General features: G+C 45.0%; 1 protein-coding gene and 2 non-coding genes across 5 annotated transcripts; 1 reads left to right on the plus strand and 2 right to left on the minus strand.

The window, feature by feature from the left end:
- Positions 1-8,340: 8,340 nt before the first annotated feature.
- On the minus strand, positions 8,341-122,857 carry PLPP4 (phospholipid phosphatase 4). Of its 3 annotated transcripts, XM_074374462.1 has the most exons (7): positions 122,437-122,852; positions 77,113-77,221; positions 68,254-68,344; positions 63,477-63,540; positions 61,392-61,516; positions 20,506-20,676; positions 8,341-8,815 (listed from the first exon to the last, which is right to left on the minus strand). In XM_074374462.1, exons 1-7 carry the CDS (start codon positions 122,490-122,492, stop codon positions 8,616-8,618), a joined length of 816 nt encoding a protein of 271 aa, XP_074230563.1. In that variant the 5' UTR covers positions 122,493-122,852; the 3' UTR covers positions 8,341-8,615. The 3 variants fall into 3 exon arrangements, with proteins under 3 accessions (XP_074230563.1, XP_045362511.1, XP_074230564.1); XM_045506555.2 differs by lacking the exons at positions 77,113-77,221; positions 122,437-122,852 and having other exon boundaries at positions 8,343-8,815; positions 61,392-61,481; positions 68,254-68,321; XM_074374463.1 differs by lacking the exons at positions 61,392-61,516; positions 63,477-63,540; positions 68,254-68,344 and having other exon boundaries at positions 8,678-8,815; positions 122,437-122,857.
- On the minus strand, positions 27,369-27,441 carry TRNAA-AGC (transfer RNA alanine (anticodon AGC)). Its single transcript has one exon. It is a non-coding gene; the product is annotated as a tRNA-Ala (tRNA).
- Positions 122,858-208,798: 85,941 nt separating the features above from the next.
- On the plus strand, positions 208,799-208,871 carry TRNAT-AGU (transfer RNA threonine (anticodon AGU)). The gene has a single exon. It is a non-coding gene; the product is annotated as a tRNA-Thr (tRNA).
- Positions 208,872-234,580: the final 25,709 nt, after the last annotated feature.

The following is a 234,580-nucleotide window of genomic DNA, read 5'->3' on the forward strand; positions in this document are numbered from 1 at the left end:
ACCCTGTGTCTGGTCTCCGCTTGCACACCTCCAGGTAGGAAACTCACTACCTCACTTGGAAGCCCATTTCTCTGCTTAACACTGAACTGAAGTCTCTCGCCTACTCAATGCTTCTAATTCTTCCTTTCGTCATATAAACGACGAGTCTACTCAAGTTTTCAAGTGATGGCTCTTCCGTCCTACCCTGCTCCAAGCCCTTCCACCCCTCCCCAAACCCCATCACCTCCCGTGTCCTCCCCGCTAGACAGTGACACTGCAATAAAATTCTGACCCTCTCAGTTTCTTTTTCTTTTCCCTTCTTTTGCTGCTTTTTTCCCCCTCTGTTCTTCCATCCTTCCTCTCCTCCTTTTTCCTTCCTTCCTTTTTTCCTTCTTTCTCTCCCTCTTTCCTTCCTTTCTTATTAAAAAGCATCAGAGAAAGACAGATATTGTATGATATCACTTATACGTGGCATCTAAAAAATACAGCAAGCTAATGAATATAACAAAAAAGGAACAGACTCACAGATAGAACAAACTAGTGGTTACCAGTGGGGAGAGGAAAGAGGGAGAAGGATATAGGAGTAAGGGATTAAGAGGTACAAACTATTAGGTATAAAATAAACTACAAGGATATATTGCACAATATAGGGAATATAGCCAATATTTTATAATAAATATGAATAGAGTATAACCTTTAAAAATTATGAATCAGTATATTGTACACCTGTAACTTCTATAGTATTGTCCATCAACATACTTAAATAAAAATCCACATATATATACAATTTGAAACATTGTTCAGAAACCCCATGATATGCCAAGTAAATCTGAAGATCTAATTGGCTGTGTTCAAGAATTCATGAGTCAGGCAACATCCTATCTAGTAAACAGAAAGGAGCTCAGAGGTGTTTTTATAGGCAGGAAGGTGGGGCAAGAAGCTATTAGCAAAAGAAAAGAAAGGATTGTTTCAGGCCAAGTAACCTTCTCTGGGGGGAAGGGAACAGCAGGGATCTTTCAGATGCAATTATCTCACTAGTGTCGATCCTTGATCAGAAAATTTCAGATATACAATTTTTAAAGGTCATTTCTGGGAGGAGTTGAAACAGCAATCAAGTCTTGGGGAGCAAATGACATCATGTTTGGCTTGTTATTTCTTTTTAACATTTCCCCGTAATTTTCTATTTTGTTAGAAGTGCAGGGATCATCATTTCTGTTTGTTAATTATGTTGATGTCTCTCCCAAGTGTTCTATTCCCCTAATGTTAGACAACTGGGAGAGATTGTTCTGAAAGTCAGAGAGAGCAGACAAGAGTGTTCTGACTGGAGAATTCATTGTGAGGCCAAGACATGTCGATGTCTTCTCTCCAGAATCTCTGTTAGTCATTCCTACTGACTCATAGTAGTTCCCTCTCTGAGCAGAAGTTTCCTTGAGGCCAGCCCCCACCATATGGCTGTTTTGACTGAGGGAAGAATTCAAAGTGATGTTTACAAAGCAAAGCGGTCTTGTGACTCCCAGGCAGCAGATCGGTGTCAAGTGGAAGAGGCCAGGCTTGACCGCCCAGCGTAGCCCTGGATGGCACCGCCAGAAGTGTCATTTTAACCTCCACCCTCTGCATCGCAACTACGCAACAAATGCTTGACTACAGATGTCAGGGCGTAAGTGGGTAACTCTCCAGGCAGACCACACAGCCAAACCTCCACTTCTCTCCCACCTTGCCTGGGAAGCTCTCTTCCCTTTATTGAGACCATCGTTCTCCGTCCTCACCCAGTGTTGAGGTCCACAAGTGCAGGAATGTTTGTCTGTTTTGTGCACTGATGTCTCCTCAATGCCTGAGTCACAGCTCGCCATGCAGACTCATGCTGCTTCTGCCCCTCCCATCCCTGGAAGACCGTTCCTGTCTCCCTGCCCGCTCTGGAACACCCAGCACCGTCCCCACAATAACCTCAGGCCATCAAGAAAAGCAGGTTTTCAGAGCCTGGGGGAGAGAGAAACCCAGAGAACAGGACAGCAAAGGCTCCCATCCTTTCTGATTTCCCCTTCAGCAAAGACAGAACCCAAACCAATATCTCAGTAAATCATCTTACCTTTCATAGACCAGCCAATGAGCACTCAGCATTATTTATCCATCTTTTAGCTGTCAGGGAAAAAGAAGACATGAGTGTGAAGATAATTACAAAGATTTCAAAGGTCTTTCTCACTGAAATGATGAAGTTTGAGAAGTTCCTCTCTCCAGTCCCTGAATAATGAGATAGCATTCGCAGCCATAAAGGGATTTTTCTTTCTCTTTTGTGGAACAAAAGAGCTCAACTTTCCATGTCGGGGAGGCAGATGAAGTTCTACACAGACTGCCAGACTCAGCGCCCATCAGCACAGGTGGCCAGAGAGAGGGGAGGAGGGAGGGAGGGAGGGGCAGAGAAACACTGGGAGAGGAGGAGAGAGCTTAGAAGTCACAGACAGACATCAATGCACAGAAACCCAGAAAAGACGCTCTGAAGGACAGGATGGAGACAGAAAAGGAATCACCAAAAAGAAAACAGCAAGAGTTAGAGCACACCAGTGCTGAACTGCAGATTAAATGCTCTATCATTCCCCAAACTTAACTAATTTCTCATTAAAGCAGTAGCTATACCATGTAGGTACCTTGGGGGAAAAATGATTTCATTTAATGAGCTGTCTTATTGCAAACCTGTTTCAAGGATCAGCCTCTTAAAGAAATAATATGTTTGCTATCCTTTGCCTGCCCTCGCTTTCCAGGCACTTCTCCACGTGTGCAGGCAGACCTCGGAGATATTGCGGGCTTGGTTCCAGATCCCCGCAATAAAGCAAATATTGAAATACAGTGAGTCGCTCGAGTTTTTTGGTCTCTGCGTGCTTAAAAGGTGTGTTTACACTAGTCTGTAGTCTACTAAGTGTGTAACAGCATTATGTCTAAACAAGTGTACATATCTTAATTTTAAAATGCTTTGTTGCTAAAAAATGCTAACCGTCATCTGAGTCTCCAGTGAGTCACAGTAGTAACGTCCAAGATCATTGATCACTGATCACCATAATGAATATAGTAGTGATGAAAAAGTTGGAAACGTTGGGAGAATTACCAAAATGTGACACAGAGTCATGAAATGAGCAAATGCTGTTGGGAAAATGGCACCAATAGACTTGCTTGATGCACGGTTGCCACAAACCTTCCATTGGTAGAAAATGCAGTGTCTGTGAAGTACAATAAAGCAAAGCTCAATAAATCGAGGGGTGCCTGTACTTGGGGTTTTGAATTTGTTCTCTCCTAGCCCTCTGGGTATCGAATTAAAAGCTCCCTTGGCCTCTTCTGTTCTGGTCTTTCTAGCAAATACCTTTTGGTTTTGTAAAAAATTAATAAACAAGAGCCCTCAATTAAAGAGTTGGGGGACCAGAAGGCGGAGCTCTCACACTCTACAGCAGCAGAGCCCAACAGGGAGAGGAAAGACTCCTCCTCCATCCTGGCAAGAACTCAGCCCACACAAAGCCGCGGCGTCTTTGTTTATTATGTCTTCCCGACTTTCTTTTCCCCTCTATAAAAGCATTCTCCTTCCCTTGCCATGTGGGGACTCGTACACGGCTTGCCAGGGTTGTAGACCCTGAACTGCAATTCTCTGCTGCTCCAGAATAAACCCATTTTTGCTGAAGAAACAGCTGGCAGGCTATTTGTTTCAGGTCAGCAGTTTGCAGACACGTTGATATGTTTTAATGAACCAGCCTGGGGCTCTAAGTGTGTGATAGACGGCTTCTTAAAAGATCTTTGTAAAGCTGTGATAAATTGTATCATTTGAGAAGGGGTTGAAACTAGTGTGATGGTTAATACTTAGGTTATAAAAGGAAGGCTTCTGTTAAGTTGGTTGGTTTGCTTTGTTCACGGTCTCTGGGCTTGGCTGATATGTTGCTGGTGTTATTTTGGCTTCTCCCTCCACAGAGATAAATGTGATAGCGCTTTGAACCTTCTGAAACACTTTCAGGAGAAGAAGCATTCCATACTCTATAAGAAGGGAAGGCCAGGAGATTCTATTTTACTCAAGATGGCCCTCAGGGAACTGTGGAGTAATCGGAGTGACATGAGACCAGGAATGAAGAATTCTCTCACTTTTCCATGTGTCACCTTGAGTAGGTGACCTGAACTTGATGAGCTGCCGTTAGAGGGATAATGGTGAGAAATACTAAGATGATGTGCCCATTCATTAATTCCGCAGCCTACCAAGGGCCTCCTCTGTGTCAGACCCTGGGGGCAGAACTGTGAATGAGACAGAGGGGATCCCGGCTCTCACGAGACCTACACTCTGGTGAGGGCAGAAAGGGGAAAAAAATGTATCTGTTTGCTAAAGTTGCAGTAACAAAGTACCACAGACGGGCACCTTAAACCACAGACGTGTATGTATCATCTCAGTTCTGGAGCCAGAAGTCCGAGACCAAGGCGTCAGCAGAGTGGGCTCCTTCCGAGAGCTGTGAGTGAGGGTCTGTTCCAGGCCTCTCTCCCCGGCTTGTCGATGGTCTTCCCTCTGTGGGTCTGTCTCCAAATATACCCCCCTTCTGAGAACACTGGTCATATTGGATTAGGGCTCACCCTAATGACCTCCTTTTACCTTGATTACCTCTGTAAAGACCCTCTCTCTCTATAAGGTCACAGCCTAAGGTACTGGGGGTTAGGATTTCAATACATGAATTTTGAGGGATGCAATTCAACCTGTAAGAATCTATGAATAATGTAATTGTGACATGAAGGAACTTAATAGGAAAATCTGAGAGAAAAGTAATTGCGCATGTGTGTAGGGGGGTGTTGTGAGAAGAGAAACAGAGGGCCGACATGGTGAGGGATGCTCTGAGGAGGGGGCTTCTGAGCTGAGACCAGAAGAGAAAGAGAAAGAGCCAGGCTCAGAGGAGCTGGGGTGGAGCTGCTGGGTGCAGAGGGCACAGGGATGCAGTGACAATAGACAGAAAGGAGGGAGCCCCCAGAATAGACAGAAGTCCAAACAAAAGGCCACGTATTGGGTGATGGTATATATATGCCATTCTACAAGAGGCACAACTTTAACAACAGAAAGCAGATCCAGGGCACCTGGGGCCAGAGATGGAGGAAGGCTCGGAGAGCGTAGGAGCAAAAGGAAACTTCCAGGATGGGGGAGCAGTTCTGCATCTCATGATGCTGGTGGTTCTGTAACCTATACAATAATCAAAGTTTAAAAAGCTAGGTGCTGAAAACAGGTGACATTTATTCTATGTAAACAATACCTTAATAAAGAAGGAACACAGTTATGTTGTGATCTCTTTTGTGTGAAACTTACAGGATTCAAGCCATGTTAAGTAGTTCAAAATGGAGTCACAACGGCTAATGTGAACATCCGTGTTAGTTGTTTCAAAATGTCTGCTGGAGGACTGTGAGCATCTTAGACTGGCAAACTAAGGGTGCCACCTGCGATGAGAAGTCTGATGGGCCACGTACATCACTGGAACTAAAGCCACTGTTAGAGCAAGACTCCCTCCCCAGAGGGAACTGCTGCTCCTTAAAAAGAGACCCCAGAGCCGAGCGGCTGAAAGGCTCTACTGCCGGAGGACCAACTCCACGCCGCTGGGACGGCTGTGTGCTAACTGTGTGCAATACACTCTGCGAGTCGTGAACTGAATATCCACGACGTGTCCTAGGTCTCCAGTCCCGTGACTCTTACCTGGCCTCACCGCTGGGCCCTGGGACACACACGCATGTGCACACGCACAAAGGCTTTGGCTCGAGTGGATCACGGGCTAGGAGGCAGAGGCAGATGTGGTGATGCAGGTAGGAGGCGTCACAGTAGCTTAGGTGAGAGAAGGTGACAGAGGGTGGCAACAGTGAAGCTGGGGAGAGTGGGTAAGTGAGGAGTGGTTCCGTCACAGGAAACGCCTAGGATCTGGGTTTCAGTGGATGAGTCCACAGTGGCCCCACAGTACACAGAACACGGCACTGGCTGAAAGATCAACCAAAATGAAACATTATCATTTCCGAGACCCCTCCTCCCGGAGTAGAGGACACGCTAAGAACAGCCCCGCAGAGCGGTCTCCTCTCTAAGCTGTCCCTCGGGGAGAAAGGGAGGCGGCCGCAGGGCTCATGAGGATCACTTGTGAGTGTTCACTGGATTCCGGGTCCTCCTTCCCCAGGGTCTAATTCAGGAGCTCGGGGGCAGCACCCGGGAATCAGTCATCAGATGAACAAGGAAACCACCCTGGCCCCGTGTGCATGTGACCTGAGGACCTGGGGAAAGGGAACAAGGAAAAACGCTGGGACTCTCCCTTCCAAGCCCCCTTACCTCTGCGGCTGGCCACAGGACAGGTCCAGCCGGCGTAGATGGATTCCAAGCAGGTTCACTCCGTGAGGGCAGAAGAGTCTTGCATATCACAGCTCTCAGGCTGGGCTCTGTTTGCGCTGTCTGCCACCTGCTTTGCCAAAGAGAATGAGTCAGTAACCTCTCACATCCAAAAAAGACCAGGGGCTGGGGAACAAATCCCTCTATTCTTGGCCATTTTATTAGTGCATTGCAACGTTACATTTCCTTCACCTTAATAGAGCATGAAATTAAAATATACGGATCCACAAAAACACCTGCCTTTTGTGAACCAGCTCAAACTGTTAATTATGTCTCCTAAGGATCCTGCCATGCACTTCGTGTTATTAAGTCCTTTGTAATTTAATTACAATTTAATGAGAGCTTTACATAGCCTCTCCTAGGCCTTTCAATTTAATCATCAGCATTAACAATGTTCTATTCTTTGTTATTTTTCAGAGTCCTTCCATTTATCTTTAAATGTAAGTATTTATATTAAATTTACATTCCATGGTCCAGAATTTTAAAGCCATCATTAACTGAAGGGTAACTCATTTTCAGCCTGTTTGCTATGCGGTGTATGGGTAAAACTAGAATCAAAGTATATGGGCTACATGGGGTGAGGTTTTTTTGTTTGTGATTTTTTTACCAGTAGGTAGCAAAGGATCCTCTTCCTGCCGTTTCACTACTGACTTTATTTTGAAAATTACGGAATTTTTAGTTAAATCAGAATATTGTTTAGATTTCTAAATTGTCTATGTATTTTGGCTCTGGATTTAAAATTATACCTTATGAATGTCTATGATTTAGCTTTTAAAGTATCTCACACGTGTTTTTAAATTTGCTTGCGAGGGTAACTGCTGCAATTTAAAAATATCTTGACTTTGGACTGATGTCAATTCAAGACTTCCCCTCCCCCGACCCCACAGCAGGATGGTCGCTCCGTAGCTCGGTGCCCACGCAGGTTTGGAAGGACCACAGCTGGAGAGGGCTGCACTGGGGCCCATCTGACAAGGTCTTTACAAAGGGGGACATGCACTCCCTGGGCTGAGCCCACAGAGGAGACGGCTGATCAAAGACACCCTGATGGTTCTAAGTGGCACGCCCAGCGCAGAGCTTCTCAGGGGACCACTTACACAGCCACTCGAGTCTTTCCAAACGCAGTCTGTTACCTGATCTGCTGGCAAGTGACAGTCCTCTGACATCAAAGATGCGCCCCTTCACAGCAGGCTGAGGAATCTGGAGAACCTCTTGGTGCATCTGATCAGAACTGAACGAAGGGACGCTCACGGCTTTGAAAAGAACAAGCTGGAAAAGGAGCGGCGTGCTCTGCACCCAGGCTAAAACCTGTCCTGGACTGGCAGCCTTCAAACAATGTGAAGAGCTGAGCCAGACACAGCGTATTCCTGATTCTGCTCTGGCACCTTCTGCCGGAGCCCTATCACGCTGAAATGCCGCCTGCCAGACAGGAATGGGAACATGCTGCTGCTTGAAGAAGCCTCTGAGCACTGGGATCCTAAGGGGGAAGACCTCCCACCCGGAGGGAGGCTGCTGCTCACCTGCAGCATCACCCAGCCGTTCCCGTGAGAGGATATGGTACCCATGAGCCCTCAGAAAACCACAGTGACCTACCCCCCAAGCTTGGCAGTCAGGCACCTTTATTTTCACCGTGTTTGGCGGAAGCCTACTTGTGAGGTTATTCATCTCATTTCCTTCTGGATTCAGTGACCTCAACAGCCCTAGACATACTAAGGCTGCGGCTCTAAGCTGCAACTCCATTTCAGACTCACATGCTCTGAGGGGCTGACTGTTCATTCTGGAAGGTTCTCCACCTTTGGCCCCAAGCTCAGCACCTAGAATGGCTACACTCAGAGCTGGCTTTGGGCCGGCTCCCCACCCTGGCTGCAGACCGGTATAAAACTCCTTCATCCCTGTATGACCTTTGTGTGCTGAATGGCCAACATCACGTCTCCAGGTGGGAGTTTTTATTATGTTTTACAACCATGAAAACACAGGACGGAGGCTGTGACAGCAAACCTTTCAGACAGAGGAATCGACCAAGATGCACCCGCCCACCCTTACAGCCCCCTTCCACACGTCTCTCAGAGAATGTTCCTGGGTCCTTCCTTCGCAAATTCAGGAGGGTTGAAAGTAGACATTTAAAGTAGCAGGAACACCGTCGGCAAAATGGAAGCAGAAGATAACTTTGAGAAAGAACTGATGAGAAACACAATACAGAAAACCTCTTCTCTGGTGTTACGAGGTCGGGGTGGAAGAGTGTGCCCTGGGCTCAGCGTCCATCCTCCCGAGGTCCGGGTCATACGGGGCCCTCGGTGACCCCCTCCAGGGGCAGGCTGGGGGCGCTGTCGGCTGGGGGCCTCTCGTCTTTCTTCAGCGAGGTCGGGACTCGGAGACTGACATAGGGTTTGTGACAAGCTGTGTTGGCCAGAGGAGGGTAGTGCTGTCTGTAGCAAATGTAGGCAAAAATGAGGCCAATGACTCCGCCAACAAAAGAATCTGGGAGGAAAGAGCAAAACCAGGAGAAATGCCTTACGATTCGTTCAAATGTGGCCAGTTATGTTTTCCAGAAAGCATTTTTCCTACCGGTTCCAATGACTGGCTTGCTTGTTGGACCCCCTGAAAGACCAAAGGGAAGAGAGACCACACTGGAGGTATAAATCTTGGTGCCCTCTGCAAACTCATCATTTCTAGAACTTAAACACTCCTTTTAAGTGTGTACTTGATTCTCCCTTCTCTATAAAATATGCATCTGAGCATGGCACAAACTCAGATTTGCATTCTTGATTTTGAAAATCAATTCTGAATTCTGGAAGAAGAACTCCAGCCATCTCTAGGGGATCTAAATGCCCTCAGGGGCTGTGATTTCTTTTTCTTTCGCGAGTTCCTACTAGAGTCCTGCAGTCTTGCCGGTGCACCACAGAAACCCTGCAGGCGCACCGGTCTCTCCCCCGCAGTAAGTGACTTCCCAGGGATGAATGACGCTTCTGAGTCACAAAGTGAATAAAACATTTTATAACACAGTAGGATTGGCTGACTCAGCAGACCTAGTGGGAGGGGCCAATCCCTCCAACAAACCAGAGGTTTCATCGCGTGAGGAGGGTAGACAAGGCAAGGGAGGGTGTCTGCAGGCCAAACAGGCCCCTCTCCACGGCACGGCCCCTTGCATTCAAAGAGGGCATTCAGCTGGTGCCCAACAGAGACCCCATGAAAGCAGCCCACCCCAAAACCCCTCATTCTGTGTGAGTGCGTGTGTGCACATGTGCCCTTTAAACAGTGTCTATGGGTTATTCTTGCCAAAACGATGACAAAGCAATGGGAACCCTCCCTGACAAAAGCAACTTGGAACCCTTGCAGAGGCCCCTGCCAGCCTGAGCGGTCATTCTTAATTTGAGGGTTTCCACGGTCATCTTCATAATCTTGTTGAATTGCCCACATCTGCTATGGGCCGTAGCCTCAGCCCATTTTACAGAGGAAATTCAGGCTCAGAGAGGCCCACAGAGCTCTCCACAGCCACACCCCTTGTCAATGACAGAGCTGGACTTGAACCCTGGGGTCCTGACTCTGCACCCGCGCTGCTCCTTGGGCTGTTCTCACACCCTGGCACGTTCATTCCAGGCTTTCTGATATCCCAGCTTTCAGAACACGGCATGCACTTGGGGTTCAGGTGAGGAGCAATGGCTTTGCTTAACTGATCAGCGCCCAGGATGGTACATTTCCAGATACTTCCCAGTACGCAACACACTGCGTACAGACCTCGTTTAAGTCACAAGCTGACCCTTCTGGGTCTCCTGCAAGGGAGTCTGGGGTGGTCATCAAGGAAATTTATCTTCCAAGAAAACAAACTGTTCAACACTGAGATTTCTTCATTCCAGGTATCAGTCCTTTCGTTATATAGGTATCCTGGCTCCCTCTAGAATAACCGGGATCATTTCTGAGGGAGGGGGACAATATTTTGGTATTTTATTACCTTTTGAAGAATTGCTTCTACCTTCAGCATTTTTCCTAGACTAACAGCAAAATGTTTAATAGTTCTGTAATAAATAGCTTTAAGCTATTTTAAATAAATTTGGCAATTTAGTACATGTAATTTTATTTGTAAATAGCTGCCAAGCAGGTAAGGAACATAGGCATTTCTGTGATGGCAGCATGAAACCCACTGTGTGCAGACCAAGTGCCCAGCCACCACTCTGGAGCCTGGAGTGGGGACAAGCAGCTAGTGATGGTTCTTCAAGGGTAAATAGATGAGGTTATCCTCCCAATCAACATCCTTCCCGTTGCTCTTAGGGACTTGACTTCAAGGCTACACACCTAGTCCTGTCAAGCCCCACAGCCATCTCCAGCCCCCAACTCTACAGCAGCCACTGTCTTCCCTTCTATTCCTCCACAAAGCTTGCTTCTACAGCCTTCTTCCCCTTCCTACAAATGCTGCTCTAATCCTGGGCATCCCTTCCCTTCATCCCCTCGCCTATTCAATTTCTACTCATCCTGTGGAACTCAACTTGACATCCTTGTGCAACGATGCCTCACCCGACTTCCAGACTAGGCCAGGTCTCCCAGGTACACACTTTCATTATCCCCCGTGGGATCAGAACGGCAAATAATGCCGAACTGTTTGATTATTAATGTTTAACGTGGGACTTAACTCCACGCGGGTATGGGCTGTGTCTATCTCATTGGCTGTTGACTCTTCAACACCTGGAAGAGCACTCTGCTCACCTCGCGCAGAATTAAGCTGGTGGAGGGAAGCGGATGAATAAATATAAGCACAGTAATCGGGGGCTAGATTCCTGCCCCTGTCCTGTGGTGTCCTGTGTGGGCCCCGTTCCCCTCTCTGGGCTTCGGTTACCCCATCAGAAACATTTAAGAGCACCGAACAAGTCCATGGCAGCTACAGGCCTTCCCACATAAGTGTTCTAGGAATTTGATTTCCAGGGTCAGCCTACGGAGACCAGCTTTCAGATCACCTGGAAACTGCACCAAGGCATATTCAGAAAGTGGGTCATATCTTTGGGATAAAAACATCACTTAGAAACAAAAGTCATTCTAACTGGTCAAAGAGAAAGACTGAGTCATTGTGGCTACTTCTCTCCATAGGAGCTCAACACGGTGAGACCGTGTGGCCGCCACCAGCAGAAAGGCAGACAAAACACATTAGTGGCCGCTCAGCCCTGGTGAGTAGCCACCAAGGTAGGAGGGGCGGGGAGGACCATCTGAGAGACAGCAGAGAAACCCAGGGGCCCATCCTGCTCCCAGTACAGGCACCTGGGGCCAAGGTAAGGTACCCAGCACCTACTCTCAACCCTGAGCCAAGAATCCTCCAAGCTGAGGGGTCCTCAAAAAAGACCCTGCAGCCCCCAGCAGGGCAAGTGTCTGCACTTCTGAGCCTCAGTTCCCCAGCTCCCAAACAGAGATCTCAAAATCCACGCCACTGAGTTGCGACAAGGATTCAATGAGACCTGCTTCTAAAGATTATGTCCCAGGGCGTGCCACAAAATAAGACCTTCAAGTACAGTGTTTAAAAAATAGTCCCAACTGTTCTTCTGTTCCTCTCCGGAACTACTGGGGACTTTCTAATCCTTCCGCATCCTTCTCTTCACATAGCAACTCAGCAGTCTAGACTTCTCAGCTCTTTTGTGTGGCCAAACCTTCACAGCATTTTAAATAAACATCTCATGAACTTAAAAAAAATGAGTCACCCAAGACATTAAAAAAGTAACATGCACTGTGACTTCCTGAGCGGGGCCATGAGGCATTATTACTGCGATTAGAGCGAGTCCCTCAAACTGAGCGGCTCTTCACATGGCCGGTGGCCAGCAGCCTGTGACGTAAGCCAGGGCTTTTCTTGTTCAAGGTCTTAGACTCGCACTGTAGTTTTGTTTTCCCAATAACCCCAGAGAAGAGCCCCATGGGGCATTATTTTTATTGAAATCTGAAATGATCCAGGACATCTGCATTTGAGCCACTGACGACTGAACAGACCAAACCGCAAAACCTACAAATAATGCCATTTGACTTTCTATTTTCTGTGACAAAGCATTTTATTAGGTGCCTCATTGACCAAAAGACATCAAATCATTCCAAGTACATGTTCCCCAGGCTTCCTGATGCAGCTGCAAGGGAGAGACTGGTGACTGCTGCCAACACTGTTTTCCCATTTAATGGAATGAGTAAAAAGTGGTACCGTAGGTGCCGCCAGAGTTATCAGAAGCAGCCAGGGCAATGAGAGGTCTAGCGAAGGCGCCTTTTCGGCAGAGTCATTCGGGGCTTTGTTTATTACAAAGGTGCTGAACAAGATTTAAAAAATGACTTACTTTATGACCGAGAATGTCATCAAGTGCCTCATGTGGACGACTGTCACTTGGATGAAATCACATTCACATCCTGCAGAGTGTGTGCTGGCAAGGAAGGCTGGCAGGGGACAAGGAGGCCTTTATTAGGGAAAAAACTACTTGGGACTGACTTCATCCCAAATAAAGCAGCGTGGGACTGAAGGGTTCCCACAGGGGAATATGTGGATCTCAGTGTCCCCAAGTACATAATGCCACAGTCTCCTCACTCAGCACTGATGTCATTCACTCATCACGTATATTGTACGGGGATCAGGCATCAGGAGTGAGGCCCGATCTTAGGGCACGAGGCTGAACAAAACAGACATGCTCCCAGTCCTAGGGGGCAAGACAGACACTGAAGAGTGACAGCCTTATCAGGGAGCTACAGCTGTCACACGCGCCATGAAGGAGAAGGCGGGTCTGTGAGGTCGGCCAGTCAAGTGGCCAGGCTTGTCTGGACCAGGGGGTTTTCGCTGGGACAAGCCCCACAGGCCAGCCCTGCAGGACTGGCAGGTGTGAACCAAGGGGACTGGGACGTGGAGGCAGGGAGGGCAGCACAATTGTCCAGGCAGAGGAGGGAAGGGGCGTGGCAAATTCAAGAACTGGGAAGCCCATCTTCTACCAGTGAAGTGGTGTCTTTGTAATTTTACAGGACATTAGTTGACCGAGTTTCTGGCGTGGGCGGGAGAAGAAGGTTTTCCATATTCCCTGAGGCTCTGTTGCACCCTCAGCCTGGACCAGGGGCCCCATTGGCTCTCTGGGCTGCCATAGATGCACCCTTCTCAGCCCCTACTTACCAAGGGGGGCGCTGACTCCCTCTTAGCTGCCTCACTCACCTGCGTTTCCCCAGAGCCCCACAGCTATTATTTAGTAAATGTTCGGTGAACTGAGATGCACTGAAGAACAGACACCACCAGCCACAAAATTTCCACGAGAGGGGAAATTCAGAGGGAAAGAGAGGAGATTCATGGCTGCCCGAGCCTGGGTGAATGGGGCATGACAATTTTCTGCAATTAGATAGTGGTGATGGTTGCACAACTCTGATTATACTAAAAACCATTGAATTGTTCACTTCAAAGGAAAGAATTTATGAATTATGAGTTATAAATTATACCTCAATGAAGCTATTCAAAAAGGAGGGTTAAAATCAACACCAGATGGGCTCCAGTGATAGTGGAAAGAGCGCTAGACTTTAAATCAGGCAGCCTAGATTTGAATCCTTACCTGTAAAGGGTGCATAGCCCCACCCCCTTCTCATGAGGTCAAAGGACAGGAAAGGATCCCACAGAGTCTGGTCGACTGAAGTGCCAGTACCTACCAGCCCTGCTCTCCTGCTCTGGCACAAATAAGCAGAAAGGCTTCTGAAGATGTGCTGTCAAGTCCCTGAGAGGAACACATCCCTCCCTGTCACCATGGCAACATCCAGCATCACTGAGCTGGTCTGACATGGGACCTTGGATGCCTTGGGCTCTTATGGGGCCAAGATCCTAGGGTAGGTAAATACCAGCTCCAGAAAACTCAACCACCCCGCATGACTGTTTCTGTTCTTTTTATCCTACTACTAATGAAGCTTCCTGTTTTTGTGACTTTGAGTTTCCATAAGAGAACTTATTTAGCACAAAGGATGCACGATCTACCCGGGACACTGTAAGCTGGAAGGGCAGCGCCACATCTGTCCACCTCACTACGGTGCCTCCATCAGAGAATGTGTCTGGCACACAAGTACAAGAGACATATGAATGAATGAATGAAAGAATGAACATTTAAAGTTTAATTTGTTTTGTTCATTTATAAAGAAAAAGAACTTTCAAAGAATAAGAGTAATTTTAGTAAAACCCATATATAGAAAAAATAATAGTAAGAAAGAAATATAATTTTGTCAAAATCATTCATTCATTCCACACTTATTTGTTGAACACTGTTACGCATAATGAATGTCGCCCCTTTCCCCAAAGATATGCTGAAGCCCTAACCCCCAGAACCTCAGAATGTGACCTTATTTGGAGTCAGAGTCTATACAGAGATAATCAAGTTAAAATGAGATCATTAGTATGGGCTCTGAAACAATATGACTGGCGTCCGTATGGAAAGGGGAAATTGGGACACAGAGACGGACACATACAGAGAGAAGACGATGTGAAGAAACAGAAGGAGAGTACCACGAGACGATGGAGGCAGAGCTTGGCATTACACTTCCATAAACCAAGGTACATCTGAGGCCAATGAAGCCAGAAGAGGCAAGGAAGAATCCTTTCCTTCCAGGTGTCAGAGGGAGTGTGGTCTGGCTGAGCCCTTGATTTTGGACTTCTGGCCTCCAGAAATATGAGGTGATTTCTATTCCTCTAAGCCACTCAGTTTGTGGATGTTTGTTTCAGCCACCCTAGGAAACTGACACAAGTACCTATTACGTGCCATGCCAACAAAAGAGACACAAATCCCTGCCCACGAGGAGATTTTATTCTAGTGCCAAGTACAGCAAACTACGTGAACTGTTCACTTACATATTGTCTACACATATAGCTGCTTTCACACCACGAGAGTGTGGGAATGGGCTGCAATTTCAACAGGGGGGTCACCACAAGGTGTCCTCACCTGAGCTAAGTAAGATAAGGAGTGGGGAAGGAAACAAGTCACATCCACATCTGAGAGAAGAGCATTCCAGACACAGGAAGAGCCAGTGTAAAGGCCCTGAGGTGGGAAGGCGCTGGCATGAACAAGGAGGGGCAGTGGAGATACTATCCGAGAGGCAGGACCTGAGGGACCAGGTCTCATAGCCAGTTCAGGACCTGGGCTTTGATGCTGGCTGCTACAGGGAGTCACTGGGGGTTTTAGCAGAGGAGTGGCACCACAAGGGATACAGACTTAAAGGCTCATCCTGGCTGCAGTGTGAGAGGAAAAGGGGGAAGGAGGGAGACTGGCAGTGAGGCTTCAGCAATAATCCAGGGAACAGGTGACGGTGGTTTGGACTAGAGCAGGAAGAGGAAGTTGGATTCTGGAAATATTTGAAGGTAGAGCCAATAGGAGAAACCATAGAAAACCACAGAAAGCAGAGAGAAGAAGTCCCTCGAGTGAAATGAAGCAAGGTTGTCAGTGAGACTGGGGAGCAGCCAACACCCATCTTCCCTGGGGACTAAGCCACGGGGAAAGGCCAGGGCAGAGGGCCGAGGGCAGAGGGTGGCGAGCCTGGCTGAGAAAGCTTCTCTTGAGGCCCCAAAGCTCCCTGTCCAGAGAGTTCTGATGGAGGGGGTGACCTGGGGCTGCAGACGGCTCCAGCCCTCCCACAGGGATGCCCTGGGGATGAAGGCAGAGATGGGCGGCCTCATAGGCAGTCAAGGCTCAGAGGTTCCCAGACCCTGAGCAGCACTTGGCAGCAGACGATACACGTGAATGCAGAGCCCAGCACATGGGGCAGCCGACGGTGGAGGGAAGGCGAGGGGAGGCCAGTTCACTCAAGACGGAGGCTATCATTGGGAAAACCTTAGTACTTTTGTTCTGTGTAAGGCTGGTGGGCTTCTGGTGGGAGCAATAATATAGTTCTAAGGGCTCCTTTTCAGGTCACTTCATTTAGAAAATCTAGAGATTGCTTCTGATGGCCTCAGGGAGGCCTGGTGAACAGCGTGTGCCGCTGAACTGGGTGTGTGCCTGGGGGGAGAGGGGTGAGTCAGGAAGAGGCGGGGAGGGAGCAGCCTCTGCCTGGCTTTTCAGTGTGGCTCATGGAAAGTCAGGTGCAGTGCCCCCGTCCCCAGCCACCCCACCTGCAGGGTTGACAATCTCCTGGAGCCTGAAAACTAAATTCCTTTCCCATCACAGCCCCTTCGCAGCCCAGTCAGGGGAACCAGGATGGCAGTGGCACCATCTTGACATTTCAGCCCAGTCAAACACGGCGTCTGTGACTGGGACGGGTGCTTCCCAACCTCCCGCTGGGTGGAAACAACCAACCTGCTTCCTCCCTAGAGACCCATTTTTCTGGATTACAGTCAGAGGGAGATGCTCTTTCTTATGATGAAACACTACATAAGGCACCCGGGGCTGCTTAAAATGACCTATCATTAGAGAAACCAGTGTTGGTTAGAAGTTTACCCAAAAGCCGGAGTCATATAAGGAAAGCCTGGGTCCAGATACAGGGATCTGAGGGCAAGGGAGCTCGTTATCTCACCCCTTCATGGAGACAACAACACGCTCCTGCTACTTCCATCTCTAACTTGCCACTGACGGAAACCATAAACACACGAGACTATGAATCAAGGCAGAAGAGGGTTCATGAGATGCTCTGCTCTTTCTGTGCATTATCCTCTAGAGGTATTCTCCCCAGCGGGGAATTCCACAAGTTTTAATACTGAAAACATATAGTTCATCACAAAGGTTAAGCATCTTTGTGAAGCGCTGGCTTTGCAGTTGGCATCACCCATGGAACTCTCCAGTTCCCTTCTGACCCGAAAGCCAGCATGTCACAAAGATGTGGAGAACCTCAGCCACACACAGGTTTATTATCCACCCAGCGGTGTTTATTTCTGAAGAAGTCCTGCCAAATGTTTCACTGCCCCTCCAGATCGTAGCCTGTGCCCTTCATTTTCCTCACTTAATCAAACGACATACTTGTGAATTTGGAGAGGAATTCAGAAAGCAGAAAAGACCAGAAGGGTGTCGACTACAGGAAACCACCATGACACTGAACAGAGCAAGGCATCTGAGATTATGGGCTATTTACTGGATATGAATATGTAATCGAGTAATTGGATATACTTCCACACTGGGCACAGTTGCTTAAATCAAAATTGAAATGGAGTCATAAAAATCTCATAATACCAATGTTGTTAGCTAAAGTCTATAATGAGAGGGACTTGGGTTTCGCTGCTGCCTCTGGGGCTCCACATGAATTCTCATTATGATGGATAGTCCCCGCCCACGGTCACCGGGCAGCTCAGTCCACCAAAGAAAACCAACAAGTCATTCATCTCCGTCAGACATCCTGCCTCGCCACCTATACAGCAGTCCAAGGCCTCGCCATCCGTCCCCTTCTCCAAGCTGGAAACCTTGGCGGCCTCCTTGATGACTCCCTTGATAACTGAGCATTGAATGAGCAAAATTTTACACTCATTGAACATTGCTGCTTAATGTGTAACGAGCGGAAGAAAGATGGGGCTGAGTGTGGCGTAGGTCAGGGTTCCTCAACCTCAACATTTGAGGCTGCGTAAGCCTTCATTGTGGGGGAGGTGCTACCTGGTACTTTGTAGGATGTTAATAGCATCCCTCGCCTCTAACTCACTAGATGCCAGTGGCAACCCAACTGATGAAAACCAAAAAGATGTCTCCAGACATTGCCGAATTCCCCTGGGAGGTTCGGTTGCCCCCATTGGGACCACTGGTATACACAGTGACAGACGGCCCCATCAAGAGGGATTTAGGTTAAAGTGCCGCCTGCCTCAGAGCCCATTAGAGGATCCAAGGAAAGGCACCTTCCTCTCCTGGCTGACCCCGGGGCACAAACTGAGCCGACGTTGGCACAGCTGAATGGGTGCTTGGGCCACATCCGTGACCTGTTCCAGCTGATGCGCATTCAGTCTGGGCCGCAGGAGTCTACCATGATGTGATTTTGGTTTGCCCTCCAAGTACGGCCCTACACGTCACTGAACATGCACTCTCCTTCTCTGCTTTGCCCACCGGCCCACAGAGCATTCATATCCTCCCTGCACGGCTCCAGCTCCTTTCTGTGCCACTTGCACAGGGTGGGGCTGAGGTCCCGTTGCCAGCGGGCCTTGAGTGCACGCGCTGCAACGTAAGCCCTCCATTTCCCCAAAGCCAACAGCTGTGAGTCTTCATTCTTCCATGATGCACCAGCCACAGCTCAGTAATGAGCTACAAAACTGGTTGGGACCAAGAGTATTTAAGCGAGGCCAAACCCATGTCTTAGTTTTCAGGACAAGATCACCACACAAAGGCTCTTACTCTCTTCCAAGATAGGGCCAAAATCTCTTCAACTCTGAAACCCTTAATGCTTTCTCAGATCCAAAGTGGCCGAATCAAAGTGGAAACCAGGGATCCATTACTTACAGATAGACCATGTTCCAAAGCATGTCCGCCTCTCAGTCAGTGGTTTGGGAAACTCAACACATCATTCTTCACAAATGATGCATGAAGCAACGATACCGGTTTGCATTTGCGCGATACGTTTTCATTTACAAAGTCCACTCAGATCCGTTATTTCATTCAGTCTGTGAAAGAGCTCTGGGAAATACTGGGGGATTATTGTTCCCACGTTCAGAAGAAGAAAGTACAGTCTGCAAGGGATACGTGAGAAGCAGCCCATAAAATGCCATCCAGCACATAACAGCCCTCATGGGGAAGTGCTCTAAGCACACGGGCAGCTGAGTCTTCTCGAAAATATTCCTAGCTCCAAGGGTGCGGTGGGTATCCACGCCCTTGTGGTCCTGGCTCAGCAATTCCCTCCCTGCTCCCCTCTCATGAAATAGCTTCAGATTATCCAGAATTTCATCCAAATCACTGGATGGAGCAGAGAACAAGGGAGGGCTCAGGGTCCGGCCTGATGGGCCTCTACTACCACCCCCATCAGGCGGGCCTCAAGACCCCATCAGTGCTTGCTGCCGCCACCTGTCCAGACCATGCATCAGCCCTCTTTCCCCTGTACCCTTCACCCCCCAGGCTGAGGCTGCTGCTAAAGGCTCATGACACCCAGAGTGTGGGTTCCAGGATGGCAGAGGGTGGAGCTGAAGCCAGGGAAGGAACAGGAGATGCTGAGAAAATGCTGGGGGGAGCAGGAGGCTCCAGAAGAAGATGGGGAGAATGCGCCCCCAGCTAGGAGCCCCTCTTGCCTCTGGCCTCAACTGTTGCCTCACTACCACTGGACCAAACATCAGGAAAGAGGTGAGAAGAGGGTGGTCCCACAGGCAGCTGGCTGCAGAGACAGAGAACGGGGAGGAGGGGAGTGGTGCCTGGTGACAGCAGAAGGGCAGGAAAGGAAGAGGAGATGCAGCCACAGACCAGCTGAGGAAGGCCTTTCGTCCTGGGAAGCAGGATTTAGGCACATTTAACTCAGTGTGTTTGCTGAGAGCTCTCCACGGTGCTTCCCGGACTTCATCAGAATGAGCGGATTGACTTGTTAACAATTCAGAGTCCTGCCCACTGCTCTAGACCTGCCCCCAAGGGTCCAGCTCCTAGCTTCGATTGGCCTGACCAAGGTGGTCTGAGGATCTACTTTTGAGAAACACAACCCTAGGCCCTGCGCTCCCAGAGGCCACACGCCCTGTGGACATTGCCTCTGTCTCTGCTCCCTTTTTGCTGTGGCAGGTTCAGGCAGGCTGTGAGCTGCAGAGGAACATGGCATGGTTTAGTTTTATTCCAGGAACAAGCCCCTCACTTGTTTGCGTCATCCTGACTTTGCACAGATACATACAGGTGAGCTTCACTCCAGCCCTGCCGTGGCTGCTGGCATCCAACCCTGGGCCAGACATCTCCTTTGGAAGAGCATCCGTGGGGAGAAACATGTCGTTGTGGGATGGATGTGAGATGTGAAAGGAGCCAACAACCATTTGGCACCAAGTCTGAGGATGGAGGCAAGGGACCCAGCAGGGAAGTCATATCAGAGTCTACGACGGAGGGCCCGCCATCCTGGCAGGACGGAGCGGTCCCCTTGGGCATGTCCAGCGAGGGCAGTGTGAAGGTCAGCGCTCACCTGAACAGGCGTATTTTCTTTCACATTGTGTCTGCTCTGTCATTTCAGCCTACTCTGGTTTCTCACAGTGGGCACTCCATTCTCCCCAGATAGGTGCACGTCTCCCCTTCCCTGCAGGAGAGTGGCAGACGGTGTGAGGACCAGGTGGCCCCCGGGCAGGAACTCACCTTGCCAGTGATGCTTGTAGTCGCACATGCGGGACAGGGCGATCATCATGGCGCAGTACAGGGGCAGGATGGCAGCACAGAGCCGCCAGCTCTTCCCCCGCCCGCTCTCAGTGAAGCAGTGCAGCTTGCCAGCCAAGTAGAACGTCGTGAAGCCAAGGCCTGAAAAGGCAACTGCAGAAGAGAAACCGCAGGTGTTACCCTAGCAGGTGGTAAGCGACAGGGACAACGGGCATCCTGAGCATCCTGTCTGCCATCCTGCACACCCCCAGGGGCCAAGGCCACGTTGGCACCAGGCACCATCCAATCTGTCCTCTCACTAGAACCACGCTGGGATGAATCTTTCCACAATGAGAACGACCTTCCAGGCTTACATGAGATCAAAATCTATACTATTTCTTTCATTCATTCATTCATTCATACAAACAGTGATTTAACGGGTATGTACTCTGTGCTAGACAGGCACAATTCTAGGTTGAAGGCAATAAAAAGATACATCAGAGGCTGTCTCTGGTCTCAAGGGACTCACGGTCGGTTTGAAGGACATGGCCAAGCTAATAGTTTTACTACAATGTGTTGCATTCTATGTGTTGAGTTCTTTTCTAAGAAAAAAAGGGCACAAAAAAAGGAACAAATGACTGTGATGGTGCCTTCGATTTCAAGGGTTGGGGAAAGTACGTGATTTTTGGCGTGGAGACACTCACTAAGGTGGGACCAGCAAATGCTGTGGAGGAATGAGTTTAACAGAAAAGCCAGTGATGACAAATTCCTTATTCTCTCTTAGAAATGACGGTTATTAATTTTTAGAATTGCAAAGACAATTCATGGCTGTGCTTAAATCCATTGTCAAAAGTATGGAGTCCCGTGTAGTGTGTAAGCTGCAAGCTTTTCATTGTCAGGTTTAAAACATACTTGAACTCTGTGAGATTTAAGGTGGGTCTTCTGCGGGCTTAGAACAACGGTCCTAAACCCTGGCCACACACGGAGTCACCTTTAAAACCTAGGAAGTTTTCAGAAATACTGGTAGTCAGGTCTCATTGTCAGACTTTCTGCTGGACCCTGGTGGTGTGTGTGTGTGCGCGCGTGTGTGTGTGTGTGTGTGTACTCCCCAGGTGATTCTAACACAGCCAGGAGCAAGTTTAAATGCTTTTGTTGAAGGCAGGGGCTACAGTTCCCACCTTCTCTGGCTTCCAGCCTATTCGAAACTTTCCTCTTGATGAGAACACACTCCTGACGGGCAGAGCTCCTGGGTAACCAGCCCACACAGTGATTTGGTGGAATGGGTCTAATGCCAGGAATCCAAGGACTTTAAGAGACTGACTGAGCCTCATCCTGAGCAGCAGCCTGGGAATCAGCGAGCTTGTCACACACACAGAACCTCAAGTCCGCCCTGGACCCACTGAGTTAGAACCCGCATTTCACAAGATCCACAATGAGCTGTGTGCATCCTGAAGTCCGAGGAGGCCTGGCCTAAACACATTCATCCTCTTTATATGACACCCCTGCCAGTTCATCTTCAGGAAATAATACAAAACTATGGGGAAATCTAGAACATACCCTGCTCAGAGCTTTTTACAATTATGGGAAAATGTAAATACAGGGGCACAGAGAAGCACACTGGGATATTTCCATTCAGTGGATTATGATGCAGCCATGGAAATTATCCTGATTCTGTAGCACTACAGACAACACTTAGGACACACAATGTTAAGTGAAAAAGCAGGATGCTAAACTGCAGGTTCAACATAATCATGGTTGTAGCGCATGGATGTGAGTAACTGCAACTTTCGTAAGTTATCACTGATAATGATGTGTCTTCTTAAATGCGATTCCTCCCAGAATGAACACAGGCTTATGCCAAAGTAGAACTTTCTCAGCAATCAAATTAAACAAGGCAGAAGAGTACTTTTTGTTTTTGTTTTTAAACAGAATATTAAGCTAGGGTTATCTCAGGAATAAGAATGAAGCACTTAAACATTTCTGAATAATGATTAGCACTCAAATAAACAGCAAAACAGTGCCAGCATATACTGAACATTCTGTTTAGAGTACAGCTATGAGCAGAACTGCATTGCCCAGGCCTGTTCCAGATGGCTTGCTGTGATGAAGGATACTGAATGATTTACAGGGTGTACGGGCCGCCATCCTAGCAAGCACAACGGGTCTTAAGTTCCCATCCTCGTCCTCTTTGCTCTGTTCCTTCTCTTCCTTTACACTCTGCCCCGAGGTAGCGGGGTGGGAGGGGGAGGCTGGACACTTGGCTCTGGTGGGAACTGGCCTCATTCTGAGCTCTTACCGGAGAAGTAATGGACTTCGTTCAAATCTGACAGCTTAGCAAGTCTACCCACCTAATTACTGCTACTTCGTTTTATAAAAGGGGTTTGAGCATCCATGGATTTTGGTATCTGTGGGGGTCCTGGAACCAAACCCCAAGGATACTGAGGGACAATTCTACACTGAATGTGGGGAGCATAAAAGATCAGCCCTGGGGCTTTGGAGGGTTGTGGATTTCCAAGATTTGAATCAGAAGAGAGGCAGCTCTGGGTATCACCAAGTTGTCACCTCTTGGGAAAACATGAAAGAAAAAAAAAAACGGTCAATGAGCACAGAGTAGATGTTGAGCAGGAATTTGTATGTGTTCTCATAAAAAATGATTTGGAGACTTTAAAATAGATCATTCCCCACTCAACAGCCCTGAGCCTCCAGGCACACTCACAGGATGGACAAGGGAAGGGGAAACCTTCCAAGGTCAAGAGCTGCGGCAGGTGGTTCGAAGCCAGACACTCGGCCTCCACCCAGTCACCTCTTTGCCCCCAGGAGCTCAGATCTGGCCAGCCTTGGCACTGGGGGCTGTGGCTCATTCTGTGGAGAGCAGGTAAAACTGTCTCTCCCCCAGAGAAGGACCCATGCTGCAGGCCCCCCCAAAACGGTGAGGTGTCTACTTCTTTGAAAGGGAGGAGGGTTCAAAGGTATTTTTAAAGGCTGAGCTCAACAGCTGAGATCCTGTGGACATCCAGATGCAGCCCATGTCCTTTGAAACCTTCTACCGGGCCTTCAGGCAGTATTTTTAAAGCAGCTCTGTGCACCTTACCTCTCTAACTGACGTGACAGACTCCAGCTCTACACTAAACCTTACGCGTGTCACTTCCTCACTGATATAGTTATTGAACCAGCATCATGTCCTTTGGCAAAGGGCTTCTGAGAGGCACTTCCTTCTGGCCCAGGAACCACATCCCAGGCATGGGCAGCTCAGGTGCTTTGCCAAAATTCCTGCTTTTCCAAATACTATCCAGATAAGAAATAAGCTCTAGCAAACCATCCTGACGTCACAGGCTCCCATGGTTTTCCTGCCACCTCCTCCTGTGAGGCCGGGGGTTTGGGTCCCAGGTGTAATCTCCCGTGAGCCTTCCAGCTCTGAGATCCTGTGACTTAGCAAGGCTGAGATTCAAGTTCAACTGGGAGAAGAAGAAAACAGAAAGGTTTTTAAAGGAATGCTTTCCAACTCTGGCCAAACAACACCCTCTTCTCTTCTCAAAAAGGGGCTGTAAAACCTCCTAGGCTAGTGAGGGACAAGCGAGACGATGTTCATTCCAAGTGACTGTCTTTCCCCTTAAAGGTGCTCTTGCTTCCAGCACGGTCAGAAAATAAAACCGAGAAGTGAGCTTCCAAAGGTGAAGGCAGAGCACTGGACGTTTGAAAGATGAGGATTATAGAACAGGATAAATGCATCCATATTTGACTAACACTCTGAACAACAGAACTATGGTTAGAACAGTCCCGAGCCAGTGGGGTGAGAGGAAGCTGATGGTCTATCTCTCCTGGGGGCTCCAAATGTGCTTATTTGCTCTCCAGGGTTTAGAAGACACATACCACACACACACACACACACACACACGAGCGCTCATAGTGATCGTGGGAAAGAGCACTTCGCTTTTAGAGCCTGTAGCAGGTTTTCTTGGCTGGCAGCAGCTGATTGTAAATATTTATATGTTGATCTGGCTGTGAAGAGTAAAGATGCTTCTGGAGCTTCTAAACTCGGAAGCAGATGAAAGAGGGTGGCTTCCCGACCCTGTTTCGGGCACTTTCAGGGCTCACTTGGCTGTCATCAATGACACTCGAGAAGCAAAGCATCACGATACAAATTGCTGGTCCAGGTGGGGATGCCAGGCACGCCACATCAACAGGGCTACCTGGCTGCCCGGTGATTCTGAAAGGGAATCACTGATTCTTCTCTTCAGCTACGCAAATGAATTGCCACACGTTTACAACCTCCCCTTTGCAAAGAAAGGTCTATTTACTGAGCCAGCTTACGTGAAAGAATGTGGATTTGCCTTTTCCTCCCCAGTTGACTTTTAAAACAAGTGGAAGAGGTCTGGACCCCAACAATGGCAAGAAATAAGAAAATTAGCACCAAAAAAAAAAAAAAAAAAAAAAAGCTTTAAAAACAGATGAGAGAAAATCAGGGCAATAAACCTGACTTTTCGTGTTGCGTTTCTTCGCTCTTGCTAATAGATTTCTCCAAACCGATTTTTCCTGGCACCACAAATGGAATTGTGTTCTAATGAGGTCATCGGTAACAAATTTTCATTCTATGATGCTCAGAGAGTTAGTATTTTCTTCTCCTCTCTTGGAGGTAGTTGAATTAACTACCAGGTAGTTGAATAAACCCTGATGCTGAAGGGTGTTTTGAGGAGGATGCCAGTGCATCTGCACCAGACCATCCCAAACCAAGGACGTGGAAGGAGCACACCTGGTTGGTGCCTGCAGACCCCTTGCAAGCAGGAGAGTGCTGTCAGGAGTCAGAGATCTGAGTTCCCATCTTGGCTTTGCCATTACCTGAATACATGATCTTTCTGGGCCTCAGTTTTCTCTGTAAAATAAGAGGCTGAACCACAAGGGGCCACCACATCATGCACGAGGGGGGAGCCAGGCAGATGGGGATATATGAGTAAAGTAGTTGGATGCTACAGTCAACTATTTTTTTTTTTTTTGCAACAGGAAACCTTCCTGGCCTATCCTCTATTACTCCACTATCGCTAGACACTCAGATCCAAGAAATATTTTATTTTCAGAAAAAAAAAATCAATGGTTCATTTGCGATGATAAATGGCAACAAATACCTGGCCTCGCCAGTGGGAGACATCTGATCTGGGAGTGGTAAGGACTGGGGCACACTGGGGAACATTTGCCTATTTAAAGATTCAGCCCTGCCTCTGCTTAGCTGGTGTTTGCCACGTGGAAATGTGGGCTCTGTGTCTGTTCCCAGAAGTTTTGATCTTCTGACAAAAGAGGGAAACCCTGATATTTATGAGAAAGGTCTCCATTTTTAAAATATTAACAACTGATCAAAAATTAATACAGTACCGACAAATGGAACTCATCCATGTGCCAATGAGGCTGGGTCTGCAGGCTGCCAGTTTGAGAGCTCACTGAAGTCCTGCCTTCTGGTGCTAACGGTCCACTGTTTAAATGACCCCCTAAGCCTGAACCAAAAATTACGTACGTCAATCCATCCCTCCTCTCCACAACAGAGCGAAGAAGCACTTCATAAGTTTGGGGTGATTTTGTTTAAACCAACAGCAACAAGAAGTTAAGTTATACAGGGGACTTGGGGATCACATAATCCATTCAACAGCAGGGGATACTGGGTGCTGTTGAAGAAAGCAGACTTTTGAGGCAACCAGAACCCATGTGGATTCAGCTCTGCCAGTTTCTCCCATGCGTGCTCACCTCTGGGGGCCTCAGTTTGCACATCGGAACAATACCGTTACTAGGACTCAACTCACAAAGTCATCTTTAGGATGAGTTCATGAGGAATCGTAACATGCTTAGCGTACTCGCTTGGCATGCAGTCACCCTCCTAACACTGTGCCCAGCCCCAGCTCTGTGAAGTTCCATTCTCGAAAAAAAGCCTTCACAAGGTCCACTCTTGCAGGCTACAGCTCTTCAGCTGTATAACCGCATGCTTGCTTAGAGAGAATTCCAGAGCCGATTCTCAGCCTCTTACAATTCTGCAGCCCCTGAGGCTCTCAGCAGATGAAAAAGGATCTTAGCTGGTGAACTGAGCAAGAGCCTAAGTGAGAGGAGCCAGCGGAGCTACTGCTCCCATCCCACGGTGCAGACGCCTGACGCCCTCAGACGAGAGGGTCAGCCAGCCAGGGGGCCGCGCTCAGCTCAGGCTGTGTGACCCCATCATAGAGCTTTTCTCCCGGGGTTCATTCCTCAGAAATGAGTTTCACTGTGTTGAAACCTATTTTCATGTCCCTGGGGCCTGAAATCCCTTAAGAGGACCAGTTTCTCATTCAGAGTTTCAGTTTCATAATTTCTCAATTCATACCTCATTCTAGCTGAGATGCTTGCTCTCTTTTCTTCTTTATGACAAGCTATACTCATTAATATTCCAAGTCCCTGATTAAGAGATTTCACTTACAAAAAAGGCGAAAGAAGACTGCCACAGATCTTGAGAGCATGTGGGTCCACAGTGCATCTATAGCAGAAACCATTCAACCTAACAGGAAAGCCACTTACTTATTCCTCATGAAATGACCGGCAGAAGATCATTGGCATCTGATTTAGTTTGGTAACTAAACCAGAGTTACAATTTCAAGGGGAAATTCTAATAAAAGTTACAGAATAGATTGATTTTTTTTTTTTTTAATCTCTCCTTCTCTCTAATCCAGCAGCGATGAGATGGTTTGGCTCTGATGTAAGAGACAAAAAGTCTATCTTTGCTGGAACAAAGAGAATTCTCAGAATCCCTAAAAATCTCCTGAATCTCACACCAGTGACTCCTTTGGGACTCCTTTCTTCCCATTTTTTTTTTTGGATGGAGGAAGGGAGGATAATAGGTGCATTTATTTATTTAATGGAGGTACTGGGGATCGAACCCAGGACCTCATGCATGCTAGGCATGCACTCTACCACTGAGCTATACCCTCCCCTCCTGGAATTTCTTTTAAAAACAAGAGTTCATCACAATCAATGTAATTCAACAACCTCAAAAATTATCGATTAATTCAACTAGATAATTTAAGGGAAAGGATTTGGATCCTCATTTATCTTAATTAGTATCTACACACAATTCCTTCTCTTTGCAAGTGTGTAGCTAGGTAGACAGAGGTCCCACTGCTCTGTAAACTCTACAGGGTAAGACGTACACTGCCTTCTTCACTCCTGTATTTGCAGCATCCTACACACTGATGGCACATAGTAGGTCCTCATAAACACATGTTGAATGAAACAAGGCCCAGTGGCATGTCACTGCCATCCATTCCTTCATCCGTTTTCTCAACTCCTGCTTACTAACAGCCTCTTGGAGCCAGGGACCTTGCTGGGCCCCAGGGATAAGAAGACAAGGAAAGTTCCATGGAGGAAATAAGAGTGGAGTCTGAGGACAGACAAAGGAAAGAGGGGTATAAGACAAAACCTCAGTTATTCGGAATCCAGGAGCTTAAGTTCATTCATCCCTGCAGTTGAGCTGCCTGTGAGTCTAGGCATGGTCAGAGTGGCCACCAGCCAAGGTAGAATTACTCGAGTACCACCAGCCTTCAGATTTAACAAGAACCGTTGTGCTGGTGAGAAGCTGAAAGCCAGAGGCTGGGACAAAAGAGACTGGGTGGGTCCTCAGCACCTTGGGGAAGGCAGGTGAAGCCAACACCCCTTGACAGCCTGATTCAGAGGATGGAGAGAATCATTTTGGCCCATGGAAGGAGGCCAGGTAGCAAGCAGACTTCGTGGATACAACCCTAGAGATGTAAAATGAACTGAGACCCAACCGCTCATCAGAGGTGGAGCGAGGCATGAGCACAGGTGAGAAGTACTCTCGCTGCACAGCTGGATGGACCTAGGTAGGCGTCCTGACCCCCCACCTCCTACCTGTGTGACGTAGGACAAGGTGCTTAACTTCTGAACCTCAGGCTTTCATTAGCTGGTTCCACTTCATCCCCAGAACAACACAGTGACATAGATATTAGGCCCATTTTATGGACAAGAAATGGAGGCTCAGATAGGTCAAATTATCTACCAAAAGTCAATGCAGCCCACAAGAAACTGTGAACTATTTCTAAATAGAGCAAAAAAAAAAAAAATCATAGATTTTCTTAGCATAATTGCAGTTATAGCACTGCTAATTGCCTATTTGTTTTCATACCCCCATAAGCATGCGATTATCAGGGACACCACTGAAGCCCTAGGACCCAGCACACTGCCTAGCAAGAGAAGTCACCGACACACAGTGACTGAATGAACATGTAATCAGTAGAGACAATTTCCACCTTTCACAAACATAACTTGACTCTGTTGAGTACTCCGGCAACAGCAAGATCCTTGGAGACAGAAAGACATATGTGGCCATGAAAGGTCATGTCCTTCATCCCCTGTTTCTGGGCAGGGTGATTCTTAAGCTACCAGAGCCAGCTGAGATTTCCATCTCATGACAGAAATGATCGTGCAGCCTTGTTTGGGAAGGAGCAGTGGGGAAAAGGAAAAGGAACCAAAAAGCTCATAATTAGTCCAAAAGCAAATGTCAGAGGCAGGAAATGCAAACAGAGAAAAGCAGACAGCAAACTCCTTGCATAACCCCAATTTGCATCTCCAAAGAGGATTTTGTTCTGAAAAAAAAAAAAAAGAACCAACTCAGGCACAACGCACAAAAAGTGCAGAGGAAGCATGAGTGGTAGGGAAGAAACTGACTTTGGGGGAAGAAGGTGAGGGTCCTTTTGTCAACCCCTGGGAAGGAGTGAAGCACCAGCAGAGGAGGATTAAGGATTTTTAAATGACAGAAGACACTTTGGCTCCCCCCATCCACCCTACACTGCTTGATGAAAAATTCTTATTAGGAATCATAAATGTTCTCCCTCGCCCTAGAGCGAGCTAAGAACAGTCACCAGGATGGGATGTGGTTTTGCATATCAGAACATCCCAATCTAACAGAAGCTCTTAATCCCCAGGACAACTTTTGCTTTTTTTCAGTCTTGATTATACACCAAAATGACCTGAAACATAAGTATTAGACTAAGACTTCAAAAGGGAGAAATCACCTTTTTCCATAACACTGCTAGGGGAGCTGATAAAAGCATGGGCAGGATTCAATAAAGATAACATTTTAATGGAAAATAATTTTATTTTACCGTCGACAGCCTTAGCAGAACGTACATTTGATGGCAAGATTTGAATCGTAATGTACACATTTGAGAAACAACTGAAAAAGCAGTAGCCATTAATTTGCCCAGGGTGTTCCTCCGCTTAGCCCCTCCATGGGGTGCACGGCTTCCCTGGGACCTGGGACTGCCACAGCCCAGCTGTCTGCTGAGGAAGTGGCCTCAACTGAATCTGCCTTTTGTGAAATATTGTATGATTTCTCAGGGGAAAAACCACCCTGCTAACTTGCGCCTAGCAGCCTTGATGGGGATGTGCAGCCCCCACAGGAAGGGAATGTGTGAAATAATAGAAACTACATATATTGGTCTCTGCCCGTGATTCCCAGCATAAAGCTCCTTAAATCCTTGTAAATTCCTAAGTGATAAGAGCACAAGAAACATCTTTTGTTCTATTGAGGAGACTCTGGGTGGGCTCGCGGAGTAGGGCTGGTCACCAGAAAGACCAAGCCTGATTAGAAGCTTGGAATTTTCATCCGTCATTTGCCAGAGAGAGGGGAGACGGGCTGGAAACACAGTTAACGATGGATTAGACCTATGTGATGAAGCCTCCACAAAAATCCCGAAAGTACAGGATTCAGAGAGTTTCCAGATTGGTGAACATATCCACATACTGGGAGGGTGACCCAGACTCCATGAGGGATGAATCTCCTGTGCTCAGGACCCTCCCAGACCTCATCTTATGTATCTTTTTACCTGGATGTTCATCCGTATCCTTATCATATCCCTTAACAAACTGGGAAATGTTAGTAGGAAGAGAGGAGAAACACAGGAGGAAGACTGGGCTTTTCTACCTAGAAAGTAAACAGGCTGGGTGTTAGGAAGATCCACCACCCCTGGGGTATTTGGCTCAAATGCTGACCATCAGGGCAGTCTGTGATGGGTGCTGACCACACGGCCCAATCAAATCTTCCCAATATTGTGTGGATGGAAAAGGGGAAGACAAACCAACTTCACAATTCTGTCCTAAGCCAGGCTAGGCCAGTGTTCTGGTTACTGAGGAAAACTGTACACCTGCCAAGTCGCAGGACTGAAGCCTCAGCGACTGGGTGGCTGACGTGGCAGCTTCCAAAGCTTCCCCGACATCCTGGTTTCTCTGGCAACAGACTCCCATCACCAAAGACCATCCAGGTTCATCCGTCACTTACACCCCTAAGGGAAATGACCATGATCAGGACAAGAGCCTCACTTACTTGATGGACCCAACAGTCTCCCCTGTTACTTCAAAAAAGGTTTGCTTTATGTTTCTATGGGAATTGTAGATTTTTTTTTTTTAAGTTAGGAAGGCCATTTAAATTTTGGAAAGCAAATATGTGGCATTTAATCTCCTGAGATCTTGGCAGCACTGCTAATTGATCAAGGGATTCTTCATCGAGAAGCCAGCTTTGGACTCAGAGTCTTCCTCAAGACAGTGTCCAAGTAGCGACTTGCCCCACACAACAAGGTGAAATCTACCTTGGCTTATTTTAAATCATATCATCCAGGGCAGCACAAAATAGAGCAAAAAAAAAGAACTCTCCTAGGTTGTTAGAAGATCTGGGTTCCTGGTCAGAGTGGTGTCCCTCCCAATGCTCCACCGTGATGTCCACCAAATGGGGAACATAGTCCTCACCCAGCTCTCAAAAGACAGGGTATTTGTGAAAGCACTTTGTAAACAGAAATTCGATATACACATGAAAGGTGTTGTTAGTAAAGCTGAGGAAACAGGTAACTAGAAATACTGAAGCTGGTCTTGCGCCTAGATCTGACTGTTTCTAAGCCCAAGTTTAATCCTCTTTCCCAATACAGAAATACTTAGTAATTCCCAAACCCAAAATTTTATTTCCAGCAATGTGGCAGACTATATATCCTAACAGAAGTAATTAAATGTTGGATGAAATATGAAACAAGCAAACAAGCTTTTAAACATATAAACACTGAGTTGACACTAAGAGAAGAATTAATGAAAGCAAGGTTTCCCAAAATGAAAAGAAAGCAAGAGGCTAAGATGCAAGGAAACAGCAAAGCAAGATTGTGCCCTGAGTATATCTGCAGAAACCTGTAGACCTTGAACCTCACTTTGATGTCTTGATGGGATGCAGGGGTGAAAAGACAAAGTCTCAGGCCTATCCAAGGTGGAGAACACAACAGAAGACCCTGAATAAACCTTAGATCCTAAAGGCTTCAGAGTAAGTAAAAAAGGAAGCCTCCTTTTCAGAAGGAAATAAGAGGGAAGCTTGGCTGTCCCCATCTTTCTGCTGTGTGGAGAGATTTCACAAATACAGGACGACTCTTGTGGGTTTTTGCTGCCCAGTTCATACTTCTTTTATGGTCCCGCAAAAACCTTAAGTGGAAAATTAATTTTGGAAGGTCCTGGAGTAGGGAATGCTCTGTGGAGGAATTCATCATCAATCGAGACATAAAAAAACTTCCCCAAATAAAGTCCTAGGAAAAGTTAAAAACCCACAGGAAGAAAACTCAAAACACAAAAGATTTCAGGGCATATATAGGAAAAACAGATTCACAACAATGTTAGATATCATAAGGCACAGAATAGAAAATAATTACTTGCACTATGTTTAAGGAAATTATAGGGAAGCATGAAAATTAGGACAAAGAAGAAGCATTACAAAAAAAAATGAAGCAGATTTTTAAGGATCAAATAGAATTTCTATAAATAAAAAATGAGGATTAAACTTAAAATGGATAGATTAAATAATAAATAGATTAAATAAATAGATTAAATAGCAGGTGAGACAAAGCTGAACAGAGAATTAGTAAGTTGGAAGATAGTTTCAAATTTTTTCCAGAATGCAGTTAGAAGAAAGATAAAAAATATGAAGAGAGGTTAAGTGACAAAGACAATACGGTGAGAAAGTCCAACAAACATCTAATTGGTCCTAAATTAGAGGAAAAGATAATTGAGAGAATGGGGAAGAAGCAATATTCAGATAGATAACAGCTGAGGATATCTCAGCATGTTTTTTTTTGTTGTTGTTTTTTCATTTTTTTTTTTCAGCATGTTGAAAACCATAAACCTGAGATTTAGAAAGCCCAATGAATCTCATGTATCCAGAGGGAACTTTAATTCAAAAAGACACAGGAACCCCAATGTACAGAGCAGCACTATTTATAATAGGTAAGACATAGAAACAATCTAAATGTCCATTGATATATGACTGGATAAAAAAGTTGTGGTATATTTATAGAATGGAATACTACTCAGCCATAAAAAATAAAATAATGCCATTTGCAACAACATGGATGGACCTGGGGATTGTAATTCTAGGTGAAGTAAGCCAGAAAGAGAAATAAAAATACCATATAATATCACTTATATGTGGAATCTTTTAAAAAGGGTAAATGAACTTATTTACAAAACAGAAACAGACTCACAGACATAGAAAACAAACTTATGGTTACCAGGGGGGAAGGGGGTGGGAAAGGATAAATTGGGAGGTCGACATTTGCAGATACTAACTACATAAAATAGATAAACAACAAGTTTCTACTGTATAGCACAGGGAACTATATTCAATATCTTACAGTAACCTATGATGAAAAAGAATATGAAAATGAATATATGTAGGTATATGTATGACTGAACTATTATGCTGTGCACCAGAAACTGACACAACATTGTAAACTGACTATACTTCAATTAAAATTGAATTAAAAAATAAAGGTTACATGGAATTAAAAAAAGAAGCCCAGTGAATCCCATAAAAGTTACATAAAAGGAAACCCACACCAAGACACACAGTAATAAAACTTTATGACACACACACACAAAAGCAAGTGCTAAAAGCATTCAGAAAAGAACAGAACATCAACAAAGGAGCAGCAGTAAGACAACTGGCTTCAAATACGCCAAAAACTCGAAGCCAGAAAGCAGCTAGATGATACCTTCAAAGTTCAGAGAGATAGTAACTGTCAAATCAGAACTCCATATTTAGTAAAGCTATCTTCCAAGAATGAGGTCGAGTAAGAAAATTTAGAAAAATCAAAAACAGAGCATTTACCACAAAAACGGTATCAAAGGAGGAAATTTAAAGGATATATTTTTGGCAGAAACTGGAAAGGCTGAGATGGAAAAGGAAATGGTATGTATATAATTAAACTATGCAAGGTTGGTGGTTTTGTTGGGAAAGAGAGGGGAAGAAAAAGGCTAGAACAAAACACCAAAGAAAACCACAAGATATATTAGAATGCATTTATCAGAGCTAAAGCATTTAAAATCTTTATGTTGCTCAGGGGAAAAAAAAAAAGAAAAGAAAAACATTAATTAACATGAGACTTTGTTAACTATGTTTGTTAATCAAGAGTCCTGGTAGAACTTCTAAACAGAAGGAGTAAAAATAATGGAATCAGAAGATGAAAATATCACAAGAAGGAAGAAGAAGACAGCACACAATGAATAATGTAAGTAAATTCTAATATATGAGTTGTAACAATAACTATAATTGAAATTAGCTCCCCCAGATAAAAGTGAAAAAACGCACAGATAAAACATAGAGCAAAAACAATCACAGGACAGAAAAAGATATGAGACGCAAATATTAACCAGTAGAAAGTCAGTCTCACTATTAAAGCAGATGTTCTTTATAGTAAAAAACAGTATTAGAAATAAAGATGGTCATGGACTTAATAATAAAGGAAGTAGAATATATAATAGGAAGTATGATAATTCTAAACAATGTTCACATATCACTTCAAACTATATGTATCAAAAATGGACAAAATTACAAAGACCACAGAACTATGATCCCTACTATAAGTGTGGAATTTTTAATGTACATTTTAATAAATTAAGTATAAATTAATATTAACATGTTGGTTAATTTTATAAATTAAGCATTAATTAATAATAAACAGAACATTTAGACAGGAGATTTAAGATTTGAACAGCACAATTAACAAGCTTAGTTCAATGGACATGTATATAACTTTATGGTCAGCAATTTAAAATTTTACGTTCTTTTTAAGCCATATGGAACATTTATGAAAACTGACCATATGTTAAGCTAGCCTTGAGATCAAAGGATTGCTAATTTTTACAGATCACATTATCTGAACACAATGTAATTAAACCATGAATAATTTTTAAAATACAACAAGAAAAATATCATGTTTAGGATTTCTTAAAAAAAAAATCTTTTATAAACAACTTACAAGTCACAGAAGAAAAATCAAAATTAGAAAATTTTGAGAAGTATAATTAATAAAAACAATCTACACTAAAACTTACAGAATGTATCTAAAGCAACATTTATAGGGAAATTTATAGCCTAAACTGTTTAAGTTAGAAAAAGAAAAAAGGCTAGCATTATTAGACAATGCACTTAAGTTATTAAGCTCAGAAAAGAACAGAACAAATTTAAAGTTGACAGAGGGAAATAATAAAGGTAACAGCAGAAATAATGAAAAGAAAAGCAAATACATAGCACAGAGGCTCATAGCAAAAGCTGCCTCATTGACAAGACAACAGATTAACCTCTGTCAAAATCAGCAAGAAAAAACATAGGCGAGAGAGAGAAGGTACATTTAAGCAACACAGAATGAATAATTCAGAGACCGATTGAAAACAAATGATATTATGAAATACTTTGTCAATACATTTGAAAACTTATGTGAAAGAACTAAGTTCTAAAAATAAATAGAAATTACCAAAAATTTCTCAAGAAAAAAATTTAAAACACAAGAGTTTTTTATTTTTAAGTAAATTGACTCAGTATTTTACATTCTAGGACCAAATATTTTATGGGCATATCTACCAGACATCCCAAAAGGAAATAAATCATCTTACCCAGACTCTATAGAGAATTAAAAATTCATGTTATGAAGCTTGTTTGCTATGCTCTTCAAATCTTATACATTTTCCCATTTTTGTCTAATTTGTTAGTCACTGAAATGAATATTTAAAGTTTTAACCATTTTGGTGGATTTTGTAAGTCTTGTACTTCTTTTTTGTACTTCTCTGGTTTGATTGGTAAAAGATATATACAAAATCACATAAAACATATCCATAGGGTTTACATAATAATATTATTATTACTGTTAAATAACATTCATAAATGTTAAATAATAATAGAAGGCGGACCCTCATGTACCCACCACTTGGATTAAAATATAGTCTTTAACTGTAACCTTAGAAATTCTTTATAACCCTCCCACCACCCCCTGGTGCCTAATTGTTCTTACTCCCGCTGTAGCCCTTACCTTGAAATTTTTGTATGTATATTTTCCTGTTAACTAATTACCCCTGTAGAACAACAGCAGGATACTAAGAACTTTATATGGTCCAGGAGCAAATGAAGAATTAGAACCAGTCACCAAACTATTTGCCTTGTAACAGTGACTATTCAGCCATTCCTTTAGTCATCAAGCAAGTCAGGCCATTAAAAAAGGAACAACTTCAAATCCCCCAGCCCTGGTCTCCTCTCATTGTAAAGCTTAACTTAAAAGCTCCATGACCCCAGGCAGCAGCTGCACATGCCAAGGCCACGCGCAGTGTTTTGTCTGGAGCAGCTCACCGGTGCACACAAAGTACTAGATTTGGCTTCAGGAGATGCTAAGTGTCAGAATTATGCAGCCTTTAAATTGCATTTCTGTGATGACAGTGATTTTTTAAGCAGAAAACAGAAGCGATGCTCCTCAAGAAAACACAACAAAGGAAGCCTACCCAAACATCATCTCATTATTCAAGAGCAATGAACTCCAACTAACACTTAATTACAAAAGGCGCGTGGAGGCTCTGAGCAGAATGAGACATGGCATTCTCCCGAGGCCCTTGATTGATTTCTCAGATTACAAAATTCAAGCCACTGAGAATTCTGAAAACATTGATTCAGCAAGACTGAGCCCGGGGAGCACTCAGGGCTTGTAATGGGAAGAAATACAGAAGAAATGAAACTGGCCAGGCTGCCTGTTACAGATCTTACATCAGGATGTATTTCAAGCTTCGCTGATATTTTATTTTTCTAATGCAGTTATTTCTTTAGGGTGAAAAGACATCTCACCCCTTTTTCTCTTGTTCATTGCAACACAGGCCCACGACTCTGTGTCATGTGTCATGATGTTCTGCATGATTTGCATAGGCTCCAAAATATGCTAAGCCAGGATTTGGGTTACTTATTTTCTTTAAAAATTATTAACAAGGAAGCATGCCCCACAGACATGAGCACAAAATAAAATACTTCTGTCACAAAGTTATCAAGGAAGAAAGCGGCTCCTATGAGCATAAATCATCAACTGGAGAGTTCTTCATAACGATATAACTTTATAAGATAGTTAGGCACAGTAGCACCTAAGTGCCTGGGTTTGAGTCCTAGCTTCACTGCTTACTAGCTGTTCGACCTGGGGCAAGACACAACGCTCTGGGTCTCACCTGCAACATGGGATTAATGAGGATGTCTACTTCATGGATTTTTCCTGAGGATTAAATAAGACTACGCATGTAGAACATTTGATGTATGCCCAGAATATAGTAAATGCCCAATAAATAGCTGTATACAGTCAGCAGAAAGACTCTATACTTAGTTGAATATGCTCAACAGGAGACTGAACTTTCTCGGTGTCCCCTCTATTGCAAACGCAAGCTTAAGTGATATACGCATATCCACGCCATTTGACGTTCTGCCCATGAAATCTGAACACACCCTGCATCCACAAATAGATGATTGGGCCGGAAATAGTTTACCTGTCCCTCCCATCACCACCATGACTTTCAACATGAGAAAGAGAACAATTGCTCCCCAGGTCAGAAGAGCTCTTAACCATGTGATCAAAAATTACTTCAAGAATCTCTATAAAAGCACGGAAAACAGGAAAAAAGTGCCAGAAGTCTGATGACAGGGAAATATCCTGATTTGTCTGGAAAGTCGCTGAAAATATTCATAGAATGGAGTGTCATTTCCTAACAGTGCTCACCACTCTCCTAAGGCAAGGATGGGGGAAGGAGTTAGTCACGCAAGCCACATGTCTGTAGAAACAACAGATCGGGGGACAGCCTCACCTGTGACTTGGTCTCCTGGTACACAGCCAGTTACCCTCCTGGAAGAAGCCCTCCTTCGTTGTCTTTACCCCCTTATGAGACCTTGAGGGCTGATGCTCATTCACTTTCACACTTAACTCAGTGCCTGGAACCCAGGAGTTAATATGTCTGTTGTGTGAATATAAGAGAAGTCAAATAACCTGCTCAGGGTCACCACTGGAAGTGACAGATATAAGACTCAAAATTACATCCATCCATTCATTCATTCACTCATTCATGCAAACAGGCACTAAGATAGTCAGTCCTCCCAAGCCCCATGCTCCTTCTGCCTTGCACGATGACATTCAGTAGGTCTTGATTTTAGTGAGGCATTTGCCAAAGCCACACCCGAGAACTTGAACAGGCTGAGCAACAGGGGGCTATTTTGGAATTTTGGGATTTTAAGCTGACTAAAAACTTAAATAAAAACACAAAAAAACCAATGCCACCCTGACCAGGAGCCCTTGGTCTTATCACTCTCCAAAGTCTTCCTGGATGACTTGGATGAAAGAGATTAAAAAGTGAGGTGCCAAGTAAAGTCCTCATAATGCTGCCGAGAAGTCAGAGTTCTTTTGACTTAAGCAGTTTCACAAGCCCGGTGCACAATACAAGGAAAATATAAAACGTGATTCAAATACTACGGAGAAAAGCCAGTGGGGGGCAGCTCACCATTTGGAAGCTTCTACATTACTCAGGTCAACCACAGTACAGAGTCAATTTCTTTCAATCTAACTATTGGAGTAAAAGTTATTCCATGAAGCCAGGTTTTCTCTTTTCTTCTCTAGAGGCAAAAGTAAGTGCTTTGCTATTTGGGTTCTGCTTGTGTTGGTGTTTGGGGTTTATTTCTCCCTTTCTGGTACTCTTCTCCATTCCCTTCCACCCTCACCTCCCAAATTTGGCACTCAGTTTAACTAACAGCTTCTGGGAAGTTATCAGCATTCCCCAAACTTCCTATTGGAGGGTTTGAAGGCAGGCAAGGCAGTCATATTCTGCCCAGAGTGAGCAGGCAGAGCTGTCTGCTGTGGATCTAGGAGTGGGTAGGTGTGGGGACACCCAAGGGAATGCCAAGTCTGGGTCACAGCTGAGGCCACTGCACCGGTCCTCTCAGACCTCCCTCTCCACCTCCCTGAGACTCTCCAGGAGTCTCAGACACCCATGGGCATCAGGAGGCCCCAGGCATGTGGAATCCAGGTGACTGTCCAGGACAGGTAATCTCTTTGATGGCAAAAAGTTACATAAAGTCAATCTACTCACAACAAAGAGCAACATTTCATATTAAACAGTGTAAAAAAAAAAAAAGCTTTTCTTGAGATTCCAACTCAAAAAAATTAAACTAAAATTTATAAAAATAAATTTTTTACCTTCTTTCTAATAAAATATGGGTTATAATTACAACTAACCTAATTTTTACAATGAAGAATAAATCAAGTTTGGATGATTTTGGACATAATTTAAAAAATGAAAGTGTACAGCCACAAAATACAACACTTTTCCCTCACAGTCACTAGGAGGATCTTTTCTCTTAACAGAAATATTGGTAGTATTCATCACTTTTTCCTCAATTACGTCTCATAATCCTTTGACATCCAAATCAGTCTCTTCTGAAGCAACTCTACGGGCCTCATTCTACTGGATTTGCCCCCTTCCAATTGTCAACTGGTCTCACTGCCTGATCCAGCAGTTCTGAAACATCACTGTCACTGACTTCATGAAAGCCTGCATTCTCAAGATGTGCAGTTTGATTTATCATCAATTTGCAATGTGTTTGCATTGAACTGTCATATTAAAACACCCCATAATCAGTGAGAGCTGAGCGAGGAGGAGGCAGGAGGAGCAACAGCTGTTTGAGAGCAGGTTAATCTGAGAGGTGGTCAGCTCCTTGCTGTACACTTCCTTTCACAGCATGCTGACATTAGCTTCTCCGTGCAACCTCGTAACTGCAAAGAATCAGGTAATAATTTGAATGCTGAGAACCCTCATGTCCCCACCCCTGTCCAACGTGGTGGAGCTCTGTCTGTATCAATCATCTGGAGAAGAGAATTTCAGAGGTGGGGTCCCAGCTCCCTCACTGCAGCACTCAAAGGCTTTTTCCTGTATCAATTCTATCAGCTCCAGTCTTTGTCACCCAGTTCCTTGAAGAGATCTGGAAATCAATGGAGCCGATACGCCTTCCCAATCACTGATGCAAGCCTGTGGCTTTGGGGAAATGAGTCTCAGAGATGAAAGCTGGTTGGTGTTCTATAGCCCTGAAGTAGGTCATGGATTCAGTCAGTTCGGCTAGAAAAGAAAAGAAAAGAAAAGAGAAAGGAAGGGAGAAAGGAAAGAAGGAAGGAAGGGAGGGAGGGAGGAAGGAAGGAAGGAAAGCAAGCAAGCAAGCAAGCAAGCAAGCAGGCAAGCAAGAAAGCTGCAGCAGACACTTGTCAAGTCAGTCAAAATGGTCCAACTGGTCCACCAACCAGACTGCTTTCCTGGGAATGAGCACAGAAGTAGGTGCACTTGGAATGCAGGAAATGACAAAGTTCCTGAGACTCCCCGAGATACTCCTTGATGGCCAATGGTGGTAGAATGAGGATAGAAAATGTCAAAAACCTCCAATCAGATTCCAACTTTCTACTCAGAGGAGGGATGATGACGTATTGCCCCAATTTCAGCTTCAGGGTTTCATCCATTAGACAAAGAAACTGCAATTCAGTGAAAGGTCATCTAACTGTACTCAGCCAGGAGTTTAAAGGAAGAGGACTTTATTGCCAATAATACAAGTTTTTGTCAATGAATGAGAATTTGGCCTGCCGAGATTTTGAAAAAATGTGTGGATTTCACAAGACACACACCCCCCCCCCAACATTTACTCAAAACAACTTCCAACATCACCACCTGGGGCTACAAGGTTGAGAGTTTTATTATGAAACAATTCTATCAACAAATATTTATTCAGTTCTGTCTGTGTGCTTGGCCAGGTATTAGGCTCAGATCTGGAGGGATAATGAGATAAATTTGATTCTTGGTCCTACGGAATCTAGAAATAGAAATAATTATAAACTATGAAAAGTGTTAGGAAAAGAACAAACGGGCTTTTGGAAGAGAAAATGGCTGGTGGGGCCTGGGAGGCATGACTTGACATAAATCTGAAAGATGAGAAGGAGCTAGATATGCAAAGAGCATCAGAGAGTTCCAAGGTACGCAGGACTTGAACAGGGAGAGCTTGATACACTCAAGGAATCGTCAGGTCAGTAGGAGTAGACCATGACATGAGATGAGGCTAGATGATTAGGCAGGGGCTAGATTTTTACGGGGCTTTGTGGAGCATGAAAACTCACTTGATTTTTTCATTCCAAGAGCTGGATTTTAATGCTAAGACTGTTAAAGAGAAGAGTAATAGAAAATCAACTGGTTGCTGTGTGAATGGCAGGGGAGTGAAATGGAAGAAGGAAGACGTAATAAGAGCCCATTGGTCTGGACAAGTGTATCATCAGATGACAACTGACCTCCGGTTACCCTGCGATTTCACAGTGTCATTTCAAATGCCACTTCAATGCAGTCACAATTTACAACCTGCTTGTTTTTCAAGTTAAAAATCAAATGCTATGTGAAAGCCTTCATCAATTATCAAGCTGTTCTTAAATATCTTTCAGGTATACTAATATGTAGACAGTATGTTCTCAGTGTCTGAACATTTTTTCTTTTGGTCTAGTTTTCAAAATTAGATTAAATTTATACACAGTGAAATGCACAGATCTTAAGTCCTGAAAAATACAGACATTCTAGCAAACAAGCCCCACCCCCTAAAAAAAAGATAATGTTACAGCCTTTCCCAGTCAGTCCTCCCCCAGGCTACAACTGCCACGCCTCCACACACACTCAGAACAGTCTCTCTGATCTCCATGGACTAGTTTCACCTGTTCTTGAAACTCATATAAACAGAATGTTACAGTATGTACTCTTGTGTTTGGCTTCTTCTTCTCAACATGTTTTTGAGCTTCGTCTATGTTGCTACATGTATGAGTAGTTTGTTCCTTTTAATTTTTAACTACTCTCCTATTGATAAACATTTGAACTGATTCTGGTTTAGGACTATTAGTAATAAAACTGCTATTAACATTTTGTACAAGTCTTTTTGTGAACCTGTGTTTTTCTCTTGGGTAAACACCTAGGAATGGACTGCTGAGTCACAGGGTTAAGTATATGATTGCGTTTATAAAAAATGACCACCAGTTGACAAAGTGTTATATAATTTCTACTTCTATCAGCAATTTACGAGAGTCCCACTCAAATCTACATCCATCATTATTTAGTGTTGTCAGTCTTTTTCAATTTAGCCATTAGATAATGGCTGTGAAGCGGTATCTTGCTATGGTTTTACTTTGCATTTCCCTAATGAGCAATAATTAAGCACCTTTTCATGTGCTTACTGACCATTCATATATCTTCCTTCATGTAGTCTCTGTTTAAGTCTTTTGCCTACATTTTTATTGGGTTGTCTTTTTATTACTGATCTGTTGGAGCTTTTTAAATACTCTGGATATGCGTGGAAAAGTCCTTTGTGAGATATATGAATTGCAGGTATTTTCTTTCAGTCTGTGATTTGCCTTTTTATTTTCAAAATGATGTCTTCTGAAGAGTAAAACTTTTATACTTTGGTAAAGTTTAATTTATCATTTTTTTTAATTGTTGGGGCTTTTATATTGCTTCTAAGAACTCTCTGACTATCCGAAAGAAGTACCAAAGACATTCTTCTACATCATCTTCTATGTAACTTACAGATTTAACTTTTAGTATATAATTAATTCTGAATTTTTATATATAGTGTGAGGTAGGGGTCAAGGTTAATTTTTTTCACACTTCTTTTCAGGTTTTCTGGCTTATTGATTTTAGTCTTCCCTTTTGCCACTGAACTACCTTGGCCATATGTGTGTGGGTTTATTTCTTGACTCTATTCTGTTCCATTATCTATTTATCTATCCTTAAGCCCCACTGGTTTGATTACTGTAGCTTTAGAAGAAAGCTTGAAATCAAGTACTATCAATGCTTCAAATTTCTCTCTCTTTTAAAAAATTGTTTGGCTATTTTAGACCCTTTGGATTTTCTTATACATTTTATAATCAGCTTTTCAGTTCCTATAAAAATTTATAATAAGATTGTGTTGAATCTATAGTGCAATTTAGGGAGAATCAATATCTTAACAATATTAGATCATATGATTCATGAACATGGTATATAGCTTTATTTAAGTCTTCCTTAATTTTTTCTCAGAAATGTTTTATAGTTTTTAATATATAGGTTTTTGTAAATTTTGTTAACTTTATTTCTGTGTATTCATAAGTTGATGCTACTGTAAATGGTACTTTTAAAATATGCATTTTCTAATTGTTTTTTTGTTATATAGAAATAAAATTGATTTTTAGATTAACCTTGTATCCTATGATCTTTCAAAATTCAATTATTGATTCTAATATACTTTGTATATTTCTTAGGCTTTTCTAAGTAAATAATCATTTCATCTCCAAATAAAAATAAGTTTTCTTCTTCCTTGCCTTTTATTTCTTTTTTTGCCTAACTGTACCAACTAGGACTACCATCACAACTTTTAATATAAGTTTTATATTTTTATATAGATAAAATAATTAAAGAAAAAATTTTATTTAGATATAGGAAATGGACATCCCTTTATGATGTTACCAATTAAAAGGGGAAAGCGTTCAGCCTTTTGACCGTTAAGTATGAAGTTAGCAGTAGGTTCTTCACAGATGCCTTTTATCACACTGAGGAAGTTTCATTTTATTCCTAGTTTAATGAAAGCTTTTATCATAAATGGGTGTTGTTTTTTTCTAAATCTATTGACATGATAATACAGTTTTTCCCTACATTTTTGTTAATTTCATCAGTTGCAATGAATGAGATTCAATTTCTAAATTAACTTTGAATTCCTAGGATAAATGCCAGTTCTTTTTTTGTATTACTGGACTTAATTTGATAATTTATTAAAGGATTCTGTATCTATGTTCAAGAGAGATAATAGCCTATAATTTTTCTTCTCTGCAGTATCTTTGTCAGATGTTGTCATCAGAATTATACCATAACCTCATCTGTTTAGTCTTATAGAACCAGTTGGGAAGTGTTCTCTTCTCTTCTATTTTTTTTTGTTTAAGATTGATATTACTTCTCCCTTAAATGTTTAATGATAGAAACCAGTGAAATCATCTGAACCTGGAGATTTCTTTCTACAAAGGCTTTTAATTACAAATTAGATTCCTATTTCATCCTTATCAGTTTTGGTGATTAGTGGTTTGCCAGGAATTTGACCATTCTATGTGCACTGTTGAATTTATTCACATAAAATTGTTCACAATATCCCCATATTGTCCTTTTAATATATTTAGAATCTATAGGAGGAGCTCATTTTTCTTTCCTGATATGGCAATTTGTGTTTTCTATTTTTCCCTTGATCAGTCTTGGTAGGAGTTTATCAGTTTTATTAACCTTAAAAATAACAATATGGCTAAGTCCAATACCAATTTCTCCCCTAGAGCTGGAACTGGAAATCCTTTACCTAAAAGTTCTGGCATTGCAAACATCTGAATTGTTGGAGTCTAAATCAATCCCCCAAATCTAGCACCAATTATCTTGGACCATATGTAATCATTATCCTTAAATTCAATGTAATGTGACTTAAACAACATTTTAAATTAGTGTATTTTGAAAGTTCAATGATACAATCCTCACAACAATATTATGAAATAATATTATATCCATTTCAAAGATGAGAAAACCAAAGCTTAGAGAAATTAAGCAATTACCAAAGTCACAAAGCTATTTTGGATTCACAGTCACATCCTTCTGATTCTAACCCCCATGAACTTTCCACTCAACCATGAAGTTTCCACAAACAAATGATTCAGGATCCTATTACCAGTGCTTGAGCAACCTGCCTTTAGAAAGTATCATACTTCATGAAACAGGACTAAATGCAGCTTGAAAAAGGAACACAGAAAGAAAAGATACCCCTCAGTTTTTTCACATGACCAAGAAGGGTCACATTGTACTGAATAAAATGCTATTGTTGATGGAAATTACAGAAAGCAACATTTTGGCCAAGCCTAAATGAATGTGGCTGTTTTTTGACTTATTGAAGATCAATCATTCTCATTGAGTTTCTCCTCCAAACTGCCAATTGTTTAATTTTTTTAAAAGATACAATTTTCAACTTTCACTTCAGAAGTTATGATTGCTGAGGATGGGAAATGTCACTTGCAAGCTTACGTCATGCTATATTTGAGCAAAATCATGCCATTTCTATTTATCTAATAACACTTCCTCACAGTTGTTTTCCCCCTCTAACTTCTAGACATCTTTGTAAGGCTTTATTTCCTTTTAGTCAAGAAATACTAGAGTTTAAACACTAATTTTAAACACTAATTCTTACTGAATGCTTTATTTTAGAAAATAGAAAACAATAACTTTCCTTTCCATTATCTTTGCTTATCACTCTTAAAAAAGATTAAAAACAAGGTAACTATTTCAAGGACAGTCATTGTAGGAAAAAGAACATGCTATCCAGTCTCCCTAAACTCTAATAAAATACCGGACATAGATTTTGAATCTATTAATTCCTTGTGAACTTCTGTTATTCATTTCACCTGTCATTCAATGCATATGATAAATTATTTAACGCTAAAAACAATCACAGACTGTGAATTTACCATGGGCAACAGTTCTCTCCTGTATTCTCCAGCATTATCTATACAATCACTCTGCAAGAGAAACGAGGTGGATGATACGGAGAAGTGAAGGCGGATCTTTACAATCAGAGACGGCTACCAGGAAGAGCGGGGGAAATGCCCAACCTTGAAAGATGAGTAGATAGGATGTACATTCATTGTCTCAACACTATTTTGTGCCAGGCAGGGGGCACTGTTAGAGAAGGGACAAGAGGGCATTTCCTGAAAGGGAAGGGAACGAGCCATTTGCTAGGGCCGTGACAATGGGGTCTTGAGGCTGACTGGTTTGAAGGGCACGTGCTGGAGAGGATAGGAACATACTCCCCTCAAAGGGAGTAGGAGAGTATGATGGTTAATTGTATGTGTCGACCTGGCTGGACCACAGGATGCCCGGATATTTTGCTGAACGTTGTTTCTGGATATGTCCGTGAGGGTGTTTCTGGATTAGCATTTGACTGGTACACACTGAGCAAAGCAGACTTCCCTCCCCGATGTGAGTGAGCATTGTCCAATCTTATTGAGGGCCTGAATAGAACAGAAAGGTGGAGGAAGGGAGAATTTGCCCTCTCTCTCTGCCCCACTACTTGGCTGAGACCTCAGTCTTCTGTTTTTGGAATGGGACTCACATCTTCAGCACTCAGACCTTTGGACTTGGACTGGAATTTACAACACCAGCTTTCCTGAGTCCAGCTTGTAGACGGCAGACTGTGGGACTTCTCAGCCGCCATAACCATGCGAGCCAATGCCTCATAATAAATCTCACTGTAAACCCACAATTGGTCCTGTTTCTCTGAAGAGCAAACTCACATTGGTTTAAGCATGGTATGGGAAAATCCCCAGATTAGAATTCCCTAATGAATTATCAAAGAAATTGGTGAGTGACTGTGAGTGATACAGATGCCAGTATTTTCAAGGTTGGTGTCACAGAGGAGCATTTAGGGTTTCTGGTGACACGGTGGGTGAAAAAACTGAGGAGGAGACTGTATAATGGGTCTAGGGACCAGAGGAGGTACAGAAGCCAGGTCAACTTTCCATTCTCAAGAAAGATTTAAACGAAAAATTGGAAGAGAGCCAAACCTTCATCCTGTCCACCTTTAAGCTACACTGTTATTTCCAGGGCAGAGTCAGGGAATGAGACAACACCCTGTGATGGCTGTACGCAATCGAGAGGCACCACATTCCTCATATTCTCCTACCGTCCATCTGTTCCCTGTGACAGATACTTATAGCAGTATCTCTTAAGAAGAAACCATATAGACAGCCTCTGGGAGAAGAAAAACTCCATCCAAGTGAGTGCTGCAGATGTATGGCAGACTTTTTCAAGACTGTGGGAAATGAAGACATCGTTTACCAACAATCAGGATCTAACTCCTCCAAAGGGCAGGGACGAGAGTGAAGCATCATAAACAGTCACTTCGCAGAGGGCATGGTGGTGGTTGTTACCGCAGAAAAAATTTCGGCCAGTTAATTTCTCAGCAGCAAGGGAGGAATGAGAGTACGGGCTGGACGCATGAAGGGAACTGAATATACTTTTACAAAGTCACGAGGTTTACACCATTCCTGTGTTGGGCCAAATGCCTCCAAAAGCACCTCTTCTTTCCTGGGGGAGGTGGCCAGCTCCTCTGCAATGAACTTGCACTTCCATGCCTGTGCTATTCCAAATCCTATCTCTCATAAACAGACCACTAAACAGTGGTCCCCAAGTTGCCTCCAACTTTTTGGGAAAAACATCCCAGCTGTACCCAGAGACTTCCTTTGCATCTCTAGCGAATGCCCCCCTACATTGTTATTTGCCTAGAGAACTGACTGGTACTTCTGCCTTTCAGCTTTAACCACCAGCCAATGAGGAATACAATGGAGAAAACAGCAGGTGATGACTTTCTGTCCCATGGTCTAAGGTCAGGCTACATCTCTGGCAGTCTGTTTCCGGGCCCATGCTGTCTGACACATGGGCTGACCCTCGCTCTGGGTATCCCCTGCCTCTGTGACCTTTCTGGTGTGGATGCAACTGTTAACCAACCTTCCTGGAAATGAACCTCCAGCAGACCTCCCACTTCTAAGCCTGAGGCTGGTAGGCAAGAGTGCTAAGCTGCGTTCATTGATTTGGCTTTGTTCGTAAGCCCAGCTCAAGGGAGGCTCTTTGAAACACACACTGGTTTTCAAGAATGATCTAAGTGGCACGCCGTAATTCTCAGATGCACAGCAGGCCATGATCGGAGAAATATTTTTTCAACTTTTTACTTTTGTTTTGAAAAATGACAAGACAGCAAGTTTCTGAAGTGTATAGATCTGTACTTAGAATCAAATTAATAGCATCAGTGTAGACATGAGAACCCCTGCAAGAGGAATGTGTTGACTGAATATACTGCACGATTCTCACAGCAAAACGCATACACAAAGGACAGTATTAAGGATGGAATAATCCAACACACACCTGTCAGTAGGGGACTCAACCGGAAGCACCTGTAGCCTGCTGTCATGCTGTGTTAGAAACAAACGCAATTGAAGGGATACCTACTGGGGACAGATCTTGTTTCACTCTTGCTCTCCCGTCTCTGCCAAAGGGGACAGAGACTAGAATTTTCCAATCTTTCCCAGAGTCAGAGTTCAAGGAAGAACAACACAAAATCATCTCATTTAATTTCCCCCCAAACCTTGAAAGGTAGGGAGTAGAACTCCCATTTTACAGATGAGTAAATGGAGGCAGAAAGTCATGAAGCGAGTTGCCAAGATCACATCGTTACTAAGTATTTGTAGCCAGGCCAAACTCAGGTCTGTCTGAGTCGGAACGTAATTCTTCTCTCTATCAAAATCAACGTAGCAATGTTCTTGAATACAAAATAATTTATTTGTGTAGAGCAATCTAATGATTATAAACACAAATTTATCATTTGTAGCCCCAGGCTAAGTCTTAAAATGGCATTCTTTTGACATTCAGCAATATGTAGTTATGAGCATACTGAGAAAGAAAAAAATAGATGAATGCTCATGGTAATTAGACTAGAACTTGAAAAGCCTTAAAATGATCTAAGTGCCCCAGCCCTCTTCTCCACAGGCACCATGACGAGGGGCAGGGATGCTCGGGGTTCCTCCGGTCCGAAATGTTCTCAGCCCCTCTTCCTGGTCTTTCCCTACCCTTCCTTCAGTATTAATTGTCCCAAGTGCCTCTTATTATGTAAGAGACACCACTTAATTATTATGTATTATGTACTTTTCCTACTTTTATATGTCAGGCTTGTAATTAAATGGCTATTTGAGTAATTATTTGTTTAATGTCCATGCCGTCCATCAGGGCTGCCAAGACTGGTTGCTCAGAATGCTCACTGCCCAAGGGCACCCAGCTGATAAGGGACGCCTGCTTTCTGCTCACTATGCCCTGTACCTCGGATTGCGTCTGCTAGGAGCAAGAGACACCATTTCCTAATTGGTATGAGGCACCAGATGGCTTATGGTGGCCCTGCCCTGTAAACACTGCTAGGACAGGGATGATGTCTGTCCCCTTTCGCACTGTGCACAGACCTGGCACAAAGTAGGTACGCAATAAACATGCGTTGCATTAATGACTGAATCACTATAGAAATGCATTAATGAGTACCTTCTCAAGCACTTACAGAGTATTGGGGCGGGGGGGTTACCTAGTGACAAAGGTCAGATCGTGAAATATGTGGCAGCATCTCACTTGTGTTAGCAGCGAAAGCCTAATAATAGGCAGAAACAAGCCCTCAGTTCACAAGACCAAGAAATGGGGAGACACGGGCAATTCTTCACTGGGCTTCCTTATTTGTAAGGTGCAGTAAATAACACCCAGGTCAAAATACTCGAACATTTGACCAAAGGTCCATATTAGCGAAGGACAAAAATATGAGCCATGTATTTGACAAGGTTACTGATAATTGTGGGATCTGGATAAGCTCGGCCGGAGGCTCGCAAGGGTATCGAGTTCCACCTAGTGTCTAGGCAGTAAATAAACCATAAGGAAAACAAGAGGTTTTCCTCCCTACCTCCCCTTCCTTCCTTCCTTCCCTCTTCCCTCCCTTCCTCCCTCCTTCCTTCCCAGCCTTCTTCCCTTCCTTTCTTCCTTCCCTCCTTCCTTTTTGATGAAAGATTGTAGAGTTCTTCATGGCCCACAAAACTAAGAGGGAGGATCCTATGAGAGACAATCACCTGCAACTGAATCCATCTGCTGGTGGAAATAAGCACAAAGAGGCTCCCAAAGAAGTTCTGAATTCTGAATATGTCTGCTAACAACAGCAACAAAAAAGACTTAGGAATGTCAAAGCTCTGCAGTAAAGAAGCTCATTGGTTTCTCCTCCCACCAGTCCCGGGTTCCCAGGTCCCACCCCAGACTTCCAGGCAGAAAGGACCCTAATCAATGGTGTCATCTTGGTCTTTATGGGCATTGGCGGGCTTCCCTAGCTCTGCTGGAGGATTAAATGGGTAAGTCCCTTAAAGCTGTCAGCACAGTCCCTGATACACTTTATGTGACATCCGTTCACATTATCATCAAAGGGACAGGGTTGCTGGAATACAGGAAGAGGAGGCAGGGGGGAGGAGAGCAGGTCATGAGGGGAAGAGGTAGCAGGGGCCAGATCACACGAGGTCCAAAGACCAGTTAAAGAGACTGGATTATCCTTTAGGCACAATGGAAGCCACTGATGAGTTCTAAGCTGTGGAGTGACCTGACATCATCACTCTAGAATGCCCTGCTCCTCAAAGGCTTGAAATGCTTTTTCTACTTCTCTATCTCCAGTGCTAACTCCACTGCTGGCATAGAAGGAAGGTGCTATTTAGCACTAATTAGCAGACACCAGAGGCTGATGAGAGGAAAGAAGTGTTGGTTTGCATCATCCAACAACTGCATACACTTGGCTGTAGAATGATCTGTTTCATTTTCCTTCAGCAGACTTAACTTCCTAATTAAGTTGGCTCCAGCTAGCATTCAAATGACTTTGCATTTTCCAAGTAGATGCCAACAGAGGCAAGAGAGATGGCCCCCAGACCCAGTGGGAGGCATAAGGAAGCAAGTCTCGAATGAAATGTTTTTTGTGGAGACCCTCATGAGAATAACTTATGTGAGTTCTATCCAAAAGGGAAAAGAAAACACAATGGCTCTAAGGATATGCATACTAGATATGAATACAAAGAGAAAATACAAAGAAAGGGCCTGGTGGTCCTGAACCCAAAAGATTATGTTCCTATGGCAGAGCCCCAGCTGAGGCTGGGCACACACCTCAGGACTGGGACAGTTTCCAGGGAAGGGGATTGTGGAACTGTGTTGGCTCATAATATCTATCTACCTATCTCCCTTCCTTCCTTCCTTCCAACTATCCATATCCCAAAAGATGTCCTAATCAGAGGACATGTGGTCATCCGAGTGTCTATTTTTAGAACACGTCTCACATCTTGAATGATCTCTAGGCCCAAACTTGGAAGACTCAGTTAAAAGCCAATGGTGTGAAACAGAGATAAAAGGAATCCACACAAAATAGCTGCCTATCCAATAATTCCTTTGCAATTAAAGTCCATTCTATCACCACGAGCCAAAAACAAGATCTCTGATGGGCCCAGGGGCCTCACATCCATAAGAAGTCACGACATGTAATAGGAGAAGAAAGAATGAAGAACTGAGGACATTTCATAATGATAAAAGGGTCAAAATAACAATATCATACAACAATCATAAATATGTATGTGCCTATAAAAAGATCTCCAAAACACATAAAGCAAAACCCAGCTACACTAAACGGAGAAACAGACAAATCTATAATCATAGTTGAACACTATCAAACCCTACTCTCATTAACTGACAGGACATGAGACAGAAAGAAGAATCAAAAATCTCTGAATGATACCATCTTAATTGACACATAGGCCACACCCAACAAATTCAGAATATGTTTTCAGGTACACATGAAATATCCATCAAGATAAAGTATATACTAGGTAATAAAAAGGCTCTATAAATTTCAAAAGACTGAAATTTTGTATATTTCCTACTCACAACAAAATCAAATAAAAAATTCAAAATGTTAAGGTAGCTAGAAAAGCCTTCAATATTTGGAAAGTGAAAAATCCACTTATAAATAATACATAGATCAAAAAGCAAGTCACAAGGGTAGTTAGAAAATATTCTGAACATAATAATAATAAAAACACAATATATCAATTTTGTGGGGTACAGCTAAAGCAAGGTTTAAGGGAAATTTATAGCTTTAAATACTTACATTAGAAAGACAAAAAGACTTTAAAAACTATGATTTAAATTTACAACTTAAAGAGCTAAAATATGTGCAAATTAAACACAAATTTTAGAAAATAAAGATAAGAGCCAATATTAATGAAGCAGAAAAGACACAGAAAATTAAGAAAATAAACAGACTAAAGTTGGTGTTTTGAAAAATGTAATAAAATTGAAAAGATTAATAAAATTGATCAACCTAAAATAAAGTTAATCAAGAAAAAAAGGAGAGAAAATGCAAATTATTATATCAGAAATGGAAGGGAGCCTATCACTACTGATCTTACAGAAAAAGTCAATATGGGACCATTATGGATAGCTTTATACTAATAAATTCTACAATCTAGATGAAATGTATAAGTTACTTTAAAAACACAATTTATCAAAACTGACATAAGGGAGTTCCATTTCCAGAAAGGTACATGAGAAGTTCTGTGGACCTCACTCCCAAGCTAAACTGGAGAAAATTATTTTAAAAAATAATTTTATCTCTGGAAGTGGTCCTAAGAGCATACAGCAAATGAAGAGACATTTATTGAAGAAGATATACTAAAACTCAGTAAGAAAAGTGATAATCTGTGACATCTGGACCTTGATCCATTCTTCCTCCTTCCCTCCCAGCCTAGTATGATGGAAGGTCCATTCTAGATGGGTAAAGCCCAGAGCACAGGGTTCCCTCTCCCTCCTTCCCCAGCTCCTAGTCAAGGGCAATGGTATCTTGCTGGGAGAGACAGGCTCCTAGTCCTTCTCATCCCCTAAGAAGCCAGAGGCTACTGCGCTCCCCTCCTTCCAGTACCCAAGTCCTGGGCACGGGTGTCACTCAGATGGAACCTGCCACTGTCTCTCTGTCCAGCCCCAGAGATATGGTTTGGGGAGAGGCAGACCTTAAAATAGCGAGCTCTGGAGCTCTTCTCAAAGAAACTGACTTGATCTGAGACTGTGTGGTAAATTCAAGCCTAAGGGTGCTCTCAAAAATGGTAGAGGTTGTGATGAAAAGCAATTAAGAGGAGAATAGTAGCTTCACTAGAGATAGAAACTAGATGGCAGGCCAGCTAGTTTACCAGCAAGAACCAGGGAAAGAGGAGAGGGACGTTCATTTGGGAGATGGATAAATCTTAAACATGACCTCAAAAACTATCCCTGAAAAGCAGCTTGCTTTTAATTGGATGAACCTGTGGAGCAATTTATGTCCCAGGGCATCGTTGAAAACAACAGACCAGTAAGTCATCAGTTAGTGGAACCTAACACAGTTTCTTCTAATGTTAAACATATACCTAACTTTTTACCCAGCAATGTCACTCACAGATATTTAGCCAAGATAAACGGCAACACAGTTGGCTAAAAGAATTGTACACAAATGTTTCATAGTAGCTTTATTAACAATTGAAAAAACCACAATCTAAATGTTTACCAAAGAGAGAATGGACAATCTGTGGAATATTCATTATGAATGAAATACATTTCAGCAATAAAAAAGAACAAATTACTGATACTCATAACAACATGGATGAACGTCAAGATATACTGAGCAAAAGCTGCCAGATGCAAAGAGAACAAACACACTATATGATTCCATTTATACAAAGTTCTAAAGTAGGCAAAAATAATCTAAAAGTTAAAAAAAAACAACAGCACAGTGGCTATCTCAAGATGGCTGGAAATGAACATGAAGGAACTTTCTGGGGTGATGCAAATATTTCACATTGTGATATGAATATGGGTTACATAATGTGTCCATTTGTCAGAACCAAATAGCAACGACTTATGCATTTCAATGTAAATTTTTAAAATGCTGAAATAATTTTTAAAAACCATCAGCATTATTGAATGGGGGTAGGAAGTGGGCAGAGAAAAAAAAGGAAGCAAGAAGGGCAGATTAATGTATCTGGGACATGGGGATTCATTAGATTGCTGTTTTGTTTTATACATCTAAATTTTTCATAATAAATTTTAAAAGACAGAAATAAAAAGGCATTAAACTTTAATTATAACCTTTAATCTGACCCTGGTCCTTTTTCATAGATATCAAATGGTGAGCCAAGTCTTTGAGGGAGAGTATTTTTAATTAATTGAACAGTAACTGTTTCTAAAAATATTCTATTTATTCAGACCAAGAATTTGGAAAGTGGGCGAATTTAACACATGAGTGATCAATTTCTCCCATGTCTGCCTAATTATCAGAGCACAGCATTTCTCAGCCTGGACACCGCTGACACTGGGGGCTGGACACTTTTTTGCTGTGGGAACCGTCCTGTGCACTGTAGGATGGTTAGCAGCATCCTTGGCCTCAATCACTAGATGCCAGTAACAACCGCCCCCCCCCCCAACTTGTGACAGCCAAAAATGTCTCCGGACCTTGTTAATGTCCCCTAGGGGACAAAACTCTCCAGCTGAGAACTCCAGGACCTAGAGTCCCACTCCAGGACAATATCACCCACAATAGGACCAAAACTGGTTCTTGGGGAGATGAGAAAATCTTAGATATTAAAATTATTTGTGATCCTCCAAAGGGGCAAACATACAAACAGTTATACAGTATATCCGTGGTATTAAAGTTTAATGGTAGGGAAGAGCAATTGGGGTAGGGGGAAGCCTATAAAAAGGAGGAAGGGTGATAATGAAAAAACGATTGAAAAGCATTATCCCACAAAGAGATCTGATTCTGCTTAAAGCAACCATTCCCTCCAGGGGTTTGGCATCCTCAAAGCAAGTCTTTCCAGCATTCAGAAGAGTCTTCACTTGCGTGAAGATGTGGCAAAAATAAGTGCAGTTGCTTCCCAGAACCTCTGAAACTGTCTTGGAAGCTTGAGATGTAGGATACCACAAATTCTGGAGAGGCTCTTGCCAAGTTTGATGATGTCCCCTGACATGACAGTGAACCTGGAAGTTTTCATGTCTCGTTTGGAAGACAAACCACACAGACTGTGCTGACCTCAGACAAACCACCACGCATTTGTTCTGGTTGAACCACTGACCCAAGCAGCCTATGCCATTTCATTCCATTTTTAAAAGAAGAAGAAGGTAGCATTTTTCAAGCTTCCTGTCTACCAGCAGAGTCTGTGGGGAACAATTTCTTTTCATTAAATGATGCAAAACAAACGAATCTTGCAGTTTCTTCTGGTCTCCTGTTTCCTGTTTCTTTATGCAAAAGCCTGCCCAGCCACTCCAAGAAGCAGCTGGTTGATAATATTAAATATGCATGCTTGATTGAGTCAAACCTGGCTGCTTAGCATAGATGATCTCTTGCGATAATTTCTCAATCCACAGTTGAAACCCATTTTGATTCGTTCCGCAAAAGCAAACTCCCAGACACTCAGCCTACAGAGACCCTTTGGTGTATGTATTCCACTCTCAAGGATTCTGTCATCAAAATGACAGTGAGGTTGAATGAGAATCTGCTAACACATGGTGCTCCTGCAACTAAGGTGTTAGAGCATGATGATGGTATTTCTGATTTTTAAATGATACAGGAAGGAACAAGAGCGTGATGGCTAATTTTACGTCACCTTAGCCAGGCCATAGCGCCCAGATGTTTGGTCAAACACCAGTCTGGATGTTGCTTTAAAGATATTTTTAAGATGTGATGAGCATTTACAATCAGTTGACTTTAATAAAAGGAACTCCCCTCCATGATGTAGGTGGGTCTCGTTCAACCAGCTGGAGGCCTTGGGAGCCAAGACTGAGGTTTCCCAAATAAGAAATTCAGCCTAAAGATTGCAACACAGAAATCCTTCCCAAGTTTCCAGCCTGCTGGAAATTTCAGACTTGCCAGCCCCCACAATCTTGTGAGCCAGCTTCGTAAAGTAACTATTCCTCTCCCTTTATATATACACACACCCTGTTGGTTCTGTTTCTCTGGAGAACCCTGACTAATAAAAACAGAGACAACAATTCTATCTTAAATGGAACGAGAGTCACTTCAACTCCACCCCACAGTCAATGAGGATGGGAAGCAGCTGACAGAGCAGATACTGACCCTCAGGGCCAGGGAAGGCGCATCTCCATGCCTGCAGAGGGTGGTGCTGATGAGAAGGGCTCATTCCCCAGGCAGGGCCCTGCAAAGCTTTGAACCAGAGACACAGGTACCACAGGAGGCGGGGCTGAGACACAGACTGGACAGGAAAGTAAGTGGAAAGTCCCTATAGCAGTTAAATTCTTCAAGTCCCCACCCCATCCGCAAACCAGAAAACGGCCACCTCCCGTTTGGTGGAAGAAGGTGGAAAGTTTACCCAACCAAGGCTCTGGGCTTGGAAAAAGTAGGCGGGTAGAGAACAGGGCCGAATAATCAGACTGAAAACAGGGGGATGGAGTGGAGATCTGCAAGGTGACCCATGAGAAAACCAGCCCCTGGGCGGTGGCTCACATACACCTGGCAAGAGCCTGGGGGTTCTCCTCCAGGGAATGGAATAGCCTTCAAGTAAAGACCAGAATCTAACACTCAGGGTCACCCAGTAAAACCCCAGCTCAATCCCATCCACCCTTGAGCAAAGTCCAATTGGTGAGATCCGTCCAGTTAGCTCTAGTCTTTTCACCTTAAATAAGAACACCCAGCCGAAGATCGCGAGATATTTAACGAAAGCTAGATACTCAAAACATGCCAATAAAGAGAAGGCGTGGAACACATGAAACCTGCAGACAAAAAGAGGAAAGAGATAGTGTACCCACGAAAAAAAGAATCAGATGGTTTTTTTTAATCAGAGTTTAAAGAAGAGCTCTTAGAAATTAAAAATATAAAGATCATAATAAAATTCAGGGTTGGTAAATAAAAAATTTTAAATCTCTGGGCGAGATGAACAAAAAAGACAAGAGACAGACAATAGGCAATACAATTAAAATATAAGATAAATCCAGGAGATTCAGCACCTGCCTAATACAGGATCCAGAGAAAAGAAACAGGGACTATAGAGGGAAGGTCACAAAGTTCCAGAATAAAAGAACCCACTGAGGGACCAGAACAATAAATACAAAGAATCCCAGGAAGGCACATCATTGTGAAACTTCAGATGACCAGAGATAAAGGCTCCCAAAAGGTTCTAGAGGGAGAAAGAGAAAAGCAAAACAAAAGAAAGGAACATCACTGGGTGTCTCTGAAGCACACCGTAAACTAGAATCCTGCACAGAAATTATTTTCAACCTAGAATTCTATACCCAGCTAGGGAACAGAATAAAGACACTGCAAACATAAATAACCCAAAACACAGAGCTCATACGCACTCTCCTGGGAAATGACAGGAGAAAGGGCTTTTCCCGCAGAGGCTTTCCCCGTCCCCTGACTCGAATTCTCAGCTCTCCAATCCCAGAACACTCCGTTAAAGCACCCAGTGTTTGTCCTGGCCCGAGACAGGTCATGGCCATGTCTGCGCATCCTGTACCCACTACCTACAAAACACGAAGTGCTCAAAAACAGTCTGCTTAAATCACCATCAATCAGCCAGACACACCTTTGGAATTTTGTCTGTCATTTAAAGAATGCATCCCACAAGCGTTGATTAGCCTCTAAAGGCCCCCTTTTTATACTGTAATGGAGTTGTTTAAAAATGAAACATCTATGTGCACCATTCAAGGGCACTGGTCTTGCTTTAGTAATGTTTTTTCCTAAACTTGTTTATTAGCAAATTCAAGAAGATAGAGACTTCCTATAAACTGCCCCCCTCTGCAGCCCCACACATGCATAGCCTCCCTCAGTATCAGCATCCTCCAACAGTTATTACAAATGATGAATCTACACTGACACAGCGTAATCACCCAAAGTCCATGGTTTACATTAAAGTTCACTCTTGGGGATGTACGTTCTATGGGTCTGGACAAACAGATGATGACACACATCGACCATTATAGTGTCAATCAGAGTAGTTTCACTGCCCTAAAAACCCTCTGTGCTCTTCTGTTCATCCGTCCCCCACACAGACCCCTGTAGTAACGCTTCTTAATACTATGTGTCTGGAACGTGGGCAACATGTTTGCAGTTTTGTGGGCCAGGTCTTTCTTTCACTACTCAACTCTGCCATTATAAAGTGAAAGACTCCGTAGACAATATGCAAAAGAACGAGCATCTCTGCGTTCCAATAAGACGTTATTTATAAAAACAGGCAGCCCACACACTGTCATTTGCCGATCCCTGAGCAATGGTATCGCTTTATTCATTCCCACCATTTTTACAGAAAGGAAGTTTCTTGATAGCTTGATTTGGCAATAATAAGATTTCTTTCCCTCAATTTTTCTCTGGGAGTTGGAACAACACCCAATCTGAGATGGGTGAGATAAGACCCAAGCTGAGATGATGTGATAAGAGACAAATTTCCTTTTCAGAATTTCCCTGTACTGAAGCCACATTGCTTTCTTTCCATTTTAAATCCCAAGCTTCTCAAAACTCTGAAGGAAATCACTCACTCTTTGAAATTGTGATCTCTGCTTTTCCAACAAGCATGGCTCAGGTGGCCTCACAGAGCAAGTCCCACAAAGTCGCTGCCCTGGGGACATGCTGTTTGTTGAAACTCTGTCACGTGGACACTTCAGGGCAGTGCTGTTTGACTGCTTATGGTAAATTAAGAACAAGAGCCAAGAGCTTTCGCTTCTAGAAGAAATCAATGTTTGTTCTTATGTTCAATGAGAACCAACTATTCTGCGAGGCAAGGGTCACCAACTATCTGTGAATAGAACAGAAGCAAACCCACGCCTGCCTAGAATGGGGAATTCATCTCAGGAGAAGCCCTGGCCCAGACCAACTGTATCCACGCAGTCAAGTGCAACTTACAAAACTGATTTTAGTAAAGGAAGAAAGAGCGTGTGTATCAAAGTGGGAGTCCACCGAGGTCACCCCAACTGAGGTCCACCACATCCTCTGTGGAGCCAAGAGTCACACCAACCACTAGGCTTCCTATTAGCAACAACAACAAAAAAAATCCAGAAAACAGCAATGATGATTTTTCTAAGTGGATACGGCAGCTCCCTATGAGGCAATCACTGACCTGTCATTACAGAAAAAGAAAAGAAAGCAGAAGAAAATACTCACCAAAGCCTAGAGGCTGGAGGATTCTGTGCCCAAGCAGTAAAAAATCTGCAGCATTTTAAGTACATCTTCAGTGAAAAATAGTAACAACCTCTGTCAAGAAGCTTGTCCAGCACAGACGGGACATCAGCCCCACACCTGACAAGGCAGCTGGTGGGCAGACCTGTCAGAAAACGCTTTTGACAGGGAGCGTGTGCCTCTCAAGTAAAAACTCTGTGGGCCCTGGCCTCGGCTCTCTGCGCTCCAGCAGTGTTCTAGCTTGAGTTACTCACATGAGAGCTACTTCTATCCCAAGTTCAAATGCAACAGCAGATACAAGTTGGTGCTGCCGCCCTCCGTCAATCATCTGAAAGTCAGGATTAAGGCTTTCCTGGAGGGTTTCACTTCTGACCGCTTACTAACACTTCTGAAGCCACTTAAGAGCTCAGCACCAAGTCTCTGGGAGAACAGAACGTGTCCTAAAACAGCAGAGAACTTGAGTGACCCCACAAGGACACAGATGGAGAGCAGACAGCCGCGGGCCCCAGGTGAACACCATTCCAGGTACCTCTACACGACGCCAGCACGGGAACCCCTGACCGTATGGAGACAGGAAACCAGTACAGCAGGCGTTCCTCCAGCTGGCACCGAGACGGCCTCCTAAACAGATACTGACTTAAAACCTGAAGTCAGAGAGGAAGAACAAAGTCGGAGAGCAAGTGGTTCCAAATGCATGTGCGGCCTCACGTGACAGGGATGCTGAAAACTGGAAGCCCCGCGAACCCCACACCTTCACATGTGCTGGGCCCTCTGCCACGATACCCTCAGAGGGCATTTCAGAGACACACACACCTGCGAATGTGCTTCCTCTCAATCCCTCCCGTAACTCTGGAGACAAATCCTTCCCATGAACTGCTAAGTGTTCAGTCTTAAGTCTCCTGACTCCTTTCTCGGGACTGTTGTAACGAATTACCATAGACCTGGCGGCTGAAAATGAAAGATTTATTCTCTCCCAGTTCTGGAGGCCAGACGTCCAAACTCAAGGTGTCAGCAGGGCCGTGGTGCCTCCGGAGGCTCTATGGGAGGCATCCTTCTCTGCCTCTTCCAGCTTCCAGGCGTTCCTTGGCTTGTGGCTGCATCACTTCAATCCCTGCCTCCGTCTTCACGTGGCCTTTGCCCCTGTGTCTCTGACTCTCAAATCTCCCTCTGCTTTTCTCTTATAAGGACACCTGGCATTGGATTTAGGGCCCACCCTAAATCCAGGATGATCTTGAGATCCTTAATTACATCTACAAAGACTTTTCCAAATAAGGTCCCATTCACAGGCTCCGTGGGCTAGGACTCGGACGTGTCTTTTGGGGGCCATTACTCAATGCACTACAGTCTCCAAGAAACTAGAGGAGAAAGCAAGTTATTTATTTAAGCAAATGTGGACTGTGAACACCTCGTTGTATTTAATCACCGAAAGCTCAAGACACGATTGTGCTAGAGGCTGGCACAACGGTCAGTGAAGTGTCCTTGAATAAGTCTCTGAGTCTGTCTAAGCCTCACTATGCCTGTGCACAAAACGGGGACAACTGGACCCAGCAGGGTTGCTGCACAGCTGGATGGAGATTCACTTGGAGCGCCTGGCAGCCCAGTATTGTGACAGGCCCTAATCTCCAAAGACTGAGCAAATGCCCAACAACCACCCTGCAGGAAAGGCCATCCAGTTGTTCCCTGATGCAGCCACTATAGGGATGTGTATTAGGGACTTAGAAAAAGCAGCAAAGATTATTGGTACTTAGAAAAAACAGAGAAGATTAAGGTAACAGGCTTGCCAAAGGGGAACCAAGGATTTTAAGTCATGAGAGCAGCCTGTCCTCTCCCAAGCGGTCACCTATGAGCCAGGACACTCTGGAGCCTCAGCTTTGGTGATAAACAATAACATGGATAACTGGGGTTTATTTAAAGCACGATCCCGAGTACTTTACATATGCTGAGTAGATTAAATAGGACAGTGCACCTAGACATGTCGGCGTGGCAGATGCTCCAGAAATGTCAGCGGTCAGCATCCCTTATGTTAACTGTCACTCCAACCAACAGTGGAGCCTGATCATCCCCACTGTACGTAGCAGCAACTGAGGCACAGAGAGGTTAAGTCACAGAGTTAGAACTTGGCAGAGCCTGGACTTGTCGCACTTCAAAGACCTGTGTGATTTCCAACACACCACCCTGCACCGGGTTCACAGAATTGAGTCTTTGCTGTAAGGCTGGTCCCAGCCCATAAAACTATAATCAGACTATATACTGGGGGGGGAGTGTACATGTATGTATGTATGTACGTGTGCATGTGTGTATGTGTGTGTATGTATGTATACAAATATGTGCCATATGTTAGTACATAGACACACTCACTCACTCACACACATATAATACGTTCACTGAAGGAGTAAACTAGAGAGAACACTGAGCTGAAATGCGTAAGGTCCCAGGGAACATGGTTAATTCCCTTGCACTGTCATGTTCCCAAATGGTATTGCCAAAGGGTAAACTGTCACACGTTCCACTCTGCCGAGTTCACAAAAGCAACACATACAATGTTTTGTAAACTCCAGAGCCTCATCCACAGGCTTATTCCTTCCCATTGAATATCTCGGTTCTAAGTCAACCACCATACAGAGAAGAGAAGTGAACTGGGCTTAACATTCACCTATCAACACTCTTCTCTCCACCTAAACTCCAAAGAAAGTGATCAGGAGACATGACCCGGGAATTAGAGTGTCCCAGCCACTGAACTTACAGGAAGAATGGATGCTGGGGAAGCTTTTGCGGCCCTCGGACACCAGGTCGGGGTCACCTGTGCAGTGCATTTCCGAGTTCATCACTCCATCTGGAAAGCAGCGGTAAAAGAAATCGGGGCGAGGTCTACAAAAGACACCATGGACATTTTCAATATAAAATGTTGCCATCACAAACAAACCCCAAGCTGACCCCCGCCAGGCCCCACTACCCCAACCAGCTTCTTCTTCTGCCATCAACTTTGGAGCCCCCAGTGGAAGACACTGTCGGCCTGGGAAAAGCTCAGGCTTCGGGGTCAGAAAGATCTGGGTTAGAACTCGCACTCTGCCACTTACTAGTTTTACGACCTTGGGAAGGTCACGTAGCCTCCCCCAGCCTCAGTTTCCACATTTGTAAAAGAGGGAGATCCGTACCTTCCTCACCTCACCTCAGGTGAGGTCCTGAGGGCTAAGTGAGATGACTTACAGGAGCCCCCTAAGCGCAGCGCTGGTGGAGTGAAAGGTAGTTCCTGCCACCATCTATGGCTCCGCCACTCGGAGGCTGCTTCCAAGATCCAAGACTGAATTTGAATGGCCAACTCCCTGCCCTTCCTTAAATAGCAGGTCTCCCCTAACCTCACTGGGAGGACCTGGAAGCTCAGCTCCAAGATGGAGAGCACACAGTCACCAGGTGGGCTGCTGGTCCAGGCTGTGGGGGAGACTCTCCAGGGAAGTGGAGTAGAAGCTGGCCCTGGGGTCCAGCCTCCTGCCACAATCACAGCTCACATTTCGGGAGTACTTCCTGGGTACCAGACCCGGCGCTAAGCCCTGGACGTAGGTCATGTCATATGGTTCATATGACAATCCCAAGGCAGGCCCTGGGACTTCCCTCATCTTACAGATGAAAATAAAGGCTTAGAAAGATTACGTGCCCGCCCACGGTCACACACAGCCAGTAAGTGGCAAAGGCAAGCTGTGAACCCCAGGAATTGGATTCTTGCCCCTACACATTTCACCCCATGCGTGTCTGCTTCCCTCAAGTGAGAATTCTCACACAGACACGTGATGGTCGATCACATTAATTCAACTAATCTTTGCTGAATGCCTGCCATGGACAAGGTTTCGCTAACGCTGTGAATAGAGTCCCCATTTTGTGTACACACTGGCTTACAGTTCACACACTGGTCCTCCAGCTCTGGGACCTAAGCCCAGCAACAATCCACCAAAATCTTAACCTATCAATTAGCAATAATCCGTCAGAGCTGCTGGTGTACGGTCTCTCCTGCACGTGGCTAGTGCTCCTCCGACTGTGGCTACTCACCTACTGAACCTCAAGCTCAGAGCGGACAAAGGCCTGAGAATCAGCGTTTTATCAGAGTCCCACAACAACTCTAAGCACGGAAAGTTGGAAGGACACCACAGCACCAGGTCACGCACTTCCTAATTTGTACCCACCTTCTGCCCCCTCTGTGCCTGGCCAGCACTGCACGCCAAGTAGATGATCATTAAATACTGAGATTCTGAGAGGGGAATCCAACCTGTCCAAGGCCAACAGCTAGTCAGGGCCAAAGTCATGTCTTGAGTTTGGGTCTTTTGGCTGATTGTCTCTACAGAGACCGGCTCACTTCCGGAGCAGTTGGGGGAGAAGCCAAAGATAAATGGAGGACAGAAATCATTTCCCAGGCAGGTAAGAGAAGTGTGCCCTGAGCCAAACAAAGCTCAAAAGCCAATCCATACTTCTCTTCCCGAAGAGAACAGTAAGTAAGCAATCTTATTTATTTCTGGAGGCCAAAACTGACAAGCGAGTGGGTGTCTGGTGAGGACCTGGGACAGCAGTACATAAACTGGAGATGCCAGCAGTAGGCTTTAGCCCACAAGATAGTACAGTCAGTGGATACTTCTTTACTGCTGATGTTCAGCTTACTGAAATACTGAGTTCGTAATTCAAAGGAGAGGAAAGATCTGTGTTGAGGACAGAAATCCCAGGAGGACAACAATTTAAGGGAAAACCAGAACAGCTCAAATCTGTCCTATCCAGTGTTCTGTGGCCAAGGTTCCTACACAGATGACCTTGAGAGTCTAAGTCACTGTTTCTTTTTGGAACTTACCTTCCCACTATTAATTTAATAGTGTTTGTGCAGACTCCATTCAAAGCAAGAGCCAAGGACACCGCTACAAAACAAAACCAATAGACAGAAAAATAACCAGCTGGCTCTCAAATCAAAACCATCATCATCATCATCACTGTTTCATCATCATCATAATTGATTTATGACCATAGAAATATGAACAAATACCCTTAAACGAGAGGGAATTTGGAGTGGCTAGAGTAAAACATAATTAGAACAGGACTTTGGAGAGTGCCTCATAAAATTCCAAGCCCCTATGACATGAAATTTATCTCTCTTTCTTGACTGAAATTTTCAGTATCACAGAGCAGTCCATGTATCATGTTCTGGCCTGATAGTAACAGATTTAATACTACAGTATGTAGAATTTCTTTCACTGGTAGCAAGAAACATAACTTTTTTGTTTTCTCCTGGCAACCTTCTCAGACATAATTCTAATCAGAGCAGCTGCCGAATCCTACAAATAGGAGGTGCCCACTCCACCATTACCTCCTCATTGACCTACCCGTCTCCTGCCAACAGCTGTCCACTTGTTATCAAACAAATCACTGTTTCTGAGAAGGTGAAGCGTCCCACCTTCTCACTGGGTTTTGGAAAGGTTTACCCAGGTGGGGCTTTCCGCCACCTAAAACAGTAGGCACTTCTGGATGCCATGCTTTAAAAATAGACAGCCTGGGGACTTTCTCCAAGCAGCTGGGAAGGACTTTGCTGGATGAAGCACAGACTGTCCAAAGGGTGCAAGTGAAATGAGTCACAGAGCCTTCTCTGCAAGAACGCTGCACCTCTCTCCTGTGTTTATCAAGACTGCACAAAAGGCAAGTCAATGTGATGGAAGGTCAAATGCTTTGCATAAGCAATAAAAACCTACGGATGCCCCGTTCCATTGCTCTGTTGAATAATAAAGCGTAGTTACCATTTCCCTTTGGCAAATATTCACTGTTCAATACCAGCTGAGATTTATGTAAGAAAGTAACTGTAGGGATATTTTTAGGAAGGAGCTGCCTACAGCAATTCATGGTCCTCCAGGGAGACAAATGTGTTATTCTACAAATGGAAAGTACCGTGAATGACCAACCCAGTCACCAAGGGCACAGGCCACTGAGATGGAGGCAAAATTCACCTGCTTTTAAGAAGCCATGGGAATGGGAAGCAGAGAGAATGAGAGGGACCAGTTCAAATGAACACTTTTGTCAAAGGGAAACTAATGCCCCAAGTATGGGATGGGAAACACTGCCGTATCTGGTGTGGCAGAAAGGAGGGACGGGCCACCGGGGTGGGGAGCAGAGCATGAGTCAGCAGCATGGTGCCACCATTGAAACACCAAGCACGTAACACCACATGCGTAAACTAGAAGCAAGCGTGGGGGAACTTGGAGAGATCTTCTGATTACATTCTGTACACACAGGCCCTTCCTTCCTAAAACATCGGCTTCCCTTCTGTCTCACAAGCTCAGAGCACTGCCGAGAGGTCTCCTTTGCAGAGAGGAGGGCATATTCCCCGGGCTATCTTCCCTGCAGCATTCTCCCAGAGCCACAGTAATTAACAGGCTGTGAGGCGGCCCTGAAATGACAGGGGTCTTTGCTTGTTAGGGCTGGTCCAGTAGGCTCACTGCTGTGTTTTCCCAGCAGGGCTGGACTCCTTATCCTGGTCCCAATGTGGCTTTATCACAGAGATCTCCAGGAACAAGCATCACTAGCTGATCTCATAGTGCCCATGGGGAACCTGACAGACCACTACATCAATTCAGAACACCATGCGCGTCCCCAGCCTCGGCAGCGGCTGGGCTTCCTGTAGCCCAGAGCAGTTCTCTGAAAAGCTTCAAGTAGCTGAGCTAGAAACTGTGTGGATGTACTGTAGCTACCAACCTCTGGCAGCTTCACTCTCTGATTCAAAAGCCTGAAGGAGACCAAAAAGAGTGGGGATCTGGAGTGACGACATTTAGGGTGGAAGTCATTGCAGCGTTCCAAGAGTAAACGGAACTGATTATTATGTTCATCTGAACAGCACAACCCCCAAGGGACCAAAACAGGGGACCTTTCCCTGATACCAGAGAGAAGGCTGGGCTGAGATTAGATGCATGAGAGGCTGGCCGAGCAGGAAATGAATGGCCCCAATCAGGGGGGCTTGCTGATTAACAATAGCCCCGGGTAGCTGGTTCATAAGGGCTGTGTTCACAGCGACCTACAGCACTGCAGGCTTGGGAGAAGCGTCAGAAAGACAAGCCAGACTGTGCCTGATAAAGAAATTCAAAGCAGCGTGTCCTGAGAGTTGGCCCGCAAGTGGCCTATGTTGAGGGCACGCCTGCTTACAAGCACCCCCGAGGATTTAGATGTCTTTTGTTGTCACTTTTGCTGTTGCTAGGAATTCAGCACTGTGGTCCTTCCAAAACAGGGTTCTCTGTTATGCAGACCTGGCTGTCTGCAGCCCAAATCCCTTACAGCCCGACGCTGGGTGGGGCAAGCCCCCCTCCCCTCATCCAGGAGCAGATGCGCAAAGGGGGCCGCTGGGGTCCGCTTGGGGTCCAGGTCTGCTGAGGATGCAGGGGTAAAGAAAAGACCTCAGCACTAAACCACCCTCGCCGAGGAAGTCCTGGATCCCAGATAGCAGTGGAAAAGTACTCCCAGTCTTGGTTTTTAAAGATCCACTCCCCAACCCCCTACTTCCAAGGCTCCCTAAAAGCAGTGATTTTTTTTTTAACTGTGTACGATGGGAGGTTCTTCATCATTTTTACAAGCAGGCTCCCATTTATTTAGGCAGACAGAACATCCAGTAACTCCGCCTTCTCTGTTAATATATAGGAGGTGGGTGTGGTGTGCAATTTAGAACTGCCATCCTAAGGGAGATTTAGCTGAGACTAAAAAGACCTACAGGAAGCTCCTCACTGCCTTAACAACAGCCCAGCTCCAAGAGCGGGCAGCAAATTATAACCATAACCATGAAAGACAGTTCTCATCCACAGTCACGTATCTTGGGACTCTGTGCCAGGGGAGCAGCTAGAATAACAAGGGAGGCACAGGGATTTCCAGGTTAACTGAGAGGGCTCCCCGTGGGACATTTGGGGGACCACAGTGGTATCTGTCCAAACACCGCCCCAGCTGCTCAAGCCACGTCCATGAGTGCACTGACACCGTCCCTGGAAAAACTGACCCTCTCATCACCTCAGCTGAGGAGACTGAGACCACCAAACTCTCAAATCACAAATGAGAAACCTGGGGTACACACCTGACTTCGGGGAGGGCACCTACAGGCTGGCCAGAGATTCATGACTTTGGTGTCCACACTTCAGAAATGAGTCGAGCTGGATTCTCCACCTGGAAAGTCTCGACCATGAGATGTGCTAAAACTTGGGGGGTGGGCACTGGAGCTGAATGGACATATAGGTGTGGGCCAGGGGCACCCACCATGACCAGCTCCAGCTTTGTATAGACCAAAGGTGTGGGCAGCAGAAATGACATCCAGACAGGAGACTGAAGCCAGGGGTGAGAGGAGAGGGAAGGCGTATCACAGAGCAGAGGGTCAGGAGGCGAAGGGGCGTCTCCACCCCAGGTGGCTTGGATCCCTGCTCCATCCCCACCAGGCTCCTCTGTCCTCTTCCTTATTCTTGGATGTCTTTGAGACTGCTTGGTATAGCCCTGTAACTAAATCTCTCATTTATCTGAGCTAATTTGAGAGGAATTCTGTTCTTTTCAACTAGACAGAGCCTAAGCAAAGCCTGGTTATGTAACAAACATTCTCCACCCCTTTACTGTTCTCTATAACCTAGATTTCACCCTCACCCGCTTTCCCTTACCAAGAAAAGGGAAGACCATATTTTGCTACATTTTCATTTCCTCAAAGCCCAGTAATTAACAAACATAATCTTTAGTGAAGAATCTCGTATTTCCAGATTTACTACCTAACTGGATGGTGAGCCTATGCAATACACCAGCAACACAATTTGTGTGAGGGTTTGGGTAACTTTAATGTGCAGTGTCAAAAAATAAACCTAATTCAGTTTTCCTAACGACCAAACAGCTGAAAATCTGGCTACTGGGTAGTTTATTTTGGTTGTTAAACAAGCCAAATAGTTTTGCTTTCTCTTAATACTATCATTTACTCAGTTTTTTGATTAATATAAAGATAAGGTAAAAAAAATTTAATCCTAAAAATGTCAAACTCGTAGCACATGAAGATACGGCTTAGCTTGGGGAGAATTTATAACAATGGTATTATAATCAATGGCAAAGACTGTAGCATTCTTTACACAATCACACTTCCTTAACTGCCAGAATGTTCCCAAACTGACAATGAGTTATGGAACTTTTTTCCAATTTATGTTTGACATCTGCTTTTGCCCATTTTTGCCTCTAGTTAATAGTGGTTGGTCAAGGAGTCTGTGGTTGATTTTTGAATTGCCCATACTGTGGGCATATTAGCCCCAAATGTGGGACTGGGCAATCAGTGGTGACAATGTTTCAGATTTACTTTGCCTTACAGCCAAAGCTGCCCTTCCCGTGTGCCTGGGAAGCACAAGAGCTCTGATGTGCGAGACTGATACTCATTTTCAGCACAAGGGACAGCGGCAATGGGCTGGCCCCGGAGGTAAGGTACTTACCATCCGTGCACTGGCTCTTCTTAGGGCTAAAAGTTTATTCTGTCTAGTGTCTTCCAGGCTTAATTTGGTCAAGAGAAAAATCAGTTGGGTGCAACTGAGATTTTCAAAATCTAGTCATCTAAGTTCTGCCCCATCCCCTAAAGCAGAAACTGAATACTCTACCTAGGAAGGCTTCCTTAATTTCAGTCTTGTCTGTCCGCCGGATAATTTTCACCACACAAATAACAGCCAGAGGTGTGAGGAAAGAAATTGCCTGGAAGAAATAACAAATAATCCCTTATGAGGACAGCAGTTTGCTATCAGAGGACTGACTGATAATTAGTTCCAGTTAGCTTCGTTTAGACTCACTAGTTGAATGATCTCACTGAACTCCTGACCTCCAACTAAGAAGGATTTATATCTATACTTAGAGGTTCCATAGACTTGAAAACTCGGAGGTCTGATTATGGGTTATAATTGATTTGTAATTGCTGGGAGCCACGTTGAAAGTGGTGGCTTTTTAAACAGAAAAGGATAGTGTATAATTATAATGACTCATCTTTGCCAGGAACCCTCGTCACGTCCTCCCCCACAGAGGGGTGGAAGAACCCTTGGCCTCCCACCCCCAGCGCTCTGGCAGCGTGGGAGCACGTGGGACTTGCTTAGAGTCAATTGATTCGTTCCCTTTTGGTGTTCTTTTGTTGAATAGTCATTTCCTCTGCAAAGCTGAGGATAGTCCTATTGTATAAAGTCTCCTTCCACCATCCCCTTCTCTCCTCTGGACCAAAACACACAGAAGTGCAATAAGTGTTTAATGGATCAAGCTGGTGGGATTCAGATGCAAACAACAGTCATTAGCAAATCTTCTATGAGGCGGAACTATGTCTAGGTACCATCAGGAAGTGGAGTCTCTTAAATCTTCATGCTGGCTCTGTGACTATCTTTGTCAGGCTTGGGGACTCCATCATGTGCCTGAGGACACACAGCTGGTGAGAAGCCAGGCCAGGCTTTGGAGGCCAGGCTTTCTGCGTCCTGTACCTAGTCCTTAATCAATATTCCATAATTAGCACATTGTTTTCAGCATTCCAACAACCAAGAAAAAAGGTATTTATGTTACTTTCTTATAACAACTCAGGATAACAATCAAAAGGGATTAAATAGCTCACAAATCCACAACTGAGCTCACAGATGGTGGTGGGACGGGTGGGGTGTGGCAACTATTGACCAATGGTGCTCACACTTTGGGAAATCGCTACCCATGCTCTCTAGTCGATGTCATTTTCTGGAAAGGGGCTTTTCAGTAGGGCCAAGGCATGAGTAGAAGATACTTTTCTTTTTACAAAAACAGAATTCAACCAAATGAACACCGTCTTTCAAAATAAATAGGTATGCCCTACACACTTGCTACAATAGACTGCCAGAGCTCAAAGCATCTTGGGGACTCCTCTTTGGGAGCTGTCTTCAGAGACAGCCCATGAGAAACCCTTCTCCTTACTGGCCAGTTTCTTTCTGACCACAGGTGGTAGTAACCAGCTCAAAGAGTTTGTCAGCAGTGGCCCTGAATGACTTGGCTATTAAAACACCACATCACTAAGTCCTACCACCAAGGAGGGGATTCAGAAGGCTACAGCATGGGTCTTAAGGCAGCCGTACAAGAGGAGGCTCAGAACTGAAACAGAGAAGCAGAGGATTTCCCCAGGGGTGGCTCACAAAGGCAATACTCCCTTGTGAATGAATAGTTCCGGCAAGTCTGTGAGTTTCCACAGGTGCCTGGGTGGCACTCACACCTGAATACCTGCTGACTCGGTACGAGGCTGCATCCTTCAAACATACACAGGGCAGCTCAAGGAATCGACACTGTGTAACAGGCATCTCAAAGGATACTGATACTGGTGACTGAGAAACACTGTGTCAGTTTTCATTCACACATTCACTGTTTACAGAGCGATGACTGAAGACCCTGCTTACAGAAGCCCAAAGCTACAGTCAAGGTTGAAGAAATTCTTAGCTTTTTTGTTTCCTCTCGCTTTGGGCACTGAAGACCACTTATTTCTGCCAAATAGGAGAAAGTAGCTCACTGAACAGTAAACAGGGCTGCAATGACCCCACCGACAGTCAAACCTTAAATATGAAGATGGAAGAAAACCCTATTAGACAATCCCAGATGTCAATACTCTGAAGTTAGACAGAAACGGAACCCTATGGGAAGACATTCCCTCTGAGGCTCTGGTGGCTGCCTGCGGGGAGGACCCTGAGTGGACTGTGCCGACCACACAGGAGACGGGGGGCACTACGTGGGAGACCCGCAGCTCCCAGCCCACGAGTGGGAGACCCGCAGCTCCCAGCCCACGAGTGGGAGCTGAAGAAGGCATCAGAGCTGCCCAGCGGCTCCAAGCTCATGGTCTGATGACCAAGGGGGTCTCTTTAGCACTGCTCGCTGCCTCAGCTCTCCTGCTCCTCATTACAGCCCCACCAGACTGCACTTAATGCAACCTGTTCTGTGACTTTCCTAGGTAGATGCACATTGGGCTGTTTTCTAGAACCACTAACAAACCAATGTTAAGCCAATGTTAAGCACCCAGGAGGGCTCAGGGCTCTCCTCATGAGCTCCTCAGGTGAGGGATTGCAGCCATCAGATGAGACACAGCCCCCACCCAGGCAGCCACAGCAGAAATGTCTGCACATGACTGTGACAGGTGGCCGGGGTGGGGGACAGGTGGGGGTCCTTCTCCCCGCCAGTCATCCTAATGGCATGTGGGCTCCAGTCCCCTTCCATCTTCCTAGAAACATATCTGCCATATCCTTGAGCAGCACAGTCCTCAAATCAGGACAGAGACATATTTATGTTTATCATCTGCTCCCCTTTCTACAAATATTTTTCAACCAAAAGTCGGAATCAAGAGATGAGCCCCAGAAGTCAACACATTAGGGAAAGAACTTCCTCCTGTGCAAAAAGCACCTCTGAAGTGAGTGAAAGAGGGATAAAGAGAGAAAAGGCACCCCTTTCACTCAGCAAGCCAGACTGAGTTAACCCAGTGCACGCCCCTTCCACGTTCTGTCAAAAGCCTTCAGAAGCCTTTGTTCCGCTGCCTGAGCCCGAGGAGAAAGTGAAGATGGACACAGAGACACAGGGGCGGGGAGTGGTTACTTCTACCTCCAAACAGGTGTGGAGATGGAGGACAGACAGCATTTCCCCCAGCACTGTTTTCCCTTAGGTTAATATTTCCATGGCTTTAAAAAAAAAAAAGTTTGAAAATCCTGAGAACAACCCAGGGGAAAGGCAGTGAATGGTCTGTGCTTATTAAATGGGACCTGAGAGAGACCGAAAAAATGAACTCCAGCCACTCACTGCTGCAGGATGCAGGGCCCATACTGGCCCCTCTCTATTCTCCACATGTTGTCCACACGAGGTATGAAAGGACAGGGCCACTGAATGTACATTCGTAGGTTAGAGGACAAAGGCTGACATGTTCTGAAAACTTACTAACGACATGATCTGTTCCATGCACTTCATGTAAATTAATTCATCCAATCCTCAAGCAACCCCTATGAATGACGCTCCTTACTTAACGGACAGAAAACTAAGGCACAGAGAGGTTAAGCAACCTGCTAAAAGCCACACAGCTAATAAGCAGTAAAGTGGGCATTTGCACACAGACTGTTTAAATCAAGCTCTGTGCTTTTAACCACAGTAATATAGCAACTCTCACCTCAGAAGGAAGCAGCATTAATAAAACATGGTATATGCCTTTACTCTGGAGTCAGAGAAGGAAGGAAGGGCGTTCATTCCAGGAACATGGGTAAATCACAGAAGTGTCATTGGCAGCTGTCATAGATTAAGCACGTACTATGTGTTAGGGGCTTTCCTCACATTGTCTAAGCCTCTAGCTACTCTGTTGGGGGAAACATCCTCCTTGTACAGAAAACAAAACTGGAACTCAGGGAGATACATGAACACACAAATGCACGCCGCTGATGGGACCAGGACACCCCAACCTGGCTGCCATGCTACCTGCAGTGGAGTCCTGAATCACAGTGATCACCTTAGGCCAACAGACGCATCTTACAGATGGGAAAACTGAGGCTGGGGTCATTCTTGCACTAAAGGACACTTAGTAAACTACCGATTGAATGCACTATGCAGCACCTACACATCAAGATAATATATAGAAATCATTAAGCAGGGTCTAGAACGTGGCTGGTTTTGCGTGATGCTCTTCCACAGGTGGGGAGGCCAGAACCCTGTGAAGGAAAATCTAGGGAACAGGCTCAGATTAAGGGGAGCCAGGTTCAAGCCCCAGCTCTGACATTTATCAGCTCTGTGACCTTCAGTATGTTACTTAACCTATTTACCTTTGAATCTCAGTGTCCTCATCTGTAAAATGGGTACAATGATGATATACATAGCAAAGCATTGTTGCAAGAATTTAAATTCACTATGGCTTCTTATGTACCACACACTAAGTGAAGCATTGTAAGTCTATTATCCCATTTGATGCTCTCAACGCCCCAGGGAGGGAGGGAAGTGCTGTTAAATCCTCCCTTTTACAGATAAGGAAACTGAGGCACTGAGAGGGGAGGGGATTTTCTCAACTCATGTAGCTAGCTAGTAATTAGCAAAGCTGGGAGCTGACCGAGGCAGTTCACTCTGCAGCCCCAACGATTGCTCACCTACGGAGCCCAGCAGAGAGCGAGCTTCCACGAAATGCTGGTTGCTGTTCCCGGGGAAACCTGTTAACAGATGACCCAAAGCAGGCTCCTGTGACCAGACATAAGCTCCTGCCCATCTGTGCCCTTAGGTCTGGGCGGTGCAGGGAGGTCCGGGGCACAGAAAAGCCTAATTTGTCCAGGCATCTTACCCGGGCCCTACAGGACCAACGTCTCCAACAAGAGCCACCAATGAAACCAACACAGGAAGTGCCATCCACCCCCAGCCGTGCTACACCGGGTGAGCCCTGGGCACTGATACAGGGCACTGTGCTGCCAGGATGCTTCTGAGAATCAGCCAAGCAGGGAGCAGCATGTCTGAAGGTAAAGGCATGAGTGTGCCAAGAACATCTATCCACTGGAGGGGTCAGAACCAGAGCACCTGATGTTAGGATGTTAGCCAGAGGAGAGCTTGTCACCGGGGTCCCTGCACATCAGACAAAACAATGGGCCCAGAGTGCCTTAACTTCCGGCATCGGACAGAACGGTGTGCTGTACGGTGCTCCTGGTGATGGCTCCCGACGCACAGACACCTGGGAAAGCCTTGTTGTGGGCGAACCATTACAGCGCATCGCAAAGTAGAGAGCTGAGTTTTCAAAAGCACCTAAAAATTAAACCGTCTATCAAAAGCCATCTCTGTCTCTTTTCCTTCCCTCCTCCCCACTAAATTGACTTTATTTCTGTCTCCCTTAGAAGACTTGAGAAGAGAAAACCCTGTTATCAGATCAACACAATATCAGTAATATTCTACAGAAGTACATCTTCTGGACATATCATGGCTGGAGCAAAAAGAGACCAGGGCCAAGGACAGGGCTTGGGTAGATTTTTTTTTTTAAGCCAAGGAAGGAAATGGGGAAATGGCTACCATTTCTTCAGCTTCCTACCTGAGTCGTGCCAGTCCTTCGTGGGCTTTCCTGAGACGCTGCACTGTCTGACTTGTGTTCGTGTCTGTGTCCCCACAAGACGAGAAACTGCACCTTATTCAGCTTTGCACCTCCACTATCTGCCACCGTGCTCAGCCCAAGGAAGATGCTTTGTAACTGTCTGTTGAATTAAGCAATAATTAACTAACCTGGAGTCTGTCCACCATTTGCCTCTACCCCTGCCTCCCTCCACCCCCTTCACCACCCAGCACTCGAAGCAAATTCCTTTACACCTGCTCTTCTGTGTGTGACACGCTGCACTCACCACCTCACCTGAGCCCCCAAGGAGGCAGCACTCAATGGCTCCAAGAGGGTCTGCACTCTGGCCACTGGTGTTCAGATCCTGGTCCAGCCACTGGCGGTCATAAACCTTGGATACGTTGTTCGATTTCATGACAGTTTCACTTTCTCCACTAAAATTACGGGATAACAAAAGTGCCAACCTCAAAGGACCCTGAGGGGATTCACCGAGATGCTGTTCGTAACACGATGAGCACAGCTGCTGTTCTCCAGAGACGAGGGCTGCTGTTGTGACCACCGTGACGGTGATGATGATAATGGGGCTCCCTGAAAGTTCTCCTGAGCCTCTCCTCTGGCCCCTTCCAGATTCTATTCGACTTCAGAGTACTGTCTCTCCCAGGAGCCTGCAGGGGTCAAGTCCGATTTGACTTCTCACCACCTGCAGCTCGTACAGCCTTCTTCACCCACAATCAGCTCCTGGAAGTGTTCTCTGCATGCACAGAGACATGAACACTAAAGACAACAACAGAGGGTTTACTAAAAAAAGCAACACCCAAGACCAGCTGAATCTCCCTACACCAAAAAGTAGGCTTTCAAAGATGCTCAGATAAACTCCACACGTTCAGAAAGAAAGCATGATCTCTTCTGAATAAGGGAGCAAGCAGCTGATGGCTTGGGAACATCCAGGAAATGTTAAGTCAGGACTCAGTGTGCGAGAAAAGAGTTTTCAGCCTGTCTCTCTGGTCAACAGAAACCCAGAGTCATCAAGGGAAACAAGTTATCGGAATCACACGGTCCACCCACACCAAGGTTCATGTTGACAGATAATGTCACCTGACGGTGCCAAATACGGAGAAAATGCCAGTCGGGGCTTCCTAATGAGGTCATTACCATTTCTTCCTCATTTAATTCCCTAATATTCTGATATTATTTTTGTGACATTTGACCAAGTAGTTCCTTTAAGACACACACACACATACACAAACACAACTCCAAAAATACTAATTTCCCAAACAAAGAAACACCTGGGTTAATAGCAGCTGCCTTTAAAAAACACTTTGGTTAGAAAATTAGCAAGTTTGCCTTCGGATTAAAATATTCCAACCAAAAGTAGAGGAAATCCCAAGATCGTGTTTATGCATTAAATGATGAAATTTGAGCTTTCTAAGGAAACCAGGCTCTTTTTTAAAAACAGTGAAAACATGCTCCGTTACAAATCCTCCTATAAACACCAGAAGGTCTGAAAGGATCAAAAGCAGACAAATGGTATCTTGTATTAAACTCTTAATAAAAGCCAGGAGAACAAATCTAATTTATGGGATGACAAAGCATTTTCCATCTTGTGTTACAGGTACTCTAAATGTATCTACGGCTTTCCTTGGGTTATTGTGGAATCGCACTAAATCTTGTGAGCAAATGAATGAAATTCATCAACTTCTATTAACAAAACAAAAGGTTGAGGTTATTTCATTAGGAGATTAGCGGGTATGAATCAGTGTTTGTGGCTGAATACCCTTCTATTCTCTGAGCATCACAGCTCTGAATAACTCCTTTACTGCCCCCTTCCCACCACTGCCAACATGCAAATGTGCCCCCTCCTATTCGTGTCTGCAGCCAGAATATTTGTGGCATTTGGATCTAGACTTCAAAACAATCCATTGTTCATAAATCTAGGACACAGCCACAAATTTCTCACAACATCTCATATGAACATTCAGCTCCAAATTGTGTTTTACAGCCCAGGAAATGTGAAATCTTTGAAGAATGGGGATAAGTGACAAACAGAAGCTCCCCCCTATTAAAACTATGGGATGAACTAGTTAGACACACACTAGTTACTTTATTGCTAGGATTTAAGGAAGGTTTGAGTTAGAGCAGAAATGATAACAAAAAAAAATTGATTTTAATACTCAAGTGTAACATAATGCCCTACTCACAAGCACCCTGAATTTTTCAATTGCCTTGGTATTCCCAAAAACCCAGTTTACTTTCCAGCAGAAAAGTCATTATGAAAAAGCAATTAAAATAACACTCAAACACTCATGTAGTGTTCTGGGCACTTCGAGCTGTTTGCAGACCCAAAGATCTTTCCAATCATCACTGACGAATAAGATTGCCTCCACAAAATCAGAGGGATTTCTTTCAAAATACAAAAATATTCCTCATATGCTCTGTGAAAGCTCTGAAACAGTCACTTAAGTTCCCAGAGGCAGAAGACACAGCGGCATGGCAATAAGACTAAACTTTGAGCTACAAGGTTGCCCATCCAAAAGCTACATTATTGTTCTGTAACAAGAGGCAGCTTCAATATTTTCTCTGCTACAGAGAAGCCTGATGGCAATTCTCCAGGAGCCAGGAAGCATCAGCAAGGAGTCCTGGACACTCAGCTCCCGACTGCAGGGCAGAGTCTCCTGGCTAAGAGCGGGGCTCAGAGCTGGCTGTGAATCCTGGCTCTGCAGCTCTCTGGCTGTGTGGCTTTAGGCAAGTTCCTTCATCTCTCTGGGATGCAGTTCTGCACCTGCAAAATTTGGGCAATAATGACATCTTCCTCCCTGGGATACTGAGTGGGACTACATGAAATAATCCTTTCTTAAGCTCTCAGCAAAGGGCCTGCACATAGTAAGGGAAGCGTAACAGGCTGTAATTGACATGGAGCAGGGTGAGGAGGTACAAATATTCCCAGTATATCCACCAGCTATCTGGATGCTTGCCCGTTTATCCTAGGAGCAGAGACATGAGATGCTATCCTGGGGTTGAGTCACACACAGCGGTCTCATCACTGGTCAACTGATCAGCAAAAACCAGGAAAGTGGTTAACAGAGCTATCTGTGGTACCTGAGTTAGGCTAAATTGAGGTTTACTTTAAAAGGAGATGGAGCAGGAAACTCTGTTCACTAGTTTCAAGTCTTGTTTTACTGTTTTGGGAAACAACTCAGCATAGCTCGGGTAAGCAGGTCCCTTCTCTTTCCAAAGTGTCAGGCAGTTACTTCTCACATGACCAAGTGGCATCTCTCCTGAGCTGGAACTGAATTTTAATTTGAGGGGCTGCTCACTTTTTTTTTTTTTTAAGCTGCTCACCATCATCAGCAGGGGTTGGAAAAGCAGAAATGAAAACCCGTTTTGTTCATACTCAGGAGAGTGTTCAAATCATCCATGAAATCAGGGTACTTACAAACATGAGGCGGGTAGGTATGTTGTCTGACTGCACCAGAGGATTTTTATAGAGCCAGATCTCTTCAGGCTGGATAACTCTCTGGAATGGATCCAAAAACTCTGTAAAACTGAAACAAAACAAAGAAAGAGGCATGAAGGCAGAGCATTGGAGAAGGCAGCTCTTGCACGTGCCCAGGTGGACAGTCCAGCCTCAGGGGGAGGGGAGGGGAGGACAGGCTCCCGGGCTGATGGTTCTCGGCCAGTTCCAACCGAAAGATGGAAAGAATGACTGAGACTGTAGCATCTTCTGTCCCCACCTGCCAGCAAGGACCAACTCTGGGCATAAGAGAGCAGCTGTGAGGCTGACATACAAGGACCCTAAGAACTTGGGGTTCCAAAGTGAGCCGGAAGTTGGAAGTCCAGAATAGTGGCTCGGACAGGGGCCAGGCAAGGCCAGCAGCACAGACCCTGGGAATTAAACGGACTTGAGCTGAAGCAAAGGCGAAGGAGGAGAAAGAGCTGGCGGCGTTCTTTTCTTCATGTTACCCGGACAGCGCCCCGCCTCCCTCGCCACCACCAGGGGGCAGAGTGAGAAAGAAAAGCTTCCAAGAGAAGACAGAAGATTGGGACAGGAGAGACTCAGAGAAGAAGGATGGAAGGGAAAGGAGGAGCGAGGTGCATTCTGGGGCTGCTGCCAGGAAACCAGACAGCTTTAAGCATCCACCGCCTCAGCTTGTCCTGGGAACCCACAACACCCAGGTGGAGGAAAGACTCACCACCAAGAGGAAAACTGGGGGAAGGACAGACAGAGACTGCAGGGATGGGGTTTGCTTTGTCACCTCTCGGCCATCGGGCCACCTCCCGGCTCTCCAGCCCAATTCTCCACCTGGTGAATTCAGTTCAGAATGGCTTGAGATGCGGCCGGAGAGAGCACAGGGGCCGGGTGACTCTGGGTTTGAGTGCCAGCCTAAGGAATCTGGCTTTTGAACCAGTGAGGAATTTGCCAGAGAAGCATGGAATGAAATTTACAATGCAAGATAGTGGTGAGAATGGGGAATTGGAGCAGAACAGAGAAGGGAAGGCAGAGGCAGTTAGGAGGCTATGACAGCTGTCCCGGCAAGAGACGCCTGCAGAGAGGAGAAAAGGGCAGGACAGAATGGAAGAACACGCAAGCGGGAGGTAGGGGTGGCCAAAGCTGATTCCAAGGCCTCTGTCTTGGGCTTCCAGGAAAAGGCGCACCGTTACCCAGATGAGGAGTAGGAGGTCGGGGGTGAGGAGGAGGAGGTCAGCTGTCTCTGCATCTGGGAAACCACCCTGGTGACCAACAGTTTCCCGATTCGCCCAGGAGGACTCTCTCCTGAAAGTTCTGTGTCCCAGGAAACCCTGCAGCCTTAGGAACAACCTTGACAGTGGATCATCCTAAAGCCATCCCAGCCCCTGGGCAGAATCAGGGGTCTCACAGCCTTGGTTTCTATCCCAGACTTGGGCTTTTGTATAATCATGATCTGCTGGTATGGCTAGCTACACCGGGAGGGCATGGAGGGTGGGGGCCACTCCAGGGCTGTGTGCTCAGAGCCCAGCAGGACGGGACTCTCGGTGCCTGCACATCTGATTTCTGTCCGGGACTCTGAACAGGTGCCACAGAAAATATCCTCAGTCTGATCAGCCTCACGCTGAATTCTCTTATGTATCAGAAAGAGACCTAAAATTCAACCTGTCTTTTGTGTCTCTCTCTATCTGTCTCTCCCTCTTTCTCTGTCTCTCTTCCTTCTTCTCTTCCCCTCCCTGTGCCCTGAGCTGAGGTTTTAAGTCCTAAAACTCTGTCCCTCTGTGTACTTATGTAATTTCAAGAAGAAAGAAAGTGGTGCCGGCCCATGACTGTTTCGCTCAGCACTGTGCCTGGAACATGCCTCTCGAAGGATCTTATTCCAAGTGCACTGAGATCCCTTTATCTGTGTACAAGTTAACTTATGCTAAGGGCCCTCCAAGCCTCCTCCAAAACGAAGCACGGGAAGCATGCTGTCTGGGCGCTGGGTAACTGCTCTCTGCCCCAGCCCTGCCATCACGCTGCTCTGGGCCTCAGAATAAGCCACTTCTCCTCACTGGGCCTCAGTGTCCTCACCTGCAACATGGGAAGTTGGACTAAGTCAGAGGTGTCAAATGGAGATGGGTCAGAACCATCTAGAGACACCCCACCCCAGACCGGCAGTCTTGGTATGAACGGGGCCTAGTATGTGGATTATAAAACACTCCCCAGGTGATCTGAAGGGCCCAGCACTGAGCAGATGATCCCAAATGGTCCTGAACCCTTATCCCCAAGGAGAGGAGACTGAGAGACTTAACTCTCCACCTTAACAATTCTTCCATCAGCTGCAGGACAGGTTCATCCATGTTCAAATTTCAGCTCTGGCTGTGTGGCTCTTAGTGAGTTCCTTAACATCACTGAGCCTCAGTCACCTTACCTGTAAAATGGGCACACCTTATAGAGTGGGAATAAAAACTAAATGAAACAACATAGAGAAAGTACCTAACAGGGCATGAACAGAAACCAGCATTTTATCATCATTATCATTTTACTCTAGACTCCACCTGCAAGCTTTCAGTCCAGGAAAAGTTTTCAGGCTTTTTGGGGTTTTTTGTTTGTTTGTTTGTTTGTTTCATTTTGTGACAACCTCTTCACTGTTCCCGGGTGTTTTCAAAACATTTTAAATATAACTAAATAAAAATTTTGTTTGACAGATGTTCTGAAGAATATATAACCTACTTGCGAAACCCAAAGCTTCCAAAATATTCCAGTTACTATGGCTGCATCACAACTTACCCCAAAACTTAATGTCTTAAAATAATCATTTTGTTTTTGCTCATGATTTTGTGGATTAGGAAACAGAGAAGGGTCCAGCTAGGCAGAGCTCTTAGAATCTCTCATGTGGTCACAGCAGGCAGACATCAGCCGGGCAGCATCACCTGAAGGCTCGACTCGGCCTTCAGGTCAAGGATGGTCCCTCACGTGGCCACGGTCGGCACTGGCTGCCAGCCGGGAGCTCTGGGGCTGCCTCCTGGAGCACCTTCGAGCCCCTCTCCAGCACCGTCATCTCAGCAGAGTCAGAATTCTTCATGGCTACTGGCTTCACCCAGAATGGGGGTCCCAAGAGAATCAGGCAAAAGCTGAATGGCTTTTCTGACCTAGATGCAGAAGTCCTGTAGCATCACTAGGTGACAAGTCCTCAGCACAGCCCAGATTCCAGAGAGGGGAACCGACTCCACCTCCTGGTGGGGGCGTGGCAAAGTCTCATCAGAGAAAAGCAGGTAAGATGAGAGATATGGCTGCAGCCACTAACGATCCTGCAGTCCCCACTCTAAGAGACTCCAGAACCTGGATTCCTGTTTCCTCCTCTTACAGCCGGCCGCGGGGCCGGAGAGCTGGCTCACCGCCAAGCACTGTCCTTCCTCAAACTCCCAGAGGTTACTATCCTCCTGGCAATTTTTTAAAGCCTCATGCACCCAGCCTTTTGCACGATTCCTCACCCCATCCAGTGTGGCTGTGACCAGAACACATCTATCAAGCAAACTAGACCCTCTGGGAGCATCGGCACCAAGAAAGAAAGATGTCCCTTCTCCAGCCACGTGCCAGCCACCAGTGTCTGCAACTGAGAATCCAGTCAGCTCGGCAGCTGCACAGAGACCATGGGTCTCAGAATGCAAATGGGAGATGAGGTGGGCACGTGGTGGGATGGAAAGCCCTGGAAACATGAAAGGGTGTTCCCAAGAGAGGCCACACCAGGTCTGGAAACATCCTTCCTCGAGCTCTTTGCAAGCAGTGTGGAAACCAGGAAAGGGAAACCCTGCTTCCAGGTGAGTTCAGGCACAGCCCCAGCTGCCTGCTCACCAGGGCTCATTACACACTGAGGACTGAGGACTCCCAGCAGCGGGTGTGGTCACGGCTTCCCAAATGCTAACGTGCTCAGGCACCACCTGGGGGTTTTTGTGACTGCAGATACAACAGGTCCAGGGAGGGGACTGAGGGCTGGCATCTCCAGCAAGGTTCTCGGTGAACTCTTGACTGCTGGGGAGTGTGTGAAACCATTTAGCTTCCTTTAATTTCCAATAAATACGATGCAGAGGAAAACATCTCAGTGCTGCTGATCTGTGGACCAAACCTGGAGTTGTCAGAGGCCAGGGCATCAGCATTACCTAGAAGGGAGCTTGTTAAAAATGAAGAATCCTGGGCCCCAGCCCGGAGCTACTGAATCAGAATCTTCATTTTTAACAAGATCGGTGTGAGCACTACAGTTGGAGGCAGAGCCCTCAGGGAAAACCAGCGCTTCCCAACTTCAGCCATTTAAGAACCACGTGGACTGGTTTTGCCTGACCCTCCATCCACCTGCACTGTAACTTTTCTTCGACTTTGCAAACTAAAATGAGTTTATTCTAGAAGAAACGTCATGTCATTGAATTATGAAACTGGCATTCCCTCCATAAACAGCTGGTAAATGTCATAACAAATACAATGAAAAGAAAAGTATGCTCTTCAATTCCACCTGAATGCTGTAGCCTCTGGGCGGAGGCCTGCCTTCTCCATGAGGGTCAACGAGACCTTCCCAGGCAAGACGGGAGGATGGAAGGAGAGGAGGCGGGGGGAGTGCGCCCTCTCCGTGGTGCACAGTCAGGAGGGTCACGTCTAGGTATAAGCTGAACTCTCCTTGGAAAGCCCCTACAATCACCTCCAGCAGCACTGGTGTCACAGGAGAGACAGAAAGGAAGATGAACAACAAAAATGACAACTCAGAAGCACAGCCATCAGGGGCCATTTGGTGCAGAAGAGAACAGCCCCACCGGTCTTAGCACCTCCTGCCAGCATTAGTGTATTTCAGGCTAGTGGGAGGACCAACGCCCTTGAGTTTTCAAGAGAAGGCTGAAGAAAGGGTAGCCACTCTTTGACCACTGGGGAGTGTGTAAAACCCTTTAGCGTCCTTTTATTTCCAATAAGTGCAATGCAAAGAAAAACACCTCAATGTCCAGAAAGGGTCTGACAGATCCACGGATGCAAAGGCGTCTCATATTCTGAGGCTGAGAATCAAAACTGTCCTCACTCTGAATGGCACTGTCCCATCGCTGCAGAGACTCGTGAAGAAGAGAGTTGCTATGACAATCAGTACCCCGATTACGTGGCTAACTGCCCAGGTTATCCACTTCATCTCCTGAAATGCTCGAAAGCAGTGGAGACGCTTAAGATTTCATCAGGCTTGACGATCAAAAGTAAGCAGAAAGGAAGGGCTCTGTGTCAGAAGGAGGGGTGGGAATCTAACAGGTCGGAAAGTATCATTTGTTAATCATTTCAAAGCAAAAACGCTATTTAATGAGACGACACAGGTGTGAAAGCAGTGCTTTCTCCATTACTACCGATAAACTCCGGTGCAGCAGCCAGGGCCAGTCCAGCCTCAAAATAACGTCTTCCCCCATCAGATGCATTCACTGAATCTTAACTATCGTCAACATCACTGCACTTGACGGGGATTCAAAACTAAAACATGTCTAAACTGCACAGGGCAACATGTTTTGATGTGAAAAGCATGGGGTTTCTACTAAAGTAAACAGATCATTTCCTTCCATGAAAATAACTGCTCAAAGTCAGGTCACTTGCTGTGGAATTTTGATACAAGACACGCTTCTTTAGTTTCTTCACTGATTGAATTGGACGATTAATCTTAATTGAACATCTTAATTTCTCCCTGGCAAAGTTGGGACAGTGTTACTCGTTTTCTCCTTAGTTTTCTGACGATATAGTTTGAAGAAATCGGAAAACAGAAAAATGAAAACTCAAAGATATTCCACTTTATGCTGAGCAATTCTCTCCTTAATGCATGTGCAGTACCAATGCTTTAATCCTCCTCAGACCAGGTTCTTATCTCCACACCTCACACACAAACATGCATGTGCATACACACATCAAACCAGAACCTAAATGAGTGGAAGGCAAGCAAACAAAGCAACTTTCTAAGATACAAGGACGATCTACCGAATTAACTGAAATAGAAAAGAGGCAGGAGGAGAGCTGATGCGGACACAGAGTGAAAAGCAGGCAGAAAGCTAAAGTCAAGTAAAGCCAAAGTCAAACAGGCACAGACACCTTAGTGTCCCCCCTCCTCCCTTCCATGGACCTGAACTGCCAGGTACTTCTTCCTGCAAAATCACAAACATGTGGCCTGTGGCCCTTCTTTCGTCACCTGAACCTTCCCCCAGGAGCACTGGATGCAATTCCAGGGCACACCCTGCACCACGGGGGGCTCTCCAGGCTCAGCCTGGCATCAGCTAAGGACATTACCTCGCCCCTCAGAGGATCCCCAGGCGAGGCCCAGCTAGTGTAGCATCTGGGGTGGTGACAGATACACACTACGCTCACACACACACGCACATGCACACACTCCCTCCTGGTGGCTACTCCTATTTCCACAGCTCAACCCGACCTTAAGCAGCATCGGACACATATCTGCTTCTACAGGAAGGAGCATAGTGGGGGACAGATAATGGGCGTCCATCTCTACTGTTTTTTTCATTCCACAAGCATTTCCTGAGTGCCTGTGATGTGCCAGGCACTGTCCTAGGGACCCTGATGTATAAAACAGGCACGGTCCGCACTCTTGTGGAGTTTACAGTCAAGGGATGCTAAGTGCCACCTGACCGGGGGATGACACATCAAGGCCTTTAGTTACAGGTATCAGAACTCTGACTACACAGAAGCTCGCCCCCCCACTCTTTGGTGGGTGTGTCAGTAGTTGGACCTGTGATACGGCCCCAGACCTGGAGCCGCCTGTGAGAACTCCTGTCCCCTAGGGATGTTCCAGGGCGGGTATCTATCACTATCCACATGCTGCATGTGGCAACAGATTCAGCCCAAAGTTGGAAACCCAAAGGACAGCTAATCTTGATACCACACTAGCAGGAACGGCAAGTCCCTGAACAAGCGACCGTGATGCCACTGTCCCCTGTGCCTCTTCTGACTCAAAGTCAAGTTCTCAAGGCCCCAGAATCTCCCCAGCATCGTCTAAAAGTTTCTATAGATTTGTCAGTGACCTTTAACTCATGTACCTGGATAATATACTTTTTTCAAGATAGCTTTACATTTCAGTCCCACACTAGACACAGATTTCCACATCCTCTTCCCTGACCATAAATAACACCAGATTATATGGAAATATGAACTTGATCAGACAATTAAACTTGCTTCAAGTCCCTGATTTGGCATTTGCCCCAGCTGGGTGACTTGAACAGAAGTCACTCACCCTCTCTGAGACTTCAGATCTCGCCTCCCAGGATGGCCACACCTCCCTGGGCAGTGACAATACTGCCATTATCAGCAGTAATGAACGTTAGGAGCTGGCACAGGGCCTGGAGCACAGAGGGCCGCAATCAAAGGTGGCTGCTGTTCTTGTCAACGTGAACACAAATGATGCTGCCGTCACGATGACTGGCTCTGAGAAGAACCCCCACCCATTATGCCGCACCTGGGGGCAGTGAGGTTGCCTGCTGCGGGAAGGAGATCGGACAGGACAGACGAACGTCAACAACTACCACATCTTTGGCCCTTCTGTGAGCAAACAATGGCCCAGAAAGCCACTTTTGAACCTTGCAAGGATCCGAAGGAGGAAAAAACCGATAAAGAAGGTTTCCAGACAAGAGCAAACAGCAAAGCATGTTTCTTAATTGCACTATTGGCTTTTTCTCTCTAGTGGGCCTCTCTCATGCAAGAGGGAAAACACTTACAAATGGGCACCAGATGTGGTCGGCACAATAGGCAGGCAGCTCCACTCCTGGCAGGGAGCGGGGAGTACTGGGTTTTCCATTTAGTCCTGGGAACAGGCCATTGAGAGAACATACTGATGGATTGTCTCTGTGAGCCAGTAAAACCAGTGACCTGCCTTTGGACAGGCCTCACCCTGAGTCGGAGTGGTTGGCCACCCCCAGAGGCAAGTGTAACAGTTATAATAATTATAAATGGTTATCACACTTGGAGCCAAGACCTGTACTTGGTGCTTTCCAACATTGCTTCATGTGATGTTTGTAAGAACCATGAGGTAGAAATTACTATTATTCCCATTTTAGAGATGAGGGCACTGAGGCTACATGACATGGTGTCTTGCCTAAGTTCGCACAGCCCTGTGGGCCGTAGAATGACCACTATTCCATGTCCTCCTCAGCACACACTCTGGAATTCCAAGGAGGGCAAGGAACATGCAAACACACATACACACCCACACCCACACCCCCACACACACACACTCCTCCCACTGCTGTAATGGCATCTGCAATTATTTCAATAAGACATAAATTTTTTCCACAATTAGAAGTACAGTCTTGCTCTTGGGAAACACAACAAGTCACTCTCACATCTCACGCACTGTGAACAACTGAGATCAGACTCTTGCAGAGAGAAGTTTGCTCTTTGTTGTGAAGGAGGGAAGGAAAGAACACACCGGGAAGGAGGTGGAAAAGAAATGAAGAACCCAAGAAGCAGTTCCCACCACCTCCTGTCATTCTGAGAAGCAGGTCCCTCGCAGGGGTTGACTTAATCAAAGAAACCGGCCTCTTCCCTGGAGGGAGGAGACTTGCCTCCAGGAGACCAGCCGTGGACCAGACAAGGAGCAGCTCCTGGAGTCCCCACCACCCTCCTGGGACAGTCCCTCTTGATCTGCAATAATCCTCACAGTAAACGAAAAGACAGGGGCTTAGCAGCTGTAACTGCCCCCCTGAGGCAGAGCCCGGATTCACATCCTCCTCTCCGCACTTCAGATCTCCGCCCTCTTCAGCTGCGTGGGCGCAGACCCTGGGGGGCAGCCCGGGTCAGGTTCCACTCAGCCCTTCCAGCCATGTGACCTGCGTCAAGGCACTTCACCTCCTGGGCCTCGGTTTCCTCATCTGTAAAGCGGTGCTGACAACAGCGCCTGCCCCAGAAGGTTGCAGACCCCGTGAAATGAGTCAGTAAGATGAAGTGCTTGGGGGGGGGGGTGACGGCATGTAGACAGTGTGTCGCTGTAACTGCAGCATAAAGCCCACAATTAAGGCCCAATATTATTTCCTCCCGTGACATCTGAACCACAAAGGCTTCAACTGGCCTAACCACCAGTGCCCCTCCCCAGTCCACTCTCTCAGCCAAACCACCCTCCTTATCCAGAGGACCAGGTACAGTGGCTGCCAACCCCTGCACAGCAGGTTTCAGTCCCCTGGCAGCCCGTGGACTTACTCTAACAAGCCAATCATACCCTCCTGCCAGAACCAGGGGGCACCCACCCCCTTGATACTACAAGGCCTGCCTCCCACTGCCCCTGGTTGCTTACTCCTGTGTGGCCTGGTGTGATACGCAGTGTCCGTCTCCCCTGGGCTGCGAGTTTATTACTAATAAACTGCTCTCAGTCTCATCCACTCGGTGACGGCTGGCATGTATGGTCCGAGCCTGTCACTTCAGGGCAGGAATCCCTCCCTCTCCCAGGAGGCGAACAGGAGGTGATGAAAAGATGTACTCCACAGCTACGCCCTCCTAAACATGATGGGGCGGGATGGGGTGGGCAGTGGGACAGCAGAAAAGTCAGCCCAAGCCTGGAGATGCCTTGACCCACCCGGCAGCCAGGAAGGAAGACAGAGGACCAGGAACAGGCTGCATGGATAAAGCGAAACTACTGACTCAAAGATGCTACTGCTCATACCAGTTCTTCTCCAGCTTTTAGAAAAATGGCACTAACCTGCACACCCTACCTGCAATCACCAATGCTGGGACCGCACATGCTTGTGGACCCCTGGCACAGGCTACGTGGAGTGCACGGCATCCCCATGAAGCCTTCTTCGCAAACGTGTATACTCCGAGCCTAATTAGGATTTCAGACCCAACTTCCAGCTTGTTGCAAATATGGAGGCAGAGGAACACACACGCCCAGGAAAAAAGCGGTCAGGAATGTTCCAGATTACAAGAATCTGAAGAGGCAAAACCACCAAATGTAACCATTGTGCTTTGATTGGATCTTGGGTTCAAAAGATTTTTTTTAATTATTAAAAAAAAAACTTTGAAAATGACTGGAGAAATTTGCGGACTGAAGAATAAACTGGATATTAGGTAATCTTAAGGAGGTATAATTTCCTTCGAGGTAGTAGTGACACAGAAATGTAGAAGAATGTTTTTAGGAGAAGCCACTGAAACATCAGGGTGTTTAGGATCATGATCTGTCAGCAACCTACTTTCAAATAGTTCAGAACAGCGTGTACATAAATATACAAATACAGAGATAAAGCAAGCAAGATGAAACATTAATTGCTTAATCTGGATGGTGCATATGGGAATCGTTTCGCTCGTTCAGCTTTTCTGTAGATTTGAAAATTTCCGGGATAAAACGTTAGCATAGGGAGGTCCAGGAGCAGGACCCTCAGTGGGGGAAATAGCGTGGAAGGGAGTGCGGCCGTGAAAGCACAACGTTAGCCGCCAGAGCTGTGGAGTGAAAAGCCTACGTTCTGCGGTTGCCACTTGCTGGCTGTGACCTTCGGCAATTTAAGTCTCCACTCTGGGCTCTAGGCACCTCCTCTGTGGATGAAGATAACCGTACCACCTACCTCGAAGGCGGTAGTGAGGACTGAAAGTGAGGAGTTAGCAGGGACTCAGGGACCCAGCGTGGGGCCAGGTTGCTCTCTGCTCAGGAGCTGTCCCCTCCCCTAGGAGTCATTCCCCAGCAGCAAGGGCATATCCCAAACCACTTCTGCTTCACTGAAAAAGCCGAACATATTCAGACATGCCTGTGATGGAGCCTGGGCAGAAATGGAAGCTTATTCTGCAGAAGCACGATGATCAGAAGCCACGTGCATCACCCCGAAGTCCAAACGTTTAGAGCAACTCTTTCCAAACAATTCTGCAGAGGGCGGCTTCCCTTTGGAAGGAAGCAACGGAAGACTGAAAATGTTTTAATTGCCTGCACTCAAACAGAAAATCCCGGTCTGCACAAACTCAAGCTACAAAAGCTAACACATAGGGTCTAGTGGGGGCTTCGTGACCAGGGGCAAACTGCTGAATCCCCTTCCACATCTGTGAAATGGGCAGAACACCCTGAGGGGACATAGTGAGAATCTGGGATCATCGTCAGGGCCCACAAGAAGCTCTCAATGCCCAACACTGACACACTAATCACTGAAAAGTTCCAAAATAAAAAAAAAATCATTCCTGAAATTTCTGCACACCAGGGAACCATGTGTGAACCTTGTTTGGATCTTGATTCAAATAAATTAGTGTTAATTTTATCTGGTGTTACTGCGGTTTGGAAACAGGGATGGGCAACTGAGGTCTTCTTTTTTTTTTTTTTTTTTTTTTTTTTCAGTTCTCACTGGTTAAAGTTACTTTTTGAAGTATTTAGACATGAAACGATGCCATATTTGGGACCTGCTTTAAAATACTCCATGAAGGGACTAAAAGAGGGGGACTGCGGAGGGACATAGATGAAATGAAAGTGCCAATAACTGGTGGATGGCGTCTGAAAATTTCACAACAAAAAGGTGGGATTTTTTTCCTTAATGATTTCACTCATTGGCTATAAAATACTACAAAATTAAGTGTCTTATCAGCCGAAGCAACTGATATTCTTGGAAAGTATTATCAGCTTTGAGTGGATCTCAGTAAAGTGAGAACAGGAAGAGTAATGAAAACATCAGAAAGGAAAGAAAGGAGAGAAACAGAAAGAGGTCAAGTCACTCACAAAATGAGTGGCCTTCAAAAATCCACACACCTGGACATACCTAGAAACCCTCAGGTTGAAGGTGCTCCAGAGCCTGGGGTGATGCGGGGCTAGCTCCCTGGCTCTGATCCTGCCCAGCTTGGATGCCTGGGAAAGCAGATGCCTGATAACGAGGGTCAAGAAGGGCCTGTGGATGGGAGCCCCGTGGTGGCAGGTGACTCTGGGCAGAGCCAGGCCACTGAGCTTAGGACTCAGGGACACCTGGCACATCTGCCTCCCACTGGCTGCCAGGACTTCCTAGAATCCTGACCCCCGACCCCAGCACAAGCTCCTCCTCTCCCAGCAGAGCCAGCACCACAGAACCTGCCAGGACTGAACACCCTCTGGGCCAGACACACTTCCCAACAGAAAAGGATGTTTGGTGCAGGGACCACTGCACTGTGTCTGAGCCACAGGCAGACAAGAGCCACTCCAAAGAAAAAACCAGTAAAAGACAGAAGACAGAGAAAAGAGTACGTATTTCTTTGCTAAGAGAGCTCAGTCTCTCATTAATCTTTGACTCTACAATGTCCAGTGAACCACTCACTTCTGGATTAATTAGGAGTCTTTAGGAATTTAGACAGAGCTTAAAGCACTCTGGAACATTCTGGCCCAGACCAGGCTGTAGCAAGATCCCAGGACACACCACTGAGCAGAGAACTAGGGCAGGAGAAATGCCCCTCAGCACTCAGGGCAAATCACAGTGAAGACAGAACTTAATTTGAAGAGGCTTCTGAGCTGTAATTTTAATTAAAATACACCAGCCAGAAAGCACTTGTTCCTACAAAGGAGCCTGAGATGTGTCTTTGAGATTTTCCTCCCTTCTACCTTCATCTGATTTCCTGCCGTGTCAGTTAGCAGCAGCGAAGGGCAACGTTGGGTCTTCTTTACCTGAGTCAGAAACTAGCAGAGGCTTGACCTGAACGAAGCCCCCAACCATTCTCCCTTTGATGGATTTCCCCCAGTGGAGGGGTAGGCCATGTTCTCCTACGATGGTCTTCAGTTGGGTAGACAGGCCAGAGGAGGCGGACGTGTGAGCTGGAACCACCACAAATCAAAAGGCTGAGGGCTGGGGACAGCCGTGACCAGATGAGAGGCTGATGCCCGGGCCCAAGTCAGGGCTGAGAACAGGAATGGCCAGGTCTGTGGTTTTTGAGCATATAAATCCTCATTTTTGCCCCTAAAGTTTGTCACTGATGGTGAGCATCACTGGGTGTTTTCATGGCCACCCTCACTGCGAACCCTGAACTCCTCAGAAAAAGTCACTTTGAGATACACACCTGACCTTGGACAGTGGAGACACACCCCCATGCTGGTGTCTGTGGCCCCAACAGCACAGAGAATATAGTTATTATTTTGCAATAACTTTAAATGGAGTACAATGAATAAAAATATTGAATCACTACGTTGTACACCTGAAACTAATATAATACTGTAAATCAGCTATACCATAATAATAAATAAATAAATATTAGTTGAATCAAGACTAAACAAATAAATCCAGTTGTTTCAATAAAGATCCAACCCTCTGCCACATGGACTCTTAAGTCAGAGGCCGGTAGCTGGTCACCCTTGGACTGAAGGCAGCCTGCTGCTGTGTTTGGTTTGAGCTGCTCAATGTACTTTTTTTTAATGTGCAATTTGAGGCCAATATTTAAAAACCTGGCACTCTTACAGCAAAATCTGAATGTCTGGCTTCTGCTGAAGAATTTGGTCTGGCAACCTTGAGCCTGCATTCCTGCATGTTAGCAGAGAGTTGAAGGAGCTGAGAGGCAGCCCCCCACTTTGGGCAAGGCAGAGTCCTGTCCCAGGTCCCAACCACCTGTTTGTGTTGTGACCTCCCCATCCCGACCGTGCAGTGTGACATTTATGCTCGCTTCTCATGGCTGCATCAGGCTGGCTGCTGGTCCACTTGGGAGTGGGGGTCATTTAACCCTTTGGGCGCCCTCTGTGAAGCCTGCTCCCCTCATGGACGGTGCACCTCTCCCTTCTCAGGGAGCTGGGCTTTGGGGGGCGCTCGTCTGCTGAGTGTATGTTAGGACTAATGAGTCCACAGCACTTGTGTGTTTAACGGCCCCCCTCCAACACCAACACCACCACCGCTTCCCGGCTGAAAGTCAACATGCAGACCTTGCTCACATCCTCATCTGTCCCAAGCGATGGAACAACCCCAGCCCACAGCACTACTGAGGACTGGCTTTGATAAGTCAGACTGCCTGAAAGGCTCCTTATTCCCACGGTAAATGAGCTGTCATCCTCAGAAGCATCCAGAGGTAGGAAGGCAGGATGAGAAGAGGAGGAACTAGGGGAGGGGGCAAATCACCTGATCACTTCCTCAGTGCTCCCTACCTGCCAGCAGACTGCCAGGCACCTCTTACACCTCATCTCAAGATCTCCTCACAGCTAAAAAGTAGGCACCATTATCCCCATTTTCCAGAGAGAGAAACTGAGACCCAGAGAGGTTTCTTGGCCTGCCCAAGGCCATTCAGCCAAACTGGAACCCAAACTCAGGTCTTCTAACCATAATCTTGGGCTCTTTTCACTGCCCTCAATTTTGGAAACATGGGCAAGAGTACTCTGAGGGGGGCGGGGAGGCCATGGGTGGGCTGCAGACAACAACTCGGCTCAGTGGAGGGGATGGTGGGGGGGTCCAGGGTCTGTCCAGGTGTACGGAGATGCAGACTGGTGCTAGTTAGCAGCACGTTAGACTAGGAATCAAAAGAGCTAACTAGCTCTGACTCCACCACTGATAACTGTAAGTGTAGGAAAGTCACTCGCCCTTCAGTGCTGCTACTTCCTTGCAGGTAAAATGGAAAGTCACTCACTTATTCATCCATTCATTCTCAGCACAGCAAGGTAGTTAAATGAAAAGCACAGATTCTGAAATAACTTCCTTGGGTCTGACCTTGGCCAAATCACTTTACTTCTGGGTGCCTCATCTGGAGAAGGATTATTATAAATGAAATGGCTCATAGTAAGCCGGCCCCATAAATGGTATGTTTTACTCATCATTGACTCATTCACTCATTCATTCAGCAAGCACTGGCATCCCACCCACCAGGTGAGTAGGTCTTGGGACCCTGGGCACCTGTCCTTCGACCCCTTGCCCTGCTCACTTTCTCCTTCCCAAGCTCCTCACCCTCCCACTGGGCCCTTCAAATCGGCCCCACAAGGCCAAGGTCACCAGGCACTGGAGCCCACACCAGCTCCCAGGCCAAGCCTGCCCCTGACTTCTGGTCTTCCCAAACTGACACCTCCATTCCAGAGTTCTCCCTCCTTCTCCTGAACTGTATCTCCAGTTCCTTTTGAGCTGACAGCTGTGGGTTTCCTTTTGGCATTGGAGACAAGTCCCAAGTGGGCAGTAGCCACCAACACCGGGAGCCAGAGCACCTGTTTTTAGCTTAGCTACTAAATCCACTGAGGAAGGATTTTCCTCATTTTTTTCATTAAGGAACTGGACTGAATAGCTTCAGGGTTTTCTGTCAAAGTGCGGCAAATCTCCCCTCCCAAACAATGGAGAATTTAAATTAGGGAACACCTACATTCCAGGAGTGGAATTATGCACTTGACATATATTATTTCATTCAGGCTTTACCACACTCTACAAGGTAATTTTTGCCTATTAAGAACTGAGTTTGGGAAATGCAAATTAAACCCACAATGAACAGGGGAAAGGGGAAGGGATAAATTAGGAGTTTGGGATTTGCAGATACTAACAACCATATATAAAATAGATAAACAACAAGGTCTTACTGTATAGCACAGGGAACAATATTCAATAGCTTATAATAACCTATAGAAAAAAAAAGAATGTGAAAAAGAACATATATATGTATAACTGAATCATTATACTGTATACCAGAAATTAACACAATATTGTAGATCAACTTACTTCAATTAGAAAAAAAAAAAACCCACAATGAAATATCACTTCACACCTTTTAGAATGGTTATCATCAAAAAGACGAGCGGTAACAAGAATTGGTGAGGATATGGAAAAAAGAGAACCCCTGTGGACTGCTGGTGGAAATGTAAATTGTTGCAGCTACTGTGGATAACAATATGGAACTTCCTCAAAAAATTAAAAATAGAACCACCATACGAACCTGCAGTCTCACTGCTGGGTATATATCCAAAGGAAATGAAAACAGGAGATCAAAAAGATATCTGTACTCCCATGTTTAGTGCCAGATTATTTTCAAAAGCCAAGATAACGGAAACAACCCCGTCTATCAATGAACAGATAAAGATGATGTGAGATATACATACAACGGGCTATCATTCTGCCATGAGAAAGAAGGACATCCTGCCATTTGCAACAACACGGATGGGTCTTAAGGACATTGAGATAAGTAAGAAGAGAAGGGGCAGAGAAAGGCAAATGCTATATGATCTCACTTATAGGTGGAATCTAAAAAAGCCAAACACAGAAACAGAGACTAGAATGGTGGCTGTGGGGGCCAGTGGGGTGGGTGAAATGGGGAGATGTTGGTCCAAGGGTACAAAGTTCCAACTATTAAGATGACTAAGTTGTGGGAATCTAACATACAGCATAGTGATTATAATGAACAATATTGTATTTTATACTTGAAATCTGCTAAGAGAATAGATCTTAAATGTTCTCACCACAAAAAAAGAAGTATTAATTATGTGATGTGGTGTAGTGTTAGCTAACGCTAATTGTTTCACAATATATAATCAACACGTTGTGGACCTTAAACTTACACAATGTTGTATGTCAATTTTATCTCAATAAAGCTGAAAAAAGAAAAAAAAATGAGTCTAAAGATCAAGTAATATTGGTAAAAGGAGTCTAACAGTATGTTACTAAATAAATCGACCATTGCTTCTTGCCTTAAATGATTTCCCAAAAGCCCTTTAACTTTCAATTTTATATGTGGTGTTATGTGTCTTCAAACAAATCAGCACCTGGTACAAATGGCAATATTACCAACCAAAAGGATCCCCTTGCAAAACACCAAAGGTGTGTCTTTAATACTGTATGCCAAATCAGCAGAAGGGTGGGCACCTTCCCACCTGTACATGTAATTGCTTTGCTTAAAAACATAACAGTAAAACTCCCCAGCTGCACCTGAAATATGAACACTCAAAAGCAGAAGAGTTATCCTCGCCTTTCTCAACCTGTTGGCCAACCCGCTAGACTTACGAGAGAGGCTTCCCCGGAATCTGCAGTCGTTATTGGAAGGTCTTAATTGGCTTACAAGATTTTGCACAGCTCTGCAAATCTGGATAATCAAGTCTGGGAAAGAGTGTAATCAAGCTGATTTATCCACAATTATCTCCCCCTATTATCCTGCTTGTTACCCCATTCTGCAATTACGTGCATGGGAAATTTTTATGTAATGGAGACACACGGGAGAAGGCAGCAGATCCCTTCTGAAGCCCATAGAAAGCAAGGGGCTCAGCTCTGTCCAAGGAGCCAGGGCCCCTATGGGAGACGGCCCTGCACCGGCTGACCTCGAGAGCGGTGGGACAAATCGGGGCAAATGCCCAATGACCCCCATGCCAAAGCTAGTGCTCCTTGCACCCTACACTCACTTGGAAATTCACAATTACCTCCTCCAAGAAAGGACTCACTTGTGTCTGGTCAAGGAGTGACCACTACCAGGCATGTTACAAAGCAAGCTGAAAAGTAATAGTGAAAAACACATTCATCAATACTTGTTACTGGCTCTGACACTGAACTCCCATTCTCTTCCCTATGTTAATAGTAGTTTAAAAAATAACATTATTTTTTGAAGTACCATCAGTTACAATGTGTCGATTTCTGGTGTACAAAATACAATGCCCCAGTCATACATATACATACATATATTTGTTTTCATACTCTTTTTCATTAAAGGTTATTATAAGATATTGAATATAGTTCTTTGTGCCATACAGCAGAAACTTTTTTAAATCTATTTTTATATATAGTGGCTAACATTTGTAAACTTCAAACTACCAAATGTATTCCTTCCCACTACCTTTCCCCAGTAACCGTAAGATTGTTTACTATGTCTGCGGTCTGTTTCTGTTTTGTAGATGAGTTCATAGTGTCCTTTTTTTAGTTTTTCTTTTTTTTCAGAGTCCACATATGAGTGATATTATATGGTATTTTTCTTTCTCTTTCTGGCTTACTTTACTTAGAATAACGATCTCTAGTTCCACCTATGTTGCTGCAAATGGCATTATTAAAAAATAGTATTATTATAACATCTGGCATTCAAGTACCACACACTGTTCTGGGCACTTTAAATGCACTATGTATGTCTTGTCAACCTCACAATGTCTATGGACTATTACTAGTATTACCCCCATTTTACAGATGGTCAAACTGAGGCTCTCACAGGCCACACAGTATCAGTGCAGCCAAATCTCAGAGCCTGTGCCCATACTCACCAAGTGGTCCTGCCTCATCAAAGGAGAGGTGGAGACAGAGGGGCCATGTTCCTATCAAAGCATCAGCTGATTTTTTTAAGGGAACATTTGGGAAGAAGCAAGAAAAAGTTTAAAAAACTGCGAGAAAGTCACCTACAGATGGAAGCTGGTGGGGTCATCTGATTTGAGGCTGTTGGCAGCACCAGCTGATCTATGGAGGGCATGGAAAGTCCACAGACGGAGGCGCTGGTCTTAACTGGGCCACCAAGTGCCTGTGACCTTGGTCTCTTCATCTGTAAAATGCTTGAATGGCCTCCAAGAAATACCAGTTGATGACTTAGGGTTTGGAGAGCTTCTAACAGGAGAACAGAGCAAAGCGAGAATGCCCTGGAGCAGTAGTTCTCAACCCCTGCTGCATATAACACTCACTCCAGGAACTTTTAAAAATATCACTGCCCTTGCTCTGCCCCAGACCAATTAAGTCAGAATCTCTGGGCACCCAGGGGGCGCACCCCTGCTCTGGAGCCACCTTACAAAGGGAACCAGGCAGCAGGCACCTCGGAAGGTCACCAGGATGCAGTTCTTTATTCTTTTCACTTTTTCTGTTCTTCTCTCTTTCATTTGGATTTTCTCTTTGATCTGTCTTTACTTCATTTATTTCCCTGCTGAATGAATCAATAATGGTCCTTTTAAAAAATGTTACAAGGAATCCACAGTATCCAGAATTAAAAAAAAAAAAAAAGCGCCTGTTTTGAGTTCAGCCCGTGAATCCTTCTGCTTTACCAGGACTCCCCGTTAGTTGTGAGCTAAGCAAGCAGGCAGTGCTCTCTCCAACCAGGCCACCTGTTATGGCCTGAGACTGGCCGGGGCTGGCAGCAGGTCCCTAAGCCATACAAGCCCTTTCCAATGGGCAGCATCCAGCCTAGAGTTTGGGTTTGGGGAAGAGATTCCAAGGGGCCATTCCAGCCCTAATTGGAGGTGTGGCTCCCGAGCAGGTGCAAAGAGGTTAGTAAATGTTTGTTGAGACCGAAGGCTGTGCCCGGCACTGGGATCCAGTGAATGAGGCACAGCCCTCGCCCTCTGGGAGCTCACAGTCTAGGGGAAGGCACAGGCTTACTAACTGACTGTATTAGTTTCCTCTTGCTGATGTAACAAATGACCACAAACTTAGTAGCTTTAAACAACAAAACAGAGGTCAAAGTCTGATGCAGATCTCACTGGGCTAGAATCACGGTGTTAGCGGGGCTGCATTTCCTCCCAGAAGCTCTAAGGGAAAATCCACTTCCTTGTCTTTTCCAGCTTCTAAACGCTGACTGCAATTCCTTCCTTCATCTTCAAAGCCAACAACAGTAGGTCCAGTCCTGTCCACATTCAATCTTTCTGCCCCTATCTTCTGCCTTTTCTTCTGCTTTTAAGGACTCAAGTAATTAGATCGATCCCACCAGGTCATCTGGGATAATCTCCCCATCTTGAGTCTGGCTGATTAGCAACCTTAATTACATCTACAACCTTAATTCCCTTTGTCATGTAAAGTAACAAGTCACAGGTTCCAGGAACATCATTCTGCCACACGCTAGCCATTTACAGTGACTGGATGTGAGGACAGACTATTAGTGAAACGAAAATCCTGTGCTCTTCCCTGCGTTGCTGTTTTTTGTTGTTGTTGTTATTTACATGACATGCAAACACACAAAGGACAACAAGAGAGACAAGGAGAAACCCCCCAAATGTTAACAAGAGCTGTATCGGCTCCGTCACTGTGCCATCACAATGTTTCCATTTCCAGCGTGGCACCTACTGCCACACAAACGCTGGCTTACCGCTGGTGAGCCTCGCCAGGCTGCGAGATCCACCAGAGCACAGCCCTCGTCTGTCTCTCCCCCTCCGGCCCAGCGCCCGGAGCAGAGCCACGCCCGGGGCGGTCACCACAGTGGATGCTGGTGGAGGACTCACAGTGTGCCCAGCACGTTCTTAGTGCTTGACACGCATGAACTCACTCAGTCCTCACGAGACCCACCCTCCCCCAGAGCAGGACATTATTAAGCTCCACTGTTTGCACATGAGCAAACCACTCTAGCCCGCCTCTCTCAATGCCTCCCACCGCCTCTGCTAATGGAGGCCAGAACTGACTCCATGTCCTGTCCTCAAACAATAATTTCTAATTTATTCCAATTCTGACTTGGATAAACACTCTTTCCATGGAGATTCCACATGGACAAGGCTGAAACCTTGGCAGGGAGCGCCCCACGGGGGGTGGGGGGAGCTCTGTTCCTGGTCAGTGCAGTGGACACCTCTCTGGGACTGGAGTCCCACAGGCTGGGGGGCGGGGTGCAGGGAACCAGGGGCGTGATTCTGCAGGAGCAGAGGGAGAGTGGAGTCTCCACTAGCCCAGGACAGAGGGTGTGGGGAGGGCTTTGGAACGTGTGGATCCGGGTTAGAATCCTGGCTCTCCACTCGGAACCGTGACCCTGGGTTTGTCACTTACCCGCCCTGCCTGTCAGTGAGAACCAGGGTCTCTGGACAGTGGGGAAAAGCTGAGATGCATGAGGCAGTTGGACCCAGGGCCAGGATCTCCTGCCCAGTTGATCCATGTTGCCACCATCCTCATCATTCTCCCCATTCTGACCACACCAGCCTCCCTGAGGCTCCTTGAACTTGCCAAGAAGCAAGTCCCTACATCAAGAATTTTATCCACGCCATTCCCTCTCCCAGGAACGCTCTTCCCCGACACCTGCATGGCTCACGCCTCACATTCCTCAGCTTCTGCTCAAGAAGCATCCTGTTGGCCAGGCTTTCTCAAACATATTTCTACACAAAACAGCAACACCCCCTCCCAAAGCAGCCCTCTCCCGCCTCCTCAGCCACGTATCTTTCCTGCTGTTCATCACCATCCATCAGACTGTATTTTCCCTCGAGTCCCTATTTATAGTCCTTCTCACCAGATTAGACTATCAGCTACATGAGAACAAGGACTTTGTTTCGTTCACAGTTATGTCATCAAGGTCTGGAGTTCTGCCCGATGTCTAACTGGTGTTCAGAAGAATCTGTTGAGGAATGAATCATCTCTCTCTATAATTTTAGAGGAAAAAGAAACCACTCACATATGTACTGGTATTTCCTCTAATAAATGATCTGTAATCACATTTCTGGCTACAGAAGAGAGTTATAGAAATGAGTTACATGTTGGGGTACAAACACATGCACATACACACACCCCAGACGACCAGGAAGGCCATGGGCAGGCAGGATGACAAAGGGCAGCAAGGCTGGGACACGGAGCCTTCCCGGGCAGAACGAGGCCAGCAGATCAATGATCTGATTTTCCCTCTTCCCTCCACTCTGGCATCTATGAGGCAGGGAAAGCTCCATGAGCCACAGTTGGTTTTCTTGGACCAGCTCAGCTTACCTGGACTACAGATCTCTGACAGCCTCAGCCATGAGCAACACGGCTGAGAACCTGACGGCAGACGGGAGCACAAGCCATCTTTTGTCAGGGGTCCCCCTTGGGCTGAGTGCTTTACAGAAGTGGAGACTAAGCCTACATTTCACAGCTGAGGTTCAGAGGGGTTAAGTGATTGCACTGGAGTCCCACAGCCGGGAAGTGGCAGCAGGGACTCAAGCCCGTGCTGTCTGACTCCCAGGTCCGTGAGGTCTTCCATCACCCACGACACCTCAAGACCCACCCAAGACCAACATCTGCGTGTTAACAACGCAGCCAAACTTGGCCATTTGCTGACCCAGGCGGGGGGTGGGGGAGTGCGACCAGAGTGGGTCAGACACTGAAACAGGGAAAGGCTCAGCTAACGACCCAGAAACATTGACAGAGGAGGCGGGAGGGGGCTGTATGAGGCAGGCACAACCCCACAGCCGCTGGATTCCTGCACTCACCAGATCCTGGAGGAGATGCTCTTAACCTGCAGACGGCAGACTCACAGCATCAGAGGCCCTTGGCGCGGGAACAGACTTCAGGTCTCAGCTGCTTACTAGGTAGGTGGCCTGACACAGTGAGCCCTCACCTGCCCAGCAGAGGTGAGAGGACCACCAACCCCACAGGGAGGCCGTGAGGACTCAGGTACACAAAGTGCCTGAAGCCCAGGGAGGGCCCTGGAAGGGCTGGCTGTTGTGGTGGTTGGTATTATCATTAGCTTTCAACTATTTACGTCCAACTGAAAAATCCTCTCCAGAGTTCAGCATTCAGTTGATGAGGGACTCCGACCAAGCAAGCAGTCCGCACGTGACTGCACAGCTCCAACTGTTTTCAAGTTCTGCCATTCAAGGCACCAAGTCGTCCCTTCTCCCTGCTGGCCCCTGTGCTGCCCTGGAACCCCTGGGATGGTCCACACCCTCCTTTCTTGGCGGTCCACACCTGGGCATGGTTTGGCTATGCAGCCACAATTCCATTGCCTGTTCCCCACAGGACAAGGTCTACAAACCTGTCACTTCCTGGTGGCAATGAGGGTACAAGCTCCAACCATGTGGAGTCAAGAACCCACAGCCCGTATCTCAAGAATGGACACACCCCGACCCAGGCATCCACTAGGCATCCATCGTGTGCCAGGCACAGTGTCACTACTTGGGGTGGAGCATCCAACAAGGCAGACAGAGTCCTGCCTCCCAGGAGTCCTGGGTCCGAAGGGAAAGATGGACAATCAGACCAACAATGGCCACACTGTCTGGGGAGACGGTAGTGGGGAAGAAGAGGTGTGTCTGAGCACTCAGGAGAGCATAACTCACTCCATCTTGCAGGCTCAGGGAAAGTTCCTCAGAGGAAGTAGGAGGCTAGCTGGGGTCTGAAAACCGTGTGAGCTGGGAGAGGGAGTGGGAGAAGGACAGCTGGGAGGAGCTCCAGAAGGAACTGCTATGAGGCAGTCCAACATCCTTCACGTCTGGAGCTCCTACAGCTGCTAAGAGTATATAAGGCAGAATTAACTTTAAAAATTAGCATCTAGGAAGCCCACAGGCCTTACGAGGACTTCTGCACACAAACCGCCTTCGAGCCAGGCCTCTCCCGTGGCTGGCGGCTGCCGCTGACTCTGCTGAAGCGAACCGCAGGACTCTGCCTGTAATCCTGTTAGGGTTTACCTTGTTAGTTTCAGACCCATCATTCCTGCCAAGGTTTTTATGAATCTTGATTCTATTATCCTACATATTAGCCTTCTATCCTGGTTTTGTGTCATTCTCAAATTTGATAAGCCTGCTTTCTATGTCTTTATTCAAATTGCTGATATAAACCTTGGACACAGGAGGTCAGATTCAGAGTCTGGAGGCATGACCCTTGACAGCGTCCCTCAGCAGCGCCTCAGATGCACAGCCATCACCAGTATTCTCTGGATACGCTACTTGTCCAGCATCTAATTACTCTATTAACCAGAAGTCATTCTCCCATTGTACTCACGGCAGGCACAGACTCAGGAAAAAGAATTGTAATGCCTGGCTCAGCTAGAGTTCAACTATCAACCCACTATCCCCCTAGAAGAACCAGCCAACAGTCAAACGAGCCTCTGGGCACACAGAATACTCAAGCACTTAAACACAGCAGAGCTATTCAGACCCTGAAGCCAAACCTATTCACTCTTATACACAATTTTAATAAGGTGACTCTCTCCTTTCAAAGCCTTAGCAGTTTAGTAGCTGCAAATCAGAGGTGGAAACGTAACCTGCTTCAAGTAAGCACACCGTCTATAGCCTTTCAACAACAGAGGGAAAAATTCAACTGTAAGAAACAGACCACAATAATTATAAACCCCAGTTAGTGCTTGGGAAAGAGGCTTTATGCCTTAGGAATCACAGGGCCACCTGAGGGGCACTGGTTACGAGCAATGGGTTAAGTTATGTTTGGCATCCTTTGTTTTAGAATAAAGGCAATGACATTTTTTTTATGGCATGATAAATACAAGTGTCATTGATATTGTGGATATTGTGGGTAAACATACATTCACTCAGCAAACTTGTCCTGCACATAGAGATGCACAAGTGTCGTGGAAATGGTTAAACAGCTAAAATGTACTGCCGAGCAGCAGTGACCCCCAACAGGCAAGGTCCCTGCCCTTGAGAGTGAGCACCCACTGCGTGAGCTGCCAGTAAACAGGAATGCCAAGAAATAATGGACATCATTTCATATTAAAATAAGTGCTATCAAAAAATAATAATTAAAATGGGATAAAATGATAATATGATAAGGTGGGGTGTGAGACAATGAACAGAATGTTCTGTGAGGATTTCTCCAGCAAGGAACATCTGAGCAGGAATGGGGAGGAGAACCAGCAGATCAGGCACTGCCAGGAGCAATGTAAATTGGTAGAACCTTTCCGGAAGGCAATTTGGCAAAAGTAGAGGGAAAAAAATGCTTTAACCCAGATATTCCTCATCCAGGAACTAAGCCTGAGAATGTAATCAGAGATATATGCATGGCAAAGCATGAGCCAGGATATTTAACACAGTGTTGTCTACATCAACCAGAATCTGGAGACAGATCACTAACATCCAACTCCAGTCTGTTTATCGTATTCGATTATTTGCGCCTAATTTAATGGACTGTGTTGCAGCTATAAGAAAAGCAGTTTTCCCTCTACCCTTCTGACCTTTTGGCTGGGACCCCTATAACAAAAAACAAGTTAACAAGAGAAAAAACAGAAGTGTATTCACATGTATACCTCATAATTATATACATGGGGGATCCCCAGGGGAAAATGAGTAACTCAAAACAGTGGCTTAGAACTCCAGCTTATACAGCATCCCCAGTCAAGAACAATGAATTTGTGAAGAATTCATTTGGCAGGCCAAATGAAAGAAGTTTTAGGCTTTCAAGGGCAGCAAATTGTGGGAAGATCAATATGTATACAAAAGGAAACGAATGGAACACAAAGGCTAGCTGTTAAGTTTGCTTCATAGATTCCTCTGGTCCTGTCTCCAGTGACCAACCTCTGTCCTTCCTGGGAGAGTGAGGAGGGACACCCTTGAAAGTTAATGCCCTGCTTTTAGGCAAATAGGGAGAGGGCAGGAAGCGTTTCCTGCATCTGTCTGCTCTCAACTGCCTTCAACCCAAAATAATCTTTTTGTCAAAGTGATATATCTGGGGGCAGCATATTCTGCCACCATTCACAGCGTTTAGAAAAGCAAGCTGGGGGAGAATACTTATTGGAATAGAAAGATGTCAAGGGTATACTGCCAAATGAAAAGAGGTAGCCTACAAAATTTTATTTCAGAAGACACACACCTTTTCTGCAGAAAAAGTATTATGCGTTATGGCATAAGCGGAGGTGAGGAATCAGGAGACGAAAAGAGCATAAACCAAACCAAACCATGAACTCTGGTTTTCTCTGGGTAGGAGGATCCTACATAATCTCATTTTCTTTCAATTTTTTCTCTCTATATTAAGTTTCCTGCACCGAGCCTACATTCGTCTCGTAATTTTAAAAAATCATTTATTTAAAGCAAAAGCAAAGAATTCCAGCAAAGATCACTTGTTTAAAAGCTGTGGTTCTGGAAAGGTAAGCCTCAGCTCCCAGGTCATGCAGCCACATGAAACAGCTAACCCCCAAGAAGTGAAAGGAAGAAACTGATAGTGGGGTCTGTACGTGAGGAAACGGGTGTGACTCCGCTAAGGACCCCTTCCAAGATGGTTGTGGACAGTCAGCTGTGGGCATGGGCCCTGGGGGGAGGAGGGGAGGATGGAGACCTGGCAAACCTTGGTATGTGTCTGGACATTTAATCAAACGCACACATGGCCACATCACCCCACTGCCACCTTCACCACCTCCCTGCTTGGTCCTACCTTGCACAGCCTCTAAAGGACAGAGGCCAATGGGAGACAGGCCAGGGGCCGGCCATGCTTCCCAGGGAGCTGACAGAGTTGCAAACCCACAGGGTAGCTCAGTGCAGCACCCAGCCTTTTCTTCCTTAGGTTTCTTCCTGGAGATGGAACGTTGTCTTCCTTGAGTGATCCATGCCCTCCTACAACTTCTTCTCTGAGCTTCTCTATATAGCTGAAGGACAAGGCTTGGCTTCTGTCTTCCTGCACCCAGGCCTGGTGGAACTGTGACCTGAAGCCACCTCACCAGTTACCCCATTCACTCAGTGGATATTTCCTGGGCATGTCCCCGGGCCAAGCACACACCAAGGGCAGGAGAGAGAATGGTGAACACAGAAGTCAAGGGCCCTCCTCTCAAGACACTTGTGGGCAAGTGTGAAAATGCTTTCATTAACCCCCGGCCGCAAGGAGAAGTCGCACCTGGACTTATTTCTATCTGACATTGATTTGTACCCAGAATTTGACTCTGTTCAGTGTGAAGTCCAACCCGGCTCAGTCCAGAGCGAGCCCTGCTTTCTGATTCCCTGTTGCAGACAGGCATTCGTGATTTCCAGCACAGCCAGCAGAAAACCCAGAGTAACTTACAAGACACCTCAGAAACAAACAAACAAAACTGGACAATAGGAACACTTCTCTCCAGAGCACAACCTTCACAAAGTTTTTTTCCCCTTCTTCTTTTTTGCAAACTTGAAATAATTAAATTTAATCCCAAAATTATTCGACACACCTTTAGAGTCTCTAGAAGGAAGAAGAAAACCCTCAGGGCAGTAATTCTAAGTGCTGACACAGCAGAGGGGAGATTTTTAAAACACTGTTCTCACAGATTCATTCAAAGCAGGCGGTTTACGGTCTTGAGAGGAAAATGAAAACCATGAATCACACTTCAGGCTTAAAGTACACAGATAATTCATCAAGCTTCACCCGGGGCTACCGATTTTTTTTTTTATGTTGGCTATTCCAAGCCGGGCACTGTTTCCCAACAATGCCTGCTGACATCCAGGGAGAGGTTCCACTTGGTCAAGAAAGAAACAATGATTACAATGAACTGAGATAGCTCTTAGAAACAAACAGCTCTCATGGGCAACTAAGGTCAGATGACTAGAGGACCATTGGGAGAAGGACACAGGAAAGAACATTCTGCTCTGAAGACCGGGCAAGAGGAAGTGTAGGGGAATTTCCAGATGAGCACTTGCAAATATGATGACAATAGCTTACGTTTGCGGCAGGCTCCCTGCACACCAGCTACCTCTCTGCCAGTATTTCTCCCCTGACATGTTCTGGCAGGTACTGTTTTCACCCCCATTTTGCAGATGAGCAAACTGAGAAAGGAAAGGTTACAGTAACCCAAGCAGAGGTGGAGGCAGCATCGGATGCCGGGCGGTCTGGCTCCAGACCCTGGGATCTCCAGCACAGGACTCAGCCGCATCCGACTTCAGGTTTGTTGTGACCAAGATCCAGGCCGGGCACAGCAGGCAGGAGGTCACAGTGTGGGTGGCTCAGGACAAAGATCCCCCTTCCCCCCACCTAACTGCAGCAACAGAACGGGGGGAACACCGTTCATTCCGCTTCCGCCACCTACTGGCAAATGTCCACAGACCGTTCACTCCCCTCGCTGCATTTCAGTGCCCCCACCCTGAATAAAGTGAAAAAAAAACTACAGCACCCACATCGTTTTGTAAGGATGAGACGAGCTAATCGCCCACAAAGCAGAAGAACCTCACCCGGCACAGAGTAAGCGCGCACAAAGGAAGAAGCTGTCATTTCTCCCGGCCAAGCAGTGCTAAGGCAGCCTTAGGGCAGGAGGGCCAGCAGGGGGGCTCCTGAGAGGAGGGCACAGTGCGCCCTGGGCAGAGATGCTCCAGATGTCCTCCACTCCACTCTGCTGCCCACTCGGAGCACTGCCACTCTCGACCCCAGCACCCACTCCACCGCACCCCCGTGACTCCTGGCAAGCCCTCTCGCACCAGCAATTCCCCAGGCCAGAAAGACTGGCCTAGCTGTATCCCCATCTCAGGGGCCCAGCTGTCCACCGGCGACATGATCTGGTCTGCAGAGGCAGGCGTGGGACATTCTTCATCTCTGTGTTCCCAGGGGCTGGCACAGCATCTAACACAAGGGGACACAGTCAATGCACGTCCGAGGCTGCAGGAGTGGAGGAATGGAGGTGAATGCAATGCCAGCCTAAGTGAGGGGAGTGGACTCCCTGCCCCAGACCTCATCCACTCCTGCTCCCAGGACAAGGGAAGTGGACCAAAGAAAGTGAGGTGTCACCAAGGTCTGCCCAAGATGTCGGTATTCTGAGTGTGACCTGTGGAGGCCCCACCCCCAGTTTTTTTAATTTTTTATTGAAGTATAGTTGATATACAATGCCATGTTAATATATATATACATATATATATCCTTTTCATATTCTTTTTCACTATAGGCCATTACAAGGTACTGACCATAGTTCTCCATGCTATACAGTAGGACCTTGCAGTTTATGTATTTTATACACAGTAGTTAGTATCTGCAAATCTCGAACTCTCAATTTATTCCTCTCCACCCTCCTTACCCCTGGTAACCGTAAGTTTGTTTTCTATGTCTGTGAGTCTGTTTCTGTTTTGTACATAAGCTTGTGCCCTTTTTTTTAGATTCCACATTTAAGTGATATCATATGGTATTTTTCTTTCTTTTTCTGGCTCACTTCACTTAGTGTGATGATCTCCAGGTCTATCCATGTTGTTGCAAATAGCACTATTTTATTCTTTTTTATGGATGAGTAGTATTCCATTACACACTTTTACACACACACACACACACACACACACACACCCGTATCTTCTTTACCCAGTCATCTGTTGATGGACATTTAGGTTGCCTCCATGTCTTGGCTATTGTAAACAGTGCTGCTGTGAACATTGGGGTGTATGTATCTTTTCAAATTAGAGTTTCCTCTGGAAATATGCCCAGGAGAGGAGCACCCCCACCTCCGTTTTGAAAGCTGAACTTCATAGAGAAAACACCTCCAGAAACACCCACCTATGAACTTTAGGTTCTATACTGTGTCCTGATACTTAGAACAAAGTTCACAGGAAACCTCTGGCCAGGTTGACCACGAGGAGCAGACATCACCCTCAGGCACGGCTGGCTCATCACCTCACGTTCTCTCGGCCTGAGGACACCTCTCCCTCTCATGTCCTACAGGAATGTGATAAATCCATGGGAAGGAACCGTCAGGACTTCTCTTATTATTTTTCCAGCTTTCTTGAGCCGTAACTGACATTGTGTATGTTCAGGGTGGACAATGTGCTGGTTTGATGGGTATATACTGCAGAATGATGACTGCAATAATGTTAACTAGCACCCCCATGACATCACATAACCACCATTTCTTTTTTGTGAAGAGAACATTTACGATCTACTCTCTGAGCAAATTTCAAATATATAATACAGTATCATTAAATGTAATCACCATGCTGTGCATTAGATCTCCAGAACTTATTTACATTATAACTGGAAGTTGGGGGGGGGGGTGGAATGGGGAGATGTTGGACAAAGAACTTCCTTTGGACCAAGACTGTGTTTTGATAAGCAAGCAGCTTCCCAACCAGCTGCCCCGCCGAGGCTGTCTAGAAACACAGTTGCATTTGAATGAGCCCAACAGGGTGGGGAAAAGATGGGCTGCAACGGTGCAGGACCTGTGCCTCATTAGGAACAGAGGAGGTCATGTGCTACAGCAGCCTACAGGCCAAGGGTCGAGAGACTGAGGTCCTAGGCTCACATCTGCCACTGAACAAGGAGGATCTGATTAAGGCTCTCTGTTTAAAAAAAAAAAAAAAAGGAAAGACAGATGAGACAAAACCTAGAGACTCTCCCAGGTCAGACACAGGGTCTAATGTAATTCACTGTGATGCCTTCTGGTAAAATGTCAGAGCTCCATTCACTCGGCATATGTCAATCCTTTTCATGGCCATGACTTCACTGAGGTTGTCGGGGTCACTGAATTATCAGAAGGCCTCACCACCAGTCCCTTCTCTTCCCCTCCTCACCCAAATCCACTGTAAACTGTTCCAACACGTTAAGCACTCAACTTAAATGTTTCACTGAGAGCACCTTCATCTCACTTATTAACAGTGTGACACCACGTGAGTTCTTTAACCTCTCCAAGCCCTGCATTTCTCATCCGAAAGTAGGAAGAATTATGACATTCCTATTCCATAGGATTGTTTGAAGATTTAAGAAGTAAACTGCCTTTGCACACTGCCTGGCATGTAGTAAGTGCTCAATAAATATTACTTATTACTATCATCAACCTTGTCATCCCTGGAGCCAAACAACCCTAGTTTGCTCCTTCGAGAAAACAATAAAAAGGATCTTTTGCATCAGGAATGAAATCGAAGCAAAGTACATCTTTCTTGTGGATTTTCATAAATAAGGTATTCATATTCTCAAAATCTAACTGAGTATGTCCTCATTACATGACTGCAGGTATTTTCACTGGTCCACAAGAGTGAATTAAAACACAATGCATCCAGGAACCAAGTATTTCCACCATTTAAAAAAAAAAAAAGATAAACATGAGACTTCTATGTAACTGTCATTGGTATTATATACATTCAGTCAGAGCTAATATGTTTAGAAAAGATATCACAGAAAAGCAAATTCTGAGCTAAGTCTAGAAAAATAGGTAGGATTTTAGATAGGCAAAGAAGAGGCCACTTCCATCATGACTCAGAACACCATAAAAATATTCATGAGCAAAAGTAAGACTCAATGGATTTAATAAAATTTTAAATATAAAAAATGTAAACATTCTATCAAAGAAAAATTTGAAAAATATTTTTAAAGAGACATCTAGTTCAAGATGACTAACTGTATTCGTACATTTTGTCTCTCTTCTCTCTCAAAACCCCACTAAAAAGAATTAAAAAAAAAATCCATAGCCAGGCTGAATAGCCTCAAGGGGTGCCAATCAGCAAAGCAGAAGAGGAAAAAAATATGGAAAAGATAAAGCACATGGGAATAAAATACCGGATCATACAACAAAGGAGAAACCTCCCTGGAAAGGAGTTTAGACAGAGGGGGAGACCAAAATTCTGTGTACAGATTTCCTTCCAATCACTGGCTAACTCAGAAATTGCAACAGGCAGGAGAAGACTCCAAGGATCGCAATGGAAAGTAACAGTCGCAGTCTAAAGGGTGAAGGAGAGATTTCAGCAGCCAGCTCATGCTAGGAGACAAGAGTTTGGAGTTAAAGTTTCCTCAAGTTACACTTCTACTGAAACCTTTGAAGGGCCAAATCACTGGAGTAAAAAACACATCCCAGGACTAAAGGATGCACCCTGGGATCAGAGGCAAGACCAAGATAGATTTATCCAAATGTAGCCTACAACGAAGGTTCTGAGGATTAAGGTGACCCAGTAGTAAATTAATGGCTTGCAAGAATAAAAACACTCTTCAGAGGATAATAACAATCCAGCAACTCTACAAGGTGTGATCAACAATGTCCAATACACGATTAAAAATTACTACACATGCAAGGAAGCAGGAAATTGTGACCCATAATCAACAGGAAAAAAAAAAACAACAGAATCATGGATCATCCCAATGTTGGAAATTGCTTTAAAGGACTTTCTATCACAAATACATTTAATTCTAGGGACAGATGAAAAGAATAGGTAAACAGGTAGAAAACATCAGTGAAGAAACTAAAATTCTAGAAAAGAATCAAATGGAAATTCCATAACTGAGAAACAATGAGCATCTGAAATAAAACATTTACTGCATGGGCTTATCAGAAAATAGATACAGTAGAATAAAGAATTAGTGTATTTGAAGACAAGTTAATAGCTATTATTTCAAAATAAGTCACAGGGAAGAAAATTTTTTAAAAAATAATAGAACAGAGCATTCAAGACCCGTGGAACGGTATCAAACTGTCTGACATATGCATAATTGAAGAACCAGAAAGAGAGGAGAGAGAGAGAATGGGGCAAAAGAAATATTTGAAAAAATATTGTCTTAAGAGTAACCAACTGATGAAAAACATCAAACCATAGCTCCAAGAATCTCCACAAACCCAAGCAGGAAAAATACAAATGAGACCCACCTAGACACATCATAGCCAAACTGCTGAAAACCAAAAATGAAGAGGAAGTCTTCAAAGCAGCCAACAAGAAAACACATGACATTCAGGAAAGCAACAGTAACAGTGGCGGCTGACTTCTCACCAGAAATGATGCAATCTACAGGACAATCCAAAGCCATCTCTAAAATGCTGAAAGAAAACTGTCAACCTAGAATTCTATATCCAACAAAAATACCTTTCAAAAGTAAAAGCAAAATAAAGAATGCCAATAAAACAAAAGACAAGAGAATTCATTTCTAGCAAACCTACACTATAAGAAATGCTAAAGGATGTTATTCAGGCTGAAGGGATGAAATCCTGAAGGGAAAACCAAATCTTAAGGAAGTAATAAAAAGTACTTGAGATCGTAACTATGTGGGTAAATAGACATTAAAAATGTGGTTTCTGTAAAAGTATACTAATTACTAAAGACAGAAATAATTTAAACGTTCTATGGGACTTACACAGAAAAGTGAAATCTACAACAATGAATCAAAGGCATGAGAAAAAAATGCTTTCAAAAAAGATTTTTACATAGCATGTGAAATGGTGTAATACTGACTTAACGGTGACAAGTTTAAAAAATGCATATTGAAATCTGTAGGGAAACTACTAAAATTTTTTAAAGAGGTATAACTTAAGCACAGTAAAGAAGATAAAAGGGAATGCTAACAAGTATTTGATTAGCCTAAAAGAATACAGAAAAGGTATTCTGTATTCTTGAATTTGTTTTTGTACAAATGGAATAAATGAAAAGCAAGTACCAAGGCAGTAGGCTTAAACCCAACCATACCAGCTGCATTAACTGTAAATGGCTTAAGCACTCCAATTAAGTGGCAGAGATTGGCCAGCCTGGCTAAAATTAAAAGGTAAAACCAAAAGCTATTTATAAGAGTCATACATGAAACATAAAAATACAGATAGGTTGAAAGTAAAGGGACTGAAAAATACATTCTGTGCAGACATTAATCTCAAGAAAGATAATGTAGCTATATATTAATATCAGATAAAAAAGACTTCAAGATAAGGAATATTAAAATAAAGATGTAAACTTTGTAATAATAAAATGTTCAACTCATCAGAAGGAAAAAAATTCAAGAACACTAACTAGAAATGTAGACATAGGAATTGGATCTCCAAATCATTAAAGGAAATAAAGGGGAGGTAACAAAACTTAAGCTATTCAGCTAAAGCAAGAAATAAGAGAGGAAAAAAACATAAAAAAGAAGTACCACTTAAAGAAAACAGAGACTAAGTTGGCAGCAATACAATGAAAGATCAGTTATCTCCAAAAAAAAAAAAAGTGAAAGCTTTAATTACCCTAGTCTGACAGAGGGAGCATATCTTCACATTAAAAAGAACAAATTTAAAAGAGTGAAAATATGAGGATTTGAATAGCACAGCTAACTTCCTTTAATATATTTATAGCTTAGTGCTCACTAAACAGAACCTATTCATTATATTCAAACTATGTAAATTTACAAAAATTTACAGTGTGTAAATTTAAAAATTGACCATGTCTGTGGCCATACAGAAAACCATAACAAATTATATAACACAGAAATCACACAAGCCACAATCTCTGATCTCAGTTCAATGAAACTATTTTAGCACATATGATTATCCCCATATTTAAGAGTAGGGAACTGAAGCCCAGAGAGTTAAAGCAATCTGCCCACATTCACATAACTAGTAAACAGCATATCAGTGCTTTGAACCCAGGCAGCCTGGCTCTGGATCTGGCAGTCTTAACCACTGTGCTATGTTCCTTCCCAGGGAGAAGGGGCTATTTCCCCTCAGATATCTAAACATACTATAAAACTAGAATAATTAAAATGTTATACTGAGCCACAATCAGGCAAACAGATAATCAGAATAGAATTCACTTGCAGTTCATGGACATACGGAAATTTGTATGAGAAAGATGTCACTGAGAAAACAATGTCTATTTCATAATTGACAAGCCACACGCAAGAAAAAAGTTATATCCTCTACCTCACTCCATACGTTTAAAAAATTCTCACACATTAAAGAATTAAAATTGAAGAATGAAATTATAAAATACTAGGCAATATAGGAGAATATTTCTGTTTTAGATGAGAAATGATTCCAAATAGGGCAGAAACTCTGAAACCATAAAGAAAAAGATTGATAGATTCAACTACGTCATTAAAATGTGCACCATGATTTCTATCAATTCCAAAGAAACTTGAAAGTCAACCATAGAGGTGGAAAAAAATTGCAATTTATAAAATAAAAGATTAATATCTATAAGGAATAAAGTACTCCTACACATTAACAAGATAAATCTGAAGATCCAATAAAAGCATGGATAAAGGGAAATGCCAGATATTTCACTTAAAAAATATAAATTTCTAATACACAGGTGAAAAGATGCAAATGTTATATTCCCTCCCATGGCATAAATATAAAACATTAATAACATCTAGCATTGGCAAGGATGTCAAAATACAGACACCTTTGAACTACTGGTAGAATAGAAGTATGTATAGCCCTCTGGGTGGCAATTTGGCAGTGCCCATCAGAATTTAAAATACTTGTGGCCTTTGACCCAGATATTTCATTTGCACAAGTTTATCACAATACTTTAATAGGTACCTTACATTATATATGCACAGTTGTAATGTTGTTTGTCATAGCAAAAGATGAAAACACCCTAAAATTCTGGGAACAAGTTAGCACAATGGAACACTAGACAGCCAGCAAAAAGAATCAAGTAGATCTATAGAGACAGAAAATACCTCCAAGATGTAGTAAGTAAAAACAGTTAAACGATCGACAAAATGTGTTCTCAATTTTTTTACATTAGAATATGTGTTTAAAAGTTTAACTTTTAAAAGTGAAGGGAATGGAACTTACAGAAGTGCACGAGTTCAGGGAAACTTGCATTTTTTCTATTTTAATTTTTAAACTATTTTATAATCTTAAAATATTGTTCACGTGAATGGAAACACATTCATCCCCATCACATTCACTTTTGTACAATTCTTTCTAATATTTTCCCAAGTCAGACATATTTCCTGTAGTCTGGAAATATATTTTTGTATAGTTCTTTCTTTAACTATTACATCATAAATTTTTACCGTGTTTCCTCATGATTTTCAAAGTGATTACTTTAGTAGCTATCTAATATTTATTTGAATCCATAATTTACCAAACCATTCTTCAAATGTTGACCATTCGAGGTTATTTTATTCTTATTTGACAAATGCATCTGCTTTGTATGAAACACAGCAATGAACATCTTTATATATGAGGATTTTGTATCTTTTACAGCAGAGCTTCAACATATTTTTTTAACAGTTCTGAGTCAAAGGAAAGGAATAATTTTACTGCTGTCTGTGCACTGCAACATTGTTCTTCAAATGGGTTATATCCATTTATAATCCCACTTGCAGCATCTGATCATATCCATTTCACTACAACCTTGCACATCCTGCATGTTAATCCTTACTTTCTGATTTTCCTTTAAATATTTTAGTTGATATAAAACATAGAGGTTGATTTTTGACACATCCCCACTTCAGATGTTTCTAAAGTAATCACAAAAGAATCATCCAGTGCCCTATCTGAGGATACTTCATTAGCTTCTTTTTTTCCCCCATAAGAGGAAACATCCAAATTGATTTTTCTAATTATGCATGAAAGTAATAAATATTTACTGTAAAATAACTTAGACAATAAATGGTGTAAAGAAAAAGGCAAACATAATCCCATCAGCCAGAAATAACCACCATTAAGCTTTTGTTGTTCATCTTTATAGCTATTTTTCTTACAGATACAGACACAAATTGATTTTATTACATTACCACATTACAGTAGCATTATGCACTCTTATGTAACCTGTTTTTTATCACTTAACAACAGTTTATGGGTGTTTTCCCCAAGCTAACAAATAGTTATCTACAAAACTAATTTTAACAGCTGTGCATTTGTTCATTGTAGCCCATAAAAAGCTTGTGCTAAGCTATATGCAATGCATTTTATTGTTTTTAGATGCATATCTTGCACTTCTGTGGAAATCAAAGATTTAAACAAGTATTGGTTATTTGCATTTTGTTAGTTCCCTTTTTTGAAGAGCTCTTTCCTTCTCGCATTGATCGGTAAGAGTTCTCTGTATATGAGGAGCATTAACTGTTTTTTCAAAACACTTTTTAAATGGAAGTATAGTGGATTTACAATGTTATGTTCATTTCTAGTGCACAGCATGGTGATTCATTTACACATATATGCATATCTATATTTTCCTTTTTATTCTTTTTCATTATAGGCCATTACAAGGTATTGAATATAGTTCCCCGTGTTATGCAGTAGGACCTTATTATTTATCTATTGTATATATAGTAGTTGGCATCTGCAAATCCAGAACTAGTAACTTCATAAATTACGACAACAGCATCGCCCCCTCGGGGTGGGGAGTGCAAAGATTAAATCACCCAGGGTGTGACAGGGACCTAGTACAAAGCTGGCACGCGGTGTTAAAGCTTGTTTCCTTTAACCAAGATGGAGATATAGGTCAATAAAAAGATACCTACACATATTCACATACCAGCCATTTCTTTTTCCCAATGGCTACTTGAACAATTATTCAGAATGTCCTCCCCAAACTTCCAGGTTCAGCCCTGCTATGGTACTGACAGCTACGCTCATTACATTGTGACAGTAAGTGTCTTTTATTGGCCTGTATCTCCACCTCCCCATTGGAGGGGACAGAGATGGAGGGAGGAAAGGAGATTGGCTTTAACGCCTACCATGTGCCAGTTTCATAGCAGGCACCTGTGTACATTACATCCCTTCATCTTTACAGCCTCCTGGGCAGTGATACCTTGTCCTCACCTTACAGATGAGGATGCCAGGGCACATCATCATAATCAGCAGTCAGGATTGAACTCCAAAGCCCATGCGCTGATTTTGGCGCTATGCTGTCTGCCCTCCCACTGGGTGGGATCCCAGCGCTAGGCATCCTCATGTCATTCACTGGAGCTACCACATGCTTTACACAAAGTAACTGTTCAAGGGATCAAGATTAAAGCAGCATACAGACAAGAGCTCTCTTTTAGTCTTTGAGCTGCATAAAAGGAAGCCAAATCCTCTTTAAAAACTTCAGATGAGTAACCCAGCATTTCCATTCGTCAGGAGATATCCCAAAGAAATTACAAATGTATTCATTAAAAACAAGAGCATTATTATGCTTAATAGCCAAGAACAGTAAATAATCCAAACATCCATAAATGATACCTATAAAATGAGTAAATAAAGAGGTACCGTCACGCAATGACACACTCTAGGGCAACGAGAATTAACAATCTACAACTATGCACAACATGAATGAGTCTCAAAAGCATGCTAAGCACCCCTCCCCCCAAAAAAAGTAAAAAAATGAGTACACACTGTATGATGCCATTTACACAGAGTTCAAAACCGTGTTAGAAGTCAGAGTGGTGGAGACTCTCGGAGGTGGTGGAAGGGGGCTTAGCGAGTGGAGGGTATTCTGGGCAGCTGTATATTATACATCATGACTTGCCTTTGTATACATTATTTTTAGGTTGAATTAAATGAAATTCCCATTTTTGTAGGTCAAAACAGTCACACATCAGCAATTTCATATGGTTCAAACTAATACTGCAATAAAAACATGTTTTAACGACCCTCTCCTCTGGTAAAGGAGAAAGATACATCTAGCATTGATCAGCAGGCTGCTACCTTCCTGAAAACCAGCCTAGATGCTCCTGTAGCTTCTGACCCTGTTTCTTGCTCCTTTGTCTTCACTGGAGACAGAATAACAGCCGGTCCCTCACCTCGGCAGGACAATTTTCACAGTCACACATCAAAAGAGTGCGATGGAGCGGTTCCCCGGCTCCACGGCCCCAGTTCCTCCCCACTTCCTGCTCACCCATCTCCCAGTCCTGTACCAATTCACTTGCTCACTGTGAACCAGTGTTTCTAATTCACCCACAGAACGCCAAGATTATATTTTTTAAAGGAGCAATATTACCAAGATGATTTTCATATTTAAAAACACTATCATAGAAAAACAGAGGTACGGTGCTTTTATGAGCCTTGGGTGGGTCGTAAAAGGCATAATCTTTATAACTGATTGAGATAACTTTATCCACAAACTATGAAACTAATGATCTCCTTCTATGGTGTTACAAGCATTTATCTCCCTGTAGAAAAACACCATCAATTCTCAGAATTCTGGGTACAGCTGACTCATTTTACAGTGGCAAATAATATTTCAAACAGAAGGAATCTCCATTTATCAGATGACAAAGCAGACGCCGTCCCAGGCGGGGGAGAAGCACTGGGCATGCTTGGTCCATCATGCGCCGAGTGGGCGAGGAGGGGGCGGCTGGTGAAAAGAACAGTGTGGACCAGGCTCCGAGCAGAACCCTGCGTGGTGAACACAGACTCGGAAGTAAGTGATGGGAACGCGGCATTTTCCTCACACGTTATCTAATGCAGTTAGGCTGATAACACTTTGGATTCAATGTCCTAGAATCACTGCTGTAAAAGGGCAGCAATTTGTCACCACTGAGAAGCCACAGGGCTGAGGCACCTCTCCCCCTCCCATCAGACAGCAAGCCACCCACGCGGCGACATGGGGTACAGCTCACTGAATGAACTCCTGGCCAGTTTCATACCTCAGTTTTGGGGGCTAAAAGGAACCATTTGCAATATATTTAAAGGAGTTTATTATTTTATAGAAATCTTGCAGTAAATCATTTGTACTAAGAGTCTCATTAGCCACCTATGGCATTTCTCGTTCATGTACCTCATGGATTCAACTTAACAAATGGATAATAGTAATCACATTACTCGTCTCGTTTAATATTCACAAGACTTGGGTTCGTGGATGCTGTTAATATTCCTGTCAAAAAGATGGGGAAACACGGACTGAAGTGGGGTAAATACTTCACTAAAAGGCTCACAGTTAAGTGGCAAACCAGAATTCAAGCCCTGGTAACCCAATGCCAAAGGCCACGACGGTGACCCCTACACTACAATGCCATTCCTAGACACGATGGATACGTAACAGGAAGTCACAAGAGTGGGGAGAGCACACCTAAGTGTTGGTACACATACCATAGGCACTTACAGCACCTTATTTAATAAAACCCAATGAAGTAGGAATTAGTGCCATTTCCCACATGAAGAAACCAAGGTTCAGAGGTTTTAGGCAACTTGCTAGTTAATAGCACAGCCAAAATCCAAACATAGACCTGTCCAGCTCCAAAGCCCATGGTCTGTCATTTACATTTGGCCTTAAACAACCCTTTGTTTCTGGAGAGCGAGCAAAATTACTACAGGTGATTTGTCAGAGAGAACAGACTTCTGCTACAGTAGCTAATGAGTCCCCAAATCACAGTTAATGTGGAAAGTTTCCTTCTGTCCCACAGAGTCCACTCCAATAGCAGCTGTCCTGCTGCCTGCATCTTGCCCCCGTCATCTCAACACATAGCTCCGTGCTCACCACCAACAGAGAAGGACAGTGACGGGCCACTAAAGGGGACGGATGCTGCCTCAACCTGGAGGTGAGACCTGTCATTCCACCCATGTTGCCCATGGCCCCACCTCAAGGCAGGGGTCTGGGAACTGCAGTCTCCCATGTGGTCAGAAAGAAGCAAAGAACCAGAGGAGACCCTCGACCACACGAGGGTCTCAAGCTACTGTAAACTGCACAACTGCGGTTCCCAAATGTGGTGGACAGAGGCTCACCTGCTGAAAATGCAGATTCCTGGGGCTCCATTCCATCTGTTGATTCAGTTAAAGCTGAACTGGGCCCCAGTTAATTTAGATGCAGGTGGTCAGCAAGCCGCCCTTCCAGGAGCCTTGCTCTGGACGAATGCAGAACCCTCAGAGGGCTCTAAACATTATCGCTGGACAGCAAGTGATGTCTTGGCATCTGGTGAGCTCATGAGGCACCGACCACACAGGTGGGAAAGTGGGGAAAGCAAAGAAGACAGAGACGCAGCCTCCAGACGTGCAGCCTGCATGGAAGGGGCTGACTCCCGGGCTCCGAGAGAGCTTGGTGGGGCCCAGCGGTGGTAACTGAGCTGTGCATGGTCACTTGCAAAAGGAAATAGGGCCTGTGTGCCAAGGGAACACCTGCTTTCCCCTACTGGGCACGGATCTGATCATGGTGCTTTTTTGTTTCAAACTTCCCAGGGCTCCCCATCAGTGCCTCCCAGGGAACATCCATGCTTCCCGGCAGGGCCCTTGAGACCATCCACGTTCTTGTCCCAGGCTCATTTCCTGCCACTCTTACCGCCCCCAAAACCCACACTCCGTGCGGAGGCCACACTTGGTGACCTGAACCCACCCAAATGCGCCTCTGGGCTTTTGCTCCAGGGGCTCCATCTGCAGGAATGTTCTTGGGCCGAGGCACTCTGTACCCACCACGCGCTGCTCCAGACTCAGGTGGGGATGTCAGCTCCGAGCCGCCTTCCCTAGCACCCTTCTCCACCTTCTCATTCCTCCCAGGACCAACTGACTCCTCCTTCTCAGTAAATCTGAGCACTGGGCTCCAACTACTCGAACCATCCCCCGACCTGGAGTCTTAAACTGGACTCTTAGGAGTAATAGAGGAAGACCTGTTAGTTACTGTCAATATTCCAAAAATCCGCCTGACAGTCAGTGCCCTCAAGCAAGTCACCTGGATGGGCTAAAGCTCCAAGCTTCCCGGTGTCTGTCTGGAATTGCACGAACTAAAGTTTACTAACGAAGGGGAAGGAAAATAACTACTCCCACTGCAGGCTCCCAGAAGATGCCAAGCACGCATCAGTCGTCTGCATGAATGATAAAAGAGAAACATTTGTAGGCAAAACTTTCAAAACCAGGGATTACACAGAGGAAAATAACAAACAGTGGTGCCCAGCACGCTTGCTCTGTCAGGCTGTGAGCTCCTTCGGGGGCCCCTGGCCCTCCTCCCCCAGTCACCCCAGCATCCGGCACAGGCCTCCTGCGTAGGAAGTGCTCAAAGAAGGTCACTGAACTGACCTGAGGTGAGGCAAACGCCATTCCCTGAGCAGCCGGGCATCCTGAACAGACTGCCAGCTCCTGGTGGAACATGCCCAGACAGGGCACCTCCGGGAGCCACAGGGAGGGAGAGGAAGAAGGAGGGAGGGATGGAGGGACAGAGGGAGGCATTGAGGACCCCAGGCTCACAAATAAAACAGGCAGATCATCTTCCCCACCCCCGCACCCCCTCCCTCCCCACGTCAGCATCTCAGATAGTTGTCATATTTCCAGGGTCCTTTCTGCAGTGCTGTAAATAAAGGGTTTTCGGACTTCACTGATGTCCTGGAGGGCAACGGCCAAGAAGCAGCAAGAGAAAACGGCACCAGTTCTTTAACGTTTTTACCAGCAACTTCCTCACAGCATCTTTTCCTCTGGGCTCCAAAGCCCTAAGGAAGACCCCTCAAAATCTGTAACAAGCCCAATCAGGGAATCTGAACCACAACCGGCACCCTCCTCCATGGAGGCCTCATCCTGAGAGTATGATTTTAGAACTAGAGTGACATCTCTCCCCACACATGAGCGCTTCCTTGGAGATAACAGGCCACGTAAGGGGATCGCTTCTAGAATGTGGTCCCTTGGGCTCCAACCTGGAAGCCTGGAGCTGGACACATTCTATCCCAGCAGCTTTGGGACCGGGGATCAACCGCCTGTTTGAAACCACATGTACCTCCTGCTAGCTGAGTAGCTACAGGCAAGCTACTTAACCTTTCTAAACCTTGGCTTCCTTACTTGTCAAGGAGGGGAAATTAAGAGGATCCCCTCAAGTGAAATGAGGCTTAAAAGAGAAATCACATGGAATGCCTTTGGCAGATAGCAAGCCCTCTGCTGACCAATGTCGGCTGCTGTTTTCTTCTGAAGCAGTACAGTGAGGTGACTGAGAGTCCAGACCACACAGGTGAAGGATCTAGATTTAGATCTCAGTGCCCTTACTAGCTCTGTAACTCGGACAGTCCCTTAATCTGTCTGTACTTCAGTTTCTTCATCCATGAGCAGAAATATCAATACCCCACCTTAATCAGGTGCATATAAGGGTTAAACGGTATATGCGATTTATCTTCATTAGTGCCTGGCTAAAAGTAAGCCCTCAATAAACAGTAGTTATCATCCTGGTGACAACAGTAAAAGTGGACGTAGTGCACCACTAGTGGTGCACCGTTGGTCGTGGGACTGCTGACTGGCCACCGTTTCCACACTGCGCTTGCTTGAATTTGGCAGGCTTTGGCAGGTGCAGAAACACACACAGAGTCTCTGCTGGCATCTTGGGTGGCAGCAGGACAGAGGAAGCCCACGGATGCCCCTTCCCTCTGCTCTGCCCCAGTCCCTAAGTAAGAGCAAAGACCACAAGCCTCACAGCACTCAATTCAGCCGCAAAGCTACACATCGTACTTTGATTTTTCCTAAACATTGATTCCTCGAACCAATTTATTTCCTGTTAGGTTAAACTTTATGTGCCAGTCCTGATCTGCTTCACTCATTACTAATTTTCTTCTCAGTGATTTGATCCTCTCAGGCAGGACTGAGGACCTCTGGGGTGATCTATGGAGAGCATCCTATGGAAAGCATCCTCTGGGGACCCCATATCATCAAAGCTCAGCACTAAACCTGGTCAACAGACAGAAAACTGGATCCTTAAGGGAATAAGGAAAAGCATATGTTCCTACTACCTCTGGATCCAAAAATGCATTTCATTAGCACTAACTTCAAATCTACGGGAGCACGTGGGCATTGCAGGGTGGGATTCTGCTCTTACGCAGAGCAAATATGATCAGAGATCAGGTGCCTCTACACGAGATGTTGCTCCAGAGGCACAAGTTTGCAAAGAAGTAAGGAATCCCCCCACCAAAGGTTATTCTCTTATTCTGAGAAAAGGGGTACATACACCAAGCAGAACCAGATAATATCAGCTAAGTTGGGATCCAACAGCAGAGAAACTGGATTCAGCTTGCCTGGGGGGGACTTTCGAAATCTACTCAAGTGATGCTCTGTGACTAAGAACCACCACCTTCATGAAGAGCAGAGGTAGGTACAAGCCACTGAAGCCTGCCATCAGACCAGTGCAGGCAATGGAAGAATAAAGCTTCCCCCGAAAGTCAGCCTCTGTCATCTCGCCAGAAGCTCATCTGAGAAAACAAAGGGTCGTCTGTATCTGTGTGCTCCGAGCCAGTCCTTCCGGAAGTCGTTATCTGCCTGATGGTAATAGCATCTGAGCATCCAGGATTCTCACCCAGGGAGTCTCACACTGATACCAAAGCTGGTCTTTGCAGGTAAAAGAGCCACAAGTTGGGCACACTGTTCACATTTCCAATTTGAAATGAAACCAGGGAATCATCCAAAAATGCCATCAGCACCCAAGCATATCCCTTTGGGTGACAGCAGATCCCCAATTAAGTAATTAATACAAAGGGGAAGTTTGGAGAAAGGAATATAATAAACTGCCTGGTTTTTACATAACATCCCTAGAGAAAGCAAGAAGCACATAAAATGATAATTATCAAGATTTCAAATCCACTGCACAGACCATTATATTTTTGTAAACATCTCATTAATGTTTGGAGGGATATTTGAAGGGAAATCTTAAAACAATATAAACATTTACATATTATTGGACCCCTTTCTTTATTTGACAATTCCTAGCGGCAATCAAAACAGGCAGCCAAAGAGCCGACCTCACTTTATTTCAGCATTACTCACACAAATATTCACGCAGCAAATGGTAAATTCTACTGTGCACTGAACACTACTTCATCATTAACATAATAATTTAATGGGGCTTAACCTTCCTGCCAAGTGGAAACTGTCCCCAACTGACCACAAGGCACGTACTAGTTTTAATGTATATTCCAAAGGTAGGAAAATAGACCAAGAGGTGGGGAAAGTGTTTTCTGTTTTCCCAAGTGCATCAAGACCCAACAGAAGTTCTGCTTCCTTCTCCCCACTGAATAACACTAGTGTTTAGCCTGAAGCTGGGAGTGGAGGCTTTTCTGCATCTGGGGAAACTCACGGCTTTTTTCTGATGCGGTGAATAAACACGCTGGATGAATTTAGTCCCTCGTAAAGAAAAACATGCAAGAAAGGGCATTTCTTTCCACGTGTATACCCTGGGCTGCAGGGAACAGAAGTCGCCTCACAGCCTCCCACCTGCTTCCAGTGACTCTGGATTCCGGGCAGAAATCCTCCTGGTTGGAATGGCTCAGTGGGCTTAGAACATAACAAAATCAAAAAACTGGCAAAACCAGAAAGTTCATGCAACTTTAATATTTAAAATGTATCTGAAAACAGTCATGGGCAAAGGAGGAGAGAGAACCTGACCCGCTAATGGAGGGACAGGTGTAGATGTGGGAGACTAGGTGACAGGGGATGACAGGGGGCTGTGAAGTCGGTCTGAGCCTGTGTTCTGGGCTTGGATCTGAAAGGCAGAGAGGTGCCAGCTCCCTGCTGCTTGGGCCCGGAGGAGGTGGGCGGTGGGTCCCCAGGGAGCACTGAGGCTCAAACGTTTCTGATAGAACCCGCGCCAGCGCCCCCTCTTCTTTCCAAGACCGCTATTTCCAGGTACTCGCCGCTCAGAGCCCTCGGGCCACTTCGCTGCTGCCCGCAAGGGTCCCGGCCTGCACCGTAAGAGGATATGGACTCCGACTCGGCACAGAACTTCGGGCGTACAGAGTCCACACCCCGGGCTGCGGCCCCCGAGCCACCACAGCAACAGTTTTCCAACGGGATAAGAACCGCAAACACCTCCAGAGAAAACGCTCATCAGGACCCCGGGCGCCAAAGCCAGGGACACGGCAGGAGACCAACCCTGGCCCTGGGCACAGCGGGGTACAATGAGAGATGCGGCCAGGAGCAAAGACTGCAAACGTCGGGATCGGAAGATCACGCACAGGGAGAAACTTCCCGAGGGAGCCAGCAAGGGTGCGCGCCTGCGTCCAGGGGAGCAGCCCTGAATCCCCCGGCAGGTGGTGCAGAGCCGGCGAAAGGCTACGGCGAGGGGACCCGAGCGGCCGGCCGGCCTGGCGCGATGGGGGTGGCGGGAACACGTTTCAGCCCAGCGCGCGCGGGTGCCTCTGCGCCCAGAGTCCCAAGAAGGGACCCGGAGGATCTCTCTTGGTTCCCTAAGACGCATCTCCGGCGCTGGGAGGGGAGGGGACCTCGAATCCAGGCCCCGGAGGGACGCCGTGGCGCAAACAAACTTGGGGCGCAGAGACGCTCGGTCCGCGGGTCCCCGCGTCCGTGCTCCCCCGCCCGCGGCGCGCCGCTACTTACACGAAGACCCCGAAGAGCAGGGCTCGGACCCCGATCTCGATGGCCAGTTCTCTCATGGCGCGGCCGGAGCAGCTCTCGCGGTGGCGGCGGCTGGTGCTCTCGGCGGCTCCCGCAGCTCGGCCGGCGCCGACTCGCCAGACCCGGGGCGGCGAGGGAGGCGCGCTCCAGGCCGCGGGCGGGGGCGGGAGGCGGGCGCTGGGAGGGGGCGGGCGGGCGGCGGGGAGGGCTCAGCCCAAGCCTCCCGCCTCAGGCTCCGGGGCTCGGGGACACCGCGCTGGCCGCCCCCGACGCTCTCGGCCCCGCCGCCCCGCGCCGAGCGGAGGGCGCCTCGGGGACTCCCCGCTCCCCCGCGCCGGGCGCCGCCTCCGCGCCCTCAGCCCGCGCAGTGCGCTGGCGGCCCGGGGAGGGGAAGCCCGGGGAAGCCCCGCCGCCGCCACCGCCGCCGCCGCCTCCCTTGCGCGCTCCCCGGCTCCCCGGCCGGTGGGCGGCCCCTGGGCTCCGCGCCCAGGCAGCGCACTCGCTGGGTCTCTGCCTGCGGCCCTTGTGCGTCTCCCCGCTCGGCCTCCGGCTCCCGCTCTCTGCTCTCTCGCTCCCTGGCACACGCGCCCACGTGGGCAGGTAGTAGGAGAGCGCTCTGGGGATTCTCTTGGGTCCCTGACAGCCCTGGTACCCAGTGTTCATGCCGAGCAGCGCTCCGTCTCTCCCGTTTTCTGCCCTTCCTACATCTTTCCAACCTGGAATTGTTCCTTTTTTCTAGGAAGTTCCCCCGAGATCATTTGCAGGCTTTGCTTTGCCCTCAGGAAGAACCAGCCAGACCCCAGGGGTTCTGGTACAGACTGAGGGGAGCCTGGCTCCTTTCAGGCCGCTAGCGCCAGTCCAGTGGAGCTGCCCCCCAATCACGCCCCAGCCCCCAGCAGCTTCGGACTGGCTCTGTGAAATGTGAAAAAGGAGACTGGCACGGTCCCTGCGCCGTCAGGGTCGCTCATGGCTGACACAGCATTTTCATCAGCACCTGAGGCAGCGGAGGCTGGAGGTAGACCCAGGAGCCTCATTCTCAGGCTTCAAAGGCCAGTTCCCCACAGGTGGCCAGGAGGTCAGGACCTCCAACCATAGCCCAGCGGGGGTGAGGTTTTGCTTTCCCCTCCCTGTCAGGATGATGTATATTTCTCAAAGTCTGAACTCCTCGCCCTTACTAACTTAAACCAAATGGACGTTCAGGATGCAAAACTCACAGTACCCAACCGTAACCATCAGGTTGTTCCCGGGGAGCCCAGATCTCTCCTGGGTTTTGTGAGCAGGGAAAATGGATTAGACGGAGTTTCTAGGGAATGAGGAGCCATAGCTCAGCTCTGGACAAGAGGGAGAGTAGGAAAAACGAAGACCTTAGGAGGAGGGCTTTGGCAACAGGCAAGCAGACCCTTCCTGGAAAGGGATGCATGACAGATCCAAGATTTGGAGTCAAGACATTTCAGGGTCTAGAAAGAGAGAGAGAAACAGATAAGGAACAGTCCTGGCTCTGTGTGGAAGAGATTCCATCCCGGAAGCCCCACAGGCAGGAACTGCATCTGATTAGCTGGTCACTGAATACTCAATGCCTGGTACATTGTGCTTGGTAATATTTAGTGAATGAATGAATGACTACATACACATCAGGCATGTTGGGTGTCAGGTGGAGGTGGAGTGGGAGCAAGGAGGTATGGGTCTGTCTCCTCTGTGCCTCAGGCCCTGCAACTACCCTGGACATACATGGACTCCCATGAGTTGGCAAAGAAATGGAAAACCCCATAGTTAACCCAGCGACCTCTAATGACGCAGCTCTGAGACTCAGGTGGCCAGATTCTAGGAAGGGATACTAACAAGAGTCCACAATATTAACACATTATTTACCTGTAAGCATCAACTGAGCACAGCCTCTGCAAAGCTATGTGTTGAGTGCTAGGATTCATAATCCAAATCTGCCCTCAAGAAGACGGGGAGACAAAGAACCATGAAGAAACATCAAGGAACTATGCAAAGCGGCACTAATCAGTCCCAAAGGAGTGCTTCAGAAAACCGGATCACCCAGAGATCAGAGATTGGAATCATTCCTTTGATCTGGGGTGACCCAAACACAAAGCCTTGTTGAAGAGAGCTGGTTCTTAACAGGCAAAGTAAAAAAGCAGAAAAGGGAGGAAATGTCAAGTGAGGGCCTGGGTCACATGCTTCATCCCTAAGCTGGAAGCAAAACCTTCGCCCAAAGCCCCTGAGCAGAGAAGGGGAGGAGATGAACCCACAAATACAGGGCTGAGTGCTCGGGAGGAGGGAAAACATTTGATATAGAGCAAACATGGACCGGGTTATGCCCTTCCACGCCACAACCATGCACGCTGAAGACAATGATCATGCTTCCCTGAGTTCCTGTCCACTCCCTGGATCTTCAACCAGTAGAAGAGTTTTCCTGGGTGCTTGGTGATAAGTCTCCCCGCCTCTGCTTTGAAATGCAGACTTACAAAACTGCCTTTAAACAGTGCTATGATGTCACCCAGAGGCTCATCTCCAGCTGCCCAGACTCTCCCTTCTCCACTCTCTTTGGCAGCCCTGTCATCTGCTCTAATATGGTCTCCTTTCTTGTTTACCAAAGTCATCCGTCAAGGGAAAGCACTAGCCTTGTTCATTATATAAACCTGGATCAGGGTATTCCGTGGGCTCGCTCTCGTTCCCTTTTTCCTCTTTCTTTCTCCCTCTCGCAGAAAAATGTATAACTCAAGGCAGGTCCCTCTAGAAGGGCAGTCCCCATAAAACAGACATCCTCGATGTCCCAAATCTCACAAAGCAGGAGGCCGCTCCCATGGGTTTGGAGGTGGCTGGCTCCAGCAGCCGGCTAGCCGTGAACATGTGCCAAATAGTGCAGCTCTCCAAAGTGCCATGTGGCTGCAGCAGCAGATAAATGAGCCGACAAGGGAGTGAAGTAGAGGCGGGTTCGATAAAGCAATCCAGCCAGAGCAGCCAGATGCCCAGCTTGGAAGCCCCTGCTGGCTCCTCATAAGACTCCCATGGAATGTGACGGGTTCTCTAGTAAACGAAGCATGGTCAGAGGTTCTAGCAGTCTCAGACACGTTCTATCACAAGACATGAAATAAACACGTCAGTTCCTTCCCGAGACAAAGTGAGCACCGTAGCTGTAAAGTGCGAGGCTGATCTTTGAAAAATCACTTCAGAAAGTAGACACTCAAACGAGTGCAGCTCCCCTCAATGCTTCTGTGGCTGCACACGTTTTCAAAGTGCCACTTGGGGGAACATCTCTCATACTTCATATTGAGCTTATGAGCATGCCAAGAAAATCACCTTCATCCCTTCATCATCATGTCTCTACAGTTGGAATTTTTTTGTTTAAATCCCAAATGGTATTGTCCAATATGATGATTCCATATTGATCAGATTTTTGGCTATTTCCAAAAACCAAAGCCACTTTTCAGAAAACACAAATTTGCAATGATTTCTTATAATAGGAATTTCCATTTCCAAAAGGTGCACTTTGTATCTCAGTGGTACCTGCCCAGCTGCACTAAGAGTGTGTCCTGGCGACCGAAAGCCAGCATGCTGATCCTGACCTATGGAGAACCACACATTCAGGTTGCCTGGCGTGCCTAAAACACCAGGAATTGAGGAGGAATTTCAGACGAGATCATCAAGTTCAGCTTGGTCCACAGATATCTTCCACAATGGTCTTAATAAATGTTTGTCTGCTTGAACACCTCCAAGGATGTGGAACTCATTACTGCTCATTCCTTCTCTGGAGAGATCTATTGTTGTTGCTATTTGAGTAGAAACAGACTTGCCGGTAGCCTACATGCATGGGTCCAAATTGTACTTTGGGGACCACAGAATAAATTTAATACCTATTCTTCTACCTTATAGCTCTTTAATTATGTAACTGAAAAGAGAGAGAGAAATGGAGATGAGAATGGAGAGAGAGAGAAAGAGGGAAACAGAGCAAGTCTTCTCTTTTCCAGGCTAAATATTCTCAGTTCTTTCATCTTCCAGTAGCAATACTTATGAGACCTCTGAGGATATAGCATTGCAGGCCTAACACTGAAGTGCATTAAGCCAAATTCCACATAATAAAAGGCAATTTTCCTACTTCCTGGAAGGAGATAAAGCACAGTGCAAGTGATTTAACCTTTTCATATCTTTAGAGTAGTTGTTCGGCCATCAAAGGAAAAACATGAATGAACGACGTCTTAAAGGAAAAAAAAAAATGTTACTTCATTTCTTAGAAAGCTTTAGGTTAGGAACTTTCTTTTTTCAGCAAAATTTTGTCTCTTATTTTCAGATTCATCATGTGAAATGTCAGAGTACCATTACCTTTACTTCCTCCAAAGTGACATCTTTGGGTGGGAGCCATCAGCTGGGTTTCCATTGCCATAGATGTGGTGTCACCAACAAGAATCCTGAAATATTAATGCAAGAAAAAAATGTAAAGATTAAGAAGCCTTTGTCCTTAGCGCACAGCTAGCTCTGCTCCCTTGCCTGTGGGTGGTCCAGGACCTTGCCGAGACCCCCCAAAGGAGTCAGACGCAGGACCAGAACCCAAGACCCCTCACTCACAGTACTGTGCTCTTCAGTGGCACCCAGCTGCATCTCGGATGGAACCTGACTGTGATTTTGATTTGTGTTTCACTGATGGCTAATGATGTCGAGCATCTTTTTATGTGAGTTTTGGCCATTCTTTCATCTTTTATTTGTGAAGGAGCTCTGCATGTCTTTGCCTATTTTAAAAATTGGGTTTTTGTTTTTTATTATTGATTTGAAGGAATTTTTAATATATCCTGAATCCTAGTCCTTTCTTAAACATGCATATTACAAATATCTTCTATCTGTGCCTTAACTTTTCATTTTCTTAACAGTTCCTTTTGCAGAGCACACATTTTTAATTTTGATGAAGTCCAACTTACCAATTTCCTCTTTTATGGTTGTTCCTTTTGTGTCCTAAGAAATCTTTGCCTCTTCCACATCTGTGACGATTTTCCCCTATGTTTTTTCTTCTAGAAGCTTTCTAATATTGGCTTTCACATTTAGGTCTATGTTATATCTCAGATTAATTTTTGCAGGAGTGAAGTAGGGGCTTATTTCTTCATTAGGACATCTGGTTGCTCCAGCGTTGCTTGTTAAGAATATCGTCTTCTCAGGCTGAATTGCCTCGATAGCTTTGTCAGAAACTGACATTTTGGATGAGTCTGCTTGATTCCTTTCCTTTTCTCCACCTATCTCTTTGGGGCCCTGCTCTGTGCTAGCCAATGCCAAGGGACTTGGACAAATGTTCCATACAGCTTTATTCATAACAACCAAATACTGGAAACAACCCAAACATTTATTAACAGGGAATGGATAAATGGTGGCATATTCTTACAATGAAATACTACTCAGTGATAAAAAGGAATGAGCTACTGATATATGCACACACACAAAGAAATCTCAAAAGCATATTTTGAGCAAAAGGAGCCAGACAAAGAGAGCATACCATATGAGTCTATTTATATGAGCTTCCAGAACAGGCAAAACTGGGCTATGGTGACAGAGAGTGAGAAGGTGGCTGCTCCTGGGTGGAGACGAGAAAAGTGGCCCAGGGGAATTTCTGGAGGTATGAGAAATATTCTGTGCTTAAGTGAGATGCTGTACATAGGTACATACATTGGTCAGTATTCACCCAACTGTGTGCTTTAATTTAATTGTGTGTAAGTTATATCTCAAATTTTTAAAGGAGGGAGAACAAAAGAAAAAAATAGGTCACAGGTCGCAGAAGTTTTCAGTGAAATCCCCCAAGCAAACCATGCCAGCTCCTCAGCTGGTCCAAGTGTCCTGCCTGCCACGGGGTCATACGCGCTCAGCAAAAAAACACTGTGCTTGTCTTTCAGGGACCTGAACAGAAAGGTCTCTTCCAGGAAGTATTTGGAAGCTGCTCAAATGCTCCCTGCAAGGAGGCACTCAGATAACAGTAAAGGTTGTCTCCCTGGCTGCTGACCTGAGCTGTCTGATGAGCGAGCTAAATGCTCCCAGCCCATCCTTCACGGGACAACTGACATTTGTTTGCAAGTTCTCGGCCTCCATTAGCCAGAAAGCTTCCTCCTGGGAGCTTCTTTAGAAGAAGGCAAGGGCACTCCACACAGCTCCGCCCTACATTCTCCTCCCGTCAGGGAAACCTGGCCGTCTGGTCAGTCTTTTTCCCTCAACGGCACCTCTTGCCTTAGGAGTGCTGCAAAAATATCCACCAAGGAAAAGAAAAATGTTCTCCTTTATGAGCCAGGGTCCTCCTGGCCATAACTGTTATCCTGGGAATGAAGTGGGCTGCAGGGCTGGGCTGCGGAGGACGTGCCCACAACAGATAACTAAGAGTTAGGCAGGGCCTCACCCTCTAAACATCAACCCTTGTGACACGTTGCTATTTCACCATTACAGCTTCACTTGTGTAGCAAGGAAGTGTTTCCTCTTCAAAGATACCCCTTTAAAGAACAAATTCTCCCAAGCAGAGTCACGCATTCTTTTTTATTTGTCAATTTGCTGTTTACACTCTCCCATGCATTACCTCCTTTGATCCTCACCTCATGAGGACAGTTATTATTATTATTATTATTATTATTAATATATTATATAAAAATAATATTATTAATTATATATTAATAATAATATATATTAATATTTCATCATCATCATCATCATCATCATCATCATTTCCACCTCTTTTTCTGGAAGATAAACCTCACAGTTGTGTGGCTCACCCAGACCATCTATATGGTCAGCTGCAGAGTAGAACCAAGGAGCAAGTCTCCCAGGAACAGGCCCAATGTCCTTTCCAGCGTGCCCAGGTCCCCAGCCCTCACTAGCCAAGTGGGGACTGATGGACTGACTGCAGGGAGAGCAGAAATGGAACACAGAACCAGTGCCTGGGAAAGGCAGGAAGGGTGCGCGGCATGGAGGTATTGGGGAGTGAGCAGAGGGGTTGATGATAGGAAGGAAGGGGTGACCAGGCCCGCCTTCACCTGCTCCTCGGTTTGGCATATCTGTCCTCAGAGAATCTTAAACACACCAGGAACTCAGAATGTGCTTGTAGCTAAAACTACTTCACCAAGCCTTCCAGGCCAGCAGGTGAATCAATTATGATTCCTCTAGTAGCAATTGAGAGAAAACCCAAGTCAAATTGACCTAGACAATGTCCAGAGGAGAATGCTGGGTTCAGGCACAGTTTGATCCAGGCCTGAAACTGTGTCATGAAGACTCAGTGTCCTTTGCATATCACTTAGTACTGCCTCTCTGTTGTCTTCATACTCAGATCGGTTCTCTCATTGTCAGGCAGCTCCAGCTTATAGCCTCTCAGGTCCACGTTCAGTAGGGAAAAAAAATGTGTGCATAGGGGTGTGTGTGTGTGTGTGTGTGTGTGTGTTTATTTGGTTTCTGATAGCTCCTGAGATTTGCTCTGATTAGACCAGCTTGGGTCATGTATCCACAGTGGTGGGGACTAGGGTTGTAACTATGCTGATTGGGATAACGCTGGATCATAAACCTTCCCCTTAAACCAAGAGAATTGAAAGTAGGAAAAGGGCAGAACCTTGAGCTAAAGTCAGTTACTATGAACGGTAAATGGACATGGAGAAAGCAAATATCAAATGCCCACCAGACAAGACGCCCACCACCCAGATCTCACTAGACAGTAATCACCAATGGAACAGGACCTTTTCCATGTTCACCACCAGGTCCTCTAGAGAAACACCTGGCCCAGAGTAGGTACTCAGTAAATGGTAATATTTGTCATACAAATAAATAGATGAGTGAAACTCAAGCTTTCAGAGAAAGTGCTAAATATGGCTTTGTTTTGCTCATCTCTTTCTTTGTCCAAACTAGGATTTCAGAAAAGAGTTGGGTGCACAGCCACCTCCAGCAGCTATGCCCATTCTTGTTACATCCATCTGTCTGAAAGTCCATTTGCTGCCTGAGCTCAAAGCAGACGACACGTGTCACTTTCTATCATGGTGCAGGTGACACTGATGAGTTTCATAAGTTAATATACATATTAAGACTGCATCTCATAGCCAAGAGATGGAAACAACCTAAATGTCCATGAACAGATGACTGGATAAAGAAGTTGTGGTATGTTTATACAGTAGAATACTACTCAGCCATAAAAAAGAATAAAATAATGCCATTTGCAGCAACACAGATGGACCTGGAGATGATTGTTCTAAGTGAAGTAAGCCAGAAAGAGAAAGAAAAATACCATATGATATCACTTATAGCTGCAAACTAAGGGAAAAAAAAAGACATAAATGAACTTATTTACAAAACAGAGTCACAGATATAGAAAACAAACTTATGGTTACCAGAGGGGAAAGAGGGTAGGAAAGGATAAATTGGAAGTTCAAGATTTGTGGATATTAACTACTATATATAAAACAGGTAAGTTTCTACTGTACAGCACAGGAAACTATATCCAATATCTTGTAGCAACCTATAATGAAAAAGAATATGAAAAGGAATGTGTGTGTACATGGATGACTGAAACATTATGCTGTACACCAGAAACTGATGCAACATTGTGAACTGACTATACATCAATAACATATGTGTATTATTAAGACTGCGTCTTGGAGCCCAATCTCTAAAGAAATCTTTCCACCTTTTGTTCTCCCTCAAAGAGATTAAGGAGAGTCAACTGCAGAGAGACAATATGTTTAGAGTATCAATGGACAGATATACACACACGTTGGCACAGGGGCCCCAGACAGCACTGCCAGTGACCAAGAGCACAGGCCCCTGAATTTCCAAAGGTATCACCCTGCAGGTGTACAGTCTTTGCAGACATGGAACATAGAACCGCCTGCCTCCTGGGGATAAAGTTGCGTTATCTGACTTGCTACTTCTCAGCTTCTCCAAATATGACTTCCAAAGCTATGGAGTTCTCTAATCATAAGGTATGTATAATGCCAGGGTTTTAAGGATAACGTGAAAACCTCGTATTGTCTGTAAAGTGTGGGATATGTGTTTATTTTTCTGGTAAGAGTGTCTACAATTTTTATCTGATTCTCAGAAAGCTTCATAGGAATAAAAAAGAAAAGTCAAGTACCTCTGCTCTAGTAATTCTCAGATCAAACCACCTATGACCCCAATAAGCTTTGATCAGCAGCAATCCCAGCCTTGTGCCCCAGAGGCATTAAACAGCTTTAAAAAAAAAGAAAAAAAAAAAGATTCTAATTGGATAACAAAGATTTCCTCCCAAGATCAGACTCGGAATCAGGTCCACCTGGGCATCTGACCTAAGTCCACCAAAACACACAACCTATATTTGGAGAGGTTGAGGGCCCCTGAACATGAGGAAAAGGAGAGAAGTGGCCGGAGGCGGAGCAGTGGGTCCATCCAGGGTGTCCCTGAAGGCTGACATTTCAAAACACTGTCTGTAACTCGGGCTCTTTTCCCAAAAGGAATGACCCACCTTCTCAGGATAAGTGTCCTCAGGGCATTGTCCTGTGTCACCCACACTCTCTTGCCTAATCACCTCCACTAAGACCTTAGAGGCATTTATGCAAGATCCCAAGACTGGGTCAGCATTAAGGATGACCAGTCCAGACAAACGAAAGAATTGGCCTTTGGTGACTATCTGCCAATGACCACTTTCTGGAAGTCTCCTGACTCAGGGATGGTGGATGTCTTCCTATCATCTTTCTACTGAGCATCAGCTTGCCCTTCTTATGCTAATGGGCTCTCCTTTTCTTCTGGGGACAACTGTGTTATAAAAGTCTAAAATTAAGACCCAGTATTTCTTGTTACCTGGACAGCTGGTGACACCAGGAGGGCCTCAAATGGCCTCAGTGCAAATTCCCCTTCCCACTGTGCTCTAATGGATACGGCCCCTTCGCCAATGACCCTCCTTGTCACACAGGAACCAGGCACAGTTTCTGCTTATCCCAAGTGCTGGGTTTCAGTTCCCTGCCAGCCTGCAAAATTACTCAAACAAGCCAATCACATCTTCCCATGAAAATCAGGGGTCACCCAACTTGTTCACTCTGTTTCCAGGTGCAACCCTCATGTGGCCCAGGGTGGCATGCAGTGTCCTTCTTCCTGGGACCATCAGTGCATGTGATTACTAAATTACTGTCTATCTCATCTGCCCATTGTCAGGGGTCATGTGTTATCTGTTGGCCATCCCAGTAACCCCAGGTCAGGGACTCCTCCCTCACCAAAGGGGAGAGGAGAATAGGAGATGATTAAGACAATCACCATCCCCAACTCTCACACCCTGTGCTTCCAGTAAAGCTGTCCTCACTGTCGCCTCAATGATGTGCACTGACTCAGGCCTGGCCAATCAGAGAACACAAATTCTCCCGGCCACAGTGATTGGTCAGGGATGGGCACATGACCCGGTTAGAATCAATGAGATACAATGCAACCTCTCCTCCTACTGCTGAAGAGGCACTTTTCTTCTTGTTTCAAGGTAGAGCTTGGAGGAGGTAGGACTAGAGCTGGCCCCTTTTCACCAAAAACATCCTGAGAGTTAAGCTCCTATGGAGGAGAGAAGGGATAAGATTTAGAGAGATCAGACCCCCACCGACGTTGTAAGAGGCCCTGGGGAAGTTAGGTCTAAAGCGAGTAATACTTGGACTTCCCAGTTCTATAAGCCACTACATTCCTGGTTTTGTTTTAGTCAGTTTGACAAGGATTTTTTCTGTCATCAAGACCAGATTGAATCATTAAAATCTCTTATAGCAATTACAGAGTGTTTGCCAAATACCTACCATGTGCCGAGCACTGTTGAGGGATATGTGGGGACACAGAAGGGGCTACAACGGTTTAGTTAGCAAGATCAATACCCACAAAGCAAAAGCTAATGACTGAGTGCTACATTAAACAGCACAGACACGCTTAATGTAGCAAGGCAAGGATGCTTGAGAGTGGCTATTCTGTCCATCCATCACCTACAGAATAAAATTCCATCCCAGAATGACTCCCCTCCTCCTTGGCCTCTAGGGATCCACGTGCAGGACCAGGAATTGTCAGGAAGGGCAGGAGGCGGGAGTGATGTCACCAGGACCAAGCTGGCCCCTTGCCATTTTACGTGAAGCTCATCTCCTTATTCAATTCACAGGTCTGTTTTGTAACTTTCCAGGACACGCGATGTTCTGACAACTTGAGTAATAAGTGATATTCACAAGATGTTTCCCCCTTCTCTGGGCCAAGTGTGCTAACGAGAAAGGGTGCCATGTCTCCCCTCTCCCCAGCCTTTGTCCAAGCAGTAAGGGAGCACTCCTCCCTCCCTTTTAAGTCCGTCATCAGTAGCTCTAGACAACAACAACATTCTTAATCCACACAGAGAGAAAGCCAAATGGAGATGCCAACACCCAGAAGATTTTCTCTGGTTTTGTCCTGATGAGTTGAAGCAGAAGGTTAATAATAGGCCAAAGTTCCAGGGGTCCCACCAGGCAGGGCAGCCAGATGTCCCTTTAATCACTAAGAGCCATTACCAAAGCAGGGGCCCCGGAGTTGGGGGGGTGGGGTGGGCAGGTGACCGGTCCCCGGGAGAAACACCCCACGGGGGATGGACCTGGGTTAGCAACAACCTCACTGTTATTTTCTTGCAAGCGCAGTTCCAAAGATGTATTGGTAATAGGCAAAAATTTGGGAAAGTTGGATCTCTGTGGGAGACAGATGCTGTATATTCTACACATCGAATGGCTTATTTTAAAAATTGGGAACATGATTGTACATGATGTTAACTAATTTTTAGTGAGTCCTACCAACACTGTGTAGACAAAAAGACACCCTCTTCCAGTAGGAGAAAGTCCCTTATTTTCAGCCTTGCCTCATCCAGGCCATTAGGAACAGTCAATATATTTGTGGAATGAAGGAGGAACAGCATGTGCTTTGCAATTAGGCCCATCAGGGCCATGGTCTTGATGCAAACTTTGGGAGTTGGACCCCAGCTGTGTCCCTCTTTCACTGTGTGACCCTGGGCAAGTGACTTAACCTCTCTGTGCTTCAGTCTCTATAAAATGACAATGGTAGTTACACCTGGCTTGCAGAGCATTTGGGGCGCCCAGTGAGATGGAGCATGTAAGCGCTGAGTACTGTGGGTGGCACCTGGCCAGGGCTGGGGAAACGGAGCAGCAGTTACTGCAGACCAGAGGGAGGCGCTGGCATTCCTGCAGGCCACGCGCCAGAATATGGTGGTCTCAAACCCGGCTCTGCTTCAGGGGGCTGTAGTCAAATGCATGTTGTTTTAAAACAGATTTTAACCACCTTAAAAGCTGTAATAAAAAAGAACACACACCTGCCTGGGTCACATACTAAATCTTAAGACATCCAAGGTTGCCAGAGGGTGAACCGGTGCAGCCATATAAGCTCATTTTTGTGCAAACTTGGGGAAAGAACCCATTCTCCATCTCTGCGTTGGTCTGACATTCATAGGAAGGTAGCGCCAGTTTGGCCTCACTGCACTCTGGTGAGTCGTTTTAAAAATCCCGGCCTTTGCACATTTCTTTGCATCAAATGCACAAACGAGGACACCACTGCCTGCCTGGTGTGTGCTCTTATCACTTTGAAACAGTCAGCTGGGCCAAGACAGGTGATCGCAGGGGCATTCACGGCATGCACATTGTACCGCTGTCACATCAAGACAACATCATATGCTGGCACTACTCCTATCCCCATTTTAAAGATGAGGACAGTGAGGCTTGGAGAGATCAAACCACCAGCCCGTGATGCCACTGACAATCACCTATAGATTCACACTCAAACCTGGAGCCATCTGACTTCAAAATCTTTGTCCTTTATCACTCCCCCGAATTTCAGTCTTACTTATTCTCACGTATGATGTTAACCAATTGATTGCTGTACTTTCTATCCCATGGCGGGTTAGAAACGGACATGGCAGGCGGCCGCTGCCTGTCAGCGCTCAGGGATGACGGAGGCTGTCTAGCTCTGGGACCGCCCAGCGTTAATGACAAACATGCAACACAAATAATCACATAAAGCCTAAATTACATTCCGCACCTCCTCTTTTAAACGGAACGTAAGGATGCAATGTGGTCTCTGAAAGACTTCCAGCAAGAATCACAAGCAACATCCGGGTTTGTGCTTCGGAAGAGTCTGGGTCAGTGATCTGGATTATCCGTGCCCTGGCAGAGCTGGCTTCCTCCTCGCAGAAGTTCTAGGCCAGCTTGATGAGTTTGGAACAGGCAGAGAGAAATGGTTGAAGGGCCAAGGGGATCATTTTGGGAGGAAAGCTGCATGGTCCCTTGGTGGGTTAGCAAAGGAGAGGAGGACAGCTGTGAGGGCAGGCGCTGCAGCATCTCAGCTGAGGGACAGAGGCTGGTTTTATGGAGAAGCTGCCAAGACCAGGTTAAATTAAGGGAGAGCAGCATAAAGAGAAGGCACCTCCTTTTATCTTCAGAGCCCTTTCAAAAACTGGATTGGAAAACAGCCTAACCTACTGGGAAGCACTGCATGGGAGGGCTTCTGCCGGCCAGTTTTAAAGGGAGAAGTGAGGTGGAGGCACCCTGAAGGGGCCCGAACCAAGGAAAAGGCATCTTTTAAAGCGGGTGCTCTGGTCTGACCACACATCGCTGCTCTCAAGAGGTCTACAACTTTGTAAACTGCCTTCAAAGGAATCAGACAACCATTCCCCTCCGTCACAACCTGGGAAACACAGGCATACCATATTGCGACTCTCACCTGACATTTCGTTCCCTGTCCACTTGGGAGGGGACAGTTCCTACAAATCGCTGCCTCTGTGGTGCAGGTCATGCTACCTAGAGCGACCCTCTCATCTGTGCAACATTATAAATCTCTTGGACGATCCGCCAGCAGCACCCGCCTCTCACCTGACGTCAAACAAAATTCACCAGGAGTCGTCTTCCACTCCATTGTAGTTTAGCCAACCCTGTGGTTACACACAGTAAACAGAATAAACACAACACACAGACAGGGAGGAGTATTTCATGCAAAAGCTTGAAGCTGACAATATTATCAGCTCCGTCCCCATCGTTGTCTTCCGTGGTTTCAAATCGTCTGATGGAATTTTTAGATCTCATTCAATAAAAATGGGGAAAAAAAAACCTACAAAACTCTGCACACAGGACATGTGAAGTGTCTCCTTGTGGGGGAAAAATGTGAGAAGTTCTCCACTGATGGACTGCATGAGAAAACTCAGCCTCCAGAGAAATTATGAAGAGCCTGGCCAGTGATTCCGGGATTTCAGCCATTCACTCAGCAGAAATCCCGTTGAGTGTCACTCAAGCAACTCAAGCCTTGCCAGATCTGGAATATCAGACTGGACTTGGCAGGGGGAGGGAAGAAAGGGCCATTGCTCTTTATTATTAAAATCCTCTGCTGGCAGACTTATACATCAATGTTTATAGCAGCATTATTCACAAAAGCCAAAAGATGGAAGTACCCCAAGTGTCCACCGACAGATGACTGGATAAATAAAGTGTGATTATACATATAATGGAATATTATTCAGCCTTAAAAAAAAGGAGGTGCGGACATGTGCTACCACATGGATGAATCCTGAGGACATGATGATCAGTGAAATAAGCCAACACAAGAGGACGAGTATTGGATGACTCCACTTATAATAAGAAGGACCTGGAGTAGTCAAATTCATAGCGACAAGAGAGTGGGAAGGAGATGGAACACTGGTGTTTAATAGGTGTGGAGTTTCAGTTTGAGATGATGAAAACATTCTTAAGATGGATGGTGGTGATGGTAATAAAACAATGAGAATGCACTGAACGCCGCAAAACTGTACACTTAAAAATGGTTTAAGTGGTAAATTTTATGTTGTTTTTTTTTTTTGGTAGGAGGAGGTAATTAGGTTTATGACTTATTTATTTTCAGAGGAGGTACTAGGGATTGAACCCAGGACCTCATGCCTGCTAAGCATGCGCTCTACCACTTGAGCTATACCCTCCCCACCCCCACCTTATGTTATTTCTATTTTTACCCCAGTTGGGGGTAGAAATCCCCTGCTGGAAGAATTTCCCATCTCGGTATCTGTCTATCAACCAAAGAACCAAACACAGCAATGATTCACAGCATCCCGCAAAGCGCAGACTGTTTACCATTTTAATTCTCATTTGCACTCACATCTGCACTTTCTTCTCTTTTTTTTTTCTGTGCCTGACAAAGTGTTCTTTTTTGGCAACTGACTTTTTCTAAGTTGGAAGAAACTTGGAGTAGACTTTCCACTGGATGTAAGAAAATTGGATTATAAAAGACTCTAATATTCTAGGCTTCTTATTTCAAAAATCTGGCACAGAAACTCATAGTGGGTTGAACTTTTTAATATAGAATAATAAAGCTCTGGGTTATTTATTTATTTTTTTGGCTAAAGATATAGGCATACATAACCTTCTCCTTAATAACCTAAGGGCAATTTATCTGATTTTTCATAACGCATGGAATGAAAAGGCCAAATGGAGAAGGTGGCTTCATGTTATTGAAGCTCTCTGCACATTACAAATTCATCCTTCATTTTAATGCCATCACTCACATCTACCTGACAACATCTTTTCACTTTCTTCCTTTCAAAAGGGACTTGGTGTCAGCAAAACAATTACACAGAAAACCTTAAAACGATAAAAACAAAGGAAAGGCCCCCTTTAAAAAGAGACAGAAGCAGGGTTTCTGGGAAGCGCGTCCCGTGAACTCTCTGTATCGGAACATGAATGTGCTGATTGGTGCCTGAAGATGCAGACGCTCCACTGAATCAGAATCTCTGGGAGCCCCGGCCCTGGATCTGCTTTTTATTAAACAAGGTCCCTGGTAACTAAGGGAAGGCCCGCCTGGGGCAAGATGCTGGACAAGACCAAGTGGGATTTGGTCAGAAGGGCTGCATGTCAAAGGGCTGCCTAGGGGAAGCAGACATGTGGGCCCAGGGCCTGCCTGGCTCCACTCCCCACCCCCACCCAGGTACTGATCCCACGTGCCTCAGGGCCCCATCACCCCCACCTCCAATATCCTTAGACATTCCCATTGGTTGTCTTCAAATGGACAGAGCACCACTGCTCGCTCAGAATCCTTAGTTAATGAGGACAAAAAAGTGATGGCCAGGCTGGTGCAGGAGCCTCAGCTGCCCTCCTTCCGCCTCCCCGACTGGCTTCACCACCACGGGCATCACCCTGTCCAGAGCTGCTCCCGGTCCACACCTCCTTCAACCAGAGCCCCCAGGTCTGCTGGACCAGGGTCAGCAAACAGATCTTTGTCTTGAGTGCTAAGTCTCAACGAGTGCTTGTGGGTAACTTGGCTCTGCGATGTGTAGCACGGGCTGAGAGGGGCAGGGCAGCCCCCGGTTTCCAGGACGCCCTCTCTGTCCTTCCGCTGCTTTAAGACAGCACTCTGCATACCTCCATGAATTACTTACTCATTTATTTATTTACAGGTACTTACATAGCACTTTCTAAGTTCCAGACAATCTTCTAAGTGCTTTATAAATATTAACTCATTCAATTCTTATAAAAACACTGAAGCGGAGACTTTTAATCCCCATTTAAAACTGGGGCAGCTGAAGCACAGAGAGGTTCAGAACTTTACCCATAGTTGGTAAGTGGCAGAACCGACTCAAGCCAAAGCGGTCTGTCCTCACAATTTGTGCCAAGCAGTTTAAACAGGGTATACACATGAGTTAGAGGCAAAAATAAAGCACGTCAATAAAAACAGTGTATTAAATTCTGGTTACTGTTGCCTGTCCTCAGGCTTTGTGGAGAGAGGAAATTGAAGTGCATTTCTGAGAGGCGTTAAAGGAAAAAGCACAAAGCTGCAGCTCTCTCATTGACATCACTGGAGCTGAAAGAGGACTGTGCAACAGTAACTTTCTCATTTTGTGGGTCAATGCCATTTAATGCCACAAAGGGCACAATTTATGATAGCTTTTAGGGAAGCAACCTGCTGATAAATTACTGCTTTGTACTTAGCCTACCCAAGAGTGCCAGAGGGCAGTTTCTTTTCTCATAGTTTAAACCTCTTCTTGATAACTACGTGTGCTGCGGTTTCCCTGGAAAGACCTTATCTATTTTGTGCAAACTGACATCTTAGCCCTAGTCACGTGATCGGAAATCTCTGCAAGTTGAGTGTAAATCGACAACTCCTTTATAGTCAAATATTTACAATCAATGCTCAACCATCCGTTGATACTCGTCGAGGACAGTGGTTCTCAACATGTGGTCTCTGGACCTGAGAACTTGTCAGAAGTACAGATTCTCTGGCCCACCCCAGATCTACTGAGCCAAAACCTGTGGAATAGAGCCCAATGTTCTGTGTTTTAACAAGTCCTCCAAATTGGAGAAAACTGTCCTATAAAAAAATAACCAAATATCATGCATACCATAATAAAAATTTTATGTCCATAATAAAAATTTTATGTCAATTTCTTACCATGAGTTAGGTTTCCAAGGACTTACCTAGGATTTAATCCTGGCTCAACATTTTACTGCCTGTGTGGTTCTAGGCAAGTCATTTAAGCTCTATAAATCTCAGTTTCCTTATCTGCAAAATGGGAATAATAAAACCTGTTATCTAGGGCATTATCTGGATTAAATGGGAAAAAAAAAAGAAGTGTCCAGAATGCTGACAGCTCATAGAAGATGACAAATGCTCAAGAAGTCTGTGTTGGGATTATTACTGTTGTCATCTTTATAGGGGCAATAGCATTTGTTAAGGAATGTTTTTAAAGGGGAAGGATTATGTAATAGTGGGATTATGTTGCAGGTGGGAATTCTAAGGCAGAAAGATGTATTCCAGCCCTGCCTCTCAGAGAGTATCCGGGCAGAGACTGAGGACAGATTCTATCTCGGGCAAATATGTGTCGACCTGGCCTTCCTCCCACTGGACTGCTGTCAACCTAGAGCATCGACATCCTTGACTTTGAAGATCCTTAGAAGGCAGAGATGGTCCTTTCAGTAGACACTTCCAGCCAGACTCTTCTCCTACCAAGGAAGTATCTGAAGACAGTGAGTGGGGGGTGGGAACCACGGTGTTAGAAGAACAGGGTGGACACGGAGGGGGATGAGGGGGAAGATGGGACCAGCCTGGGCAGACCCCAACTCCTCCCCTCCTCCACCCTCCCGAGACCCCTCACTCTGTCCTCCTGCAGCCACCACGGCCCGCCTTTCAAATGCCTTTCTCCTGTCCCTGGACATAGCCCTTTCCCTCAAATCCTCCCACACAAGCTGGAATTTTTCCAACCAAAACTAAACCCAAAGGAGAGAAAAAGGGGCGTGGGGAGGAAAATAAGCATGAAGGACTCAGAGAAGGAAATACAAACCCCAGAAAACAGCGGAGCTCACCGAGGACTGGGGTCTGATCCTGCAAATTGACTTTTCCTGTTAAATGGAATCACAGGGTTGTCCCAAGGGAAGTGCCATCAGCCCAGGGGAGCCCAAGTGGATTCCCAGGCTCTTTCCCTATCGCATCTGAATTTCTAACCCTGACCTACATCTCTTCATTCTTCCCACTTCTTCCTTTGGGCTAAGTTCAACCAACAGCGAGTGAGGTCAGGACCTCTGCCAACCAACAGCAGATCAGGTCAGCAGGTAAGGTCAGAAGTGAACTGAACAGCAGCTGAAGGATGAGACAGAGTCCAGCAGCTAAAGGACAAGAATAATAACCACAGCTGAGCACCTACTATGTGCTGGGAACTAGGCTGGACACGTTACGTACTTCCTCCACCTCAGTGAAGCCTTGTAACAAATGGACAAGGCATTAGTAACATTAGCTATCGTCCCTGCGCACTCACTGTGTGCCCAGCACTGTCCTGGGCACTTCCCGTAGCATCACGAATTTAATTCTGATTACAACCATATAAGCTATAGATGATTCTTATGCCCATTTTTCAGATGAGGAATTTGAGACACCAGGAAATTAAGAATTGGACCCAAAGTCACACCTAAGTAAATAGCAGAGACTGCAGTTGAACCTAGGGACTGATGAGAAAACCCACCCTCCCCAGCACTGCTTCTAGCAGGAGGGAGCAACAGCCATCCAGGGAGAGCCGGGAGTGGTGTGGGCTGGAAGGTCACTGAGTGCTAGCAAAGTGTGGTGGTTCTAGCTTCAGGAAATGATCTGCATGAGACAAAAACAAAAACAAAGAAACAACAGGTGGAACCCGGGCCCACAGCAACTGCAGAGAAAGAAAATTCAGTCTCAGATGAGAACAAAAGAATTCAGAGCGAGGAGGAGGAGCTGCCCTATGAGTCGCTACATCAATCAAAGGTTTCGGCAAAGAACAGAAACCAAAGTATCTTAAGCATCTTTGGATGGATTTTATCACAACGGCAGAAAAGACAAAAAAAAAAAAAAAAAAAACAACTTGAAAAACCAAAATAAGCACAAACAAGTGAGATCCAGGCAGCAGGAAATACACTGTGGTCGTTCACCAAAGAACACTTGGTCAGGACTCTGCCCTTGGGCCCTCAGCTGTGCTCTGAATCAGCCACTGTTGGCTGTGAGTCACCTGTCAGTGTCCCTCCACCGGTGTGTCATACCCTCAGGTGGGGGCATCAGCCTGGCCGAGTCTGGACCAGGGACAAGCCCTCGTTCAGCTTCTAGAATTTCTGGTAGAATCCTCTCTGCCACCAAGAGTCACACAGTGCAGGATGCCCTTCCCTCTCCTCCCAAATCCACGCCTTCCACACCAGCTGCTGAGCCCAGCTAGGTAGATAGAGATCCTAAAAACCAGCGAGCCTGGTTACCAGAGAATAAAAACAGCTGGTGAGGTGTCTGAGACAGAGGCGAACCAACCTGCCTCTTTCAGTAGATGGTTTAGCTGTAAGGACTGAGACCACTCTCAAAGTCTTCTTCCTTAGCGTCAGTATCACCAACCTTCTGAAAAGATCCCCTCAACTCAGGAGGGCCTACGACCTTGAGGTCCCAATACCAGGCAGGTGACAAGGTCCTCATTACAAGTGATGGCTGGGCAGTGGCAGAGGACAATGACTAAATCTCCTGGAGTCAGTGGGCTGGAAACGTCTCCCCTGGATGACCACCTTGACCTACTGCTCTTCTCTGTGACCGATGCTCAGAGGAACTGCGGCAGAAAGTGCCCCGTAGAGAGGGAAGTTCATGGCCATATTCTGACCTTCTATCAACAGAGAGTCACCACGACCACAGATTTTTTTTTTTTAACCCATCTGTGCAAAGGCTGGACCTGCATCCAAATTCCCCCGCCTCTGCTTGTGCCGACCTGAAATCTCAGGGTGAACTCAAGTGCACAGTGATGAACTTTCCAAGCTCCCAGAGCTCCCATTATTGTAGATTCTGCTTTTTGCTTATTTCCAACTTGACCCTGCAGAGTCAGACGGGGAATCATTAAGCAAGACTCACCCACAACCCCGGGTGCCTAACGGAGCTGGCATCTGAGATCAAGGCACAAACATGCACACGGTGGGGAGAGAACAATCACCACCACAGATGTGAAACACGTGGCTGACTGAGGATGACAGCAAATGAAAATTTTTAATGGGAACATTTAACTTCAACGGGAAAACCCCCGGAAAATTATAAAAACACAATCATTTGATTTAACCATCTGCATTTGAACGGCTCTGCATGAACAACACATTTAAAAATTTATAAAATGAGGATGATAACACTAATGTTTAGCTACCATAGAAGTGCTTATAATCATCTCACCATCGTCCATAATCAAATAGCAGTTTCAAACATTACTGGACGGTCCCCATTCAACGAAACTGTGTCAACAGAACATGGAAGATTTATCCGAGGAAAAGTTTGTGATTGGTGAGCCCTCTGGTGGCCATAAAGCACAGTGCAGCCAAGGCCTCCGTCCCCACCCCCAGCCCTCAGTCTTGGAGGAGGTGGAGTTGGGGGCCAGAGTCTGAGTTGGAGACCTAATTCTTTCACCAGGCCAGGATATCTGATTCTAAGGGGACTGCTGGGCAGTGAGCAAATGCCCTTTCTTCTCTCTGGTGCCATCAAGGACATCAGGCAGGGCCCAAACCTTCCTACTTCACTGTCACCCAGTACCAGCGCCTCACATTTACAGAACCTGAGAGCAGTACTGATACACAGTATCATTTGATCTGTAAAGGAAACACCATCATTCCTGCAGCTACTGAAGCTGAGGCTCCAGGAGACTTGCGACTCGCCCAAGGTCTTTCGTTCTTCTGATCTGATTTTGAACGTCTTCCCTGACCCCCTGTATAAAGTCATACCACCACCCACCCACACCAGCTGCTGTTAAACACTCCATCCTCTCTGCCCCTATTTCTTCAAATGGGGGTGAGCTATCCCTTCCACGTCCTGGTCACATGTTGGCTATAATGCCTCCCGCACTAGAGTGAAAACTCCAGTGGGTGCCAGATCTGTCTCACTCACCCATGTGCGCCTGGGCCTCAGTGCTCAGGGAGCAACTGTGGAACCAAGTGATGTGAGTGGGTAAGGCACGTGGCTGAAATGCAGGCAGAGACTAGCTGCCCTCGGACTCATTGGAGAAGCCCACTCTCCCTCGGGGCTTGTTGGCTTGGAGCCAGCTCCTGGACATCCTGCTGGGGCCAGCCTGCAGACCCCTCACACTCCACGTGTGCAAGTTAACCTCTGCCCTTGGTCCAGCAAACTCATTCCTCCTCCTTTATTCCACATCTCAGATTGGAGGGACCACTCTCCACCCAGCTGTATAAGCAAAACATCGGGGTGTCATCTTGCCTCCTCTGCATTCGAATACCTCCTTTATCTCCCACCCGTAACCAACACCAAGTCCCACTAATTCTACTTCCCAACGCACCCACCTGGACACACCCACGACCCCCTGTTCCGGGCCACGTTCCCTTGCCCAGGTCATCATCATGAATCGGACCTGCCGGCTGTCCTTCCCAGCTAAGGGGCTGCTCTCCAGGCTGCAGCCAGAGGGTGCTTCCCACAAGGTACAGCTGAGCTGTCCCTGTCACTTAGAGAACCCCCTCAGGGCTCCCTCTTGCCTTTTGGAGAAAGTCCGAAATGGCTAATATGACCCCTTCGGTGGCCTGCCTGATCTGATTCTGGCTGCCCACCCCCACCCCCGTCCTCCTTCCCCACACCCCGCTCCAGCCTTACAGACGTTCCTCCAGAGAGCTCCTGGGCACCGGCCACTACACCACCCCACTCAGGGACATTGTCTTAGTAAATTCTCACACCACCTCTGCAAGGGAGATGTTAATATCCCCATTTTTTAAAACGAAGCGGGCTCAGCGAGGCTGAAGTGATCTGCCTGAGGTCCCCAGGTCTTCCCGGTGGAAGGCCATTTTTCTCCTATCTCATGACTGTCGCTGACAGTGTTTATTAAGCACCTACTGTATACAGGACACCATGCAAGGTAGACGCCAGGGCACGCTCTCCACTGAGCAAGTCTGAAAGCCCCCTTGTCCACACAGGCTAGCAAGGTGTCAGCTGGAGGCCGCCTGACTCCAGCTCCTAGAATCACCAACATCTAGAACAGTGTCCACAGTACGTGCTCCATAAATATTTGTAAAGTGAAAGACTGTCCCTTCTCTTTCCCCTTTTAGGCAATGCAGTTCACAGTGTTTCTAGAGCCATCCGTCCTGCAAAAGGCCAAGCATGAGAAAACATGAGCTTGACTCCTATTCTTCTCTGGTTCTTCAGGTTCCTATCGGTCTGGAAAAGGTTTTTTTTCCATCTCTGCAGACAGAATGCGAATTCTACCACCATGCAGGTCTCTTGCCCCATTGGCAAGCCCTATGATGATGCAAAAAAAAGCTGTGGTGAGGATACTAGAAGATGGAAGTCATTCGGGGACTTTGTCCCGAGGCTGCAGTATGGCAGGGGCCTCAGATGTGACCTGTACTGGTGTCGCCATGCAGAGCTGAGCTCCTGCGAAGCCCCAGGAAAGCAGTGACTGCAGGGAGGAAGAGGCCGCCTCCAGGGGGAGAAAAGGTCCAGACAGCTGCTCATCCAGTTACAGGGCGTTACCTGTTTACACTAGTTGCCATGGCAACCCTGCCCTTCAAATTCAGAAAGTTTCAGGAATGAGATCACTCTGGTGTTAAAGATTTCATGAAGAAACAAACAAACAAACAAAAAAACAAGTCGACTCGGCAGCCCCTGGGAGCATGTCATTTCTTTGGAGGACTTCTCCCATAAAGCCAGCCACAATATGGAAAGGCTCTGAAGGCTGGTGAATATGAACAGGGAAATAACACAAACTGCTTTGTTTTTCATCCTACGCGTTCAGGATTTGCGAAAATCAAAAACCTTTGTCCTGGCTTTGCAGTTGGTTCAAAAACTGTATGTTGAATATATAAATGAAGAAAGGAATGTTTTAAAAATTGACTTGATGAAAATAGTAATATTTCAATTTATGAAAATAAAAATATTTTTAATATTGACAATTTAAAATTGACTTCTCCTGTAAGTAGATAACAGATAAAATACGCAGATATGTTAAAACTGCCTAGAAAAATAACGTGGCTCTGAAGGTTGGATTTTCTGGTGCATTGTAATTTATGGTTAGAACATGGACACTGACTAGTGGGAAAAGCTCAGGATTTTGGCTTAGAATACTACTAGCAAGCTATTTTTCTTATTTGGGGTGGTCATGATCATTAATTAGACAGTATATGCTTTAAAACAGTTTGGAAAAGCTGAAGTGCTAAACCAATGCTAATAGTTTTTTTTAACCCCATCTCACCAGACTCAGAGTCTCGTGTTTTGCTAATTTGGACCCTAACTTCTCTTTCACATGGTTATTAAACATGACTACGCTGTGCCTTGGGCAACCACGTCCAACCAGAGGGTCACACCTGTGAAGTCTGCAGAGGGGGCACGTGTTTGGGCACTTGGCTGCCCACGTCTGTGCGTGCGTGGACATGGCATCAGGACACCAGTCACTGAGCAGAAACCCCGGGCCATCCTGGCATGAGAAGCAAGTGACAAGGGATTGAGCATTCGTTTCCAACTCACAACAGGAAATGGGAGGTTTCCATGAAAACTCTTCCAGTCTTGTCTGGTTAAATGGTCCACTATCACCTTTTCTGTGCACATGACCCACAAAAATTCCTCTTGGAGACGAATCTCAGTTTCTTGGCAGGTGACCATACCCAGGTGCCATGCATGCCTGAGGAGACTTCAAATCCCATCCAGACTAAAACCCACCTTTCTCACCCTCCAACTGGTTAGGATGCTTAAACGAGTCCATGGCCTATGTCACCTGCTTCTTCTCCAGAGGCTGGAGTGAATGAAACAGGCAGATGGTATCTGAGAACAAAAGAAAGCCTCTAACCCATTCACATCCTTTTCTTTCTTCTCTCATTAATATTCATCCCTAAGACATTTATTCTGTGAATTTGCTGGATACCTACACAGTGATATGCCCTATAGTAGGCACTGGGATACAATAGTGAACGGGACCCAGACATGACCTCTCACCTTTGCTCTCCATTCTCCCATCTGTTCATAGATACCATTTTCCTGCCCCAGGACATTTGCACTTGCTGTTTCCTCTGTCTAAAATGTTCTTCCCCCAACTCTTTATAGAGTTCATCCCTCCCCCATACCTGTGCTCTCAACTCACAAGTCACCTTCTTAGAGAGGCCTCCGCGGATCACACTAAGAGGAATCTCCCCTCCCCACCCTGCATTTATTTGCTTTATAACTGATGTAAAATTATTTGGATTCTTTGACAGTCCTTTGTCTTCTTCCCTACTGGATCCCCAGCACCAGGCACACTTCCTGGCCTATAATAGATAAAATTTACTTAGCACTTACTATATGCCAGTTGCCCTTTAGAGTATTTTATGTCCACTTTACCAATTAATCACACCTACAAGCCTCTGCTGAGGGTACTAGTCGAGGCATAGAGACGTTACGGACCTTGGTCATGCAGTTAGTAAGAAGCCAGGTTGCTTGTTGAATCTAGGAATTTGATTGTAGTGGCGAGGCTCCTAACCCCTACCCCAGACAGGGACTCAATTTGTCAGCCAGTGTTTTGAATGAATAAATGAATAAGCCTAAGAATGAATGAATGAGTCTAGGATGGAAGATAAACATCAAGCAAGTAATTATTTGACAGGTATATAAGTACAAAGAAATGTAGGCTATGATGTGAGTGTCTGGTAGAGAGATTAAACCTAGCTGAGCACTTCTGGGAGGACCTGCCGAAGGAGGTGACACTTAGACGAGTGGAGGGCAGAAGGGGGTTAGTGGGAGAAGGGGGTTAGTGGGAGAAGGGGGTCGGTCATTCATCAGGTGATCTGTTGGTGACACTGCAAACAGAAGGCGGCTGAACACAAGCACCAGACCCCAGGTTGAGAATATCTCTGTGATAATGTGGAGAAACAGGCAGGGCATTTATCAAGGGAGGAGCAAAAATTGGTAAGTTTTCTGGAAGGCAATTTGCAGAATCCAGGCTATCTATAAACAGCTGGCAGGCTTTCCAATAGACCCGCTTTACAACCCAGCAATTTCACTTTTAACTCTCCATCCTATCAATGCGTTTGCCTATCTATAGAGATAAATGTGTAAGGAAGGTAGCCATGGAAATAGCCTAAAACTGAATAATGAAAAACAAATACTTATCAATCGGGAAATAGATTAGATACTTTTTGGTTCCACCATATTGTGTGGAATATTCTGGAACAATTTTTTAAATGCTTTTTATCAAGAGGCAATGGCACATTAAGATCTACAAGACACAGTGCCAAGTGAAAAAAGTCCAGTAACATTTTACTATGTGCAGGATGATCCTATTTATATATTTTTTTAAAAAAAGAAATTGAAGCTATAGGTGTGTGCACACAACATACACACAGATATAAATGCATGTTTTGAAATGTTAGGGGTGGTTGGAAAGAACATTTAGCACAGCCTTACCTGTGATTTTCTGGGAGAGGGAAAAAGGAGAAAAAAGATTCTGACTTAAAAAAAAGAATCTGAAATGTTTGAATTTTTATAATGAAAATGTAGGCATATATTGCTGTGATTTAATAAAAATCAAAACTCTCATATTGTGATAAAAAGGGAAAAGAACACTGTGTCATCACTATAAATAGAAATCCCCCTGAGAGTGCCCCTGGGGATCCACAGAGGCCCCACCCAGGCGGAATCCTCTGGCCACACAGCTTGTGCTGGACTATCTTCCTAAAATGTCTAGCTTGTGTCTTAATTTGCTTCCTCATTCACTCAGGTCATTTGGATTCTGACTCCTGGCTTATTCCTGACTCAGCATTTGAGCTTCACCTGGGGTTCAGGACGCCTGCCTGGGCTTCTGCATTCGGCTTTGGCCCTGCTTTGTACCAGTCAATGTAGTTTCACTTTCCTTGTCCACGATTTCTGCATCCTCACCAGGAAGCAGACTAACACGTCCTCCTCAGCCCCTGAGTCTCGCAGCTGAAGAGAAAAGAAACTGAGCACATCCACACGTGAGACAAGGGCACAGCCGTAGCGTCCCCTGGTGACAAGGCTAAGACTGAGCTTTCTGCTGGAGATTCCCCTTTCTCTGCCATGATGCTGGATTATCTACGTGGTTTCAGTTTTCTTTCCAGGATTCTGAAGTAGAGTAGCTCAACATACGAGGAGGCAAAATCATTTTTGTTTGGTTGAAACTTTTCATGGCAGTAATAAAGTAATGCCCTAATCAGTTGGGATGCGTGGACAAAGTAGTGGCTACTTCTGGAGAGCTTGTCTTCCTGGAGATTCTAGTCCAGTTTAGGAGATTTGATACAGGAACACATAGTCTCGAGACTGGTGAGTGATCAAAATTGTCACAGGCACAAGGAGCTATGAGTACAAACATTAGGGGTCCTTAGCTTAGCCAGAAAATTCTGGGAAGGCTTCCTGGAGGAGGCAGATGGATGAGTAAGAGCATCTAGGCAGAGAAAGATGCAGAAGGAGAGGGAAGCGCATGAGTGAGTACATGGAGATTTGAAATGAACGGATTGATGTTGCTCAAGCATTAGTGATGACTGATGTGGCAGTGGGAGGAGATGGCACGGGAGGGGCAGGCAGGGAGGCCTGGAATACCAACTCACATCACTTCCTCTGCATCAGAACATGCCAACTGGCATTTCCACAGTGACCCTTCAGAGCACTGACTATTATTTTAGCACCTTTACACTGAGTCCATGCTGTATTTAAATAGGTTAGGGGAGGGAGAGATCACAGTTGTTAAAAATTGGTTAAATCGGCATTTGACATTCTTGTTGACATTCTTTTCTAAAATAAAATGGTCCACTTTTAGGAAGTTCTAGATAATGAGCAACAGGACGATAGCTTTTCATGTCCAGCCTCCCACGTGTGGATATGGCTTACAGTCAGAGAGGTAAATGCAGAGCTTGGCGATGGTGCCAGTCTCAGGATGTGCCCTCGAGGATTTGTCTCCCTCCTGCCGAATCTTGTGTTTGGAATGTGTTTATGCAGAGGTGATTTGTCTCTCTCTTCAAGTGAAAGAACAACCAGATGTTCCTTGATGTTAGAATTGTGCAGTACAGCCTGCATACTGGCACTGCAGCATTCTAATTGATACTGATATGGTACCGACTTGCCATGATAATTCCAAATGCAACACAGCCAGATTTGAAAACCAGATGATTCAGTGCACTACAGTTGTCCTTGGTATCTGCAAAGAATTGGTTCTCTGACCCCCAGCAGACACCAAAGCCCATGGATGCTCAAGCCCTTACATAAAACTGTATATTGTACTTGCGTATAAGCTACATCCTCCCTTGTACTTTAAATCATCTCTAGATTACTTATAGTACATGATATAATGTAAACGCTATGTAAATAATTGCCTGCATTCCACAAATTCAAATTTTGCTTTCCGGAATTTTTTTCAAACATTTTCCATCCACAGTTGGTTGAATCCAAGGACATAGAACCTGCAGATATAGACAGCCAACTGTACTGGGTTCAAATAGACATTCTAAATTACTTTTATTAGTGTGTTTTTTGATGCAAAAGAAAGAATAAGAAAGAAGTCACAGTTCTATTACCCATAAATTTACTCTATTATCTCAATTTACTTTTACTTTATTTTTTTATAATCCAGATTTATCAAGGTAAAATTTACATACAGCAAAATTTACCCTTTTGACTGTACAGCTCAGTGAGTCTGGATAAGGCCACAAAACCATCACCACAACTGAGATATAGAACATTTTCATTACCCTCGAAAATTATCTTTTTTAAAGTCATCTCCTTTCCCCACTCCTGGTCCCTGGAAATTACCAATCCAATTTCTGCCCCTACAATTTTGCCCCAATGCTTAAGAAATAATATAAGAATCAAGTAAGAAATTTCAAATATTACGGAAATGTATGAAAGGAGAGATAAAGGGTAATTTAAGAAATACTTTCTTCTTTGTCTGTGAAAGTTCTGGAGTTGGGAAGAAAAGTGGAATCCTATTTTTTTTTTTTTTTTTGGTCAGTTCCTTTGCTTTACTGCATAGTGGCTAGAAAATGTAGTCTTACACTTTCAACTTAATGCAATTTATTGAGATTTTCTCCATGACTTAGTATATGGTCAATTTTCATAAATATGAAAAGACTACTTGACATTAAGGGTAGTCTCCATCAGCTGAGATGCCAGTGTATATTAGATTGACCTGATTAATTTTAATTTTCAGATTAAAAAATTCTCAAGCATATTTTCCTCTATTTCCCCTAATTCTTAAACGAGACTACTACTCTCTACTAGTACCGTTAGCAGAGAAAACTGGGTCAGAGATTGCTCCTCAGAATATAACCACCACTAAACTAGATTCTGAGGAGCAGCGAGCAGTCTCTGACCCAATTTTGTGTGCTAACAGGAGTTAAACTCTCCTTTATATTTCTGTGCATTTCTCACTGTATTCCCTGCCCTTTGTTCTTTACATAATTGGATGCTTTGTTATTTGGTAGTTGTATTAGTTTACTACGGCTGCTGTAACAAGTTACCACTAATGCAGTGGCTTAAACAATGCAAATGTATTATCTTACAGTTCTAGAGATCTGAGGACTCACGGGGCTAAAATCAAAGTGTTGGCAGAGCTGTATTTCTTCTGGAGGCCCCAGGAGAGAGTCTGCTTCCTTGCCTTCCTTGCTTCGGAGGCTGCCTCTATTCCTTGGCTCGTGGTCCCCTTCCATCTTCAAAGACAGAAATCCCATCGCTCTATCCTCAGCTTCCATCACCCTATCTCGTTCTCTGACTCCACTGCCTTCCTCTTTCACGTATGAGAACCCTTATGATTACATTGGGCCCACACGGATAATCTAGGATAATCTCCCCATCTCAAAATCCTTCATTTAAACGCACCCATGAAGTCCCTCTTGTCATGGTCACGTATTTTACACGTTGCAGGAATTGTCATGGCCATCTTTGGGGGGACCATTATTCTGCCTACCACAGAACCTGACATTCAGAATGGGTGACCATTATGGTCTTCTTGTGGAAAATACCCTTTAACAACTTAAAGTGCCACTTTTGCCTTATTTTAATCCTTGGCCTTGAATTCAGTCTCGTGTGATGTCAGTACCATTAGTTTAGTATTTGCTTGACCATGTCTTTGTCAAGCCCTTTGCTTTTAACCTCATTGAATCACTTACTTTGAATGTCTTTCATTCAAAATTTGAGTTCTTAAAAACCTGAGCCTGAGGTTTTCTTTTTTTAGCGAATGAAGAGTTTGGCTCTTTTATAGTTACTGGTGTTATGTTTTGCCTCATTCTGTCATCTTCTTTTGTGCGCTTCTTTTTGAGTTTTCAGTGCTTCTTTTTTGCTATCTGGGCTATCTTTCTTTAATCTTATTTACAGCATGTTGCTTTTTCTTGATATTTTTAAAGTTTTATTCACTTGCTATTAGTTCTTCAAATGGTTATATTTATACATTTATAGGTAAGCTTGAACCTATCAGTTGACTTACCAATATCTGATACATCTATTGAATCCTCCTATGAATAGAAGCAGTTATCTATTCTTCCTCTCATCTCACCACACAAATGCAGCCTTAATTTTCATTTATGATATTATTATTCTTTTTTCTCCAGTTTTATTGAGATATAATTGACAGACAATACTATTTAAGTTTAAGGTGTACAGCATAATGATCTGACTTAACACACATCATGAAATGATTATCACAATAAGTTTAGTGAACATCCCCATCACCTCACAGAGATAGAAAATTAAAGAGAAAGAAAAAAGAATTTCCTTGTGATGAGAATTCTTAAGATTTACTCTCTTAATAACTCTGACGTATAACATACAGCAGTCAATTATATTTGTTGTATGTTGTATGTTACATTCCTAGTACTTATTTATGTTATTACTGGATGTTTGTACCTTTTGACTACCTTCATCCAATTCTCCCTCCTCGCATGCCCTGCCTCTGGTTAACCACAAATCTGATCTCTTTTTCTGAGTTTGTTTGTTTGTTTTTGAAGTATAATTGATCTATAACACTATGTTAGTTCCTGTTACACAACATAGTGATTCTCTATTTCTATTCATTTCAAAATGATCACCATCATATGCTAGCCTCAACCTGTCACCACACAAAGATTTACATAGTTATTAATAATATTCCCTACAATGTACATTTCATACATGGGACTCATTTATTTTACAACTGCAAGTTTCTACCTCTTAATCTTCTTCACCTGTTTCTTTGAGTATGCCTCTTGTTGCTGTCACAGTGTTGAGTACATTTTAAAGATTTATGACATTTGCCCTCTAGAATTACGGTATGCAGCTCTGTTCTTTTCATATGTAACCATGAGTTTCAGTGCTCACCCAGCTCTTCTGCCACATTGTCCCCATTTATCTATTTCTGCCCAAGCTCCACCTCAAATATGACCTTCTTCGCCCCTTAGACACCTGAAGAACTCTTTCTTTCCTTTTGCATTTTATTATCTTAATTGGGATATGTCTTAGTATTGATCATTCTGTATCTTCTTTTTTTAATTTTTGGCAATACAAGAGACACAATGATCAATACTGTCTGTTGATAAGAGAGACTTCATTTTAGGAAGAAAACAGTTTTTTTTTTCCCCAATATATCTTTGAATAATGTTTCTGTTCCATTTATTGGATTCTCTGTCAAGGACACCAATTATTCTGAGTTGGATCATTCTGTTTCAATATCTTTGTTTTTATTCTCTGCATTGATATGATTAAATCAGCTTTTATTCTAGCTTTTATTTTGTATTCTCTTTCTTGCAGTTTTGCCATTAAGTTCAAAAATCTTCCTTATATATAATCCAATATCTACTAATATTTTTATCTCTTCTTGAAGCTCTAATTTAATTGAATGCATTTAACCTCCTCTATATAGTAAAGCATTTGTTGGAATTATCTTTCATTTCTTTCTTTTCCTTCTCTTGCATGTTTTGTCTTTCCCTCTGCTTATCTCTTCTCCAGGGTTTTCACACAGTTTTCATGTTGTTGGGGTTTTTTTCATTTACTCATTATGATTAAGATCTTATATTTAGACACAGTGCAAAAAAATCTTTCCCAAGGCCTGTTTATTTTCCCCTTAGAGATTCAGCTTGCAGACTGAAAACTTCATGTCCTCTCCTTACTTTTGGTGCCCCGGGGCAGGGGGCGTTGTGGTAGGTGACTGTGCTCCGCTCTTCCTTTGCACTTTATTCAAAGTCCTGCCCTTCGGCTCACTTTTTTAAGTAGTTACTGATCCCTTCTCTGGGGGGAGGGCCTCAGACTTGGATGCTTCTCTGATTGAGAGTGGAGCCTTTGGCTTCCAACAGAGATAATCAGCCCCGGGGTCCACTTTCCACAGCACTCCTGCTTTGCCTCAGGAGCCCTTCCCCCTTCCCCCTCAGGACTTGGGGGTGAGTTAGCCCGGGGGGTGGGGTGGGGCGGGAAGGCAGGCGGATTAGGCAAAAATGGTGAGTTTGGCCATGGCATTCATCCACGCGGTAGGAAAGACTACATCAGCCCTCATTCTACGGGTCTCCAGCATTCTGGCCCCAAGAGTTTCTCCCCTGGACTCCCAACAATAAAAATGAAACCGAGGGAGGTTGTTTTCCCTTCACCTCTCCTACAGCCCCCGGTACTATCATGACCCCAGGGAGGGTCACCCAGCCCATGGCTCTCTTCCCAGTAGGGTGACCTGAAGTGCAATAGCAGATGGTTAAGGCAGAGTCTGCCCTGAGCTGACACCTGACTCATTCCTCCCTCCTTCTGACCTTCCTCTGGACCTGGTTTCAGCTTGCCCAGCTTCTGCCTCCAGCAGCCAGGGGCGGATGTCCCCCGCAGGGCCCCCCATTGCTCTCTGCTGACTGGCTGACGTCACACTAGCTTTCACACCCTGTGTCCCCAGTTTATGTCCCAAATGGAGAGAAGTGAGATGATTATTCTCCACAAAGACACTGGAGCAAATTTTTAAAATGTAAATTAGATTATGTCACTCTCTTGCTTAAAACACTTCAATGGCACTTCCTGTCACATCTTGAATAAAATCCAAAAGCCTTACCATGGCCCAAAAGCCCCCCACAGTATAGCCTCTGCCATCTGCCCTCTGCCCTCTGCCCCCCATCACCTGTGCCTCTTGAAGGGGACCAGGCTATGCCATGCCTAGAAGTGCCACTCAGGCACAAAGATCATTTTAAACGGAAGGATCTGAGATGCAGGTCCTCAGTTCTGAGCATCAATAGATGCAGGAAGAGTTCTCGTACCTCCCCTTTTCTGCATGAAAGCAGGTCATGAATTTCCCTTTGTGAAAGTGCCCTCTCCTCCTACACTTAGTTACCAGAGGTGGAGAATCAGCGAACCTGCATAAACACACTTTACTAAAATAACCCTTATCTTCTGTTAGTTCCCTCCACGTATTTCCTAGTCTTGTCCTCACAATTTGTCTCCCCTTGAAATGCAAACCCCCTTTCCTTTGTTAAAATGGTATATAAGCTCCTGAGTCTAGATGCCTTTTTGAGTTTCACTTCTTTCCTGTAAACTTCTGTGCACATAAAATATTAACCTGTTAATCTGTCTTTTCAGTTAAATTCACAGGCCCCCGGCACTGAACCTAAGAGGGTAGAAGAAAGTCTTTCTTCCCTGACACTCTCCGCATTGCCGGCTCTAACCCAGCCATGCCTGCCTTCCCCAGCTCCTGGAATGCACGGAGCTCATCTCAGCTCTTGCAGAATTCCATCCCTCCACTAGAAATGCCCCCCCTCTGCCCATCTGGCCTCCAGGTTTCCGCTCAAATATAATAAGTAAGCCTCCTCTGCTGACCTCCATCACGACACAATTTGTTTCTGCGGCACTTCTCAAAATGTGTTTTTGTGCTCAGTAATCGTCCCATTGGAATCCAGGCTCCAAAGGGCGGGAACCAGGTCTGGCCTGCTGACCACCAATTCACCGCGCACCCAGCACAGCACCAGGCAGGCAAGCACTCAGACACATTTGCTGGTGGATGAATGCATTGCCCTACGTAAGTGATTCAGGTTAGGTAATGGCTCCACCCACTGCCCCCGACTGCCTCTGATGGTCCTTCCAGTCCCCACCCAAGGACCCACCATCCCAGAACCAAGCTTACAGTTCCACAGATTCAGCATACCTCCACCACTGTCATTGGAAGACGCTTCTCCCAGGAAACCAGAGTGACGGCGAGCTGTGTCCTCCTCCTCCACCCAGCACGCCCCACTCCCGCCCCCCAGGACCAGGGGTAGCTGCACCGTCCACCAGCACAACTTCCACTTCCTCCAAACGACAGGGCTGAAACGTTTTCGAGAGTCTGAACATTGCCGCCTAAAAGCCCTTTCTCATGTAACTTTGCAGAGAAACTTAGAAGTGTTACAACATTTTAAAGAGATTTGGCATTTTGCTGCCACAAGAGGATTCATAAAGTGAATTAATTATTTAGCTATTTTCTGTAAAGCAGCCTCGAAATACCTTTGAGGCGTCTGTGTTTAAACCTGCTAAAGGATTAGAGTCTGCCTAATTTCTCCCTTTCATATTTTACTAACTTTTTTCCTTCTATGTTTATTCCATTAAAGTCTGTAACAGCATAAAAGAGGAAAGAACGCACTTGATTGTTTCAAAATGCTAATTTCGCCAAGCCTGGGGTGCCTGTTCAAGGTGATTTCTCCTTTAATGAAGAAGTGACTTGGTAAATTTCTGACTCCCAATGTAAACTGTTCAGTGTTCAGTTCACAGCCTTGCTAATTTTTGTGTTAATTTGATCAAGAGTAGTTTACAGTGCAAACGCCTACAAAACCTGCATTTCCTTCATTGGTGGCGACAACCAGGAACTCCCACTCAGCGTGTGTAAATCAAGCACTTACTCCTTTCCAAAAGGCAGAGTGTAGTGATTGTAGGTGATGGAAGCCGTGAGTTGGCAGACATTCCATGCGCACAGAAGCTACGAGGATAGGATATAAAGATATCCACAGTAGTAGCAAAAATAGGCAGAAAGCATTGTTCCCATGAGGGCTGATCTCCAGAAAAGGGAGCAGTGAATGGCCATCTTGACTGGGGGATTAATAATGTGCCCTCGAGAAGGACAGTGTAATCCAAATGGCTTCCCGGTCCCCCCAGGGAACCCAGCTTTACCATTGATTTAGCTTTCTAATTGGGAGGTACAGTTATCATCATCCCCACTATTGGGGGTAACCTGAATGGTCCCCAAAAACAAAAGACCCAAGCTAATGTCATGGTCCCATGAAGAGGCTAGGTAGCAGGTATGGCTGGTTCAGGGCAAACCTACCAATAGGAGGGGGAAGAACAACTCAAAAGCAGGTGTAGACAAGGGAGGGAGGGCAGCCTGAGTCTGAAGGTAAAGGAGAATATACTTCAGTGATCATGCTGGAGGACCGTCTTCCTCAGGCGTTCAGCCAGTAGCATCAGCCATGGGATTGGCAGGGCCACGTGGATAGCCACACAGTCCATGCAAAGCCACACCCCCACCTCCACGTACCGCTGGGGAGCAGAGCAGTGACCAGTACAGAGTCCCTGCCTTCATAGAGCTTACGTTCTAATGGGGGGTGGGGAGGTCCACAGGAAATAAATAAGTAAACAAATAAATCATAAATGTTACTGATCAGATTGTGATGAGTGCTGGGGAGAAGATACTTCCTGGTGCCCTCTTTAAGAGAAAGTTTACCAAATCACAAATACAAAATTAAATGCAAAAGTGAATATTTTTTTGAGAATGAGAAAATAATAAATTTTAAAACTCAATACTTACCACAGACATCACAAAATCCAGAAAAATTACACGATGTTTTTATTAATTAGCTGCCTGATAAAATTTTGTATTACTTTCTTTTCCTGCTCTTTTGCCCATTCATGTGACAATAATTTTTAGAGAACAGAAAGATAATTCAGTATTTCCTCTAACAAGGTTGATTGGCATTTGTTTTTTTCTTATTGATAGTTGCAGGAATAAAATGTGTGACTTCACACAGATATCCTTCCTGTTTGTAATACTGCTACAGGTTTTATGCTACAAATACAGACATGCTGATGGATTCTATTACACATCATGCCCATCAAAAAATTGTGGATTTGTCATTGTAAATGTTGCATTACTGAGGATAGTCTTTCTTCTAAAGCGTCTATGAGAAATTTCCACAGACTATCCTCTGGGTCCTTACATTTTGAAGCTTAGCTCTCTCCCGTTAGACACTTCCGGTGCTCAGCACTGTAGGACATGCTCCTACCACGATATGACCTCTGGCTCTGGCCCCTCGTGGCACAATGAAGGATGAGTCAGCAGAGAAGGCAGTAGGAATATTCCTGGAAGCCACTTCTGCATGCGGGCAGCTAGTAATATCATAAGTATACATGGATGTTATCCCACCAATGCAAAATAATTGCATCAACAATTCAGCTTCCCCTTAGCCACGTCAGAAAACTACCTCTGGTCAATTCAACCCCATCCAGCAAAAAAGGCATATGGAACAGAGGGGCAGTTTGAATAGAAAGAGAGTGTTATTTTTAACTGATTGTGGTTTAATATCTTACCTTTGCAAATTTTGCAACAGCAAGTGACCTTCTGACCTTTCTAGGGGCTCTCCCGGGGTCCTGGAAGGATCCCCTGCATATAGGACCCCAAGACCTACATGTTGCTAACTAGGCAAACACTTCTGTAAGGCATACTTGTAGTAATGGGTCATCTTATCTCTAAGCTGGATGAGAAGCGTGGACATAAGGGATACTGGGCAGTGAAAACGTGGCAAGGTAAATGGTTAGAAGGTGTGAATCATGTTGAAAATTATTCAGGTGGGTGGCACTGGAGTCCATGCACTGGAAGTACGGGTGATGTAGTTCTCAGGCTGAGATGCTTGAATTCAAGATCTTGGATTTACTGAAGTTTCAACAGAAACAAGGACTAGAATATGACCACGGGAGTCCTGGGACTGACTTACACACGATGGAAGCAGTGATCACTGGACACAAACAAGTCAAGAAACTAAAAAGCCAGGCACTGTGTGGATTCTAGAACCACACTGTCCAGGATGGCAGCCACTGGCCACATCTGACATCTGAGTAGTCATATTTAAAATAAGCAAAAATTAAAATTTTATTTCAAGGGTCCAATACCCACATGTGGCGAGGAGTGGCTACTATATTGGAAAGTGCAGATACAGAACAAAGCACTATTCTAGAGGATGTTGAAATCACTAAGAATGAGGCCCAAAAAGTTGGGGTGTAGAAAAATGAACCAGGCTGCCTGAGTTCAAATCCTGGCTCCACCAAGGACTAGCCATGTATCACCTTGGATGCATTACTTAGCCTGTCTGTGCCTCAGTTTCCTTATCTTTAAAATGGGGATAATAATACTGACCTTACAGGGTTGTTGTGAAGCTAAGTTAATACAGCAAGCACTTACAACAGCATGTGGTACACAGGAAATACTATTCAAGGGTTAGCTACGACTATTACGTGCTAAAACCTGCAATGAAGGAGGGGGCATAAAAGGAGGGGGGACCAGGATCAGAAGATGATCGCAGCAGTGATGCGGCTTGAGGGTGGTGCTGGAGGGAGGCTGGGATTTTGAAGGGAGGATGGCAGAGCCAGCAACGGGAGCCAGGAAGGCACCTAACCCTTCTCTGGTTTCCAAGAAATGTGGTATGAAAATAAAAGCCCACTCTCAAGAGGGCTGCAGGGGAAGCGGAATACTCAGGGTGCAGCTTAATTTCTGCCGGTAGAAGGCGGCGGAAGAAACATTCAGAGAAGAGGTTTATGCTGTGTGGAATTGTGCTGATGGAAACTCCAGTGTCCCAAAATGCAGGGGAAAAGCTGGGGAGGCAGGAGAGGTGGAGAACTGGGTCAAATGACACAATCTGGCCAGAAGAAGCACTACGGTGGCCAAGCTCACCCGGGAAGCTTGTACTTCTGGTGGGGACTGAGGCACACCAGGGTGTAAGGCATGAAGGCATGAAGCCTTCTCCCAGGGGCAGGTGGGAACCCCGAGGTCATCACAGCCTCCTCTGCAGGTCATTCTGGAAATTTACAGTGTATGCTGGACAGTGTCACAGTCAGATGGATGCAGCTCTGGGCTAGTTAGTGTCAAAAATCAGGTGACCTTTCTGTTTTAATCCACCTCTCTACCTCCCTACCTCTCCATCCCTCTGCCCACTCACCCACCTACTCCTCCACAAATCCATCCACCCACCTCTGCATCCAGCTGTCCATCCTGCCACCTGTCCACCCAGCTCTCCACCCAACTGCCTACTACCCACCCCTCTCCCCATCCCTTTTAAGCACCTGATAAACATGACATGAGGCTTCGTGATTCGTTTAGACAACCGAAGCCTTTTCGTACTTTTTCATTTCTAATTGCATTTTCTCCGTTTCTCTTTATAATGATGAATTTTATGCACGTAAATCCCTTGTCTCGTTTATCATTTCATCTTCCAAACCACAGTTCAAGCCATCCCCCCGCCCCCAGAGGCCCCATCTCCTCCGCACTATTCGCACTGCTTGTGCCTGACTGATTAACTCCTCCAGTCATCGTAAGCCTCCTTCCGACACTGCCAGTCTTAGGCAAGAACGCATCACAAGTATTGTGTTGTTTCCTAAAATTTAATAAGGAAACAATAGCTTGGGATTTATATGTTTGCCAACAGTACAGACATCTGCCCAAGGAGAGATGGATAAATCAAATATAGTTCAGTAGCTGGAAACAAAAATGCATCAATAGAGGAAAGGGTTGTTGAAAACATGTGCTGAGCCTGTGTGGACTGTTCCCAGCACAGGGTTTGGGGAAAGGATAATAGCAGCTGACATCTCTGAAGCTCTTACTGAGGGCCAGGTTCTTTGCATGCATTATTTTATTTAATTATCACTATGCTAAGGGATAATTAAGCTGTTACCCCATTTTGCAGATAGGGAAACTGAGGCAGTGCTCAGTCTTGTAGCCTAGCATAGGCAGTGAAACACAGGCAGCTAGGAAGCCTGACTCCAGAGCCCATGCTCTCCCCTCCACTCTCCTACCCCTTTGTATGTGGGAGAAACCTGGAGAGCTGAGGCTTAATTGGAGACCAGGTATACAGTGGAGATCGCAAAGCCTGGGAGGCAAGGGCTCCAGGTGTGAGTCTCCTTCCTGCCATTACCTCATTGTGTGACCTCAGATGAGTCAATTAACCCTCTGGTTTTCATAAAATGAGAGGACTGGGTTGATAATCTCCCATGGCCGTTCCAGCCCCAAAGCCTGGACTATCTACATTACTACATCGCTGGCTACGGAATTCATTTACAGCGTTAAGCCAAAGTCGCTGCAAAGGTATCCAAGCAATCAGAATTAACCAGAGCAAGGACTGCAGGTGGCAACATGAATGCACCAAACATGAGGCACAGTCTGGGCAACTTTGTGTCTAGTGAGGGTATCAGAGATGATCCCAGCCGTTAGAAACAGGTACCACAAACCGTTTACGCCATTACCCAGAGGATGGGCAAACCCCGAAGCATCCTTTACAGCTAACAGCTTACAAGGAGGCACATAGCCAGTAGCCAGCACACACAAGACACTGAGTTGACTCGTCCACTCAAAACGCTGCTGTGTCCCTACCGCGTGCCCAGTAGGCAACCAAGTGCTGGTGACGCCAGATGATTGGAAAACAGAGACAGGAGCCAGACTTTCAGACACCCGGCTTGGGGAGCTGTGACACGCCCTGCATGGGAGCACACACGGTCTGAGGGCCCAGACAGGGAGCCTTTAATCCATGCTCTCCCCAGTCCCGCTGACTTCCTTCAGTTCCTCAGACTCACCAAGCTCCTTCCTTCTGCTTCCCCAGATTCTGAAATGCTTTCCTTCTGCTCTGGGGATCGCCAGTTCCTTCTCATCTTCCAAGGGTCAGATTACAAGTCACCTCCAAAGAGCCCCCCCTCACCTCCTTACCTACGAGTTCCTCTGTCATTCTCCATCTTAGTGTCCAGCTGTCTTTCTAGAACTTATTTATTTACTTTTTTTTTTGTCTTAACACCCTCACTAAACTCTAAGTTCCAGGAGGGCAGGTGCTGGGTCTGCTCTACGCACCTCGGTACTCCCAGTGCCCCAGCAAGGGCCTGTTACATAATTTCAAGCATCTTCTGAATGAATAGACATCTGGGGGAGGGCAGGGGAGGTTTTACAGGGCAGACATCCAAAGGAAGAACAGGGTTCCCAGGCGTGCACGGTGAGGAAGGGCTGTTCAGACACCGGCGTGTGCAAAGACCCAGGGGTGAGATGGAGACAGATGATCTCAGGAAACAGCTGCCTGATGGGGAATGAAGGACTTGGCTCCCCTCTCAACATTTATGGTTCTAAACTGTGCAAGGGCCTGCTCTTCCTTTTTCCTTCTTTAGGAAAATGGTGAGCCAGTGAGCAAACAAGACCACTGAGTCTAAAATAAAACAAGGCTAATAAAAACAAGGAAATGATGCAAATTATGGCTTATCAGCTGCATGAGGGGCGGGGGGGGAAGCCTCACAGTTGATGAAACCGCACATGACAATGAATCATGCCTTGTCTCCAGATCATTCCACTGCAAAATGGCTACACTATGTCTGTCTTGGTATAATTCCTGAAAGGACTGGCAGACAGTCATTACCACGTTAGTCTAATTTATACTTGCCACTAGCCCCAGTGTGTTATTCTCATCACGGATGAGATCAGCTTCAGAGAGCACAGCCCTGACAAGGAAAGCTAGCGAAGCCCGGTTAACAGAAGCACCTGCCAGCCCTCTCATCAGCCCCAGTTGTCTAGCGACTTCTTCCCATCTCATCCTGACTTTATTCATAAGGATGGGATGATACAGTTCTGAGGCTGCACTTGGGGCTTCCTCTGAGTTGCCAAGCATCTCAGAAATCGGGTTTGTGTCACCTTCCTGTCTCCCCTCAAGTGCAGACGCCACGTCTGTTCCCTCCGTCTTAGGCATCTGCATAGTAAGTGCAGCCAGGGGCTTCTAGTTCTGAGAGAGGCGATGAACCGATGTTAAATGGCAAGGATGCCACACTGCATTCAGATTAATTCCAAACATGCTCCTCCCAGGGCTGGTGCCACAGTGCTGACACCAGAGGAATTAGTGAGGATTAGACACCCTCCCTGCCGCATGGAACTGGGGAAGCGATAATTACGAGGAGTTTATGCCTCCTCAAATGAAACGAATGAGCACCTCCTCCCTAATAGAGAAAGCTCCTATGTCTAAGCGTTAGCTGCAACGTGGGTTTTCGGCGGTTAGCATTATTAGCTCTGTGATTAGCCATCCTAATGGAAGCATCTCATGGAACTAAGACGGAAGCCCCTAGGAAGACGTTGCTAGAACTAACTTTACGGTGAGATGGTTCAGGGAAGCTACGACATACACCCCAGAGATTTACTGTGTGCTTTGAACTACCCTTGACTGAGTACGATGAAGAGTTTCTGTTTAAGCAACAAAACCTTTTTCTCCCAGCTTTGAAATCTACTTTTGAAAAATCTGATTCTTTCCCCATCCAGGATCACTTTAACTTTTTAAATTACCAATGCTCCTCCGAAGGGAAGTTAAAACTTCTCAATGAATTAGAAACCTCTTAGTAATCAGGTATTTCAATAAAACCCTCTCCTCGGGGCTTTTTGGTGTCTCTTAGGGGGGAGGTCACTTGACAGGATGAAACGCTCAGAAATCTCCAGGGGACAACCACTGTAGCAGCTGTGACAACCATTTTCCTTGAATTTCTAAGAAAATGTAGGATTTCTTTCCTGTTAGGTTGTGATATACTTTGGCAAACAACTTGGCAAACAGCTCAGGCCCAAGGAATATGTTTTCCTCCAAGAAACGGGGGACTTCAGGGCCCCACTGCATTGTCACAAGTGTCACAGATTAGATGACTGCACTGCAGAGTGACGCTATGTAAACAGCTCCCCTGAACTTCTGGGAAGTCCAGACACATCTAGGAGCGTGGGATGTTTCTTCCAGGAAACTTGACTCTGCTAACATCAGTGATTTGCAGGCATTAAATATACAAGAGATGATTGTTCAAAGACAAAACTAGTTCCTCTCTCTCACTTTCTCAGGCAAGGTACCTCAGTAAATGTACGGTGTCCTTTTATCTATTATTGAAATGACTGTATAAAGCAAAGGTGAATAATTCTATAATTTAGCCTATAAAGTGAAATGGACTGGGTCTTCCATAAACTGGAGCCCAGGGCTAACGGGTTTGGCCCATTCCAGGACGTAGCCACCGCAGTCAGCCTGCCCCGTGTCATGCGATCTTGGGGAGGACCAGGGATGCAAGGACCGGGGAGGCCAGTGGCTCTGCCGAGCTCATTGCCTGCCTGGGCTCAGGACTGCTCTGCAGAGGACTGGCTCATTAATATGAGAAAGTGAGTCCAAGGGAACATCCACCAGCTGCCCGCCTCCCATATTGCATCATTATTTTAATAAAGACAATCATGCACAGGGAGGGAAAGAAGCCCTCAAACTATACAGAGAAAGGTTTAAAATAAAGAGGGGCCCGTTGCTCTCCCCCACTTCCAGCCCTCAGGAAAGATAACCATGATCAAAATTTCCTGCACAGCCTTCCAGTAAAATATTAATGCACAGAACTGCATATATCTGCATATGCTTTAAAAATATTCAACTAGGGTTATGTTCTATATAGATATATAAAAAGATATATAAAGATATATAGAATATATAAATATATATATATCTATAAAAATATATAAAATATATAGAAAAATATTTATATATATAAATACATATGCTGTTCTGGATTTTTCCCTTAATATGTGTTGAAGATCATTTCGTATCACACACATCCCTATTTTTTATTTGTTTTATTTTACTTTTTTATTGTGGTAAAATATACATAACATAAAAATGACCATTTTAAGAGTATAATTCAGCGGCATTAAGTACATTCACAGTGGTAAATGTATAAGCATGTGCAACAATCTCCACTATCCATTTCCAAAGCTTTTCGCCATCCCAAACTGAAACCCTGTACTCCTTAAACAATTACACTTCTTGTTCTTCCCTCCCGAAGTCCCTGGTAACCTGTCTTTATGAATCCGTCTATTTTAGGTACCTTATGCAGATGGAACCATATGATATCTGTCCTTTTGTGTCTGGCTTATTCCATTAGCATAATGTCTTCAAGATTCATCCATGCACGTGTGAGAAGTCCCTGTCCCCAACAACACTTCCTGTAATTGCTTTCCAACTTGAAGGGTGAACAACAGCATCTCTCCGATACTCTGATTTGCATCCTTTAAATATGGAGTGAGGTTCTCACCTTCATTTTTACCCCGTCACTGTAGTCAGTGATGGGAGGAGGCAGCAGCTTAAACCCAAAGGTGGAATGTGAGGGAAATGGCACACCTGACTCAAATTTAGCTGTCAGAGAGCCCAACCAGGCTGTAAAATCTCAGAAGCATCCGGAGTACGCCGTAACTCCTGCGTTTCCATTGGAGCTCTTGGCACTCACGTGTGAGCTGGGGCTTCCGTGGAGCGCGTGGCTGTCTCACACGTGGCTGCTCCCTCTCCCCCGGCCTCTCTCCTGAGAGCGGCCTCACTGAGGCCATTGAGGCAGAAGGTGATCACGGCTCCACCGCTGGCAGCAGCCTGGCTTGTGAGGACTTCCCTGTGCCACTGAAGGTCCTCACAGCCTCCTTTGACCGAGGAAGTTTGAATTCTCCCTGTGGTTGGACATCCATCTCTGGGAAGACTGTGAGTCCCAGGCTAGCTGGTTTTCAGGAAATATGGAAGCCTGCTGTACTAGGTCCCTGTAGCTGCTGTAACAAATTACCACAACCTGGGGGAGGGGGGAGAGGTGGAGCTTAAAATAATGGAAATGCAGTCTCTCTCAGTTCTGGAGGTCAGAAGTCTGAAATCACGGTGTTGGCAGGAACACGCTCTCTCAAAGGCTTCAGGGGATCATCTGTTCCATGCTGTTCCCTCAGCTTCCCGTGTCACCGACAGTCCTCGGTGCTTCCTGCAGCTGCACCACTGCAGCCTCTGCCTCCATCATCATCACGTGGCCTTCCCCCTGCCTGTGTCTCTGTCCCAATTTCCCCCTTCTTTTAAGGGTACCGGTCATGTTGGATTAGGGTCCCCTCTAGTGGCTTCATCTTACCTTGATTTCATCTGCAAAGAGCCCCCCTCCAATAAGAGCGCATTCACAGGTGCGGGGGTTCGGGCTTCAACATACATTTCAGGAGATAGGATTCAACGCGTAACAGCCGACTGAATCTAGAAACTTGTCTCCAAAATCTCGCCTTTCCGATGCATTCTTCACTTTGTCACTTGAGTCATTTTGTCCCTAAATTATAGCAACTGTCCTCTCACTCCCTTGCTTGGAAAGCTGTCACAGCTTTGAACATTTGCAGAAGCAAATCCAAACTCCTTAGCGCAAGAGGGCCTCCACGATCCAGCCCTTTCTAATTTCTGCCTCTTCTCTCACTACTTCCCTCTCCATGTGCTCTGCATTCCAGGAGCTCCCACCCATCTGCCCTTCCCCACACATACGCTGCACTTTGACTTATTTCTGTACCCAAAACATCCGTCCCTCATCCTCTTTACCTCCCGAACTCCTACTTATCCCTCAAGCCCCAAAGCAAGCACCATCTCCTCCAGGAAACCTGCCCCAATCCTCCCCACAGGCTAATATTCCTTCTTCTGAGCCACTGTCGCTGCATCTTTCCCCACTGTTGTAAGTCCCTCCCTCTCTGGCTGAAATAACTTCCAGGGGATTTAAAGGTCTCACGTCCTTTTCATCCCTCTTCATTTTCCTGGGATGCAAACATTAAAGACTTGAAGAAATAATGGCTGACAATCTCTCACATTTGATGAATGACCCCAATATAAACACCCAAGAAGCTCAACAAAGTTCAAATAAGATAAATTCAGAGACCCGCACTGAGACATTTTATAATCAAACTTTCCAAAGATAAAGACAAAAGTACAGTCTTGAAAGCAGCGAGAGGGAAGTGAAGCATCACAGACAAGGGGTCCTCAACAAGACTGTCCAGACTTCTCATCGGAAACTTGGAGGCTAAAAGGCAGTGGGCCAATATATTCAAAATGCTAAAAGGAAAAAGAAAAAAGCTGTCAACCAAGAATCCTGTATTGACAAAACCATCCTTAAAAAGTGAGGGAGAAATTAAGACGTTCCCAGATAAACAAAAGCTGAGACCATTGTTTCCCACTAGACCTGCCCTGCAAAAAACACCCAAAGGAGTCCTTTGGGTGAAATTAAAAACACCCTGGAGAGGAACTCAAAGCCATATGAAAACATGAGGATTTCAGTGAAGTTATGGAGGATTGCTGTCCTTTTGGTACGTGAAGCCCCTGTAACCCACACTCACCCCTCAGGCTCCCACTGTATGTTGGGTGAGATCAAACCCACCCAGATAATCATCGATCCATTTTAACCAATGACACACTCATCCATAATATTCACCTTCTCAGCCATACTGCTGTGGAATTTAGGGACACAAAAGTGATAGCGTTACCCTCCATAAAAAATCAAGGAAAAAGAAAAGCCTTTATTCTCTTTTCTGAAACAGGGTAATGAATTTCCTACATAGTGCAGCATGAGACTAGGGATCAGACAGAGATGCATTTAAATCTGTATTTTGCTTTTCACTTGCCATATGGTTTGGGAAAACGATTTAACCCTTTGAGTTTCTGTTGCCTCATAACAATACCATAATAATAGCCAAATTATAGAGTTTATATGAGGATTAAGAAACATATATTTAGTAGAGAGCCTGGAACAGCCTGAGCATCAGAGAAGTTGCAAACTGTCATAATTATTATTTTTTATGGCATTTTTTAAAGCACTTCTCCAAAACAGGCATGCTGATATATTGATATATGTATGCTCTGTATCTCATTCTGTTTAAACAAATGAACTTGCCTCAGTAAACTGATAAAAAAGTAAAATAATGAACAGGGACCCACCTCCAGCCAACTGCCCTCCCTACCGAGGAAACAAAGGCCTCCTCCCATGCTGACGCTTAGCAGAATAGCCTGACACAGCGCCGACTCATGCTTCCCCTATCCCCGCTCCGTACTCTGAGGACAGATCTATCTCCTCTTCGTCTTTATCTCTCAAGGGCCAAGCAGAGCAGTGTAGGTTCCTGGCAAGTAGCGTCTGTTTAATCAGTTAATTCCTTGACGACTGAGCAAGAACCGGGCCCACTCTTCGCCGGCGGTCTAGCTCAGCCACGCTTAGGTGCGTTGCAGATGCTAAGCGCCTAGCACGGCGGCTTCCAAGGAACAGTGACTGTCGATCCTGTCACTGATGAATCACTGGAGAGCAAGCTTAACTTAGACTTGGTCTAGATAAAATTGCATTTCTTTTAGAGGTTGAACTGAGTCCCTGAGAAGTATGACAAATACAGCAATTTGGTCATGTTCATTGAAGAGAAATCTGAAAGCTTGTCCCCAGAGGTGCTGCTGGCACAAAATTCAGGAGACGCTTCTTCCTTGTGTGGAGCTGAGCTACGGGGCACATCCGAGCAAGGCCCAGGTAGCGCCGTAAGGAGGAACTCATGGTTTTGCACACGCTACCTCCACCCCATCTCCTCTGGCCCCCTGGTTCTTTTCCAGTGTTTTCTGCCTCAGTGAATGGCTCCACTGTCCATCCTGGCATATAAGTCAGGAACTAAAATGTCACCCTTCACCCTTAACGTCTCCATCACTTCCATTTCTAAATCCAAAACTACATCTTGTCATGTTTATCTCCTGAATTGCATTCAAAGGTCCAGGCATGTCTACTACCATCGCAGTCCAATTTTCCATCATCTCTCACTGGTTTCTTAATGCTCCCCCATATCCCTTCCTGCCCCTCCCACACCAAAGCTGAGACGTTCCATTCCTTCCAAATGGAAATCAAATCACGGATATCGCACACATCCACACACACAAGCACTTATTCTTAAAACCTTTTAACATTTTCCCTTTGGTATTAGGACAAAAGCAGGAGTTCCCGGCAAAGCCTACCAGGCTCTGCAGAGCCTACATACGTGCCTCCTCTTCAGACCCACCCTGACTTGTTCACCCTTCACTCAACGTCACACTGGCCTTTACTCAATTCCTGGAACACGCATGCTCCCTCATGCCCCAGGCCCTTTGTACTGGCTGCTCCATCTTTCTGGAATGCTCTCTTCTCACCTTGAACCAGGTTCAAAAACCCATCTTTATCATTCAGAACTCCATTCGAGGGTCACTTCCTCAGCACATCCTCATCCCTCCTGAATAGGGCAGGTTACCCTTGACAGCCTCTCTATTAACATGTGCCTCTCATTTTTAGCACATACAATAAACAGCTTCTGTTTCAGTGTTTCACTGCGTGACTATCTGATGCATGGTTCTCGCTTACTACCCTGCAGGCTCCACAGGGCAGGCACTGAGTTTCTTCCTCATGGCTTAGATCAGTGCCTGGTGTGTGGCAGGTGCACAGTAAATGTTTGTTGAGTGGCTGAATGACTAATTGTGAATGAATGGATGAGCCCATGCCTTAATACTTGCCCCGGGGCCCACTTGATTGAAACTCCAGCACCCTGCACCAAAGAGCAGGGGAGACCATTCGTTTTATAAGGAAAGTGTTACTGGTCACCCAAACTGTCATAAAATAATCTCAATAGAGCAACCAGTGCAGCCATAAGGGCAGTGAGTGAATGGGCCACATGGGCCTGCCCCCGAGTTGGCATTAGTTGAAAGTGCTCCCCAAGCAACTTAGCTAAGACCATTCAGTGAGGTTATGTGCATTGCTTTGTCCATTGGTACACTGGGGGATGTCTTCCAAGAATCATGATTTCCATTTCAGCACAGGTAGCATCTCTTCTGAGAAAATTACCAAATAGGCTTGGCGGCCTCTGCAGGCACCTGGTTGAAGATAGAGAAATGATGCCCACAAAATGGAAAAGGACCTCTTTTTCCTCGTTCACACTGCCAAATGGGCATGTAGCCTTTCAACTAAAACTCAAGTAACTCAGACAGAAGTAAGAAGAAGGGGTTGGTAGCAATGAAGCTGAGGATGCTCCTGAGGCCTGATGGGTACCAGTTTCTGAGCTCTTCCTGTCAGTCAGGCTCTGTGCAAAATACCCTCCAGGAATAATCCCATTTGATTCTCCCAAATACCCTTCAGATGCGGGTACCGTTATCATCTCCCTTTGACTGACTGAGGAATGAGGGGGTTCAAAGAGGTTAAATGGCTTGGCCAAAGTCCACATCAAGGAAATCACAGCCCAGTGTGCAGCCCAGAGCCTCAGACCGGGGTCCATGTGACTTCAGCAGCATGTGACATTGCAGATTATAAACTGAGTAAACCGCTTCCCTACTGCCCCAGCTTTCCCACCGTCTAGCTTTGTCAGTCTTCCTACAGCAAACACAGGGAACAGAACCCACATCTGAATGGCAACCGTGTGCCTAGAAAATGGAATAAGCCCCACAACAGCCCTGTGGAGAGCAGTATTATCATCTAATTTTACAGATGAAGTAGCTGAGAACTGGGGAGGGTAAGCAGGTGCCTAAAGCCACATAGTCAGTTAAGTGCCCATTCCAGCAGTTGAACCCAGGACTGGCTTTGGGACATCTGTTCACTTGATCCCCTCCGCCATATAACATGCCTTCTGCCTGTAGCCAGTATCCCTCTCAGTTCCAAGCAGAGGTTCCCAGGAACACTTCTGAAAAAGATATTACAGGACCAGAGACCCAGGTTGATGGAGAATCTGATGCCTAGTCTTTTTTAAACCAACCTGTTTTCTTTGCATTCCTGGCAGGTGCTGATTGTAACAATTACTCTGTTCTATTTCCAGGGGCGCTGAAAACATTGAAACATTAAGCCAACAATCACTTAGCAAAATAAAGACATTGTATTAAAATCACAGGTCGGATTTAAGTTAATGCTCTGTAATGTATCTGCCTATTCTGGGAGATCTGAAACCTTAACAGGATCTACCCCCAAAGCTGCTTTTCCTGCTCCCAGAGCAGGCTTATCCCACGACACAGCCTGGGAAATTCAGCTGATCACTACTGCTCAGAGTGAGATACTTCCAGCTTTCTGTAATACCCCTCCGTCCCTGAAGTTCTAGAAAGATATCAGGTTTCGTTGCAGAGCCCCCCTCAGTCCCCAGACACCTCAGAGCCTGAGGAGGCTCAGAATGACGGTTCTTCGAATGGGCTGAATGACATCTGCTGAGACAGGAACATAGTCAAAATATAACTGAGAAATTCCATCAGGGCTTCCCCGACAAAAGATTTCTTCCGTGATGACTTCAGTTACTCTCTCAGCATTTCTGATTAAAATATAATCACTTTAACACGGGTCCACGGGAGACAGGATTCTGGAAAAGAAATGACTCTTTCTGCGAAGAACTAAGTTTCAGAGTTTCAGAAGACACGATCCAGACCTAGATATGTGGTATCTGGGCAGGACCCCTCAACATGTAAAATCCTCAAACTCTCTGACACGCTGGACCCCAGACACACCCCATGATCAAGAAGGGGGTGCACGTGTCCACTGCAGGAACAGGAAGCAAACTAACAAACTGGCTTCTAAGCAACCCCCACTGAGAGGCTATGCTCTGGGAAGAAGGTAAGGGGCTGACAATCTCAGAACAGACAGACCCTCCGGAGTTCCTCTGTGACACCAGGGAAATTCATCGAGGTTAAGAGGAATGTGACACCCTGTAAAATGTCCTGATTGGTATCACCTTTCCTGTTCCATCCAGTTTTTCTATAAAACTTCGAGATCCCAACCCCAAGACAGACTGGTAGTCTCTGAGGGATTATCCTGCTGTGCCTCCTCTTTGTCTGGCAAAACAATAAAGCTGTTCTTTTCTGACTTTCCCAAAACTCTGCCTCTGAGTCTCAATCTGGTTTTCAGGGCACAGACGCTGGTTTTGCAGCAACACCATGAGGGCAGGAATCTTGCTTTAGAGCAGAGGCTGGCATTTAATAAATGCTTAATAAATATTTGTTGAATGACCAAGTAAGTGGAGACAACCCAAATATCCATCAACAGGGAATGACGAAATACATTAAGGCAGAGCAAGACTGAGGGACAAAGATCAACTGCAAAACACATGTTTTCACTTTCACTGCAAAATGAGAACCAAAGCCCCAGAAGTGTGTGTGTGTGTGTGTGTGTGTGTGTGTGTGTGTGTGTGTGTGTGTGTGTGTGTTCGTGGGTATGGCTAAGGATCTGGAAGAATATACATCAAACTATTAACAGTGTTACATCCAGGAAAGAAATGAGGGTTGAGGGAATGAATGTTTTCCACTATTTACTTTATACTCTTCTGTTGGGTGTAAATTTTTAGCAATCAATGTGTCTTGAGCTTGTAATAAAAAAGTATATCAACAATACAAAAAATGAAATCTGTGGCCTGAGATCTCAGCTGTACAAACTTTCAAGTTCTAGTTCTCTGAAATCATGGCATTCCTTGACATCGTTCTGTCTCTCTGGAGCTCCTGGGATACCTGGTTAGAATGCCAGCCAGGCTTGGCTGTTGGCCACAGGGAGACAAGAGGGAAGGGGGCAGGGCACCCACCGTCATTAAAAGAATGACACGGCAATTAGCACCAAGGTGGTGGAAGATTCAACTCCCAGTAAACCTTAAGCTTCAATACACACTCACTGAAATACAATAGCATAGTAGATGGTACTTAAAGGCGCCAGGACAGTTTCAAGGCTGACCATACAAGGTCAAAGGGTGGGTATGGCCCAATTCCTGGGAATCCCACCCCCTTCCCCGAAGTAGTTGGAATAGTACTCCCACTTGCCGGCATGGGAAGTTACTGACATGTAAAAACTAGCAACACCGTGCCTCCTGGTCACTCTCTCTTCTGAGTGAGGCCACCCACACTCTGTCTATGGCGCGTGCATCTACTTTTACTTTAAACTGAGCGCCCAAGCCCCACACCTCGTGGCCTTTCTCTTGCCCTCTGAAACAGCCTGCACTCTGTCTATGGAGTGTGCATCTCTCTGAATAAATCTACCTTTACTCAACTGTGGCTCACTCTTGAATTCTTTCCTGCGCGAAGCCAAGGACCCACACTTGGTGGGGAGCGTCCCAGGGACTCAACTGAGACCTGGGACACAGCCACCCTCTCGCCCTGCATTTTTCCTGTGTCAACAGGACAAGGGTGATGTGTTGGTAGGGATGGAGGTTTACTAAACACGAGGCTGAGCCCTGGCCAACCTTTGTATGAAGCATCAGAAATCAATTTATCCACCTGATATAACTGGAAAAAGTCATGTAGGTTACCTGTCATTGGAATTTTGAGATAAAGCCTTGGGGTGAGTGATGTTACTGACAGTTCCACAGTGACCACATTCTATCCACTGGGTCGGGGCTTACTGTGATAAAGTCTTGTTCACCTGGGAGGCCCCGGGCAGCACACTGTAGCCAGGGCTAGGAAGGGTGTCAGGGGCAGTAACTGGTCCTCTGAAAGCTGTCCTACACCTCCTTTCCCTTCTTGTCCCTATTACATCTCCTCCACACCCTCCTAAGGGCTTCCTCCCCCGTCCCAGGGTTAGCACTGCTCTGCTCTTTTCTCTTCAGTAACCTTCTCCCAGATCAACCTCTTAGGTTCTTCTCCCCGTTCCAAGATTGGCTCTGGAATAAAATACTAGCTGGTTACTTCCTGACTATTCCAGATAAGCACTACGGTCCCCCTTTTTGTTTATTTGAAGAAGTCTATTGCCAAGCATGAGGGACAGACAGGGCATTATAAAAATATGCACTTAGAGGAATTACAAAACCACGAAGCAGCGGTTCCAAGTGAGGTACTTATCAGAACTAATTTAGAAGCTTACAAAAACCCCCATCCCTAAAGACTCCTAACACGATACATGATCACACAAAATTTTTCATGTACATTTAAACATTTTTTTCACATGGAATTGAGGTTACTGAAATCGCTGGAAGGTTTTCTAAATTCACTGAAGTAGGAAGATGAAACGATACTGACAGTCCAACTAGCTGCATTCCAGTAATAACATAAGGAATCTGAAAAGGGCAGGAAATAAGTGGAGGCTACAAAGGAGAAAAAAAAAAAAAAGCATGTTCCTTTTTATGCCTAAAATTAAGTTAAAATGTTTTTAAAAATATTCCAGAAAATATTCTAATTAAATATTAATTGTACCATCTGTTAGTGCATATTGGAAATATAGATCATTGGCTTTCCCTTAGAAACCCATAAATCAGCCTTTAATATTTAGAAAGAACAGGAAAAAAAGCAGATAATAAAGTTCTGCTCACCTGTCATTACAGAAAACCAAAATACCAAAGACATGAACACACAGGCCAAATGGGAGCCAAATGGAAAAGGCTATTAAATGGCAGGTGGAGGAACTTAACACAAGGGCAGCCAAGGACGGCCTCTGGAGGTTATGGTTGGAGGAAGTATCTCAAGGTCCTTCTTGTCTATATTCCCTGCAGACTTCTGCTGCAGCGCAGGCTGACAGCAGAGCTGTCCAGGAAGGAGAAGCAGAGCCAGGCTGATGCCCTAAACCAGACGTGGGGCGAGGATGCAAGATGGGATGGGGTCATGCAGGGACCGTGGTCTTACATCTGGCTAGATCCTGGGGAACCAGGAACAGGGAAAACTTGACAAGATCCCAGCTGGGAGAGGACATCACAGACTTCCGATGTCCTCCTTTCCTGCCGAACTACCAAAGTTTCTTTGATTTGCAAACAGAAGACCCACTCTAGCTAGATGGGAGCTTAGGAGGAGAGTAAAAAGGAATTCTTGGAAGGATACTGGAAGACCTCATAGACAGTGGTGCGGCTGAGAGCCTGAGGTCTTCTAAGTTTCTACGTCAATATGCCTTGATCCTCGCCATACCATAATACCATCTGGAGTTAGCACCGCCTCCACAGGGTAAGAGTGCAGCCCCAACAAGACTGCTCTCTCTCCAGACACCAGCCACAAGCTCTGGGGTCCCCAGGCCACTTACAAATTCAGAAGTTTCTTATGAACCCTTCTGGTTTAATAACTCACTAGAATAATTCACAGAATTCAGGAGAGCGCTATGCTTACGATCGCAGTCTTATTACGAAGGACCAATCAGATGAGAAGACATCCAGGACGAGGTTGGGGAGGGTCTCATCACAGAGCTTTTGTGTCCTCCCCTGTGAGACCAGGGCACAGCCTCCTTCCAGCACATCTGTGTTCACCAACCAGAAAGCTGTTCCAAGCCTGAGTGTCCAGAGTTTTTGTTGGGGTTACATTTGGTAGGCATAATTGGTTGAATCATCAGTCACATGACTGAACTTGATCTTCAACCCCCTCCCTCCACCAGAGTTCGCAATGGTATCTCCTGGCTCAATGCCCAACCCTCTAATTACAGGGTTGAGATTTCAGGTCAAGTTAAAGTCGTTTCAGGTTGCCTGGAGTCATTTTAGCATAAACTCAAGTGTGGTCCACTTGGCCACCATGAATAACAAAGACATTCCTGTCACTTGGGGTACTCCAAGAGTTTAGAAGCTCCCTCCCAGGAACCAAGGATAAAGGCCCAATTCTCTATCACACAACATCCCCTCCAGGCCCTGGTTCTGGGGTTGCATTTGTTTTCTCAAAAGAACAAATCTAATTGGTCCAGCTTGGATCCAGAATCCACTCTTATAATAAACCAGAGACTCAAGGGGCAGAAATCAAACTGCTAGGGTAAACTGCTACAAGATTTGAGAAAGGAGGGGACAGGCAGACCCCCTCTCCTTATAAGCATCTACCAGACCCTGATTAATAACACCTAATCAATAGTCCAGCAGCCTGGAACCAGGAGACCTAGGTTCTAGCCCCAATTATTCCCTTCAAAAAAGATAACATATATTATTAATGGAAGAATTGAATATATTCTTAGAATACGGTCAGAGTTGAAATAAGCATTATAAAATCTGCCAGAAATATGATAGAGAAGACTGTGGAGGGTAGGACCTTGCATGAGACAGTGTATTTCATCAAAATGACAACATTTTCTTCAAGTAATTGAAGCCTTCTTCAATCTTGCTATAGGAGTAGCAAGAATGTATTGATTACATGAAGTTCAGAAATTTTATTAGATCCTCAACTCTATAAAGTAATGTAGGAAAATTTATATTAAGGAAACACCCATCACTCTGAAGATTCTAAATCCAAAAACAGCTGAGGATAAAGAAAAAAGATTGTATATGTTTGAACTACTGAAACTAATTTGTGAGAATGCATTTTAAAAAAAAGAAACCTGAAACTATGAAATGACATTGTCTTGCCTGAATACACAGAGACACGTTAATATCACAAGAGACTGGAAAAATCCTACCAAAGGGCTAATAACTAAAGCAGAAGGTTCTTTATGCTTTGACTCATGTTAATCATTTATCCCACAGAAACCCTATGCATAGTCAGCTCATAAAATGAGTTGATAAGAAGACAATATTTTCCTTTTAGAAACAATTGGACAAAGAACACTTGGATGTGCAGAATCTTGTTACGTTTATGACGCATCTTCCCTTTTCCAATTTGTAAAGCCCACGTGGAAATAAAGACTGATGCCCAAACAAGACCCCAAGAGCCCCTGGGCCTTTGCACTGGCTTACCTAACTTGACCTGTATGACCCCTATCAGACTTAGGAAACAAGTGGGATTTGGGCAACTTCCTCTCCAATACTATATTTATAGATGACCTACACTTTGCCCCTCATTTTAATTCTGAGGAGTAAATATCAGGTTTCTCTTCTTACAACTTCAGTGGCTTATTGGCTGGTCAAGAGGTTGGCCAGGTGGGAGAGCTAAGGCGTGAGGACCTGAGCAGATAAGAAATCCCAGCCGTGATACGGATGGGAGCAAGGCACTGTTCCCAGTTTGGCCTCAGGCAGCATGACATAGCTGGTGGGATTTATCTTCAAACTGATACAGTCATATCACCTGTTCTTCTTTGCAGACAGGCTGGTTCTAACCTGTGCATTCACACAGAAAGCAAGACACACGTAGGGGCAAAGCAAAGCAACCGCAAAGACCCAGAAGGTTGGTGGGTTCTGCTGTTGGTCAGATCCCCAAGCCCGCTGTATCTTGGCCGTGTGACTTAATCAAAAGGATAGTTTAGCCCAATGACTGGTAATTCATGGCCACACACGTTAGTGGGGAAAAGGTGTCATTTTAAAGAGTTCGTGAACACACGTGGCAACAAGCAGCACCATTGTGTTTATCGAGCTCCCAGAAGAAATAAAACGTGACCAGATTTGTGTAAGCCTGTAGGTGCTGCTAAGACTAACTAGAAATTCTTTTTGAAAACCTGCTTTGAAAGTACCCCTCCAGTTATCCGTAGCATGTTGTCACTGTGTCTGTTCTCAATGCACAGGTACTGAAAGGACAACTTCTGTAGAGTAGACAGTTGGGCTCCACCCTCGAGGAGTTTCCATCTGGTAAGAAAGTGGAAGAATAGAAATGATGAGCCGCACTGCAGGTCTCACATATACATGTGATTGGCAGTTATCCAAGTAAGAGAATGGTAAACCCCAGTAAGAGAAGCCCAGATGATATGCCCCAGTAAACCAGAAGATGGAGAGAGATTTGCAGCTGCTGAAAATCAAAGAAGACTTCCTGGAGAAAGCAACCTTTGACCTTGTCTTTAAGAAAGGTAATTTCACGTTGCTCCTTGGGGACGAGGGAGTCGGAGCTTAGACAGAACGTAGCATTGACTCTTGGGATCTGTATGCATTTCACAGAGCATGGACTTGTTGGAGACTAAAGACAGGTGCGAATGTTGATGGTTTCTTTGCTTTTCCCCTTAGTCACTGAGGGTCATGTCCACCCATGAGATCAACGTGTGACCCTGGCACTCCCAGCCTACGGCTACAAGTGAGGGTCACAGGAAGCGCATCAGCCCAGGTGTCCCTAGCTCTTCCTCCACGTGCATAATGCAGGCCCTCCAGCTCCTTGAGAAATGCATGTGTATGTTCACACACACGCGCGCACGCACACGCATATACACACCCCTACTGTGAAGTGTCATCAAGGAGTCTTCACATATCTCACAGTAGTTCATGCCCTCTCCTGTCCTGCCGCTGCAGCCAGTGTCCACAGTGCTGATGCTAATTCTGGAGTCAGGGGGGCTGTCACTCCATTCTGCTGATGTCACCAGCCCTCGCGGGCCGGGGCAGGCTGCCTTCCCTGCTCTGAAGCCATGCGGTCCTCCACGTATAGACTAGGGGGGCATCCTCTCCTCCTCACATGTTGTCACAACTCCCACCCAAAGCCACGCCATGAGCTCTCTCATCACTTCATTCTTTCCCCACAGCCTTTCTCTCCATGAGACTCAGTCGGTATGTCAGCTCAGTCCCACCAAAGTCAGAGACTCACTCCAGCCCAATCTTGTTTTCTCCATACAAAACCTTCTCCTCAGTTAAACACACTCAGGCAAATGGCCTCCTGGGGACAGTTTGTTGGAAGGTGAATTATTGAGAAACACCTCCAGGCCCTAGACTCCAGGGGAAGAGTGGGCAAACCCCAGCCTAACCTTCGCAGTCCGGGTCAGAAACGCCCTGGTCCTGAGTGAATCTCACTGGCGAGGTTTGGGGAGGTGGCTGAGCACTGATACTTATTTATCAGAATGTCTTCGGATGATGGGAACGTGCACCTACGGCCAAGCACCACTGCCTACGTGCTCCCTACTGCCAGGGGGACGTCAGCATCTTTTATCATCTCAAGTCCTCTGGAAAGAGAAAAAAATATCATGAAAATACCAAGGACTGTTTTCAAACCAACTGGCCATTGTGTTAAACTATTAAACGTGAGCTCAAGACGAGCAGGGTTTGCGTCCCAATAGCTCCAATCTTTTGAACCAGGTACCAAGAGAATCTGCAATTCTCCTAGGATGCTGGCCACGGTTTTGGCATTGCTTTACCCATTGATTCATCCACAATGAAAAAACTGAAAAAGCAGACGCATCTCAACCGACTTTAGCTGGGGGACCCGCGTGGTAAAGACCAAACTGAACCAAGAACCAGAAGACCATTCGAGCTTTAATGTACCCTCAGGGCAGAATTCTTTCTCCCCGCTATTCATATTCTAGCAAGTGGCCATCAGTCTTCCCACTACCCCCTAGGCCACCGCTCCCACACAGCTTCTGTAGATGCAGTTACCAGGTTCCTTTAGCATCCATCCATCTCCAGGAGGGCTGACGAGAGCTTCCTTGGTGTGCCCTGATAAGGACTTCCCTCGCACACACATTCACAGACTCCCGGTCATCTTCACAATGGGGAAGAGGAAGAAAGCAGCCCCATCTGGCTATTTTGAATGCTTACATTTTAAAATATTTTACAAGAAATTGTATTTTTAAACAGCACTCAGCAGTGTTTTTTAAATCTTACAATCTATTGTTCAATTTTTTACAAAAATGCCAACAAAGCATCATCTAGCTCCAAACGGCTCAAAGAGCATTAGAAGCGGATCTTGTTCTTTTAACCTTCCTGTAAGTATGTTTCTATTACTGCTCAAATCTATGTTAATATCATAATGGCTCTGTGCCGCCAGCTAATGTGATGTATTATAAAGTATGAAGAACTGAGTAATTTCCAGATTATGGGACTCAAATCTATTCTTAATGGGCACCTAAACGTGTATTTATGTATTACTTCACAATAAATCACAGAAATGACCCAGAAGTTTTTAAGCACATATTTGAAAACTCTTTAACAGCTCCAGAAACCTCAATAAATCTCACTGTACAAATTAATACATAATGTTTCATCTGACTCATACAAAAAAATGTATTTTAAATGCCTATGAGAAAAAAAAACTCTGTGAGTCACCTTTGAGTTCATTTGTCAAATGGAGAAAAGGGAAAAAAAAGATGTGCCATATTACTGAAAAATCTATTGATTTAATTTTACTTCTCATAAATGAGATATTTTATACCAAAAGGAGACTGCATTGAGGAGAAAATTTGAGTTAATTATCCAGATAATTTCAATTAACAGCCATTTGAAATATTTAGATTACTAGATCCAACCTGAGTGGGATGGTTTGAATTACTTGGATAACATAATCGCATCAGCTGTCTTTGAGTGTCTTTGTCACCGTCTGCATTAGGATGGCTCCAGCTCTTGGCACAACCAGTTGTGGCCGTAAGATTTTGGTGTTTTCTTAACTCTCTATTCAAAAACGTCTAGACTGCTTTTTCTTTCACGGAAAGAACAAAACTGATTCTGCTGACTGAAAACTAGAAATTGTCCTACAGACACTGCCTGTAATGAATTGCAGCTCATTAGTTGCAAATGGGCTTTTTCGGTGGCGTGGATTCCCCCCTGCCCCGGGCCTGTTCCTGCTCAGCGCGGGACACTGGCAAGGCAAGCCTGCTTCACCCCGTGCTCACACCAGCAGAAGAACCTCAGCTCCACGTCTGGATAGTCTCCGCTGACCCCTAATACCACCCTCCCCCCTCCTCATCCCACACTGTCTCCTGGAAGCTCCCCAGGGACCACGCCCACTGGACTTGCACTTGGTTCTACCCTGAGAGGCACTGCCAGGAAACAGAGGGAGGAAGGAAAGGGCAGGTGGGGTATCCATGCACCTTGGCCTTTTTTGGTCTCTGCAGTTTGGCCGGGTCCCCTCCACCAAAGGCTGTGGCTCCTGTTGGGAGGTCCTTTCCCCCCTCTCCTCCAGCTTCAGCAACACCTTCTGGCTTCTAGCAATTGCCCCCTCAAGCCACGGGGCGGTAGGAACATCCCCAGGGTCCGGCACTATCCCTCGGTGTTTTCTCTTAACCCTGCCCACACCTTTATAAAGAGCCTCTGTGTTAGTTAATTTTATGTGTCAACTGGACTGGGCCATAATATGCCCAGACATCTGATCAAATGGTACTTCTGGGTATGTCTGTGACAGTGTTTACAGAGGAGATGAGCACTTGGATTGGTAGGGTGCGTAAAGTGAATCACACTCCCCAGTGTAGGTGGGCACCATTCAGTCCACTCAGGGCTTGAATAGAACAAAGAGCTGGAGGAAGGCTGGATCTGTCCTCCCTCTGCCGGACTGCAGAGCTGGGCCGCCCATCTTCTCCTGTTCCCAGTGCTCCTGGTTCTCAGACCTTCACACCTGGACTGGAATCTACCCTATCAGCCCCAGAGCTCTCAGGTCTTTGAACTACACCACTGGCTGCCCTGGGTCTCCAGGCTGAAGACGGCAGACTGTGGAACTTCTCAGCCTCCCCAATCACATGAGCCAATACCTTACAAAAATGTGACCTTGTTTGGAAATAGGGTCTTTGCAGATATAATTAGTTAAGATGAGTTCACACTGCATTTGGGTGGACCCTAATCTAATGACCGGCGTCCTCATAAGAAGGGAAAACACAGACATCCACACATGTGAAGACAGAGGCAGAAATCGGGGTGTGGCAGCTGCCAGCCAAGGGACACCAAGGGCTGCTGGCAACCACCGGGAGCTAGGATCAGACAAGGAAGGACTCTTCCTCCCCAGAGCCTCCAGAGGAAGCATGATCCTGCCGACACCTTGACTTTGAACTTCTAGATGTGAGAACGTGACAGAACAAACGTCTGTTGTTCTAAGCCACCTGGTTTGTGGCACTCTGTGCTGGAAGCCCTAGGAAATGAACACGGGGGTGAGCATGCTCCCACCACGTGAGCTTGCGGGCATCTCTCAGGACGGGATGCTCTCACCAGGTCTGACCGATGACATTTCAGCCATTTCAGCAGGTGCCCTGGATTGGTAACTCTTACATTTTGACAGTTGTGTCTTCTCGCTGTGTGTCCCCCCCCAAAGCTTCCATCTTTCTCTTTCTTCACTCTCAGTCTCTCATGCCTCCCTCCTCTCCACCCAAGACACTCTTCTCACCTCCTGGGAGAGGACAAACAGGAGTCACAAGAGTGCCATGAAAGAGAAGCCACCACACCCAGGCAGGGTCCAGGTTCCCTCAGGCCACAGACAGCAGCTCCTGCCAAGTGTCACCACCCATGTCACGCATGCCTCCAGCCACCACCCTCCCAACATGTTGGCCAAGCAAGGACTGTGACACCTTAGCGCGATGTCTACTGTTCTCCTGAACTGTCACCTTTCCCCACTGAAGCAGGGGCAGGAATGTGCCAGGGAAGAGAGCAACCAGCCTGAAATTACTCGGCTTTTCTTTTCCTAAATCCTGGGCCCACCGGGTTGGGTGGAGCTTGAGGAATGGGCAGAGGGGTCCCAGAGGAGCAGCAGGATGAGGCAGTGAGGGTCTTCCCATTGAAGAAGAGATCCCCCGAGATGGGGAAGAGTGTGTCAGGGACTGGTGCCCCCCAAGAGAGACAGCCAGACCCAGGGAGGACCCTGAAGGGGAGGACCAGAGGCACCGAGGGTCCCAGCCTCCCCGCAACTCCACGCCCCAGCATGGCCTGAGTGATGACCAGGTCAGCAGGGAGACTGAGGGTGGTTAGAGACCCCTTCCCTTTCCTGGGTCTGGTCACAACCCTGGGAGTGGAGGGAATCCCAAAATTACTAGAATGGGATTCCTCCAGCCTGGAGGTATGAGCACTTATGAGGTAGCATGAGTTTAGATTTGAATTTTTTTTAAGTTATATTTCTTGTGCACCTGAGTTTATGGCCTAATCAGCACGGTCTCCCTTTTCATTTTGTTGAGATGGCTGAAGAACAGGTAAACTCCATAATTAAAGTAACAGCAAGCCAATACATACATGAGAGGAATGTGGGCATTTGCTGACAAGAGGGCATGTTCTAGAATGTTCCTAGGGGTTCTCTCCTTAACAGCACTAAATCAGAAACTCCCCAATGCCTGCAGACAGTAAAATGGATACGTAAACTGTGGTGTGTGTGCACAGTGACACGGTGCCTGCAGTGAGAATGGGCAGATTACAACCACACGCGACGTGGACAAGTCACACAAGCAAAATGTTGAGTGAAAAAAAGCCACGTGATCCCATTCATGTAAACTGTCAAAACAGGCCAACACATCTACACTGTTAGAAGGTAGGGGCGCAGCTGTCCTGGGGAGGGACAGGGACTATAAAGGGACTTCTAGGACGATGATTGAAGCTCATGAGAATTCCCTGAGCTGAGTGCTTAGGATTTGGGTACTTTTCTGTATATATATTATCCTTCAGTATCAAAAAAAAGGTAAGGTAAGGAGAGCATTTCCGACCAGAATGGACAAAGATAAAGATGGAGACAGAAAAAGAAACACACTGGGACAGATGGAGGCAGACAGGGACAGGCAGGGACCATTGCTGATGGACATCCTCCTCCCCGAAGGCTTGTGCTATGTGGGTGTCACTGGGACACTAAATACGTTGGCTTGGGGTAGGGGAGCTTGGGGCCAAAAGATAGGATGTTTGAAACTATAAGATCTGGGCTGACATTCCGACTATCTGCAGAAGAAGTTCGGCACATAAATGGCAACAACCCGCAGACGTAGCTCCCAGCCTCCCCTTTCCTGTGAACGACGCTGCTGAAAGTTCTGAATTCTGTAATGAGCAGAGCTGTGCAAACTCTCATAAACACCCAGCGCACGAGGAAAGGATTTCTGTATCCAGAGACAAACATTTGCAATGGTTCATACCTGAGTACAATAAAATATACAGCTTGCCGTGTTTCTTGGAGGGGAAATGACACTTACTCATAAGCCACAGCAATTTAATGACTGTTATAAACTGCTAAATAATTTTTTCCCCAAAAAACCGTAATACTGCTGGAACCACGTAGAGGCACATAAAACCGCGTGGAGGATAGTCCCATTTTGGAAAGCTGGGCTACTGGGTGCCTTGTCTCCCACTCCTGATGTGCTGATCAGCATCCCAGCCAGCCCTCCCCATGCCACAAACGGTCCCCAAACTTCCTAACAAAGACCCTAATGGCGAGCTTTTCTGATGGCCCGAGAAATGTTATTTTAGCTGGGCACCTACAAGTCTCTGGAGAATAGAGCCATGAATCATTAATTGCTGGCATTAATGTACACCAAAAAAGTATATATTTGGACACGACCTCATTACTTCTTAAGCATTTTTCCACTTGATTTATTACTCTCCCTTATATGAATGCATGTTCATAATCTGCATTACCAGTCCTCTAATGATGCCACGTCAGATCCAAATGCCACCTCATTATTTCTGACACTCACAGAACCCACTACAGTAAACGCCAATTATAGCTGGAGAAATTCCAGAAGACCTCGCCTGCTACCACCGCTAATAAGCATCCGCGTCATTATACTCGCAGGCAGCCCCACACAATGGACATCTGTGTCTACCCAGCCTGGGCAGTGGGCCCTCCTGTGCACAGGAGTAAGGAGATCCAGCACGGGAGAGCCGGCTGTCGGAAACCATTCCGAATCACCCTGGCAAAAAGCCGTGGGATTCATCAGCACCCTGATGACCGGAGTGCTGTGTTTTACTCTGACAGACACAGGAATCAAGTTTCAGAGAGCGCTTCATTGACTAAGTCACCTTGGCTGGGCTGGGACCACGTGTGTGGATCTGGCGGAGAGGTGGCTAGAAAAGAAGTTTGCCTAAGATCTGCAAGGTGAAGGGAGAGCAGCACTTTTGTTTTTGGAAGGTCTTCATGGTTACACAAGGGGAAACTGGATGTAGGGCAGGTTTCAGCCTGCCCCCCTCTTCCCCTCGAAGTGTGCCCAGCTCTTCCTCCCAAACGCCACCCTGCTGACCGACAGCACATCCAGGCCCACCTCAGACAGACAGAAGAGACTTCCACACACTTCCCCCTCCTGCAGTGGGACCAATGTGGCAGCTTCCCAGTCTTACCTGTAAGCTCTAACTCAGCACTTCTGGGTTAGTGCTTCTGGGTGGCTGGTTAATGACTTTTCTCTAAGCTTCCAACTCTCCTCTCTGGATTCTCCTTCCAGTTTGAAGGTCTGGCCTGATCTTGAAAGGGTCCTAATGGACTCCTGGTTAGTGGGACCAATGGAGGCACCTAATGGGAATTCATCCTTTCAACAAATATCTATCGAGAATCTTCCAGGACTGGAGCATTAGGGTACAGCGGGGGGAAGACGGTCAATCCCTGTCCTCCTGAGCCTGTCCCCCTCGTAAGAAGATATGAACTGTCATTTCCTGGGCGCTTACAACGTCACAGGCAGTAGCCTATGTGCTTTACAAGAAGGATTTCATCCAATCCTCACAAGCGCAAGTTTATAATGTAGATACCATCATTGCTGCCATTTTACAGACAAGGAAACTGAGGCTTACCGAGATTAAGAAACTTGCATGCCACTAGCTCCAGAATGCAAATGCTGATCCATTCCACTAGTCAGTTTCCTTGAGCAGGAAGACCACCTTCCCCTCTCCCCACCTCCAAAACCAACCAACCAAAAAAACTAAACAACCAGGCAAAGTCCCAGGGTACCAGGCACACACAGCCGGGCTAAGCAGGTGCCTGAGCTAACTTCTTGTCCAGCATCCAGAGCATTTAAGTCACTCCCACCGAGGAAAACAGTAATCCCGGAACAATGCTACTTTGGCATCTGAAGGAAGCCTGACTAGGGGACAGTGAGTACCAGGGCAAGGCCACCTGCTGGCCAGAGACACAGCCTGACAGCCAAGCAGGCCCAGGATTGGAGAAGATTTTTTTTTTAATGCATAGAGATACTGAGCTACAACAAGCTCAAGACGTACTACTGGGTCTTTTCTCCATTCTTGAGTACAGGAGTGGTAGTATGAGCACAGAAACAACTGTGAGAAGGATGCCCAACTCTCAGTGGTGTTTTCTCTGTGATGGAGAGAGGGGTGGAGATTCCAGAGAATTCTCATGCAGCAAGTCAGACATTTCATAACATGTAATTTTTTTTTTTTTAACAGTGAGGATATATACTATTTTTTAAGGATAGATACCTTTGTAAGTAGAGACGTAAATAATTGATTCAATTAGAAGGTGGTATCTCAGCAAGCACCATCTGGGCCCAGATGTGACCCCCTGTCCCCTCCCTTTGCCTCCATATACGTTCAGAGAACAGCGCTGAATTAGCGATTGCGCCACGTAATAAAGTCCAAGTTCACGTACAATTGATCTTGCTTTAGACCTCTTTCCCAATTCAAATCAAGGCCAAACCGTTAATCATTCCAGCAGAGCCCAGAAAACTGCACACACTGATCTTTGAATTTTATCACCTTCTGCTCAAGGAATATTGAACCCAAAAAACTTGACAGTGATTTCATTACAACTTAAGAATACCATGTTTGACTTTTTTTGTGGTCCTGTCACAAAACAAGCAGTAAACACGTGCTATTCAAACCAGTGTACTAATGAAAAGGACAGGTTTGAGTTTGCCAGTATTCTCCTTGGATTGATTTTTTCCTTTTTATGTCAAGGAAAATAATGCAAAAACTGAACTGAAATTTTGCAAAGAGACAAGTTTTCTTCTTTGACAGCATCAGTAAGAGCCAGGAGTCTAACCACATAGTTTGGCCTCATGAGAATTAGTCTTTTTGAAGTCAATAAGAAATTCCAATTCTTAAGGATTTCCAGTTCCACTGTATATTTTGGAGTGGCAACAAGAACTGATTTCAATAGTAATTTCATTTTTTAGTGAATAAAAGTGTTCAAAAGGCACGAGACTCAGTCGAGTCACACTGGACTATTCGTGTCTTCCCAACCACTGGACATTTGCATCTCCCTTCCTTTGCCCTCTGTCCCTCAACTCCCCACCCCTTCAATCCCACTCATCACCAACCCCAGGTGGACTGTCACTCTGGACCTCTGGCTCCCCTTAGTTAGAATCAATCAGCAAATTTTCCCTAATGCAACAATTTCACATAGTTTGCATACTCTGAACTTCCGTTAGTAAGAGCTCCTTGTAGCCAGAGACTGTTTCTATTGCCTTTGGCCTCTGTGCCCAGCCTGGCGCCCAACCCAGAGCATATATTCAATGCTTGACACTAACAAACAAATGAGATGATACCTCAGATTCAATGTCCAGCCTTGCCCCACTGGCTGCTTCATGCTCAACAGTCATCAACTTCTCTGGAGCCACTATTTCCTCATCTGTAACATGGAGAGAAAAAGTAACCATGATCACCACACTACAGGACAGAACTGCAGAAAGATTCAAAGCGATGGAGCATGGGAAGGCAGTTTGTAAGGTGTAAACTAACACATACATCATGGGACTATTCAGTGCTCAATTCAAAACCAGTCTGAATTCCATCTAAGGGAAGAAAAAGCATGGTTTTCCAATCTTAATTCTAAATTCTTTCCAACTTATTCAAGCCCAAATAAAGAATCCACTTACATTCATTAATATATAGCTCCTACACGTGAATTTGAAATCTTAACAGACTATCTGTTGGATCCTGACTGCCTTAGCTTGCAAAATTTTCCCCAGTTGGTCTCAGCGTACGTGTGTGTGTGTGTGTGTGTGTGTGTGTATTATATATATATATAGGGCATTTTGCTGGAAAGCTAAAAATAAATGAAAAAATAGAAATCATGTTTTCTTCAACAAGATTATTTTTTCAAAATGATATAATGTGTTCTGTTTTTTCTTATTCAGAAGCTGCCTCGGGAAACTGTATCTTAACACCCCTACAGAATTTGTAACAGATCCACTTTGAGTTAATTTTCTAGAACATTTCCACTCCATTTTCCAGTTTTCTCCTCTATTTACTACTTTCAACCAAAAAGCAAAAAACATGCCTTTTATAGACTTAATTATCCCTGAAGCTAAAAGTAATCTGAGCTCTTTTTCTGATGCAAAGGCGAAAATTTTAAAAGCAATGACGACTTAAAGCAGATGGGCTGCTTATGGGGAAACACGAACCAAAATTATGCAGCCTTCTTTATACATCTTCTCCAGGCAAAATAACTCCAGGTTCTTTAGCACATTATTAAAGTTATAAATGAATCCAGCTTGAGGGCTTGGCAAAGAAATAACACCCACAGAGAGAGAGGGAGTCGGGGGAAGGATGAAATCAGGAGGGAGAAGGGTGAGGTGAGCGGAAATGCTGATTTTAGGCAGGTGGCAGGATTCTCAGGTACAGCCTCCTGCCACCTCCAGTGGGAATCACCTCCGCTGAGTTTATCCTAAATTCTTCCTCCTGGTTTTGAATAAGGATGGAGAGTAGACAAAGCAGCATTCAGTGTGAGAGCTGGAAGGCCGTGGGCTGGCATTAGGAATAAGAGGTCTGCCTCCTGACCTCTGGTTTCTATGCTGGACTTAGCCATTCCTCCATTTTGGACGTGACCCTGTGTCCTTCCGGTGAGCAGTTCTAGTGAATGCAGCTCCCCCAGGGGAGAGCTGTGTGTCCGATGGGAATTACAGCAAGGGTACTCGCCAGGGGCTGCTCGCACATCCAGGTGATGGGGGAGACGAGGGTTCAACAAGGTGTTACATACTCTATTCTTTACTGCCGGTACTTGAGTATTTGCAAATAAGCTATCTTGTCCCCCTCTTTTTAGTGAAATAAATGAACCACTGGTCACAAACCTAAATTACAGATGGCGCAGAATCTACTAATTATTCTTAGTAAACAGGTTGTCGATGTTTAGACTTTCTACTTAACAACACTTACTTATATTCTCAGTCCTTTACAATTTCCCAGAACATTTAGGAAATTTCCAGGCATACAGGAAAAAAGATTATAGTCCATATAATTTATATTTTAGCTATTAAAATTTATGCTCTAATTCCAAGATTTCTGGAAACTATTATTAAAAACTAACCATTTACTAAGGCAAGGAAAAAACAGCCTAGAGCCAGGGTACCAGTATCCCCAGACCTCACTCTGTGCCGTGAGCAAGTCATCTCCCCTCCCCAAGCCTCCATGTCTCTATAGGTAGAAGTTGAAGTTTGGTTAGATCTAGGGCATAAATCAGCTTCACCCTAAATACATCAAACTCGGTGCTGTATTGAAAGGATCGTGAGGCTGCATCTAAGCCTGGTGGGAAAAAAGTGCAGAGATCAGTTAACAATGTCTGAAATCAACAACAACAAAAAAAGTTGGATGGTGCAGGAGCCCTGCCCCGGAGATGACTGCTAAGATCTCTTCAAGGTCTGAAACCCATGCAGAATATGAGCTCTATGTCCCTTAAGGTCATCTACTCCAGAACCCCAGGCACCATCCCCTCTGGAGCATGGAAGAGGGGAAGGGATGCTCATCTTAAGAAGAGACACCAGGTCGCCTCTGGCCACGAGGAGTTCTGAGAGAGAAAGTCCAGAGATGGGGCCAGGAGAGCAAGTGAGTGTGGCCCTTGCAGGGGATCAGAATATGGAGCCCCCAAATACACTATTTTGGTGTAAGCATTTTTTTTGAGCTGGAGACACTCGAGAAAAAGCAAATGCCAAAAGTGCTCTCTGCTCTCCCCACATTTGCCTTAAGAACAGACTCAGAATTTTAATCAACCGTGAGAACTCTAGACTCATCAGCCCAGAGGTGGCACTCAGGGGAACCTACCTAACAAGCCTTACTAACATAGCCCTTATCTGTGAGTTCTGCCCACATATTTGCCTTCCCACAGTTCGCTGCCCTTGGAAGCCTAAAGCCCTTTTCCTGTGTCTTGTCACTTCTCTACTCGTTTATCGTCCTTTGCTCAGATGCTGACTATATTCTAACCACTCCTCTGAGCTTCTGTCCCTGAGTTTCCCCCGTGCGCAAGCACACTGCACGTGCTGTGAGCTCTGGTTTTCTCTTGTTTATCTGTCTTTTGTCAGCTTAATTTCCAGTGTCCCAGCCAGAGAATCTAGGAAGCTGGAGAGAAAAGGTTTTTTCCTCCTCTACAGCCCTCAAAAGGAGGCTTCCTATTTGTGGAGCCGGCTGGTGCTCTCTGAAGCCGCTCTGAAGTCATAAAACCCCCCACTCCTGGGCTCTCCACGTGCCTGGAGCCGACTGGTGCCCTTAACCCCCACTCCCCACTTCAGGACCCTCTGCACACCTACATTTCTGCAAGATAAAAGCATCTTCCCTTGATGTGTGTTTACCCTAGCAAAACTAACCCCCTCCCCTCCAGGAACCGGCACATCCTGCCCTCATCAGAGTTGTGAATCCTATTACTCAGAGGAGTCCCTGATGAGTCTGACAAGCAGTCAGGTACCTGTGCACGAACTGATCATGCAGCACCCTCTACTCCTTGTGTTCACAGCCCGTTCCCCCCAGTAAAAGACCCTAAGTGTTCGTCCTCAGTGCTCACACAGGCACCTCTTGTCTGTGTGACCCGCTATTGTCTGTGACAGTGCACCCAATAAACTCCTTTCCTATTCTCACTTTTTGTCTTTGGTAAATTTTTTTACCACCCATGACACCAGCCCTCCATGTCTTCCAACACTATTCAGGATCGAGAGCTCTGTTTCCTTCATAAGAAGCTGCACCCCACCCTACATCCAGGTTCTGCCATTTGTCCCGGCCCCTCCCCAGACTTATTGAATCTGGATCTTTGGGAGTGAGGCCCAGGAATCCGTGGTTCAATAAGCCTTCCAGGTGATTCTGGTCCACCCTCAAGTCTGAGAGGCGCTGTTCTCATGGACTCCAGGCCTGCTGGCTCCTCCCCCTTGACCTGATTGGAGGATGTCAAGATACAGCCAAGCCCAAACCTTCAGTCTCCCATTAGCTATAAAATTAACAGTGAGCAGTGCTGGCTGGGTCTGCTCCCGTGTCTCTCTGTCCTCGTTTCTTGATTCTGAATTGCCTGTCTATGCACCCAGCAAAGCAACGTCTGATTGAGCCATGCAACCAGAAAGCGACAGAAAGCCTCCTCCTAAATCTTGTCACCCTTGGGAACGTCCAAGCCCAGGCACTCAAACTTCACCAGGGGAGCTTGACAAAAATACAGATTGGCTGGGTCCCATTCCCAGAGAGTGTGATCCAGTTTAAGAATCTGCAGTTTGAACCAGTTCTGAGGTTCCTGGGGAGCAGGTGGTAGAGGGACCTCTCTCGGGAAAACCCATCACTTGGTGATCTGTCACATGGAAATGCTGGGAGCAACATGTCCCCATCCTCCCTGAAATGAGCTGATAGTTCCTCCTGATTTGTATCTGATGACATCCATCAAACATGTTAATGCCACGAATGAATGACTTTTAAGCAATTTGTGTAGGTGGCTGCCCATGTAATCAGTCTTAATTCACAAACACTGCTGAGTGCCCACACAGGCTAATAATGTGCCCAAACTCACACATAAACCTCTCAAATGGAAATTAAGCAGGTATATAAGACTCTGGTGGGCATTACTCAACATCCCAAGGGGTAGCATTAGGTTAACAGGATTGAAGCTGAAAAATGAAATGGACCATCAGGAAAGCACCTGCTTAGAGCCACACCTGACTTCAAAGCCAGTGCAGGGACCTGGGATAGAAACCCCTCTCCTCTCTGAGGCAGGTGTGCAGTGGACCTGGAGACCCTCTCGAGGTCTGAAGTCACTTTGAAAAGGAGGATAGTGGAACAGAAAGAACTCCCATCTCCACTGCTCAGCAAAGAGCCTCAAACGCCAAGAGTGGCTGTTACTTGGGAAGACCAAACCCAGACGTTTCAGAGGTCTTCAGCTGTCTATCCAACATCCCTTCTTTGGGAGAACGTCCTTTCTCTACTGGATGTGGGAGCATTGCTTTCCTTGCCCCTATGTCAGCATTGGGAGCCGGTGGGCAGCCTGCTGGCTGCTGCTGACAATGACAGAGAGGCTCTGAGACCAGCTGGCCCAGGGTTTGGTGAGCACAGCTGGCTGCACGCTGAATGGTGCTCACTTAACAGCCTCAGATTCCAGGTACTGAGCTTCTCAAATCCCATTTGTCTCCACTGTCTTCAGACATACAAGCTAAAACTGGTTACAAAAATACAGGCTGAACCTTTATGTGCAAAGGGCTTGCCATGTCTGTCATCCCTCCTGCTCTCCCGCCATGGTCCCCTTTGACTTCAGGATGACTTGCTCCCTCTCGTCCTGCAGTGATGACACCGCCTCCATGCAGCCTTCCCTTTCCTCTATGAATGAAGCACTCAGTACCTCCTCTTAGATCAACTGGATATTTTCCTGCCCTGTAATCAGCTATTTAATGATGTCTCTCCCAATTGGTCAACAGCTCCTGGACAGCCGGGACCTCCTCTTAGTTACCTTGGTAACTGTTTCCTCCTCTTTCCCAGAGCCTAGCATAATGCTTACATATAGTAGGTACATAATACATGCATATTGCATGGAAATAAATGGAAACTCATTAATTAATATGGGAATAATGCACAAACTGCAGGATTTGGGCTCTGGGGTGCCCAGGAGGCTCAAACTAGGCATCACCAAGCAAGCAAAGGAAAGAGCTTCACACAGAAATTAGGCCTCACAGTCGGTACAGAGTGGGGAAAAAGTAAGTGCACACTCTCCATCACCAAGGCACGGAGTGTTCTGCAGAACTCATGCCTGCAAACAGCTGCTGGCAGAAGGAGAGCAGTGAGTTTTCCACTTACTATTTCTCACCACATCCATCTCCAAGGAGAGAATGGGAAGCTGATTTCTAGATAATTACATGAACTCAGATTATTCAACTGGCTCTGTGAAATTGGACTGAAAGGGGGAAAAAGTTTAAAGGGAATCACTAAGCATTAATATCCCAGGAAAATCACCCTAAAACTTCAGCCTAGCCTGAGAGAAATTTGCTGGATAGTAAAACCACAAGATCTTTACTGATTCATGAGTGGAAATGATCTCAGAGCCTGACGGGCATCAGAGTCATCTTGGAAGCTCGCTAAGTATGAGGTTCCTGCTTCGGCTGAATGGACGGGCCCAGACATCTGCATTTTAACAAGCACTTAGTGATCTGGTGCAGGTGACCAGTGAAATCAGCTTTGAGAAACACAGCTGGGGCGACACTCTCTGGAACTCCACCCGGGCACAGCTCTGTGGCATAAGCATTGCTGTGCCCAGGGTTTCAAACTAAGCAGGAGATGTGAGCAGGGGAGTCACTCACCTCCTGGCTCAAGCATGTGAACATTTGTTCAGGTAGAAACGCGAGGGTGGCGCTGTTGCCCTCATCAGAGGTGGAGAGGGCGAACCATCCCGGGGGCATTGTGAGGGTCGCTTCTAATGTGTCAACTTGGCGAGGTGACGGTCCCCAGCTAGTCGAACGCTCATCGAGATGTTGCCGTGGGATGTTTTGTAGATGTGATGAACATCTACAAGCAGGTAACTTTAAGTAAAGGAGGTCATCCTTGATAATATAGATGGACTTCATCCAATCAGCTAAAGGGACTTAACAGCAAAAACTGAGGTTTCCTGAGAAAGAAGAAACTCTGCCTCAAGACTGTAGCATCAGCCCCAGGCTGAGAATTTCCAGCCTGCCATACAAATTTGGGACTTGCCAGCCCCTCCAATCACATAAGTCAATTCCTAGAAATAAATCTCTCTCTGAATATACAGGTATGTAAACATATACATATATGGATGCTAATGTCTACATACATATGTGTACACACACGCACTTGCATGCATGCATTTACACACACGTGTTTACATACATACGTGTGTGTGTGCGTCATATACATGTGTAGAGACAGGGATGGATGTAAGTACAGATACTTATCCTAAACCCTGCTGGTTGTGTTTTTCTGGAGAATCTACTGGCTCTGTTTCTCTTTCTCTGCAGAACCCTGACTGATAGAGGCATTTTAGGCTTTCCCAGACCAAACGTATAATGGTGAAGGCTCCAGGTTTCAGAAAGCAGAAAATAAAAATGTAAATATGCTCTTGGATTAGCAGGTGTGCCCTCCACCTACCTGGTCCCCTGACATCTATGGGCAGAGCATCCGGCACACTGGTTGTCCTCCTTTGGAAGCTATGGTCAGTGCACTGACAGAGTGGAGCCCTTTCCCGAAGGGGTGATGTCTTAGGTTTCTGGGAGGGGGTCCAGCTAAGAGGAACACGATGGCCTCCTTGGAGAGTAAACTTTGTGATCTGTGGCTGGGATGGCTCCTGTCAGGCTTCCCCTGCGTCATACTCCATTCCAAAAACACAGTGATGAACAAACAGACCAAATCACATGGGAGGCAAATGCAGAATGGGTTTTTTTAACTAACACTACTTTATACTATCAGGGGAATTAATTAAACATAACTATTTCCATCTGGTAAGTTTTCAGACACGCTCAAGAGAGTAATTTTTGGAACTTATCAGACGTGCAATAAAAGCATAGTGAGAGACAGCAAGGAGGAGGCAGTTGCAGGGCTTGGGAGGAGACTGTTTGCGATGATTAGATTTTTCTGAGGTGGATATGGTTAGACTTTGATTTACACCTCACTACACTGAATGGCAAGGTCTTATCATTGGTAAACATTAAAGAGATGACCCACAACAGAGAGGGGAGAACACTTTACTCCAAAACCATAAAATATATGCACATCCTCAGGTTAACATTAAGTGATTTTCTAAATTATCTAGTGAGAAGTTGCTCTTGCCAAATTAAAAAAAAAAAAAAAAGGTTGAAAGCCTCTAGGAGATGAGATGTTTCGGTTTAAGATTATTTTACAGATCGCCAAGACCAGGGAAGCTTTAATCACATCATAAAGGTTTTCTTTAAATATACCAAATGAAAATTTAGATTGCAGGGGCAATTGTTGGAGCAGCTCAGTATTTGGGCTTTGAACTTGGACAGATCTGGGTTTGAATTCACCTCTTTTTTTTAAATCCACTTATGACTTGTGTGGCCGTAGGCACATAATCTTTCTAAAGCTCAATGTCTTCATCTGCAAAATGGGTATAATGATGGTAGCTATGAAGATTAAATGTGGTGAACCAGCCCTGGCAGGTAATGTCTGTTGATTTTTTTTAAATGCTCTCCTTTGAGGATTGGTGGGATGTAAGGACCTCCTGTATAGAAGTCAAGTCCCAAAGGCTACTTGCTTGCTCCCGCTGTCCCTGAGGCAATGAAAGGGTGACCTCAGCTCAGCCACTCGGATTCCCCATCCTAAACCTGTGATTCAGGAGTGAGGGAAGCAAAAAAGGAGAGGGCAGTGTAGACTCTACTCTGTTGGTGGCCACGACTGCATCTCAGGTCCAGAGGCAACAGCTCATGTCCTTGGCCTCAGGGCCAGTGGGCATCAGGGGACTCTAACCAGATTGGAACAGTGGGTGACCATTGGTTCTGGCTGCTCGACTCCCCTTGCTCCAGGTCATAACCCAAATGAAGGTTCCCTACCTCCCCATTTTGCTTCCTGATCTCCTTCCCAGAAATTCCTTTTCTGCTGAAATTAGCCAGGGCTGGTTTCTGTTTAGCCGACACCCTACCTGGTACAGTGCTCAAGAACTGCTCAGCTAATGTTATTGGGGCTTTAGGGAGTTACCAAATGACTCTCCTTTTCTTATCCTCTAGAGTCAGGGACTAATTGAGAAGTAAGACCCAGATTAACTGATAGGCAGAGATCAAAATGTCAGATCAACTCCATTTTCTTACTGTAAGTGCTGGGCTGGATGGCACGGCTTTCCAGTGAGACCACAACGAGGCTCCTAATCCTTTATTCTAGAAATAAACTGGCTGCCCAGGCACACACAAAGCTCAGCAATCGCTCGCTTTCCCCACAGTGGCGGCCTCTCGCTACCTAGGAGAAAACAGAGGGTGGACAGAACACAACCTCCCTGCAAGCAGGCTGATCCCAAGAGATGAATCGTCATCCTCCAACTCACAGCCCCAGGAGCCTCCCTGCTTCCCTGGGGAGAACTGGTAGTGGTGCTGGGGTGTCCTTAACCTCCTGACCATTGCTCCAGCCAGGCTGGCGGTCCTCACGTAAGAACCAGAGGCAAGGTAAACAGCAGACCCCTGCCCAGCCGCTGACTGTGATGAGCATGTTTATCTAAAATCTCATCTGGTTTTTGGTCAGATCACTTCCTGCAAGAGTTTTCTTTTAGTTAGTAGTGTAGCAAAGATAAAACTATCACTGCGATATTGTGACATGATAATTATATATTTGGTCTTCACCCCTGGTTCCTGGCAGAGTTCCTAAAACTCTTGGAATTTACTGAGGTAACAGGAATGCCTCTTGATAACTTCAGGAAGGGCGTCTCGTTGCCAGAGGTACCAGCCATGTGATCAGAGGGGTGGAACTTCCAGCTTCACCCCCTGACCTCCAGGAGAGGGGAGAGGGGCTGGAGATTGGGTTAATAATCACCGATGGTCAATGACTTAGTCAACCGTGCCTACATAATGGAATCTCCATAAAAATCTGAAATGAAAGGGTTCAGAGAGTTTCCAGGGTGGTCAATGCATCCATATGCCAAAACTGTGGGGATAGGAGCTCCTACACTTGGGACCCTCTCTGGACCTCACCGTCTCTACCTCTTTATCTGGCTGTTCACATGTATCCTTTGTAATGTCCTTTATAATAAACTGGTAATAGTAAATAAAACATTTCCCTGAGGTCTGTGAGCTGTTACAGCAAATTATTGAACCCGAGGAGGGGGTGGTGGGAACTCCCAATTTGTAGCCAAGTCAGACAAGGTGTGGGTAACCTGGGGACCCACTATTTATAACTGACATCATGAGTGGCAGTTCTGTGGGACACAGCCTTTAATCTGTCGGGTCTGCTCTAATACCTGGCAGTTAATGTCAGAATGGAATTAAATTGTAGGACACCCCACTGGTGTCCCCAGAGAATTGGAGAATTGTTTGGTGTGGCAAACCCACACATTTGGTGTCAGAAGTGAGTAGAGGAACACTTTTCATTTAATTTAATGCCTCATACCAAAGAACTCAAAACCCCTGGCAGAAGTTAAACCCCTAGCTTCCTATTTCCACTTGAAAAAAAAAAATGACCATGCCATATTTCTCTTAAATATATGCACAGAAAATCTAAGAGCTGCCTAAGTCACATTACCATAGAAATGCCTGCTCTGGATTTCTATATCAGAAAGTAGACCTTAAAGGAAAAAAAAATTCTCAAATTTGGATCTTGAAGAAAAAGTAGAGTATGGAATTTCTTTGTGTTATCTCAGCTACTTTTCTCCCTAATAAAACCCTCATTCAGAATTCCATCCTTCTTTTAGTATTTGAGTTCAAATTAATTTAAAATAAGTTAAATATGAATCAAATGAGGTCACTGAAAATTCAGATTCAAATCAAGAAGTGTATAAGGAAGATTGAAACTGATACATGGAAGGCTGAGATGGTATCAACCAGAATTCTCCAGAGAGACAGAACCGGCAGGAGAGATACAAATATTCTTACATGTGTGTATATAGAATATTTACAAGGATTTTTTTTTGTTAATTTGGATTTTGTGATTGTGGAGCCTGGCAAGTCTAAAATTCATAGAACCAGCAAGCTGGAAGCTCAGACAGGATGCTACAGTCTTGAGGCTGATTTTTTCCCTCCGGGAAATCTCAGCTTTTGCTCTAAAGACCTTCATCTGACTGAATAAGGCCCACACCACTATCTCCTGCACTGAAAGTCAACTGATTGTAGATATTAACCATGTCTACAAAAATACCTGCACAGCAACACTTAGACTCGTGTTTGATTAAAAAACTGGGTACCATATCCTAGCCAAGTTGACACATAAAATTAACCATCACCATAGGCTTAGCAGAACCCAGCAATTCATTCAGAACATTTTCCCCTTGCCATAATCCAGCCAAGTAAATTATCTGGCAAGGAACACGGATCATAAAAATTTGATTAACCATGACTTCCATTTCACTGATTTTTGCCAATATACTTACAACTTTACATGTATGCATGTGTATATACATATATGTGTACTTATACATATACATATATATATGACCCGGGCATCCATTTATACACATACCACACACACGCAGACATACACACAGACATAAAATCTGATACAATATAACTTTCAAATGTGTTTGCTCCATAGAGCATGGCAACACTGTATTGCATATTTGAAAGTTGCCAAGACAGTAGATCTTAAAACTTCTCATCACAAAAAAAAATTTTTTATAACCTTGAATGGTGATGGATGTTAACTAGACTTACTGTAATGGTGATTTCACATTATAGACAAATACTGAATCATTATGGTGTACACCTGAAACTAACATAATGTTGCATGTCAATTATACCTCAATAAAAAAAAAAATGTTTGCTCCAAAACTTCCTGCTCACTTCCTCCTCAAATTGGCTGTATTTTAAGTGAACATTTTAAATTAGTTTTCTATGGATGATGATTTTAGGTTCATTACACGTCCTTTTTTTGTCATAACGATGACATTTAACTTGCCTTTTTCATTTCAAACCATTATGTAGTTATTGTTTAGAGTCTAGAAAACTAATCTGATCTCTGCCTGTCCCTCAGACATCAATGATTTTGCGATACTGAGATGCAAGAAGAGGAAAACCTATGCTAATCATATCAAAGCTGTGACTATAATGTTCCGGGACCTTCACTGTGATTTAACCTCTTGTTTAATTACTTTGGCAAATGTGATTTTTTAAAAACTAGACAAGAAAATCAGTTCCTGCTTCTCCACAATAAACACAGGTCAGACTGCAATTACGCATTACTGCTAAAATTCAAAGCACAGTATGACTTAATAATTTCCAGTGTTTGGGGAGAGCTTCTTCTTAAAGGAAAAAAATCAGTGGAACTCCTTGCTTAAGCAATTCTCATCTATTTGTTTTCTCCAGACTTTATTATGATCATTCTGCTAGATAATGCCCAGTCAAGCCGTAACTCAGAGTGATTTAATTAGCTTTAATAATAACATCTGCCAATGCTTAGTCCTGGAGATTCACTGCAACATAAGGGCATAAATTGGCAAATGCCTGCAACAGGGAATGCCTGGTATAACTCCCACCTCCGGACTCTCGTAAAAAAAAAAATATATATATATATATATATATCACCAGCCTAATGCATCTTCAGTTTCCAATGCATTATTTTCCCTTGACCTCCCACCAGGTGATGAATGACACCCTCTTTGGTCCAGTTGATACTCAACCCACAGACATCGTCTCACAAGTAAACTAACTTCCCTGTCTTTTTCCAAAGCATGTCTCTCTCCTTTGAATTGGTATTTACATAGGTCCTTTTCATCAGCATAAAAAGCTCATATAGACACCACCTAACTCTGTTTGCCTGTAAGTTGCTTTGAAGGAAACGAAAGTTTGCCTGCCTCAGCTCTCAAGAATGAACTTGGAACTCGTTTTTGCTTCATCAGAGAATGGTCCAGATAATTAGAAGTTTTGTTTTTGTGTTTGTTTTAATACTTTGGAATATTTAATTATCTCCACTTGATCTGGGAAATAACTAATGAAAGCCTTTGCAACAAGGCAATGTTTAGAAAGATTTACCAGTTTATCCAATGTTTGTCTATGGTTTTCAGGAATTAAATAACTAGAGGATGAATTTAAAAACAGGATGGTTCCAGAGACTCTTATAATAAGAATATACCTTCCTAACCAGGACAAACTGCTTCGTTTGTTAAACTCATTTGTTAAAATATGTTACGTTTATTGTATGTTTAGTCCCTCCATCCCAGAAAGATGCAACACTGAATCAACAGAAGCAAAATATCAGGCAACTAAGTTTTATGAGAGACTCAAAAGACAATACAACTTCACTTTTGGTCAACTAATCTCTGACAAAGGAGGCAAGAATATACAATGGAATAAAGACAGTCTCTTCAGCAAATGGTGTTGGGAAAACTGGACAGCAGTATGTAAATCAATGAAGCTAGAACACTCCCTTACACCATACACAAAAATCAACTCAAAATACATCAAAGACTTAAACATAAGACAAGATACAATAAACCTCCCAGAAGAAAATATAGGCAAAACATTATCTGACATACATCTCAAAAATGTTCTCCTAGGGCAGTCTACCCAAGCAATAGAAATAAAAGCAAGAATAAACAAATGGGACCTAATGAAACTTACAAGCTTCTGCACAGCAAAGGAAACTGTAAGTAAAACAAAACAACAACCTAAGGAAAGGGAGATAATTTCTGCGAATGATGAAACCAACAAATGCTTGTTCTCCAGAATATATAAGCAGCTCATATGACTTAATAAGAAAGAAACAAACAACCCAATCCAAAAAATGGGCAGAAGACCTAAACAAGCAATTCTCAAAGGAAGAAATACAAATGGTCAATAGGCACATGAAAAAATGCTCAATATCACTAATTATCAGAGAAATGCAAATCAAAACTACAATGAGGTATCACCTCACACCAGTCAGAATGGCCATCATTCAAAAGTCCACAAATGACAAATGCTGGAGAGGCTGTGGAGAAAAGGGAACCCTCCTACACTGCTGGTGGGAATGCAGTTTGGTGCAGCCACTGTGGAAAACAGTATGGAGATTCCTCAAAAGACTAGGAATAGACTTACCATGTGACTCAGGAATCCCGCTCCTGGGCATATATCCAGAAGGAACCCTACTTCAAAAAGACACCTGCACCCCAATGTTCATAGCAGCACTATTTACAATAGCCAACACATGGAAACAGCCTAAATGTCCATCGACAGATGACTGGATAAAGAAGATGTGGTATATTTATACAGTGGAATACATTCAGCCATAAAAACGACAACATAATGCCATTTGCAGCAACATGGATGTCCCTGGAGAATGTCATTGTAAGTGAAGTAAGCCAGAAAGAGAAAGAAAAATACCATATGAGATCGTTCACACGTGGAATCTAAAAAGAAAGAAAAGAAAGAAAGAAAGAAAGAAAGAAAGAAAGAAAGAAAGAAAGAAAGAAAGAAAGAAAGAAAGAAAGAAAGAAAGAAAGAACGAACATAAATACAAAACAAAAATAGACTCATAGACATAAAATACAAACCTGTGGTTGCCAAGGGGGAGGGGAAGGGACAGACTGGGAGTTCAAAATTTGTAGATACTGACAGGCATATGTAGAATAAATAAACAAGATTATACTGTGTAGTACAGGGAAATATATACAAGACCTTGTGGTAGCTCACAGCGAAAAAAAAAATGCAACAATGAATATATGTATGTTCATGTATAACTGAAAAATTGTGCTCTACACTGGAATTTGGCACAGCATTGTAAAATGACTATAACTCAATAAAAATGTTAAAAAAAAAATTTCTTCATTTGTAGCGATTAATACATCAGTATGTAAACCATCTGAGCAATGATCTACATTTTCTAGAGTAGTCTCCTCTGGAATACTTGGGGACAAGACACAGATTCTGTTCACAAATAATTAGTTGCTGGTTTTCAACAGATGAATTGATAAGCATGATTAAACACAAACATTGTGTATCACAACAATTTTTCCTAAAGAATCCCAGCTAAAACAAACAAACAAACAAAAAACTCAGCTAGTGATGGGGAAGTTCAGACAAGGTCAAGTGGCTAGGACAGACTCTTCTCTAGGGGTACATACAGTGTTCTCAAAAAGTGGGTAGTCTGTCTCCTCCTAAGAAAAAATGAAAGATCAAAGGGAACGCAACTCCAGTATCATAAAAATGGAGGAAAGAGGGAGAGAAGGAAGGAAGGGAGGGAGGGAGGGAGGAGAGAGGCACAGGACCATCTTTTGTGTGCTCACTGGGGAAATCCAGTTTACTTCTTGTAATTTTGAAAATAAAATCCAGGAAAACATTAAGAAAGCGGAAAACATTTCTCAATAATAGGAAATAAAGACTGAAGATCCTATGCCCGCCTCAGGACAAGCAGTTGCCTCTCCCAGTCTCAGGCTTCGAACACCCTAGTGTCAAGCTGGAGCCTTGCTTTCTGTGTCCAGGAGTTAACAGAAGAGAAGAGAAAATGAAAATGAAGATTAAAAAGACACAAGCAAACAAGGGGGCTTGGCATCAAATCAGAGGAAAGCTGAAAGCTTCCAGAACTCCAACTCCAAGTTCCTATTTAAAATAAAATAAGATTAGGACTAAAAGCAGATTTCCAATGAGCTTATCTGATATATACGTAAAGCAGTGTTAAAAGTCAGTAAAACTGCCTGTCTGGTAATGGTAAACAGGCAGAATCGAGGAAAGAGTTGTTTGGTTGAATTAAATTTAAAAATTTAAATACTTTAAAAAGTCAGATCAGTGTAGCTGAGATTAGACGTCCGTCTGTACAATTCACAACCAACTCCCCCTGCCCCACTGTGCCTGGATTCACTCCAAATGCTTGCTTGTTCTCTCCCTTTGGGCTCACGTTACCAGTGGGAAGGACTTGCTCTATGTGCCAGGCTGTATTTACTTTTTTACCTACATACGCTGCACTGCCTAGTTCCAATTGTACATCAGAGACATCTTCCAAAAACAGAAGATCAAAACCAGTGACGTCAACCACAAGAAGTAATACAATCACTGTTACTGACTCTTAACTGACTTAGGAGCTTTCCCGTTGGTCAAGGTCAAATGTGACAGCAACATAATTCTCATTTATTATCTGTCAGATTAAAAGAGGGAACAGACCTGTCATCCTGATTGGATTCCTCACTGTCCTTCATTCTTCATAACCAGCCAGGCAAAGCCTAACAATTCTCTTTCCATCCGTCCTCTCCACCGCCGCCATCACTCCAGCACAGCTTCAGCACAGCTTCCCTTCATTCTTGGGGCTCGGCTACAGCCCCAGTTTCCTACGAACGTCATGGAAGATCTCAGTGACTTAATTATCTGACGAGCCAGGGAGCTTCAGTTATACCAATAACAGAGATTTCATCCCACTACAGACTGGTGGAAGAATGGCAATGCTCAGAGATAGGTCTGTGTATTTTCATTCCTTCACTCAGCATATAGGGTTGAGCACTGAGCGTGTGCCAGTGTGTGTGTGCATGTTTGTGTATGTGTGTGTGTGTGTTTGATACAGAAGACACAATTTATGCCCTCACTGTGGCTAATTCAATCCGACATCTTGACCTCTCCAATGAAGAGCCATAATTCTACAATTTTTTGTGCACCTAGCCGCCTCCAATTACAAACATCAACAGGGGAAAAAAATACATCAGGAGAAGACTTTAAGCCAGAATCCTGACGATGCTTTGTTTCTGGGAACTGGCGGAAACTGTACCAACTTCCAAGCCTCCACCCATTCCAGTCAGAAACATTATTTCCAAAGCTCGATCACTCTAATACACGATGCTGGAGGTAAAGCTGGACACAAATAGTCTGCTGTGATTAATGATCTTCAACCTGACTCGTGTCTGGCCTTGGTCATCCGCTGCACTGTGCTTTACGAAGCAATGAAATGTCTGAAGACTTCCCCCTTGCTTTTAGAATGAATTTTTAATACATCTTCAGAAAGGAAGACTTTGTCAGCACTGTTCATACTCTTGACCGCTTTGAAGAGGAGAGAAATGGCAGCCACAGAAACACATATCTCAAGCTAAAAAGATCCAAAGGGGAAGATAAAAGTTGGGGATGAGGTTGTTCTTTTTGCCGGTTACCAGGACAGATTTGAAGCCTCTGCCCGAGCCCAGCTGTTGCCAACAGCAACAGTGCACCCGAGCTCGCACCAGAGTTAATAGCCTAAGCCACATACTTTCAGTCCCACCCGAATAAGCAACAGTAATGCATGGCGATTATCATGGAGACATTATGTTTATAGCCCAGTCTCTTGTCTACACTGCATCTGCCTCAAAAAAAAAAAAATGGATATTAAAAAAAAAATCCTCACTCTCACTAGTAATCATGGAAATGCAAATTAACACCAAGAGATGTCATCTTTCACCTGTCAAATTAGTTCAGATGTTTAAAATGCTATTACCCAGTATTGACAAGGGTGTAGGGGAGTAAGCACTCTGACACTGCGGTAGGAGTGTAAATTCGTACAGCTTTTGGGAAGACAATGTGCCAACAAGTGTTACAAACTTAAAATTTTGTATATGCATGAGCTTGGGGTTTTTTGTTCCAGCTGAGAAAACGTAAAACCTAATTCCTCATGACCTGACCAATAAGGAAACTTACTATCTCGCAAACGGAGTGTGGTTGTAAAAGAGCTTCAGGGCTGGTCAATTCAGACACTCCATGCCGTCATCATAGACCCAGGCTCTCACCGTCTTTCTACTCTGACAACATCAGCTTGTTGGTCCACTGTCCTCACAGTCACAGGAGGGCTCCTGGTGACGCGCCTTCACACACCAACATCCAAAAGCAAAAAAAAACCGAAACTCTGCCTCTTTTTTGGTCTCTTCAAGATGTAGAAAGTCTTCCTTCCCCGGGATCCCCCCGGAAGACTAGCCCTTTACCATTCCACTGGCCTAATTTAGCGGTTCTCAAAGTGTGGCCCCAGGACCAGCAACAGCAGAAACACCTGGGGACTTCGTAGAAGTGCAGTTTCTCAGCCCACCATGGACCTACTGAATCCGAAATTCCGCAGTGGGGCCGCTTCTGTTGCTCCAGTTTGAGAACCACTGACTTAAGCCAACTGATTAACAAGGGGAATGGAATTACCACAGTTGGCTTTCGACTAATCATCATCTATCCCCTTAGACTGGGGATGGGCTGGCCTCTCCTGAGCACAAGGGTCTTGCCTCACTGACCTCCATCCCACCTGCCCGCTTGCATCGTGAGCCCCAACAAGCTACATTCTGAGGCATTAGGCTGTTTTTCAGTTGCGACGACAGAAAACCTAACCCCAAAATGTCTTTAACGGTGAGGAGGTTTATGGACTTATAAGAAGTGTAACACATAAGGGCTGATTCAGAGGACTACCTCTCTAAGCTGTAGGTAAACTTCTTCCTCTTTACTATTCCCCTCTTTCTCTCTTTGTGGGGGATGGAAAAGGGAGTGAGAGCCTGTGCTGGTTTTAAAATGTCTCCACAAATTTTTGGATACTCCTCCATTCAAAGAGCAAAGCTCAATTCCACTCTTCTGGGGTGCGGGCCGTACGTAGCGACTCACTGCTAGCAGACAGAATGTGGTGGAAATGACGGTGCGTAACTTTCAATTCTAGCTCATAAAAGACATTACGGCTTTATCCTTGCTGCTCTCGCTTGGGTTACTTGCTCTGGGGGAGCCAACTGCCACGCTGCGATTACTAAGCATCCAAGGGAGAGGTCCACGTAGAAGGAATTCAGGCCTCCCGCCCAGCCTGGTACCATCTGGGAAGGGAGTCCTCCAGCCCCAGTAAAGCCCTCGGATGACCACAGCCCTGGCTAACATCTTGACTGCAGCATTATGACTCCTGAGATACCTTGAGCTACAGCCATTCAGCTAACCTGCTCAGTAATTCTCAACTCACGAAATCTATGAAACAATGTTTGGGTGTTTTTATGACAGTAAGTGTTGGGGTGACTTGCTGTATAGCAAGCAATACATAACTAATAGAAACCCCTAGCAGAATGGCTTGAGCTGCCTGGGGCCACTGCCTTCAGTTTTACTTGGCAAACTTTTCCTCTCCCCAAGACATATGCGATTCCCCCATAGGGGTGGGTTGGAGGTAACGTAACTGCTGTTTTCTTTCCACACTGAGGCCCTGTTACTGGTTCTGGCCCATAGTGTGGCAAACCTTTTCCTTTCTTGTGCTGATTGTTCGTCACTTAGATGCCCTGGCATCCCTTCATGCATCTGACTTCTTTAGCCTCTTCCTGCTCTGTGACACACACCTATTCTGCATTCTAACAAGGATCTACTGGCGAGAAATTGCATCTCACCCTATAGAAGTGACTTCAGTAGCAGAAATTTCTAGCCATGCATCAAGGGTGAAGGAAAAGTTAGAAAGTCTTGTGATTCAGGGCAAGCTTGTGGGTAAACTTCAAATTCCATCTCAGAAGAAGGGTGGGGACAACTGCTGAGACAACAGTATTTTCTGGACATTTAAAGCAAATTGACATGACTTTTCCAGCAGGCAACACAGTTCGTCTGACCTAGCTGAGGCTGCGCTTCCATTCTGCCTGGAGAAGAGGCGGCCAATGATTCTGGGCCTTTGTCTCACAGAAGCTTCCAGGCCCGGCAGGGTCAGGGATACGGTAGGGAAATGAAGCAGGCCCACCAGATGCTTATACACTGAACAGGGGCCTCTAAACAAGCACCGTGTCTAGGGTGCCAAGACGGAAACCCAGAGACTAAGTCTGTGTTCCCCAAAGCGTGGGCAGAAGAACCACCTGAAAGTGCTCATTAAAAGCACGGCTTCCTCGACGCCATCCACAGTCCACTGACTGAATCTCTGCGGTCAAATCTGTGCATCATTAAGAAGACTTTGGACAATACCGAGGCACCCTAACTTTTTAGAACTATAGCTATTTTTAAAGTATGATTTACATACAATAAAATGTTTAGATCCAAAGTGTTCTGTTCAGTGATTTTTGACAGTTGTATCGACCTGTGAAACCACCATCCAAAACAAGATGCAGAATATTTCCATCAGCCCAGAAAATCCTGTCTTGTCCCTTATCCAGGTAACCCTGACCCCCAGAATTCATGACTTTTGAGTTTCTATCATCATAAAGAATTTTGTCCAGAACTATTGCTTTTGAAACAGTGAGGCTAAAAAAAAAAAAAGAAAGAAAGAGAAAGAAATCTGTCACTTAAAAGCTGTAAATAAGCCACTTCTGTCTGGCAGGAAGAAGAGACTTCAATAGTCCATTTGAGGAGACTGTTCCATTTTCTTAGGAAAACCAGCCAAATGGACCTTTTAGTGATGCAAAAACAGAGCCTTCTGAATTGGCAATGTGGTTGGAAATGCGATTCTGAGGACATGAAACTGTATTGGGAGGGAGAATGTTAAAGGTCTCTGTGTTGGAGGCAGGGTTGCAGCTCTTAAGTGTTGTAGGAGAAATGTGTCAAGGACAGTGGAGGAGTTGCTATGACAGTTGTCCTCCCCAGCCCTTTGGAAGGGGTTCCGCCCAAGGTAAAGGGTAGATGAGGGCCAAAGTAGATGGGATTATTTTCACGAGAGACCTTGTGGCACTCTGGGTGCAGACAAGGCAACCCAACATCCTCAGCAAGGGTGGCTAGGTGAATGGCATTTTTCCGCATCACATTTCCTCAATAATGTATTGCTGACATCTGAAGAAGCTTTTGATATTTGTATGTGTATTTCATATCTGACCACCTCATTGAATGAATTGTCTCATCAGTTCTAATAGCCTTCCTGTAATTCACCAGGGTTTTCTAGATGCATAGTATCTTCTAAAGATAGGACACTTTTATTTTTTCCTTCTTAACAGCTATAATGGCTTTTTTTCCTGCCTTATCACTCTGGCTATTATTGAATTATTCTAATATTCTTTAGAATGAAGATACCAGTTGAACTTTTGATCAGCCTGAAAACGATAGATTTGGGAATAGAGCAGCTACAGAGTAAACAGAATAGAGGCCACATCAGTAGTTTGGGTGTGATGTGATATGACTGGTGGTGAGTGACGAAACAGAGAAGGGACATATCTGAGAGATATTTTAGATGAAAAAAATGTTGGATTGTGTTAAGAGAAGGCAAAATCAGTGTAGAACATGGCTCCTAGTACTGGTGGATTCATTGACCATAAAACCATGAAAAGATTTCTATTTTGAATCAATCTTGGTATCCATATAACTTACTCAGCTTAAAAGAAGTGAGAGGAAAATTAAGTATGCATTTCAGTTCATGACAAACGTATGACCAAGGATTTAAGACAACTAGCTCATAGCTTTATTTTCTACTGTACATCCCTGGTATGACTCTTAACCTACCAACAAGCAAAACACGTTTTAAGAATTAACACTTTATTTTGACTATTCCAGTTTGTGAAGAAACCTTTCTTTTCCTTGGGGATTTCAAATGTATAGGATTAGAGTAAGGCAGTGAATATGCCCACCTCAAGCCAGTTGGTAGCATATTAGCATCAAGAATTCACAAAGAGCCCCGTTTTTATCAATAATATTTCAAAATTGTATTTATTTTGGCTTCTTCACCCAACTCTTAATTCTATTTCCACTCTACTATATTACACACTCTTGTTTACTTCACGTATAGCTGCCCCGCGTGGCTTTATTTACACCTAGAGGCATTCTTAACAGTAGTGCGGGTTATGCTTGTTCCACAAGCAGGATTGTGCTGGGTGTATCATTTGGCTTTTTACTTTTTTCATTTAATATTACATGTTTAAGACTTATTGATATTAATATGTATATAAAGAGTATTGAGATTAACAATAAAATGAACACCCGGTGATCCACCACCTGCTATTAGACTGTTGCCAGTACCATAGAAATAAGGTGACCCGATCCGACCAAACTTCCTCACCCAATAGATAGCCCAAAAATCCCAAATTTTTGCTTATTATTTTCTTACCTTTCTTTATTAGTTTTGCCACATATGTTATATACTCCAAAACAACATGTTGTCTAGTTTTGCATGCTTTTCAACTTTATGTAAATGGAATTATAGATATTCTTATGTAACTTTTTAATATTCAACAGTATGTATGTGAGGTTCATTCCTGCAGATGCTTATAAATGTTGTAATAACATTTTCATAGCCGTGCATGATTATGTATCTATTTCCCATCCTCAGATATTTGGGTTGTTTCTGGCTTTTTACTATCACAAAGCTGGTCTGAGAATTCTTAATTAAGCATACGTGCAGGAGCCCCAGAGTGGAATTGCTGGGTTAGGAGGGCATCTTCCACTTCACTAGATGATACTAAATTGTCGCCCAAAGTGTTTGAAGCAACAGTGATTCCCAGCAGAGAATCATCGTTCCAGTGGCACCAAGCTTCTCAGTCTCAATAGTGTCAGAGGTAAGCCTGTGCCAATGCTGTAGCTATAAATATGGCTTTAATTTGAATTTCCTCGCTAACCAATGAACCTGACAATCTTTTTATATGTTTACTGATCATTTGGCAAAGTGACTGGTCGAAGCTTCTGTCTTTTTTTCTGTTGGGCTTGATTGGTACATCAATGGCTATTTTTAATGGCTTATGATATTCCTTTTTATGCACTTAACACGTTTATCAATTCCTCTTACTGCTGCCTACATAGCTTATTTACAACCCTTTGTTATTATAAACAATGCTGTGATCAACATCCCTGTACATGTCTCTTTGTGAGGTAAGAAATTTCCCTTGAAGTGGAGTTGCTGGGTCTTAGAGTTATGTGTGTTTTCAGTTTCCCTAAAGGTTGACAAACTGCTCTCCAAAACAGCAACACCAAGGCGGGAGGGTATAGCTCAGTGGTAGAGTGCATGCTTAGTGTGCATGAGGTCCTGGGTTCAATCCCCAGTACCTCCATTAAATAAATATACCTAATTATGCCCCCCACCAAAAAATTTTTAAAAAGACAAAGGAGCAGCACCAATAGACTCTCCTGCAAGGTCATGAGGTTTCCCATTCATTCTCCTGCACAATTGTCAGCCCTTGGTATTATCCACAAAGCAAGTTTAAGCACTTCCTATCTCATGCGGTTTGTAAACAATTCTGCAAGGCAGAAAATCAAAAAGAGCCAACATTTTTCTAGTACTTTACAATCTGCAGAGCCCTTTCCTTTGCATTATCCACCCCCATTTCATGCCAAAATCCTGTCACTCATTCCCTTGCAAGGTCACACTCAAAGAGCAATGCGTTTCATTCTTTAAATCCAACGTACTGCTTTACATTTTCATGTAAATACAAGTGTCTTGCTCATTCCAAGTATCCGTCTAAGTAATTCCCAAACCCTGTTCAGCCATAAACTGGTCTTTATCCCATACCCTGGGAAACAGATGGGACCAGAGATTATTCTCTGTCACTGGGGTCGTCAAGAGAGAGGATGTGGCTCTGTCATCCTCTCCCAGTGGACCTTGACACCTCCCAAGCCACAGAAGGTGGGGGATTCCTCAAATACTAGAAGGAGTTAGGATTCTGGTCAGCCAAAGATAAGGACAGGCTGCCCAGCAAAGAGATTATAAATAGGTCAGTTAAGGACACAGCGCTCCAATCTTTTCTCCCTAAACATAAAATTTCTCTTCCTGCTTTTTTCGTCCAATATCTGCTGACCGGTTAAGGATGAAAAATGAGCCACGGTATCATAATCACTCAAGCATTCCGACCAATGGAAGCTCTCGCGTGAACTGTTTATTTTTCTAGAGCTTTGTGACTGTGTTCCTTCTGTTGGCAATGTGTCATACTAATGATTTTCCTTTAGCAGTAATGAATTATGACTGTTCCCCCGGCAAGGCATATGGCATCCCATTTCAATCCCAAGTGAGTCGGGGCTGTAGTAATGAATACCAACTTCATCAGTCACATTAGGGAATATAAAACGGTGTTCTCCAGTCACTGTCATCTCTTTCTATAATCTCTGCATTCCATCATTTTGACTCATAATTTCTCGATTTAGTGTCTTTTTTTATTTACAAAACATTCATGCATGTCTGCCTGAATTGTAACTCACACATTCCAATTTCACTAGTAATTTTTGAGCACCTGTGCAGGGCCTTTCCCCACAACAACCCTATTGTTTGTAACTGCGACCACCTGGGCTCAGAAAAGTGAAGGCATTTGGCCAAGGTCCTAGGGATGAAGCCAGGACTGTAACCCTGGGTATAGACCTTAAAACCTAGCGCTTTTTTTTTTTTTTCTAACTATGCCACACCCCGACCTTGTAGAATTTGTCACTGCTTAAGTTTCACACATAGAATTCCTAAATTTTAATTTAATTTTCTCTATAATCCTGAAGAAATTTGGAGAGTATCACTTCATCTATGATATCTGGGTGAAATTCAAGCCAACATTCCATTTGCTTCTTGCCACTTTCCTCGGAGATGCAGCCTCAAGGTCGTCAAACTCAGCCAGGTTCTGTCCTCTAAAAGGCCGCAGGTGGAGGGTGGGGGAGATTTCCACCGCCAATCAGTTGTCTTAATAGACATTTTCATGCCCTTTCCCCATGAGAACAAATACGAACCAATCTGAGTCTCTGCACAGCTTCAGACGTATAGATTCATGCTTTCGAGTATCTTAGGAATCTGTCTGAAACGGGTGACAATACCCCACATTTTCAGGTTTCAAACTTCAATCTTCTGATAGGAATTTGGCTTTCAGTGCAGTATTGCAAACCCAAGGAATCCTGACTGAGATTCAGCTAAACCTACAAGACATGAGAACTTCATAAGAACACGATGAATCATTTAAGGTAAGGAGTCTGGGGATAGGCATACTTACTTCGATGTCATAAAATTGTCATTGTAACTAGTGTGCTCCCTTAATTTTCTTTTCCTGGCCCCTGATGGCTTGATGACTGCTATTCCCACTGCCTGAGAAGCATCCCGACTCCTCTCTCCTCACCACAGCTCCATCTGTCTGTAAGACTCCCAGTTCAGAAGTCGCATCCTGGTAACTGAGACCTTCCAGACACCCCCACCAGTCCCCTGTGACAGTTACTCCCTGACCCCACAGCCGCGTGTGCGTTCATGCAGCCACTCATTCACTCAGCAAATACTCGCTGAGGGTCTCCCATGCGCCGGGCACCATTTGAGGGTCTGGGATACATCTAGAAACCGACAGACAAAAAGCCTGCTGTGTGGAGATTGCATTTCAAGCGGGGACCACAAACAACAAATGTAACAAACGTGTAAATGAAACAGAGTAAATGGAAATGGACAGTGACGAAAGCCATGGGGAAATCTAGAGCAGGGAAGGATGGGGCTGGAGCATGAGGGTGGGGAAGAGGCTTCCAATGTAAAACACAGGGCAGGGTAGACGTCGCTGGGTAGACGACATTTGAGCACAAAGTGAGGGAGGATAGGGAGCTACCCACGGTGGGTAGGAACATTCCAGGCTGAGGAACAGACAGTGACAAAGGCTTAGGGCAGGAGACCTGTTTGGCTGGAGCAAAGTGATGAGCAAGATGTGAGTTCACAGAGGGGGACCAGGCTGTTGCCACCTGGTTGGCCATTCTGAGAATGTTGGGGTTTTTGCATCAAGAGAAATGGGAAGACAGTAGAGGATTTTGAGCAGAAGTGGTCAGATTCCCATGAACTTAGACGGGCTTTTGGGGCACCACTTGGGAAAACAAGAAGTCAGAGGCAGGGGGAGCATCTCCATCCAGACCTCAGCTTCTCCTTTCCGGATCGGTAGCCACCAGCCATGCCAAACCCTGCTCTTCCAGGGGTGGATGTGAGAAGTGCTGGATGCTAATGTCCTCTTTGTTCAAGGATGCGGTGGCAGGTGGAGCTAACTTTTTATATCTACTGATACCTAGAGGGAGAAATCGGTCTTTTCAGAGTGTTACAGTCAGAACTATTTAGAGCCAAGGAATTTCCCCAATGCCTAGTTTCAACCAAGCAGGTCGGCTGCTACGGTCTTTTGAGGACTCGAGATGGCTTTAATGCCGGGTGGGAGCAATGCCAAGAAGCCCACCGGACCACCAGGAGATGGCCCTCCCTGGAAGCCTCAGCTCTCCTGAAAGAAGAGGGTCAAGATGAACCACAGCTCCTTCTGGGTGCGGAGCACATCTCCTGATCCTGTTCTGATCATCATCTGCTGACGACCTCTTCACTGTCTGTGAGAGCAGAGCCAAAAAGCCACTGGGAACAGCACTGACAAGAGTTTCTAGAAAGTATATTTTTCAGAGACTGGATTAGAACAGGTAAACAAGGAGTGAATCTGGGCACTCGGCCATAAGAGTGACATCAGATGCCGTTCTTGGTCCCACCACCCCTGTGTGAGAGGGACGTCCACAGTCAGAACTGGATGATCCAAGGAGCAAAAGAAGTACATACCCTGGGCACCAGCAAGGCAGGGAGAGAGGAGAAATTTTAAAATCCAGCAAGAAGCCCTTTAAATTTCAGCAGGTATGTCAGCTTCATGCATTTTGAAAAATAAATTATTTTACGATTTAAGGTCAGTCTTACTCTGCATTCCATACACTGGGTGGTGTGGTAAGCTTTTCAGTGTACAGAGTTTCAAATCTGTCCCCATCAACAAACCTGAAGGCCTTCTAAAAATGCATATTAGGTATAAGAAATAAAACTCCTTCATCTGGTTCTAAAAGGCAGACTCTTCGATGTGACAAATTCTGTACAGCTTACAAAGACCAAGGAGTGCTTGGGGCTTGTCAGCACTGGGAAGAGGGTGTGCAGTTACACGGCGACCACAAAGCTATTCTGCCTGGCTCTCAGGAACATCTCTGTAGCCCAGCTGCCAGCACATGTCTGAACTGCACCATGATGCTTGCCACCTTCCCCAAGATGTGCACAGCCTGCCCACAGTGGGTCAGGACCACCGCTGGCCCTGAACAGGGAAGGTATTCCCGCCCTCAACAGAATTACCACCAAGCGTTGTATACATAGCTCTACTCTTTGGCACTTGCTATATTGCATTTTGTTTATTTATGCTCTTTGAACCAGGGATGGAAAATATACAGCACTCTGCCAGCTTCCTCCCCACTCGCCCACGATAGATGTTATATTTGATCACAGTGTTTTTCCCACTGATTCCAGACTAGGTCTCAACATTCTCTTAGCACACACTCAGGCAGCCACAACCAACCAGCCAACCAAGTGATGCGGGCACGTTACATAAAACCTGTCTTTCATCCTAATTCTGATGGTCATCATTTTGAAGGGCAGGAGCCATATGCTCTGCATCTTTGTATCCCAAACCCCATCGCAGACACAGAAAGCAATCTAGGCTAATGTTCCATTCCAGAACATTCATATGCATTCATCAAACCTTACCCAAGCATATGGAAATACAGAACCGAATCAGACTTGATCTACAAACTCCAGAATCTTAGAGTCATTCAACAAACATTTACGAGACCAACCCTGATGAGAGGATATATCACAGTGTTGATTCCAAAGAAATTCTGTGTAGGGCACTCTGAAGGCCAAAGAGGTGGCTACAGAAATTAGGTTAGTTAAGTGCAAGATGATATTTTAAACAAACAGCAATTAAAATGTCCTGGCTACTTGAAGAATTGCCTTCCAGAACCATACTGTCAGGCTCTGAGACCTGCTGGCACCCTGTGATGAAATGGCTTCGGGATGACATATATCATCACTAAGCCATTCCTTTCACATTTATTTTCCTCATTACCATTGTTAAGAAATTGAGCAGGAAAGGCTTCCTCAACTGAGGTAATGACCTTCTCTGAATCCTTTACACCAGTTGTAAGGGGCTACCCAATCTGACAGCCCAATTTGTTTTCGTTTCTCTTTTAACCAACCCAAATAGGAGTTAGGTTGTAATTTTTGAAAGTGCCTTAAAACTTTTGTGAGCCTCATTAATAACAAGGCTGATCTGCACATTTGAGTTGGCAACTGTTACTCCCATCGGGGCAGAAGTGGCGGCTCTCCTAATGCCCGATTACACCGGCTAATGAGGCCCATTAATCAGTCCTCGTAGCTTTGGGGAACACCAGTGAAGGGTCTGTTGACCTTCGGAGCAGGCTGCACAGTCACTGTCATATTTTATGCATCAAATTTCCAGGTGTGGTTAGGGTCTTCACTCATGTTTTACTAACAGGATGCTCACAGTCTTGTCCTTTCTCCCATTTTCTGAGTTAGGCAATGACTGCTGGGGACGAGAACCCTGAACCTGTGCTTTGGATCCTCCTGGATGAGCTCAGGTGTCTATATTTCTTTAGTGTTGATGCTCAGATCAAGGGAGTTGAGGTACCTGAGAGTGATCTGCATGGGGAACGGTACATAGTAAATAGGGGTCACTCCCCCAGCAGGCCCCACGATGTCCCAGCCACCATCTGGTCAGACGCCAGCTCACCACATGGGCTGTTCAAAGATACCTGGGGCTCCCAGTCTCTTCTCTGAGTGAGACCTTCTGGAATTTCCATTACCTACTCTTTGGCAAGTCCGAGTCTTGATCAAATTTGGGAATACATTTGAGAATTAAATAAATGTCTGCATTTCTGTGACCTTTGGCAAGTTGTTTCATCTTTCCAAATGTTGGTGTCCCCATGGATAAAATGAAGATGAGAAAGTACATGACTCAGAGGGCTGGTGGGACGCACATGGTGACATCAGCAGGGTTCCTTGAGTGGAATAGGACTTTAATCCACAGTGAGCTCTTCCTAGTCATTAAATATTGTTCTTAATCAACCTGAATCCTTTTGAAAAACAAATTAAATCTGCTCAGTCCATAATAGACAAAGTTCCTTGTCACCTTAGGATAAGGTAAGTGTTTATTCTTGAGTGGATGGAATTGAGTGGATGGGGACAAAGTGACCTTTGAGGCTCTTTCTTCAGGCAGGGAGAGGACAGGCTAAGGAGCAGAGAGCAGCAATGCCTCTTAAGAACATTTTGTGGGAGTTAGAGCTATTTCTGTAAAAGATAATCTCCCTGGAACTCTTTTTTAATATTCATGCTGGCCCAATACATAGAGTGGTAGAGACAAAACTGTTCAAAAACAGGAAAGAAAAGGATAAGTGTTTTGATCAAAATCACCCAGGCAATAAACCACCATATCATATTTTCTGACTACTAGTCCAATTTTCTTTCCTCTAAACCAGCCACTTCTCACTTTGAGAGTGGGCCAATGTCAGAGAACTCTCAAGAGAGGACGGTTTCAGCAGGCATCAACAACTGCCAAGTCAGGTGTTCTGCCAAACAGGTGTCATCTTCAGGACCAATGGCCAATCTTACCAAGCACTCACCACCCCTAAAGTTGGTACCAGTATTATCCTCATTTGACCCATGAGGACACTGAGCGCCAGTAAGGCCAAGTGGGCTTGACAGGCAAGCACCCTTGCCTTACACAAACGATTCAAGGGGGGAGGAGAGGGAAGACTCCTTGAATCATTTCATAGGAAACTGAAATCAAAACTGGACAAAAAAAATAAATCACAGTCTAATCTTAGTTATGAACACAGGTTCGAAATGCTGAATAAAACAGAAGAAAACTGAATTTGGCTCATACACACATATACACATGTGCACAGGGCCAAGTAGGATTCATCCCATGAGTGCAAGGATGGTTTGAAGTTAGACTATCTATAAATATAATCGACTACATTAACAAATTAAAGGAGCAAATGATAAGATTATCTCCACTGTAGTGGGCTACATGCCCACTGTCCAAGATGTGCCCCTGTCCTAATCCCCAAGGCTCTGAATGTTACTTTACTTGGAAAAAATGTCTTTGCATGTATAATTAAGTTAAGGATTGGGGGATGAGGAAATCATTCTGGATTGTCCAAGTGGGCCTTAAATTCAACGATAAATATCCTTATGAGAGACACACAGAGAAGACAGAGCCGAGATGACGATGTGAAGACAGATTCTATGGTTGGAGTAATTCAGCTACCAGCCAAGGAACATCAAGGGTTGCTGGCAGATCCCAGAAGCTGGGAGAGAGGTCTCCCTTCGAGACTCTAGGAGGCATAAACCCTGCTGACACCTTAATTTCAGATTTCTGGCCTCCAGAACTGTGAGGGAATAAATCTCTATTGTTCTGAGCGATTCAGTTTATGGTAATTTGTCACAGCAGCCACAGGAAACTAATACATCAATGAATGAAGAAAATTTTTTTCTAGCGTTCAACACCATTTCCCAGAAAATAACTTAAAAAACTAGAAATACAAGGGAAAGGCAGTTTACAGATAGAGCAATGGTATTTGCAACCCATATCCAAACTAACATTCAGAATGTGGAAAGAACTGCAAGTCAATAAGGAAAATACCAAAATCCTAATTTAAAAAAAAAGGGGGAACTAAAATACGAACAGACAATTCATGGAAGAGGAAATTCACTCAGTCTCACCTGTAATCAAGAAAATGCGAATTAAAATACAAATGAGGTTCTATTTCACACTCATCAAATTGGCTAAAAGTTTAAAATGAAAATATCAATGTTGGCAAGTGTGTAGAAAAATTAACTCAGCGGGCCTGATTGATCAAATCTTGTGCGTTCTTGGGAGGGCCTGCTTGTCTGACCAGCCCTTGGCTGGCTCCTGGGAACTGTTGGACTGTTCCTTGGGCTACTAACTGATAAGAGCGTTTTATATACTTTAACCATGCTGCAACAGCTTGTTTAGATGATTTGTGCAAACACTGTGACTTACAGTGAACAGTGACTTTCTTTGTGCAGGTCTGGAGTTCAGTAGCTGTGGCTAGTCACAAAGGCAACACGTGCCTGTCCAACCAGCGTTTATTAAAATCTCCAGACTCCCAGGAGTCAATAAACTCTTCCCAGACACACAACATTTCACACACGTTGCTGCAGTTAGTTGCCAAAGGTATAAGAGTGTCCTGTACAACTCCATCAGGAGAGAACTTCTGGAAGCTCACACACACCTGGTCTCCCCAGATCTGACCCCTTTTCCTTTATTGATCCTGTCTGTATTCTTTCACTGTAGTAAATCACAGCCATGATAAAAACTATTCCTGAGTTCTGTGGGTCCTTCTAGGAAATCACCCAACCAGGGGGTAGTCTTGGGACGCCTGAAGCAGTGAGAATGTGGAGACACAGGACTTGCACCCACAGCTGGTGTGCTGAGCGTTCCAGAGGGCAACATCACAAGACAGGGCAGGTTTAAGACGCACACGTGCTGAAGTCTAACAATTCCATACGTGTGTTTCTAACCTAGAAAACCTCTCTCTCAAGGTCACGTGTGAAATTGTTCACTGAAGCATTGTTTCTAAAAGCGAAAAACTGGACATAATTTCAAAATCCACTGAAAGGAGAATGGAAAAATACATGATCATATATTTGTGCAACAGAAAATGGCAACAGCACTGTGATTCAGTTATACATACAGATGTGTGCAAAGCATCTCCAATGAATCAATAAGAGCCACATCGACATGCATAATACGCCTCAAAAACAAAATGTTACATAACAGAAGGAAGCTGAAAAAAACATATGCATGGTAGGGTCCCATTTATGCAAAGTTTGAAAACATGCAAGATTAATTATTTAAAGCATAAGAATGATACCAACTTTATGAAAGAAGTTATTCTCTAAAGAGAAGGAGAGAAGAAGGGTGGGGGAGCGAGGCAGAAACAGGGGGTTTACATAGATCTGCAATGTTTTATTTCTTACATCGAACTGAGGTTTGACCTCCAGCTTCCAGCTTCCAGCTTCCATACAAGCGTCACTATGTGTCCCTTCCTTCCAGTGGTGTATTAATTAAAACCCAAGCAAATTAACTTAGTCCCACCTGCAGTACGTTCACGCAGAGCTCTGAATTAAATTTAAACAAAACGCTTATTTTACTACAAAAGTTTAGTTGCTATCTATCAACTTGTGAGAACTCAGAATGTAATTAAATGCTGTAAATAGCGACTGAAGCCCCACACTAATGACAAAGACCTTAGAGTTACACTTCAGGAGACAATTAAAAACTCTAGAGAAGGAATGGCTACTAAATCACTTGAGCTACAGGGTATCTTGTTCATTTAAAATATTGAAGAAAATGATAGTAAAATCAATAGGAAGGTCTTAACACATGTAACTTGGTCAGCAGAATATAAATTAGGAGGAGTTCTTAATTAAACCATTCGTATATGCTGATGGATTCATTTCATCTTTTAGGAAACATAGATGGTTCCAGTTTGTCAATGAAATATCAGAAGACTGAAACCAGTATGTTTTGTATTGAAAGATGAAAAGCCAGACAAGAAGGCTAAATATCAAACACTTGAGTTCTCCAAAAGAAATACGCAGGAGATGTAAGACATATATGCTGATGCTGCCTTATAATTTTAATTAAAAAATTGGGAAGTACGAGTTTGACCAGTTTCAGTATTTTAAAATTCTCCTTAATTAAAACTTGCCAGAAATTGTAGAAGATAATTTTATGTGTTTTATCAACTTTCAGTTCAATTTCACAAATATTTCATAAGGAACTACTTACAAGAGAACCGTTCTAGGTTCTGTAGAGATGAGAAATGCCTTTGTTATGAAAATAGCAAAAAAAAAAAACAAAAAAAACACGACAACTAGTGCTACTCCATTGGGTACCTTGCCACGTGCTGGCAATTTTGTTAGAAAATTCGCACAACAAGGAGGAAAATGAAGTATGTGGGTGTGTGGAGGCAGAGGCTGGAGAGCATAAAGGGTAGTGAAGGGACTTGCTAAGACCACAGAGCAAAAACTGGCATGAAGCGTTCAGAGAAGGAAGTTTAAAGTTTGAGATACTGAGCATAGAGATGTTCTCAGAGGCTGTCAGGTTGCTACAGTATAAATTTTGGTTTTGCTGTAACAAACTTAAAATAACACAGACGTGCTGCCTTACAGTTCTGTGGATCACAAGACCACCATGGGTCACACGGGGCTAAAATCAAGGAGTTCAGCGCTGTGTTCCTTCTGGAGGCTCTAGGGGAGATTCTGTTTCCTTGCCTCTTCCAGCTTCTAGAGGCCACCTGCATTCCCCATATCCCCTTCTTGCATCTTCAGTCAGCAACAGCCAACTGAATCCCCCCCACATCAGGTGACTCTGACCTCCTTTGCTACCTCCCTCTTCTACCGTTAAGGACCCTTGTGATTATGCTGGGTCCATGCACTAACCCAGGATAATCTCCCAATCTTCAAGTCAGTTGATTTGTAACTTTGATTCCATCTGCCCCCTTAATTCCCCTTTGCCATGTAATGTAACACGTTCACAGATTCCAGGGATCGGACTGTGGCTATCTTGGAGCAGGCATTACTCTGTCTACTTTATAGAGGTTGCTAGAGAAGGCCAACACAAACTAGATTAACCACGCAGGGCTCTTTACTGAAAGGATACTCTGAAATCACAGTATTTTAACGGCAGCCCAGCCTCAAGGACAGAACGCAGCGGGAAGCCCTCTTTCCCAGTCTCTCATCTGTGCTTTGCTCTACAACAACGGGTCTTGTCTCCCACTGGAGACTGGGTTCCTTTGACCTGGATGCACATTTCAGACTACGGCCGAAATGTGAATTTCATATCCCATTGTCCAGGCATTAAGGAGGAGTCCGCTCTGCTTTCCTTGCTCTCTCTCTTGCTCTTGCTCTCTGCCAGTTCCAAGATATCAGAGTAAGCAGTTCTCGGTCCATCTTGAGCCAAGGTTCTCTACGGTCTTGGCTGAGGGTTTAAAAATTCTGCCCCACAGAACCACAGAAATGGGGTAGGAGTTGGGTGAGATGATCAGTTTCCCTCAAAAAGATGGAGTGATAATGAATAAATAAATCAGCAGATACCTACAATGGTGACTAAGCTGAGTAACTCACCTTCCTGGCACTCAAGGACCACACAGAGAGAAGGAAGACACATGGATACACAAACTTACACATGATGGGATGAATGTGAGGATCACAGCCTGAGTCCTGTAGACAGAGTGACCCCTTCCAGCGGAAGAGCTCAGTGAGGCTACAACGTTCGGTGGAGCAGAGAGAGCAGCCCACGATGAAGCTGGATAGGAAGGGTAAAAACAGATCTGCAGAGTCAGCAACAGACAAAGGTATTTCTTTCAAAATAAGGGGTCAGCAACAGACGAACTTGTGTTTTAGAAAAATCACCCTCCATTGACTGAGCTGGGAGTGACCGTTGCTAGACAGGGCAAGACTTGGTCCAGAGACACAAGTGAGGAAGCTGTTACCGCAGCCCAGAGGAGAGCCCAGAGGAGAGCCCAGAACCTGGCTGAAGCACTGGGATGGGAAATGAGAAAGGATGGACGCACCTTCAGAATGGAATTTCAGAAGAAGAGAGCAGATCTGATTAAAAGGGGGAAAATAAACCAGTGGTGCCAGGCAGTGATTGTGGCTGGGAGCTGGGATCCTGACTCCAGAGCACGGACATCCTGCTGATTGGGAAGGAATTAAAGCTAAACTTATTTTTGGTGACTTTTCGTCTTTTCCAGGAGTGTGCTAGTATATGTTTTAACTACTGACTCTGGTTGTGGGAGGGCCTGATCTGTAAAGTTTACCAACTTCCATGGTGTAAACACTCCTGCCATGACCAATTCAAACTATCAACACGAAGTCACTGGATACAGAGTTGGGAAAACAGCCAGCAGCGGTGGTCCAGCATATTCCTGGCTTTTCATTCTTCAACATAACACTTTTTTAAAATAGTTGGTCCATTTCAGTGGACAAGCAGATGTCTAGATGAAGACATCTCTAGCTGGACTTTGAGAGGATCTGCCGCTCATGTACCTCTCCTGTCCAACCTTCTTCTGATCTCAGCAACTGAGGGTGAAGCCCAGCACAAAGGAAAGAGGACACAGCAGGTGTGCAAATGTTTGGCCAGATATTGACTAGAGCAGCTAGCCAGTGGGTGAATAGAGAAAACAGCAGATAAGACGGGCGGTCATGTAGTCAGCAGCTAAGAACGATAAACTCAGAAGCTAAACCACCTGGGTTTCAATTCAGTTCTTCCACTTGCTGGTTTTATGACTTTGGCCCAGTTGTATAACCCACTCTGTGCCTCTGATCCTGATCTGCAAAATGGGAATGTAACCAACAGTACCTTCTTCCTAGAATTATTACGTGGATAAGTAAAACAAGGCAAGAAAAAGAAAGTGCTTGGTGCATAATCTTCACCCAATAATGCTCCTGATGATAAAGACAATAAAAATAATAAAAACTCCAACTCACTTGTTTACGCTATATGCTGCTAATGAAGTTACAAACCAAAGGAAAAATGGCTTTCATTCCCTTAATGACTTCGATAAGGAATTGAGTAAGACATGGTCAACATTATGCTGGACTTTGAGTCCCGTGACGTCTGAGTTTGGGAACGTCGCTCATTCATCCGTATCTCCAGAGCACTGCACGGGCCTGGCCCGCAGAAGGGGCTCGGTAAGTACTTTCGCTAACTGGATAGAGCGCACAGTGCTGCAGGGTCTATGAGAACGAGCAAGGTATTTGATCAACCTTCGAGGAGCCTCTACTGGCACATTTTTCCAAAATGTTAATGACATTGTGTCTGCCTCAAGATGGAAGTCTCCTAAAAGTTAGCAATCAGGTAACCAATAAGGACGACAGGAAACACATTTCTCTCCAAAAAGCAAAAGTACATTCCTCACCAAAGCTTAAATGGCAGCTAAGCTGTTTTCATAAAAAATAATCAAATGTCAGCCTTGTAAATATTTATGACCCTAAGCAGACAGTCATATTTGAACATCAATTGTTTAAAGACCAATCAAGTGCTTTTTGGCAGAAACCTTATATTCTTCACGTTCCCTGTACACAGTACTCAGAAAAACATGCCTTCATAATGTTTTCCAGGATAAGGTTGCAAAGGTAACTGAACGTGACTGTACAAACCCATCCAGAATGTCATTTACTCTGGCTGGTGCATTTGTAAAGGTTAGAAGCAAACGAACTTTGCTGGCAAGGAGGCCACTGTGACTTTTATTCATAATTAAATATTATTTGGGTTACAGTGTTTCTGCCTCTCTGATGCATTTCCTGGTGTAACACAAGAATAAAATGAGCAAAAGGGCAAACAAGTCATCGTAAGTATAATGCTTGTTAAATGCTCCATGCAGGCAGGGGTGTGGCAGTGTGCTTCTGTTAAGTCTATGATCTTCTGCCAGTAACTACCTGTGACTTCAAATAAGCCATCTGGACCTCAGTTTCCTCAATAGTAAAAAGTATATATATATTTAAGATTGTATTAAGCAATACACTATTAGTCATTCATTTGAAGAATGAAACTATTTCTGAACTTCTGATATACCTTCCCACTCTAAAATGTAATGGTTCTATCAACTTGATAAGGGACATCTACGATGAACCCCAGCTGATCATGATGTATAACCTTTTTTATGTGCTGTTGGATTCAATTTGCTAATATTTTGGTAAGGATTTTTGCATCTATGTTCATCAGTGATATTGGTCTGTAATTCTCTTTTTTGGTAGTGTTTTTGCCTGGTTTTGGTATTAGGGTGATGGTGGCTTCACAGAATGAGTTTGGGAGTAGTCCCTCCTTTTCAATCTTCTGGAAGAGTTCGAGAAGGACTGGTACGAGTTCTTCTTAAGAATCACAAGAAAAATGGACATATTTTATTTAATTGCTCAAGAATAAACCCCCAACTCCCTGAAACCACAAGTCGCAAGTGTCTCATCCCACCAGTGCTCTGCCCAGAGCAAAAATAGCTGGGCATTACTTAAATTTCAGTTTTTGTGCATTTTTCTCTATTCTGTTAGAAAAATCAAGAGAAAAGGAAAAAATGGAGGCACCTTAAAAGCAGCCGTGAAGTCTGTTTAAGAATCAGCCAGACTGCATAAATTTGTCAGGGCTCAAAAATCTGCAATCACTTACCAGGATTTCTCTGCCATGAATGGCCAATTGGAAGATCAAGTTATTCACTTACAATAATACCTAATTGGTACAGAAGTGTCCAAGGATGAGGGGTTCCACTTGATGACTTTTCCAGAAAACTGACATATAAAGATGAAACACTATTTTTAAGCACAAAGGATCGAACACTTTCTAAAATCTGCAGCCCTCTTCCCCAGCTGCTTGTCCTGAGGATAACAAGCTCAAATCTTTTTCGGGATTCAGGTTCGGCATCACTGCATACCCATGATTGCACAAGACCCTGCTGACTTATCGCATCCCGTTGTCCAGGCTGACACTGCCAGGCGCTAGCTCTCCCGGCCTGCCTTGCAGCCACGGCCTGAACATGTAACCCAAACTCGGCCAACGGGATGTCGTGGGGGACTTCAGGTAAGGAGTGGGGAGGGTTGGTCTTTTGTTCTTTCACTTGTTTTATTTTGGTTTGGTTTGGTTTTGTGTTCAAATTAAAAGAGACGAGAAGGAGATAATGACTCTTCTCGTCAGGACACAGTTGCGTGCCCCTGTGAGAGGAGCCATGACAACACCCTGAGGATGGAACATACCTGAGTCCCTGGAAGGATCACTAAGCCACTGAATTTAAGCCTGGATAAGACCCCAAATCTTCTTACCCTGGATTTCTGGATAAGTGAGAAAATGAGCCTCCTCTTGTCTAGTCTTTGCAAGCCAGGGAGCCTTTTCTTGCATCTAAAAACACATAGCTTACAGGCAAGGTCTCCAGGAAAGCCCAAATTGGGGTTCAGAGCCAGCCTCTCTGCGGAACAGGCGACCCAGTGGCCCTTCTGAGTGTGTAACTGCATGAGCTGATATTCAAAGTGGTCTTTTGTTGGACCGATTGTGTGAAAGAGCCTGTTTGCAGGTGCTGACCTAGAACAAAAAGACTGCCAGCTATTCTCCAGCAAAGACAGGTTTATTCAGGAAGAATTCTATCAGCAGAAAATTGCACCTTAGGGTCTATAACCATGGTGAGCCGCCTGCAAGGCTCTGGTGGTGCTTTCTGACCACTGTTGGGTTCCTCCCTCACTGCTCACAGCACCGCTTCCTCTTCTAATTGCCTTCATTTCATCTTCTCCATCTTGGAGATCAGAAAACCAAATGTCATCAACTTACTTGAAAGGCTTTTCTGTGATTAATATATATATATATAGTCACTTTATTCCTCCAGTCAGTCACTCAACAGGTACGTTTCAAGCACCTACTTGTGCTACGTGCTGTCCAGGCACTGGAGACACAAAGGGACCAAGAGAGTCCAGGTACTTGCTCTGATAGGACTTACATTTTGGAGGGAAGCAGAAATAGACAACATCTAATTGAAGTAAATGAACAAGATGATGTAGGTGATTATAACTACTGTGTAGAAAGGTGAACGGTGTGAAAGATGAAAGGAAGCAGGGTGGGGCATCAGGGCAGGGCGGATGTTGTAGGTCAGATCAGGGATGGCCTCTTTCGGGAAGGTGACATGTGAAATGAGACGTGGAAGGATGGAGCCTGGCTTGCAAAGGTCACGCAGAGGTTCCCAGGCAGGGGCCAGGGCAGGTGCTGAGACCAGGATGGGAGGAAGTTCAGGGCATTTGAATGGTGGGGGAGTGGCAGGCAGCAGTGAACCAAGGGAGAAGCCACGTATGGACCTGGTGTTACTCCAAGACCAGCGGGAAGCCACTGCGGGGCTACTTGTGGCGGTCCTGGTTCGGTTTTCAGTCCCTGAAAGAAATACTATGATTTGTGTTTTCAGCAGATGGCTCTGGCTGCAGGCTGCAGAATGGACATGGGAGACAGGGGAGAAGCAGGAAGGCCAGCGGGAGGCTTGGAGTCACCCAGCCGGTCGGGACTGGGGTGGTCGCACTGGAGATGGTGAGAAGTATTTGGATCCCAGCTACATTTTGGAGGGTGAGGTTTAATGTGGGTTGTATGTGTCCCCCAGAAATATATGCCCAAGTGTTAACCCACAATACCTGTGAACACGATCTCGTTTGGAAATGGGGTCATTGCAGGTGTAACCAAGTTAAGATGAGGTCACACTGGATTGGGATGAGCCCTACATTCAATGCCTGGTGTCTTCATAAGAAGAGAAAGATGTGAAGACACAGAGAACCCAGGGGAGGAGCCTGGATTATGGAGGATGGCTGGCAGCCGCCAGAAGCTGGAAGAGGCAAGGAAGGATGCTCCCCCTAGGGCCTCTGGAGGCACACGGGCCAGCCGGCAGTGTAATTTCAGACTCTGGCCTCCAGAACTGGGTGAAAACAAATTTCCATTGTTTTAAGCCACCCAGTCTGTGATCAATTGTTCTGGCAGCCCTGGGGCACTAACAGTAGGTTGTAAGAGAGAAGAGCCTGTTATGAGAATGGCAGGCAGTTTTGCAGAGCTCCCAGTGGAATCATGAAACAAAGCCAACCTCTTGGAGTTTCGCAGGGTAGAATTTTTGGAAAGCCACCCCAGGCAAACTTCCTCATCAGTGCCTGCTTCATCTGGCCTCGGGCTGCGGGAGCTGTTTTTGTGTCGGTCTGCTTGGCCAGTGGGCGACTCCTTGAGGAAAGGGATCCTGTCGGGTTTAAATCTGTCTTCTTTCAAGCCTGGTACACTCATTTATTCAATACATGTGTGTGGAGAGCACTCTGCTAAGCCCCAGGCACCATTAATAAGTAGCTGCTGAACTGAATTAAATATATAACACTCCCTGGTAGAAATAAAATACTATAAACAGATGAAATGAGAGATGGAGGAAGAGAGATGGGGAAGGAAGGAAGAAGGGAAGGAGGGAGGGAGGAAGGGGAGAGAAAGGGACTTGCTCCCTGTTTATAATGAGAAAGGAAAAATTGAAAGTCTTCTGGGAAAGGCCACAGGGTCTCTGTGCCTAAAGACCGAGATGCAAACAGATGATGGAGAAACTCACCTCGTAGGACACGTCAGGGGGATCTCAAAGTCCCCCCAGCTCAGGCTGCAGTGTTCCACCGAGGGAGGAAGGACAGAAGGAAAAGCCGTTCAAGGATACAGATCTCAGAGACAGACTTCAGTTTGGATGAACGTGGGGGCCAGGCAGCCACGTGCCTAATCCGCCCTCTTACTGCCCTCGGCCCTGACCTCCCCCACTGACCACGCATCCCACCTTGGCGTGCGGTGTCTGTCTTGTTTGTTGACTGTCTGGCGGCTCTACTCACTGCGGTACTCCCAGCGCTGGACTAGGCACGTGTCGACAGTCTATAGTTTTGTTGAATGAATGAATACACAAATTATTTTAAGTTCCTAATCTCCTAAGCCTCCGTTTTGTCATTTGTAAAATGGGAATTATAGTTATATTCACTTCCCAAGGGCTGCTCTGAGGGTCAAACAAGTGGAAGTATTTCAAATGCTTGACTCATAAAAAGATATTTGATAGGTGATACATACTAGGTTATAACTAATATCACTATCATTGACATTATTACTGACACAAGAGCTTATTCAGATATTAAAAGAAAAGCTACAGCACGATTAAAAAGGTAAACCACAGGATAAAGAGACATTTGGACAAATGCTGAATAAGATGGGAGGCCTGCCAGATTAAAACGAAGGCACAGAGACCTAAATTGGATTCATGGTGGTGGAGGTGGGGGAGCTTCCCTTCAAGGAAGAAGAGGCTGGGGTGCTAACCTGGTGTCAGAAGGAAGACAACACTTGCCCTTGGACACTCCACTTGCTTCGACAGCATCTCCAAAGGGGCGCCGTTAAGAAGACAGCAGTGGCTACACTTCATGGAAACCAACACAGCCTTCTGCTGCCAGCCTCGAGCCAGGGTTGTTCCTTAGCTTGAAATATCACAGTTCTCGTCTGAATCATCCAGTTTGCCACCTAAAAGTTGTATTCTCGGTTCTTGTCGAGTGCGTATTTTCTCTTTACTTTTGGTCAGATTTTTTACCTTGGAACCTCTCAACAGCTCCAGCAAGGCTTGAGAAGACATCGCTCAGTCCGTAGTCTGCAATGTCACAACAACATAGACCCAGGCCCCGGTCATAAGTCACACTTCTTCTCTGTACCTTATTTATTTCTTGTCAAACTACTTGAACTGCAGCTTGTACTTGAAAACATTTGATCTAGCACATCACCTGGGGAGCCCAAGGTTACCGACACTCTTTGAAGCAAGTCCATGACTAGATTTCACTGTGAAGCTGAGATGCTGAATCGCTGAACGGCTTCCTCATCCTAGACTCATGTACCGTTTGTCTTCCAGCTCCAGAGACATCTGAGACATCGCTCTGTGACACAGTGAAGTAAAACTTGCTCTTGTTTTATCTTGTTAGTTCAGGGATCAACAAACTTTCTGTAAAAGCCAGACAGTAAATAGTTTAGGCTTTGAGGGTCAGACGGTCTTTGTCACAACTGTTCAACTTTGCCACTGTCGCCCAAAAGTAGCCAAAGACAGTACGTGAATGAAATGCGATGGCTGTGTTCCAATAAAACTTTATTGACAAAACAGGCAGGTAGTGGAGGTTTTCCAGCCTCTGCTTTCTGTTTTGCCCCACGTTTAGAAAGCCAGAAAACTAACAGACTCCATTGTTCTGAGAAACTAAAAGGAAATCTAAATATAAACAAGATAACAGAGCTTATTTGCCACCAAATAAAGTATAATTATAAAAAAAATTGCCCAAGTTAATCTTGCTGTTTTATTGTTTTGATCAATTATTCCCAGTCCTTGATTCTATAGGAGCACAAAATAGCCAGCAGAACGCCTTTTCCGCACGTCTCTCCTACACAGAACCCAGACATACAAAGCCAAGGGAAGTGAAGAGGGGGGTTCTCCAGGGGGTCTACATCCTTTTGTGTTTGCATAATTCTTGAGTATTTGGAGATGCCCTGTGGCACCCCTTCAGAGTGACGAACTCCAGTAAAGAGCCCAGAGGATGAGACTCAGAGCTGGAGATGGGAGCTCTGGGTCCAGGCTCTATCCAGTTTCCTTGGAAACTTCAGAGACATGAGGAGATGAGAGGCAGAGCTCAAGAGATACAGAAGGTGATCGTGGCCCCAACAGGCAGGTCTTGGTCTGGGCCCTTGAAGATGCCCCACTGGCCTTCCGTGGTCTGGGCCCAGTTTTCTTCCAATAAATTTCACTTTGTTTTTTGCTCAACTTAGCTCAGCTGTGTGTCTGTTCTTTATAAGCAAAAAGTCCTTAAACAAGTCAGCAGCAGAATCAGGTTTAATGATAATTCAATTCTGTTCTGCTTATGCTGAAAGAGACATCAAATGGGCCAGTTGAATTCTGGAATGTAATGTTTTCTGCAAACTATAAATTAATTAAATATCTTTTAAAGTCTTTCATCAGCCAAAACTCCAATATGTGGAAAGAAGATGACTTGCGCTTCAATGTATTTTTCTACAGCTATTTACAGCTCAGACTCCACTTCTAGAATAAAAGTGAATCAGAGAATATTCAGTGCAAAGTTAAGCTAGTGGTTCAAGATCAGAGGAGTGTGATTCATGAGCCAAGGTTAAAATAATTAACACTACACTCAAGCTAAATAAAGCGTAAAGGTGCAGAGAGAACTGCATCTGACTCCCTGAAAGGGGTAGGCAACTGAGTGATGAGGCTTGGGGGATGGTGGGGAGACAGGTAAGTAGGGCGGGAAGGCTCAATAAAATGCCCTGAACGTTGCTCATTCCATTAGAAGGTAGAACTATCCCTCTGCAGGAATTTGCAGAATTATCTTCAGAATTAGTTTCATGGTTTCTGAGGTTGGCCAAGATAAGCAAGGACCAGATGTGGGGCTTTTTTCCTCCCATTTTTTAGCTATTAATTTTTATTAATGCATCTAATTGAAAGAAATAAAATTCCTTTCAAAGGCCCTCTAATGCAGACCTTTCACAGACACTATCTCAGTACTACTACGTCCTCTGCTCTCCACCCCGAGCCCAGGTTACCGCGGTTAGAAGATGTCTTCCGGCAGATCCTGTTGCAAGTCAGTGGGTAACAGGCAACTTTTGGTTTGTCAGGCCAAAGAATGGTGACCCTCCTCAGGGTGAAGAGGTTCTGGAATCCTCATGGCCCCAAGAAGCTTGTCTGTCTGTGTCTTATCTCTCTGTTCCTCTTGCCTCCAAATCTCCAGAGATAGGGTTTCCAGGATAATACACTTTCCTATGAGGCCAACCGCAGAGAATCTTCACAGTCACCAGGCCAACCTTGTCCATGATACTCGGCCTCTCTCCAAGGACGGGGATGATGGAGAAGTGAGGGCCCATCCACCACCCTGGCACGTAGCAGTCTCTCGCCTGGATTCCGAGAGGCAGCCATGGACAAAGATGCTGGCCGCAGCCAGACTTGGATCTCATCCCACCACGAGGACACTGGCACCAGCGAGCCCACAAGATGTGCTGTAGAACATTCATTCTCAGTCACTAAGAAGGGGTGACACGAGAGCTGCCCTTCTAGAACCTGGATCTCCCTTGAAGACTGCGCTGTGACCTGACATGGCCCCTCCCATACATGGCACATGCATGGGAATAGTCATGAGTACCCAGCTGGCAGCACCAAACCTAAGTTGAGAAGCCTTGTTTTATAGAATTCATCCCCTGTGCCTGTGTGTAGCCTGTAAAGAAAAGGCAGCCTAGATAACTCTCCTGCTTGGATTCAAGAACCAAAGACTGCAGCTAAAGACAGTGGGAATGCAAGTGATGGGGCCCCAGGGATCTGAACTCTGGACTCTAGCAATGTGGCCAGTAGATCACTTTGACTTTCAGGTTCTTCATCTAGGAAATAGGACTAGCCAGGAATAAAAAAAATAAAAAAATAAAAAAATAAAACAACTGGGGAGCACGGGCCAAATCCAGCTGCTACCTGTTCTTGTAAATAAAGTTTTATTGGAACACAGCCACACCACTTACATATTGTCTGTAGCTGCCTTTGCCCCACAATGACAAAGTCAAGGAGCTGCAACATAGTATGTCCTACAAACCCTAAAAGAATTATTATCTGGCTCTTTACAGAAAAGGTTAGCCAACCCCCGTACTAAATGCTTTTTTATGACATCTTCCAAATTCTCTGCTTCTTCCCCATGTTGCCACACACAAAGAATGTGCTTCTAATGTGTGTGTGTGTGCACGCATGTTTGAGTATATGAGAAAGAGACCTTTCTCATTCATGACAACTATAGACGATGGGATGGAATGTACTCGAAGAGACTTCCCCTGGAAGTACTCAGCCAACCAAGAAAGGGAAGATTTCTAGGGGACAGAGCAAAGTTCATGGTTTCCGGGCCCAAGGAGACAATGAATCTGTGTCTCTCCCTCTGTAACACACAGCCTTTGCCGTGGTACCTAACAGGGTTCTCTTTCCCTCAAGTAGCAAAATCCCAGCCCATGGTCACTGCCTCCCTACACAAACTCAAAGCTGAAACCAAACTGTAAACGCTCCTTTTCACAGCTTTGCCCAGTAAGAGGTTTGGCCAATTCCGCATTTTTCAGATAATTTAAATTCCAGCCACTCAGGGATTGTGGATTTCTATTTTCTTCCCAGCTAACAGTGTTCACAAAGAGCTGCCGACCCCTGCATGGGCAACCACTGTCCATTCCAGTCCCCCAATCATGTAAGAGGATTGCTTCTTGCTCAAATTATCCAAGTACACTGGATATTAAGCGATGATTTTCTACAGAAAAAAATCCAGTTCCTGGAGGAAGAAGGACCCAGCAGCTGTCACCACTGCCACCACCCTTTCTGGGGTGGTGAAATATGAGCTGACAGTCTCCGTCGGCTAGCACTTTGCTGATATGGGTCATTTGTCATCTTGACAGGAGGACTGGAAAGGAACTGAATGACAGTTTTAATCCACATGGTAGAAAGCATATTTGTATCAGAAATAGCGGTCTAAAATTATGAAGCTGTTAAAAAAAAATCATTAATCCCCCAAATCCTCCAACTGTCATGAAACAGGCCTCATTTGGGTACTTAATGAAATTACAAAAGCAGGTTCTGGTCCCACCGTTCACGTCTCCCTGGTGGCGTCCTCCTCCTGCTCAATCGCATTCAGCCAGCAACTCGACTTGTACCCCGCCCACTCGGTAACCTGCAGTGCAAAGTGAAGCTCACGCTCTCTTCCGACATCCCTGTACCCACCCAGGGAAGGCTCTGAATGGTCCTACTCAGGTCACGTGCCAGCCTGGGCCAAATACTCATTCCTACGGCAGGGATAGGGGATCCTAACTGATGACACCCCACCAGGACTAAAGGAGTAGGGCCAGGTCCCCAAGGAATGAGAAAGTTCCTCTAAGCAGCCAAAGCTGAAACCACCATGACCTGTCACACCAGCCTCCAAACATGGTGTTCTCAAGGCCATCGGCAAGGACGGGAAGGGGAGTTCACGGTTTTCCAATTTTTAAAAGGTGGCCAGTTCGCCATACCAGCACCGAAAAGCACCACACAGAGGACAGCCCCTTTGCAGCAATGTCATAAAGCAGCCAACAAAGGGTCCATTGTTTTGGGGTAGTCAGACTTACATGATCAGCGACCGCACTACGTGCAGACGTGGGGTTTTCTTGTTCATTATGTTCCCTGGTTTATGTTCCCGTTTCTCTATGATTCCTCCTTCTTTCTCCTGCCACTTCCAGCCTCATAATAAAAAATTTTCTCCAGTAGCTATACTGTGTTCAAATGTTTGAGAGATAACAGGTCATCTTTCCTGAATTTAAGCTTCTGGAAAGGTAACTTTTTGTTGTTGGTCGACATTCACTTTGTAAAGGGATTGTGTACAAGAGAGTTTATATTTCCTAAAGGTCTCTTTATGGGGTTATCAGTAAGACTCTGGGGTGATGGTCTGTGAGTCTTTCTGAAACCTACAGGTGAAGGTACGGCTTTGACCCCAGGCTCCTACCGTGAGAGGAAGCCAGCACACAGCCATCGGCTGCTGACACCCGCTGTTCTTGACTGTCCTCATTCCTGGTCAGAGAGAGAGAATTTTTAGGAATAAAACTGCTCCCCCAGAGCAATGACTGCTCCGGGGTTTCTAAGAGCTTCTCTCCAACACTAACTTGTTAATATTCTCTGATCTTTGTTCCTTGACCAAACATTCCCCACACTAGGTTTAAAGAGATTTCACTGAAGCCCAACTCCCTCAAAGTGGGAAGCACACATTTTCTCAAGACTGACTTTGTTCGACTCTGCCTTATGCTGTTTTACTCCCCACTTTACTTTATTATCCAAAATATATTATTTTAGCATTAAACACACCAGTAACTTGGGGAAACACAATGTTCCAATGTGAAAATCCCAGCTGGTTTCAGACTTTGTGGTTTGGAAGAAAAATATTCTCATTCCAAAGTGACTAGAAAACACAAAGGCTTTCTTTCTGATAAGCACATTTGGAGATCTGCTTTCTAAAAACCCTAAAATATTCTCCGCTATTCACAAAGTTTTCAAATGTACATGAATAAAATATGGTGATTTCTCACAGAAAATACCATCAAACACTGTCCAAACAAGAACAGCCATCCAGGGCCCTTTGAGGCTACATAAATCTACAGACTCTCCAGCCATCAGACTCTGCAGGGCCTTTGAGGATGCTCCTGATGAGTCCCACAATCTCCATTTCTGAGGCTGTTAGGTACCTAGTGTTTGGGAGGCACTATGGAAAACACTATTTCTGCTTTAATCCAGGCTTCAATTTGTGTCGTCAGGGGCACACGAAATGCTGCAAATTCTTAACATATTACTTTAGATGGCGTTTCTATTATGCACACTTGGACTTTTTCATTTTAAGATATTCCCCATACTAGGACTTAGAATTTCTTAAATGTATGCCCTCTCTCATTGCCAGCTGTTAGAGCTTTGCAGAGCCTCCCTGACTCTGACTTTCTTCTCCAGTCCCTCCTGCAAACACTACTAGAGTTACCATCTGGACTCTCAAAACTGATGATCATTCCCCAGTTTTGATGCTTCTGTGTTGCCTATAGAATGACATTCAAACTCTACAGCCTGGAACTTATATTTCTGGACTAAACAGAGTGACAGGTGACTTTACTATCCCATCAAAAATAACCAAAAATAGACAGAATATAATAATAGTTTCTAAAATACTGACTATCAGGCAATGAAGGACAGTGATCTGAGAGACAGGAAAGAAACAGGATAAGCCCTACAATTGTTCCAATTTACTGCCCTGAGAGAGTTTCCAGGCCACAGCACAGGTTGGGGACACAAAACAGAGCCTGGCAGACAGAAAACTCTGGGGATATGCAGAGTATTCCTTCCCTTCATGTAGTCAGTTAAGTACTGGTCAGCACATGAGTAAGCAGAAACTTTCTGAGATTAGGGAAGGAACCACCTGAAAGGATTAGAGGGAACAAGTGCCCAGTTCTCACACAGAACTGAGAATACGTCTGTCTCTCCTACTCAGACTGCAAAACCGCATGACTCACGGGGCCTTGGGTAGAGAACACAGAGGGTTTACCTCAGTAATGAGAAGTAATTAAACACAGACTGTGTGGCTCTGGTACCACCCCCCTACACACACACACATACAAAACCACCCTCAAAAGCAATACTCAAAAGGACCAAACTGCTTCCAAGTAACCTAAATTGGTCACAGAATAAAGCTCAATAAAGTTTATAGAAATGCAAAAACAAAATCTCACAGCTAACAAGATAAATTTCATAATGACTAGCATACATTTAAAAATTACCAGGCATGAAAAGAGCCAAAAAATGTAACCCCCTAAAGAGGGTAAAAATGAATTAATCAAAATTAACCCACAAATGACACTAATGTTAGAATTAGCAGACAAAGACATTAGAACAGTTGTTACGACAGCGATTCATATGGTGAGGTGTTCTGTAGAGGCACGGGAGATATAAAAACACCAAAATTGAACTTCTAAAGACAAAGACGACAGTGCCTGAGAATGAAAAATACACTGGGTGGGATTAAAAGCAGGTGAGACACTGCAGAAATGAGTATTGGTGAACCTAAAGATGTCACAGTAAAAACAATCCAAAATAAAACACAGAGAAAACAGAGAACTTAAAAAATTAACAGAGCTTCAGTGAACTGTGGGAAAGATTTAAGTGGCCTAATATATGCACGATTGAAGACCCCAAAGAGAGGAGAGAAGAGGAGTCAGAAAAAAATATCTGAAGAAAAAAATGACTAAACTTTTCCAAATTTGATGAAAACTGTAATCGACAGATCAAATAATCTCAACAAATCTCAAGCACACTCACACATAAAGAAGACGGAGGAGGAGGTGAAAACTACACCAAGGTGTATCATCATCAAATTGCTCAAAGTCAATGACAAAGATAAAATCTTGCATGCATCCGGAAAAGAAAAAATACATGTTAGATATAAAGGATTAAAGAGCCTTTAAGGTCATAGCAGATTTCTTATAGGAAACAATGAAACAATGCAAGCAAGTAAATGGCATGACAAACTCTTTAAATTATTGAAAGAAAACCAGGCTGACCAGTAAAAAAAAAATCTCTCAAAAGCAAAAGAGAAACACTTTTCAAGACACACAAGAGTAGAAAGAAAATATAACCAGCAAAATCACACGACCAGAAATGTTACAGGAAGTCCTTCAGGCAGAAAGAAAATTATACCAGTTGGAAAGAGGAACCTAAATGCATAAGAATGAAGAGCACCAGAAATGGAACTTCCTGGGTAAATATATGTAAATGTTGTTGTTTATATTTATTTAAAAGATAACTGACAGTTTAAACCAAAATAATAAAGCAGTGTGGGGTTTATAACGCGTAAAACTAAAATGTATGACAAAACAGCAAAAGG

Source organism: Camelus bactrianus, chromosome 11 (assembly GCF_048773025.1).
Source record: "Camelus bactrianus isolate YW-2024 breed Bactrian camel chromosome 11, ASM4877302v1, whole genome shotgun sequence".
Taxonomy (NCBI): Eukaryota; Metazoa; Chordata; class Mammalia; order Artiodactyla; family Camelidae; genus Camelus; species Camelus bactrianus.

Bases quoted from the DNA above. Each gene is read 5' to 3' on its own strand.
- PLPP4 (XM_074374462.1), bottom strand. From the start codon at position 122,492: ATGAGAGAACTGGCCATCGAGATCGGGGTCCGAGCCCTGCTCTTCGGG. The intron at 68,345-77,112 runs GTAAGTACCCTG...TATTTCTTCCAG, and splicing joins TACCTACCCGCCTCATGTTT to GCAATTTCTTTCCTCACACC. The intron at 63,541-68,253 runs GTAGAGTATTCA...TTTGTTTTGTAG, and splicing joins AATTAAGGAAGCCTTCCTAG to CGGTGTCCTTGGCTCTTGCT.